General features: G+C 36.2%; 1 protein-coding gene and 3 long non-coding RNA genes across 9 annotated transcripts in view; 3 read left to right on the forward strand and 1 right to left on the reverse strand.

The window, feature by feature from the left end:
- LOC131550512 (uncharacterized) overlaps window positions 1-70 on the forward strand; it is a 9,872-nt gene extending 9,802 nt beyond the window's left edge. For all 5 annotated transcript variants that reach the window (XR_009273548.1, XR_009273549.1, XR_009273547.1 and 2 more), the window contains one exon: window positions 1-70. This exon is cut by the window's left edge and continues 50 nt beyond it. This is a non-coding gene — a long non-coding RNA (uncharacterized LOC131550512).
- Window positions 71-11,335: 11,265 nt separating this feature from the next.
- Window positions 11,336-18,839, forward strand: LOC131551473 (uncharacterized). Its single transcript, XR_009273777.1, has 3 exons — window positions 11,336-11,413; window positions 15,707-15,874; window positions 18,397-18,839. It is a non-coding gene; the product is annotated as an uncharacterized LOC131551473 (long non-coding RNA).
- A 50,804-nt stretch (window positions 18,840-69,643) lies between these two features.
- Window positions 69,644-190,613, reverse strand: tcerg1l (transcription elongation regulator 1 like). Of its 2 annotated transcripts, XM_058793926.1 has the most exons (14): window positions 190,104-190,613; window positions 188,881-189,213; window positions 183,846-183,992; window positions 182,676-182,856; window positions 154,551-154,727; window positions 92,254-92,379; window positions 86,228-86,310; window positions 85,055-85,143; window positions 78,903-79,054; window positions 77,333-77,402; window positions 76,114-76,222; window positions 75,801-75,890; window positions 74,075-74,193; window positions 69,644-71,680 (listed from the first exon to the last, which is right to left on the reverse strand). In XM_058793926.1, exons 2-14 carry the CDS (start codon window positions 189,142-189,144, stop codon window positions 71,524-71,526), a joined length of 1,764 nt encoding a protein of 587 aa, XP_058649909.1. In that variant the 5' UTR covers window positions 189,145-189,213; window positions 190,104-190,613; the 3' UTR covers window positions 69,644-71,523. The 2 variants fall into 2 exon arrangements, with proteins under 2 accessions (XP_058649909.1, XP_058649910.1); XM_058793927.1 differs by lacking the exon at window positions 69,644-71,680 and having other exon boundaries at window positions 74,095-74,193; window positions 75,788-75,890.
- LOC131551188 (uncharacterized) lies at window positions 175,160-178,463 on the forward strand. Its single transcript, XR_009273711.1, has 3 exons — window positions 175,160-175,627; window positions 177,585-177,653; window positions 177,849-178,463. It is a non-coding gene; the product is annotated as an uncharacterized LOC131551188 (long non-coding RNA).
- Window positions 190,614-264,909: the final 74,296 nt, after the last annotated feature.

Consider the following 264,909-nt stretch of genomic DNA (forward strand, 5'->3'; position numbering starts at 1 on the left):
GGCAGATTCAAAGAGCATCCAGTGGTTAATTGGTTTATTTCTGTACCAGCAAATCAAAATAAAAGCACATCTAATTTAAAAGTCAGGTAGGTCTAAATTTAGTTTGTGTTTTCTAGACATTTGAGGTTTTTCTCTGTTCTTTCTCTGGAGACCTGGTGACTACAAGAGAATAACAAGTGAGAACAAAGTGTCTCTACATGATCCTAAATATATTTGTACTTTTCCACCAGATCAGCACTAATGCAGGAACTTTTGTGAAAGCCAAACGTCAACAGTTTTGTAATCTTGCTTTCTAATTGCATTTTGTCCCAAAACTCTACATGTAAATTGATAGCAGAAATGTTTTTGCAAGGCAGGAAGGAAGCAATTGGAAAAAAGCTTAAATATTTATAAAGTTCTCCAAAACTTTATCAGAGTTTTTGAGAAGGATTAACCAAAAGTTTTTAGCTTATATCTTATGTCTTAACCCCTATCGCAAATAATTCATAATATTCTCCAACGAACGATTCACCATATTACATTTTTCTATCAAGGGAAGAAATCACAAAAGAAACACTGGAAACCTCTTGAACTCAAGGCAGAAAAAAATCAATAGACTTAGGAATTTAATTTTGCAGGTAAAGAGAGTTGTAGTTTTATATTCTTGAACAGTACATTAAAATATTTCTCCTTAAAGAGAGAGAAAAAAAAAAAAAAACCTTCAATTATTTAGTTTGATTGACCTCATTGGAGAAAGTTCACACTGTAACTACAAAATGTTGCAGTATGTAGTTCTCTGGTACACCATCACATTCTCACATTTTTGCATCAGACTGGTTGTATTTGATCAAATACATTATTTATTATAAAATATAAAGTCAACATAAAATGGCATCAGCCCATTTTAGTTCTGTATTTTGAAATACACCTAAATGAATCTGATGAAAATGCATGTAGAGTGGGACATTCTTTACTCAGCAGGATTTGATAGGATTTTGAAAAGTGTCTCTATATGACAGTCAGTCGGAGGGAAGAGCTGACAAGAAATGAAAAAGGGGTTTTAGAGGTGGATACTATTATTACGTTTTAATAAAATATGTTATTAAAATTAAATATGGGGGTGATTCTCCAACAAACTCCAGCATATTCAGTTGTCAGACTCGACTGGAACTTCAAATAGCAGTGGCTTCTATAGTCAGATGAAACAAACAAACAAAAAAAAAGCTTTTTAGCAGCAAACTCTCAAGATGGTTGGGATAAAACAAAAAAAGAACCCCATATATTCAATGAAATATACTGCTGGATCTTTAATGTTGTGGGCCTATGTTTCTGCTGGAGGTCCTGGACATCTTGTTTAGACACACGGCATCATGGATTCAATTAAATACCAACATATAAAAAATTTAATACTGACTGCCCATGCTAGAAGTCTTATAATGGGCTGTGGTTGGATCTTCCAACAGGACAGTGATCCACAAACAAACATCAAAACCGAAACAAAAATGAGTCACTGAGCACAAAGCCAAGCTTCTGCTGGCCGTCCCAGTCCTCTGACCTGAACCCTGTGGAAAATAAGTGGTGAACTGAAGAGAAGAAGCACCAACATGGAGCTGGGAATCTAAAGGGTCTGGAGTGATTCTGGATGAAGGAATGGTCTCTGATCTCTTGTCAGGTGTCTCTAACCTCATCAGGCATTATAGGAGAAAATGTAGAGCTGTTAAATTGGCAAATGGAGGTTTCAAAAAGTATTGAATAAAAGGGTGCTGTTAATTGTGGCCAATGTGTATTAGAGAAAAACATGTATTTCATAATGAGATTTCTCTGCCATTTTAAATTCTTATTCTCCAATGAAAGGTCAAAAGGATTAATGATACAGATTTATTTTCACAGCCACCTTTGATCATATTTACCATGGGTATGAATAATTTTGAGCACAACTGTATATATAAAAATGAATTAATTTTTATGTCATTATGGTATAATTATTTAAAACAATGAGATCAACAAATGAGGTCACAAATAATCTAAAAGTAATCAAAAAGTAGTCTGATTATATTACTAAAATGTGTAATGTAACAATATGTAACTAGCTACCGTTTTTGTCATGTAATTTGGAATCAGTAACAGACTACAATTTATAAGTAATCTACAGCACTGCATACAATTATGTATTTCTTTGTTAAACTCAAAATTAAAGTAGTAGGGGGTAGTCGTGGCCTAATGGTTAGGGAGTCGGGCTTGTAACCTGAAGGTTGCCGGTTCAATTCTCGCGTCGGCAGGAATTGAAGGTGGGGATTGTGAATGAACAGCACTCTCTCTACCTTCCATACCATGACTAAGGTGCCCTTGAGCAATGGCTGCCCACTGCTCTGGGTGTGTGTTCACTGTGTGTGTGCGTGTGCACTTGGATGGGTTAAATGCAGAGCACCAATTTCGAGTATGGGTCACCATACTTGACAATATGTCATGACTTAACTTACTTAACTTAAAACTTGAGGGATGCAGTTCACAGCAGTATGGTGAGGTGAATCCTGGCCTGAAAAGCAAACCCTGGACGTTAGGAGGAAACATCTCAAGGGGTTTGAGAGAATGTTTGATGTGTTTTTCTGTTGTAAATTCATTAAAATTTCATGCATATTTAAATCCTCCAACATTTACATTCTTGGCTCAAACCTATAGGCCAGATTTGAAGCTTGACTAACAATTTAAAGAGATGCTAAATCTTTCATTTATTATTAATTAGAATGCTGATAATTAAATGCACGTCTAGTTTTGCATGTATAGAATCTTTTCGGCTTCTTTTAATGAAAGAAATGCAAATGCATGCTCCATAAATACACATTTTAATATGGTATATTTGCTTTTGGATATGAAAAGCAATGCTAAAAATCTATCATTTTACATTCACGCAAACCTCTACATAACATTGCACTTTTAGACTTGATGATTAAACTGGGAAAATTGAAAAGAAGCCTTTTGTGTTCAGTGGAAGCAAGGAAGCCGTACATGTTTGGACTGACGTGAAGGTCAGTAAATGATGTCAGAATTATTATCAGAACTATTCTTTTACCATATTTACCGGGTTGTATTGCAGTGCGACAACATTTCACTACAGATTTGTAGCCAATATAAAGCTGAAATGATCAGAAGAGCGTTGGACAAAATGAAGCTTTGCAGTAGTGATACGTGCAGCTCCCAGTGGAGCTGTTTTTACAACCCTCGCTCTCGTTCCATTCTGCTGATCTTTCTTTCAGAGATGCTGTTTTCCTGATAGTTCCCCTGGCCAAAGCCCACTATTACAGTAGATGAAACTTGGCCAACCAAGCTCGCCTCACAAGTGATGTCTCACCTCATAATGCCGGAAGAGACTGGACTGAGATGATCTGTCTCCACCGGCCCGTCGCCGTCGCTCTCCAGGGAGGCTAATTATGGGATCGAGAGAGTCAGATCAACTGGATATCATGACAATGCTTTGTTTTCATGAGTTCTGTGAGGTAGGACAAAAGTGACATTGGAGAAGGATGTAAAGATAGGGATAATGAACACTTGGGCTCTGTTCCAAACAGTGAACTGACTTGCGTAACATATTTGGAACCTTCAACATAGTAAAAATATGTTTCATAATATATTTGATCATATTTATGTAAAATATAGAATATATTTATGCAAATATATAAATATTTTTTCATTGCCCCTGAAATACATTTTGGTTCATGAAGTTTGAAACTAAATATATTTTCAATTCCAAAAAATATATTTCTTTGAGCTTAACTGTTTACACATGTACAGTGTGTAAAATATATTTGCCCAGATGCCTACTAGCTTTCTAGGATTTGGAACAGAGACTAGATCTGATAATAATCTAAGTTATGATTCTTGCTGTCTGTTCTTTTTTCACTTTAGATGGAAGTATAAAGGTCTGCACAAGTCATAATTTGAGGAAAAGTTTAGTTTCCTTAAGCTCTCAATGTTTGACAAGATAGTTTCACATAATATTTTTTTTCTTTCAGTTCTTAGTTACACTTCAGACGTGTGTGTGTGTAAGAGCGAGAGAGAGAGAGAGTTTTATAATCATCCTAATTTAGGTGCTCAGTTATGTGTGGAAAAGAGCACTCACAAAATCCATTAATGTACTTAGTCTATCTCCAGAGATAATATGTATATATTTCATAGAGTATATATCTGAGAGTTTGTGCCTGAAGTAATTCAGAGAGGGACATTTTATACACAAAGAGCAACTAATGAGCAGGGAAATGAAAAACATTGAGAAATAACTTTAAAGGTGCACTCTTTATTTCAAATTTATTTTATTGGATTCTTCAGCACAGAACATCAAATTAATAGATACAAATTTGGATTTTATGAAATTAACATTCTGCACTATTAATACCCCAATAAACACCTCCCTCAAACATCTACCTACATAGCTGCCCATGAAAAAACAACCTAATGTTAATGTGCTTTCAAGCAAACAAACCTTAAAAAATTACAAAGAATAACATAGTAACACACACACACACACACACCAACTACTGGTCGGGATCCTTAAACAAACTCCAGTTTTAACCTACAAATGATTTACTTACAGTTGGAAATGAAAGTAAGTACTTTTGCATCAAATAAAATTACACACATCATCTTTAAAGAATTATATTATTTATTTATATGATGTAAATGTCCTTATTTTAGGGCTAAACATTCACAATTTATTCAATGTGGGCGTTCCCATCTGGACCAAGTCATTTTTAGAGTATTTTCTCATCTTCAATATGTCACTAAAATATTCTGTCAGATCTAGAATGATTTGTAGTAGGTGTTTTTGAATTAGACTCTTTGAGATAATTATTAGATAGAACATATGCTTTATAGACGATGCGGGTGATTTAGCAACTTACAGTTCCAAATTTTGGGGTCGTTTTTATCAAAAATACAGTAAAACAGTACATTTAATGTGAAATTATTACAATTTAAAATAACTTCAAAATGTTAAGTGTATTTCATTTTTTATTTTTTTCCTGTTTAGAGTAAAGATTCTTTAGGTTTCTAGAAAGTAAAAAAGAAGCATTATTTGAAATATAAGTCTGAATAATTAGTTTGAATCATTTAATTGAATGCCTTGCTGTGTAAAAGTAGAAGTTAGAAAAGTAGACAAAATGTCTTTCTTTCTTTCTTTTTTGGAGAAGAAACCTTCACTAACTATTATGGACTTTGGGGAAAAAGTAAAATGTATGATGGTGACCCTTTGAAAGGAAAGCCAGCCATGGAAACCTGCTGTGAATTCACAGACTCTTTTTGTGTGTCACTGCCTTTCAGATGAGTTTCATTTCAGACAGGAGAGGTAGACTCCATTTCTGAACCTTCAGCCTATGTAAAGGCTTCTTTCTCTCTGTGTCCCTCTGTTTCTTCCTCTTTTCACCAGACAAGATTTTAAAGTCTAAACAGCCTTTGTTCTTCAACAGTTAGTTTCATGTTAGTTTCATATCTTTCCAGGCGTAGCTGTAATCTATGAAAATGAATGTTTTAGGGGGATATCACAAGCTGTGAGGATACATTTCAATTTGCTTCAATTTGAAAGAATTGCTGTCGTGGTAATATTTTATTTTGTTTATTTAGATTAACCATGACAGTGAACAGTTGGAGACAGGAGAACTTTGGGACACCATGAATGTATTTATAGGTGAGACTGCTGTTGCACTTTTTACTCCAGTGAATCTCAGAGTATGATCGTTCAACTTTCTTGAAAATGAATGTCTTCTGGTGCCTTTGTCACTGCAAATCAGTGCCAGCGTGAACGCCTCTTAAGGTCATCAGGAAATTAAAATGGAGTCTATTTGCTTCCATAATGCATGTTTCTCATATTATTTTGAATGATTCATTAGTGCATGTTATTCCCAATAAAACAAATTGTTATGTGAACTGACTTTACATTTGGCTAATGGATTTTACTTTTTAACTCCTCCCATTCCCTCTTCTCTTGATTCAAGGTGAATTAAATAAAACCGTGTCCTTTGTATTTTTTTACTTTGTATGTAATTTGTATTGCTAAATATTGTTTTTTGAAAGCAAATGCATCATATTAAAAGGTAAAAATGTGTTTGAGCATTTCACGTTAACTTTAAAACCATGGACATGTATGTGCAAAATAAATGGGGTACAATATGAAATTGCCAGGTCAATCCATTGTCATATCCAGAGATTCCTCTTGGGACATTTTAACCGTGGCTTTGTGTGTGTGGCCTGTTGAAAAACTGATCTGAGAAATAGCGAAACATCCTTGAAAGGGAAGGTTTTGAGAGGGAGGTAAACTTAAGAGAGCTTTTATGTTGCTGTTCTATTTGGGCTACCAGACTGTTTTGAGTTTCTCTCAAGAATAGCGCCTTCCCTTTGAAACCCATAAAAAGATTTTGTTTTGATCAGATCTGGTCCTATGCAGTTGTATAAACAGATACAGTCACACATATTTCCATATACTAGCTCAGTGACTGACCCATGAGTCAGAACGGAGAGTTCTTGTTTTCCTTTCTACAGCGTCAGGGATTCTATACCTTCATCCACACGTCCAAACCTGATCCGGTGAGAAAATCATCGAGTAAAATGAATCCTCCAGCTTGCAGAGCTGTGTGTACCTTTGAGTTAAAGTTCAAGCAAAGTTTACTCAAAGTTTAAATGTGTGGACGAGTCACTTAGTACATGATTTTTCTTTCTAGGCCATGCTGCGAATTTTACAGCATGACAGGGAACGATCAAATAGGTCTTTTTGTCCTGGCAACCTGTGCTTAAGGGGACATTATTGGCTATTTGGCTGCAGGAAGAAAAGGGTAAGAACTGTCATTTTTCCTCTTCAGTCATCAGCATCTCTGAGCGTTGCACATGTATTTTACCCTTCAAAAACATTCTGATGACCAAGACAGCTTGAAATTCTCAACATTTGTTATGCTTACGTGAAACTCATGTAACATGGCTGTAATTTGGTTATTTACTTATTGATCAATTTAAAATAATGATATGAAATAAAGGTATGTTGAGGTGCATTTTTTCCCAAATGTATGTTTTTCAAATCCTAAAACTTTGTTTATTTCAAAGTTTAAATGCCAGATTCCAGATGCTGTGTTTTATTTTGTGTGTGTGTGTGTTTTACTAATATGAATAGAAATGTATAGAATCCAATGATAATTTGTCAATAATGACACTGCTTGTGTGTTGTACATCACCTCTAGGATCACTAGGATGAAAAGGGAATGTGTCTTCATGTCTCTCTGTCTGCTTCAAATAGCATGATTGACCTGTGTCAGAATTTTCTGCTCAGGTGAACACAAGGACCCTCGGGTGGACGTCAAGCATGATGGGTCAGAGCCATAATGTTTTTCAGAGTAACGTTTGAAAAACAACACATAAAAACAAAGCTCCACATGCAAGGTTGTGCAATTGCTTTAAAACTAGATGGAGAGCAGACTGTATGAATTTGAGGTTTTGAAAGAAGCTTTTTATGCTCACTGTGGCTGCATTTATTTGATCAAAAATACATTGTGAAATGAATAGTTCATCCATGAAACTCTGCCTGCACTCGAATTGGTTCATTCAATTCAATGTTCCCAGCCAATCGTGTTCACGTACTCATTACTGTTTGCCTATATAGCCTGGACGCGTTCAGTGAATGCCACGGCTGCGCGCAGTGCGTGTTCTCGCATTAGCCCACTGCCTCCCCAGCACCACCTGCCTATAGATCTGCTACAGGGGGGGTTTTCCTCTCTCTAGCAGCAGCAGCATGTTCCTTTTAATTTTATGTTCTGCGCATTTTACTGAAGCAAGTCTACTTGCTCCACAGCAGTAGCAGTAGCAGCAGCAGCATAGCTGATCTAGTCCGCCAATACAAACCTATGCACATTTTATTTACATTAATAAAAATTTGACAATCCTTTCTGAGAGTTGTCATGACTGAAATATTATTACAATTTAAAATAAATGTTTCCTATTTGAATATACAGGTGCATCTCAATAAAGTAGAATGTCGTGGAAAAGTTAATTTATTTCAGTAATTCAACTCAAATTGTGAAACTCGTGTATTAAATAAATTCAATGCACACAGACTGAAGTAGTTTAAGTCTTTGGTTCTTTTAATTGTGATGATTTTGGCTCACATTTAACAAAAACCCACCAATTCACTATCTCAACAAATTAGAATATGGTGACATGCCAATCAGCTAATCAACTCAAAACACCTGCAAAGGTTTCCTGAGCCTTCAAAATGGTCTCTCAGTTTGGTTCACTAGGCTACACAATCATGGGGAAGACTGCTGATCTGACAGTTGTCCAGAAGACAATCATTGACACCCTTCACAAGGAGGGTGAGCCACAAACATTCATTGCCAAAGAAGCTGGCTGTTCACAGAGTGCTGTATCCAAGCATGTTAACAGAAAGTTGAGTGGAAGGAAAAAGTGTGAAAGAAAAAGATGCACAACCAACCGAGAGAACCGCAGCCTTATGAGGATTGTCAAGCAAAATCGATTCAAGAATTTGGGTGAACTTCACAAGGAATGGACTGAGGCTGGGGTCAAGGCATCAAGAGCCACCACACACAGACGTGTCAAGGAATTTGGCTACAGTTGTCCTCTCCTGAACCACAGACAATGTCAGAGGCGTCTTACCTGGGATAAGGAGAAGAAGAACTGGACTGTTGCCCAGTGGTCCAAAGTCCTCTTTTCAGATGAGAGCAAGTTTTGTATTTCATTTGGAAACCAAGGTCCTAGAGTCTGGAGGAAGGGTGGAGAAGCTCATAGCCCAAGTTGCTTGAAGTCCAGTGTTAAGTTTCCACAGTCTGTGATGATTTGGGGTGCAATGTCATCTGCTGGTGTTGGTCCATTGTGTTTTTTGAAAACCAAAGTCACTGCACCCATTTACCAAGAAATTTTGGAGCACTTCATGCTTCCATCTGCTGACCAGCTTTTTGAAGATGCTGATTTCATTTTCCAGCAGGATTTGGCACCTGCCCACACTGCCAAAAGCACCAAAAGTTGGTTAAATGACCATGGTATTGGTGTGCATGACTGGCCAGCAAACTCACCAGACCTGAACCCCATAGAGAATCTATGGGGTACTGTCAAGAGGAAAATGAGAAACAAGAGAACAAAAAATGCAGATGAGCTGAAGGCCACTGTCAAAGAAACCTGGGCTTCCATACCACCTCAGCAGTGCCACAAACTGATCACCTACATGCCACGCCGAATTACGTTGAATTACTGAAATAAATGAACTTTTCCATGACATTCTAATTTATTGAGATGCACCTGTATTTTAAAAGGTAATTTATTCCTGATTGTAAAGCTAAATTTTCAGCATCATTACTACAGTCTTCAATGTACAACGGTCCTTTAGAAATCACTCTAATATGCTGACTTTCTACTAAAGAACATTTGAACATTTACAATGGCTTTACTGCTGCTTTGATCAATTTAATGTGTCCTTGACAATTAAAAGTATTAAAATTGTTACCAATAAATATGTGGTATGATTAAATACTTCTCATTTTGTTTTGTTTTTTTAAACAATCAGTACTTCATGCTGAGCAATGGCCAATTCATTTCCTTTGTGGTGAATCTTAGCCTGTGAGCATTTTGGATTGCACAGTATGACTGCTGCAACGACAGCCATCTAATGAGAACCCAACAGGAGCGCAGCAGCTTGATGTGTGTGAGAGAGACGGTTAAAAAATGTTTATACAAGATTGTCTATATGCAGTTCCCTTCATGTTGTGGTCAAAATTAACTCATTATATGTGTAGTTCTAATTATTTTTGACTACTTGTAAGCAGAACATGCATCACTGCACAAATGCACAAACATTTGCTTACATGTATTTGTGGAAATTTTATGACTATCCAATTTGATTGCTCTTTTTTTTTTTTTGTCTTTCAGCTCGCAACTGTTTTCAAAATGAAGGATTTGGCATCTCAAATGGCCCTAGTTTGCCCCAAGATGATGTAGTACCCGGCCAATTAATGAGGTGATATGCTCAAATTCTCACATGTGGGAGTGGATGGAAATGTAGAAGCTGATCATCTGGCAAAGCAAGTATTGAAATGATTAAATATAGACATGATTATTCCACTAAGTGAAGAAGTTAAGGCCCAAATCAGAAGAGTTACAAAGGGAAAATGGCAAGAATTTTTGAATGACGGGGGAAGAGGATGATAGCTTCATATTCAAAATCAAGTTGGGGTTGAAAGAGTGAATTTCAAAAATAGAAGAGAAGACTCAATCATTACCAGACTTCGCCTTGGACTCGCAGCTCTAAATTATTCCCTATATAGAATGAACAAACATAAGTATAGAAATTGCATTATTTATGGGCCAGCAGAAAATGTAGAGCATGTACTAATATATTGTACTGCTTATGAAAGAGAAAGGCCATATGTGTTGGAAGAATTAAGAGAAATGGGTATAGTAGCTTACACATGAAATATTGCTGCATAATGGATTGCACCATAATAGAATATACAATGCGTAGATGAGATACTTAAGAAAAGTAGGTATGTTTAATAGGATTTAGAGGTTAAAGTTTTTTTTTTTTTTTCTTACATCACTGTTCCACTCTCCAGCCCAGTAGGTGGCGGTAATGCACCCATATTTTGTTTGCCAACTGCAAACAAATCCAGGAAGTGACATCATTTTGGAGGGAAAACAACACAGACAGCAAGTAAGTATAGGCAAAGAACTGGATGAGTTTAGTGAGGTTTTGTTTCATTGTAAAACATCCGTCCTGTTTAATATTAGTGATGGGAGAAACTTTGAATCAGTTGAACCAATTGCTTTGTAAAATGATTCACTGTTGCGAAGTCCTTGAAACGCCACATGCTGATGAGTCCTGCAGCAAAAACCCGTTCCAAATGTTTTATTGAAAGTATAATACATTAAATGCAATTACAAATCATCACATCCTATGAAGTGTCTGTATAATACGTGTTATTTTATTAGCTCGCAGGGTTTGTTTTGTTTGTTTTTCCTTATTGTTACACAAAATTTGTGTCTCATTGTCAGATGTCGCATGTCTACAAATTTATAAAACTGATCTGAGCTGAGGTAAAAACCATACCAAACTGGTTCAAACCCTCATGTATTGAAATCACATGACTTTGGCAGTTTGCTACATGCTTCAAACAACTGATTCAAACAAATGATTTTCAAAGTTTTGAAGCTTCACTAAGAACTTCGAAAGCACCCATCACTAGTTTGATATAACTATTAAATTACAAAAATCAGCACGGTCAAAATACTAATAAAAAAAAAAAAATCACAAAATTGCATTTCTGAACAGATTTCTCGTTTCTTGCTCATCATTATCTTCTTTTTCTTTCCACTCCAGTCCATAACTCTGTCTCTCCAGGGCTTTATATGTTGTCAGGCAATCAAGCGTTTATTTGGGCCACTCAGTCTGCAGGTAAGACTTTTCATTGCATGTCTATAGCCTTTGTTTTATTCATCTGGGCACATTTCACAGAGGACAGCTGGTTAAAAATTCATCCTGTCTCATGCACCTTGATTCCTGGTGTAGGAATGAGAATGTCAGAATGAAAGAAAGTGACAATAAAGCCATGATGTTTCCCGCTGAGACTTGTGCGCTTCCGAGGCCTCGACTGATAAATCTCAATCATTCATGCAATCCGTGGACCAAAATACAGCAAGCTCTCCAAAACAACAACATCACTTATTCAACGGCTTCCATTCCTGGGTTAGATATCAAAATTCTGACAACTCAGAAGATCACTTTTCAAAGCTAGCAGCTTCTGTGTAAGATCAGACCAGCTGTCATTTTTCCTGCTGTTTTGGGCTCGCGTGAACCCGTCGACGCCGCTTACGTTCGGTTTGTTACCCGTGTGCCTTTTCAAACAGAGCGGAAAATAAATGTGACCTATACAGACGAATGGACAAACCGTTATTGTGCACTAGCAAAGAGAGACGAATAAAGCGAGCATAGACGACAGACTCTGTAAATCAGAGAATGATGGTCAATCATTTTCTCAAAGCTCTTTCTCAATGGAACGGCAACGGACCTTTTTGAAGAGCCGTTATGGTCAGTTAGCTGTTTTCTATTTGGAAAAGGCATTAATGCTTTTCATTCTCACAAGAGAAGCTATGAGACGAGAAGCCAAAGATATATAGAACTCTCTATGTGAAAGTTTACTGCAGTGAAGAGTTTTGTTTCTCTCCCTGAAGAGGCTGGTGCGCTCCTAATCGTTTGATACAGTGCAGGTTGGAGTGTGTAGAGAGAAAAACCTTACGAGGTGATTTATCTGTATGGATCGGCTGTCAAAGAGATAAATCGAGGGAGGCATTGGGTGGAAACATCACATAGCGCATTGTATGTAGCAGGTCTGGCTCTGGCATCTGGATATATTGCACCGTAACATTTACAACCAAAACATCGGCCTCTGCTTTTGTAAACTGTGAGAGGCCAAAGTTAAAAACATAAAATGCCACATAACGTCATTTGTATTTTGAGAGAAATTGTTTCTAGTATTCCTTTTTTGTACAGCAGTGTTGTTATTAACTAATTAAAGCTGAAATAGAATATAAATAGTTGATGAAAACTTAAATGTTTTGGCAAATAACTGAAATAAGTTTAAATTGAACTGAAATTAATTAAATCCATCTATCTATCTATCTATCTATCTATCTATATGTATATATGCATAAAGTGACTGAAATTTAAGTGTGGACACTTTCTAGAACTTTTTTCATGTGTGATCATAAATGTATTTATTTATTTAGTCCTACATGTAAAGCATCCTTTTTTTTTTTTTTTTTTTTTTTTTTAATTATATGTTTTTGGTATTTTAAATTTAAGAAGACTTAACTGTTCACATTTTTATTCAGATTATTTTAATTATCCTCATACAGGATAACATAGCGTATATATGTGTATACAGTGGGGCAAAAAAGTATTTAGTCAGCCACCAATTGTGCAAGTTCTCCCACTTAAAAAGATGAGAGAGGCCTGTAATTTTCATCATAGGTATACCTCAACTATGAGAGACAAAATGAGAAAAAAAATCCAGAAAAATCACATTGTAGGATTTTTAAAGAATTTATTTGCAAATTATGGTGGAAAATAAGTATTTGGTCAATAACAAAATTTCATCTCAATACTTTGTTATATACCCTTTGTTGGCAATGACAGAGGTCAAAGGTTTTCTGTAAGTCTTCACAAGGTTTTCACACACCTTTGCTGGTATTTTGGCCCAATCCTCCATGCAGATCTCCTCTAGAGCAGTAATGTTTTGGGTCTGTCACTGGGCAACACGGACTCCAAAGATTTTCGATGGGGTTGAGATCTGGAGACTGGCTAGGCCACTGCAGGACCTTGAAATCCTTCATTGCCCGGGCGGTGTGTTTGGGATCATTGTCATGCTGAAAGACCCACATTTCATCTTCAATGCCCTTGCTGATGGAAGGAGGTTTTCACTCAAAATCTCACGATACATGGCCCCATTCATTCTTCCGTTTACACGGATCAGTCGTCCTGGTCCCTTTGCAGAAAAACAGCCCCAAAGCATGATGTTTCCACCCCCATGCTTCACAGTAGGTATGGTGTTCTTTGGATGCAACTCAGCATTCTTTCTCCTCCAAACACGACAAGTTGAGTTTTTACCAAAAAGTTCTATTTTGGTTTCATCTGATTCTCCCAATCCTCTTCTGGATCATCCAAATGCTCTCTAGCAAACTTGAGACGGGCCCGGACATGTACTGGCTTAAGCAGGGGGACACGTCTGGCACTGCAGGATTTGAGGCCTTTGTTACTTTGGTCCCAGCTCTCTGCAGGTCATTCACTAGGTCCCCCGTGTGGTTCTGGGATTTTTGCTCACAGTTCTTGTGATCATTTTGACCCCACGGGTGAGATCTTGCGTGGAGCCCCAGATCGAGGGAGATTATCAGTGGTCTTGTATGTCTTCCATTTTATAATAATTGCTTCCACAGTTGATTTCTTCACACCAAGCTGCTTACCTATTGCAGATTCAGTCTTCCCAGCCTGGTGCAGGTCTACAATTTTGTTTTTGGTGTCCTTTGACAGCTCTTTGGTCTTGGCCATGGTGGAGTTTGGAGTTGGACTGTTTGAGGTTGTGGACAGGTGTCTTTTATACTGATAACGAGTTCAAACAGATGCCATTAATACAGGTAACGAATGGAGGACAGAGGAGCCTCTTAAAGAAGAAGTTACAGGTTTGTGAGAGACAGAAATCTTGCTTGTTTGTAGGTGACCAAATACTTATTTTACCGAGGAATTTACCAATTAATTCTTTAAAAATCCTACAATGTGATTTTCTGGATTTTTTTTTCTCATTTTGTCTCTCATAGTTGAGGTATACCTATGATGAAAATTACAGGCCTCTCTCATCTTTTTAAGTGGGAGAACTTGCACAACTGGTGGCTGACTAAATACTTTTTTGCCCCACTGTATATATATATAATATATTTATATAATATATTTATATATATAGCATGATATTAACCAAATCACTTTATCCATGAACTAGGAGAATCATGAGTCATTTCTGTGAAAATAAATAACATGATTCCTGAGTGTACTCTAATCTAACAGGAAATGAACTGTTTTCGTTTCAGAATGAATGATGAGAGACATCGAGCGTTGTTGACTTTTTAAAGTGCTAGACATGAATGATTTGGTAGTGAAACTTTTGACCAGGGCAAATTAACCTTCCACTATATAGCGAAGTCAAATACAGCAGGCTGTCATAATGATGGATATCTGCTCTTCTAAACAGGAATGGTGAAGCACAGAACAATCTGTTTATACTTTTTTCATTAGCAATGGCAGCAAAATTTATTATACCTTGCCCACAATCTTCACCTGTGTAAAACATCTCAGAGAGAGGAACCTTTTGTTGAAATTGGACAAAGTTTGTAACATTTTCTGTTAACTATAATGCACTTTTTATGGTAATGTTACGTTGTGAATTACATTTTCTACTTTATCTTGTCACAAATAAAAGTAATCACAGTTGCAACATCCAATTCACATATTTTCTATCATAAACAGCATGCAATATTAGTATTAATGTGCATGCATATTGCATTGCATTGAAAATAGTATGACAAATGTGCTGGAATGGCAGTACTGTACACAAAACATCTTTTTGCATTCTGTGAAAGAAATTTAAGTCAAGAAGGTTTACGTTCAACCAAAAGTGAAAATTTGCTGAAAATATGCTCACCCTCAGGCCATCCAAGATGTAGATGAGTTTGTTTAGCATTACGTCACTTACTCACCAATGGATGCTCTGCAGTGAATGGGTGCCGTCATCTGATAAAAACATCACAATAATCCACAAGTAATCTACACCAATCCAGACCATCAATTTAATGTCTTGTGAAGTGAAAAGTTGCATGTTTGTAAGCAACAAAACAGTCATTAAGGCGGATTAGCTTTAACCCACAATACCTGGCTGAAATATTAGTCCATAATCCATAATCACTCTTTTTCCACAGGAAAAAGTCCATCCCCTGTTGTCCTCTTGCATCACAATCCACCAGCATTTTTGTTTAGAACTATTTTTGCTTGTCAACAATTCTTGATGTGTGCATATTTCTTAAATTTTTTCACTGGAGAAAACAATATTTTGGATAGAGGACTCACATTTTAGCTGAAAGCAATAATTTTAGTTTAAAAATGTCTTGATGTTTCCTTCTAACAAACAACTTTTCACTTTACAAGACTGTTGTAGACAAAGCTACAAAGCCACTTTACAAGACAAAGCTGTTTGGACTCTCATTCTGACGGCACCCATTCACTGCAGAGGATCCGCTGTTGAGCAAGTGATGTAATGCTACATTTCTCCAAAAATGTTCTGATGAAGCAACAAACATATTGCATGGCCTGAGGGTAAGTACATTTTAAGCAAATTTTTAGATGAACTATTGCTTTAAAACAAAATGAGGATGAGTAAACGGTGACACAATATATATTTTTGGCTAAACTATTCCTTTACGTGTCCTACTTTAACTGTATTCACCCTGTGTGAACTGGGATTGAGTCCAGGACTGAGATACAATGGTCTAGTAGGCGCGTGGATCCATGGTATTGGCTGACAAGTCACTTAGTAAATCTGTTGCCCTTCAGGAACATTTAAAGAGACAGATGAGTTTACCCTCAGAATACCCTCAAATTGATTATTAGTAATGCAGTTAGCTAACTGAAATGCAAGCCTGTGATGGCTTTAATTACATGGTTATGAATTATAATCAAATTGTGGTGAAATGGAGGCAAAAAGCTTTATGTGACATTATGAAATAATCGAAGATGAAATGAAGCAAGTTTGAGTCTCTCTCTTCTAGCCTCCTTTTTGTTCTCACGGCTCTTTAGGGACACTTTTGAATGCCAAGTACATGCTGAAAGAGGCAGAACTATGAGGCTCAATCTCCTTCTGCTACTTCTCACAGCATGTAATTTCACTAAAGACATGCCGGCAGTTTCCTGGGAACACAAACCTAACTTAATAATAATAATACACTCAATCAAATATATGCTATATGCCTATTGTTTTGCCTCTCAGGAGCCCAGACATATTGGAGAGTCAGTGCTGCTTTAGTTAAGTTTATCTTTATTGCTCCTGTATTATCCATGTAATTTTATTCTTAAAAATGAATTTTATACCTTGTATTTCAGATTTAGTTTTAACCTTTTGATTTATCTTAAACTATTATAATAAATGGATTTCATGGGAGGTACTCCAGGGAGGGATGTTGAAAATATGTAAAGTTACTGTAAGAAAAGAGCCCTTTTTATCTTTTATTTTTTATTAATTTGACTGAACAGCAAAGAACATATATTTTATAAGTATTCATTCACTCATTCATTCATTCTGTAGCATATTAATGATGCTTAAAAGTCTAAAAGTTTTGTGACCAATTATTGACTAGGGACCAGATAAATAATTTTCTTTAAGAAAATCTTCTATAATTTTCTTTAAAGCTGCAGTCCATAAGTTTTGCCTCTTTGTCGCCATCTCTGTTTGAAAACCTGGAATTGCAGCTTTTTGCGGAATTATCTTCCGTGCGTGGGTTGTGCTCCGGCACGGCTGCAGCGTGGATGAATCTAATGTTCTGAGGTGAATGTGTGGCAGTCAGTCACGCACCGGTGTGGATGTTTACTGTACTTCACAATCACAGATTCTAGCCTATGTCTTGGAATATATGACCCAAATAATAATGTCTGCCTTATATTGCCATCTGAACAAGTAAGTAACAAGTCTGCCACGTTTGTTCTGCCCAACTGAGGAAAAAAGCATTACCATAAATCTCGCTACCAATGGTGATTTAATCTAAAGATCGGTTAGCTCAAATCACAATAAACTGTGCAAATTATTATTATTGTTATACTTTATTCTCAAATTATTAATGTTAACAACATCAGCATTGTGTGACTATGAGTATAGTGTGTATTAGCATGTAGATTTCAATTTCTGTACAGTATAATATCTAATTGTCATACCATTCGAAATTCATATTCACCCAAAAAGCAAACTATGCTCCCTTCGAACTGGTTTTCTTTATAATACAAATCTTGTGTAATCTCAGACTATCTGTAATCAGAAGCACATTTAAAACTGGAATATAATTCAATTTCATTCACATGTGTTTCATAAACACATAATCCTTTCTGGATCACAATCAGCCATCAAAATGATACATTTAATTATTCTGGTTGTTGTGAGAAAAGGCTATAAACGATCTGCCACCTGCAGGATCCTCAAATGCGACAGCCTAGTAGCCGGGACAACTTCTTTATATTTACAGACGTGACGTAATGATGCAGTGCCATGCTCGAATTTCCCGCGAAAACCTACTCGTACCACTCAAATTAGAAAACATTATTATAAGTTTACCGTAGTGAATAGGGCTAAAGTAAGGCGATAGTTTTGAACACTGGCTGATTATATACTTACGGGTCAATCGCAATGACAATATTACATTTTTTCTCTGGAGCCATCTGTTAAATAAAATAAATACAATATACTGTTTTTACTGTATTAGTTTACTGTATTCCTACAAGTGAAAACATTGTGTATTAGCGTGGCTTGCAATTACAATAATTATTATTATGCATGTATTTTCATATTAATGATTAATATTAAGAGACTATATGGAATACTTAACCATTTCTTTATGATACGTCTTCACAATAGTTTTTTTAGCTTCTATTTATAGTGATTGTGACAGATAATTATGTGTAGAAATGGTTGTGAAACTGGATTGCAAGCCAAATTTGAACTACCACCCATCGGAGCCTTTACACACCTTTACTTTTATCTATTTCTACTGTTTTATGAAGTGTGTCTGCAGGGCACTGTACCTTTTTCTTACTATTCTTCTGTTAATTGAAGTATCACGTCTGGTATTTTACAGTACTATCAGTGGACTGAACAAGTGTCAGTCGTGAAGGGTGACGATGCGCTAGAGCTCTGCGTTGAGTAATCACACGAGCAGGAGCTGCCGGGACCAGATAAAACCACCAACAATGAGAACAGTCCCTCGTCTCTCTCTCTTCATTCTCATCTTTCTTGCAGTTTGACAGCTAATCACGGCCTATCGGAGAGCAATTCCTAATGTGCGCGTCGCCTTTAGCCAGCAGGCCTGTGCAGTTCCTTTCACAACACACAAATGTCAAATACTCAGTTGGTGAAATGTGTAAGTGCATGCTGGGTGTCAGTGTGTGTTTTAATGTGTCATCTTCACTTTAATGGCATGTGAGCGCAGTGTTCCGTCTGTTTAGTAACATGCTTTCACAAACCCTGTCATATCTAACACATAAATGGTTTTCTTTTCATGTATGCAAATCTACATTTATGCACCGCTGTAAAAGTTCGATATGGTGTTGACATTGTTGATAGTAAATGCACATGAAGAATAAAAAAACTGTTGCATAAGATTATACAGTTACTCAAGTTGGCTGCCATGGTAAAAATAATGATATGTGTATATTATATATATGTACAGTATATGTATATATACAATTTTACATAATTATATATACATGAAGCATGCATTGTACTTTATATAAAGTATATATATATATATATATATATTCATACAAAGTCAGAATTGTATATAAACACAGAATTGCATAATATAAACTATGCAATATTAATTTGAAATTGCAAATTTCAAACTAGATATGGACATTAAACTCCGAATTCTGAAAAACAAGTCAGAATTGTGAGATCTAAAGATGCAATTGCGGGACAGAAAGCCAGAATAGTGAGATAAAAAGTCACAATTATTATTATTCTTTTTTTCATTTTGTGGCAGAAACAAACAAACCAAAAAATGCAAGATGAAAACTATTTAGAGGGGAAAAAATCTGAATTGCAAAACAAGTCATAATTGTGAGAAAAATTCACAATTATCAGTATCATTGAGATACTGATAGTTTTTTATTGATATTTTGAATGTTTATATTTTTAGATTGTCTGCTTCCATTTTAATTTGAGTAATTTTTTTTTTTTTTTGGCATTTTTTTAAAATATATAATATTTTCTTTAATTTTTATTTCAGTTAAACAAGAAATGTTGTTTTGGAACCTAGCTGAAATAAGTTTACACTTTTTTTATGTATATATTTTATTTCATTTAAAGTTTTTGTTTTATGGGTACAGAAACAGTGTCAAACTGACATTGTCCACACTTACACGTCATCAGCGTGGGATAATTACTTTTAATGGCGGTTCCATTTGATGAGACAATGTTTGGCGTTTCAATTTTTGTCAGAGGACAGTTTATCCTGTTAGAATTTTAAACGTAGAATCGCTGGTGTATGAGCTGATGTTGACAACACAATGAGGCATCTTTCGACAGTCAGAATTTGTCACCCAGTTGGGTGAGAGAGGTTGCAATAAAGCATGTATCTCTATAAATATTTAATACTGAAAGCCATAAAATGCCAAGTATATTGACATATGCATAAAGTTCAATGGTGGAGGTGTATGAGATTAAGAAAGATATAATGCATGTACTCAATATAAATACAGAATATACTGTATAAACTGTGTTCCAACTGATGACCAATCATAAATTTATTATGCCGAATTACAGAAAATCATATTACAGATTGGCTGAAACATTAAAATGGACATTAAAATGGCTTTGATTTATACAGATTGTAATGTGAAATTGCTTTTACAAGAGCTCAGAAAACTGAAGATAATATTAATAATATTAGGTCTTGGATTAAATGAAAATAGTAATAAAAAATGTTTAAATATTTTTGAAAGAAGTCTCTTATGCTCACCAAGGCTGCATTTATTTGATAAAGTAATATTGTGAAATATAATTACAATTTAAAACAACTGTTTTCCATTTTAATATATTTAAAAATGTAATTTATCAATTTTCAGCTGTCATTACTCCAGTGTCTCTAGTGTCACATGATCATTCACAAATCATTCTAACATGCTAATTTGTTCAAGAAATATTTCTTATTGTCATATAATACATGCATATAAACAATGTAAATTTCTTAACTGTCACATCTAATCATTTTAATGCATTCTTTGTTGAACAAAAATATTTCTTTCTTTCACCCCTATATTTTTGAACAATTTTTGACCCTGGACCACAAAACCAGTCATAAGGGCCTTTTTATTTTATTTTTTAAATTGAGATTTATACATAGACAATATTTAGCCTATAATCGATAATTTTGACCCATACAATGTACTGTTGGCTATTGCTACAAATATACCCCAGCGACTTAAGACTGGTTTTGTGGTCCAGGGTCATATTTTACAAAAGTTACTAGTTAATACTCGGATTTCTAGATTGAGTTCTGAAATGAGCTATTTTAATCAGCCTTGATTGAATGGATTTATATATATATTTGAAACAAGCAAGTAAATTAGCAAGGTGCAAGTGTCCAAGCAGTTCCATTTTTGGCTTTCATGCGAAGCTGCTGGAAATAATTTTAGGTTTTTTCCATTTCATTTTTTTTTTCAAATCTGGTTGTAGTGCTGTGACTGTTATGCATTTGGTGTGTATGTAATGCAATAAGTGATTTGATAGATGAACATATCACTTTGGCACATCGTGGAAAACTAAACTTGCTCTGGATAAAGTCTCAGGCTACTTGAATGGATATAAATGTAAATGTTTAGAAGCAGGTAAAATGTGAGCTTTTCTTGGAAAGATGACCAGCTACAGTAGCTTTCGACCTATTGTTGTGCATATGTTTGTACACATGGGATATTTCCGCCTCGAATGAAATCCCCTCCAGTTTCTCTGGAGCGGCAGATGGAGACTGTAGGTATTCTGACATCTCAATGTGAAATGAGTCAATAGGAAGAGGAAGCCCCTGTACTGGCAGGAGAGCTTAATGCCATGTGTGTGAGAGGTGTCGACATGCTTGATGATAATCACATGGTCATTGACTCGAGCCGGCTGTGGGATCAATAGAGCTGACACATGGCAGCCTCCAGGCCTGATCATAATCCTTCATGTGTCGCTCACTTCTTCGTACCTCGGCGTGGAAGCGGCGCAGAAAGAGCGTCCAGAATCGAGCTGCTCCATCCTCCTGCCGTGACGCACGTTCAGCCTCTGAATTCATCGCTGCTATATTGGCATCTTACGGAGGAGGATGAGGGATTAGATCAAATTTAATTACTTTCTCCCACAAAGCCCCATATGTTGATGCCTTTCGAAACACACACCATCACACATGGGCACTACTCGGCAGTCATCACATTTACAATTTCAAATTTGCGTTTGTTTTTGTCTTTCAGAAACAACCAAAGACTGTAATAATTTGTTGAGTAGTATTGTTTGTGTTCAGGTAAGTGATGCTGGGATTTGTTTGTTCAGAGCTATTAAAAAACACTTGCAATTAATACGAGCAATGACCTCTTTTTTGAACGTGTTCCATTTCTATATTATTAAAAATGAATTATAAAGTCAGAAATGTCTATGTGGACATCTCTCTCTCTCTCTCTCTCTCTCTCTATCTATCTATCTATCTGTCTATCTATCTGTGACCCTGGACCACAAAACCAGTCATAAGGGCCAGTTTTGTGAAATTGAGATTTGTATATCATCTGAAAGCTGAGTAAAGCTTAATAATTCGAATAAGCTTTCCATTGTTTGTTAGGATAGGACAATATTTGGCTGAGATACAACAATTTGAAAATCTGGAATCTGAGGGTGCAAAAAAAAAAAAAATTCTAAATATTGAGAAAATCGCTTTTAAAGTTGTCCAAATTAAGTCCTTAGTTATGCATATTACTAACCAAAAATGAAGTTTTGATATATTTACGGTAGGGAATTTACAAAATATCTTCATGGAACATGACCTTTACTTAATATCCTAATGATTTTTGTCATGAAAGAAAAATCGATAATTTTGACCCATACCAGTATTTTTGGCTTTTGCTACAAATATACCTGTGCTACTTATGACTGGTTTTGTGGTCCAGGGTCATATATTTATATAAGATTTTAAGAATACTGTATTTGACCCATACTGGAACACGAAATCTGGCAGAAAAAACAAAAACAAAAAAATAATAATAAGATTAAAATGTCTGAAATGGGGGGGTCTTCAATTCTGCAGTTGTGGGGCACAAAACTCTCTGTGGTTGAGAATGTCTTGAGGGTTTTAGAAACAGCACAGGACTGTCTTGAGCACAGAGCCGAAAACGTTCTTCATCTCTTAACGTTGAGCTATTGTCATGTCAAAATCAAGAGCAAGCCATCATAAACTTACATTAACCCACACGTCTCACACATCCACTCCCGAGAAGGCAGAGACGGAGAAATACGATGAGATGTGAGAGGAGAGAAAAGAAGAACAACAAAAAACACAGCTACTGTGTGACTGGTGCTCAAAACGACACATTTCATGCAGAAATCGAGCCTGTTCCTATGTTTGTCTTTTCCATTATTCAGCTCAGATAAAGCAGTGTCTCCTGCTGTCCTGTACACATAAGCAGTACGTGGGACATGACGACACGTTTGTGGATTGCTTTTGATTAAACTAATCTCGCCTGAAGCTCTGTTTGTGTTCTCACTGTCAGGCAATGAAACGTTTTGCTCAGAACACCAAAACACGCTGAACACATAAACACTTGTTGTCATTTTACAACTGATAAGCAAGCTTTCCAGAGATTGGCTTCCATATTTATGTAGGGCTCAGAGCTCAGAAGGCAACGTCAGTTAGGCAAGATTTATGTCCTCTACGTTGGGCCGAGATTGTCACAAACTGATGTATGTGAGATTAAACGTGTGCATCCAGTTTTACATTACAGAACATGCTTGGTCCAGTGATTCTTAAACCGATGTTACACCAGATCATTGAGAAAAATGATTTTATAATATTTATGCAAATTATGCAAGTAATGTTTGCATCCATAAAAATCGAGTAAATTAATAGTTACTGGCAATTAAAACTAGCAGTTGCTTCGACACGATGAGCAGTGACATGGGCGATTTGAGTTTGAATTTGGCTTGCAACATTTTCTGATTATGATGATTGCATATTTGGGATTCCATGAATAATCTACTCAGAATAAGCAGTAGTTTTCTCATGCTTTCCATGAGATTGGAGAGTAGGCTGAATGTTTATTTATTTATTGAGAAAGAAGAGAAAACTGAAATATATTTTAGTATTTAATATTGTATTTGGGGATTCAGAAGAGTTTTTTTATTTTATTTTTATTTTAATGTATTCAGTTACTCATTTCAAATGATTTTTAATAAGACTGATCAAATGTGACTAATAACTTTTACATTGTTACAGAAAATATATATTTTAAATAAATGCTGTTCTTTTGAACTTTCTATTCAAAGAATCCCGAAAAAGAAAAAAATAATAATCACATTTTCCACAAAAATACCTTTGTTTTGTTTTGTTGAACTGTTTTCAACACTGATAATAGTAAGAAATATTTCTTCCAAATCAGCATATTAGAATGATTTCTGAAAGATCATGTGACACTGAAGTAGTAATGATTAACGATGCCGAAAATTCTGCATTGCATCACAGAATAAATTACATTTTAAAATATATTTCGATAGCAAACAGTTATTTTGAATTAAAAATAAATAAATAAATAAAATAAACAATATTACTGATTTTAATGTATTTTTCATCAAATAAATGCATCTTTTGTGAGCAGAATAAACGTGTTTTTTTGTTTGTTTGTTTTTTAAACAGGAAAAAAAGAACAAAATATAAGTTTTATTGAAATTAAAATTTCAATATAGGTAATTGCATCCTTAACATGTTTAAAATGTTTATTATTATTGTTATTATATAGTATATACATCTACATAACCTTTAAAAAAATAATTTTATTATGTTTTTTCATTGTCTTCGATAGATTTAAAAAAAAAAATATCACTCCATTATCTCAATTAGGATTTACAGGCAGTACAATACATAAACTGATGGTTGATGGCAGACTCATTGAGTTTATGGCACGTGTCACAGTTTGAGTGTCTGTAAATATCTTTACAAGCATATTCACTCTTATTGGACCCTAGAGCAGGGTCTGAGACCTATAGATATTCGGACGAGGGTCTGGATCAATGCAGGAACGCCATGTGCCGAGGGAAACAAAATCAGCTCCTGGAAAGAAGCTTTTAGAGAGCTGTGGAAGGGCAGCTGGGCTTCCTGCCAGTGCAGTCCGCCTTTGTGACCTCCATCTTAAACAGCCGTAGCTTGATGCTAATCCCGCGGGTGACAGGTGTTCTGCCAGGGCTGGAGGAAACCGACAGGTGGATGAGCTCTGGTCACTGACGTGTGTAATATACAGCCTGTTAACCGAGCGCCGGTGGAGAGAGCGTGCGGTGAGGTGAGCACACACTCCAATGATTGGCACTGATTGCTTCTTCCTTAAATTTAAGAAAAGCAAATATGAAAAAGTGGTAATTTTAAGTAGAAAAATGGAAGGGTTGTCAATTAATTGAATTTTAAGCAGATGAATTACTTGATATAATAATCATTAATCAAATCAATCGCACATATGTATGTACAGTATACAGTATATATACAGGTGCTGGTCATATAATTAGAATATCATCAAAAAGTTGATTTATTTCACTAATTCCATTCAAAAAGTGAAACTTGTATATTATATTCATTCATTACACACAGACTGATATATTTCAAATGTTTATTTCTTTTAATTTTGATGATTAGAGCTTACAGCTCATGAAAGTCAAAAATCAGTATCTCAAAATATTAGAATATTACTTGAGACCAATACAAAGAAAGGATTTTTAGAAATCTTGGCCAACTGAAAAGTATGAAAATGAGCAGCACTCAATACTTAGTTGGGGCTCCTTTTGCCTGAATTACTGCAGCAATGCGGCGTGGCATGGAGTCGATCAGTCTGTGGCACTGCTCAGGTGTTATGAGAGCCCAGGTTGCTCTGATAGTGGCCTTCAGCTCATCTGCATTGTTGGGTCTGGTGTCTCTCCTCTTCCTCTTGACAATACGCCATAGATTCTCTATGGGGTTCAGGTCAGGCGAGTTTGCTGGCCAATCGAGCACAGTAACACTATGGTCACTGAACCAGCTTTTGGTACCTTTGGCAGTGTGGGCAGGTGCCAAGTCCTGCTGGAAAATGAAATCAGCATCTCCATAAAGCTTGTCAACAGAAGGAAGCATGAAGTGCTCTACAATTTCCTGGTAGATGGCTGCGTTGACTGTGGACATCAGAAAACACAGTGGACCAACACCAGCAGATGACATGGAAGCCCAAATCATCACTGACTGTGGAAACTTCACACTGGACTTCAAGCAACATGGATTCTGTGCCTCTCCTCTCTTCCTTCAGACTCTGGGACCTTGATTTCCAAATGAAATGTAAAATTTACTTTCATCTGAAAAGTGGACTTTGGACCACTGAGCAACAGTCCAGTTCTTTTTCTCCACAGCCCAGTTAAGATGCTTCTGACGTTGTCTCTGGTTCAGAAGTGGCTTGGTAGCCCTTTTCCTGAAGACGTCTGAGCGTAGTGACTCTTGATGCACTGACTCCAGCTTCAGTTCTCTCCTTGTGAAGCTCTCCCAAGTGTTTGAATCGGCTTTGCTTGACTGTATTCTCAAGCTTGCGGTCATCCCTGTTGCTTCTTCCTTCCAGTCAACTTTGCATTTAATATGCTTTGATACAGCACTCTGTAAACAGCCACACCTTTCAGTAATGACCTTCTGTGACTTACCCTCTTTGTGGAGGGTGTCAATGTTCGTCTTCTGGATCATTGCCAAGTCAGCAGTCTTCCCCATTATTGTGGTTTCAAAGAACAAGAGATACCCAGAATTTATACTGTAGGGATGGTCATTTATTCAAACTCAAATGTAAATATTCGAATATTTTGATATACTGATTTTTTACTTTCATGAGCTGTAAGCTCTAATCATCAAAATTAAAAGAAATAAACATTTGAAATATATCAGTCTGTGTGTAATGGATGAATATAATATACAAGTTTAACTTTTTGAATGGAATTAGTGAAATAAATCAACTTTTTGATGATATTCTAATTATATGACCAGTACCTGTGTATATATATATATATATATATATATATATATATATACACACATTTTATTTTCTAAAACTTTTAATATTATAATACTATAATATACTGTATATTAATAAATAATACATAAATTATAAAATAAATACATTAATAATAATAATTTATATATGTTTGTTTGTCTTCCCCAGGTGGATATAATTTATTATTGTTTATACAGAATTCTCTTATGGGACGTTCTGTGAAGCTTGTCAAGGCTCTAATACTCTACACGATATAGCAGGTGCATGATGTGGAAAAAGTTTTGATTAGAATCCAAATTTATAATGTATCCATCAGATATGTACTATCCATTAGACACAAGTTTTATCCCACTCTCCACTTCCGTCCTACTTCAGGAGTACATTATGTCAATGCAACCCTTAAGACAAATCACTAAATTTAATATTAATAGTTCAGACGTTAAAAAATTGAGCATAAGTAGGCCTATGATCCGCTCCATATTTCATACAGCTGTCTACAGAACACCATTTCAGTCAAGGACATTGAGCCACAGTGACCATGTGGCCGTGTTGTAAATGTAAACTTTGTAGAGTTTCTAATCTAAACCAGCGGCCCCATTCACGGTCTGTAATGGCCAGTAATGAGGGTCCATCTGAACTCGGAATGAGGGAAGGGCTTGACAGTCTAATTAGCTAATCATCTTCACACACCAATGCACAAATAAGCCAGCACTGCCCTGCATTTGTTATTTACGGACCCAGACAGAAGCGGTGTAAGGCCAGCTCAATCTCTCACCAAGGCCGCTGGGAATAAAACATGAGGTGGGAGCCAAACTGACCTGTTATTTCCTCGGCTGCTCATTTTGAGTGGGAATTAGCTGCTGTTCAATCTACACCAGGGGCGCAAACGACTCTGCGACCCACATTATTAAAAAGACATGCATATGATTGGCTTAATTGCAGAAAAATTTGGTCTCGCGGGGTGAGCCTTAGCATGGTGTAACCTGTGGTGTCACATGGTTAATGGATGCAATAATTAAATGAAAGTGATGGATGGAGAGAAACACCAGAGGATGGGCTGCGGATATCCTGCTGAATGCAATCCGTCAGTCAAGGATGCATGGGAGAATATAAAACGCTGTTTTTCTTGAGCGGATCCTCTTCCTGCTGGCTGAACGCTGCTGTTTCAGTATGAGCCGTTTGTTTTGTTTTAAAACTCATTCAAGGTGCAAGTCTTTGAGGAATGAGACACCGTATTATTAGCCATTTTAACTTCTAAATGGAAGTGCAATAGTCTTTTTGTTTAAAAGGGGCAAAGAAGAAATTGATTGTAAGTGTGGTGGATTGGAAAAAACAAAAATCGAACGGTTGTAACAATACCTCTTTTACCTTCTCAGTGCTGCATAAATACAGTCCACAGTAGATTGGGGTTGCACACACTAGTTCATTAGTTGAGGCATCGGGTCTGTATTGAATAGTCATAAATCACAATACTTGCATGCTATTTATGCTCTTGATCATTTTTACTGCAAAAGGAAAATGTCATTGTTCACAAACTGCATCCGCATTTAAAGTATATACATATATTGAAATAAAATTTTTATATTTTGTAAAATATTTTTACGTTGTAATATGCAATTTACATACACATTAATATAATATAAATAATTATATTCAAAACTGTATTTTTTTCCCATTTAAATGCCACTTAAGTAGAGTGTTGTGAATGTATATCTAGGCCTACAATTGTTCTGTGAACAACCATTCAATACTGATTTAAGTCTCATATACCACATTTTATAATGTTGTCCATAGAATGTCAAGTAAACAAAGGTTGTATGTACATGTAATTTTTGTTAATTTAAGGTTCAGTATGTATTTTATATATATATATATATATATATATATATATATATAATAACCATAGCAAATTGATATGATTTGAATTGATAGATTTTTTGACAAAATCCTAATATACAGCCCAAACCCTTATAGATTAACATACAAATGAAGATAGAGTTCTATGTGAACCAATATATTTGTGCTTTTGTAATTTCAGTTCAATAATTTTTTCTTTAATATTTCTATTATTTAAAGAGATTTTACTAAATATTAACATCGCTGATACGCAAAAGTTTTTGTCAGTACACTTTGGCGAATTCTCTCATCAGAAACAACAAAGTATAGATGTACATGCGATGTAAATAAGAGATTAATTCACTGCAGACAGCATCACTGATTATAGCTTTTTTTTTAGAGTGTTTACACTCACGCTAGACTGAATTCAGTGATAGGCCTATTCTTTGATAATGTAAATGTTCTTTGCTCGCTGTATATTTGTTCATTGTTTGAATTATCGTGGACGTGCAGCGTTTTAAACTTAAAATGTCTTTTTATTAAACGTGATCAGGTTATACAAATTCAGACTTATTAAAATATTTTGTCATAATATGGATAGGCTTCTTGCCTAAAACGTTATGATGTAACGTAGTTAATAGATTACATTAGGCTACAGACAGTGGTTTGTGCGCGTTTGACCAGAGACTAGAGCGCAATTAAAAAGCTGTGCTTATGTGATTCACGGTAGCCGCCCATCTTGAGAAGTGAGAAAGCTTCGGAAAATGGCTCATAAAAAGGACGAGGACGTGAGTGGTTTTTACAAGTCATAATGTAAAATTACGGTAATATCGCCTGAACAGGAGATGTATGGATGCCTGCCGCGAGGCACGCAAGAAAGATACAACCGCACTAGGTTATATATTTCTGGTCAGTTTAATAAAAGATTAATCACAAAACTATCACAACACTTAAGTCATCTTGGGGATGATTGAGGGGCACAAGGAAAAACTCAGACCCGGCCCTGCGGCAGGGGGTGCTGCAGCACCCCTAGTTCCTGCGGCCATGCTATAACCTTGGGTAAAACATTATTTATTTTGCTGTAGTGCTAATGTTAGTATTAGTTCTTAATCTTGTCAGCAAAGATTCTGCAATTCTCTAGTGCAGCAACTATTCAGATCATCAAACCACCTATTATATTTAATTTTAAAACATTGATTTATTAAATCTGCACCAGTTATGGCCTGTTCACACAAAGGACGATAACTATACCGATAACAATTTAGTTTTAAAACAAAATAGTTCTTAATTCAAAAGAGTCCATATCACAACGCCTGTATAATGATGTAGAGGAACAATATTGTTGGATTCACTTTCAAAATTTTATTTTTTATTTTTTTCAGCCAATGAACGCTAAAAATATTGACAGCCAATCAGAAACCATCCTGCTTTAAAGAGCTCAAACATTTGATGTGGCAGACCACAAAACTGCAAGGTGTGTTTATAATAAACAGAACCTAATTTAGTTATCGTTATAGTTAAAATTTTGGGTGTGAATGGGCCTTAAGCTTTAAACTGCAAAACTGCTAAAATGTCAGCCTAGAAGCCCATGATTAAGTAAGGTTTTCAAGATGCTAGTTTGTATGCTTGTCTAAATACAGTATAATTACTCTTAAAGCTTCCTGACAGACTAACACAACCAAAGTAGCCATGTTTCCTGCTAGTATGTCTGTGAGCCCTACCTGAGAGGATAAAGTTACTCTAGAGATGTTTAAGTGATGTCTAGGTGACACAAACAGCATTTTCTCCATCCGTCTTTTCATAATAAAAGTGCCGCAGTGTGTTAGTGTTGTCTTCTCGGGTTAGCGCTGCAGGAAACCCCTGAGGAGCCAGCCTGAGGGAGGCCTTGGCAGGACAACACGACTGGAAAACGTCCATGGCAGAAGCGTTGGTAGGCTGCGCACACAACGCTGCCCTATTGAAACAACAATGACTGACGGGAGAGCCAATGGGATTGTTAATGTGGCATATGAGATTGCTAAGAGGAAGCCGTGGGGAGGTATTACGCAAATCCAACAGTTCTCCAGCCATCTTAGCAAGGCTTCTGAGAGCATGGGGAGCAGGAGCTCACTTCAGCATGAATACAAATCATCTGCACAAGGATAGTCAAATGAGCGGGAGATAAAGAGATAGAGGAGAAAAGACAAGAGAGGACGTCTGTAAGTGGGTTGGGGACAGAAGAGGAAGGCAGGAATTAGGTGAGTGTTTGTTGAACAGTGTGTAGTTGGGAAGGAACATGTGCTACAGCCGGGGCTCAGCTCCCCTGAAGTGCCATTCAAAACCGGCAAGCTGCCCGGAAAATATAGAGAACTGGAGGTTTAGAGACTGAGACATAGAGCACACTGAGTCCCTTTGGTTCCATTACTTTTATAAAACAGAAAGATCAGAATCTGAATGCTGACTGGAGGAGCCACGTCTGAAACCTGCCCACCTGTGAACACACATTATATATTCCTTCTATGTCTCAAATGTAAAAGGCCTGCAGTTAGGCTAATGAATTATGTTACTTGGTGGAAGAATTTGTATTTATTCAGTTTTGTTAAAGTTCTAACTAAATCCGATGCCGTTTAAAGTTAGTATATAATATAATATATGTCATATTCATTCAGTTGAGTCAATTTTACTTCAACAAAACATTTATTTGTGGTTGTACAAACAATAACCAATTTGTATTTGTACCAATTTGTATATTTTCATGTATATTTTTAGATAAAATTTTATCTATACAGTTCACAGACAAAAGTTTACACACCCCTTTCAGAATCTGCAAAATGTTACTTATTTTACCAAAATAAGATAAATCAAACTAAATGTTATTGTTAATTTAGGACTGACCTGAATAAGATATTTCACATAAAATATGTTTACATATAGTCCATAAGAGAAAATAATAGTTGAATTTATAATTGTTACCTGAATGATCCACAGCTGTTTTTTTTTTTTTTTAGTGATAGCTGTTCATGAGTCCCTTGTTTAGTTAAACTGCCTGCTGTTCTACAGAAAAATCCTTCAGGTCCCACAAATTATTTGGTTTTCCATCATTTTTGTGTATTTGAACCCTTTCCAACAATCACTGTATGATTTTGAGATCCATCTTTCACACTGAGGACAACTGAGGGACTCATATACAACTATCATTTTCTCTTGTGGACTATATGTAAACATATTTTATGTGAAATATCTTATTCAGGTCAGTACTAAATAAACAATAACATGCGTTTTGTATGATCCCTCTTATTTTGGTAAAATAATTAACAATTAAATAATTAAATAATCTATATATATATATATATATAGTAACACTTTACAATGTTGTCATTTGTTAACATTAGTTAATGCAGTAACTAGCATGAACTAACAATGAATACTACATTTGTTACCCTATTTATTAATAGATAATCTTTGTTAATGTTAGTTAATGAAAATACAGTTATTCATTGTTAGTTCACAGTGCATTAACTAATGTTAACAAATACAAGTTTTGATTTTAATAATGTATTAGTAAATGCTGAAATTAACATTAACTAAGATCAATAAATGCTGTAGAAGCATTGTTCATGCTTAGTTCATGTTAACTAATACAGTTAACTAATGAACCTGTAAAGTGTGTGTGTGTGTGTGTTTAAACATAACAGTCCATATTAATCCATGTAATTAATCCATAATTTATCTATTTTCATTGTTATTGTATTGGAAATACTAGACTTAACAGTCTTACATTTTTTTTTTTTTTTTTATTGTGTATGCCTCTTAATATTTATAACAAAGCCATGCAAAGCTATAAATAATTACTGGTTTTGTGTTTTGTTGCCGTGCTGTCTGAAGCTGAGATTTTGTTTTCGTTTTATACTTTTATTTTCTTTATTTTTGCAACCAGGATTTATTTTTTGTGTAAGAAGTTTTGCTGCTTATCCGGACAATTTCAGCAGTGCCCTGATGGTAGGTTTAGCTGGCATCTAAATCTCTTCACACGTCACTACACACAACCGAGATGAAACTGTCAGAGGAAAGATGTTAGAACTGTGTTAAACGTTGCTGACAAAGTGTGTTGTCTGTGTCAGATGATGTGCATTGATCTGAAACTCTAATTTCATCTCAATGGCAAAGCAAGAATTTTATAGGCCATGTATAGCATCCATTCTACAGTTTAAACTGTTATAGGTTTTTATTGTACAAGTGTGCAGTATATGCTATGTAGATGCAGTATGAGATGCATTAAGAGCCACTGTTTTTACACAGTTTCTCCCTACTTTGTTCAGTAATGGATCCCATAAATCATTGGATGTTTGATATGTGCTTACCAGAATGGATTTAAAACTGAATAGAGTATTACTGCAGAGTCGGTGAATCCTGCTATCTGCTTAAAACACTTGCTAAAAGAACAGTTTTGCTAAAAATTAAAATTTACTCACCCTTTTGTTCCACTGACAAAAATACCATCATAGAGGTTTTTAATGACTCAAAAGTGAGTAAATAATGACAGAATATTCATTCAATTGTTTTCAGGAGATTCTCTTAGCATGCATCTGTTGGGATTCAACCACTTAATATGCAAACTCACAAACATGCTCATAAACACACTCTAGAAAAGAACACTTCTGAAAACCAGTTTCCCATTAATTGGAACGGCAAACACCTCCCCAAACTGTTGCATTATGGGAAGGACATTAAGAGCTCCACAGAGCAAGCAGTGGCAGGAGTCCACCTGTTATAATTGCCACGACATTTATCAGCTATAATGATTTCAGCGGGATTTAATTTCCTTCTCCAAAGAATGTTCCATTACATTCAATGAGCTAGATTATTGAGCCAGTTTAGTTGTTTAATTTTTGTTTTGTGAAAACGAATACGCTACAAAACCACAGCATGGGAGACATTACGTCTGGAAGCAATATTTGGCATGCTCTCTGATGTATGTGCATAATATAGGATCATACAAACTAAAATTATTTTTGTAATATCCATCATCATGAAAGGACAAGAGAGAATCCAATTTTAACAGGATTTTTAACGATTGGGTTTTTGGAAAACTTCCATCTAAGAACTTTACATTGAAAATTACATTGACGACACCATTGTCAACATTTGTTATGAGCAGGTTTGTGTTTTTGAGTAATTTTAAAATTACTTTAAATGACTTTAAAAAATGCTTGGTTATGTAAGCGTATAAAATTACCCTGTTGGATAAAAAAAAAAAAAAAAGCTCCTGCTCAGGACCAACTAAGCACCAGCTTAAAGCAGCTACCATGCTTCAAAACATATCTTTAAAAAACATATCTTTTTTTTTTTCAACAGGGTATAACAAGGAATACATTTTTAAACCAGCCAGATTATTATAGACAACACGCAAGCTTTTGTGCTTTTAAAAGTGTACTTATAGACTACTAAATTGTGCAATATTCCCATGTGATGCTTTAATGGATAATGGTGTAAAATGTTTTTGAATCAAAGCATCTTGATGAGACCTCCATACCCCTCTGAGTTCATGAATAATTCAGTTTACAACCTTGAATGCAAATGAAGGTGAATGATACCAAGAGTTTCCATTTCATTTAATGTTCCATCTGGATGGGTTTTTGTTATATTGCAGCTTTTACATGTCATTACCAATAACCTTCCGTGCTGTTATTGAAAATGTAATATGCATGAATTCCCTGCAAAATATTTGTCTAATTTTATCTAGCCAATAACTGTTGATATTGTGATTCTTTGAGAGCATGCAGACCATCAGACACAATTCTTCATCTCCTGTTGATCTAATGGTCAATTACTGAGTCAGAATCTCTGTTTAATACTGTTTAAACTCATCAAACTGAAGTCCAATTATTCTGTCCGTCAGAAAACCGCTGTGAGGGGAGTCTATTTCATTTAGAGTGGCTTTGAAGATTCTTTTGAATATCTCGTCATATTTGGCAGAGATTAAAATCATTCAGCAAGAATTCAGTTCCTCTTTCTTTCTTCTTTCTTCACGTGTCATCCAAAAAATCAGACAGTATTGTTTTTTTTTTTAAAGTGTTTCACTCAATTTAGACACAAAGGCACGTTCCTAAAAGCATCATGAAAGATTTTTCCAGTTTCTGCCTCGACTCTAACCTTAACTTCTACAGTATTGTGTGACACATTGTGAATCTCACTGGGTAAGTAAACATTACAATCTGTTCGAAATAAGAAATAAAACGGGACCTTGGGAAAACCTTTGTTGTATAACCGACTGCAAAAACATTCTTTCATGTCATATCAGTGTTTTCATAAGTGACTTACACACGACGAGTATTGACAGAGAGGAAATATAATATTCACAATACAGTGGAGTGGTAATGAAACAATGTAACTCATAATTCTTCGACAGCTTGGCGTATTCAATGGGGAATCCATTAGGATACAGTTACATATGATTGGGTAATTATTTCTAGTTAAGCCAATATACTGTATATTCAGCTGTCTAAGTCATTTGCCTTTTCATTGAGTTTTTATTGTCTTTAACAGAAACCCATTTGTCAGTCTTGAGCTGGTATACTCTGATTTATTCAAAACCCTGACTTTTTATCAGCACAAAACGACTAATATATATTGGACTTTTATATAGTTTGTTTATATATTTTATTTGATTTTTAACAATTTCCTAATTTTCACTAATGGTAAGCAATTGTGATTTTTTTTTATTTTTATAAAATGTGCCCTATTGTTTCGTTTCCTGAATACATCAATGTTTTTGAACAAATCATTTGAGTGAATGATTCAATAATGTTTGGACATATCGTTTCAAATGCTTTGATTAAACACTTGTTCCAGTCTTTGGGTTTTGTTGGTGAACCAGATTAAAAATACATTATATTAGATTTCTATCTGGCATCTGCAGTGACCTGACATATCACCTGACCTTTTGTCCCCTACTGACCAAACTACCAGTTTGTGACATAACACACTATAGCTCGAGAGTGTGAGCAGAATATTAATCAAAACACTCAAACTAGCAGCCCATCCATCACAGCATGACAAATAACAGAAGAGGGAGAGCACACAGGATCACAGTGAGATATGATCAAATGTTCTGCAGCGTATTGCTCTATAGACAGCTTTCCATTTCCCTTGAGAATATTTAACTAACAATAAGCATTTAAAATTTAAAACTGACATATTACTTGGTGGTTGGCCCAATTCAAAAGAATTGTAGTGTTTAATGACAGCTATTTATAAACAAATTATTAGATTTTGAAATGTAATTAAAGCTTAACACAGGTACGGTTTTAGAGACACATTAAAATCTACTTGTTTCGGTCACACTTTATATTCGGTGGCCTTAACTACTATGTACTTACATCAAAAAATAAGTACAATGTACTTATTGTGTTCATATTGTATTGCAAAACACGTTTGTTGCTATTGAGGTGGGATACGGGTAAGTTTAGGGACAGGATAAGTGGTATGGGTAGGTTTAAGGGTGGGTCAACAGTGTAATTATAAATGTAATTACAGAAATTAATTACAGATGTAATTACATATAGGTATTTTTAAAAATATAAGTACAATGTAAAAACATGTATGTACACAATAAGTGCATTGTACCAAATTATTAATTTAAATGTAAGTACATATTTGTTAAGGCCACCTAATATAAAGTGGGACCCTTGTTTCTTCTAAATGGCCTGTAAATAATGATTACTGTATTCCAAAATGACTTACATACAGCCGCCATTTGTTTATATTTGTAACAGAAAGGCATAGTTATGGTCCAAAACAATGAATAATTTAAGTCAAGCGCAGCCTGCAGCTCATGCTGGTGAAGATAAAACCACCAACTAGCTGCCTGCTAGATGTATGTCAGATTTAAAAGGCAATTTACTGGAAAAAGCAGAAAGACATGCGACATGTTAATGCAGCTGAAAGGTGCTGAAGAGATGAAAATGGCATCTAGAAGAAAGGATTAGTAATGTGGAAGTGATACCGTGGTTTTAGAGAGCCAGTGTGCTGGAACAAGGTCCAGAAAATTGTAATGCTGTTGATACTCAACAAACACAGCTGGGATATGCAGTTAAAGCTCTGCAGGTGTGATATTTCTCCCAGACATAGACCATATACACAACTAACAATATTGAGTATTTAATTATTAAACCTGACATGCAGAAGCAAATCAATCTTTTTTTTCATCTTCTTCTTCTTACTAATTATTATTATTAGCTATTTTATTTTATTTGAGTGTTTCTTTTTTTTTTTTTTTCAATTTTAATTGGGGTTTACTTTTTAAAAGCAAGTAAATAAAGTTTGGTATGAACATTTGGTATCTCTGAAAAACTGCACATGTCCACTTTAAGATCCGGGACTGTGGCATATGGCAGAGAATCTCCCTAAAAATAAATGTCCTCTACAGTGGACAAAAATTAATTGCTGTTCCCAAGAGAATCAACACTTTCAACACAAGTTGAGTCGAGATTGAACTGATATATGTTTATGATATTAATATAAGGAGCTTCAGTGTAAAGCAGGGAGTCGGACTGTTTACCAACAGCTCATAAACAGTCTATTTTTCTCCACCTCAGAGAGATCTGACTGAGGATGGTGGGAATAAACAGTGCCAGGCACTGTTTTGGCTGCTTGCGCGGTATAAATTCATATGAATTGCTGCTGCTCAGTCAGATATATGAAGAAGCGTGAGGCGGTTTTCGACTAACCAGTCCACTGGTTTTATGAACCTCATTACACAATGCTGTTTAGGTCCCACTGAATAGAAATATTGTCAATGTGAAAACAAGCACATCTGTGCTTAGTAAATGCTTTCAATGGGATTTTCTCCTGAGAGTGACTGCTATCAGTTTTATCTTGTATAAGAATACACTCAGAGCTAATAATAGCGTCTTCACTCGAAGGTAATAATAGTGTTTTCTGAGGTGCTGCCCATGGATTTATTGACAAAGGGACACGAGCTGGTTCAATATGCTTGCTCTTGTGTGCTGAGCATCATGGGAAATAAGCTGCACAAACAAATGACTTCAACACTGCAGATCTTTTTCTGTGGAGCGCATTTTGAGCATTAGTACTGCCCTTTATTTAGCACGTAAGTTTATTTGTGAGCAATAATGTGGGTTTATACAATAAATCATTAGATCACTTTTATTATACAATCATAAATCTCCTTATAAATCATTATCCACTATAACTGCTCAGGGATAGAGCTAAAAGTAATTAGTAATCTAAACCAGTTTGCTTCTAGTTTTTAAAATCCTGAAGTCCACTTGTTAACCACACGGGAAGAGAGCAACAGCTGGGCTGAGACGAGAGCTGAAAAAACCTTCAAGGCCAAACAGATTGCCCGCAGATCAATAATTACATCTTGTACAACAATGAGCTTAGTAATCTGAGAAGCCGAGCTGCATCAATGACAAAAAGGAGAAATTAAACAGTGGAGAACAGTTGTGTCGCCGCCTCCCTGGTAGGCAAGGAACCTTCAGAAACAGTAAGCAAAACACACAGTGTGACATTTCAGATTTCAAATTGCATGTAAACAGTTTATAAAGTGCACTTTGGGCACCAACAAAGTGGCGCAAAATAGCACTGAGTAAAAACGTGTAACAGTTGGACGGCCGTTCAACTCGTTGGATGTCGGCAGATCAAATACACGTAATGTTGACATCATGTTGTAGCTCTTGAAGCAACCACAATAACAACATTCACATTAAAGTAAATACTTAATATTCTTTTGAATCAATGTCAGTGTAGCTTTGCTGTTGGTGATATGTGTTATAAGTGACAGCATTTGTGGCATATTTGCACAGAAAATTATTTTAACTCAAGCCTTAGTTTATAAAAATAAATAAATAAAATGCACGCTTTTTAAATATAGCCATGAGACTCAGCGAATGAATGAATCGTTTGAACAATAGTTGTTTTGGTCCTGAATGAATCATTAAAAGAATCAGAAGAATAAATGACTCAGTGAGTCAGTCATAAATCGATGTAACTTGCAGAAAGAGTCACAGAAAAAAGAAAGAAAATCTCATTCTCCACCACTCGCCTTTTTTAAAGTGTGAGGCTTCCGGTGTCATTCGCTTAGTGATTTGTAGCTGTACAAAACGGCTTGTATGCTGGTTGATATCGAAACTGGATTTCCTATTATATTATTTTAATGTAGCCTATTGTCATTATTATTAACATAGGCCTACTGGTTTGTAGCACATATAGCTAGTTAGTTTATAGCTTATACAGTTTACTACACATTGCTATTTTAGTCTCGCACATTCACAGAATTTATACAATTATACAATTTACACATTCAAGTTCCAGAACATTAAAGTATTCAGCGTGAGTCCAGTGGTTTAACCTCAATTTTATGAAGCAACGCAAGAGTTTTGTTTGCAGAAAAAAATAACAATATTTACAAAATAATATCCAAAGTGTGGTGGTGCTTCCCCTATTGGGTTGCAGATCAATGTTTTAGTAAATAAGGTGGTTATTTATTTATTTTTGCGCAAACAAAGCACTCACGTTGCTTCCTAAAACTGAGGTTTAAACCACTGGAGTCACGTTGATTACTCTAATGATGTCTTTCCTACTGTTCTGGACCTTGAATGTGTAAGCTGCATAGCTTTCTATGGACGGAAAGCTCTCAGATCTCATCAGAAATATCTTCATTTGTGTTCTGAAGATGAACAAAGGTCTTACAGATGTGGAATGGCATGAGGGTATTTAATGACAGAATTTTCATTTTATAGGTGAACTAACCCTTCAAGTTCAAAGTACCTCTTATGAGATTATTATTATTAGTATTATTTTTTTTTTTTTTTTTGGCAAACATTTGAAGTGTAAGTTTCATGAGCTCAGAGTACCTTTTGTGAGAATGGTAATATTCAGGTGACATTAATCTAAACATTGGTTGAAGTAACCTCAGATAAATTATTACATTTTGCATTTTTGATATTTTTGCATGTTTGTGAATGTATTAATGTTTAAAGTGCAATTCATCAGCTTTGTGTATCTTATAATAATTAAAATGCATGATTTTCTACTGTGTAGAAAATTTCAATGTATTTATCATTGTAAGGTATTTTTACAATATTGTTGTTGATTTTATTAAAATTAAAATGTGTCAGTGTTCAGTATCATCATTTAATGTTTTTTTTTTTATATATATAATTTTCTTTTGGGACAACGGGGAATAAACAATTCAGTAAGGTTGCTTTAGCTAAATAAATTTGCCAATATACATTTTTAGATTAGGTAAAACAAAAAATGTATGCTACTACTATTTAAAATATTTAATTGGGCCAATAACATGCTTTGGTAGATTTAATGTTTTTTAAATTGGCTCAACGTATTATTTCTCATTGAGCCAATGTTAACAGACTGTTGCCACAACTGAAAAAATTCAATTCGCAGAAATTCAATTGGGCCAATGGAAAAATTTAGATGTAATCAATCACTAGAAAATTTTGAATTGGGGAGGTCTGAAATTTTTTACAGTGTAAGATGACTGTCTTTTGGCTAGCTGCTCTTTGGTCAGACAAGTTCTTAAGACACAGTCTTAACATAATGGCTATGTTTATGTAACTGGCCCCAGGACTCTTGGAACACTATTGTATGTAGTAATTCAAATGCTATCAGTAGAGCTTGAATTGAATCCGGAACATTTCTATAAGATTATATTTTTTAATTTAACTTTTAGTGGTACTTCAAATAAGCATGGACAGCTGCAGCATTCCATTATATAAATATTTATTCACTGTGTTGCAATAAACATTATCGTGTTTTTGCAGAGTAACAGCTAGCCTACCTCTCCGCCTGATGTTCTCTGTATATTATGATCCCGGTTTGTCTTGCAGCCAATGTCACCACAACAACCTGAGCAACGGTAATATCTATTACAGAGGGATGGGTTTATTACAACCCGAATGGAGATATTTTGCTGGAGGGTTTGTGTCTTTTGGCATATTTATCTCGGCATCTGCACAAATCAGATTAGTTTAAATAACATTTGCCGCAGGCGGTGTGAGAGTGCAAATATGCTAATGCACTAGCATGAGCAAATTGTCCTTCTAAGACAGAGATGGAATTACAATTCGAATTGACAGATTGGATTGGAGGACCATATGATGTGCTATGGTTTCATCGGTTATTCAACTTTTAACGATGAGATGTAATCCAAACTGATATTTCAATTAAATATTCCATTCAGACCAATTGTCTGTAGTGTGACTGCCACCCAGAAAACATAAATTGTTTTCAAAGACATGCAAGTAAACAGAGCATTTCCTAACAAGGCCGTCACTAAAATGCACAAGACGAAAATATATTGTGTGGGCTTCATCGTCTCCTAAAGAGATTGGAATTTATATATAAATACATTATTAGCATATGTTTTTTTGAGTCCCAGTAGGTCAAACAGCATGCATAAATACCTATATACAAACCCGATTCCAAAAAAGTTGGGACACTGTACAAATTGTGAATAAAAAAGGAATGCAATAATTTACAAATCTCATAAACTTATATTTTATTCACAATAGAATATAGATAGCATATCAAATGTTGAAAGTGAGACATTTTGAAATGTCATGCCAAATATTGGCTCATTTTGGATTTCATGAGAGCTACACATTTCAAAAAAGTTGGGACAGGTAGCAATAAGAGGCCGGAAAAGTTAAATGTACATATAAGGAACAGCTGGAGGACCAATTTGCAACTTATTAGGTCAATTGGCAACATGATTGGGTATAAAAAGAGCCTCTCAGAGTGGCAGTGTCTCTCAGAAGTCAAGATGGGAAGAGGATCACCAATTCCCCAATGCTGCGAAAAATAGTGGAGCAATATCAGAAAGGAGTTTCTCAGAGAAAAATTGCAAAGAGTTTGAAGTTATCATCATCTACAGTGCATAATATCATCCAAAGATTCAGAGAATCTGGAACAATCTCTGTGCATAAGGGTCAAGGCCGGAAAACCACACTGGATTCCCGTGATCTTCGGGCCCTTAGACGACACTGCATTACATACAGGAATGCTACTGTAATGGAAATCACAACATGGGCTCAGGAATACTTCCAGAAAACATTGTCGGTGAACACAATCCACCGTGCCATTTGCCGTTGCCGGCTAAAACTCTATAGGTCAAAAAAGAAGCCATATCTAAACATGATCCAGAAGCGCAGGCGTTTTCTCTGGGCCAAGGCTCATTTAAAAGGGACTGTGGCAAAGTTGAAAACTGTTCTGTGGTCAGACGAATCAAAATTTGAAGTTCTTTTTGGAAAACTGGGACGCCATGTCATCCGAACTAAAGAGGACAAGGACAACCCAAGTTGTTATCAGCGCTCATTTCAGAAGCCTGCATCTCTGATGGTATGGGGTTGCATGAGTGCGTGTGGCCTGGGCAGCTTACACATCTGGAAAGGCACCATCAATGCTGAAAGGTATATGCAAGTTCTAGAACAACATATGCTCCCATCCAGACGTCGTCTCTTTCAGGGAAGACCTTGCATTTTCCAACATGACAATGCCACATACTGCATCAATTACAACGTCATGGCTGCGTAGAAGAAGGATCCGGGTACTGAAATGGCCAGCCTGCAGTCCAGATCTTTCACCCATAGAAAACATTTGGCGCATCATAAAGAGGAAGATGCGACAAAGAAGACCTAAGACAGTTGAGCAACTAGAAGCCTGTATTAGACAAGAATGGGACAACATTCCTATTCCTAAACTTGAGCAACTTGTCTCCTCAGTCCCCAGACGTTTGCAGACTGTTATAAAAAGAAGAGGGGATGCCACACAGTGGTAAACATGGCCTTGTCCCAACTTTTTTGAGATGTGTTGATGCCATGAAATTTAAAATCAACTTATTTTTCCCTTAAAATGATACACTTTCTCAGTTTAAACATTTGATATGTCGTATGTTGCATTCCGAATAAAATATTGAAATTTGAAACTTCCACATCATTGCATTCTGTTTTTATTCACAATTTGTACAGTGTCCCAACTTTTTTGGAATCGGGTTTGTATTATTATATATTATATTATAGATATAGATATGTTATAACTTTAATTTAATAGTATGTATATTCTGGAGCATTCTTGTAGCCCAAATGCATGAATTTCTATAATGTCTGTTTTATATTTTATCATGCATGTCATTTTTTTATTTATTATTAAATTATATTTTCATTTCATTATTATGTAGCCTATAGTGAATTATAAATAGTGTATGATTAATGCAATCTACAGTGACCAAAAACATCTGCCTTTGCTCAAGGACAATGAAAGACATTTCCATTAAATTTGAGGAAAGGGTCAATACGCAGATGGCTAAGAGCTCTAATAGAGATTCCCAGCTGGATGCATGTTCAAATTTCCCTCTTATCTAGAGAAACAAAGCAAAAATACAGTGTTTTGAAACCCTCAGTCCATCAGTAATACATTTATATCCGTATTGCATAGATTGATATAACAAACGTTATTGTTCTCATGTAATTTGACATTGACAAAATGAAAGTGAGGACATATAATTTCTGCCCTGACACTAAACTTCTTGTTAGACACAAAGATGGATCGTACTGTTACCTTGCATGCTTTCTGAAATCCCCAGAAAGGTTACTGTAAGGTTGCTTTTATTAAAAACCTGTTTCTTTTATTAAATAGTGCTTTTTATGGAACAAACAACTGCTGTGTACTGCAAAGCAGTTTAGCTGAGTTGACCTTTTATAAAAAGTGGACACCTGAGGCTGCCGGATGGTGTTTATATGTAAGAGGCTTACACACTTTTTTTTACCATACATTTCAACATGCAAACACTTCTAAACTCTCTCTGTGTGTGTGTGTGTGTGTGTGCACGCGCCTGTGCATGTGCATGTGTGTGTTCTGTCTCTTTTAACTTTTAATATGTAAATGTAATACCCCAAGGACATAATGTATATGCAGCCGTATCTTTTCATCATACAAATCTCTTATGATTTCAGAAGAATATAGTGTACAAGTAGACTATGCTTTTGATATTATTTTGGAGCTTTTGAAGCTCGATACCAAGGATCCCCATTTCAACTTCATTATATTGACTTTCCTTTTATGTTCTGCAGAAGAAAGCAAGTTGTGCACAAGTTTGGAACATCATGATGGTGAGTAAATGATGCCAATTTGTCGGTGAACTACTCCTTTAAGAAGCAAAGCTGGTATTTTAGAGCCCTTGGGACCTACTTGCCAAAGCAGTGCAAGCACACTGTGAGTGTTTATCCAAGACACCCCGATCCAACTAAGTTTATAGTAGTGAAGTAAACATCATGAAAACAGACGATGTGTGTTCAAATGTAATGATGTGGCTGAGAAATGTATATTTTCTTTACTGTCTCCAAAGCAAGTCAGCATTCTTTCTCACTATTCATCCCTCTTACTTTGGCTGAAGGTCATCTTGCAATGCACCTGGAAGACTGTGCTTGTTTAGTTTTTTTTTTTTTACCGTGACAGGCAACATCTGTGAGGCTCAGACTGTCCCTGCAGAAGCGTATGGGCTGTCTTAGCTAACTACATGCCTGTGGCAGTCAAGCAGTAAATAGTTAATTTTGTTGGTAGTGAAGGTTTATGCTGCCGGCAATTTGTAATTAAAGTGAAGAGCTCAGAATGAATCATCCCGATCTGAAGCTGAGACTGACACCAAGCAGGAAAACATGCCACGTCTTTGCCAAACATCTTATCGGCATGCTCTGTCTCTCTGTTCACATACTGAAAGCATCAAAGAGAACGTGTGTATTATCATATTGGCTTGTGTGGGTGAGAGTAATTATGTTCTACTGGACAGAATGCGGCTTTGTACATGAGATCTGGCAGCTGCGGTCTTTCAAAACCTGATTTGAAAGATGCCCGTGTTATTTGTTCTCCGTATCTGGAGTCAGAAATGTTTGCATCCCAGAGTTGCTTAAAGCTGAAGTGTGTAATTTCTGCACCACTAGCAAGATAATTATGAGTGTTTTCACTCATAATGAAGTTTTCCCCAACTCTCTGCCTTTGTTTAGCCAAACAGATAGTCCCACCACAATGCCAGTGTTGTTGTGATGTTCTGGTTGTGATGCTCAACTAATAGCTTCTTTATAAGTTAACTTTGCTAGAATAAAAGAACATTTTAACATCAAAAAATCCACTTTTAAAAATGTAGGACGAAACTACTTGAAGGTTCAAACATTAAAGTGCTAATCAACATGAGTACAAAGCTAATAGCTGGACAAACGAACTTCACAGAATATTGTGAGAAGGAAGCTAATTGCTTCATCTCTGATTAGATTTCCAATTGTTCCATAATGTATTATTAGATGGCAGTCTCCTCACAAACAAGCTGTCTCCACTACAAACGAACAAACTTTACAAGTGTTTTTATTTTTGATCCTCTCAGTTTAAAAATGAGTGCCAAATTAAAACTCCTTTGTCCCAAACACTATAGTAAACATCGCCAGCCACGCAGGGAACTAAAGGTAGTGTGGTGGGCAATGTTCACTTTAATTTTGTTGTGAAGATGGAGAATAGCACCTTAATTTACAGAAATCCATTAGTGAATTGGGTGCGAAATAAAATGGGCACAATCTTTTGTCTTTAGCAAAAAAAAAAAAAAAAGTTAGGCACATTAAGCAGGATTTCAACATCAGTAACCCCAGGAAATATCATTTAGTGAGTCACACCATTTCTGTTATCTGTCATGCCGTCCTGAATAGAGCAATCTGGACAAGCCAGTGTAACAGCGGTGCCAACAATCTGCCTTTTCTTGAGCAGGTAATTAGGAAGTACTATTTAGTTCTCTTCTCCTAGTAATAAGTCTGCCTGGGCTGACTACCATTAGTCCAAACCTAGTCTTGCTTTAGAGTTAAAGATGGGAGAACAGCAACATTAATCATCTAGACTGAAGCATCATGCATCGTCCAGGGGACATGCCCGCAGACTGAGGAGAAAAATGGTGTTTGTTTTGGAGTTTTACACTGAAGACTTTGCACTGTGAACTTTCTAAAACATGTTATGAATTTAGTGTTCAGGTTTTTCTGTTTTGGAAAAATTCTGATTGTATATTTAATGTTGCATTTTTAATGTAAACAACTCCAGATCAGGGTTGTGCAAATTTGGAATTGAAGAATTGGGTTGATTTCAATTCATGAGCATGAATTTGAACTGAATTGGCCACACCCATATGATGTTAAAATGGAATTTTGAAAATGGAAATGTTTCTTGAGCAGCAAATCAGCATATCAGAATTATTTCTGAAGGATTATTTGACACTGATGATGGAACAACAGTTAATCTTTGCCATCACAGGATTAAATTAAATTTTAAAATATTTTAAAATTTAGAAAACAATTATTTTAAATTATAATATTTCACATTATTATTAGCAGTCTAGTATATTTCTATTTTATTATTATATATTTTTTCTATACTTTTTTACCCTTTATTTCAGAAACACACTTTAAAGTCCTTCAAACTTCAAACAACTTTGTCATAATAACCTCTTGTCCCCAAAGTGCCAACTCTGTTCTTGCAAGTGACCTTTTGCTCTCAGACACAGAGCAGGTGATGAAACATTTCCCATAATGCCCCCACAGCTGCCGGACTGGACTTGGCAAGATCTGTTACAAATGAAAGTGGCCAGTGAACCCAAGAGCACAGAGCTGAGCAAGGTCATGACGCTGAGGAGACAGGGAGGACAAACAGAGTTTATTATCTTTTGTCAACCTCAAAGGTGTTGTTTAAGCAATATCACAGGAGTGAGAGTGCTGTTTGCTTACCGAATGTCACCAATGGCAGCAGTTCAGCCAGGAACAAGGTCGCAGTTCAATAAACAATCGATTAACTTACGTTTCAGACAAAATTTAAGGCTAGTTCACATATTTTATTTCACTAAACTATATATTTCCAAAGAAGACAAAGCCTATCGCCTTGTGTGTCGATAAACAGCGTATCGCTGATGGAACAACACACATTTCTCCTCCCTACTTAAGACATTCCTGAATGAATCATTGTGTTTGAATGAATTGGATGGGTGAATGATTCAATGACTCAGGCCGTGTCCCAAATGGCACTCTAAACCCTCACGGTCTTCCTCAGAGTCTGCACTTTCGTGATGCAATGCCGCTTTGACTGTCAAGTAGAAATCGGGTTGCGTAGCTCGCAGGCTTGCAGGCTCAGCAGAAGTGCGCATCGAGGGTGCATAACGGCTGCAAAGGGGGCGCTCGTGAGCACCCTTCTGAATGCTGAAATGACGAATGGGACACCCTAAGGGTCTCGTGGACTTAACGGACACGTGCACGCAGCGGCCTTTGTAAGCCCTCAAGACCGAAAGTGCAGATGAAGTGTGTCATTTGGGACAGGGCCTCACTCACATAGACAGTCATTTGTATCATTCCTGAGCGAATCAGTGTGTTTGAACGAATCGGTTGAATTAATGACTCACTCATAAAGTCTGTCTAAGAAACTCGCAGAAACAGACAAGCCGAAAGTGAAAGATTCATGTGCGGTTGAACTGTATTAATGCTGCTCAGTCAATCAAATTATAGGAACATAACTAAATTGTTTTTGTCTGTAATACTGACCGAATCCTGACGAGCCATCCTAGCATAATCAAGACCTCGAAGGCATCAAGGTGTATGCAAATTTATTGTTTATTTACCATACTGTTGACAGATATTCATTCTACTGATCAGTTTTTGAAGGCATAATAAATTTTGTTCGTATTATTTCCCTAAGTCTACCATTAAAGCGATAACGTTAAAAGCATACTGTTTAGTATTTTAAATATCGATTGGTTGATTTATACATTATAGCCTAGTTATCCTTATGGGATCATTGTAATTGTAAATAGCAATTTGCATGTAATAGTTGGACACTATTTTGAAGACTATGTCTCATGCTTACTGTTGTGTTAATGAAAAATTAAGTGGCTAAAAATATGTGCTTTAAACATTTCCCAGAATCCATGTGGACCACATTTTCAAGGAAGTCTGGAAAATAACCATGGTTTTACTGCAAAAAAAAAAAAAATTAAAATAAAAACATGGTTACTGTAGTTAAACCACGGTAACCACAAATTAACCATGATTTTGCTAGACTAACCATAGTTTAACCATGGTATTTGTAGTAAAACTGTGGTTATACAAATGGTAATAAATATGCCAAAAAACATGGTTGCTACACTTTTACTATAATACAACCAGAGTTAATTTCCGTAAGGGAAATGTGCTTTGTATTCCAAGTCTTCTGATGTCATATGATAGTTTTGTGTGAGGAAGACCATTCCGTCTTTATTCACTGAAAATCGTCCCCTCTGTTGGTGTTTTATGATTTGTATTTTTTGGAGATTTACAGCTTTTGCTGGTTTACAGTTTTTGCTATGCACTGTCATTGTAATAAAAGAGCAGTGCATGGGTTTGGAACATTATGAGGGTCAATTAATAATGACATACTTTTAATTTCTAAGTAAAATATAACTTTAAACACCATCTGAGTTTCATGATCTAGTAGATAAGAATATGGGGGTTCTGCCATGTTTGAAATAAATAAAGTGGTGAGGACAGAAAGCCCTAGACTGGAATCAGGTTGATATCTCAATCTACTCTGAATGTACTAAGTGTTTCTGTCAAGTTTCTGTCGTAAATTCTGATTTAATGCTATGGCTACTTTAATGCTAGTAAAATGCCACCTATTTCTGACAAAATAATGGAAAAATAGTTCACTGTACAGGAATGTAATGTGTTTCTAGTTACCATACACTACCCTGCAATCAACATCATATATTTAAAAATGAAGCTCTGATGAGGATTGTTTTCTAATTTTGCCCCTGGGCACATTCAGCTACAGTTTTCCTATGAGTGTATGACCTTCTGTTGACTTGTATAGTTGAACAAAGGAACATTTTATAGGCTGTCTAGATGTAGATTTGTATGAAACAATACTAATGATGAAATCCCTTGGTGGTGCCAATATTTTTTCTCCAATTGTGAAAAATCATTTTGTCATAGTAGATATACGAACATAATGATACAGAGCATAAGTGTTTATAAGGTTATTTTTCTTTCATGCATGTAAATCAAGTAGACCGTGTTGGATGTTAGACATTGATTCGGCCATTAGTAAATTCAAAACATCAATTCGCCCCGATTGAACATTCTGCAGTGCAAGAAAACAAGGCAAGAGAGCAATAAAGAGGCATTGCATATGCAGAATGTGGGGAAATTTTATTCACTGTGAACAGGGCTGGTCATAAATATGGGGTTGAAGGACTGGTCTGTTACTGTGAATGTAAACATACTCTCTTATATTATGGAAAACATGATTTTTCTTGAGTAATTTACCAAAAAATGAAAATATGCTGAACATTTAGTCACTCTCAGGCCGTCAAAGATGTAGATGAGCTTGTTTTTCATAGGAACAGATTTGGAGAAATATAGCATGACATCACTTGCTCACTAAAGGATCCTCTGCAGTGAATGGGTGCCGTCACAATGAGAGTCCAAATAGCTGATAAAAAACGACTCCAGTCCATCAATTAACATCCTGTGAAGTGAAAAGCTGTGTGTCTATAAGAAACAAATGAATCATTAAGTCGTTTTTAACTTTAAACTGTCACTTCTGGCCAAAACGCAAGTCTATTACACTTTTAAAAATAAAGGTGCTTAAAAGGTTCTTCACAGCGATTTTTGGCTCTACAATGAACCATTCAGTCAAAGAACCATCTCTTTCTTACCTTTTTATAATCTGAAGAACCTTCTTTAACCTTTTGTGAAACAGAAAGGTTCTTCAGATTTTTAAAGTTCTTTATGGAACCATTTAAACAAAAAGGTTCTTCTATGGCATCGTGAAGCACCTTAATTTTTAAGAGTGTATCCATAATAACTCTTCCTCCAGTAAAGAAACAAACTTGTCTACATCTTGGATGGCCTGAGGGTGAACAAATTCTTTAGCAAATGTTAATTTTTGGGTAAACTTTTCCTTTAAATGTGCTTTCTAAAAAAAAAAAAAATGTCGGGCTGTCAGTTGAACACATTTTTAATAAAATTGACTACATTAAATTGGCCTACCATTACATAGGTCATTTAAATATCTGTTTCCTACCTTGACTAGTACTAAATGTGGACAAAAACGCAGGAAATTCACGTTACTGAAAGTGACTAAATTTATGGACTGCATCAATTGTACATCTTATTTAATATGTATCCAGTGTTGTGTCTAAATATGTAACAATCCCAGAATTCTCTTCAGAGAATCATGGCCAGCTAATCTCTTTAGTGTTTATTAGTCAAAACCTTTTAGTAATTAGTAATGCCCCCTTATAAGACGAATCCTCGCTGCTCGAGGCTGAGATGTTGGCGCTGTGAGTTTGATGCCAAAAAACTGTCTGTCAGAAGTGCCTCAGCATGGAGAAATGACACAAACTCATTGAAGAATGAAATAAGGAGATCTGTCAAGTGTCAAACCTTTTTGATGTTGTACATTTCCCTTCCAGAGTTGGAGAATCACAACATGGGGTGCAAGAAACATCAAGGGCGAAAAAAGGAGAAACATGGAGGTCAGCATTAAATAAATATTTCACTCAAAAATGAACATTTTGACATCACCCTAATGTCAATCCAAATCTGCATGGCTTTCTTTTTTCTTCTCAGTTGAAAAACAGAATGATTTTTTTTTACATGCAATTACAGTTAATGGTGACTAGGGCTTTTAAACTTCAAAAAGGTCACATAAGCATCATAAAACTATTATGAAAGTGCTCTATACAAGTCATTTGATAGCTTTGTACAAGGAGAAAATCCATAATTGAAGTCATTATTCACCAAAAATGTTGACATCCACAATAGCTTGATATCAGCCTTAGTTGAGTCGGTTCTTTTAAATGAACAAATTGATTTATTTCACAAAACTGGACAAAATATCTCACTGGAAGAGAAGACTTCAATTTCAGTTTGTTCTTCGTATAAATCTATCGTATGACTTCAGAAGAATTGAAATAGTTCACACCCGACTTGTGGATGACCTTTTTTTAATGGTGCTTTTATATCCTCTCTGGAGCTTGAAAGCTTTATTCATTGTAATTGCATAGAAAAAAAACCCTGTACATTCTTCAAATTCTGATCTTCTTTATTCGTAATGACATGTAGGTGAGTGAACATGGACAGTATTTTCATTTTTCAGATTCCTTTAATGTTGTACATTGTCATCTAAAGAAAAAGCATAGATTTCAAAAAAGTGCTGTGAATAATTACCATTTTACTGGGGTTTGACAGTCTGGGTTACGTGACAAAAAAAGCTCTTGGCATGTATTATGTGAGACATCATTTCTTGGTCGTAGCGTGTTTTCTTCCCTCAATGATGTATGTATCCTAGATCATTGCAGGCTGATTTAAATTCCCAGCTTCCTCCAACATGGTTCCTCTTTGGATTCATTTCCATATTTCTCCTGCAGGGCCCCATATTGAAATCTGCCAAGCATTCTCTGAAGCAGTCTAGCTGAAAAAGGCTTAATTATTTTCTGCACCATTCTGTCCAGAACCTTGCAGCCTGCATCCAGCAGTCATATTTTCATCCATCGCCTAGTTTTTCATAAGCTTGTTCATCTGAGTTCAAAAACAGCCTCATACAAATTTGTACCTGATTAGAAATGTATAAAGATCCTCAGATTCACAGTATGAAAACTCATATTTAATAGCAGAATTTGCTTTAGAAGCTTGTGAAATCAAAGAGAGAACAGTAAATGGAAGTTGTTTTATGTTTTGCTACATTCACAGTTTTTGGTAACAATCTTTCTTGTGTTGTTATCAGTCGTGAGTAATTTCTCACTTATAGTTACTCATTTTGGCCTTAATCAAGTTTTAGAAATGATTTAAAAAACACTTAAAGATGTCTCAATCATTTCTAGCACTATTGAATGGCTTTCATTCTTTCACACTGCTTTTATGAAAAGCTTTTTATTATCTTCTGATGACTCCTTTGTGTGAATATATGTGTTGGCATTTGGCGGTGAGCTTCCAAAAGCTCTACAATAAATGTAACTACATTTTTTCTCTTCTGACTGACCACGCTTTCCATCACGTCAAACAATATGCAACGCATTTTTACCCCCTTGTTTCTGCGCTGGTAATTATTATTGAATATCTCTGCCACAAAAGAAATGCATTTTGCTTTAAGCCTCTGACATGAATTGTTACAACATGGCAATTTTGCTGAGATGAAAAACATTCCACTAGTTCCTCAAACTATCAATCTTGGGATGTCAAATCTATAACCGAGACTAATGTAGCTCTGTTTAGTCCTCTAAACTTGGTCAGTGAGGTGAATGAAGTCAGAATGATTACTTGCCAATGAGACGTGTGAACGCTTTGAATGCTTTCAGTTTTCATTTTAAAACATTTTCTATAGCCATTAGCAAAGTATTTCACCCCAAAATATGACTTTTCTTTGTATGGAAAAGAGCTCCATGAAGAACCACAAAAAACAATGATAGGAACTTTATTTCAGATGAACGGCTTTTTAAATGCTGAGTTAGTAAGTTCAGAACTATACAGTGTTAAACACTCTCTGCTGCAGTGTCAGTCATTTAGTCAGCAGCGGGCAAAATGTGCAGCATAAACATGGCGTACTAGTGCTCATTATGCACTTAATTGACTATTTTCTAATGCTTTTTCTCAGCAATAAATCTGACTCACTGCTTTTGCTAATGTGGCATTGAAAAGAAAGAGGTGCAGACACATGGCTAAAAATAAACTGAGTTATGCAATGATAAAATAGTTGTTTTATATATTAAACAAGCAGTCAATAGTCTCATGGGACTGCGTGATCTGTTTATTTTACTGCTTGTTATTTTGCAGCCCATTTAAATTCCTACAGTTGCAAATAAACTTCTTGCATTTTAACATTAAACAAATCAAATCTTTATCACATCTGCTTGTAAAGGTGAAGGACTTCAGGTGTCATGTTGCTTTAGAAGAGCGACCGCTTACAAGTAGCTGTATATGTTCAAGTACTTGAATTTAGATGCAATAATTATGTGACATCTGATTGAGTCCCATGGTGCCTCATTCAATATTCACAATCCCAGCACCTTGCCATGATCAAAGAGCTCTAAATAAAACCTGTGGCAATTGGATAAATGCTTTTCCAATTTGCTCAGTTTATCTTCTAGGTGGAACTCACACAAGTCAATGTAGGACATGTCATGGTTGAAGTGAATATTTGATAGAGCGTCATAGAGCGAACTTCCATGCAAATCCAGTATGCTTGTGAAGTCTGAACTGAACCTGTTTGCATAAGGAAATACGTCTGCAAGCGCTGTAAAAATGAGCTTGACTTACCAGTATTACAGTGTACAGTATAACTGTGTGTGTTTGGTGGCCAAAAAGTTTGGAGTAATTTTTTTTTTATTTCTTTTTTTTATAAATTAGTACTTTTATTCAGCAAGGATGCATTCAATTTATCAAAAGTGTTGTAAAACATTTACAATGCTGCAATAGAGTTATATTTAAAACAAAATGTTATTTTGAAATGACTACTAAAAATGTATCACAGTTTCCAAAAATGTTATTTTAAACTGTTACAACATTTTACAGTTTTACTGTTTTTACTGTATTTTTAATCAAATAAATGCTGAGCATATGGTGAGCATTAGAAACTTCTTTCAAAAACATAAAAAGAATGTACAGAGCCAATACAGTATATTCTTTCTACTCATATTATTAAGCTGATGATACAATTTGCAATGAACAATTGTATTCAAAACTAAAGAATAAAATTAAAATAAAAAAAAATAAAATAACAAAAGTATTTCACTAGTGGTCTCAGACTTTTTTCAATCAACAACAGCAATCAAAAACATACTTTTTTTTTTAACATAGATATGTTGCATTTTCTAGTAAATATTTAAATAAATAAATAAATGTACGAAGCAAGCTCTTTGTTTTAGTTCTTAATGGGCCCCTTGAGAAAGCAGCGTATGGTCAGCCTCGTCCTTGTGCGAATCACCTGTAAATGATAGATTAAACTAGCGTATGGAATAAACATTTTACACGCATTCCCTATAGACAGAAGATTACTTTTCCTCTCCGCCTGAAAAAGTGCCAAGATTTGATTAATTAGTCATCGAAAGTGGCACATCTCCTGCTAGAGAGAGCAAAACCCCAGCCAAATGAGGCACTGACAAATGGGAGAGGTGACACAAAGCTCTAATTGGGGATTTGGTGAATATTTCAAGAGTCAGGGAGCCATTTGCCACCCTGCCAGATTGGCCTTTACAGACCACAGCTAAGATATTCAGAGAAGCCAGAAACCTTTTTGCCTCACACAGGCATGCAGAAGGGAAGAGTGAGGATTACATGTTTAAAAGCAACAACGAGGTTTTGTTTCTAAATCAAAACTCTTGTTCTTCCGTTAGATTACCAGACAACATACGGTTGGGCGGCTTATGTGAGTGCAACCTTTGTTTAACCCCACTCATTTCTCAAAACTCAGTATGTGATTTGCTGATGTATCAACACAAATTGCTGCAGACAAATATTTTAGTGCCTTGCGGGGAAATAACAGCACAATTTTCTCTACAGAAAGCACATGTGGAATTTCAGATGAGAAATGAGTTTAGTCATATGAATCATAAACGGCACACAAAACAATTTGTCAAAAGAGCTGCTGTCTGATATGAAAGTGTAGGTCTGAAATGCTTAGAATTTCTCTATTCACGCGAGGCAGCTCATGAAAGTTAAAAATCCAGTATCTCAAAATATTTGACTATTTCCTAAGATCAATCAAAAAAAAAAAAAAAAGGCTGAGGCATTATTGAGCCTTCAGCTCGTCTGTATTGTTGGATCGACTGTTTCTCATCTTTCTCTTGAAAATATCCCATAGATTCCACATGGGGTTCAGGTCAGGCATGTTGGCTGGCCAATCAAGAACAGTAATATCATGATCAGAAAACCACTTGGAAGTGGTTTTGGCACTGTGGGTAGGTGCTAAAGTCCTGCTGGAAAAGGAAATCAGCATCTCCATAAAGCTTGTCAGCAGATGGAAGCATAAAGTGCTCGAAAAATCTCCTGGTAGACAGCTGCATTGACTTTGGATTTGATAAAACACAATGGACCAACACAAGCACGGCACCCCAAATCATCGCTGACTTTGGAAACTTCACACTGGACTTTAAGCAGCTTGGATTCTGTGCATCTCCAGTCTTCCTCGATTACCTTGATTTCCAAATAAAATGCAAAATGTACTTTTATCTGAAAAAAGGACTTTGGACCACTGAGCAACAATCCAGTTAGTTTTCTCCTTAGCCCAGGTAAGATGTTTCTGACGTTGTTTCTGTTTCAGAAGTGGCTTGGTAGCCCTTTTCCTGAAGACATCTGAGCATGGTGACTCTTGATGCACTGACTCCAGCTTCAGTCCACTCCTTGTGAAGCTCTCCCAAGTGCACCTTTTCCTACCCAATTTCTTCCTTCCGGTCAACTTTGCATTTAATATGCTTTGATACAGCACTCTGTGAACAGCGATCTTCTGTGACTTACTCTCTTGTGGAGGGTGTCAATGATTGTCTTCTGGACCATTGCCAAGTCAGCAGTCTTCCCCATTATTGTGGTTTCAAAGAACAAGAGATATCCGGAATGTATACTGTAGGGATGGTCATTTAATGAAGCTCAAATGTAAATATTCTAATCTAGAATAAAGAATATATGAAAGTTTCACTTTTTGAAATAAGTTACAATAAAAAAATTAACTTTTTCAAGATATTCAAATTTTCTGAGATGCACCTTTATATTTACTATGGAAGCCTGTTTCCGCCACTGAATAAAAAAAAAAAAAAAAAAAAAGGTTATTGCGACTTATCTCACAATTCTGACTTTTTTTCACAGAATTGTGAGATATAAGCTCTCAGTTGCGAGTTATAAAATCAGAACTGTGTGATATAAACTCTCAATTCTGAGAAAAAAAAGTCAGAATTGTGAGTTTATCTCGCAGTTCTGACTTTATTTCTCAGAATTGCAACTTTATGTCTCGCAATTGCGAGTTTATATCACACAATTCTGAGAAAAAAAGTCAGAATTATGAGATTAAAAGTCACAATTACCTTTTTTATTTTTTATTCAGTGGCGGAAACCGGCTTCCATAATTTACAGCCTAAATTAATTTCAAATTCACATGTTCTGGCCAGCACATATGTAACAGGGCAGTTATGAAGCTCCAGTAAGTGGTACATTGCTTGCCGGGATTCTTTCTCACTCAATTTCCAGTGATTTTCCAGCTGTCTAACAGCTTCCTGACTGTCCATTTGTCAGCAAAGAGGGGCTGCTGTCCATTGACCCATTGTGTATCTCTTTGTCCATGGTGTGTCATTTATGTATCCTGGGCGATTGCTGCTTGGAAAGGTTCTTTGGTGAATTGGGATGTTTTATGGACCATTACAGACTGTAGATAGACGTTGCAGACAGTAGACAGCAAATATAGTGGTTGATTCGCCCATAGGACTGGAATGCAGGTCCATTAAGGTGAGCAGCAATAGAAAACCAAATGGTTATATGGATGTTTTTGTCAGCCTACATACTATGGGTGCTTTACTGAAGAGAATGAGACAGTGCATTCACTTCAGCTTCAAACAGAAAACACACACTGGGCCAGTACATACATGATTATATAAGTGCTGAACTCTGCATAAGAAATAATGCTTCTAGACTGAAGGGTTCAATCAATGTGCCAAACTTCACATTGCACCATGCATATCTATGGTCTACCATAGACTCCCACTGGGTCTCCAAGGCAGAAGAAAGTGAAAAATCGTTCAGAACAACTGGGGGCGTGCACTTCAGTGTTTAGCCTCAAAAGACAGAAATGTATTAAACAGGAGAAGGGTATTGGATCAGGAGCACATGTGCTGACTGCTGCCTCATGACTCTACAAAGTGCACTATTGTTTCATTTGGACTTCTTTCTTGAACTATTAAAATTAGATTGAGTAGTGTTTCATTAGCAGCTGTGTTTCGCCGTTAACGTTACAACTATAAAATGGTCTGGGACAGATTGTCTTGCTCGCTCTACATATGCAAATAGTCAGCTGATGAATTGGCAACTGGCAAGAGCTGCACACAGACGCGAAACAGCAAAAGCGCAGTCTGCTAAATGACCAATGCACTGTCAGCTAGAATAATACCAGCAGTCAGCCCCACAAAGCGTCTTCATTTTAAGGGACATTAAGTTGCAGGTCTTTAATTTGTCACTGTATAACGAGGCGCATGAAGGCCTGGGGGTTTGGCTTCTTTAGACTGTTGTAAATATTCAGATATGAATGCAACAAAATAATCATTGATGAAAATGAGTCACATTCTAAATGTTCACTGAATTAGAACGGTTAGATACTGTCTAGTTAAACCCGCCGGCTAAACTGAGTGAAATACATTTAGTAATGCAAAGCATGAATGTATATGAACATCATTAATGAGTGAGGTATGAGCTGCCTATTTCCATGCCAGTTATATATTTGTGGCATCCTAAAACCCCAGTAAAAACTGTTAGTTTCCTAAATGTTCTGGGGAGGTCAGTTTATGGTTATAAAAATAGAACCTAAATATACACATTACAGAAAATTCTGTATAAAAATTTGTTTGGTTATTATAAAAACCTCCATGCAACACTCCAGAAATGCTAGTGTATGGTCAAAATACATAAATAAAATAAATAATACAAAATTAAATAAATAAATGTATAATAATAATAATAATAATAATTGTAAAATAATTGTAGGTTCTATTTAGGTTATTACAAAAAACTATTGGTATTCAGGAAAGTTTAGTGTTTTCTGTTTAGTTGCAAAAAAAAAAAAAAAAAGTTAAAATCATTAAAATAAAATGTACTATATATATATTTTTTTGTCTGTTTGGATCTTTGCAGTATGCATCACCATTCACTTACCCTGGATAACAGCATCTTTGACATTCTGAAGATAGAATTGGATTGTGTGTTTCATGGAAGAGACAAAATGAGGGTTGGAATGATTTGGGAGTAAATGATGACAAATTCCTTACACTGGTGATGTCAGCCACTGCTAAACCATGATTATCTGTTAAAACTGGGTCATTTTTTTCACTGTTATCATTAAATATAAGTCATGTATAGTGCATCATGCTGTGCACCCTGCCTATTTTTAAGATATGATTATAAGGCTATAATCAGAATTATTGCATGGGATGTGTCATCTTATCGCAGTGCTTGCTGTGCATTCAATACCATCTGTATTCCCTCTGATATTGATTAAAGTACTGAATGTCCACTAATTAGCACTGAGCAAACTGAAATTAGCCCTAACAGAGTCTGCTCTATCAAATAGCAGCTTGCTAAAGATTTTGGAATTTGGAAACACAGAACAAGCAGTTTGGATTGTTTGATGTGATGTTGAAATATTTAGAGTGCATGATGAGGGAGCATAATTGACATCTTTAATATAATATCCAGTTTACACACAAATCTGATTTGATTTGAGCTGTAAGACTGTCAGCATGTAATATATATACAGTATACAAAGCCTTTTTGGCATGGCAGAGTATTTGGAGAGAGCAGAGCTGTATTTGTATGTTAGAATTCATGGATTCATTTGTTTTTTGTAACAGGGATCGGTATAAATTGTAGATGTATCAGACATCAGATGCTTCATAAAAATGGCCACAGGTGCAGATGCATTTGCTCACAATCAATCGGACATTTCTAGAAACAAATGTTCGACCTGGCAGGAATGAAACTAGGAATGAAACATTGAAATCCACAGTTTTTTCCCAGCAGCTTTGCATATATCATTTCATGTGGTAGTTGTTATGTCTTTCATGTGTCTCTGTCTTTTTTCAATGTCTTTTAATTTATGTATAATGTGTCTGTTACTAAGTTTAGCTGCAAAGTTTTTTGAGTACAATCTGTTGAGAATTTGTCAGTGTTAAGTATTGTATACATTTTGATAATATTATGTTAAACTGAAAAAGGACATCTCCCAAAATACACTGCAGCTTGAATGGATAAATATAAATGGTGCTTTATTTTTTATGGTTTTATTATTGTTCTATTATGGTTTTATTATTAAGTACATTAGGACAGTATTATTTAGTGAACGTTTTGGAAAATAGTTCATATTTTGTTTGGCTAATTATAACTTATTCTATATATACAGAAAATGATGGCTGATATAGTTCAGAGTTGAAAACCATGAATTATTAAACTAAAAAAGGCCAGAAATGCCACGCTGGTGCGGATAACTTCAGTTCTCCACATGCAATACAAGATGCAAGCAAAATATTGGGTATTTATAACACAACAGCACAAAATATGTTGAAATACAAACCCCCTTGTCAGAAAGAGCACATCAGATAGCACTGAGGAACACATGTTGTCTTCATTCTCTTTAAGTTGTGTGGATTTTTATAACAAACAAGGGAACTTGCACGCCAAAACTGCTGGAACAAACTGTGCTGTCAGAAACCACACCAAAGAGTTTGTTTAGTGGATGGAGCGGCACCAGGGGTCCACAGCCTAAACACGCCTGCTGGCCAAAGCGGGAGGATTCTCCCGCAGTCGCTAACAAGCAAGCGATACTGTGCTCTCATGAATATTGCATGGGTAATAGTTTTGGGATCACCACATGTATACAGTACCAACTTGGTTACATTTTTCTGAATGTGTGAATTTCTCACTAATGAATGCATTCATATTCAAGTTAACATTGTGGGTCTGAGTTTCAGACTTTTCGTTTAGTTGTTCTTTTTTTTTAAATCTCATTATTTTATTCACAATTTCACAATCTTATGATTCAAAGATGTTTATTTTTAGTGGTCTTTGTAGAAAGCATCATTATTGCTCTAAAAATATTGCATCCTTCATTATTGCTAGTGCTTGCTAATGAACAAAGGTGAATTATACATTATAAGTACAATGGACATTAAAGGAATAGTTCATGCAAAAATTTAAATTTGACTCACCCTCTGGCCATCCAAGATTGTTTAGCATGGGTGATGTCAGAATGAAACAAAATCCATCGGCACATTTGTTTATAACTTTTTTGGACTGTTTTCACTTGTAAACTCAGATGATTCAGACGAGACAATATTTTGACTTGAGAAGACAATATAATGGATAGAGGATTCGTTTGAAGTTAAAAATGTCTGCATGATGGCTTTGTTTATTATAAACATGCAGCTTTTCACTTCATAAGACGTTAATTGATGGACTGAAATCGTGTGGATCAGTTGTAGATTATTGTGATGTTTTTATCAGCTGTTTGGACTCTCATTCTGACAGCACCCATTCACTGCAGAGGAGGTGAGCAAGTGATAATGCTAAATTTCTCCAAATCTGAGATTGAATACAGTCCGTTTTCAGTAAATTATCTTTATTGGGTGAACTATTCCTTCCATGATATCTCAAATCTGCTCGATGAAGAGGTGTACTATTGTGTTTCTAAGCAACTGGATTTACTTTAAAACAGGTGAAAAATATAAATGATTTAGACGGTTAGTTTAGATGTCTATTTCCGCATCTTGATCAATATTGATTTTGATTCATTACCACAACAGTGCTGTACCTGCGCTTGCTCAAACTGACATGCTCTCATTTTAATCTCTTCTTTCGTCCTTTCCTCCTTTTCTGCACGAGTTTGATTCTAAAGCACTAATTTTCCTCTGTTTTCAAGAGATATAAGCTTGTGTCAGCACTCCAGATCGGTCACAGATGATGTCGTGTCTAATTTACCTCCTGACTCTATACATTTCCTCCACTGAGCCACACATTTGATTTATTCTAAAGCAGGATTGTTTGGTTAGTGTTTGACCTCATAGGATGTTTATACAAAGTAGGGATCATAACATTCATTTTCATTTATATTTATATTTCAGTTAGTAGGTAATTCTTTAGATTTTTATTACCATTTCCCACCCTCTTTCTCACCCGTAGAATTAAATAGGCCATTTTTAGCTGCTGCTATACTCTTTTTGCAGGCAGCAGGTTTACTGTTTGATGTAATATGCAATAGATTTTTAATTTTCCATCCTACACTGATAGCCTCTTTGTAAAGACTTCATTATATTCTTTAACCATGACTTCATATGTGGAAATCTATTGACTGAATGAGCCTTTTTTACAGCTTAGTTTCAAACAGTCTTTTTCACTGAAGAGAAAGTTTTGAGTTTGAAAGTTACAGTATTTCTTCATAGTACAATGAACTCTTTTAACTCAAAAAGATCAAGGGAACTTTGATTCTTCATGATACAACTCCGTAAATGCTGTTTAATGATTTTTTTGTGTTGAGCATTTAATAACTTCAAAAGGCCATAATCTCCACTTTTGAAACTTACAGTATGTTTTTCCCACTTTCAGACCCTGTTTGCTACGTTACTTGTAAGACTTAAATATGCAAATGGACTCTGTTATGATGGGATAAACTCTTTGCATAATAAATAGGTGTTGATCTGTGAAAGTTAAAGTGCTCAATGTTGTAATATAATGATGGTTTCAGAAAAATCTGATTTTGCAGATGTTTCCATCAATGGTGTTTTAAATGTTAGCATTATCTGTAGTAAATCAAACATTTTTAATTCAAGAGCAAGGGAAATTATGTCCTCATTAGCAGTGGGGGCTGCAGGTGTATGGCTGTACACACTGTGCGTACCATGATCGCTCAGACTGACCTGAGATTTGCCTTGCAAACATTTCAGCAGTTAGTAGCTATGTGTCCCGTATTACTGTCAACTGAACCAGCCATGCCATTAACTATGAATTTATCAGTCTTTTGCACGCCAAAGTCAATTTCTGCATATACATATTACGCCAAATAGAAACAGAAAATTCTATATGCACCTTCATGAGATTGGGTTAGCCTACAAAAATTAATTTACAAATGGGAATACAAATGAATTCATGACAATGTTTTACATTTAAGCTACCCGTAAAACCTATAGTGAAAAGTTCTTTAAAAGCATCTGGAATGCAATACATATTACTGCAGTTTCCAAAATAAATGAACACTTTCACACAAATTTACAGAGTTGCGATTAATAAAACATAATTTTCGCACAATTACTTGAAGAATATCATGCTATGACTTCAAAACAATATTAATATGCTGGGAGATTTGAAAACTAATGCTTTTGAACTTTGGCATCGCACACATCCAGCTTAATTTCTATGGGTTTTCATGGATGAAAAGTTTGTTCGGTAGCTCACGGAGTACGAAGACGGACTTACGAGATGAGAAGCACTGGTTCGAATCCTGTGTAACTACGATTCGACAAAGCAGTTAAAATCTGCGTAAAAGGAAGTTCAAATGGCACAGTTGCATCAACTAATACGTTTTTATATCAATTTTGCATTTGTTAACACTTTTGGGTAGGTTTAGGGCTGGATTTGGTGTAGGGCATATTTCCAACAAGATAGAGCATTAACTTTTAGCGACAGTACCTGGATATTTGAATTCTGAACTGCTGCAATACGTATCTGAAGCAACGCAATAAAAAAACAGCAATACGTACCAATATCTACATAATAAAAATGTGCCAGGGGTCACATATTGAACCTGTGTTTTAGAGCCACTCAGTGGACATTTCTATTTGAAACTGCGGTGAAACGTGCAGCAAGGTACGTAAAACGGTGTCGCACAAAAAGTGTGCAGAGGTACGTATTTTTATGAGACCAGGTTGTAAATAATTAACATATAAGACAAAACTGCTTTGCAGCAAATCCTTTACATTTTTTTTTTTTTTGTTGTGATCAACTTTTTATTTTTTCAAATCAACAAAACAACATCCACTCAAACAAACAACAGGGAGGGGGGAACAACAGACACACCATCAACAATTTCAATTTGTAGTAAAAAGGACAAAACAGAATTCACTTGAGTCCATAGATTGAAAACAATTGGGCATTCCCAAAATATGTGGAGAAAAGTACCTACTGATACAGTGTTACAGATATTACAGTTATAGGTCGATTGCAGTTTCATTTTAAACCTCTTGTAAGGAGTTATGTATGCTCTATGGATGACTTTGAACTGGATAAGACGATAAATCAAGTTTTTAGAAGTTAAGATTAGATTAGACCACACCCTCTCCCAGTCAACCCTGGATGGGTTAGCTGTAATATCAGGGTGAAATTTATCCAGTGCAGGATTTAAAACAGCATGCTCACAATGCCAAGATTCTGTCTACGTGAAGAAAAACAAAAGCAATGCCATACTGCCAGTGACATGTAAACATTAGTATGTATCCTAGATACCAATCCACCTAGATGCATAGTCCTTTTAAAATAAAAGCAGAAGAAATAAAAGTATTGATGTCTGTTGAAGGACATAGAAAAAAAGCAAAAACAAGGAAGGACAAACAACTGTGTATAAAAACCAAAGCAGACAGCACATTACCGAGGGTGTAGATCTGCATAAACAACAGAAACAAATGTTGATGCGTGACCAGTCCACTTCAACGCAAGACATGTCCCCAAAAGGCCCACTGAGCCAAAAGCGTGATTGAACCTGGTCTCCATCAGCCCGAAGAATAATAATAATAATAAATAATTATTTACCAATCAGCGGACGAATGTACAGGGCAGGGGGCAAGATTCCAAAAAGAAATTAACAAGTGTCCATGGCCACCTTGTTATTGTCCTCTTCAGGGCAGTTAGGATCACCACAGACCTCATCGTTAATTATCCCTCGTTGAGCTGAGAGGATGGAGATGGTAGCCGTTGCCTTCCCACTGTTTTGTAGCGCTGCAGAATAAGTCTTCAGTGACAGTGAGTCGAACATCATCTGCTCACCTTTGTGCCGTAGTTTAATAACCGCCGGATAGGTGAGAAAGGGCTGGAGACCAAGTGCTGTCATCTTCTTCAAGACTGGATTAAAGCTCTTTCTCTTGGTAGATGTGGCTGGACTAAAGTCGGCAAAAAACAGTAGCGTGACATTGTCCTGTGTATATTTCACAGGATATGCCTGCCGAGCACCCTTCAGGATCGCCGATCTGTCATACCATCTTAGTACACGGAAGATAGTACGCGGCCAATCAGAGTTTTTCCTTCCGTCACACACGCGATGGGCCCGGTCAATCTCGATGTCACGGCCTTTCAGGGAAGGGATCCACTTGGAAAGATTAGCTCTGAGGAAGCCAGCTGCATCAGAGCCCTCTGCCCCCTCTTGCAACCCCACCAGTCGTACATTATTTCTCCTGCTCCTATCTTCAGTGTCCTGTGTCATTTTTTCGGTGAGTTGCTCCAGCTGATTTCTTAAGTTTTCTAGCTTTTCAACTTCTATGTTGTAGATCACAGAGTGCTGGGGTCAGTACAGAGTCTATCGCTTCTCTTACAGTCAAAGCCACTACCGAATCGAGAGTACTTTGTTGCTCTTTAAGCGCTAGCTTGATACCGTTAGCTATAGCAGCGTTGAGATCCTCTCTGGAGATGGTGGAATCTTTAAATTTTTTCTTTATTGGCGATTGTTCACTCTCTCTTTTCCAGCTGTCCTTGACTGCTGGGGTACTCATAGTGAGCTAAATAAAGAGTGGTTCAAAATTTACAGACAGTATATATACAGTTTCTGACAAAGTGAGCAGAGCGAAGGACTATGCGTGCATTGCCGCCGAAGGGTCACGTCATACCAAATCCTTTACATTTTAAGCTATTCAGAACAGAGCAACATAATAATCAGAAAATTTAAGCAGCTATACAACTATAGGATAACATTTTACATATAGCTATTATAATTTGTTTTATTTTTGAATTGTATGGAATTATAAAATAAAGCGCAAATTATAATCAAGCCTGTTTTAGGATTTTCGTTATTTTTATATTTTAGACATCCATCAATTATGGTGATGAAAAAAAAATGACTCGCCATCTCCTTATTGGACGCGCCTTTAGAGGGAAAAGCATCTTTACGTATTACATAATGAAAGAGTTTCTATTTTCAATTTGAATTATTTAGTTTTAAAGTAGTAATTTGAAGCTTTCTATAGATATATATATATATATATATATTTATCATGTCTGTGAAGCAATTTGCTGAGTTTCAGTTCATCATTGTGAAGCGCTCCTGTTCAAGACTGAGACGGCAGAAACCGCATCCTCTGTTTTCCTATTTATTTTATAAAAACACAACGTTTTGTTGATATTGTGAGTGCACACAAATAAAAGTAGACCTTTTACAGTTCTGAATGATGTATTACTCTTACCTTTATGAGCAAAATAATGCAAGTGATCGCACTGGTGCTTCCATGTCCTGCAAAGCGCGCTACAGCTTCAACTCTCCGCACAAATGGTTGGATATGAGTGTAACAGTGCGCATTTATCTTGGTTAAACATTTAAGCTAACATTGTGATGTGCTTGAACTGTTTTATATCTATAGATTTTATTTTAAGCGAGTTGTGATTTGAGAAGGCTAAATTGATCAAATATAGGCTATGATCAACTCACTGTCTGCTGCTGGCCGCTTGGTCGTTCCTTTAAAAAACAAATAATTAAAAAAATACTTATATTTAATGAACAAAAAAATTCTCCAAACATTTTTCTAAATTAATTTTATAAAAACAAAACAAAATATAATCACTTTTCCATTACATACAAAACTGAACTATTTTAATAGCTGAAACAGTAGCTGTTTTGGGAGAAGGGGAAAAAGGCGGGCTCCAGTCGGACTCGGGCCGAGAATTATGATAAGCTGTCAGACAAGGGCCGGGCTAGGGCCTGTATTTGAGGCCCGTGCAAGGCTCTAATCCACTTCATTCAATGCTGTTTTGTTCTCTCTTGTTTTCACTGTGGGCATGCTCTTGATAGATGTATTTTACCATTTTGTTGAGTTTAAAACGTGTGACATTCGTTCTGCTCTCACTGATCATTTTGTTATTTTAAAAAATAAATAAATAAATAAAAATCTCTGTGTGCCCTTGGAAGAAATCCTGCAGGCGACCCTGCTCATTAAGATTATATAATAAATTTGTTACTGGATATTAAGTCTAAATACAATTTTATGCTAAATAAAGTGCCAGAATCTGCTTCCATTTATAAATTCTCTCTAGCTCTAGTAAAGACTTCCAAATTGATGATAATTGTCATTTTTCTTCACACTCATATCATTTCTAAGGAAGCCTGTTTCTTTTCAATTAAACCATTTGTTCCGGTTCTCAGGTTCTCAACTCACATACTTTAACGGCTCACTGAAAGTGAACAATGACTTAAAATTCAGTCTTTTCTTGGGACACACATTTTCATACGATAAACTTCTACAGCAATGCCCTTCCAGTCTGGTCGGGGACTGTATAGTGATCTCTCACCCTAAGCTTTCCCTCCCTGATCCTGCACCAGAGTCACCTGCAGTTCCATTAATGGATAGGAGTAGACGCATGCTTGGAATGAAGCCAGAGAGTATGGATGTCCCGTGGAGCCATAATGGAGTTTACTCCCCCATAAAACAGTTTGCCAGCACACTGTCTGCTGTCCCTGTGCTTATTTATAGCTGTGTTTCATTGAGGTGACACTGATGGAGAAGGGCTGTTGACTGTTGAGTCGGTTCAATCAGCCTGTGTGAGGTGCAGAGGGAATGCGGCAGGACTGACGGCGTGAACACGCTCCAGCTCCGTCACCCAGTAAACGAGCACTGGACCTCAATGCCAGTAGCCAAATTCTCCATCATTCCCCATGTCTGCATAGCTGCAAGAGAGATAAGTCAGAGAGAAATATTTGGTGGAAGTTTATACAAGAGTGATTTTCTCATGAAGTTGACACTTTTTGATTTGGCATGATTTGTGAGGAAATCATTTTCTGATTCACTGTGAATGTGGATGGTTGATAATATTCAACCCATTCTCACTCCCAAGGCGTCAAAAACTGAAGCATGGTCAAACGCCTTTCGCGTCACTATGAAGACGCCAAAAGTGCCCCAAGGCGTCAGTATATGACAAAATAGGATCTCCACTGCTTTCAATTGCTTGCTTTATGCGTCAGGTCAAGACGCTTATGGAAAATGACAATACGTTCTCCGCCGTTGTTTTCAGTTGTTTGTCTTAGTTTAATGGTTTGCATGCATTTGTAAAAAATATAAATAATTTTATATACATTTATACTTTTATTGGAGCACCTTACCCACCCCTACCCTAAACCTACCCACTTCAGAACAACATAAAACACGTAACAGTTAACAGGCAAATGTAAGTTAAGTCACCGGTATTTATTGCAAAAACTGCCCATAAACAAGCAGTATAAAAGCATTACAAACAAGTCGTGCTGCATTCCAGGTCTTCTGAAGCCATACGAAGTCTTTATGAGAAGAAGAGAGCAAAACATAAGGTTTTAATCGCTGAAAATGATCCCGCTCCGTTAACGCGCTCACATCTCATTCAAAAAGATACTCCAGTCCCGTAGCATGACGCAATTGGTCACGAGACACAGAAGAGCCAATAGCCTGTCAGAACAGCAAAACGCAATCGGTCACGAGACACACAAGAGCCAATAGCATTTCACAACCAAGGCTTCTTCTGGCGGCATTTTTGAATTCGCACAGACTGCAGCATACGGGATGAGCTTAACGCGTCTACTCCTCTCACAAATCAAATGTTTTGCCTCGGAAGACTTGGAATATTAATATTTTTTGAATAAATTATGACAGTAGTTGTATCTGCCTGTTATATCTTGTGTTTTATTGACAAATTTAGGGGCAGGGGTTGGGTTATGTGCTCATAATGTGTAAATAATGTAATATAAATAAAACTGTTGTGGCTGTTTACATTGAAAAATCACACCCCAACATATATGCAATAATGGCAATGTTATTACCCAATATATAATTTAATTATGACGATAAAATTCCCAGTATGGCGTCGGCATATTGACGCTAAGGGTTTCCTATTTAAAGCAATGGAGGACCCTGCAAGTCGAAAAAGCGACGCCAAGTGGTCCTGACCAAGCTTCAATATGTGACGAGTTGGGTGTGAGAATGGGTTGCAATATTTTAATGGGAATAACAATTTCTTAAGAACATTTTTTGACACTCTGTGTAAGATTGACCCAATTGTACTTGTCATATTTAAAAACAGTTTGCATAAATAAAGCAAAGCCTACATTAAAGGCCATTTTGGCATTGTGACATTTTCAAGAAAAAAAAGAAAAGAAAAGCAGCAGCGAAGTTTTCTCGTATGCTTACTAAGTTTGCATTTATTTGATCAAAAATAGTGTAAAAACATTAATATTGTTAAATAATATAATTTAAACATGTTCTATTTGAATATATTTTAATTTGTAATTTATTCCTGTGATGCAAAGCTAAATTTTCAGCATCATTATTACAGTCTTTGTCACATTCAATTTTCAGAAATCATTCTAATATGCTGATTTGCTGCTCAAGAAACATTTCTTCTTCATCTTATTATTATTATTAAAACAGTTGTGCTTAATATTTTTGTGGAAACCCTGATACATTTTCGTCAGGATTCTTTGATGAACAGAAAGTTCAAATCAAATTTGTAACAATAAATGTCTTTACTGTTGTTTTTGATCATTTTAATGTATCCTTACTTAAAAGTATTAATTATATTTTATTGAACCCTATAAATAAAGAAAAAAATATATTAAAAAAAGACTAAATGGAGTCTAATTTGTAGGAGACATTGCTAGTTGACTAACAATTTTTTATTTTTTTCTGCATAACATTTTTGTGGAAACCGATAAATTTTCAGGAAAAAAAGTATAGATGCTTCATTCATATGTGTGTGCGTGCGTATACATATTCTTATGTGTGTGTGTGTGTGCTTACAGATGTTATTTTAAACTAGCACCAATTAGACTAAAATAAGAGAGACTGTTAAAGTTTTAAAGGTTTAAAAATGCTGTAGTTTTATTGTTATTTCTGCAGGAAGTAAAAAAAAAAAAAGTGTAATTCTCTTACTCCAGAAGTACTACTGTATATGAAGATGTTTTGCATATCAGTAGTTGTTGTGGTATTTTTTAATTTGCTATTTTAATATATAAAGTCAATAAACAGGCTCTAAAAGATGACTGGACAAGATCATTTGATGCATTTGTTTCATTCTTCACTATGCGTCCTTGAAAATTGAGTTTTGCTTCTTCCTTTAAACTTTGATTAAAGCTGAAACAAAGTCATTGTGGTTTTCTTCCAGGTTATTAATGGGCCTATATTAACAGTTGACCCAAAAATTTAATTACCATCATTATTTACTCACCCTCATTTTGTAACTGTATGCTGTTATTTATTCTGTGGAACACATAAGAAGTGGTTTCTTAAGAATTGTCAAAAACTTTTTTCAGTTTCACTCACAAAGTGCACCATAAAAGTAGTCCATACAAATCCAAGTCCATTTAAGTCTTCTGAAGTCATACAATTTTGAAAGAATTTTCATTTCAGGGTAAATATCCCTATAACTGTTTTTCAACATGTGTCCACTCTAATTCAGTGTTAAATGTCATGACTGGTACCCTGCTGGCTGTTGGTTCCTATTTTTGTGGATCTGGACAGATGCAGACATTGATTCCCTTGACCACATCTATCCAAGACAGGCTGAACAATGACTAAACATACGAAGATGTCTCTCCAGCATCTCTAGTGCATGACTTTGAAAAGGGTTTCACATAATCACTGGGCTATGGCTAAAAAATGCAAGTTTATTTTCAGTCTTAAGATCATGTTCATTAGATATTCAGCCCTTTTTTGTCTTATTGTCTCTAGTGTTAAAATAATGAGGGTGTTGCTGATGAAACACAGTCTTTGTTGTTTGTTATTTAAGCTTCATGTTTGCAAGCAATACAGCTGAAAACAGGCCACAACATTAAACCAAAATGCTTCACAGAAGATGCCCAATGTCCTTTCCTAAAACAGTATGAAGATGGCAATCCAAACAAGAAATGTCACTCAAAGTGTGTATACAAAAGAGTGATTATTTTTTAAATTTGATGCCTGAGAAATAGTTTGTTACTGTGACAAACGTGTGCACTGTAACAAATATTTATCATCAACATTTAATTAGTCACATCAAATTCTAATTTTGTCTGAAACATCTAGGAACACAAATGAAATTGAACATTAAGCCTGCATTTCCTCCGGTGTGTCAAAGTTAATGAAGGAACCGTTAATGTTATCTACGGCCTGGAACATTGTGTGATGGTTTGCTAGAATCATGTTTATTACATGTATCATCAGAAATGTGTTTATTTGAAAATCACTTTTCATTTACTCTTCCACAATACAACTTTTATTTGAATATCAATAAAAATAATTATAAATAAAATGTTTGCAGATTGAAAGCTCTTAACTGAGGTATTACAGTAAAAATGACAAAAATAATTTAAAAATTAAAAAAATAAAAATAAAAAATACCAGTGTGAAAAATGTCAACATGATAACATATGTACTTATGACATGGTAACAAAAACAAGGCCCACAACAACAAGGATGATGGCCTGGGGTCAGAGTTAGAGAGTTTCATAAAGGTCATTTTCCTTTTTGGGTCGATGCTCTTCTGTAACCACTTCACATCCAAACATCATGTTTTCATACATTTGAAATATCTTGGATGTTTTGAACATTATTGTTCATTCAGTATATCCAGTGCCATCTCTCTTGCTAAAATAAGTGATTTGTTGAAACTGAGAAAGACTTTGCAATGTTCTTCAATGCATCTTCTAAATATTGAAACTTGCACCATTGTATGCAATGAAAGCACATTTCCATCACTGAATAAAATACATGTATACATAAAAAAAAAAAAATAAAATAAAATGAAACAATTTTTTTTCTTACTTTTTATCTCGCAATTTGGACTTTATTCAGAAATGCAAGCTATAATCTAAGAATTGCACGATGTAAACTGAGAATAATTTTTTTTTCTTCTTTTTTTTTATCTTGCAGGTCCAAATTTGCATTTTGCAGTTTCTAAGTTTACATCAAATTCAGTTTTTTTCCCCCACCTGCCAGGAAAAAAAAAAAATCAATGATGACCTCTCATTTTGCAAGTAAAATTATTTTTAATGGTTTTATATTTAAGATCAATGCAGTGAAATAACTGGAACCGTTTGGGGAAAAACTCTATATTTTTGAGCCCTGTATATGGTTTTTAGTGTGTATAAAAGTTGACAGAAAAATGTAAAATTGCATTTCAACAATAATAAATAAAATAAAATAATTTATTCATACTTACAAATAGCTACATGAATTGAATGCAGCCAAACACGTCTAAACAGTCCTTTCAATTAAATTTCTCATTTAATGTAAACAGAATCCACTTGCTCTGATTTAAAGAAATAGTTCACCCAAAAATGAAAATCTGAAAATATATTGACCCTCAGGCCATCCAACATGTAGATGAGTTTCATCTAAACAGATTTGGAGAAATTGAGCATTACTAGTGGATTATTGTGATGTTTCTTATCAGCTGTTTGAACTCTCATTCTGACGGCACCCATTCACTACAAAGGACCCATATTTTGGATGCTTGGATGAAGAAACTAATCTATGGTACATCTTGGATGGCCTGAGGGTTAGTACATTTTCAGCAAATGTTCATTTTGGGTGAAGTATTACAACACCTTACAGAACTGTACATGAATTTTCAGTAAAAAGTATCACTTTAATTTTTACGATATCATGACCAATGTAATTACAACAAAGCACAGCATTTGAAAAATTCTATCGATACACAACACCACTTACCGATTCTCACAGATGCTGTGGAGAATCTGTCTCGCACTCTGACAAAATGGTTTCACTTCTACGGTCACTTTTAGCACAGCGCCAGGCAAGTCAACACTTATGTACAATGAATATAAAAATCATTTTCCACCTGTGTGCACAGGTCAATGGCTTTAGATACTTCCAGCGAGTCAAACTCTGTATTCGTATTCAGCGTTGTGATTTAGGAGCCTCATAATACTCAAACCGGAGATTAAGAGCTTCAATATGAAACAGATTCAGATATGCAGAGTTCATTCCCAAACTGCTGCTTAGACTCAGCTGGTTCTGCCTTTGTTCGGTTTGTTTCAAAGTCAAGTCATTGAAAAGCAAACTGCCCTTGTGGTTTGGTCAGACATATGGACAGTTGGTATCACGGTATACACTGTGATAAACAGTCACAGGAAATCAGTTCATACTGTAAAGAGTTTGCAGCCCTATCTGCAAACACTCATCTCATCTTCCTCAGACGAATTCTGTTCTCCTTGTCCCGCTTCTTTAATGCGCTGATGAACTGGGTGAAAAACAGCTCTTGGTCTTTCCTCTTCAGAACCTGTTTGAATCGCGGATCTTTTCCGTACTTTTCTGAAAATTCTTTGAACGTCGACCTACGAAAAAGAGAACATCAGAATGAGATCCTTGACAGTCATCAGATGTTTTACGTCATCAGTGTGATGGTCCGCTATTGTTCAGCTGTAAGAGGTCTGATTGCGGTTGTTTTCATGGCTAGACTTTGAAAGCCTTCTTTATAGAGGAGATCCTGCAGGTCTTTAGTCTGAAGTACAGGTGGAAACACGTGAACCTGCCCAGAGCAATAAAGCAGCAAAGCACAATATCGCAAAGAAACATCCGTCATTTTGATGCATTCTCCTGAAATCTTAAATCAAATCTTTTTATTGGGGATTGCAAACTGGGTGCTAGAATGTTGCTATGATTTTTCTAGGGTGTTCTAAGCACATAGCTATGGTGTTCTGGCTGGTTTTCATGGATTTGCAAGGGTGTTTCTGAGAGGTTGTTTACTGGGGCAAGTCGAGTTGCTAGCGTTAGGGTTTAAGGGTAACGCAAGTTTAATATTAGTGTTAGGGGTTTTCAAAAACCTGACTAGAAAGATATCACTCAAGTTTTGTTTCCTTGTGAGAACTTGCAATGAGAGCATGCTAATGTAACGGAAGCCAGTTAGTAAGAGCTAGGTGAAGCTTATTCCCCTGATCTCAAGGGGTACACAATTGACTGACGTTAGAGGATTGTTTCTTTAGTGTTCTTGTTAGTGTGCCCGCCTCATATGCCGGAAACGCCAGTTCAAGTTCTGCTCAGGGGTGCGTTTCCCAAAAGCAACTATGGTCGCAAGTTCCATCGTTACCCATTGAGTTCAATGGACCTTGCAATCATAGTTATCTAACGATACTTTCGGAAAACACACCCCAGAGTGAGCAGGTGGATTACATTGGTGCCGTGACCCAGATTCAGGGGGGTGAATATAACCTGTGCAGCTGTGCAGGTAAACCTCACTCCCCTGATCTCACAAGGTGCACTAGCAGCCCCTGTTCGCTAGAGGATTCAGTCATTAGCATCCTTGTTAGCGTGCCCACCTCCATTGCCGGAAATGGTTTGAATCCCACTCAGAGTGAGCAGGCGGGTTAGTGCCATGACCCAGATGGGATTGAGGTTTAGGGGATTGTTTCAGAGATCAGTTAGTAAGAGCTGTGAAGGAGAACCTCACTCCCCTGATCTCAATAGGCGCACTAGCTACTGGCACTAGAGGATGCAGTCTTTAGTGTCCTTGTTAGTGCGCCTGCCTCACATACCAGAAACGCCAGTTCAAGCCCGACTCTGAGCAAGCGGTTGAGTTACATTGGTGCCGTGACCCGGATATAGGTGGGTGAGTATAACGAAGGCTAGCTAGTTAGAGCTGTGCAGTTAAACTTCACCTCCTGATCTTAAGAGGTGCACTAGCAACTGAGACTATATGCTGTGATCTTTATCTTCCTTTGTTCTTCCCACCTCACATACCAAAAACACCAGTTCAAGTCTCGCTTGGAGTGAGCTTGGCAAGTAGTACTGGAGAAAAATAAACATTTTGAAAAAAAAAAAAAAATCACAATTTTGTCAAAGACTACATCCGGATCAGAGAATAATCAAAACATAAATGGAGTAGATTGTTTCGAGTTTGCACAATCCTAGACCACTTCCTGAGTCAACATTTTATTCTGTAAATAAAAATGCATGTTTTGATGCTGTTTAATGTTTGATGATCGTGTTATTTTACACATGCATCTGCTTACATACGCAATCGCTTGTTTCTGCTGCTTCTTCACTGTTTTGATCCAGATATTCAGAACTTTTTCAGAAGACCAGCTGGTCTTATTCTTAGTGTTTCATTGTATTTTGTAGTTTACCTTGTTTGCTGTTGTTACACTGATGTTATAGGGAGATTTGTAAGAAGACATTGAGTGAAAAGACGCCTCTAAATAAAATTGAATGAAAAAACAAATTTGCACTAGCGCCTCTTACCATATAACAGTGAAAACATTGACAGCCGGAAAATTCCATCAGTGGTGGGGAAAGAGTTAATGCAAACATATACATCTATATATATATACATAGATTTAATATGATCACTTCTTAAAAATATGTTGTTTTGCTTCAAGGACAAGAGCTGTGAATGTGTTAATAATAGTGCACCGATTCACATCTCTTCAGCTCCATTCATTATAAATTATTCAGGTAAAGAACAGAGTAAAAATGAAAGAAGTTCTCAGTTCAACCTGCAAAAAGGAAACTTCAAACTGAGTGTTAATCCCTGTGGTGTGTTTGAATTTACTTCTGTGTGAGACCTTTAACAAGAAACAAGGTTATCATCAAATACACAAACCCAAAGAAACAAGGACCCAAACTGCAAAGATCATCCGTTATTAACAGATTTGCTGAATATATAATCCGCTCCAGAGACGGATTTTATTAATGCATCAGCAAAAGCAGTTACACTTATTTCATAAGCTCACCTGGATGTGATTTTTGATTCCTCTAGCAGTTTTCTGTACTCTTCTTTCGCTTGCTGGAGTTTGCACTTTTTCTCTTTGTGCTCCTCTTTCATTCTTGCTTTGACAAACTGATCATAAATCTGAGGGCAAATTAATTAATTAATTAATTAATTAATGTAAATTATTTGATAACATTTAAAATAAATATACAGTGGGGAGTATATATATATATATATATATATATATATATATATATATATATATATATATATTTATATTTGATTCCTACTGATTTTGTACGTTTGCACACTGACAAAGGAAAGATCAGTCTATAATTTTAATGGTAGGTTTATTTGAACAGTGAGAGACAGAATAACAACAACAAAAAAACTGAAAAAAACCCATTTAGAAAAAGTTATAAATCAATTTGCATTTTAATGAGTCAAATAAGTATTTGATCCCCTATCAATCAGCAAGATTTCTGGCTCCCAGGTGTCTTTTATACAGGTAATGAGCTGAGATTAGGAGTGCTCTCTTAAACTCTTAGGAGTGCTCCTAATCTGAGTTTGTTACCTGTATAAAAGACAACCTGTCCACAGAAGCAATCAATCAATCAGATTCCAAACTCTCCACCATGGCCAAGACCAAAGAGCTGTCCAATGATGTCAGGGACAAGATTGTAGACCTACACAAGGCTGGAATGGGCTACAAGACCATCGGCAAGCAGCTTGGTGAGAAGGTGACAACAGTTGGTACAATTATTCGCAAATGGAAGAAATACAAAATAACTGTCAATCTCCTTCGGTCTTGGGCTCCATGCAAGATCTCGTGGAGTTTCAATGATCATGAGAACGGTGAGGAATCAGCCCAGAACTACACGGGAGGAACGTGTCAATGATCTCAAGGCAGCTGGGAACATAGTCACCAAGAAAACAATTGGTAACTCACTACGCCGTGAAGGACTGAAATCCTGCAGTGCCTGCAAGGTCCGCAAGGTGAAAGTGTTGTGGTCAGATGAGACCAAAATCGAGCTCTTTGGCATCAACTCAGCTCGCTGTGTTTGGAGGAGGAGGAATGCTGCCTATGACCCCAAGAACACCATCCCCACCGTCAAACATGGAGGTGGAAACATTATGCTTTGGGGGTGTTTTTCTGCTAAGTGGACAGGACAGTTGCACCGCATCAAAGAGACGATGTACCGTCAGAGCCAGGGCATTGAAAATAGGTCGTGGATGGGTATTCCAGCATGACAATGACCCGAAACACACGGCCAAGGAAACAAAGGAGTGGCTCAAGAATAAGCACATTAAGGTCCTGGAGTGACCTAGCCAGTCTCCAGGTCACTTGTTATTCTGTCTCTCACTGTTCAAATAAACTTACCATTAAAAGTATAGACTGATCATTTTTCTTTGTCAGTGGACAAATGTACAAAATCAGCAGGGGATCAAATATTTTTTTCCCCCACTGTATTTAAGATTTGTTTTTAATTGCAATATTTATTTAAAAAAATAAATAAATAAAATAAAAATAAATATATTTAATATAAAATTTCATTTCCGATGTATGAATCCTCAATGATGTGATATACAGTATACAGTTACCTTGATGGAAGGCATTTGGTCTTACCACCATCTACTAGTACTTTCAAAAACCACAGAAGGTCTGTGGAAATGTAGAGTTAATGAAGTTTGAAGTTTTATTAATGTTTGAGGTTGATTGAGGCTGATGTGAAACCTTTGTGTTGTACCTGCTTTCGTTCCTCTGGACTTAGCAGCAGGTACCGTGGATCAAATACAATTTTGTGCAGTTCTTTCTCCCAGGTGGAGAACGCAGACACCTGTTCAAAACACAGGGTGAATGATGCTCATACAGAATAAACGCATGTCAATTACGCCACTTCACTTTAAGATTCACAGTGTGTGCAATTATACAAAGTCTGTAGGATTTTTTGTGGGTAAAAATAATGCCAGAATTGTAACTTTTGGGTGAATAACTTCATTAACTTTTATCTAATTTATTCTTTAAGGCTGACGTTTCATTATCATCACTGGATTGCTCACCCCTCTTTCCAGAAGCATGTCTCTGAAGTGGCCGATCCGGAGCTCCAGCGGTAAAACCATCCGAAGAGATGATCCATTTTTTCCTTCACAGTCAACGGGGTGGTCCAGTCTTCAAAGGAATGGAAATACAACAGCTTTGATGTGTAATTCTGTTAATATTTTCTCCAATGCAATGTAAAAATTTGGTGTATAAACAATTTCCTGAGACACTGTTGATATTTGAAATCACCAAAACAAATGCACCCCTACCCAAAAGGTTAGGATAGATAGCTCCGCCCCTAAATTCATGAGCATGGTATGCAATGCATGTAATTCCACAATTATAAGTGGACACGCCCTTTACAGCTGATTGGCTGAAAATTTTTCACTTTTGGGTGAACTATCCCTTTAATTTCACAAACAAAGAAATGGCAAGTAGCAAGTATTTTCTTATAAAACACACTCCAATATTATTTGATTCAACTTTAAAACATAATTTTTACAGTGCATTGATTCTGCCCAAACGATCACGATATGCACACTTAGCCGATTAACATAAGTGTTTACCAAGGACTTGTAAATGGATAATTCACACAAATATCTTCAAGTATTTTGTAGTAAATATTCTGCAAATTAAATATTCATGTCATTTCAGCAATTCTGACTGTGCCTCTTTTGCCATCATTAATTTTTATCATACACTGCAAAGTTTGGACACACTTTGTTTCTCTTGATCTTCAAAACTTTTTGATCTAAAGGCTTATGATTAAATGCTTGAAGTTTTGAAGACAAACTGAAATCGTGACTATGTATGAATTTTTTCTTATTTTTAAAACTAAATTTTTAATTACTTTTTTCATTGAGTATTAAAAAAAATAACATATCAGCCAACCAGTATTAACCTCAAGGAAAAAAATCCAAACTGTCGGAAATTAAATACGCAACATAAACAAAATCTCTTCAAATTTTTCTTGAAATGTTAAATGTTTTCTTGTCTCTACGCAGACATTTGGGTGTACTTCAAACATCCGACTGTTTAATCATTTCCAAGAGAGACAGATTGAGAAATTCACATCAAGCTGTGAGTGCAGATGTTGCCCACCAAAAACCGTAGAGACTTCCTGTTGAGCTGCGATTATTAAGGTGAGTGACACACAACACATCTGATACAAGATCCTCCTCATCAATTAAAACAGACTCAGATCTGCTGTCATATTTAACATGGCTTGACCCTACTTACTTGTAGCGTTTGGTCTTTAAACTATGTTCCTCTTCATCGTCATCATCGTCATCAGCATTTGAGCCATCGTCTGTTGATGGAACAAATCATGCTGTAGATCAGTATATATCTTGGATTCAACATGGTAAACATTATCAAAAGAAATGAGTGATACATTTGTAAAAAATATGCAAGAAGCTTGTAAAGTTTTATTTATGCACACAACTCCAGCTGATCTGTATTGATATACCTGGCTCATGCCACATTGTTAATCCGAAAAGTACAATAAGAACAAATTTACTCGAACGGACGTATTTAAATTATAGACGCAAAATAGATTAAGGTCATCAATAGATAATCTCCACGAAACGGCAATAAAACTAAATCAATAAAGATGAAAAGCCTTCTGGGAAATCAAGCCAACCGTATAATAACTTCCAGACAAGATCCAGACTAATTCAATATTTGCAGAGCCGCTTCATTGGATTACTGCTTTTAGTTAATCCACGAGAACACCAGTTCTGCAGTTGGTGGGTGTATTAAAACTTTTGCTTGAGCATCATTATCACACTGTGAGGATTAAACTTTCAGTCAACTTCATCCCTTTATACAGACTCTGCTCCTGTATTTCATATCAAAAAGTCGTGAGTTACACTTCACTGATTCAGCAACTTAATCTGAACATAAATGAGTCTTACCTTGAGGCTACAGTATGGCTTGCCAACCTGATCTCATTAGTATTATGCTACTGTTCAAAAGTTTGGGCTCAGTACTTTTTTGAAATATATGAATACTTATATTCAGCAAGGATGCATAAAACTGACATTTATAATGTTACAAAATATTTCTATTCACAAAAATGCTGTTCTCTATTCATCAAATAATGCTGAAAATAATTATTTCCATAAAATGTTAAGCAGCACAACTGTTTTCAACATTACTAATAAATAATACGTTTCTTGAGCAGCAAAACAGCATATTAGAGTGATTTCTTAAAGACCACGTGACACATTTATTCCTGTTTATATTTGCATTTGCATTTTTTATATTTACAAATAAAATAGAAAGCAGTTATTTGAATTGTAAAACATATTTCACATTATTACTGTTTTTACTCCGTTTTCAATCAAATGCCTTGGTGAGCATTAGAGACTTCTTTCAATGAATGAATGAATGAATGAACTCTTATCTTATAACAGGTTCATGGAATATGCAATTAAATCACAGGTTGATATGTTTAGATGAGACTGATTTAGAAATGAAATAAAATATGTTTAACGGCATCACATTTCTTTTAACACATTTACTGAATCTTCCATAACAGTTTTTGTCTGTGTGATTTCTAAATACGATGATGTTTCAATTATAATTCATACTTGCTGAACTTTTGATATTAATTAAATTCTGTTTCACTTTGTGCCATCTGGATTTCATTTATAAATAAATTTGCCATTAAATGGGTAAGAAAGCACATTGCCTGCATACCAATTTGTACACTATTCATCCTAAATGGCATCTAAAATTGTCCCAAAACGTATGGTACGTTTAAAAGAGTGTGTTAAATATGCCTGAATGGTCTGTTTAATCTTACCTAAAGAGTCTTTCTTGCGTTTATGTGGCGGGTCCTCGATGATTCGATTGAGGTCTCCACGGTCTTTCAGATCAACTGGTTTCTCCCATACTGACAAATGCATGGTGGGATTGAAGAAAAACACCCTGTCGTCACCTGTCCACACTACACACCTAAAGAAGAGAAAGAGAGATGCATTTATACATTCGTAAACACACAGAAACACAATCCAACAGGCTGTTTGTGGTATTCTCACTACGTGACTAAGAAATCCCGATGATAAAAAACAGTCCCAGCAGCACCAAAGTGACCAGAGAGAGGATTCTGGGTCACAATCAACAGCTGAGAACAACTAAGACCAGATGGGCTGAATTTGATCTTTTTATTCAGATTCTGATGTATTTTTGTCTTCACTTGCTATTTTTCCATAATCATTCTTCAGCAGGTTCACAAGTCATGCATCAAGTATCTACAAGCCTATTATACATTTAAGTTTTATGTCATAAATCCAATAGCGACCAATTTTTCAGATGTTCCACACTAGATATTCTTACCTTACAGTGATAATTTAAGACCCATTTCAGGCTTCATTCAGGGCATGTCGGATAAAGTATTCATGGATTCTGCAGTAGTCTGTGAGGTAATTTGATACAACCTCATGCCAACCATGACAAACCAATCCTGACATTTCATTTTGCAACCCCATCGCATCAGGGAGATCGGCATCGCCTTCCTGTACCATAAAACTGACCCAATGATATTTAAAAAATCTTTGAAACAGAGCATCCGCTCTGCTCATATGCAGTTTTTCATAGTGCAAACATATGGTTAGCACTAGACACATGCTTCATTTGTCTTTCCATTAATATTACAGGGATTTAAATCATTTCTATGCAACCTCCATACAAAACAATAACTACAAAATTAAGTTTTGAAGCAAAAGCTCTACCCAAAGGGCCATTTTATTGCTCAGAGGTGTTCTTTTATGGCTTAGGAGACGCAATTTATTTATTTATTTATTTTTTCCATGCTAAAATACTTTCTTCTGCCTTTCTTCCAGCCCGGCTTACTATGCAGAACAACAATAATCTATTCTTACATCAGTTGCCCTGAAAAATCCAAAACACCTTGACCTTGTGCCATGACACAATTGACAGAGATTTAGAAAAAGTAAAAAAAATTAAAAGTTTAAAAAAATAAAAATAATATAATAATATATAAGGTTACCTGGGTTTACAGGCAGTGTACCACAAAATAGTGTACAAAAAAACAATGTTTAATCCAATTCACAAGCAAATGACTCCTATTAACTCATACTTTTTAAATGAATCAAAATATACAGAACAACCAGCATAATCCAATTCACAAGCAAATGACTTGTATCAACTCATACTTTTTAAATGAATCAAAAACATACAGAACAACCGGTGTAGTCTAATTCACATGGCTCTTATGAACTTGTATTTTAAGTAAATCAAAAATATACAGCATAACCAGTGCAGTACGGACAAAAGACTCTTTTGAACTGGTTCTTCCTACTAAATCAAAAACATAGGGCAAACGTACCCATTAAGCACACTTCCATTTTTGAGATCAGATTATAAAAAGAAAAAAATTATTTATTATCCTACTTGATTTGAAAGCTGTCTAAAAACATTCACCAAAAGAGGAGCCCCTTAAATGCGTGTGGTTTTTTTTAGATGTCTAAGCCTTTATTTTGGGTAAGTTTCACTACTTATTGTAAAATTAAGAGATTAATGTTTAGACTTTTGCATATTATAACCTGGATGTGGGAAATAATTACATTAGATCCAAAAGATAATTTTAGCAACACAGCTCAGATGCTACAGAACACAGTTAGCTGACTAGCTGTATAAGATTGTGTGCTATGCTAATATATTACTTCACAGGCATTACTGGCGTGTACTTTTACATCCATAATATTATAAATTGACAGTTTATTGCTGGTCTGTGGTTTTACAGTGCTGTAATTTTTAAAGATTTCATATTATTTTAAGGTGAGCTTAAAGGGTACACTACTATGAAAATCACACAGCTTCAGTGTGACATCAATAAGAAAAAATATAATTTCATAGATATTGTTAATAATAGTTGTTCATATTAAAATATGTATGAACCTAATACATGACCTAGACTAGACTATTTATTTAGGAAAATCCTGTCATTTTAATAAATATTACATGAAATTTATTACAAATTGTTTCTGCTCCAATTAAACTCAGTGTGCTCTCTTTAAGCACTTCCACATTGAACGTCTATGTAAATACTTCATAAACAGATTTTAAAGATTAACTGATGGTTTAAATTAAGTTAATCGATTTTCTATGGATTCTGTCAACTCAAATCTGCAGACTGGCTCTGATATTTGTCAACTAGCATCAACTTCTCCAGACTGTAAATCGGTGGAAAATCGTGGCAAATATCGTGTAATGTATTCCAGCCATAAGATACTATAGATAAGTTGACATCCATTTAAAAAGAGGCTTATAATGAGGCTAGTTGCTGTGTTCATCCCGATGAATTAAATGTTTTATTGGTTTGTTTTATTTTGATTTTTGACTTCGCTGAACGTGGACTAGTCTAGATGTTGCAATGTGCTTAGATGACACTTTATTATGAATATATAACTGATCGACGTAAATGCCTTGTTGCTTGATTTTAGTGTTCTGTTTTTCGTGATTGAATTTGTACCTTCAAAAAATATATATTTTTATAATTACTCTTTAAAAATTTAAGGCTCCTTAAGGCAACTTAAGGCTCTTTATAATTGGGTTGATCCTCAATCGAAAGTTTCATGGAGAGTGATTGAAGCTGATTAAACCAAATAGACTCTATTTTATTTATTGGCACAGGGAAAAAAGGTGATAATTTTAAATTTGGTCCGGTTGTGGCTAATTCTATTAAAATACGTCTGATAGGAGGACCCTTCAAATTTTGTAACAGTACACCTTTATGGCATAATTTTAATTTTGTATATGGAAATCGTCCGTTTGTCCAACCCTCTTGGTCTTCTTTAGGCATAAACACGTGTGGTGATATACCGTATTGACCCGAATATAAGACGATGTTTTTTCCTTGGAAATACAGCTGAAAAAACGCGTTCGTCTTATATTCAGGGTCTAGACTTTGACATGTCAATAATACACCCACAACATAGGTGGCGCCAAAAACGCATAAAACGAGTGTGCCATGAAATATGTAATGTAATGTGTGTTATAAAGATCGCGAATGAAAACAAATGAAAAAGAAAAGCTTACAGCAGCATGATCGTGACTGTCATGTTAGTCTGATGGGACCAAACTTCCTCTGTAAGTGATTTTAAAGCATAAGACAGTACCCAGATTTGAAGACTACAATAAGATTTCACGTCTACTGATAATAACATTTTGGTAGGCTACTATGAGTTGGATAGCCTAATTTTTATATAAATCAGATGGGCTACCTGTTATTTCAATGGTATATCAAAATTTTCCAATACAGGTACATTTTACCAGTATTTACCATACTTTCAAAACAAAAATTAGAATTGAAAAAATATGCAATATGAAAATAATTTTAATAATTAAAAAAAAAAAACAAGATTTGGTTTTCAAAAAGCCTTTTTCCAACAGGTACATCTGGAAAAAGGGGGGTCGTCTTATAATCAGGGTCGTCTTATATTCGGGACAATACGGTATATGATAACCAGGGCCTCTGTTCATTTCAGACATTAAGAACTAAATTTTGTTTATCAGCATCCGCATATTTTGTCTTTCTTCAATTACGTTCTGCTCCCAAAGCTTATGGAGTTCCTTGGGCATCTCCCATTTCCTCTCATCCTATGCGGGATTGGATTTCACCATCTTCTGGTCAGCCATCTGTTTCCTTAATATATAATACAATTATTGATTGCATTGCAAAACCTATTTCTATTAAATCTATTTGGAGTCGGGAATTATCTGACCTTAATTTATCTGTCGACTGGGAGAAAGTGTGGTCTAACCTCAGCTTAACATCTAAAAACTTGGCTCATTGTCTTATTCACTTCAAAGTCATTCATAGAGAATTCAAAATGAAACTACAACCAAATTTTAACTGCCATATATGTAATACTGCATCATCAGGTACTTTTCTTCATATGTTTTGGGAGTGTCCTATCATTAGTGTCCTGTCATTAATCTATGGACACATGCAAACCTGGTTTTATCCTCCTTAATACAAGTTGATTGATTTGCTAACCCAAGTTTGTGTCTTCTTCATGATGATTCTGGTCTCTGTATAAGCTTCATACAAAAGAGAATGTTGTTTGCTGGTTTTACAGCTGCGAAGAAGACACTAATAAAGAATTGGTTTACACCGCACATGTGTGCAAAAACATACTGGATCTATAGTCTCCTGAAAATAGTGACTTGTGAATGTACAACAGCGCAAATTAATGGGGCCAAGCCCTCTTCTATTGATGCTTGGCAGGGTTTTTTCTTTAACATACTCGATTATATAAAGGAATGACTTGTTTTTTTTTTGTTTTGTTTTTTCCTCCCTCTCTCTCTCTCCTTTTTGACTGGACTTTTAAATTATTGATTATATGTCTGTTGTTTTGAATGGATGTTATGATGTTGTATTTAAAAATAAATCAAAAGTTGATAAAAAAAAAAAAGAATGCAAAAAATCCTTAAAATAAACAAGAATTTTTAATAAAACATGATGTGAGCTAAAATGGGAACGGGTGTGCTTAAAGGGTACAAAAATGTACCCATTAAGCACAGCCAGACTTTTTGAATTTAATGAAGTACATCTTAATTGAAATGCTTTTGTCATTTAAAATAAAATTAAATATTTTTGTGTGAGAGATTAATATTTTTTTTAACATAACTTTTTGTACTGAAACCAATATCTTGTGCACTAAAAAAATGTCTCAATGTAGATTTTGGTGAGCTTAATAGGTACGTTTACCCTACAACAGTGAAACCAGTATAGTTCGATTTGTGATTGCTCTTATGAAGCGGTACTTTTAAAGCAAAAAAAAACATAGTACAACCCGTGCAGAACAGAATAACTCACGGTCAATACAAACAGCACCTCCAGTGTAATCCCGTTCATGAGCAAATGACTCTTATGAATCGGTTCCTTAAAGTGAATCAAAAACATACAGCACCGCCAGTTTAATCTTGTTCACAAACAAATGGCTCTTATTTTATTAGCCTCTTATTTTATTGCAAAATAGCTGTTACTTTATTTTTTTAAATCAATATTTCTTGTAATGTAACGAGGTTCCCTGTGCAATTTGCATAAAATGAGAACGTTTAAATCAAATTATATGTCCTGATATAGCTTGAGACATTATTGAGGTCTCTTCTTGAACTATAGATAAAAGAAATATCTGACAAGTTAAAGACTTAAGCAATAATCTCAGTTTATCATTCATTCAATCTCATTTTTGACACATTTGAAACACTAAAGAGATCTCATATTTGCTTTCCTTTGGGTTACATTCTAAAATGGGTTTTTAACACAGGAATCTGACCAACGTCCATATCTGGATAATCACACAACAGCTCCAGTTCTGGTGTCATCAACCACATGTTAAATGCATTTAACAGTGAAGCCAGTTTGTGTGAGTCAACAAAAGCTGAAAGCGATAAGCCATGATGCCTGCTGGGCTTCAAAAATGTGTGTGAGAGTGTTTGTTTGCAGTGAAGGAAAGCCCACACTGCTTTGGCAGAGAAAAATGGAAGTCTTGCATAACACGTCTTCCAAATGCAGGTTTTCGATTGGGTGTCAGTGCATCTGTTTAGCGCTGGAGGTTTGCCATGTGCACTGCTGTATTTTATTCAAGCATGTATTACTGTCATCAAACAGTTATAAAGCGGCATGCATGATTTAAATGGTGCTAAAGCTGCTGACATTTATGACAGAACGAGAGGAGATAAAACAAACATCTTTATGTCACTATAGAAGAACAAATTGGCTATTAAAGCATTCCAAAACACAGAAGAAAACAGCGCACTTACAACAGTGGCATTTGAAAGTGTAGGTTGACACAGAGACAACTGCGAGAACACGATCGATTGGTCATTATCTTGCATGCAGAGAGTCATTTATTAGCAATAAAGATGCATCAAATTGATGGCGAGCCATACAATCATATTTGCGCAGACAAAACGGGTAGTTACCATGGTGATCCAGGTATAGGCGTAGATGCAACTGGCCGCTTGTCTTTAAGTGAGCTGTCCTCGTCCATACTGACTTTAAAAGGCCCATCCTGCACACAAATACATACACACACACACACACACACACACAAAAAGGATACGTCAGCTTGACATATTTAAATATATATGTAAATGTATATATAAATTTTAAATATTAAATAACTAAAACTGAAATATTAAATAAAAATATATAAAAATGAATACGAAAAAAAAATTACTAAAACTTAAAAAAAATTTAATAAATATATATATATAAACATTATAAATAATGCTAAAATAATACTGATAATAGAACAATTTAATGAAAAAAGAAAAAAAAAAAACAGTACATGGGCAATCCCAAAATTTAAGATTCAATAATGATTCAGTATTAAACAATTCTAATAATCAAAAATGGATTATTTTAGTCAATACTTGTAAGATGTATGTATTTTCATACTTATTTGAGTATCATATTTTTATGTATATGCAGATAATTTCAAATCACACCTGAAATCAAATCACTCGGTTTGGTTTGGAAACCAAAAGCGAGGCTTTAAAACGGTGCATATATTTTTTCTACTCTGTAATCATGCAGGCAAAGTGAACCTCAATTATCTCACCCCAAACACAGGTTACAAGGCTAATAATAAAATATAGTGTTGATTATCAACCTGATAAATTATGTAGATGTGTTCAGCCTTGAACATACATTCAGAAAACATCCAATTATCCAGTCCCTGCATGACCGAACGATGCAGATTTCTGATTCTCGGCATAAGGTCGGGCAGCAGGCTTGCACACTCTTTACGGTCAAATGAATTACCGTTCTGGGGGAATTTCGCTAATTAATCCGGCTGAGAAGATTTTAAAAGCCGTCACCTATGGGGACACTGTGGTACAGCGCTCTTCAACAAAAGCGATTATTAACTCAATCTTAATTGGACTCCAGATCTGATTGTGCCCACAGTCTGACCTTTTCCACAAATCAGTTCAATATTCTTTCTGCCTCTAAGACAATCCGAAACAATTTTCACAAGGACCAAGGTCTGGCAACGAATGAACAGTATGACAATGGAAATTATGTTGATGTTGCCTATAAAATGGTTTTAAGAATCAAATACTGCTAATGAGAGAATGTTAAGGATTACAAACCTCAGCTTTAGCCTCTGGGTTTGGATCATGGCGGAGCACTAAGGCGTCTGTGCAGGATGGCTTCTTCAATTCCAAAATCTTATCTGAGGACAGAGATAAATGCTCAATACACACTGATGCCAAAATCCACATTGTTTCTTAAAAAAATCTGCGCCTCATCAATAGTGCATTCCCATATTTACTTCATCTACTAATCAAATGGTTGTGGAATCAAATTAATCAATGAATTCCCATAATGAAAACACTGCAGATCAGTTTATACCGAGAGCTATTTTATTTTGTCTTCTATTTTAAGCAGAGCAATCATCAAGGAAAGAGGGGTGTCTTAATTTGCATAAATTAATATATGTGTTCAGTTATAAGTATGCTGATATGTGTAAATGACAGTATTCTGCACTGCTTGACTACTATTTCTCAGCTTTCTGATACCACTAGTGAAAATGCTTTTGTTTGTAACTTAATATGGATGATGCGTGTGTAATATTTTACTTTCTATTAATCAAAAAATCCTGAAAAAGATGTATCACAGTTTCTGTCGCATTATTATTCGGAAAATTTAGCTTTGAAATCACATGAATAAATTATATTTTAAAATAAAATAGAAAGCAGTTATTTTAAGTTTAAATAATATTTCAGATCAGACATACTGTATAAACAGCTTGAATTTAACATTTAAAAGTATCAGCATATTAGAATGATTTCTGAGGGATCATGTGACACTGAAGACTGGAGTAATGATGCTGAAAATTCAACTTTGCGTCACAGAAATAAATTACTCTTTAAATTATATTAAAATAGAAATCAGTTATTTTAACGTAATAACACTTAACGATACTGATTTAACTATATTTTTGAACAAATGAATGTTGCCTTGGTGAGCAGAAGACACGTCTTTCAAAACACTGAAAATCTACTGACCCTGACTGTTAGTTGGAAGTTGGAAACAAAACAGTACATTTTACAAGAAAATACTATTTCAGTCTTTCTACTTCTAACATTTTGTGTTTAATTCAGTGTGTTACTTGCCATTTCTTTGTAATGAATTGTGATATTTACTAGCAATTTCTGAGTGAAAATTGTTTGTACATCATTTTTTCCCAAACAGATACACAGCGTATTGAGTACAAACAATGAAATGCCATTTGCTCTTTATGAATATTGACAGAACATTCAGAAGATCAATAATGTACTGTAAAAAAATCACATTACAAGCAACATCAAAAAGTTATCAAAAGACATTGCAACACATTCTGAACATCAATTGATAAGAGTAAAACCTTCTAATAACAACCACCTAAAAGCTGGCAGGCGAATCAATAAGAAAACAACACACTGAGTCTGCCAGTAATGGTAGAAACCATAATGCACTACGCAGTCAGTCACTTTAAATAGTTTGAACACACTCAAACTCAGTCTAGCCCAAAATAATTTTCACTTTATCTCCATGGAAAGGAATGAAATTAGATGTGGCAAGCATAAGGTGGAGTGGAAATCAAATGCACTGCTTGATCTTTTGTCCTGCATGAAATTAAACTCAAACAGGCTGCATACTGAATTCAGCAGCTTTGGATAAAACAACAAAGAAACGTCAGGGAGAAAAGCTCTTGCTCAGAGGTTTGCTAAAGGTTGCCTTGATCCTACATATACTGTAAAGTTAAACATGAGGCATGTAAACAGTTAATTCTGACAGGAAATACAAGTGGTTAACTTGAATATACATTTCAGTCTTTCCTCACACAAAGTAGCCAAATAACATCAGAGGACTTGAATATAGTGCACCAGTCATATAGACTTGCTTCTTAGCACTGTAAACTACCATCTACATTCATTGTATGTTAAAACATGCTAGCAAGAACTAAAACATGTTACCAACTTGTTAAAACATGCTAGCAGCTTGCTACAACAGGTTAAACGTGTTAGATCATGCTGGAAACATGCTAACAATTGTGTTAGAACGTGTTCAAAAATGACTCGTTAAAAAATGATTTGTTAAAACATGCAAACAATGTGTTACAAAATGCTAGCAACTTGTTAAAATATGGTAAAAAAGATTATATAAAGTGCTATACTAGCAACTTGTTAAAACACTCTAGCAACATGTTAACTCATGCTGGAAACATGCTAGCAGTGTGATAGAACATGTTAAAAATGTGAACAATTTGCTAAAACATGCCAAAAATGTGCTAAAACATGCTAACATGTTAACAAAATGACAAAACATTCTATGCTACCAAACTTTGCTAAAATATCAACCAACATGTTGAATCATGGTAAAAATAAATAATAATAATAATAAAACTTAAGAAACTCCTAGCAGCTAGGTCTTTTAAAGGTCAAGTGTTTTTTTTGTGGTTTTGTGGTCTGGTGAGGTCTAATAGGGTCTGAAGTAGTATCTGAATTTTAATTGACCTGTCTGGCATTTTCAGACTAAGAACAACCTCTAAACTTCAAGCTTTTAAATGCTAATTTCAACTTTCAGACAAGCCGATACCAAAGTGTGTCAACAAACTTGATCCAGGTTCTTCTTTTTCTTCCTCTTCTTCAAAAAAGCTCACATTTTTGAACAGGAGAATATGTATACAGTTAAAGAGGGCATGAGGGGAACAGCAAGTGATAGATTACTTATATAAAACAACTAGCACTGACAAATCCTGATTAAACTTGGATGAAACTGTTCTGGCCCCATAGTATTACACCAAGAAACTGCTTGGCAATAAAGGCTGAATGAAGATTCTGTTTGATTTATATCAGTCATCATCACAGAGCTGGAAGCATTGATGGGAAACCTCTCATCCACGCCTACACAAACCATTCATCTGTTTCTGTCAGTGCAGACACTTCCATGGCATGCTTCCACTCTGAGGTCTTACATAGATGGAAGACAATGGCGAAGAATATCTGTGTGGCGACTAGTTGAATCAAGCTGTTTATGCTGTGCTAAACACAAGGCTGCTGTCCAAAATATGTCACACAGGGAATGTAGAACTACATCCAGGGCCGGTGCGTGCATTTAGGCGAACTAGGCAGCCTCCTAGGGTGGTAGCACAGTCAGGGCAGGTCTTTTGGGCATTCGTTTGGAATTATTGCACTCATATCAACAAGGCATCACCCCTTAGTTATTCTAAATCTAAATTAACTTTGCTTCATAGTAATGCCGCTCCCGCGCCGCCCCCACCTGAGCGGCGTCAATTGGCTACACTACATGCAAAACATCCTAATGTACATTCATAAATGTCATCAAAATGAATAAAACTATCCAGACATGAATCACTTTTGCTGCTGGTGATGTCTGATGAGTTTTAAAGCCAGAAACCCGCTTCTGAAAGGTAAGATTATAGCCTAATGTGTGTGTGTGAGAGAGAAAGAACTGGGGAGACATAGATATTAGATAACACAAGTGTAATGTTATGTATCAAATAGGCCTGCGTACATCCAAACTGTGTTTTGTTTTGCTTTAGCCAAGTAGAGTACTACATATTTAGCCTTTATCATATTTATAAGGCTATACAGTGTTTAATTTGTGGAATAAAGTGGGGTGACAGATCCGGTGTTGTGCTGAATTCTGACCCCTGCCAGATTACTACCCCCCTAGTACTGGTAGGTTTAGGGCTAGATGTGGGGGAGGGGTTAGGATTAGGGGTGGGGTTCCCCTAATCCTAGGCTTTCGGGTAGCGATTTCAACGAGAGGGGGTAATAATTTGGCAGGGAGTCGAAAATGGGCACAACACCGGCATGCAGAGGATGGAGAGGTAAATAAGGGAACATTTGCGCAATCACTTGGTTGACCCACTTAAGTGATTACCAGCTTGTATCAGTTGCTTTTATAGTGTGCACATATACATTATATGCAACATTTTTTTAGTGTTTGGGTAGTTTTTGTGTAACCCAGCTCCTGGGATAGGACAGTCGCAACAACCCAGCATTTGCGTTTGCAATGAGTGCATGCAGATATTTTGCATTCTCTTCGGGTGAGAGCAGTTCTCAGTTTAGTCAAATATAGATTTGTTTAATTTAATCTATAAAACAGTAAACCATGTTATTTTATGCAAAGCAAACCAAGTCACCTAAACGAGCCGCATCGGTCTTTTTGCAACTATGAAATGTTATATTTTTACTTCTAAAATGCTTGTTAAATGAGTTTAAATGTAAGAAATGTTATATACATGTCTAAACGGTAAAATATGTTGTATTACAATAAAGGCATTTAGGCAAGAAAGAAAGAAAGCATTTAAAAAAAATGGCAAAATAAATGAAAAACTAAAACAAAACAAAACCAACAGCAACTAAATAAAATAATAATCAAAAATAAATAATCGTTTTCTAATCAATCTCAGCATGCTTTAATTTTGTGTTGCTAGTGGTTTGCGTCAATAAAAATAATTAAATTAAGATGTCTTTGGTCTGGCTCTGGAAGTGTTCTGTCAATTCTGCTAAACTTTAATTACTAAAACTAAAATTAAAACGGAAACTAAACTGTATAAAAACTATAGGCTAGAAAACTGTTCACAAAATAAAAACTAAACTAAAATTAACCAAATTATATTAAAAAAAAACAATGAAATTTATAGCGAAAATTGAAAGCAATATTAAAATAAAAACAAATTTGAAAATGCAAAACTGTAATAACCCTGACACAAACCTCTTTCATTGGAGGAAGGGGATCCGCCAAATGAGATGATCGGAATTCGGAGGTGCCGGATCCGGACCGGGTTTGTTTAGATGAAGCCCTGACTACGAATAGCTGTGCACCCCAGCTGTTTTGAGCTGCTCACCGGGAATTCTCCCAAATCTTCCCATGGCCACTTCAAGCTTGTACACGCAATTTGCATTTGCAGCTATACTAGTGGTTATTTATTTATTTATTTATTTTATTTCATTTTCTTTGCAGTAGGGGGAAAAAAATTTATAATCAGAAAACATGCCCGTGTCTGCTTTTATTTTAATGCAGTTGTATCAAACAAATTCTCCAGTCTTTCACATGCATCTTTAAAATCGTATTTAATTATGAGAGTGAAGTGGCACAGCAGGGTTTTGCCTAGAGCGGCAGTTGAGCTTCCGCCGGCCTTGACTACACCATAATGTAGAAGGAAGGAATATGATGGTTGAACATGGCTGGACAAGTTAAATCTGTTTAACGAGAGTGTGCAGACTCAGATCTATCTTGTATAAAATGCTATGAACTTCACGATGACTGGAAAAGTAAGTGAAGAATACTTTTCATCATTTTCTCTATGACCTCTTTCTGCCTTATCAGTAATAAATGTGAAAGGCTATATAGCAGCTGTACTTTAATTAAAGCCTCCTTTAGAAGTGCCTGCAGGTTGGTATTTTTTCAATAAACTTGTCGAATAAATAACAAAAATTGATGCAATTTTGAAAACAATTCCTCACTTCAGAGATGGCAAAATAATAACGCTATTAAATAAAAATGGCCTGGACTGGAATAAAAATGATGCTTTCAAGAAAAAAAAAAAAAAAAAAAAATCAAAGTCGTCGATCTTTATTCTAAACAAATATAACTTGATGATGGCTCTGTCCATTAATAATGAACAGGAAGAATAATGTTTAAAACTTGCTTCTCAACCAGATGATCTCATTTCTTTGCATAGGTACTTCTAAATAAAATATACACATACACCAAGGCTGCATTTGTTTGATCAAAAATACAGTAAAAACTGCAATATGCTGAATTATTATTATAGTACAATTTAAAATATTATAAAATTTAATTTAATCCTGTGATACTCCAGAAATTTACTCCCGTCTTCAGTGTCACATGATCCTATGGAAATCATTCTATGATCTGCTACTCAGGGACAATTTCTTAATATCATTCATGTTTAAAACAGTGTTGTTGTTTAATATTTTTGTGGAAACCATGATTTTTTTTTTTTTTTCAGGATTTGACCCTAAACCTTGAATGGTAGTGTACAAATACCTATGAATGAAATAACACTGGCATACACTGCAAAAGCAATTTTGAGATCGCTACGTAAGATTGTATTATATGATGTGTGTTATCTCACTTGTTGATCGTTGCTTCTTCCAGTTTCCAGTAAGTAGGGTCAATCCAGGAGAAGTGAGTGATGTTACTGCAGTGATCTGAGATGGCAGGATGGGTCCCAGCAAGCCTTCCCAGCTGCTCCGTGTTCCTGTATACCACAAAGAGAACATGGAAGAAAATTTTACTATGTATGAAGCACAGAGACCTACTGAGAGAGAAATATTAAACAGATTGGTAAACCCTAACTCGTTTGCATAGCCCTAACCATATTAGAAAAAAAAAAAAAAAAATAATAATATATATATATATATATATATATATATATATATATATATATATATATATATATATATATATATATATATATATAAAAATCCCCAAAAAACTGGACCAGCTGAAATAAGCTTTTATTTATTTTATTTTTTTATTTTTTTTACAGCAGGGATTGCATTAAACCATGTTCTTTCTTGTTAACTGTGACAAACTGTGAAAAGTAATGCTATTAGAGATGATGCCAAGGACACACTGCAAAATACACAAACATTATGCATTACAAATCAGTCTGGCTATCCATTTTCCACAAGCCAATAAGGCTATGGATTAAATTCCCAAATCTCAAACCCGCATAAACAAACCTACAGGAGGACAATCAGCAAAATAATTCCCTAGATCGACATAAATGTTGCTTTCATCATTGGGAATCAAAAGAGCATTTCATTTTCCTCTCTAAACTTATTAAACTGATCAAAGCTTCAATCAAAAGTTCGTCTGAATGGTTAAACACTGAAAATGTTGGAAGAGGCTCGAGGCTTTTTCTCATCAACCGGGCCATATTTAACCTTTAATTTTCTAGCGTCTGTCCGAATTCTGCTCAACAGACTCTGCTTGTTCATAAAGGTTAATTACATTTGGCTTCAGCTCTGGGCTGGGCATTGCTGAAATCCAGAGGGGTTGACAGATTGTCAGGTTGAATATGTATGTGCCATTTCCACGAGCACAGAAAGCAGATGCATTTTTAAAGCATTTGTGATGTTCTGCTTCACAAAAACGGTTGAAGTTATCAAGCTTTCTGGATTATAAATGACATTGCCCTTTCTCTTTCTGCTGTTGTCCTTTTAAGCCACAAAATAAAAATGACGTTAAATGATATTAGAAATTATACTAAAAAGAAAATCATTTTGCAATAATACAGTCATAGAAAGTGTTATTTTAGTACAATTGAGATACTAGTGTGGTTTTTATTAATAAATGTGAGTAATATTCTGAAAATGAAACAATGAAAGCTCATCTAAATCAGGTAAATTCAAATAGAAATGTATTTATTTTCATTAATTATCCATATGAAATGATGCATTGTTTGGCAAGTTCTCCTCAAAATCTAGTTTTAAATAAGTTAGAAGATAAATCATTGCATTTGTTATTATTTCTGACTCTGGAACCTCAGTCACTATTGTGTCCTGTCCTGTCAGTTACTTTTTTGAAAAGATGTATTGTGCATTATGGGAGTTAAATGAAGAGGGAGATGATGAGATCTGCTCATTAAAGCATTTAATGATGCATGAACTCATGATTTGCATCTGTTCTCTGAAACAATACGGCTGTTCTTGCTATTACTTTCAAATCTGGAAGACACACACACACACGCAGATGCTGGATTGATAACCTTGGGCAGATATAGACCATTACTACACCTCATGATATCTGGCTTGTCTCTAGGTTACTGGGCATTAGTTTTCATTTATTTCACTCAAAGTTTCATATGTTGTGAGGCCCGCACTCTTTGAGGACGCGTCTCACACATATCTCATCAATCTTGAATTAGCTGCTTGTCTTACGTATAAAAAGATGAGATCGTTTAATGAGAACAGCCACGCGGGCCTCAGTAAAAAGATGTCTTCCAGCTTAGACATTAAATAATTAAAAGCGCATGATCAAAAACCTGAAAACTGATTAAAGCTACCAAAATCAACAACAAGAGTGTAGCGTTTCGCTGCCTCTGCTCTAGTACTGCTTTTCCCATGGCTAAATTACGACATGAGCTTGAGCAAACGATCTCAATTTTCATTTTTGAAAGAGCTGTCCCTTTTAACACCGTTTTTTCTTCTTGCTTTGAGGGAAAAAAAAGGATGAATTTGCTCATAAAGGTCTAAAGGCATCCTGTATAAACACATCTTCGCCCTGAACTGAGCGAATCAAAACAGGGTCGATCGGTTGATATTACTCTTGGGAAGGTTAAGAGACTTTGATGTGTTTTGATGTCAGGACTGATGGGATAGAGGGTGACAAGAGGACATTATCTGTAATCTGTTGTTATGAAGGCATCAGACAGTGGCAGTGGAAGCTTTTGGAATGACCTGTATGAGACAAATGGTTGCTAGGGGTGAGAGACAGAGGAGACCTTTACAGTCGACGTGATGCGTGGTGAATGTCTGAAGTTAAGACGCAAGGTCTAAAACTGTGCATAATGCTGCTCACTGTTGGTTATTTGGTTTGGGGTTTTAGCCTAATGTTTTTGGCTGATCTAAGACTACAGCCTGTATAGGCAGCATTCAAACAGAAATTACACCTCACGAATGACCGATTTTGAGCGTTCTACATAGGCAGCAATTCTGGGAGACTCGACTCATAATTGATTCCAAATAGAGTTTGGCATAAGCATGTTGCTAAGCTAATGATGCATAAAAATACACAGCTCACACAAATAGTGGGCACAACTGTGTTGAATGACCTTAGATACATTTGTAGTCTTGTAAAAAAAATATGTTTGTGCTGCCAGAATGCATTCTGGAACCCGGAAATGAGTTATGGTGGCATTTTTGCCGTTCCAGTTACACTGTCCCAAAGTCAATGGAGGATCTGAATGGGGATTTGGTTAAATGCTTGAAATAAGGTCTATGGTTCATGTTTTATTCCAGGATATTAAATACACCAGTAATACCCAACGTCTTGAAAAAGGAAGGTTTGGCCGAATGGGAATACTGGCTGAATACTTGCAGTCTTGCAAACTTTTCCAACTCAAACTTTCCAACTTGCACATTTAAAAAAAAAAAAGGTTAATGGTGGTGATGCTGAAGTCATTTGACCATGGAGTAGTTTGTTTATAGCCAATGTTTCATTGTATATTTCTGGCGATTGTATTTAGGCTTCAAAACTTTTATTGGTCACAGAGCTTCTTTTCTGGAATAATCCAAAAGCCAATGCACAAATCATGTTGGCTTTTTGTTGAGGATATCAGGGTGAAACTAACTTCTGGGGTTTCCTAAAAAAAATAATTACATAACCACTGCTTTGCATTATGGGAATGACCTCTCCTCAAAAATACTTACAATTCTATTTTAGTACGTGCTTAAAGAAAATATTTTTTTAAGGCAACATTAAGCAATAAAATGCATGTGTAGGCAGCTTACTAAGTTCTAAATATTCTAAAGTCAAAATATTTCCTCCCTTCCTACTATTCATAGATGTAGTGATTTATGTTTTTTGTTTAACCACACAAAAACAATAGCTGATTATTCGAAGTGAATAAATAAATAACCCATCAATTGAACAGCTTATAAGAAGAGATCCTAATAACCCATCTTGTGAGATTCTGCGATTCTTTATGCAACTGTCTGAGAATATCTTCTTACAAAAGGTACTTTCAGAAAGAAGAAAAGTACAGGTAGTCTCATCCATGCTGTGAGTGACTGCCAAAATAACGTGTGAAAAGCATTCAGCATATTGCAGCAAAGATATGCTGCAATGCCGGCTTCCAGAAATCCCAGTCTATGAGTTACACACAGGTTTGTGTATACATTTCAAAATATTAGCATAGTCTATTTACGAGCAGACCACGTCTTTTATTAGATGCATTTGTCATAAAGAAAGAGGTGAACTGTAATGCACCCATTGTGTATCTCAGTAATTTGTATCAATTTACAATTCCTGTCATGCTCATGCGACCGAGAGAATAATAAATGTTTATTTATTTGGGAAGCAGAACAGCCTCTTCATTATGAATGAGAATGTATTGCTGCTGCTGACACTGGACCTTGACTGAAGCCCTTTACCTGATCGTATCTGCTCACCGTGCTCACCGAGACGATTTGCTGGCCTTACCATCAGACACGCTTCTGTAACTTCTGATTATATTCATTCAGAGCCAGGTAGCTGGTCAATTTTTATGGACCTTTTATCACATCACCAGCCCTTTTAAACAAGATCACCACCATGAAGGAGCTAACTAATAATCCTGAAAGTGAATGAACAAATTTGACTCAGAAGTTATAAGGGGAAAACCATGCATTATATTATTGTAAGTCAAGTTAAATAATCATCATGTTATGAAATTTACTGAAAAACAATTCATTTGTAGCATTTCATTTACACATTAATCATAACAATCACTTTCAGATTTCAGGCAGTAATTGTATTTTTTTATGGCAATATCTGTCTGAAATCTATTTAACTACTATACTACAGGAAAAAAAAAAAAAAAAAAGGTGTACAGACCTGACCTAAAACCACAAGCGTCTTGAAATCAAAGTATTACTCAAAGTATTTTCATCATCCAGGACCCAAAAATCTTGTGTAAACTGAAATTTTGTCTGGAGCTGTGAGCAAATATAGTAATTTTCTCCCATTCTTTCTTCAGTGTAGTGATAGTAAATGAGTGAACAAGTCAGCAACACAATAATAAACATGAGCAGAGACAAAATTTCCCACAGTGCACACAATTTTCATAAACCCTATCCCTAACCCTATATATATTTACAAATAAAAATAAGTTTATTTTGCTCACCAAGGCTGCATTTAAAAATATAGTATTGTGAAATATTGGTAACAATTCACAATAAGGTTGTATTAGTTAATGCATTAGTTAACATGAACTAACAGTAAACAACTCGAATGTTCAGGATTACTTAATGTTTTGCTAATGTTTACTTACACATTTACTAATGCATCTCTTTACATTAACAGATTAACTAGTTAACGTTGTGGTTAATCCATTAGATAAAACGAACTAAAAATGAACAACGTATCTGTTCAGCATTACTTAATCTTTGCTCATGTTAACTTATTCATATTCTAATGCATTAGTTCACGCATTAGTTAATATGAACTAACAATGAACTATGCCTGTAAATAGCTTTATTTAATAAGCTTTATTTAATTATATACATACAGTATATACACATAAGTTTGTTTGGCAGCTAACACACACAATGGATAAACAATACCAACTTCCCATTTGGGCACTGATGGGCTATTGGTAAACTTGGAAACCATCTAAACATCAACTGATAGTGTTTCTCATGTTTGTAGGCTGTTTATTGACATGACTTACCTCTAACAAAGCATTTATTAAGGAAATGTGTGAACCTTATTGTAAAGTGTACACTAGTCCAACATTAACTAACACCTGTACACTGTTTATTAGATTTACCACTAACAAATAATAAAATAAAATAATAAACAGATTTAAGAGTTTTGTTCCTATAGTGTGACAGCACACCACACCACACACACACAACAGATTCCGTTCTCACATCAAAATCACAAATCAGGACTGTGAACGCGGGTAATCTCGCGCAGACAAACGTGACTTTAGAGTAAACAAATGGCGGACGACGTGCAAGAAGATATGACGATAATAATATTTGGATATCTGGTTTTTACCGAAAGTTCGCGGATAAAAAAAGAAAAAGGTTCGGATGAAGTTGTGGAGACTGTGTGAACGTGAACTTTAAATGTTACAGCACGAGCTGGTAAAGAGTAAGGGGCCGTTCACATATCGCGTCTTTTGCGCGCTCAAGTTCGTTATTTCAAATGTAGACGCGCGGTATGCGCGCTCATAATGGAAGCGACGCGGTCGCGACGCGCTCATTTTTTCCAGGCGTGTCCTCACCGCATCAAGATAAAACAGTCTCAACTTTTCAGAATGCAGCAAGTGCACCGCGGGTCATATGACAAGAACCAACCAATCAGCTTCCTCACCTTTTCCGTTACTTTGAAACCTTAGCAGAAAAATGGAGGAGCAGCTCATCATTGCGGTCCAGGGATATCCTGAACTGTATGACTTGTCAAGCCCTCATTATTTTGACTCAAATCAAGGGTTTTTCGGTGGTGGAAATCCATTGCTGAAATTTCCTTGTTGTAACGGAGAGCGCAGCTGATGGTTGCTTAGCAACGACAGACGCCTCCGGAGCGCAACCGCCCGAGCGCTTTGGGAAAAAAGAGAAAGCGGCGCGCCTAGCGTTTTCCACGCGTTTTTTGGCGCGATATGTGAATGGCCCCTTATGCTTCCGTTTTCCGTTGGAAATAGTTTCATTCCACGTGACAATCTACCGAGCACGCGCACTTTTGTTCTCGGGATTGGGCAGTTTATCGCCCGCGGGAACAGGACAGCCTGGACCTATTATGACATCGTCTGCTAGAGTGGATTTACTGGCTTGGAAAGCGGGATAGAAATGGTCCTCTTGGAAGACTGTTCAATGACATTCATCGAAAATAGCAGCTTTAAAACGCAAAGGTGATTACCAACTGTTTGTCCAGCTGACCATGCTTGCTCACTTAGTTAATGTTAGGAGAAACGCCTCCTTCTTCTCTCCGTTTGTTTGTTTATTTATTTAATACATATATATATATATATATATATATATATATATATATATATATAAATAAATAAATGAATAAATGTATATAATGTATACCACTGTTATGTAATAATATAATATAATAAAGTTTCTGAAAATGTAAGTGATGCGTGATTGGCTTTCACTCATTTAAGGTCCAGTAAAATCAATAATGACTGCTTTGTAATTAACCCACAAATGTTAGTTAAACGTTAGTTAATGTTGGACTAGTGTACACTTTACAATAAGGTTCACTAATTCCCTTAATAAATGCTTTGTTAGAGGTAAGTCATGTTAATAAACAGCCTACAAACATGAGAAACACTATCAGTTGATGTTTAGATGGTTTCCAAGTTTACCAATAGCCCATCAGTGCCCAAATGGGAAGCTGGTATTGTTTATTCATTGTGTGTGTTAGCTGCCAAACAAACTTGTGTGTATATACTGTTTGTAGTATAATTAAATAAAGCTATTTACAGGCATAGTTCATTGTTAGTTCATGTTAACTAATGCATTAACTAATGCATTAGAATATGAATAAATTAACATGAGCAAAGATTAAGTAATGCTGAACAGATGCAATGTTAATTTTTAGTTCATGTTAACTAATATATTAATCAGCGTTAACTAATTAATTTGTTAATGTGAAGAGAAGCATTAGTATATGAATAAGTCGACATGAGCAAAGATTAAGTAATGCTGAACAGACGTGTTGTTATTTTTAGTTCATTTTATCTAATGCATTAACCACAACGTTAACTAGTTAATCTGTTAATGTAAAGAGATGCATTAGTAAATGTATAAATTAACATTAACAAAACATTAAGTAATCCTGAACAGTGGAGTTGTTCATCGCTAGTTCATTATTAGTTCATATTAACTAATGCATTAACTAACACGTTAGCATATGAATAAGTTAACATGAACAAAGATTAAGTAATGCTGAACAGATGCATTATTCACTGTTAGTTCATGTTAACTAATGCATTAACTAGCGTTAACTAATACAACCTTATTGTAAAGCGTTACCAAAATATTATTGTAATTTTTTAAAAAGATTTATTTTTTGTATATTGTATAATGTATTTTATTCTTATGATGGCAAAGCTTGATTGTCAGCATCTTTCATTATAATTAAATGTTTTACTGTCAGTTTGGATCACTTTAATGCATTCTTGCCGAAAAGGAATGATTAAAAAAACAAAACATTAATCAATCATACTGACCTCAAACTTTTGAATGAAAGTTCCCAAAGTTAGATATTAAAAGTCAAACAATAAGGAAACATACTGGCTAGAGAAAATTCAGTCCAAATCAATGGGAATTATTCTAATTATTATCTCAACGGTCCAATTGTTTTTCCCAACAGCTTGTGAAAAGACATTACTAGAGTTTAAAGTTTTCTGGACTCAAAACACCTTTTGGGTCATTTGAACTTCCAGCTCTGATATCAGTGTGGTTTTAATAAGTATTGATGTGCTACACAGCAATAAACCATATAAATCACCTTTCTGCCTCTAGGGAACAATGATGCTGCTTTTATTTACGTATAATGTGTAATAATATCACATGCTGTGAGATAATTAAACCTACGGCTTCAAAACTCTGTGCTTCGTAATCCATTTTATGAGTCATATTATTTACGGCAAACTCTGAGTCTCCAAGTGCTGGCTGCCTCTCCCTTCCATTTCAAACCTCACCCTGCCAAAACGTCTCGTATCAAAGAAACAAAGGAATAAAATGTGACCTAGTTGAGTCCCACGGCACATCAAACGCACATCAGAATCAATGAGCGAAGACGTGCGGCGCATCTGCCAAGAATTGCGAGCATTTCAACTCCGGAGACTCCTGTTGGCCTTAAGATGCAACCGAACCGAAGGCTTCCTTTGTGGAGGCATCAAGAACTCCCTCTTGCGAGCTAAACGCAGTGGCCCAAGGGCGAGAGTGTTTTGGGAGAGATGAGTTGAATGTTAAAAGCTGTGCTTAAACTCTTCCTTTAATTAATTCTGGGAATAATTATGAAAAGCCCAGTGTGGGTTGGAGTTTAGTGCCTGAGAGATTTAGGTTATCTGGGTGTAAGCCCGCTAAAAACAAAATGAATTTTATATTTTACAACATCAGCCTATGATCCTTTGATTGGATAATGGGTTTCACTCTGAAGTATTATTGCATTCATTATTGTTGCCAAAACTAATCCCAGTTATAATATCCATGAAATTGATATATGTTATCAGATACAGCTTCTGAAGGCTTCTAAGATGTGTGCTCTCTGAAGTTGTGGCGATGCAACCTATACTGTCAATCCTGGATCCAAATATCTAGTTTGTCATGGCGGCCAAAAGTGAGGTTCTTACCCTTTTAGGCTGTCATGTCTCCAAAACTTTGAAGATGAGTTCCTGTTTGTAATATCGCCCTGTCTTATAAAAATGACAACACAATTTCACAAGCTCTCGTCATCCCAGCACTCTGGCATGGCCTGCGCTCGATATCTCTCTGTGTAATTTTCCCATCGAGTGGCACTTTAATCAGTCTTATTTCTATATTTGGGAAAACTGACTGAAATACAGTTTTATACAATCACAAAATGGCACATAAGCACATGGACGCACACGTACACAGACTTGTCGACCTATGCCTTCTGATACTGATCTACCGTTCTCTGTTTTTGAAGGATGTCACGCCTCAGCAGTGCATTGTGGGAGGCCAATCAGACCTGTCGCATCAAGGTTGCCACCCCTGGCCTTGCTAATCTCCCCGAACAGATCCGTCTAAAGATCAGGTAAACAAAAAGCCTCAGATGCGTGACATTAATTTGGGAATTACACGGATCAGCAGGACAGCACAAACCCACAGAGACAGGAACAGTGAGGAACTCAACAAAATTCGGGCAGTTTGAATATTGACGTTTGAATTCCACATCAACAAAAGCTCTAATTCAAAATTCCAAAATTTCAAAATTCAAAATCAATTGTTCCATTTGCAGGGCCTCCTGCTTTTGGATCTTAAAGGGATATTTCACCCAAAAATGAAAATCCTGTCACCATTTACTCACCCTAATGCCAATCCCAAACATACATAATAGACATTAAAAAAAGTTAATGAAAGTCAGTGATGTCCAATTACTTTTTTTAGGTGAGTAAATGATAACAGAATTTTTATTTTTGGGTGAATTATCCCTTTGCATATGGGGTCATAGATGTATTGGTTCACATAGATGGAAGATACCTTGGTTGAGATCAAACAAAGGAGGACAAACCAGCCCAAAACGCATCAACTAAGTGGACAGATACATTGAGTGCATATGGGAGGATGTGCAAGAGACAAATTGGTCTTTTTGGACTCTTTTTGGACTTTAAATAAAAGAGGGCAGGATGCTGGACATCAAAGTCTGCAAGAAACACAAATCAATATCTTCTGCTTGATTCTCATAACCCTCTAGAACAAAAGTGCAAGTGTCATTAGGACACTTCACTTCTGGGGCAATAATGGGCAAACTAGCTCAGACTTTAGAAACAAGGAAGCTCAATGCTTCAAAAGACAATTTAAAAATTGGTTGATAAAAACATTGGTTGTAAGGACCAATAGGTTGACAGGCATCGAAACAACAGTTTGAGTAGGGGAACAACGCATCGTTATCTCATTGTTGGTCAAGCGCCAGATTTTCATACTGACCAAATGCTATAATCATACACCCAAAAACAACGCACATTTAATTAATGCAGTTTAATAGAACAAAGGTTGTGGAGATTAAATGTAAAAAAATAATAAAATAAAAAAAACAGCACAGATGGTACTGTAAACACAGAAATAGGTATAGTAATTTAAGTGTTATGATTGTTAATACACCTATATTACTATAATGATAAAGAATATTTTACTTTGTTCAAATCATTAATAAAATATTATATATATATATATATATATATATATATATATATATATATATATATATATATATATATATACACACACTGTATATACACATATTTGTTAAATAAATGCAGCCTTGAATGTATTTAAAAATGAACAAATTTAGAACAACAGTAAAACCGGTCAAAAATTACAGAGCCCGCACATGACATGCAAGAAAAAATAATAAATCGTGCGCATGATTTACTAAAACGTACACACGATTACTATTTCGTTCCCTCGATTTGCTAAATCGTGCGCACGATTTACTAATGATAAATTGTGTGCACGATTTAGCAAATCGAGGGAACGAATTAGTAAATCGTGTGCAAAATTTATAAACCGAGGGAACGAAATAGTAAATCGTGCACATGATTTAGCCTACTATATTTTTCCCTGCATGTCATGTGCAGGGCTCCGTAAAAAATAATTCACACAATGTCAATTTTATTTCATCAATAGACCTACAAGTACTTGCTATAGTAATGTTAACAGCAGTAGTCTTTGAATAAAGTGAAGCTGCCACTGAAAATGTGTTCATTACTGCTTTCAGGCTGTTAATCAAGTCACTAACTAAAATTAAACCAAATGAGATCCTGCTTCTGTTAATACATCCACTGGCATATATTTGCAATTTTACTTGATTACTTGATTTATCAAAAACATTTATTCCAGCATGGGAATTGAGCCCAGGCTGCTCTGCATACACACTGCATCAATTTAATGGTGCGTGATAACGTTTCTTAAATATTTTTTGGGGGGTTATTTTTTTGCTTGATACACACTTCATGTATTGGATTTTACAGACGTGGACTGACAATGGCATGGGGAAGCTCTCACGCAATTAAAATACTGACGCTCGCAACTCCCACAACGATCCCCAGTCTTTGTGACTGTAAAGAGGTTTAACTTCTGGGAAATCCTGGAACAATTAGAGTTTAGCCAGACATCTGAGAGGAGGCAATCCCTGATTGTTCCATAAATTGTTGTGCCGAAAGAGGCAAAGAAGTACAAGTGAAACATGGATGGAAAATGTTAATGCTAAATGAGTTCTCAATATGTGGTCAGGACTACTCTTTTTTTTATATATATAAATTATTTTTATAACTATAAACATTACAGCATGTTTTGTTAGAGAATGAATTTTCAGAGAACAGCACTATGTGGTATAAATGAGCAAGAAATTAGCAGCAAAGACTTTCATGCAAGGTCCTTTCTGTGATATGGCTGTTTGATTGCTCTTCGTTATGTGCCCTGTTCTGTTTGTCTTACTAATGAATTTGGATTTAATTTGAGATCTAGATAAGAGGACATGGATGTACTCCAGTCCCTTGGAAGTGCTGGGTCAATAGAGATTACAAGAGTGAAGTAAGTCAATTATACTAAATGCCAGCCATTTTCCATCTGTAAAGAACATCTCCTGCTCTAAAGGTCACTTAGGATCTTTAGACAGGTGTTCAATCTTGCTCCTGGACATCTACGTCCCTGCAGCATTTATGGGTAATAGAATTACAAGCACACCTAAATGACTAAATAGAAATGTACTTTGCGGTGTTCGAAAAAAAGTTGCAGTTTACAGAAGTAGGAAGGCGTCAACACTGCAACTTGACATTTATTTGTAGTTAACTGTGAAATTTACTTTCTGTGAAAACTGTTTCTACACCATTTTTTCTTCAGTAAAGTCATGTCTGAATTCAGTTTAATGTCTAAAGATCTAAATCAGCATTTCTCAACTGGTGAAGGAAAAAAAAAACCTGAATACAAATAAATGCAACCAACCATACAATCATACAGAGGTTAGGTTTCACGCTTTTAAAAGGAATGACAAAATGCTTTTCATGTCTTCTGTTCTTGAGTTTTTTAAAGATTTGAATTTAACCAAACTGTCACATTTTGCTGGAGCAAGGGAACAAGGAGACGAGGAATAGTGCAGAGTAAAGTCTTTTGATGACACTTTGAACAAGAAATCCAAGGCAGGAACATAGGAAGACAAATAGACATATAACAGCGAACAAAGGACCAGGGAAGAACACAGGACTTATAAACAGGGAACGTAATCAGGAAGAACTGAAACAGGTGGAGTAATTAATCAAAAACTAATAGACACGGGAACTTAGGGAAATGTGGAAACAAAAACCGAACCAAAACAGACCATAACTGTGACACAAACCAGTATTTTGGTACAAATTCATCTGTCACTTTTTTAAAACTAGACATAAGTCAGACATTAGGTCCACATGCAACAAAGGCAAGCAGAGTTTTGATTTTATAGACATTGTTTTAAGGATAAACTCAGTTGAGAATTACTGTTCAATTAAAAATGATGTTAAGTTGCATGGGATGCTTTCTGAAATCTATGAAAGCCTGTTTCTGCCAATGAATGAATGAATGAATAAAAGGTAATTACAACATTTTATCTTTTTTAGAGTTTATATCTTGCAATTCTGCAAAATATGTCAATTGCAATATATAAACTTGCAATTCTGAGAAGAAAAGTCAGAACTGTGGGATATTGAGAAAATAAATCAGAGTTAAGGGATTAAAATTCTCACTTACTTTTTTTTTTTCTTCCATGGTGGAAACAGTAAATAGAATTGCAAGACTCAGAATTCTAATTAAAAAAAAAAAAACAGTAGTGGTGAAAACAGTCTTGCATAGAAATCATCTTCTTAAACGTTGTCCAAAAATGCTGCCTTTTAAGTCAGTGAGGCAGCAAAGTTTTTGCTTAACATAATTTTTCAAGGATCCATCAGCATGACCAACCTTGAACTGCATAGAATTGTGTGTCGATCTAAGCTGGTCATTTGAGCATGGATTGACACTTGAAACACATTTTACTTTTGTAGCAAATCAGGAATTTAATAATAATCAAGGAACTTTGCTGCCGTACCATGGCCGCAGCAGGCGCAGTGATATTACGCAGCGCCTGAAAGTAGTCCCCAGCTTGGTAACTAGTTATAATATAGCAACTTTTCATTTTCCGCCGGTCTTACTACACGATATAACTACAGAAGAGTCAAGTTTTAAATAGGACAAATATCGAAACTCTTTGGTCATTTTTGAACGCGATGCTACTGGTCTAATCGGATTCAATGATCTATGCTAAGCTATGCTAAAAGTGCTATTGCCAGACCCAGAGATCGGCTGAATGGATTCCAAAACGGTAAAACTCAACTTATTAACTCTGGGGGCGTTGGAGAATGAGCCTATTTCCAAAAAAAGTGGAGTGTTCCTTTAAGAAAGGATATTTCCATGGCCACAGAAAATACTTTCCTATTAATGCATTAGAGCATGTAGCGAGGGTCAAAACCGTAAAGAGACATTAATTTGCAAGGCAGAACCAGAAACTCATGTAATTTGTGCACACAATTTTTATTAACTAAATGCTAACACACATAACTAATCTAAATAAACAAATGAATAAACATACACTCACACGTACATACAAAGGGGAGCTAAAGTGGATGTATGAAGTCATTAGAGAAGCCAGAGAATGCAGTTATGGAAAGAGTCAGTTAACCACCTGAGTAAAACCATCAGCGCCGTTTATAACGGGGTCTATAGCTTATACTAAACCTCCGTTTCGTTTAGTTTAATGTACGATACTTGCATTGCCTCAGTCGTTTTACGAGTGTCCGGATGCAGTCTCGGATGGAAGTTCTGATGGTTTGAAGGGTGATGAACTCCAAAAGATGTTATTCTGGCTCGGTGGTAATTGGGAGTTTCTTCCCAGGTAGAAAGTGAAAAAGAAAGAGATCTGCTGAGATCCGAGGATCTTTTGTTGAATGGAAAGTCAAGGCCGCAAGGCCTGGCACAAAAATTTAAGGGTCGCTGAGGAGCTCACATCCTCCTCATCCTCTTAGGATCTAAGAGAACCGCAGACTGGGGACGGGTCACTGATGTGAGAGCTTTATCTGTTATAGAGGTCACTCCTATCGGGTGTCGAAGAGCCAATGTTGTCTTGAACTTTTGGAGGGAAAGTTTACGACTCTTTGTCTCCAAGCATGGTAATTTGCATACGTAACTGTATCAGAAGTTGATATACAAACTAGTAAAGATTCTTAGAACACTAATATGTTGCATAGGTATCAACATATAATACACACTCTCAATTAGATCATCTGAAGACAAATTGATAGAGACCAAACATGGTATAAGTGAGGTGATATGAACTAGTGATATATCATAAGCATGCATAAAACAGTATACAATACACAAGAACATATACAAGAACAGCAATAATATACACAATGACCTGAAGGATGTGTGTGTTCATTCAAAGAAAGGATTTTCTATTAATTAATTAGAGAAGAGTCCATGTTTATGGCATAATGTCTTTCCTAAGGTTCAAAGATGGTGAGGGGGAGAACTCTCAACATGCCATTAGGTCATAAAGTTTATCTGGTCTGGCTGAAGTGTCCTGGTTGCCATGGTAACCGGGGGCCTGGAGTCATTCACAGACATACTGGCACCCAGTATGTGTATTGGGTGAGGGGTCTGTGATATTTTTTTTTTAATCTAATGACTAATTGATTTGCTAAATCTAATGAAAAATTGTGTGTCTGATTGGTCCATATGCTACACTTTGTTGGGTTTCTAAACATTCAACTGGATGCTCAAGGATTCACAAGTACTTTGTGGAAAATTTCACAAGTGTTAGTCATTTAGTGACTACACAGAGGTTAAATGAACACACTACCGAGTTAGTACTGATACTGTTGCCTGCAATGCCGGCCTTGATTCTAAACACATATTCCACTTGAATTAATTGGGAACAAAGACTGAGCGAGAGAGACATCCTGAAGAGCATCTGAAGTACCGTTCTCAGAGATGAGTGGAAAATTAAATCAAAGAGACTGTGATCAGGACACTTTCATGATGTAATACTTTGTAAGGTTGACATGTTGAGAAAACAAACATCCTCCATTTATGTGTACAAGTGTTGTAGCGCCAGCGTGCAAGATACTGGCAATACTGATGTACTCTTTCAGATCATGCATACTTCTAACAGAGTGCCAGGTCATCATCTCAAACTTCAAAACTCCTTGAAATGACTTGATTGGAACAGAATTCGTTTCAGCTGTTAACTGTAATTTGCTACTTGCTCAACCTTGTAAAAAAGTATCGGATATGTACTTTAAAAGTACTTCTAATCTTTTTAAAAACTGTACTTGCAGATAATAAAACTAAATTCTAATATCAAGCCACTTAAAGGTGCCATAGAATGCACTGATACAATATTTTAAATTGTTCTCTGATATCCAGATAGAAGGTATGTGGCTTAGGTAAGGGCAAAAATTCTCCAGAAATGGTTTTATATGTCCATTTACAACACTAGGGTTTCTCCCTAGAATGAAATGTTTATTATTAATGTCTGTTATTACCTTATTTGGAAGGGTCATGAATAATAATGTAGAGCTCTGCTCTGATTGGCTGTTTCACAGTGTGGCTAAATGTTGAGCTCTGCTCTGATTGGCTGTTTCACAGTGCGGCTCATTTCAGTAGCTCACACAGCAGGAAGGAAACACAGGGAAAATATATATGTTAATACTTTCTCGCACAGTTATATCGTTGGGTAATTATACTGTAAATAAAATGTGGGCATCAGGGAGCCGCTATTAATATGCTGGGCATTGAAACTGCTTTCAAATGCACGATCGCTTTTTAGTTTCACTTTCACTTTCGAGATTCGCAATTGCACGTACAAATAACATTTATTTCCATGATCTGACATTTTTGCTGTTGTCCTCGCTTGTTTCATCACAATACTTGCAGAACTTCTGATGATTCAGCTGTGCAGGTTCGGCTGGCGGCTAGCCTTGAACATGGGCTGGGTATATGCAAATGTTGGGGGCGTAACTACTGAGCCCGACTGTAACGTCACATTTTTCAGTGGTCTTTTTCACGAGATTTATTTTGCTGTGCTTCAAACAACTACACTAAATATTATATTTAATAAACTGCAAATTTCATTACAAATGTGTGAATTTGTAATGAAATTCGTCGCGACGACGATCATCGTGTCAGGACCGCTTCCCACGTATCGATGAGGACACGAAAGGTTCAGTAGACTTTTTGCTTTAAACGAATGGTTGTTGTCATGCTGTAAAGAACAGAAACTGCTCTTTGTTAATAATTGGAATCTTTTCTGGGAGCGTTCTAGGCTTTTCCGTGCTGATGGCCTGCACCCGAGCAGAGTCGGAGCGGAACTCCTGTCGGACAACATCTCCAGGACGCTACGCTCCATCTGACTAGTAAGCCAGTTCTCAAATAACTGCTATGATGGCTTTTGCTCTACCCTCCTAAATGACAGAAGTACTTGCGTTGTCCAATCTATACAGACTGTATCTGTTCCCCGAATAGTGAGGTCAACATATAAATTTAATGTAGGATCTAGAAAAATCTGATCGTGATTAAACCTGAAAATGCAAAATAAATGAACAAAAACAATTTCTAAAGCTTGGGCTCCTAAACATTAGATCACTCGCACCCAAAGCAGTTATTGTAAATGAAATGATCACAGATAATAGTTTTGATGTACTTTGTTTGACTGAAACCTGGCTTAAACCAAATGATTATATTGGTCTAAATGAGTCTACTCCACCAAGCTACTGTTATAAACATGAACCCCGTCAGACTGGTCGTGGCGGTGGTGTCGCTACAATATATAGTGATTTTCTCAATGTTACTCAGAAAACAGGATACAGGTTTAACTCATTCGAAATACTTCTACTTAATGTTACACTGTCAGATATGCAAAATAAATCTCTCCTATCTCTTGCTCTGGCTACTGTGTATAGACCGCCAGGGCCATATACAGAATTCCTAAAAGAATTTGCAGATTTCCTCTCAGATCTATTGGTTAATGTTGATAAAGCGCTAATTGTCGGAGATTTTAACATTCACGTTGGTAATACAAATGATGCGTTAGGACTTGCGTTTACTGACCTAATAAACTCTTTTGGAGTCAAGCAAAACGTCACCGGGCCCACTCATCATTTCAATCATACGCTAGATTTAATTATATCGCATGGAATTGATCTTACTGATATAGATATCGTACCTTAAAGTGACGATGTTACTGATCATTTCCTTGTATCGTGCATGCTGCATATTACCGATATTAACTATATGACTCCGGGTTATCGTCTGGGCAGAACTATTGTTCCAGCCACCAAAGATAGATTCACAAATAACCTGCCTGATTTATCTCAACTGCTCTGTGTACCCATAAATGCACGTGAATAGGTTATTTACAAATAACCTGCCTGATTTATCTCAACTGCTCTGTGTACCCATAAATACATGTGAACTAGACGAAATGACTAGCAACATGGGCACTATCTTCTCTAATACATTAGAAGCTGTTGCCCCCCTCAATATGAAAAAGGTTAGAGAAAAACGTACTGCGCCATGGTACAACAGTTATACCCATTCTCTCAAGAAAGAAACTCGTAATCTTGAGCGCAAATGGAGAAAAACTAACTTGGAAGTTTTTAGAATTGCATGGAAAAACAGTATGTCCAGCTATAGACAGGCTCTAAAAGCTGCCAGGGCAGCGCATATCCACAAACTCATAGATAATAACCAAAACAATCCAAGGTTTTTATTTAGCACAGTGTCTAGACTAACAAATAAACAGACGCCACCCAATCTAAATATTCCCTCACAGTTTAATAGTAATGACTTTATGAATTTCTTCACTGATAAAATAAATAACATTAGAAATACAATAACAAATGTAGGTTCTACACCGTCTAGTACTTCAGTTTCATTCACCGCTCCCAAAGAAAAACTTCAGTGCTTTACAACTATAGGACAGGAAGAACTAAATAAACTTATCACTGCATCTAAACCAACAACATGTTTATTAGATCCTGTACCCACTAAACTACTGAAAGAGTTGTTACCTGTAGCAGAAGAACCGCTTCTCAATATTATTAACTCATCGTTATCTTTAGGTCACGTCCCAAAACCATTCAAACTGGCGGTTATTAAGCCTCTTATTAAGAAACCACAGCTAGATTCTAGTGAACTGGCAAATTACAGACCCATTTCAAATCTGCCGTTTATGTCTAAAATTTTAGAAAAAGTTGTGTCTGCTCAATTGTGCTGCTTCTTGCAAAAAAATGATCTCTATGAAGAATTTCAGTCAGGTTTCAGGCCTCACCATAGCACAGAAACTGCACTTGTTAAAATTACAAATGACTTGCTTCTTGCGTCAGACCAAGGCTGCACCTCATTGCTAGTTTTACTTGATCTTAGTGCTGCGTTCGACACTATAGACCATGACATACTCATAGATCGATTACAAAACTATACGGGTATTCAAGGGCAGGCTTTAAGATGGTTTAGATCCTACCTATCCGATCGCTACCACTTTGTTTTTTTAAACGGGGAGTCATCTCAACTATCACCAGTAAAGCATGGAGTACCACAAGGATCTGTCCTAGGTCCTCTGCTATTTTCAATATACATGTTGCCCCTTGGTGATGATATTAGAAAATACGGGATTAGTTATCATTGTTATGCTGATGATACTCAACTATATATCTCAACAAGACCAGATGAAACTTCTGAACTATCTAAGCTAATAGATTGTGTTAAAAATGTAAAAGATTGGATGACCAATAATTTCCTCCTATTAAATTCGGATAAGACCGAGATATTACTTATTGGTCCAAAAAACAGTACTCAGAATCTCTTGGATTACAATTTGCAACTAGACGGATGTACTGTTATGTCCTCTAAAGTCAAAAATCTGGGTGTTATATTAGACAGCAACTTGTCCTTTGAAAATCATATTTCCCATGTTACAAAAACAGCATTCTTCCATCTTAGAAACATTGCCAAGCTTCGAAACATGCTAACTGTTTCAGATGCAGAAAAGCTAGTTCATGCATTCATGACCTCTAGACTGGACTATTGTAATGCACTGTTAGGTGGTTGTCCTGCATCTTCAATAAACAAGCTACAGATAGTCCAAAATGCAGCGGCTAGAGTCCTTACCAGGTCAAGAAAATATGATCATATTACCCAATTTTACAGTCTCTGCACTGGCTACCTATTAAGTTCCGGATCAATTACAAAATATTATTACTTGCCTATAAGGCACTAAATGGTTTATCTCCTGCGTACCTAACTAGTCTTCTACCACGCTACAATCCAACCCGCTCCCTAAGGTCGAAAAATTCTGGACTTTTGGTAGTACCTAGGATAGCAAAGTCCACTAAAGGAGGTAGAGCTTTCTCACATTTGGCACCCAAACTCTGGAATAGCCTTCCTGATAACGTTCGGGGTTCAGACACACTCTCTCTGTTTAAATCTAGATTAAAGACACATCTCTTTAGCCAAGCATTCACATAATGCATCTTATAAGCTTGTACTGCATTTATATCTGATCAAATGTACATTATAATTCTTTAGATTGGGTTGAACAAATCATTTTTGCTTGAATAGAACAGCAGCTACGCTAATTATGTCTCTATCTGTTTCTCTGATTCTGCCTAGGAATTACTGAAGCGTCAGTCTGAATCCAACCCTTAAAAAGATCCGAGATGACCAAACACCTGAGAAGAGATGATGGCAACACCTCAGAGGACCACGGAGGATGCCAACCCTCAGACAACACATAATTACCAAGTTAAGTCTGTCATAACTTAAATATATTGGGGTTCTTCTGTGTGTATGTGTATATGTATGTATATATATGTGCATGTGTGCGTATGTGTAAGCATATATATAGTAGAAACTTAATTTCCTGTAAAGCTGCTTTGCAACGATTGTATCGTAAAAAGCGCTATACAAATAAACTTGAATTGAATTGAATGCTAAATACGTTATTTCAAAATATGACTTATTATTATGACTATTATATATTAAAAAGCCATTTTTGACAACTTTTAACAGTACGCTAACATAAAGACAACCTCAGAGCTAATACACATTGACAAAAATACACATTTTGAATTCATGTGGTCTTTAAGAAATGGTAAGTCTATTATACAAATCACAATATGCTGTTTTTAATAAGTTCTTAATGCTCAAAGTGGCACAATATTCCCTCTGATAAAGCAATATCAATTCTCTTAGCAATGCCTTGTCTATGGAGCAGGACTTGCATTATTGGTAGGCAGATGCTGTACCTTCATAATCAATAGTTCTCATTCTCTAGTCCTTGAACACCCTGCCCAGCACAAACTTCTTGAAAAGCAACTTTTATTAAGTTCTAGGTGTTTGCTGTATTGAAATATTCCCAGGGACACATCTTTTACCAGAGCTCTTGGCTAGGTAATAATGCTCAGTATGTTAGATGTGTCATTTGTACATGAGCCAGTCATTTGAAATGAAACTGGAGTGAGAATTCAGAGTGTGAGGGCACCATGTTTGACAGATTTTTCTATTTTCTCCATCCTAAATATTTGCCCATTTCACATCAAGCTCGCTAATCTATAATAACAGTACCAGTGCATTTCATCCATCCAGATCCTGTTGTTTTTCTGTTTGCAGGCAGGATAAGCACAATCCATAGCGGACTCTCCAAACATCTCCCTTCTCTCCATCTGTCAGGCCTATGAGATCCATAAATATGCCAAAGCTCATTCTGATATGCTCATTAATTTCCCTCCTGTAGGCAGCCTGACAGAGGAACGCTGACATGGGTCCTAAAACTTTTAATTTGAAGAAAAACAATTGTTTAAACTAAACTCCCATGGAGAAGACTTTCTGAAATAGAATAGAATTTTAGTAATTGAAAAAAGAAATGATTGACCCCAAGAAATAAACAATTATTATTCAATTAGGAAGACTGGTGTAGTATAATTAAACAACAACAGCTTAATTTTAAATTAGTCACTTTACATAATAACACTATTACGTTAAAAGATTATAATATTATACTACTTATATTTATGCATTAAGCAGACTCTTTTATCCAAAGCAGCTTACAAATAAGGAACAAAATATTAAAATATTCTAATTGAATATTTCAACAAAACATAAATAAATAATTATACTAATTCTACACTATTTACTACTACTAATTAATGTAAAAGCTTGTTTAAAAAAAAACTAAATAATAAAGTTTATATCTCACAAAATAATAAAGTTTATCTCTCACAATTCCAATTTTTCTTCTCAGAATTTTGTTAATATTACACAGCTGTGTATCTGTGTATATTTTCATCTCAACGTTATTTATTACAATTTTTTTAACATTATCTTAATTTACACTGAAGTTTTTCTCACAATTCCAAATTTATATCCTGCGATTTTCTCTGAATTGCAAGAAAAAATTGAATTGTGAGATAAGAAGTCTTTAAAAAGTAAGATAAAAAAGTAATTTCTTTCTTTCTTTTTCTTTCTTTCTTTCTCGTGGTGAAAACAGGCTATTGTATATATAACTCCAAAAATTCCAGGAGAAACTTAATAGAGCTTTATTCCATATGCCGGTTTGTAATGACCAAAAACAGCCAGAAGACACCATAAAAGCAGTACATATGATGCATGCACTCCAAGTCTCATGAAATCATATAATAGATTTGTGTGAGGAAAATGCCGTAATTCTATGTAGGTTATTCACTGAAAATCTCCCCACTGCAGCTCTCAGTTCTCAATCCATACATGCATGTCACATTTGGTTATGAGGTAAAGCCTTTGTGATTTGTACGACCATCCTAGTGACCATTAGCCATATATTTAGCTTGACACATTAATGCCTCTTTGAGTCTACCTGACACACATGCTGAAAAAGATTTCTTGAGCTGATTTACACCCAGCCTCTTTCAAACAGTGACCAGGTGAAGCCTCAGACTGAAATCTTGATTTCTCTAAAGGCCTAATTGACATCTCTGAAGGCCTAATTACTTTGCATCTGCCTCACCGTTCAACCTGCCTTGAGCCTTACATTAACATGCTTGACACAAACTCATGAACTCACACAGACACATCAAGAAAGAACAAGGAAGTGTATCAGAAAGCATTTACATGCAGAACAGACAGAAAAACACTTTATCCGTAGTGCATATATTTTATCCACTGTGAGAACCATTTGGGTCCCCTAAAGAAGCTTTCAGTGAACAGTTCTTAAAAATGACCATTTTTCTTAGTGTGAAATACATTTAAATAACCTAAATAACCTTTTTCCACTATTAAGAACTTTTGTGCAATGAAAAGGTTCTATGGATGTTAAAGGTTCTTTATTGAAGCATAGATGGCAACAAAGAACCTTTATTGAATTCTTTTGTACACCAACTACAACACAGAAATAGAACCCGGCCCTAAATAACACATCAAAATGAATAGTGCTTGCTCGGTCACTTTATGTGTCAACAGACGGCTGCTTCTTGTGGGTGTTTCTTGGCCAGAATAAGATGCGTTCTGTACGAGTCAGGATCTAGGAAGCTTATAAATACAGCCTCTAATGCACATAAAACAACTTTATGTGGGAGTGTGATGTTTGCGGTGACAGGTGCTGTTTAGACACTGGCTGTGATATAGAATCATTTACATAAATGTCAAGCACATTGTACACATAGTCATTTTCTCCCAAATAGTGTGGGTGTATTTTGACTTTCTGACTTTGAAACAATTATACACAATGCCTGTGGAAAAAAAAAAAAGTGATTCCACCTCTTCTGTTTACTATATACAGACTTTTCAATGTGGCAAAACTAACTGTTTCATAAGGCAATGTTTGGGTTTGACTTGATTTAACCAGAAAGACAGAAAACTGTAATAAAAAAACACTCTAAATTATTTACAGTACATTATATACAGAAGCCTCTTATGCTCCCCAAGGTTGCATTTATTTGATCAAAAAGTATCAAGACAAATATTATTACAATTTAAAATAAATGTTCTCTTTTTGAACTGATTCCTTTGATAATGATTCACTTAGGAACAAAACAAATGCACTGTAAAAAAAAAAAAAAAAAAAAAGGTTGAGCCAACTTAAAATTTTAACCAGCAACCAGACCAGACCAAGCAACCAGCTTCAGCAGATTTTTGAGTTTTCTCAACTTGTCGTTTTAAGTTTATTCAACAAAAATTTGAGAATCTCCCACAAAAATAAGTTAATTTATTTTCTTTTTTTTATAGTGTGGTCTTATTTATGAGTGATTGACTGAATCATTTACTCAACTGACTCATCCAAAACCACTGATTAATTTTTTTTCAAGAAAGTCACTACTCTGTGTTTTTCTGAGATCCACAGTGGTTCATTTTTTTTCTGTTGGCGCAGCTAAATAGATAAAGTAACTGGAAATAATATGCAAGTTACTCAATATTTAATTGATGGTTACTGAATTGTTGTATATATTGTGTTGTTGGTCCAAATGATTTACCTAGAAAGATGGAATCCTAAGTACTGACCCTTTACAACAACAACATGATTGGACACCAAAAACACACTGCTCAAACATTATCAGCACTATTCTTTTGGTAAAAATCGTAAAATTACCTGGAGAGAAAAGAAGTTTTGTTCAAGAAGCCCACTATGGGGAATAATCTTCACACATTTCAACCAGAGATGCTTCTGACATGAAGTACATAAGACGTAGTGGAGTGAAGGAGAGCAGAGAGATGAGCAGCTTGTGGAGAGTGTGTGATAATTTACAGTAGAGTACAGAGAGAGAGAGTCAGAGAGACTGTTGGAACATGATGTCTAATAATATGTATGAAGAATCAGGATGGAGAGAGAGGTCAAGATACAGTGAGAGAGAGTTTGTGTAGCACTGAGGTAAATGTGGGAGTATTCAAGAGCTACGAGGGAAACAGACTTCATGGTGAGAGTACAGGAGTGCAACTTTGAGCCAGGATTCATTAAAGATAAAGCAGGAACTTTCTGCTGCGGGTCTCTGTGGAATCTAAGAGAGGCAGCAGTGAAATCAAGGGATGAGAGAAGATAGACAATGGCTCTGTTCCAAAACCTAGTCAGCTGCTTACATAGACAGTATTTTAAGGCATCATAAGCATGGCCATATTTTATATAAATAAACTACCGTTCAAAAGTTTTCATGCATTTATTTGATCAAAACACAGTCAAATCGAAATATTTCAAAATATTATTACAATTTAAAATAACTGTTTCATATCTGAATATATTTTAAAATGTAATTTATTCATGTGATATAAAGCTGAATTTTCAGCATCATTTCTCCAGTCTTCAGTGTCGCACAATCCTTCAGAAATCATTCTGATATGCAGATTGGCTGCTCAACAAACATTTCTTATTATAATCCATGTTGAAAACATTTGTGCTGCTTCATATTTGTCTGTAAACATTGTTTTTATTTTCAGGATTTTAGTTTTTTTTATTAAATTGAAAGCATTTATTTGAAATATTTTGTGACATTATAAATGCCTTTACTGACACTGACACTGACACTGAAATAATAATATTTCACGAGTTCTTATTGTAAATATAACACAGATTATTAGAGTACATTTTAAAAGAAAGATACTAGTCTTTTTCCATCAAAATCTAACATTTAATTTGATGTGTTACTTGCTTTTTCTTTGCATTTCATTGTGAATTTTACTAGCAATTTCTTGGGAATAACATGACAACTAGCTCTTTAACTACTTTAAATTATGATAGCTTGCAACCTCACAAAAAAAAAAAAAAAAAAAACACTTTTAAAGCAGTCTTTGCTGCTCATGAGAAAAGTTGCAGTTTTCCAACCTGATTTCCAGAGCATCCCTTTGACTAAATGTTTTCATTTTGATCCTGGCCTTACAAACCTTAATCTGTCATTCTAGCTTCATCTAATTACTGAAGCAACTGCCTCAGGTGTGTTCATTTGGGGTCGAAACAAAAGTGTTTTGTCAGAGGCACTAGGCTAATAGTCGTTAGGGTTTCTCTGCTCACATTTGCTAGCGGCTGCCTTCTGGAGAGCACAACGGGTGAAGTCTGGGGGATGTCTGTTTGTTTGAGTTAGTTAAAGTGTCATATTAATTCTTGAAATAGGAAGCTTTAGTTGCTCTAATGCATAGACGCAGCCATTGTTACAGATGATGGAGAAGAGGTAGAAAAGATGCATATCCATTTCCATTTGAAAAGAGCCCGGAGAGGGTCTGAATAAAACCTTGACACTAATGTCAACTAGTTGCATCAATTCAGGACATTATGCAGCGACATTTCATTAATCTCCTCTCATTTATTTTCTTAAGAGAGCTGCTGTATCAAGGAGATTTTTAGCTTATATCGGAAAGCTCAGCTGTGATACAGTCCTTTCTTTTGTCCCAGCCTGAAAAGTCTGTCCCAGGTCAAGTCTCGCTGAAATTTACCTCTAAAAACAAGGAAAAGGCTTTGGCAGGCTTTGCAATTCAATGTCACATTGCCTTCGCTTCAGAGCAAAATTTAGAATCTCTTTCACAATAACAAATTATTCAAATCTGTCCTCTTTCAACCTCCTGCTATCACTGTCTCTCGATTCCTCTCTCTCTCTCTCTCTTATAGGATTTCATGTGATGGCAGCGGTCCTGAGCAGAAAACAGATCAGCTTCAAGCAAGTGTCAGCCTGTCGAATGTCTTTTCACTCAGAAAGGATCTTTATCCATTCCAGAAATGCAATATATCTCAAATCAGTGGGGAAAAAACACACGCCTGCGGTACTCATCTAGACTTCTGAGTGTGGGAGTGTCCGTCAAACACAATGACACCATAATCTAGATCTGAAGGAACTGAGATAGATACGAATGACTTCCTTGGTCTTAATTACCTGTCATTTACAGGCAGGTTGACAGGAGGCCATATACTGTATTTTCTCAGGGAATGTGTAAGGAATAATTGACGACGGGTCGTTGGATTATTAAAAAAATAATGCACTTCTCGTCGTGGCCGTTACACCTCGGGTGCGCATTATTTTTCTAATAATTCAACAGACCGAAGTCAATTATTCCGCTTATACTATGGTTGCCACACCTCAAGACATGGATCAGATGATATATTTCAAGGCATTCGTCCGGTTTTTCTTCTTAAATCGTTATTGTGAGTAGGATTATTTCTTCGCATCTCATCCAACACCTCTGTTGCTAATTCTAAAACGTCATTTTAAACCTAGTAACGGAGGCTTGAGCCGTTGATAGCAGACAGTTAATACAGTTAATAACTAAGTTATGAGAGAGAGAGAGAGAGAAAGAGATTAACGTTACCTCTGTGAGTCTGCGCGTCTCTCAGTAGTGTTCAGCAACAATGTCTAGTTATAGTGAAACTTTAAGTTCATTTTCTTCACAAACAGCGCCGTTGTTGTTGCCTCACTTGTGAGAAGTCATGTAGTTTTTAAGTTGTTAAACTATGTTACTGATAAAATAGTCAGAGTAGCGTTAACAACATTAGCACTTATGTTAACGCAAAATGTCTGTGAGGAAGAGAGAGCGGGAGAGATAGAGTATGTGCTTTCTGTACATAATAAAACATAATTTTGTGGCAAAAACATGGACATGATCTGTCGTTTTTATCCTTTTGTTTACAATATTTATTTGTTTGGCCAGTGTCGTTGTGGGTTTTGGTTCTCTTGCTGAAAGGACCTTTGAAATAACTCAAATCATTTGGCGAAGTGATATGGTCATGTAATGCGGTCAAGACCTGCCTGGAACTATGTTCGCCGTGCTATTCCCTGAAAATAATTGCACACCTTAGAACGTTCATCAGCAAATCAGATTCAAGCATTCAACAGCCCCGTAGTATAATTTTAGTTATTTAGCAGTTAGTTGCAAACATACAGTACTGAGATTATTGCAAACTGGGATTATTATGGTAAACATGAAATGTATTCCTAATGCACCTTCCTTTATTCTTAATTCACCTTTAAAAAGTTATTCACAGAAAACAGTGCAATTTATTTAGTAAATACTTATTTTATAAATAATTCTTAATAGCAATACATAATAAATCATTATTTCAAAGCCATATGTAGCATTTGGACCAATCAGACACAATTTTGCATTTGATTTAACAAATCAATTAGTTATTAGATTAACAAATGGTCACAGACTCCTCACCCAATACACATACCCGGTGCCAGTAGGACTGTCAAGGACTTCAGGCCCCTGGTCCCATGGCAACCCATCAGATATCACTAGTTTTATTGCTCAAAGGAATGCAAATGGCTGAGCAACACTCACTTCATATCCCCTTTAGGAAAAAGACATTATGCCATAAAATGGACTCTTCTCTAATTAATTCATAGAAAAACCTTTCTTTGAATGAGCACACATATCATTAGGTCATTGTGTATATTATTACTGTTCTTGTATATGTTTTTGTGTATTGTATACTGTTCTGTGCAGACTTATGATAGATCACTAGTTAATATCACTAATTGTAACATGTTTGGTCTCTATCAATTCGTCTTCGGATGATCTAAGTGAGAGTGAATATCACATGTTGATACCTATGCAACATATTAATGTCCTAAGAATCTTTAATAGTTTGTATAACAACTTCCAATCCAACCCCTTTGCAAATTAACATGCTCTCAGACAAAGAGTCATAAACCCCCCCAGTATTTCCAAACTCCCGCTTCTCATTGGTCAAGTGGAGGGTGGGGGTGTGGCCTTAACCAGCTTGCGCTATCATGCGCTAATGTTGACAGTGGATGTATCGCAGTGGCTCATAGACATGCAGTCATTCAAGCTTTTCAGTTTGACCCAGAATCTGATCCGGATGGAGAAGCACCGGATGAAGAAGTTGCAACTCAGCGGCTATCAGAACGTCTCCGAATGGTTAGTTTAAAATATTGTGTCTGGATATAGAAATTTAGTTGGTTTGTTTATGTATGCTGTTACAGTTATTATCATGTAGCTAATGCTAGCCATAGACTCGGATGAAGGAACTGAAAAAAATACTTTGTTGTTCATTTGTACATCCAAACACTGAGCAACTATCATGCTTCACTCGTTTGCAAGCCATGATGTCTCTCGAGGAAAAAAAATATTGCGCTCGCCTCGCAAGGTAGTAGCTCATTTTCTCATGGGCGGGCAAAGCAGAAAAAGGGGAGGTAACCTTTCCCCCGTATGACGACATAAAGGGAAGATTCCAGATCAGGCCATCTGAGCTTTCATTTTCTCAAAGGCGAAGCAGGATACACAGGGCTCGGTTTACACCGATTGCCATTTCTAGCCACTGGGGGACCATAGGCAGGCTAGGGGAACTCATATTAATGTTAAAAAACCTAATAAAGTGAAATTTTCATGCCATGGGACCTTTAAGAAAGTATTTTCTGTGGCCACGAAAATATCCTTTCTTAGAGTTGATATGAACTTACACTGAATGGTCGCTGGACGACCAGATCAGTTGATGGCAATTTAATTCTGCTACAGTTATCACTGTCAGCCGATATAAATAATTGTAATTAATCATAATTAATTGTAATTATTTATATACAATTCCCTTTCAAGCTAATTTGCTACATATACTACTTCCATTCTAAAGTTTGGGTAAGATGTTTTTTTTGTTTGTTTGTTTTTTTTCTTCTTAAATTAATGAATGAGTCAGATAAGTGAATGATTCACTAAATCACTCACTTAACTGAATGAATCATTATCAAATTTTTCATTATTTTTATTTTATTCCACTTGTTACTGTTCAAAGGTTTTGGGACAAGTCTTTTTTTTTTTTTTTTTTAAGAAATTAATACTTTTATTAAGCAAGAATGCATTAAATTGATCAAAAGTTACAGTAAAGACATTCATATTCATACAAAATATTTTTGAGTCAAATAAATGTTTTTTTAAACTCTCCCATCTTTTTTCCTACCAAAAATCAAAAATGGTTTCCACAAAAATATTATGCAGCACAACTGTTTTCATCATTAATAATGATAATAATAATAATAATAATAATAATAATAATGTTTCAGCATATAATTCATGTGACACTGAAGATCGGGACTAATGATGCTGAAAATTCAGCTTTGCATCACTAGAATAAAATACATTTTGAAACATTAGAACACAAAAATGTCATTTTAAATTGTAATAATATTTTACAACATTTCTACTGCATTTTGATTAACTAAATGCAGCCTTGGTGAGTGTAAGAGACTCATTAATAAATTTAACCAACCTCAAACTATAGAAACAGTATTTATTTTTTTATGTAAATATTTTCCTCATTTAATATGCTTTTTCACCACATCAGATCCAGAATTAAAGTGGGCTAAAACATTTCTTGTTGACTGTAATTACTGCATGATGTGCATCCCTTCTTTGATTCATTCCCTCCAAAAAGCTTGGCTTACTAAAATATATCCAATCCACACAGACCTTCAATGCCTCCGGCTTTTCTAGTGATACTTTGGTGTTATTCACCCAATGCTTTGTAGAGAGAATGCAATGACACAGAATAAGTTATGCTCTCTAGGAAGCGACACTCCATTGTATGAAAATAATGACATGAAAAATGAGCTTGAGATGCCTGAACTCTCTGCAATGAAAGCTCACAGCACATCTTCAATATATGGAGTGCAATCTGTGCACGGAGCCCCTAGTGCCTGCTAATTTCCCCACACTCAGACCTCAGCTAGTAATCAGCCTCCCATCTAAACAAACAATGGTGTGATAAAGATGTTTGGCTCAATGCAATTAAAATTTTATAACCAATCAGGTTTAAGAGCACAAGAGGCTTGTTCCCACATGTGGCGACAGATTTGCCATTAAAAGGCCTGCATTTCTGTTGACTGCATCAAAAAAAAAAAAAAAAAAAAATTAATTTACAATATGATAAATTATTTACCTGAGGTCTACAGAAGAGTGCTATGTTGCAGGAACAAGGCCATTTCAGTTAGAAATGTACTTGACAAAAGACAAGTATCTATATTTCTTATATTACATTAACAGGACAAGATGTAGGAAAGAATAATTGATTTTAAAATTCTGAAAAAAAATCTGTTATTATTTAATCATTCACATGTGACTTTCTTTGTATTGCATCAAATCATTTTTTTATTACTGTAATGCCAAAAAAAAGTGTTATTGTAATTGCATTTTTCTTTACTGATTTTATCACATCCTAGCATCACAATAATCAGAATTTAGTTTAATAAAATAACATCACAATGCGAAAAGATTAATTATTAAAAAATATATTTATTTAGTTATTTGAGTAAAATATAACATGAAAAGTTTTTAAAAAGAATATTCTCCAAAATGTAATAAATACCAAGTCTCCCGAAGCCATATGATAGCTTTGTGTGAGGATCAGACCAAATGTTCCTTCTGTGTTCCACAGAAGAAATAAATATATACAATAAATGGTTTGAGTAAATCACATCAGAATTATATTTTTTAGGTGATGTATCCCTTTAAGAAGATCTTGATCACACTGTATCTGTCTTTGAGACTGTACTGTGTATTCCTACATGAGTTCGCACTCTTCATCTTATATAATGCAGCAACATTTGATAAAAAAGGTATTTTACATGAGGGCTTTATGCCAATTATCCACTCACATACTCACACATATTTACATTGGCTTCAGTGTGGTGAAGTCAGTCCATGGCTATGTTTGAAATGGAATACTAGTGTATTGCATTCTAAAAATAGCATGCAAAACGCACTATGCATTGTACTACTATCAAACAGCAACGCTGTGTCCAAAGTTTAATACTGTCTATGCACTACATTTGGTTTGAAACTTGCTTTGAGACTGTTAAAAAAAATAAATAATAATAATTAAATGTTCTGTGTAGTATGAATGAAATTTGGATGTACAACATCTGGCATGTTGTTACTGTCATGTAACCTACCAGTGCCAGTTGCATTGCTTCACTGCCATTCACAAATCCTGTCCCATGGCCTCATGGGATTGTAAAGTGTCCATCAAATGCACATTTCAGAATCTTGCTGGAAGTAGTAAGTCATCCAGATACTTTTCACCAACTGTGTTATGTTCATAATTGTTTTTGCCTACTATATAGTATGGAAGTAGGCATATTTGGGCACAGGGTAAGCATTTAGGGCCAGTTTTACTAAACAGGGAAAATTAGCGTGAGAGAGCGCAATTCTAAAACAGTGCCAATGGGCATGGACATTTCTGCATGTGATTTACTAAAAACACACAAATTAAAGAACAGACGCAACATCTCATTTACATATCGAGCAACGCAATATACGAAGCACAGCGCAAATTACCTTAGTCGCAAATAAAGAATAAAGAAATAAAGAAGCCACAGTACGCTGAAAAGAACTGGAGGCCAAAAAATTAAGGGTTGCAAGAAGTTTTGATAGACCTGGTTGTTGCAAATTAGCTTTAAAGGGAATTGTTTATAAATAATTACAATTAATTATGATTAATTACAATTATTTATATCGGCTGACAGTGATAACTGTAGCAGAATTAAATTGCCATCAACTGATCTGGTCGTCCAGCAATATTTTCGTGGCCACAGAAAATACCTTCTTAAGTATTAATGCATTAGAGCATGTAGCGAGGGTCAAAATTGTAAAGGGACATTAATTTGCAAGGCAGAACCAGAAACTCATGTAATTTGTGCACACAACTTTTATTAACTAAACGCTAACACGCATAACTAATCTAAACAAACAAACAAATATACATACACTCACGTGTATATACAAAAGGGGAGCTAAAGTGGATGAATGAAGCCATTAGAGAAAACAGAATGCAGTTATGGAAAGAGTCAGTTAACCACCTGAGTTAAACCATCAGCGCCGTTTATAACGGGGTCTATAGCTTATTACTAAACCTCTGTTTAGTTTAGTTAGATATACCATACTTGCACTTCCATGGCTGTTGGCTTGTGTCTGGAATGCAGTCTCGGATGAAAAGTCTTGATGGTTTCAAGGTTTTGGACTCGCGATCACGTTCTTCTGGGTTGAAGAGTGATGAATTCCGCAAGCTGTTATTCTGTGTTCTGAGGTCCGAGGAGCTTTGGTTGAATGGAAAGTCAAGGCCGCGAAGTCAAAACTTAAGTGTCCCGAAGAGTTCTAGCTCACATCCTTTTAGGATCTAACAGAACCGCAAAACTGAGATATGTAGGAGCCCACCGGGCACGCCGGTACCGGCTCAGGCTCTCCACACGGGCAGCAGTCCGGAGATTTAGCAGTAGAGTTTTTGCAGAAGAGCGCGTGGAGCTGTGCGTGAGCCCTTTAAGGTCTGTGAAGAGTCACACCTCTCAGGATGGGCTTGACCAATTAGAAAGGCTGAATTTCCAAGCGGGAGTTTGGAAATACTGGGGGGGTTTATGACTCTTTGTCTAAGAGCATGTTAATTTGCAAAGGGGTTGGATTGGAAGTTGTTATACAAACTATTAAAGATTCTTAGGACATTAATATGTTGCATAGGTATCAACATGTGATATTCACTCTCACTTAGATCATCCGAAGACGAATTGATAGAGACCAAACATGTTACAATTAAAGTGATATTAACTAGTGATCCATCATAAGTCTGCACAGAACAGTATACAATACACAAAAACATATACAAGAACAGTAATAATATACACAATGACCTAATGATATGTGTGCTCATTCAAAGAAAGGTTTTTCTATGAATTAATTAGAGAAGAGTCCATTTTATGGCATAATGTCTTTTTCCTAAAGGGGATATGAAGTGAGTGTTGCTCAGCCATTTGCATTCCTTTGAGCAATAAAACTAGTGATATCTGATGGGTTGCCATGGGACCAGGGGCCTGAAGTCCTTGACAGTCCTACTGGCACCGGGTATGTGTATTGGGTGAGGGGTCTGTGACCATTTGTTAATCTAATAACTAATTGATTTGTTAAATCAAATGCAAAATTGTGTGTCTGATTGGTCCAAATGCTACATGGTATTGCATGACTCCTAGCTGAGGGATCCAAGCCGTCTTTTATTTCCTGAAGCAAATTAAAAGTAACATGGCTTGGCAAACAATATGTATAAACAATAATGTATTATTCTGGCATTCCAAATAAATTAATACGTGGGGAAAAAAATCTTCTCCTTTCTACCACACGCTCTTTGTTCTCTGCGGTGCCTCCTCCTAGCAACAACAATTGCAGCCATTTGAAGTGCAAAATAGTTTGAGACATGATACCAGCAATTTGACGAGCAAAAACGTTAGTAAATCGCGTTGCGTGATTCATTTGAATAATCAGTCTGAAAGGGAAACTCCTACAAATGCATATTCAATAAGATCAGGCGCAAAAATAACTGTGTTCAAGGCTTTTTCAGTGCTAATTTGTCATTGGCCATCTTTAATAAATCCTGACATTACTATCTTAATACCAAAAGACGGTTTGCGCTGGCACAAGCTGTTAGGAAATCTGGCCCTTAAATTGTTGCATTGTACATTGTAGACACATGACATCATTGTTTTGCATATATTCCAATGTTGAGCCAAATTGATTAAATAATGACTAAAAAAGTATTTGATCACCAAATGGAAGGTGAATTTAGGTGCACTGCATTATGGGATACAATATTTAACAAAGTGTACTCTGCATCGTATTGTAGTATGGCAGTGTGCCATTCCAAACTTGTCCCATGTCTTTAGCATGAAACGAAAATACACGGTAATCTCATTCATCCTCCAAAAGTCTCATTCAGCAGCAACCTTCTGAATTGTTAACTTTCGCTGGGTTCTTCAACCGAGCACATCTGCTGTGCCACATGAGCCCCCTAAGCTTTCATTTCATGGCACAGTTCCACAGCCTAATGCTAACACTAACCCGCTCTAAAATCCTGAGCGTTTTGTCTGAATTATAGCATCTGTGCTAAATCAACCCAGCGTTGGCACTGGTTCAAAAGGAAGATTCTGCAATATTCAACAATATAATGCAACAGTGGCCCTATTATATGCAACAGTAAGCCCTAAAGCCCAGTCCAGCCTGACCTTAAACCAACCATTAAATTATTCAAGCTCCATCAAGGACCAATGGCTGGCACTGTGGCTCTCGTGACATAGTCATCCATCTGCGATCGGGCTAACGGAGGGACTATCAGACCCGGGTTTGATTGAGAAATTCAGGAGCATGCCCATGTGGCGGACGGAATGATCTCGGCCTAGAAAAATGGATGAAACGAGCTGGTGGGTTTGGCTGGAGGCCGAACAGAGTCCACTGTGAGACATGTTTTATGAAACAGGGTTGGAAGTAAAGCACTGTAATCTAGTCGTGATCATCTGTTGTGGCTTGGTAAACATCAGGACTCCTAAACAGCTTTACCAGCAGTAACCAGAATAAACCAGTTTGAACTAACATAAAAGTTTATTCTGTTCTAAGCTGAATTTATTTATTTATTTATTTTTCCACTGTCATTAAAGAAATAATTCACTCAGAATAATACTCTGTTTGGAAAGATTTTCAAAAAATGACAACCTACATTTTGGCCTGTTCTTCACAAAAAGCTATTGAATGACTTCTGAAGACTTAGAATATAGTGCATGAGTCATCTGGCTACTTTTATGAAGATTTTATAGAGTTGGTCCTTTTTGAAACTTGACAGCTGCAGCCACTGTCAAAAGAACTGTGTAGAGATTCTTCCACACAAAAAATAGAACAGCATACGAAGTGAGAAACAACAGAATGTTTATTTTTGGCAATTTTAAAAAAGCACTGATTTGTAAAGGATGAAGATTATACATTTTTAAATATATTATATGAAGCAGCAGTCAGTCGTGAGTCAGTCTCTGAATTCAAATGATTCATTCAAAAGCACTGATTCATTCAGGAATGAAACAATTAAGTGACTCTCTGTATGAGACAACAAATCATACACTGACTCAACTAATTAATTCACAAACATGCTGTAGATTCATTCAGAATATAGAAGTTACTGTCTGTTGAATTCAAATGACTAAATACATAAAAATATAAGTGAATGTATGCACATATATCCAGAAATCAGCAAACAGTAAGATTTCTTTTCTTTTTTTTTTTAAATACTTATTCACACATTATATCAAAAGTGACATTAAAGACATTTAGAATGTTTGTAACACTTAATTTTAAGGACAAATTCTCAATATTAACTAGTTGCTTATTATCATGCATATTACTAACATACAGGCAAATAATTAGTGCTTATAAAGCACATATTAATGCCTTATTCTGCATGACCATATTTTAGATCCTTTAATCCACCCCATACCTAAACTTAACAACTACCTTACTAACTATTAATAGACAGCAAATTAGGGGTTTATTGAGAGAAAACTCTTAATTAATAGTGAATAGTGAATTATTTGTTTGAAGAAGAAGAAGAAGAATATTGTGACACTGAAGACTGGAGTAATTATGCTGGACATTCATTTTTGCATCACAGTAACAATTGCATCACTGTAATAATATTTCACAATACTGTTTTACTGTATTTTTGATCAAATAAATATATTTTAAAAACCCAAACTTAGAATGGTACTCTGTGTATAACTAGGTATTCTCCAAAAAAGTGCCATAACCACATGGATCAATGAATCATAAAATCCACAAGCTATTCAAGCTAGCAAAGACATATTGTAGCAACATGACCGCATGCTAACCTTGGCTCCTTTCAAAGCAAAAGGTCAGATGAGTTTGTTTCCCACCACACGAACGCAGATTTGCAGATGACCTTTTCATAATGCACCTGGGATGGCGTTTCTGCACCGTAACCCAGTGCGCTCTTTTCACGCACTCCAGCGTGTGTCATGCATGACTTATCAGTGAAAAGCCTCTTTGTTTGGCTGTGATTCTCCTCGTGTCTCTCTATCGTTCTTCCATTCACAGTTAACTGTGGAAAAAACGAGCTCTTCCCAGCACAGGTCTAAAAACAGCTGTCGCTTCAGAGAATAGCAGAGCTGTCATTCACCTGGCCAACTAAAGAAGCACTCACAGCGAGCAGATACAAATCAGGACATCCTGTCTGATACGGAGCGCCGGGGTTGGCGTGTGTTCAGAAGCAGATATACATAGTGCTGTTTGTCAGAGCCCACAAAAGCCTATCTCTTCAGAACAACACCAGACTGCTCTGGCTCTGCATATAGACCTTTGTAGAACAGATCAATCAGATGCATAACACACAAAGGCGTGTAATACAGCTGTTTCTGAGCATACCGCTGAATATCCATTTATGAGGGCTGCAGGACTTCACCGGCATTTCAGAGACTTACAATAGGCCTTGCCAGACATGCTTTGATAAATTTGGTATCAAAACAGAATTCAGTGGGAGCGCTATCTTAGCACTTTGTATCTGACTGCCCTGTGAATTAAACAAGAGAGGGATATTGGCGCGTCACCGCTGGCTGCTCCATTCACAAGACTGAGTAGAAATAGCTTCTAAAAACAGACTTAATAACAAACGGCAAACTGACTCTTGGGACCAAACTACATATGAATGAGTGTTGCTATTCACGGAGAAACTGCAGGGGCCTAAAAAAGAAGAGCATAAAAGGATTTGATGGACACTGCTTGCTTTCGACCTTGGTGGATAGAAACACAAAACAGTTACATATTGAATAGAAAAGAGTTGCATTTAAAATTTGGCCTATAATACATGCATATTGTAACGTCTCATGGTAGTATTTGTGTATTGACTTTAATGCATTGTAATTCATACATTAAAAGCTTACTGTATTACATTTACATTTATTCATTTAGCAGACGCTTTTATCCAAAGCGACCTACAAATGAGGACAATGGAAGCAATCAAAATCAACAAAAGAGCAATGATATGCAAGTGCTATAATAAGTATCGGTTAGCTTAACGCAGTTCACGTAACAAGGTTTTTTTTTTTTCAATTGATCAAAATTGGCAGTAAACACTTTTATCATGATTTATATTTCAAACAAATGCTGATCTTTATAAGTTTCTATTCATCAAAGAATCCTGAAAAAAAAAGAAAAAAAAAAGGTTTCCACTAAAATATTAAGCAGCACATCTGTTTTCAGGATTGATAATAATAGTAATTGTATCTTGAGCAGCAAATCAGCATATTGGAATGATTTCTGAAGGATTATGTGATACTAAAGACTGGAGTAATGATGCTGAAAATTTAGCTCTGATCACAGAAATAAATTACATTTTTAAATATATTCAAATAGAAAATAGTTCTTTTAAATTGTAATATTATTGCTGTATTTTATTTCTGTATTCTTGATCAAACAAATGCAGCCTTGGTGATAAGTGATTTCTTTCAAAAACATAAAAAAATATATATTGAAGAACATGCACTGATCACAATATGATGCATTTCATTGCTGTTTGTCTCCACATAATTAGTCTTATTCTCATTTTTTACATCATGCAATGCATCTGTGTTTCAGTGTATAAAGAGACTATATTTGATAAGCACAATGAAAATGGTGCCGCCTTCTCCCTAATCATTACATACAGTGGTGAACAGCTGCCATAATGCTCATATTCAAAGACACAAACGTACTGCAGTTTGTTCCAAATAATACAATATCAAAAGAAACCAGCGGGGCCAGACTACGATGCTGAAAGCAATTTGTGCCGCTTTACTAACTTCCACCAGTCTGATAACTGACATGTCAGATGTCAGCTCCAACGCACAAAATGATTCAACAGGCAGTAAGACTTTCTGATTGGTTAAAAAGTGTGGGCTGCTCCCCTGACTCTTCTTTTTGCTGTTAACAGAGTCTGGTTCTGTCACAGAGACAGGTGTGATTTCTCGGGACACTTATTTCAGTGATATCTGTCAGCTGTAAGGACATTTTATGTGTAGTATTGCAAAAAAGCCTCTTACAGCCAGCGGTAAGAATGACCCAGAATGACACTCATAACTTGAATGCCATTGTGTCGTTCAGCTGCCGTTTCCTGCCAAGGACACCAGAATCACCACCGGATTTCAAAAATTCTAATTAAATCCCTACTTTGACTATTCAAGTTTGGTTCTGGTTCAACAGACCAGCACTAACCTGCATAAACCAACATGGAAATTCAAGATGGCCTTTTCTGAAGAGAAAGCAGTGCCACACCAAATGTCCTGTCTCTCATAATCAGCTCACCCAATCTACTTATCAAGTACACTGAAACAAATATTAAAATATAATAATGATGACATATTACATAATTAAAATTAATATAATTAGTCTGCCTTCAGCTCCCCACTTAATTGCACAGAACTTGGGTGAGGGTTGAAGCTAATGATGTGAGGAAAAACCAGCCTGATTTAAATGACAGTAATCTGATTACAGATGATATTTTTTTTTTTAACTGGTCATATTCTGGTTGCATGAGATTTCATATTTACCATCAGCACAGACTCCTAGTGAGAACTCGAGCCTCCAAAGCCATGTCAGTTCGTTCTAGAGTATGGCAGTCATTTAATACATTATTCAACACTTCTGCTTGATCACAGTAGTGTTTTATGGTGCTTTATTTGAATAAAATGATATACTGCTGCACAAATCTAGACTATGACATACACATTATGTAAAGATAAAGGTGTTCCTGAATATAACATCTACTCTGCTATTAACTCCACCTCTTTCTGTGCCTGCTTGTTTTTATTCATGATTCTGCCTTTAGAATATGAGCACAGAATATAGCCTGGTATAAATGCATGTACAGTGCATGGGATCCAAAAAGTGTGAGACCACAAATGAGAAGGCTACTTTTTTGCTTTTCTTCCCCCGTTTTTTAAATTACTGGCACCATGGCAAACTGTGCAAAATGTTGAATTGGAAAGTCGCAATTGAAAATGTTTTAGTCAATAGTTTGGCAGCAAGTAAATTTGAAGGAGGTCACAAATTTACTTGCATTTGATTACTGGCCTAAAACAAAGGTCAAATGTTTCTCATGAATATTGAACTTTATCTAATAACTGTTTTATAATATTAAAATGTTCTGTTATTTACAGGCTTGAATAAAAAATAATTTAAAAAAATGAATAAATTAATTCAATCTCAAATCATCAATGTGGTCACAGATTGAAATTTACTGCAGTGCTGTTATCATTAATTAAAACTATTAAAAATAATTTATGTTAATAAATAAAGCTAAAATGAAATATAAAAACTTCACGAGAAACAGAAATATTGCCTTAGCAACTACCTGACAAAATGTTTTTATTTATTTTAATTTTAAAATAAGATCTAAATATAAAAAAAAAAATAATAAAAAAAAATTACATTATAATAAAAGTATAAAAGTACATAAATAATAAAAAGAAAAATGCTTCCGTGTCACAGCTTCAAGGGAGCACGGGAACCAGGAACGAGGAGACGAGGAATTCATAACACGGGAGTTTAATATTCAAATAGGAGCACAGATCACAGGCTAGGTAGACACTTAAAGACCGACAAACACTAACTGAAAGGACTGGGGCTTTTAAAGACAGGACAATCAAGGAACTAAGGAGACACACCTGGAATCAAATTAACAATCAGACAGGGAAAAAACTGGGTCACAGAACACATGGGGAGCAAAAACCACAACAAAACAGTCCAGGGGCGTGACATTACTCCCCCCTCCTGAAAGGTGCGTCCTCGCACCGTGGAACAACAGTGGGGGGGGAAACGGGTGGGAACAATGGCGGAGGCTCAGGAGGAGGACGGACAACTGGGAGGGGGCCGGCAGACAGAGACCAGGGAGGCGACGAAGGAGGGAGGAGCCAGGAGGGACCCGGAGCAGGAGGAGCCTGGCAGGACCCAGGCCACAGCCATGATGGCCCACGGTGGAGCCGACGGAGGGAGGAGCCATGGAGGAGGAATTGCCACTGACTCCAAGGGGCCGACCAACGGCGGCGGAGCAGGTGGTGGAGGAGCCCGAGGTGGAGACAGAGAGCCGTCGAGCCAGGGGGATGCCGAGGATCCAGGGGGCCAAGGTGGAGCCGAGTGCGAAGGCGGAGTTCCGGAGATCCACAGCGGAACTGGAGCGACTGAGGACCAAGGTAGAGCTGGGAGGAAGGAGCCCAACTGAGCCGGTGGGACGGAGTGACGAGGTGCAGCCGGAGGAGCGGAGTCCTGAGGCGATGGCGGGTCGACGTCCGACCAAGGCGGAGCTGGAGGGACAAGGAGCCTGGTGGAGCTGGAGGATCGACGGGTGACGGTGGAGGCAAGGGAGCTAGGAGCCAAGGTGGAGCCGCTGGATCAACGGGCCGAGGCGGAGTCCGGGCCGAGGAGGCTGGAGGCGGAGGTGAGGGATACTCCAGCCCTGGCGACGCTGGAGGATGGCAGTCCTGTGGGGCTCGCACCGCATCGATGGTGGGCTGAGGGCAAGCAGAGGGGCTGCCAGACGACAGCGGTGGAGGAGGCAGGAGCGGGTGGGAGGGTGGGTATTTTCGAGGAGCGGGTACTGGAAGGCATTTTCGAGGAGCGGGCACTGGAGGATCTGAAGCCCCCTCAGGGCTGAACAAGGGAACCAAGGACGAAGGAGGGCTGGACGGGACCAGCAGGGATGACGGAGAGAGGAGAGGGGGCAGTTCGACTTCCAGTTCAGTTTCCCAGTCAATCAAATCCTCCTCCATGTCCAGTAGTCCCAGATGTATAAACGATCTTCTGCTCAGTCACTCGGCTTCGCGCTGGCTCGCAGATCGCGGCGGGAAATGGCTCTCCGTCATCAGTGGGCTCGGGCTGATGCTCCGCACCACGGGGAGTTGGTGGGCTGGGCTCTGGGTCTGGAGTAGATCTGGCGAGATCATCCTTGGGAGAGACGGTGAGGGGCGATCCATTTCTCACCAGAATCCACTCCACGAAGGCGGCGAAGTCCTCTCGAGGACCACCCTCGGACGACAGCGCTCTGCACGCCATATTCAAACTTGCGTTGTAGAACACAGATCACAGGCAGGGTAGACAGGGAAAAAACTGGGTCACAGAACACATGGGGAGCAAAAACCACAACAAAACAGTCCAGGGGCGTGACACCGCGACATAGGGATGGGCTGTGTGCGTTCAAATCAAAGTATAAATCCACGCAGAAAACGTATCCCTATGTTGCGGCTGACACAGAAGAGCGTACGCATTTTGCGTGCAGCGATACTCTCCAAAATGATGCTACGGTGACGTTATGGTGCCTGAATTGTTGAATAAAGTCATTATTTTTGTTTTATTTCCATACAAAAAGTATTCTCGTCGCTTCATAACGTTACGGTTGAACCGCTGATGGCAGATGGAGTATTCTGACGATTTTTCATACTTTTCTGGACCTTGACAGTATAATTTACTTGGCAGTCAATGGGACAGTCACAAGCCTCCCGGTTTTCATCTAAAATATCTTAATTTGTGTTCCGAAGACGAACGAAGCTTAATTATTTAAGGAAAATAATTATTTGATTCCATGCTGATTTTGTAAGTTTGCCCACTTAAAAAAAAAAAAGAAGGATTTATCATTATATGGTAGGTTTATTTTAAATGATACAGACAGAATATCAAACAAAAAATCCAGAAAAAGAGCAGCATACAAATGTTAAAAAAAAAAAATATTTACATTTTAGTAAGTCAAATAAGTATTTAATCCCCTACCAACCAGCAGGAATTTTGGCTCCCACAGATTGGTTATTTGCACGTGTGGAACACAGATTAGTCCTGTCACTTTAACAAGATACTCCTAATTTCAGCTCGTTGTGTGTATAAAAGACTCCTGTCCATAGAATCTGTATATTCCATTCCAACCTCTCCACTACCATGGGCAAGACCAAAGAGCTGTCAAAGGACATCAGGGACAAGATTGTAGACCTGCACAAGGCTGGAATGGACAAGACCATCAGCAAGAAGCTTGGTGAGAAGGACACAAAATTTAGCTCTTTGGCATCAACTCGACTCGTCGTGTTTGGAGGAAGAGAAATGCTGACCATCACCCCAACAACACCATCCCTACAGTCAAGCACGGAGGTGGAAACATCATGCTTTGGGGCTGTTTCTCTGCTAAGGGTACAGGACGACTTCACCACATTGAGGGGCCAATGGATGGGGCCATGTACCCGTAAAATATTAGATGAGAACCTCCTTCCCTCAGCCAGAACACTGAAGATGGGTCATGGATGGGTCTTCCAATATGACAGTGACCCGAAACAAGGCAACAAAGTAGTGGCTCAAGAAGAAGCACATTAAGGTCCTGGAGTGGCCTAGCCAGTCTCCAGACCTTAATCCCATAGAAGATCTGTGGAGGGAGCTGAAACTTGGAGTTTCCAAGAGACAGCTAAGAAACCTTAATGATTTAGAGAGGATCTGTAAAGAGAAGTGGACCAAAATCCCTCCTGAGATACCAGCGGACCAGCTACAAGGAACGTCTTACCTCTGTGCTTGCCAACAAGGGTTTCTGCACCAAGTATTAAATCATGTTTTATGAAGTGGTCAAATACTTATTTGACTTACTTAAATGTAAATAGTTTTTAACATTTGTATGCTTCTTATTTTATTTATTTTTTCAGTTGATAAACCCTTCTTTTTTTTTTTTAAGTGGGCATACTTACAAAATCAGCAGGGGATCAAATAATTATTTTCCCCACTGTAGTTTTTAAGTTGTTAAACTATGTTACTGATAAAATAGTCAGAGTAGCGCTAACAACATTAGCGCTTATGTTAACGTGTGTGAAAACTGTCTGTGAGGAAGCGAGAGCGGGAGACAGAGTATGTGCTTTCTGTACATAATAAAACGTAATTTTGTGGCAAAAACTTGGACATGATCTGTCGTTTTTATCCTTTTGTTTACTATATTCATTTGTTTGGCCAGTGTTGTTGTGGGTTTTGGTTCTTTTGCTGAAAAGACCTCTGAAATAACTCAAATCATTTGGTGAAGTGATATAGTCATGTAATGCAGTCTGGAACTATGTTCCCTGAAAATAATTGCACAACTTAGAACGTTCGTCAGCCAATCAGATTCAAGCATTCAACGGCCCTGTAGTATAAAATTTGTTTAAATTATAGTGCAAAAATGACTAAATCTAAAACTGAAATAAAAAAAAGTAATTAGAAAGGAAACTTAATAAAAAATTTAAAAAGTTGGGGGACATAAAATTACTAAAACTTTAAATAAAATAAAAATGAAAATTGAAAACAAAAATAAAAGCATATTAATAACTAATATAATAGTATATAAATAATACTAAAAAGTCTGTTCTACTGTATTTATCATATACATAAGAAAAATAAAGGAGGCAATTTCAAATAATTTACAATCACTGCAGAACAAATATATATATATATATATATATATATATATATATATATTTATATATACACTCTAAAAAAAGATGGTCCTTTAAAGGTTCTTTACATGCAGTAATGGTTTTATTTAGAACCATAGCATTCTGAAGAACCCTTTTATGCTGAAATGGTTCTTTGTTTTAGAGTTTAGGGTTCTTTGTTCCCGCCCCTTTTTTCAGTGATACAACTACACAGTCTGTCAACACACTCTCAACAGGTAAATTATTTCATTCTTGTAACTTGTTTCCAAACAAACATGTTTTTTTTTTTTGTTTTTTTTTAGTTCTTGGTCACATATAAGTCTGTGCAGCTCTGCTAAACTGTAGAAACTTCTCTCCTCTTTTCCACTAGGTAAAAGAGACAATGAATTTATAATTTATATTGTTCATTACATGGGTTTATGTATAATCATACCCAGTCACAAAAAATATTAAAACTATCCCATGACTTTATATCACTTTTTTTCTTTTAAGATTGTGAAGGGCTCACATACTGTCCATTTTTGGCCTTCATAGACATAATTGTTTTTACATAAACACAATGTAACTCTAAACTCAATTGTGCATTTCAGATGTATCACATCCTACAACCTCATCATCTGCAGAGAAAAATCGCCACTTAATCACACCAAAATGATGGACTTAAAGGCATCATATTGATTGGATTGTGATTGTTTCACTGAAACTTGGTCTTCGTCTATTTTTTGTCCTTATTTTGTGTATTTATTCATTTTCAATAGCAATTGTCATTCATTAATGTATTCAGCTAATAACTGTTGTTAAGAGCACTGACAATTTTGCATGTCAATAAAAACATACTTAATTGACACAACTTGCTGCTGTTGTGGTTATTGTTGTTGATTTAATATAAAACCCTAACCAAGGCTACACTCTAAGATGCCTCATTACTGATTTTCTGGAGCTCAGCCATCCAACTACACAGACTGTCAACACACTCTCAACAGATAAATAATTTCTTTCTTAAAATGTCTATAAATTATAACTTTCAAATGCTAATTGGTTTCCTATGTCTTTTCTCTTTTTAGTTTAAAATACTATGTACATGTAACCAGCTCTATTCAGTTAAGGTTCTGCTATTGTTACAAGCTGAAGGACCCTTTTCTGGTACTGTTTAGAACCATTTCTCTTAAGAGTGAATATATATATATATATATATATATATATATATATATATTACTCATTGGTTGCTCTTTTATACCCCAGGGGACATTCTCTCAGATGTTTCTCCTAAAATCAAATAAATAAATAAATAAATAATTGTTTTATATTAAAATATTTGACTTTTGATTGCAGACTATAATGAGATCTCTTCTGAAATAAAATACAAATAAATAAATAAAAAATCAGGAAACCCACTGCTGTCTAGGACTAACAATTGAGCTATTAAAGAAACATCATTCTTGATTTTACTTTCCTATGGGCCATGACGCGGTGTGCTCAAGCCTCTCCTTGAAGCGGACTTGAGTATATTCCGCCGAGGAACCCCAGTGAAAAGCTAAACAGAGGGCAAAGATTAGGACATCACCCACAGAGATTAGACCCTCATCTACTCTGACAACCAATCAGAAGCACAGCTTGAAGACTTCAGAGTTTTTTCTCTACCTTTTGATGATAAAAATTTGAAAGGGAATTTTAATGTGGAGGATTACATAGGGACAGATACAGAGGAAAGGAGTGACCCTCTTCAGAAGTCTTGAAGAAGGGTTCAGAACTCTTTCAGCCATCCAGGAGCTACTGGTAATAGCTTTCTTTTCCCCGTCCAAACGATAAGATACTGATGGAGTTCACTCATTTTAGAAATTGTGGGGGCATCTATCCAGATAAGATATGACCCCACATTAAAACAGGGAGACAGAAGGAATGGAGAAACTATAAGAGTTTTATTCGGTGGCTCAGAGAAGCGGGGAACTTGACAGGCTAAATTGATTTCGGTGTTGGTGAGTAATTCTCGGTGCTATGGGAAACTGGTTTGCAGACAGTAAATCTGTAAAGTATCCAACTGTTCAGCATAACAATGTGAGAATCAATGTCCCAGTGATCTACAGGAGGGCTTTCTCGAATTGTCAATTAAGCAATAAAATATTCCTACAGAGAAAACGGTAATTATCGGCGCTGTTGGAAGAAAATCTGGCACTGTGTTTAGAAAATAACATATCATCCACCATGATGACCAGCCATTTAGAAGATCCAAACACCTAAATGACCAAAGCTACAAGCTACCATTGTATGAGTATAGGACAATATAATTGTTTTTGCTTGAAAATTAGATCCAAGCTGAAATAATGAAATACAACTAAAACTGAATTAAAAAATAAAATACAAATAGAAAAGAAAAGAAAAGAAATACAAAAGCACATGACAAAATTACTAAAAATACAATTAAAAATGAGTAATTTTAAAACAATGTAGTTATTTTTGCTTAGATTTTCTTTGAAATTAGATTTGTAAAAGGTTTAAATATTAAATAACCAAGTAAGAATGCCAAATTTTTGGATAATCCAGTGAATTAAAAATTATTTTCTCATTTGATTATTTTGGATACAATAATAAATAAAAAATAAACTTACAGTTTCTGCAAAAAAAATATATATATTGCACATTGTTTGGCCTTTCATACCTCATACTTCAGTGGACTTATTAATTAAACATTATATGGAAAATTTAAACTTAAATGGAAATTAGAAATATTGCCTTGGCAACTAACTGAAAACAAGTTTAAGTAGAAGTAGTAAATGACTAAAATTGAATTTAAAAATAAATGAATAAATAAAAGGCACATAAAAAATAAAAATATACTTTTTTTATGACAATATAGTTAATTTTGCTTGAAAATTAAATTGGATTTAAAAAAAAAAAAAAAAGTTTAAATATTAACCATGTAGGAAAGCCTATTTCTTTGGATAATGCAGTAAATTAAAACTTACTTCATCTCATTTAATTATTTTGGATGCAAACCAGAGGATAAGATGATTTATATTCATGGCATCAGTGCAAAAACAGCTGTGTGACAATTTCAAAACTGCTAAACAGACTTTATATGAACAGAAGACTATCACACTATCACACTACTGATAGTTATACAGATATACTGATAGACTATACTACTAGTCTTTTTTGCAGTACAGGCACTGCCCTGGAATAAGGATGGCTAATGATGAAGATTTCATATATCAAAGGCTCAGTGGTATAAATCTTGTGAAAAGAGTCTGCAAACACATCAGACACTGGCTTTTAATAGGACGGCAAACCAGGGCTTGGATAATTACTAGTGTACCATTTCTAGTCACGATTGTCAAAAAAAGAACATCCTGAATTTGTGTAAAGGATTCAATAGTTTATCTGTCTGTGTTCATTCTTTTCAAGTGAATCACATTACCAGTGAAATTAGCGATGCAATCCAGTCTTCAATTATTAATAAAACACAAAACGTGTTGAAGCCAGAGTGTCGCTGCGGTGAGTTCGGCCACCGCTGACACACATGTGCAGTTGCTCAGAAACAAATTACAGGTAATGTAGCCGTGAGCGTCTGTGATGCCAAAATACAGAAATTACAACCGAGCAACACATCTGTTATTCACAGTGAAAAACTGACTGGCACACTTTCAAATGTGCCATTTGCACCTCATCACATCTCAGTCTGGTGATGACTGATGCTCGCGCTGTCAATAATCTGGAAAAAAAATAAATAAATAAAACTCCTTTGCACCCTTAGCATTCTTATTCAAGTATGTCATAGGCAGACTGGGATAAAAATATCTCAGATATAACAATACATAATTTGATAGACAAGAGTATACTGGAGCCTTGCAGTATACAAGCATCAAAATCATGCCAATGCCACACTATTGTTCAATAAAAAATATAATAAATATATAATATTTAAATATATAAATACATAATAAAAATAGTAATTTAAAAATATATAAATAAACTTTTGTAAATCAAATAGGAAAAAAAATAATTAATTAATACACAGTTTTCCCTTGCTTCACTATCACTTCACTTGCTATCACTATAGCAATATATACAGTGGGTACGGAAAGTATTCAGACCCCCTTCAATTTTTCACTCTTTGTTATATTGCAGCCATTTGCTAAAATCATTTACGTTCATTTTTTTTTCCTCAATGTACACACAGCACCCCATATTGACAAAAAAACACAGAATTGTTGACATTTTTGCAGATTTATTAAAAAAGAAAAACTGAAATATCACATGGTCCTAAGTATTCAGACCCTTTGCTGTGACACTCATATATTTAACTCAGGTGCTGTCCATTTCTTCTGATCATCCTTGAGATGGTTCTACACCTTCATTTGAGTCCAGCTGTGTTTGATTATACTGATTGGACTTGATTAGGAAAGCCACACACCTGTCTATATAAGACCTTACAGCTCACAGTGCATGTCAGAGCAAATGAGAATCATGAGGTCAAAGGAACTGCCTGAAGAGCTCAGAGACAGAATTGTGGCAAGGCACAGATCTGGCCAAGGTTACAAAAAAATTTCTGCTGCACTTAAGGTTCCTAAGAGTACAGTGGCCTCCATAATCCTTAAATGGAAGACGTTTGGGACGACCAGAACCCTTCCTAGAGCTGGCCGTCCGGCCAAACTGAGCTATCGGGGAGAAGAGCCTTGGTGAGAGAGGTAAAGAAGAACCCAAAGATCACTGTGGCTGAGCTCCAAAGATGCAGTCGGGAGATGGGAGAAAGTTGTAGAAAGTCAACCATCACTGCAGCCCTCCACCAGTTGGGGCTTTATGGCAGAGTGGCCCGACGGAAGCCTCTCCTCAGTGCAAGACACATGAAAGCCCGCATGGAGTTTGCTAAAAAACATCTGAATATGATTCTCTGGTCTGATGAGACCAAGACAGAACTTTTTGGCCTTAATTCTAAGCGGTATGTGTGGAGAAAACCAGGCACTGCTCATCACCTGTCCAATACAGTCCCAACAGTGAAGCATGGTGGTGGCAGCATCATGCTGTGGAGGTGTTTTTCAGCTGCAGGGACAGGACGATCGAGGGAAAGATGAATGCGGCCAAGTACAGGGATATCCTGGACGAAAACCTTCTCCAGAGTGCTCAGACCTCAGACTGGGCCGAAGGTTTACCTTCCAACAAGACAATGACCCTAAGCACACAGCTAACATAACGAAGGAGTGGCTTCACAACAACTCCGTGACTGTTCTTGAATGGCCCAGCCAGAGCCCTGACTTAAACCCAATTGAGCATCTCTGGAGAGACCTAAAAATGGCTGTCCACCAACGTTTACCATCCAACCTGACATAACTGGAGAGGATCTGCAAGGAGGAATGGCAGAGGATCCCCAAATCCAGGTGTGAAAAACTTGTTGCTTCTTTCCCAAAAAGACTCATGGCTGTATTAGATCAAAAGGGTGCTTCTACTAAATACTGAGCAAAGGGTCTGAATACTTAGGAGCATGTGATATTTCAGTTTTTCTTTTTTAATAAATCTGCAAACATGTCAACAATTCTGTGTTTTTCTGTCAATATGGGGTGCTGTGTGTACATTAATGAGGAAAAAAAATGAACAAATGATTTTAGCAAATGCCTGCAATATAACAAAGAGTGAAAAATTTAAGGGGGCCTGAATACTTTCCGTACCCACTGTAATTTTACTACTACTGCTGATACAACCCGATTTCTGTAAATGTTGGGACGTTTTTTAAATTTGAATAAAATGAAAACTAAAAGACTTTCAAATCACATGAGCCAATATTTTATTCACAATAGAACATAGAGAACATAACAAATGTTTAAACGGAGACATTTTATCCACTAAATGAGCTCATTTCAAATTTGATGCCTGCTACAGGTCTCAAAAAAGTTGGCACGGGGGCAACAAAGGGCTGAAACAGCAAGAAATTTTGAAAATATTCAGCTGGGAGAACATCTAGCAACTAATCAATTAATTGACATCAGCTATAAAAGGGATGTCTTAGGATGGTAGAGTCTCTCAGAAGTAAAGATAGGCTACTAGATACTTTAAAAACAACATTCTTCAACGTCAAATTTCAAAGGCTTTGCAAATCTCATCTACAGTACAGAACATCATCAAAGGTTTCAGAGAAACTGGAGAAATCTCTGTGCATATGGGACAAGGCCGAAGACCTTTGTTGAATGCCCGTGATCTTCAGGCCCTCAGACGACACTGCATCACACATCGGCATGATTCTGTCACTGACATTACTAAATGGGCCCAGGAATACTTCCAGAAGCCACTGTCGGTAAACACAATCCACCGTGCCATCTGCAGATGCCAACTAAAGCTCTATCATGCAAAAAGGAAGCCATATGTGAACATAGTCCAGAAGTGCTAATGTGTCCTGTGGGCCAAGGCTCATTTAAAATGGACTGTTTCAAAGTGGAAAAGTGCTCTATGGTCAGACGAGTCCAAATTTGACATTCTTGTTGGAAATCACGGACACCGTGTCCTCCGGGCTAAAGAGGAGGGAGACCTTCCAGCGTGTTATCAGAGTTCAGTTCAAAAGCCAGCATCTCTTATGGTATGGGGGTGCATAAGTGAATACGGTATGGGCAGCTTGCATGTTTTGGAAGGCACTATGAATGCTGAAAGGTAAATAAAGGTTTTAGTGAAACATATGCTCCCCTCCAGATGACGTCTATTTCAGGGAAGGCCTTGTGTATTTCAGCAGGAAAATGCAAAACCACATACTGCAGCTATTACAACAGCATGGCTTCGAAGTAGAAGAGTCTGGGCTGCAGTCCAGATCTTTCACCTATAGAGAACATTCGGCGCGTCATTAAACGAAAAATGCGTCAAAGATGACCACAAACTCTTCAGCAACTGGAAACCTATATCAGGCAAGAATGGGACCAAATTCCAACACCAAAACTCCAGAAACTCATAACCTTGATGCCCAGACGTCTTCAAACTGCTTTGAAAAGAAGAGGAGATGCTACACCATGTTAAACATGCCCCTGTCCCAACTATTTTGAGACCTGTAACAGGCATCAAATTAGAAATGAGCTCATTTTGTGCATAAAATTTTACAATTTCTCAGTTTAAACATTTGTTATGTTATCTATGTTCTATTGTGAATAAAATATTGGCTCATGTGATTGGATTTTTTTGTTTGTTTTCATTTTATTCAAATTTTAAAAAACGTCCCAACATTTGCGGAATTCGGGTTGTAATTAGTAATAACAACATTTTGTTCATCATCATTATCATCATCAGGTTATTTTATCATTATTATTACTACTACTACTACTATACTACACACATTATTTTATTGAGAACAACTTAATTTTACTATATAATACTACTAGTAATAATAATAATAACAACAGTAATAATATTTGTTTTTATTTTTATTATTATTATTATTATTATTATTATTGGAATCAACCTATAATTGTCTTATTGTAGTCTATCTACATGTAACTGGAACAGCAGGAAGTATTTAACATTAAAGCAATTTTAAGGTGTCATGACAAGCCTCATAGATTTGCTAAATCAGGACTCCATGCAGGGAATTTCCAGGGGCCAAAGCGCTCATCTAAATGTGGTACCAAATTCATAGCGTGCGTCCTCAGAGTCATTAGTGAATCTCTCTTAGTCCAGTCTGAGTGCATAATATTAATGAAAGCTCTGCTAGAGACCTCTCCACTTTAATCATCCCCATCTCTCTCGTTCTTTATCACTCTCCGGTGACCTTTTCAATCAATTAAAGCTTTAAGGCTGACCTGATCAGTGTGAACAAGAGTAGTACAAGCTGTCCACGAGTCCATGAGCTGGGAGAGCTGATAGCTCAGAGCTGCGGCTGAGCGGAAGCCTTTACCATAGTGGATATAAAAAGTCTACACACCCCTGTTAAAATGCCAGGTTTCTGTGATGTAAAAAAATGAGACCAAGATAAATAATTTCAGAACTTTTTCCACCTTTAATGTAAACTATAACCTGTACAACTTAATTAAAAAATAAACTGAAATATTTTAGGAAAGGTGGAGTAAAAAAAAAATAAAATAAATAAATAAAAATAATGCGGTTGCATAAGTGTGCACACCCTTAAACTAATACTTAAATAAAGCACCTTTTGATTTTATTACACCACTCAGTCTTTTTGGATATGAGTCTATCAGCATGGCACATCTTGACTTCGCAATATTTGCCCACTCTTCTTTGCAAAAATGCTCCAAATAATATTTGGAATCCAAGTCAGATTGCGAGGGCATCTCCTGTGCAAAGCCCTCTTCAGATCACCCCACAGATTTTCAATCGGATTCAGGTCTGGGCTCTGGCTGGGCCATTCGAAAACTTGATCTTCTTCTGGTGAAGCCATTCTTTTGTTGATTTGGATTTATGCTTTGTGTTGTTGTCGTGCTGAAAGATGAAGTTCCTCTTCATCTTCAGCTTTCTAGCAGAAGCCTGAAGGTTTTGTGCCAATATTGACTGGTATTTGGAACTGTTCATAATTCCCTCCACCTTGATTAAGGCCCCAGTTCCAGCTGAAGAAAAACAGCCCCAACGCGTGATGCAGCCACCACCATGCTTCACTGTAAGTATGGTGTTCCTTTGGTGATGTGAAGTGTTGTTTTTGTGCCAAACATACCTTTTAGAATTATGACCAAAAAGTTCAACCTTGGTTTCATAAGACCATAACACATTTTCCCACATGCTTTTGGGAGACTTTTTGCTAAATTTAGCCAGGCTTGGATGTTTTTCTTGCCACCCTACCCCATAGCCCAAACATATGAAGAATATGGGAGATTGTTGTCACATGTACTACACAGCCAGTGCTTGCCAGAAATTCCTGCAGCTCCTTTAATGTTGCTGTAGGCCTCTTGGCAGCCTCCCTGACCAGTTTTCTTCTCATCTTTCCATCAATTTTGGAGGGATGTCCAGTGCTTGGTAATATCACTGTTGAGCCATATTTTCTCCACTTGATGATGACTGTCTTCACTGTGTTCCATGGTATATCTAATGCCTTGGAAATTATTTTGTACACTTCTCCTGACTGATACCTTTTAACAACAATGCTTTGGAAGCTCTCTGCGGACCATGGCTTTTGCTGTAAGATGTGACTAAGAAAATGTCAGGAAAAGCTTACTAGAACAGTTAAACTTTATTTGGGTTTAACCAGAGGCACTTTAAATGATGGCAGGTGTGTACTGACTCCTATTTAACATGAATTTGAATGTGATTGCTTAATTCTGAACACAGCCACATCCTTAGTTATAATAGGGTGTGCACACTTATGCAATCACATTATTTTCGTTTTTATTTTTACTCCACCTTTCCTAAAAGATTTCAATTTGTTTTTTAATTGAGTTGTACAGGTTATAGTTTACATTAAAGGTGGAAAAAAGTTCTGAAACGATTTATATTGGCCTCATTTTTTTTACATCACAGAAACCTGCCATTTTAACAGGGGTGTGTAGATTTTTATATAAACTGTATGTGTATATATATATATATATATATATATATATATATATATATATATATATATATATATATATAAATGTGACGAGTCGGTGGCCCTCCCCCTTATTATCATCATCACCCCGTCCCTTATTCGCCGCCCTTCACCAGGCTCCCGACGGGAGTGGGTGTGTGAGAGAGGAGGGGCGTAGGAACAGCGAGGGCTGGCGGCGTGTGATGAGGCACAGCTGGACTGAATGAAGCCTCATCACTGCCGCTGTTAAATGCCAAGCGCGCCTCTCCTCGAGAGACCGGTCTCTTCCCCCCGTGTCCTCGTGGGTCCAGGAAGGGTGCGTTGAGGGACGTCGCGCCACCAGAGATGTGAGTCGCGGGATCCATAGTCAGGATGAAAGCCGCACCCGTATTACGGCCGACGGGCCAGGATGCCGGGCCATTCAAGTCCCGCCAAAGGCCGAGGAAGAAGAGGAAGAGCCGCCGCTCAGAAGAAGCCGCCGCCCCTCGTAACCGGACCAGAGCGGGAGCGTGCGGCCACCGGACTCCGCCCCTTCCCTGGACCCTTCCTCCTAGAACACTGCCCTCCTTCACAAGCCCCGCAGCACAACGAGGACACCAGATCCCCCTGTTTCGTTTGGACACTTCTTCCCCCGGGATACTTTATTTTATTGATTTTTGTTTAATAAAAGCCTCTCCAAGGCCTGACGCCACACCCACTTTGTCTGTCGTTGGCTCCTCCCGTCACAATATATATATATATATATATATATATATATATATACAGTGGGGCAAAAAAGTATTTAGTCAGCCACCAATTGTAACGTGTCTGCCCTGTCTGAAGTCCCCGTTGTCCTTATTTGGTTTCGTTCCGGTCCCGATTAGTTAATCATCTGTCATTGTCCCCACCTGAGTTGAATTAAGTTGTTTGCTCTTTTGTTCCCTTTCCTTTAAAAGTCCTCAGTTCTCGCTTTGTGTTTGTCCATTCTTATAAGTTAATAAATGGGAAAAAAGTGTGTTGAAGCCGTTTCGTTCTCCCGCCTTTTATTTTCATTGTTACTACAACCACAACCCGTAACACCAATTGTGCAAGTTCTCCCACTTAAAAAGATGAGACGCGCCTGTAATTTTCATCATAGGTATACCTCAACTATGAGAGACAAAATGAGAAAAAAAAAAAATCCAGAAAATCATATTGTAGGATTTTTAAAGAATTAATTGGTAAATTCCTCTGTAAAATAAGTATTTGGTCACCTACAAACAAGCAAGATTTCTGGCTCTCACAGACCTGTAACTTCTTTAAGAGGCTGCTCTGTCCTCCACTCGTTACCTGTATTAATGGCATCTGTTTGAACTCGTTATCAGTATGAAAGACACCTGTCTACAACTCCAAACTCCACCATGGCCAAGACCAAAGAGCTGCCAAAGGAAACCAGAAACAAAATTGTAGACCTGCACCAGGCTGGGAAGACTGAATCTGCAATAGGTAAGCAGCTTGGTGTGAAGAAATCAACTGTGGGAGCAATTATTAGAAAATGGAAGACATACAAGACCACTGATAATCTCCCTCGATCTGGGGCTCCACGCAAGATCTCACCCCGTGGGGTCAAAATGATCACAAGAACTGTGAGCAAAAATCCCAGAACCACACGGGGGGACCTAGTGAATGACCTGCAGAGAGCTGGGACCAAAGTAACAAAGGCTACCATCAGTAACACACTGCGCCGCCAGGGACTCAAATCCTGCAGTTCCAGACATGTCCCCCTGCTTAAGCCAGTACATGTCCGGGCCCGTCTGAAGTTTGCTAGAGAGCATTTGGATGATCCAGAAGAGGATTGGGAGAATGTCATATGGTCAGATGAAACCAAAATAGAACTTTTTGGTAAAAACTCAACTTGTCGTGTTTGGAGGAGAAAGAATGCTGAGTTGCATCCAAAGAACACCATACCTTCTGTGAAGCATGGGGGTGGAAACATCATGCTTTGGGGCTGTTTTTCTGCAAAGGGACCAGGACGACTGATCCGTGTAAACGAAAGAATGAATGGGTCCATGTATCGTGAGATTTTGAGTGAAAACCTCCTTCCATCAGCAAGGGCATTGAAGATGAAACGTGGCTGGGTCTTTCAGCATGACAATGATCCCAAACACACCGCCTGGCAACGAAGGAGTGGCTTCGTAAGAAGCATTTCAAGGTCCTGGAGTGGCCTAGCCAGTCTCCAGATCTCAACCCCATCGAAAATCTTCGGAGGGAGTTGAAAGTCCGTGTTGCCCAGCGACAGCCCCAAAACATTACTGCTCTAGAGGAGATCTGCATGGAGGAATGGGCCAAAATACCAGCAACAGTGTGTGAAAACCTTGTGAAGACTTACAGAAAACGTTTGACCTCTGTCATTGCCAACAAAGGGTATATAACAAAGTATTGAGATGAAATTTTGTTATTGACCAAATACTTATTTTCCACCATAATTTGCAAATAAATTCTTTAAAAATCCTACAATGTGATTTTCTGGATTTTTTTTCTCATTTTGTCTCTCATAGTTGAGGTATACCTATGATGAAAATTACAGGCCTCTCTCATCTTTTTAAGTGGGAGAACTTGCACAATTGGTGGCTGACTAAATACTTTTTTGCCCCACTGTGTATATATATATATATATATATATATATATATATATATATATATATATATATATATATATATATATATATATATATATATATATATATATACATATACACTACCATTCAAAAGTTTGGAGTCACTGCATTTTCTTTAATGTTTTTGAAAAAAAAATATCTTGAAAAATTTTTCTATTTTAGTATATTTTTAAATGTCATTTATTCCTGTGATGGTAAAGCTGAATTTTCAGTATCATTACTTCAGTCTTCAGTGTCACACGATCCTTCAGAAATCATTGTAATATGTTGATTTGCTGCTCAAGAAACAATTTTGATAACATTTGCACTGCTTACAAATATGTACATTTATTCATTTAGCAGATGGTCTATGTAAGTCCATGTCACACTTTAAGAGCCTTGCAAAAAAGAAATGGTCACTGATCAAATATATATTGTACTTTACTATACTATATTATACTACACAATATTGGCATTAATGGTTCCATGAATTCAAAGAATGTTTAACACCCAAAGAATATTATTATTGCACAAAAGGTTCCTTATAGTGAAAAGAGTTCTTCAGATTATTAAAATGTTCTTCACTTCACACTAAAAAATAAAGGTGATGTGGCTACGACCATAGAATTACATAATGAAACATAATTTTATGGCAAAAACATGGAAATAATTTGTCATTTTTATCCTAATGTTTACTATTTTGATTTTGGTTATTTTGCAGTTGTAGGCTGTACAGACCTTTAAAATAACTGAAATCATTTGGCGAAGTGATATGGATATGTAATGTCATCAAGACCTGCCTGTAACTACTTTAGCTGTGCATTTCCATGAAACTAATTGCACACCTTAGAATGTTCGTCAACCAATCAGATTCAACCATTCAACAGCCCCGTAATAGAATAGAATAGAATATTTTGCTTTTAAAAATATATACAGTCATGGCCAAAAATATTGACACCCTTGGTAAATATGATCAAAGAAGGCTATGAAAATTAATCTACATTGTTAATCCTTTTGATTTTTTATTTAAAAAATTCACACAAATCTAACCTTTCATTGGAAAATAAGAATTTAAAATATCATTATGAAATAAATATTTTTCTCTAATACACATTGGCCACAATTAACGGCACCCTTTTATTCAATAATTTTTGAAACCTCCATTTGCCAGTTTAACAGCTCTAAATGTTCTCCTATAATGCCTGATGAGATTAGAGAACACCTGACAAGAGATCAGAGACCATTCCTTCATCCAGAATCACTCCAGACCCTTTAGATTCCCAGCTCCATGTTGGTGGTGCTTCTCTTCAGTTGTTTTCCCTCCTATTTATGTTTCTATGAAACAGGAAGCCAAGGCTGGATAATTTCATGTTCATAATCACCCTGGAGTGCTCAAAATTGTGAATATGAATGGGAATATACTTCAGAGATATTTTACTCACAAGAATTTCTAGGGGTGCCAATAATTGTGTCCAACGTGTATTTGAGAAAATCATTTATTTCATAATGATATTTCCCCCATTTTAAATTCTTATTATCCAATGAAAGGTTAGATTTTTGTGAATTTTTTAAATAAAAGATCAAAAGGATTAACAATGCAGATTATTTTTCACAGCCTGCTTTGATCATATTTACCAAGGGTGCCGATATTTTTGGCCATGACTGTATATAAAGGTCAACATGTTTTGTCTGCAGAATGCTGTAGTTATGGTATTTGACCAGCTTGACCCTCTGGACTGACCCACTACTGTTCTGAGATAAATTTGTAATTAGGAAATTAGCAGGACTTCGAGAGAGAGAGAGAGAGAGAGAGAGAGAGCATAGACTCCTCCCATCTATCTCTGTCGTTCACAGTAAAGATTTATCAGTGAAGGTGTTTATCAGAGTTCTCAGAAAACTCCAAATGAATCTCTAAAGTGTTATCTCTATGCCCAAGCAGTGAAGACACTTCTTATGTAAATCATGACCTACTAATGCTGCTGTTATCAGACATAATGTAATTTGCATAATTGTCCCCTCATTCAGCAGCCCAGCTTGTTTAAATTTCGACCTTTGGCTTTTGGTGGGTCACACCTTGTATAAGTCATAAAAACTCCGTGAGTGGCATTTGCATAACACAAACTCAAAACTCCATCCACGTTTCTAAGTCAGACATAGAATTATATCACCATTTAAAAAAGTTTAGGGTCAGTAAGATTTTTTAAAGTTTTTAAAAGAAGACTATTTTGCAATCAAAAATACAGTAAAATCAGTAATATTATGAAATTATTACAATTTCAAATAACTATTTTCTATTATATCACCAATATATATATATATATATATATATATATATATATATATGACCAATGTGTATTAGAAGAAGAAAAAATATTTAAAAAACTAGATTTTCCCACCACTTTAAATTCTTATTTTCCAATGAAAGGTTATAATATATTTTTTTTTTTTTTGTAATCTTTTAAATGAAAGATCAAAAGGATCAACGATGCAGATCTGTTTTCACAGCCTATTTTGATCATATTTACCTAGGGTATGAATAATTTTGAGCACAGCTGTATATGATGTAATGTACTGTAAATATGTCTCAGATATTTGCAGTTTTGTTTCTTTTCATTTTTATCACTGCAGAAACACATCTTTATGTCTGAGCCAAGAACAACTTCTCCCACATCAGTACAAGGCATCTAGACATCATGAGCTTTGGGAATTTGGCAGACAACATATTAGTTCAACTTATTGTGCAACATCTTGACATAAATAGACAAAAAGCCTCTGACACAAACACAGAAATAGTTCTGTCTCCATTTACTCAACTTCATGCTGATACTGTTATCCTGCTCGAAAACTTTTCACACTGTGATACAGGATTTTGGTCATACAATACTATTCCTCTACAATTTACTTGCAGGGAAAAAATTGGTTTGGCAACAATGGCGTCACATTCAGGGCATCGGTTGAAAGCCTAATCTCTCAGCACAGATGTGTAGGACTCCCATAATTCAGGCATTTGAAGGGAGCTCAAAGCCGCCTCCATTGGCATTAAAAGACTCCCCACAGCGTTGGCACTGACAGCGGCCATGATAAACCCAAATAAGAGACCGAACTCAACTATAATGTCAACATCTGCTTTTGAAATCATGCATATATTACGACATCCAAAAAACTCCTTGTTGGCTCTGTTTCAAAATCTAGTGAGCTGCATACATAGGCAACATCTTAAGGCATCATAAACATGCTCCTGCCATGAAGGTTGTTCCAAAAGGTAGGCAGCATAATTATTCTAGAATACCTTCAATTTGGCTTTTAAAGGTAGCATTGCATGAAAAGCATGCACTGCGCTTGCCATCTAGGATGGAAATAAATGCATTTTAGTTGCCAGACAAAGTGAGAGAAATCGTTTGATGTATATATACTTGTAATTTATTCAGAATTTAAAATTTACCTCAATGTGATTAAACATTGACTGTATTTGAATGTGCTGTGTATTTTTATGCATCATCGTTAGTTTAGGAATATGTTTAGATTTTTTTCATATTTATTCATATAGCAATACATATTGTTTCAGAGCAGCTTCACATTAATAAACAGGAATATAATGTTGTAAATGTTTTAAAATGTATCAACTATAAAACATCAAATTTTAGCTGTAAAGCAGTTCTACAGAAGATAATGATGTTTAAATTCAGTTCAATAACGTGTCAATGTTCATCAATTACGAAACAAGTACAGTGATAATAGTGCCATTATTGACCTCAATTCAATTTAATTACAGTGACGATTTTGCAAGGTAGTGTCACTATCCAGCTCAATTCAGTTCAGATTTTGTTCTCATCCAATGCAGTGCAGTTTCATCAATAAAGCACGAGTCTCGCTAATTGTATGACGCACAAACTTGAGATTCCATTTCCATTAAGATGCTAACTTAAAAGTCAGCTGCCTATGTAGGTTGTAGACAGCAAGACATCTGCAATGTGGCTGAATCATGGCTCAAACATATGAATTTAAAATGTATGATAAACTTAAAAACTCATTACAAATGTGTAACATACAAAATTCAATTTTATATATATATATATACTGTCTATGTTTATAAATATTTTGTAGAGTACGTTTTTTTACATGTGCATACTGTATATACTGTACATATTATTTTTATAACATTATATATAATACATGATACACGAGATTTGATCATATAAAAATGGTCACTGTGCAGTGGCATTTCAGCTGGATTGTAGGTTAATGAATAAGACAGCCTACTGAACTCTACGACAATCATTCATGCCTTAACTATTAGATTGTAATCAGAATAAATTACAGCGTCATTACAGTCCAAATGCATCGGGCTGATGTTGCGTGGACCAGACATGAAGAGTGATCCAGTTACCACAGCATCAGACAAACATGCATATACATCGTTAGAGCTAAATTAAAAGCCCTTTGGGGTTTGCTGGCCTGTTTGCTTTAATGTTGCTTTTGAGGCCTGGCTAAAAGGAAGTAATTCCAGGGGAGGATTCCTGTCATCCATACAGGGCATGTTGACAACCACGGCTGCATTTCCTATTGATTCACAGCAGAGAATTCATCCCTCACACCCACATGCAATACAGCACCAGAGCTGAAAAATACATACATTTGCTCATAAAATATATAGATCTGCACTCAGACTCATGTACACACTCTTATCGACACATACGCATGGTTTTTCACCTCAGGCAATCCACCCACAAAAGGGACTGAACAAGTTCACTGAACAACAAAGGAAGGAAACAGTTAATCAATATGCATGAACGCAGAGAAAGTGAGAAAAATAAAGACAGGAAAATAAAAAGGATACGCTCTGTCTGTTTCACCAAACGAACGGCCGTACTTCCATTCAGTTCAGTCATTATACACTGACCCTTGATTTAAACGCATCCACTTCAGCAAAGTGAAACTCTTACGTCTTTCAGAGAAATGGGAACCAGGGCCGTCCTTTGGGACGCTGTGAGGGGGCCCCGCGGCGAACGGGCCGAGGGGAACCCCCCCTCTGGAACGCAATTGTGAATGGACCGAGGGGGGCCCAGCTCCCTACCTCGCACCGGGCCCCACATCAGTCAGCGATGGCCCTGATGGGAACGCTACGGTAAGAACAACATCAAAACAAACTCAGTGAGAAGATGGGTGCTCAAGCAGCAACATTTCTTGTAATTGCTTGGGGAAGTCCAAACCGACAACCATAAGACCCTCAAATTTCCTCTAATACTCTGTATCAACGCATCGTACACAAACACCCTAACTCATTTTTACCCGGAATGCACTGTAAAACCTTGCTTTTCATGTGTGCTGAGTATAAAGTGATGGAAAAAGACAATGTGCAGACTATTTCTGACAACCCCCACTAAAAAACTGTGATATTTGCATAACGAAAGGCATTTGCAATTACAATTCACCAATTAGGACATCAGAAGCTTTGTGAGAAAGCAGGTCCTCATTATGAACCCAAGAATCATACCAAGTGGGTCAGACAAAACAACACAAAGCAGGTTGGTTTAAACCTGAGCCAAAAGAAAAAAAAAAAGCTGAAGCAATGATGAGGAAAGATATTTACTGGTATAATTTAGTCAATAGTCTAGTGCGCACCAAACCAAGTATATCATGTTTGGTTACATTAATCAAAAACAAACAAACAAACACATAATAATAATAATAATAATAATTCTGCTTTATTTGTGATTCTTTCTGTTGGCTTTATCATTATGTCACAGTAGGTTGCAAAAAGTGACTGAATCCTTAACTTGTTCAAACACACTGATTCAATTCAGTCCTTACAAGTCATTGAATTATTCACTCACCTGAGTCAGTCAGGCTCAGACTGTACTACCACACTATAAATTGTGCTATAATGGACCACAAACCAGTGACTCATTGAATCATTTACTTACCCGATTTATTTAAGAACACTAATTAATTCAGTAACACCATTACTGTGTGTTGTTAGAAGCTTAATGGTTCGTTTGGAAATATATTCTATGGAAGAGCAAAAATTTACAAAGTAACTTGCAATGTAAGTCACTCAATATTAAAGGGATGATCCGTTCAAAAATGAAAAAATAAATAAATACAATAATTTTGTCATTGCTTACTGTATGCATTTCTTTCTTCCACAAGGAAAAAACAAAAAGACATTTTTAAGAATGCTGGTAACCAAACAGTTTTGGTCAATGGGAACCAAAACTGTTTGATTACCAACTTTCTTCAAAAATCGTCTTTTATGTTTCACTGATTAACATAATTATACAGATTTGGAACAACCTGGAGAGGAAATAATGACAGAGTTTTGATTTTTGGGTGAACTGTCCATTTAACATCTTGAACTGTTGTATAAAACCAATAACATATTTGCAATCGTACCATTGTGACAGTTATATCACACCACTGGAAAAACTTGACAGTTTGAAAACAGCCGAGCTGCTGTCACTTCAAAATGTAATTACATTAAAGAGTTGCTACTTTTAGTTAATTACTCCCCAAAACCGCTGCTATGATAGAATCCTTTGGGACAGCGGCAGCGTTTGATAGGCGACCACTGGGGATTTTTTTCATGAGCACAAGAACACTAATGAAAGCATTTTCTTTTGTACTCCTACCTGCGTGAGGTGTCATCAGAAAGGGAAGCTTGATGGGTGAGAGCGAGAGCAGGCGGAGAGGGTGAGCAGAAGAGACAGATGGTCCCTGTGTCACGTCAGAATCCATCGCCATCATGGCTGCTGCTGCCAGAGCGATCCGTTTAGAACTTCCTACTCGCTTAATGGCCACGGGACAACCTGAAGAGAGAAATAAAGTTTGATAAAAGAAGTGCATTATTATGCTTTGCAGAGTAATACCTAACAGTATTTTCTGTTGGCAATTTTCTAACCAAATGTGCTCAGAAATATTTATTTTGATGGCTGGAAAATGGTCTTAGTAAATTCAGTACTGTGAGTCTGTGTGGATTTTTTATTCTACCCTGCTGTCTATTTAAAGTTACCATTAAATGAAAAATGGAATTTTGCATTGTTTATGATTTATCTGTGCACATAACTATTATTTTTAATTCATGTGCCCTCATAAACTTTAATGAAATGATACCACCGCATAATCACATGAGAGCGCAGCAATTAGCAAATAACGATCCATTCAGTTCCCAATGGACAAAATCAAATCCCACCATGCGTTTTTGGTTTTTTTTTCGTTTTTTTCTCATTAAAAAAGCAGTTTCACTTGGATCATCATAGGGAAGAAAAGATGATCATAACTTCTGTTTAACGCTGACATTAAATGCATAATGTTTTAGAAGTGTTAATGTTAGGTATACTGAAGTGACTTCAATCAGTTTTAATCATTATAATCTATAATCTGCCTAAAAAATATACTATAAGAAATTAAATATAGGGTCAACTTTGGCTTCAAACTCTACAGTGTTCCGTATGTAGAATAAAAAAATGACAATAAAGAGTCCTATAAATAGAGATAATTCCATGATGTGCATCAGTGGAGATTTTAACATACAGTATGTATTCTTCCCACTGGATGCTGTGTGCAGGCCTGTCTTTGTTCTAGGGTTTAATTGGCTGCCAAATATTTTCACAGGCTTTTGCCTTTGTGTTTCAACGAAGTGTTAAAAGCCTTATCAAATCTGAGCATACAATCCCTCATACACACTAATATCTACTATATGTGAGTGCATGAACAAGACAAACTCTACAACTGCACATTAGACACATTATAAAAGATGCGGCTTGTAACTGAGAAATGTTATGAACACCCTGCAAGCAAAAATGCATTTATGTTTTTGACAGATGTTTTTGCATTTATGTTTTGCAGCAAATGCATGAATGCAATGTGGATGAAGTTACATGTTATTCCAGTTATGTGTTTTATCAGTATGTGCACTTGCTGGGAATCAAACCCATGACCTTGGTGTTGCTTACAGCAAGCTCTACCAGCTCCTTATATCCTAATTTCCATAATTTTCCTCTATTTTAGTACATACTTCTGTACAGGGCAGAAGTAAAATTGTTTTTAATAATTACACTGTTAAAAATATTTCAATATTTCAAGTTAAATCAATGTGTCCCTTGCAATTTATAATCATATATGAAATGCATAGTGATTTCAGAGTGAAAATTGTTTCTACATTAATTTTGTTTTACAGCATATGGATTATTAAAGATATAAAATCAAAACTATGCATAATCCTATAAAGAGCTTTTGCATGGAAACAGAAAATATATTCAGTGATGACTGCCCACTTCCGTAAAGCTTGCGAATAACGCAGTTGTGTTCTGCCACACTGCAAAAACTTGCTTATGTATTTGTATATGTTTGAATATTTAGCAATAAGTGACAAATATATTGTATTTTATATCATAATAACAAATGGCCAATAATTTTGCATTGACAGTTATTTCTATTTGCAAAGCTTCATTAGTAGCACATGTACTCATAAATGAATTTAAGCATACTTAAATTATACTCAAACTTTTATATATTTAGATTTTTTGTATATTTTGTATTTTTAGATTTGTTTTTCTGTGCGATTCATCTGGTTGCTTTGGTTCATGCTTTAAAATTCATTATTGCACATATTTTCAAAATGCCTAAGAAGGGGAAAACAAGAACTTAAAGTGCACTAAAAATAAATTATTGGTGGTGATTTACTTTGAAACATTTTCACAATTTCACAAATACAATAATTACAAAGATACAGCAAGTAACACACTGAATTGCCTGGCCTTGTTTGCACTATTTTGAAATATTTTGGTTCAAATTAAGTTTTCATTGTGATTTATCTGGCTGAAGTGGTTCATAGCTTGTTATTGCAGATCTTTTTGAAAAGCCTTAGAAGGAGAAAAATGGAAAAAATAAGGCAGCTCAAAGATGGTAATAGTCATGCTCTAAATGCTCCAAACATCACTGTGTTGTCAAAACCATGATGATGATCCATTATTAGTCACCTGGGTGAGCTAACACACATGTGCTCGTCTCATCTCCACCGTTTTCAGCTCCTGCCTCCCCTGAGTGAGGGAAATGCTATTTAACGAAACCTTGAAGAGATCTTTGGAGTGAGCAGGCAGGGTGTTTCTTCCACACTGAGCAGCTGAAACACTTTATCTAATGGTACTGAGTGGGCGGATCAGAGCCAACCAGAGCAGTTAGCATGCACATGTACCGCACTGGAAATCAGGACACCGGGGAATATATCATATGGAACGGCTCCAGCACATCGACTCTCCCATACTGCAAGAACGCTTTAGAAGGCGAAAAAACAACATAGGGTTGGAGGGAAGGAATACTTCGTCATCTGACAGCCCAAGCAAAGGGTATGGGGACTGCGGATTAAACTCTACTAACCTTTTAGCTTGATAGTAATGATAAATGTGGATCTAACCGCTTCACTTAAACACCTAGCCACTGGAGATGAAGTGAAAGGTGCACAGATCACATAAACAATGCATCGTTCATCAAGAGGTGCTCTCCACGGACTGACGTGAAATAGAAACCTTGAATTATACATCCACCAGGAGCTTCTCTTGAAAGCCAGTCCAGCGCGCCATGTGACTTCAAGAGAGGTAAATCCTCAAAAGTAACACGGTGTTCAGAAAAGCACTCATGATATATATATATATAAAAAACATATTTCTTTATTTTGGTGCTGGGTTCCGCCTCTTGACAGGTTTAACAAAGAGGGAGATACACTATAAATACTGAGGTGGCCAAAGGCTGCAGGAATGAGGCCATTTTTTTTCCAGTCTCCAAGGGAGCAATTATTGCTGTGCTCCTTTAAGTGTCCTCAAACCTGCCCAAAACAAGTCCTTACAATTTATGCTTTCGCAAGTAACGTTTGAACCACAGCCAATGATTGTTTTGACATCTCCCCATGATAATATATAGTATATCTATAGAGATCCTTCAAGCTACAGTGCGAGTTGTCCCAGAAATGTGAAAGTTTTTTTTTTTTTCTTTCTTTCTTTCTTTTTGTTTCATGAATGCTGCATTAAATCTAAAATGGAAACTTTTTACCTTCGTTTTTTATTATATTTATTTTATTATATATGAAATATGAGCCTTTAGATTTTATGGTTTAACCCTTGTCCCAGATACTTCAACATAGGTAATATACTGTAATATTTAAATAGTAGCATTTTATATCTGTCATCTAACATTAATTAGTAGGACTATATTTATGAAACATGATAATCTAAACTGAACTGAAAAAAAAAAACAAAAAAAAAAACATTTTAACTACAACCTGAATTCCGGAAATGTTGGAAGATTTATTTTAAATTTGAATAAAATGAAAACTAAAAGACTTTCTAATCACATCAGCCAATATTTTATTCACAATAGAACATAGAGAACATAACAAATTATCCACTAAATGAGCTCATTTCAAATTTGATGCCTGGTACAGGTCTTAAAAAAGCTGGCACAGGGGCAACAAAGGGCTGAAAAAGCAAGACATTTTGAAAAGATTCAGCTGGGAGAACATCTAGCAACTAATTACGTTACTTAACATCAGGTCTGTAACATGATTAGCTATAAAAGGGATGTCTTAGAGAGGTAGAGTCTCTCAGAAGTAAAGATGGGCAGAGGCTCTCCAATCTGTGAAAGAGTGCATAAAAAGATTGTGAAATACTTTAAAATGTACTCGGTTACTGTCGTAACCTCGGTTCCCTGAGATACGGAACGAGTACTGCATCTTGATAAAGACGCATATGGGAAAAAGCCTTTTTTCTCCTGAACTGAAGTCTTATTCAATCACGCAGTGAAACTGCACGACTATTGGTTCGTGCAGTGTGTAAAAAATGAACCAATGTGTCGGCAGCGGAGCTGCACGAGCCTATGGCGACGAAGCCCGCCAAAGCCCGCCAGAATGGGCGGGGCATCTGGCTATATAAGCGGCCGTTTTGCCATAGGATCCTCAGGTTACTTCGACTGAAGTGACGACTGAGTCGTGCAGCTGTCTGGCACAGCAAAGTGCGCAGTACTCGTTCCGTATCTCAGGGAACCGAGGTTACGACAGTAACCGAGTATGTTCCCTGTCGATACTCCACTCGTGCTGCGTCTTGATAAAGACGCATATGGGAACTCAATTCAATCACGCCATGCTAAGGTAGAGGAACGACTGCATAATATTACTCCATAAGCATTTAATGCCCACAGGGAAGTTCAATAGTATGCTCCAGGCTAAGCGAGCTAAACTCAGAGGTTATGCTCTTACATACTCAGTACTTCCAGGACCGAGGTATGCAAGAACCCAACTAGAGAGCTTGAGCGCATTGCGGTCAAGAATTCTCTGTCAGGATTGTTCCCATAACGTATACATGTACGCTCATCTAAGCAGAGAGGACCCTAGCCTGTAAGGCTGGTACATCCAGGCTATAAAACCTAGCAAATGTGGACGGCGAGGCCCAGCCGGCCGCCGCACAAATCTCTGTAATGGCCACACCCCTAGATCAGGCCCATGACGAGGCGATGCCTCTAGTAGAATGGGCTCGTACTCCAATGGGGCATTGTAGGCCCGATGAAGAGTATGCCTGCGTAACAGCATCCACTATCCACTTAGAGAGTCTCTGCTTCATGACCGGATGCCCTTTGGTGCGGTTACCGAAGCTAACAAAGAGCTGTTCTGTACTCCTAAATGAGGCAGAACGCTCAAAGTAGATCCTCAAAGCTCTGACAGGGCATAACAAGGACAACTCCTGGTCCTCCTCAGAAGGAGGAAGCGCGGAGAGTGTGATGACCTGAGCTCTGAATGGGGTTGAAAGTACCTTGGGTACGTAACTATGCCTTGGTTTCAGGACGACCTTGGAGTCGTTGGGCCCGAATTCCAGGCAGGCAGGGCTAACAGAGAGCGCCTGTAGGTCTCCTACCCGCTTAACCGATGCTAGTGCTAGTAGCAGAGCAGTTTTCAGCGACAGCGACCGAAGGTTCGTAGACTGAAGCGGCTCAAAAGGAGGGCCCTTCAGAGCCCTCAATACAGTGGGCAGGTCCCATGTAGGGACGGGTGAGGGGCCGAGGCGGATTCAGCCTCTTGACTCCCCTCAGAAAACGGACAACTGAGTTGTCTCTGCCTACCGATTGGCCTGCTATAGGGGCATGAAAGGCCGCTATAGCTGCTACGAACACCTTGAGTGTGGAGGGGGAACATCCTTTATCCAGCAGCTCCTGCAGGAAGGACAGAACCACCGCTAACTTGGAGGTAGACGGGTTTTCACCGCGGTCTAGGCACCAAGTGGAGAAAACAGACCACTTAATGGCATAGAGGCATCTCGTAGACGGGGCTCTAGCCTCAGAAATGGTGTTTAACACTCGCTCTGGGAGGCTGGTAGGCTCCCGTCGAGCAGCCACAGGTGGAGAGCCCACAGCTCGGGCCGAGGGTGCCATATTGTTCCGTTCGCCTGAGAGAGGAGATCCCGTCTCAGGGGCACGGGCCAGGGGGCTGCTGTTAGCAGCTGAACCAGCTCTGACAACCAATGTTGGTTTTCCCACAAGGGAATTGGGGAAAACCATTAGAACCTTGTGTCCTTGTTCCTTGATCCGCCTGATGACCTGAGGGATCAGGCCATTCGTGGGCCAACACGTCCCTGACCTTCGAATAATAAATTGGGCAGTGAGAGCTGTCTTTGGAGGCGAAAAGATCTACTTTTGCCTTGCCAAAGATCTTCCAGATCATCCGAACCGTCCGCGGATGGAGCATCCACTCCTCTGAGGGGACATTGCTCTGAGATAACATATCCGCTCCTTGATTCAATCTGCCCGGCAAGTGTGCTGCCCTTAGCGAGCGCAAATTGCGCTGAGCCCACTCCAGAAGGCGCTCTACCAGAATGAAGAGGCACTTCGAGGAGAGACCACCTTGGTGATTTATATAGGACACCACGGACATGTTGTCTAAGCGAATCAGCACATGGCGTCCTATTAGGTCTGGCAGAAAAAAACGGCAGGCTCGACATACTGCTAGCATTTCCAAGCAGTTGATGTGGAGGCCGTTCTCCGCTTCCGACCAATGGCCAAAGGTCGGTTTGCCTTCGCACAGCGCCCCCCAACCTGTGTTGGAGGCATCTGTCGTGACAACCTTCCTGTTGCAGACCATTCCCATAGCCACACCCTTCTTTTTCCGTCAACGTGAGCCACAGGTGGAGCTCGAGCACCACTAGGCTGGCCATGGACCTTCCTATCGCCTGGGCAGTGGTCTTGGTGGCACGCAGTGCCAGGTCTGTTGCACTTCTCAGCTCCCTGAGAATCGCAGGATCAGGCTCAGACTCTGTCCAGCTGAAGCATAGGAGCGTCCAGCGAGCGCTGAAGTGGTCCTGCATGGTTTGGACGGGTGGGTGGCCTTTGCTTTCCAACCGATGGCAGTGGGTGGGCAGCCACTGATTCATCTAGTTGAGGAATTCTCTCGTACCCCTTTTCTTCAGCAACGTCAACTGTAGTGAGGGCGGATGAAGCGGAAGTACGGAGGCGAGCAGAGTAGGGGGCAGAGTAGCTCTCGTGAGCTCGTTGTGAACTTCAGGGAAGAACGGCGAGGGTCGCTGGGGAGGGGCCTGACGGCGCCCCAGCAGGAACCACTCATCGAGACGGCTGTGAGATGGCTCCTCTGGTGGAGACCACTCCAATTCCAGCTCTTCAACCGCCTTTGAGAGGACACGGAAAAGTTCGGTATCCATCCCGGCTTTGGCAGCGCTGGGCGTGAACGAACGCGGGGGGGCAGGGACAGCCACTGAGCCTGACAGCTCCTCATCGTCCGAAGCTGCCAATGACATGCTGTCATCGGCCAGCTCTTCATTACTTCCCCCGAACGAGACCAGATCACTCGCACTTGCAGAGGGACGCTGGTCAGGTTGGGAAAAAAGGACGGGGGAAACCTCTCGGTGTGGCGAGAGCGAGGTACGCGCTATCTGAGCCGACGTGAGCTTGCTCTCAGCCGGGTGCTGAGCTCCTCTGCCCCGCTGTTTTTTCCTCACATGTCTCTGGAAGGAAGAAAACGGAAGGGCGCAAGGGGCGGAGTCACTCTCTGAAAAGAAAGCTATCCGCGAGCGCAGAGAGGCGAGACTGATGTTCTCGCAATGAGAACAATCAGAGCCAGCGAGCGCGGCGTCTGCATGGGGTTTCCCCAAGCAGGAAACGCACTCGCTGTGGCCGTCATCGGCGTGCAGGGGAGACCTGCACGAGCCGCAATAACGGCGCGGCATTTGAAACAACACCAATTTGCTCTTTTAGAAATGCGTGAGTTTTCGCCGGATGGCGGCAGCGAAAATTAAATGTTTAAAATTTAATTTCCAGCATAGCATTATTTATACATAATTAGATTTGGTGGAAATGGTGGTGTTATTATTAAATAAACCTAAAGCAATTAAAATACTGAATATTAATTTTTTTTTTTTTTTGTTAACTGAAATAAAGCTGAAATATAATTAAATTTAAAAATTAAAAAAAAAAACACAACAAAATTACTAAAACATCGACTAAAATAAACTAGAAACAAATACAAGCTAATTCAAAATATTCATAAACACTATAATAGCATATGAATAATCCAAAAAGAACAGCTGCATGGAAATGACACTGTAGCCAAAAAAAAAAAAAAGACAGAATCCTCCTTTTAAATATGCATATATTGTACTTTGTTAGTAGACAAATTAAATAAACTAGTGAGAGTGTAAAAAGTGTTTTAAGAAAAACCCACAAACTTTTAAGAGAGCTTATATTTTCTAAAAGTCCACAGGGCTAAAATTGCCAATAGGTGCAGAAACACTCGTGTGTGTGTGTGTGTGTTCATGTCTGAGTGTGACATGTTTCTAGCAATCTCTCCTGTCTCTCTCAGGGGGTCTTGTTTCAGAGAAATTGAGCAGAAAGATTCAGGCCAAGACAAGGGTAAATGCAGCGGGAGCCTTCAGCGCTCTAGAGCTGTCCGTCCTGCTGCGGAGCTGAAATGGAAAGTGATTGCACTTATGAAACTTTCGGCCACTTATGTGTGCTTCAGACTACACTGCCATCATCTTGATTCACAAAGAGGCTCAGTGTCGGAGTCTCTGTCTCTCTCACTGTGCTGTCCTCCCACTGTTCCCTCATTTACCTGGTTAACAAACCACCTACTTCATACCCTCTACCTGAAAACATCTTATTTTGCTGAATTATGCCATCTGTCTCCCCGGACTCCTCCTGCAACACAAAGGCGAGATAATAACGCTGAGCACCTCTTTTCAGAGTAAAAGTGGATCGACGGTAACTGCCTGAAGAAGAGGCTTTCAACAGTCATTTATAAAGTTAGTTGAGTAAGAAGTCTGGTGGAAGCACAACAATTTTAATAAACATGGTTTTGAAGTCAACATGAAATCAGAATGCACACCATTTACTTAAAGTAGTTCACCGAACTACTACTAAAAGTAGTCATTTACTCACTCTTAATTCATGTGTTTCTTAACCCGTATGGATGCAAAATCACTATATTTTTGCCTTGGCATCCTTTTAAAAGTAGCCTCAATTCACTGTAATTCCAACCAAATCTCAACTTTTATGAGTCTCTAGTCACTACAGAAAGTCAGAATTTAACAGACATTAGGATGAGAAAATAAAGACTGAATGCTCATTTTTGGGTGAACTATTTTTGATCGTAATGTGCACAGTTAATCTGCCCATTTTGTAATAAAAAGAATGTTTGCCTTTCAAATCTAATAACTTTATCTGCCTCTGAAATGACTTCGAGCCAAATAAGCTATAAAAATCCAACATGTTAATTTTTTTGTCTTTTACCACTGACTACAGTTCTAATACCAGTAATACTAGGAAATCTAATAACCATCATATAACTCTGCTCATATGTTACTAAAGCTCCACTGTTTCCTTTGAATTCTGAAAGTTTCATCAACTCTTTCTGTGTGTTTTAACCTTTCCATCGACATAGAGGCTTACAAATCCCTCAGAGATGGCAAACCTGGTTTTCACACTAACCCTCATGTTGTGTTCTGGTCATTTTGACCCAGAGAGGATTTTCTTTTTCCCAAAAATGCTACTTAATGTCATTCCATTGGACTAAAGCCTACTGATTTCACTCACTCAGGTAACAACTTCAACTTCAGAAAAAAAAAAAAAGATATGAAAAAACATGACTGGCCAAACATGACTGGCCTACAAAAAATTGCTTGTGAATTTCTCGTAATGCAGTGTTATTACCAAATATTGGATTCAGTCTTTTTGTCAAATTTGTCAAAAAAATAAATTAAAAGCCAGTCATATTTGACCAGATTACAGACAGCAAAAGGGCTAATGTGAATCAGAAACAACACATGACAAACATATCAGCATAAATACTGGTTTATCAGTCCATGACAAAAGGCAGGAGAATGTTTTGGATCTCAAGTCCTTGCTTTTCAGATTTTTTCAACCCGGTCTCTAGCTCATCTACATCTAAAGAACAAATTCAGTAATTTTTGGCACTGTGGTTGCTTTTGGGATCTTTAAAAATTAAAACTCAAGTAGAGTTAGGGGTCTTGGCTGAGGTAAAATGCATTGCTTGGATATGAACAGGTGCCAATATGTATTGATTTGAAATTGTGTTGGTTGGCTGATTTGTCTTAATGGAGGGCAAAAGTTGCTGCATGCTCTGCATATACATTTTCAATCAATGAAGGTTATTGCATAGATTTTGTGAATACTATGCATGCAAATAGTGACTTATGGCATATTATTATCAGGCCAGGTTTTGATATGTAGTGACAGACGCCAGGTTGGATTCTCAACCCAGGCTCATTGGAAATATGTGACTCTGTGCAATGGAGAAAAAGTCATGTCATGTCGCCTGAAAAGTGCTGCAAAATTTACCCAGAGCAACACATTTCAGATTTTGCAGAAATGTGTGTAGGCAATCACGTATTATTATCCAATAAGGTTGTGGATTCCTTTGAGAGAGAGACCCAAATAAACTCAAATGCATCTCATATAAAAGCCATCTCAATAACATCTCTCACATTAGGGTCACAAGTGCAATCAAAAGTCAAAACTTAACCATTTCTCATTCAGTTATTCTGTATATATCAACAATGAATCTGTGTCCCATCTGTGTGTAATTTTACATCCAAGTATTTTTAAGAGAAATGTGTTAATATACTTAAATTAAACAACATTAAGAGCTCCATTATGTCTCTTAAGCTATAAAAGAGCAAACTATCAATACAATTCCTATGGGTTTTCTTCAGACACCACTCAACAAAAAGTGCCCTTGAAAATGACCTAAAAACTCTTTTGTAGACATTTTTTCATTCACAGTTATTATTTCATTCACATCCTGGAATATACCAATAAAGTTCCACAGTGTATAATTAGTATTCACACATAGTCTGCAGTGAAAGTGTGTCAGACAAATCAATGTTTCTTATTTCAAATGGGAAGAATTCTGTTTGAACTAGCTGGAGTCATATGCGAAGGAGCGTGTGACTGTTGTACTGCGGTGGATTCTTCTGGCACAGCTAAAGTAAACAGAGTTTCTTTCTGTTTTGTACACATTTTGATGTGCTAGCATGGATGGCGTGTTATTGATTTCAGCCTTTATCTCTAATGAGATCGAAGTATTTCTCAAATTTTAAGTCTTGGTTATGAATCTCACTGTGGCACAAAATAAAAGCATGAAACGTTCCATGTGAAGGTGTTTAAAGCCTCATTAAAGTTCCCACGAGAGCTTCGGCATGATCCATTCAAGGTGGGCCAAAACGCTTCAGTGCGCACTTCTAAATCGCCTGCTCAACTTTTAAACTCTATTTTCCAGAAGCTGCGTATTTCTTGACAAGGCAACCAGAGTGACTTTTCACGTTCCATTAAGTCCTGTCAATAAGACCAGGCTAAAATTCATGAAGATGAAAAATGAGATTTCGGAGCAGGTCTGTGAAGCAGAGGAATGGTGGGTTAAAGTAAAAATGACATTTTGGCCTAGAAACCACACTGTAGATCCTGAAAATGTGCACAACAGAATGAGTCCTTCTCAGAAAGCCCTAAGGAAGTATTTCAGTGCTTCCAACCATTAGATGATAAATGAATGACTGCGAACAAGCTAAAATAGAGCCTGAACTAGTTTGATTGCCTCAATCACCTTTACAACCCAAATTCCGGAAATGTTGGGACATTTTTTTAAATTTGAATGAAATGAAAACTAAAAGACTTTCAAATCACATGAGACAATATTTTATTCACAATAGAACATAGAGAACATAAATGTTTAAACAGAGAAATCCAGTTTTACACTTTTATCCACTAAATGAGCTTATTTCAAATTTGATGCCTGCTACAGGTCTCAAAAAAGTTGGCACGGGGGCAACAAAGGGCTGAAAAAGAAAGAAATTTTGAAAAGATTCAGCTGGGAGAACATCTAGCAATTAATTAAGTTACTTAACATCAGGTCTGTAACATGATTAGCTATAAAAGGGATGTCTTAGAGAGGTAGAGTCTCTCAGAAGTAAAGATGGGCAGAGGCTCTCCAATCTGTGAAAGAGTGCATAAAAAGATTGTGGAAAGGCTTTGCAAATCTCATCATCTACAGTACATAACATCATCAAAAGTTTCAGAGAAACTGGAGAAATCTCTGTGCGTAAGGGACAAGGCCGAAGACATTTGTTGGATGCCCGCGGTCTTCGGGCCCTCAGGCGACACTACATCACTCATCGGCATGATTCTGTCATTGACATTACTAAATGGGCCCAGGAATACTTCCAGAAACCACTCTCCGTAAACACAATCTGCCGTGCCACCTGCAGATGCCAACTAAAGCTCTATCATGCAAAAAGGAAGCCATATGTGAACATGGTCAAGAGGTGCCGTCGTGTCCTTTGGGTCAAGGCTCATTTAAAATGGACTGTTTCAAAGTGGAAAAGTGTTCTATGGTCAGACTAGTCCATTCTTGTAAGAAATCACACACGCCGTGTCCTCCGGGCTAAAGAGGAAGGAGACCTTCCAGCGTGACATCAGCGTTCAGTTCAAAAGCTAGCATCTCTGATGGTATGGGGGAGCATAAGTGAATACGGTATGGGCAGCTTACATGTTTTAGAAGGCACTATGAATACTGAAAGGTATATAAAAGATTCAGAGCAACATATGCTCCCCTCCAGACGACGTCTATTTCAGATAAGGCCAAATTTTATATTCATGAATTGCTACAAAACATATCATGTTTGGACTGATTGCTAAGTTTTATTTAAAAAAAAATAATAATAAAAAAATACAGGAACCAAATAATTTTCATGTAAATTTCAATGTTTCCTGCCATTATTCAGCAGTGCTGTGCACCTTTACTGAATCTCTATAGTGCTTCAACAAAATAAATAAGAAAAGACTGGCCACTGCGAAATAATACAGACACTAAACAGAAAACACACATCTTTCAGACAACACACAATTATTCACCCCAACCATATAACTGTACTTATTGATTTTCACGCTGATGTGAATCAGAAAGGATGAACATACGACAGATAAATCATCATAAAATATTGGTTTATCGGTACATGACAGCCACCAGGGTAGTATTATGGATCGATACGTAGCTTACCCTGCAAAACAGGGATGTGAACCTTCAGAAGGTGGAGTTTAAAGGCCCTGAGGGATGAAACTGCACTGAAGACGGAAATAAACGCCTGAGCTATTACACCTTCTATTTTGTACTGAACATATTTCTTATTTCCTTTGGTTAGATGTAAACACTGTAGAGCACAGATTATTAATGCTGGACCTGGAATGCATGGCTGGCGGCAGATTCTGTGTTGGGTGGATGAAGAATGCCCGAATCTCAGAAAATTATTTGCTTCAGATATTGATTTGCTCTGTTTTCATTATGCTACGATTATGTTTGAGTTTTCAGGCTTGCAGTTTCACCAGTCATTTTCTGAACATAATGTAATGTAAATGCATTTTATTTTGGTTTTGCATTATTAAAAAAAGAAAGAAGAAGAAGAATTAGTAAAAACCTGACATGCAAATCAAAAACTACATCTGTAGAACAGGATATTGCAAATATCTGTTTCCCTCCAATAACACGCGTGCAAGCAAATTGTATTTTTATTTACTTCAATCTCTTAAGTCTGTAACATACTCTAAGTATGTGTACACAGATGTTTCAAGCTAGGCAACCAGGATTTTGCGCGTCATTCCAAAATGACAGACTGAAGTTCATAACAAAACGTAGGTGAACAAGTCATTCTTACTGCTGCCACAAGTGGTGTTAAAGCATATAGTGTCGTCTTCTATGTTTATTTGGCAGATGCTTTTATCCAAATTGGACTTGCGTTGTTTTGATAGTTACATTTTTAACCAGCCAGGTTAACAAACCCATTACTTTGGAGTTGTTAGCACCATGCTGTACAGTTTGAGCTACAGGAAAGTATAATTTGCCGTAGCCAATGGTCTCTTTCATCTGAATTTTCAGGTGAAAAAATAAGCTAATTATCTCTTTCAGGTAAAATTCCCGGTGAAAAATCTGCCAATTGTGTCTTTCAGGTGAATTTTCAGGTGAAAAATCTGGCAGTTGTCACATTCAGGTGAAAAATCTGGCAGTTGTCACATTCAGGTGAATTTTCAGGTAAAAAATGTGTCAACTGTCTCTTTCAGGTGGATTTTTAAGGGAAACATCGGCTATTTGTCGCTTTTTTGAATTAGGGTGACCACCCATCCCACTTTGCGTTATACCGCACAGCATTTTCCCTCCTTGTCCCACACGTCGCATATTGAGAAAATGTCCCACATTTTCATCAGTCTGTTGGTTTTTAATTGTCAAATCAAGAAAACGTGCATGCGCTCTTTTGCCTTTTTAAGAAAGCTTTTTATTTATTCTTTTTGCGGCGTAGTTTCACCTATATTTAACAGTGTTAACAGCAGAAGTAGCAACCCACCTCACACAAATACAAAAGACATTTTTTAAATCCTATCCAATGGTTGAAAAGAAAGAAGTCAACATGGTCACTAAAAGGCTGTGTCGACTGTCAATCAAAATATGGAGCAGGTGATTCCCTGTGTTCCCTGTCAGAAAACAAACTTGCCCATGTTCCAGATAATTCAGTAAAGTAAAAGCTATTTTACAAGGTGTCATAATGGCAACAAAAAAGAGAAAATGTTCTTTTAGTAAAGACTGGGCTCAGCGCTACGAGAACATGTTGTAAATACAATCTTTTGACGCTTTCCAGAGCGTAAACACAAATGCGCACTGGCGTATTTACCAAATCTGTTTCACTAATATCCTATTATTACAGTTTTAACTGAGGGTGCTTTTCGAGCCCGGTCTCATGAAAATGCATATAAATAGTACGCCAAATAAAAACGAAACTTCGTGGTATTGATATGCAAAAATGGACTTTTGAGTCAATATGATACGCACATGTTTGGCGTGCATATAATACGCAGTTTTCGCGTACATATGATATGCCACAACCCTAATATACACGCCAAAGTCCATTTTTTGCGTATCAATACCACAAGTTTTTGTTTTCATTTGGCATACTATTTATACGCACTTTCATGAGATTAGGTTGGCTTTTCACTGCGTGAGAAAATGGACATGTGGCGTGAGTGTGAGAGGGTGTGAAAAGTGAAAAGTGTCAACTGAGTGATTTTCACGGCGAATGCGTGAGAGTTAGCAGCCCTGCACTGTAAGCCAGTATTTACCAGTAGTAAATGTATCTGTCGCACACGTGTCCCGCATTGCCAGGTGGTCACCCTAGTGTGAAAGGTGAAAAGTTAGCTAATCGTCTCTTTCAGGTGAAATTTGATTTGAAAAGTCTACCAATTATCTTTTTTTCAGGTTTATTTTCAGGTGAAACATCTGCCAACTGTCTCTTTCAGGTGAGAAAAAAAAACTGACAGTCTGAAGTGAATCATGATGAGCAAGTTCAGCATGATTATATCGGAATAGTAGTACCATAATATACAGTTTGTTTAGTATCTTAAAAAAAGTATATCTTTGCCAAATGTGATTCATCTAACTATTAACTTTGGTAAATCCAGTGATTAGTTCTTCTTCAGAGCGTTCATATCAACCCAGCACCAAACAGCAGATCGTAACTAAATTGAATTGTATTTGGCAGTTTTGTGTGCAACGTGCATCAGATGATCTGTTAAAGAACTGTGGGCGTGACGTGAGGCTAAGACTGTAGAAGCAGGCTTATTAAAATCGAGAAAGTTGAGGAAAACACCACAGTGACAGACATCAGCACTACAACAGGAAAAACACAGTCCTTTTTTTAGACAGGCAAATGCTGTGAGTGCTGCATCAGTTTATCTTGAGAATATCTAGCGCCCCTAATAAAGTAAGCTGTTACCTGAGGGAAAAAGCTCTTAAACTGCTGCTGACCTGTGTGGATGTGTTTGCATACGTCGAGAACTTCCTTCTCCCTGCGGTAAGGAAGTGTGACTACGAGGACACAAATTGGACTTCCTCACACTGTTCGATTGTGAGAACGCTGCACACCCTCTGGCACCAATTACTGCCTCGGCTAACGCTCATCAACGGCTCAAGCCCGTGAGGATGACTTTGTAAGAAAAACTCAATAAAACTCCACAGCTGATTCCCGGACACAAACATCTAACTTCTGAAGTTCAGATTTTCCCCAAAGCTTTGCTGTGCTGAGGGTGAATAACTATCGCTTTGTAACTGACACCGAGGTGTGTTCAAAAAAATGGTTTGATCCATTCACCTTTATGTCGAGATAAGCTCATCAAAGGTGAAGACAAAGATCAAGTAGATTTTGCAATTCTCCAGATCAAAGATCGACTTTTAAATTCTCAGGCAACTTGCCTGTGGCCTAAAGAAAAAGACAGGCAACAGATGGAGTGAATGCTTATTTTATGCCCCAAAAGAGTTATAAAAGGAAAGTTTTGCATATTTAAAAATAGTTTTGAGTGTCCAATGTAATTTTTAGCAGTTCTGTAGACTGTTTCTGCTGTGAAACAGTCTACAGAAAAAAAAAAAAGAAAGAAAAAAAAAAGAAAGAAAAGGTAATTGTGACTGTTTCTCACAATTCTGAGTTTATATCTCACAATTCAGACTTGTTTTTTCAGTGAGATATAAAGTCATAATTCTGAGAAAAAAGTAAGAATTGCAAGATGTAAGCTCAGAATTCGGAGAAAAAAGTAAGAATTGCGATGTAAGCTGAATTCTGAGTTTGAAAATCAGAATTTGTAAAATGTAAACTTAGAATTCTGATTAAAATCAGTGATGCAAGATGTACTGTAAACCCAGAATTCTGAGAAAAAAAGTCAGAATTGCAAGATGTAAACTCAGAATTCTGAGGAAAAAGTCAGAATTAACTCGGGTCGTAAAATTCATAAAATTCGCAATTACATTTTATTATTGTGGTGAAAACACACACACACACAAACTCAGAAAAACATCAGAATTGTGAGAAACAAATCACGAATACCTTCTCTTTTTTTTTTTCATCTTGTAGTGGAAATAATACACAACAATACATCCTGTAGTTTCCATACATTTCAATCACGCGCTGCCTGTTAAACTCCACGTTGATGTTCATAACCTATTCCTGAATGTACAATAATAGTTTATGGGCGTCCAGAAAAATTTCCATTCCATTAAATAGGAGTATAAAATGTAAGTTGTTTCCTTGTACGTGACCTTCATAACATGCAAGAAGGTAACATTAATCATAAATCTCACTTTAAATATATGCATCAATTTTTAACCCAGTAGGCACGGCTCTAAATAAGATGCTCCACATACATCACAAAAACATCAGTCACAACAAACTGATATGCATCGATATATGCAAGAGAAACAAGTAATTTTCTCTCATCTCAACATTTTTCAGCCACAGAAACAGGCTCCTGGTGCTTTTTGGGTTATGGGGTGTAGAGATATGATTTTTGGATTATGAAGCGTACAGACGCAACCACAAACCGTAGAAGTGTTTGACAGATGGCAGCAGACTTTACTTTCACACCCACATCTGTTATTCCCATCATAATATTTTCTTTGTTACCTCAAAACCACATAAACCTCAATGGTTTAGGTTAAGCGCACACTAAGCACCAATACCTGCTCACATGTAGAGATTCATGATTTCTTGTCCGGCATGTCAAACTTAAAGCAACCAGACAAAATGGAAAAATCTATCATAAATTTATCAAAAGTTGCAGTATAGACATGTATAATGTTATGAAAAAAAACTTTCTTTTGAACTTTTTTATTCATCAAATAATCCTGAATAACAATTTATTGCTGTTTCTACAAAAATATAAAGAAGCACAACTGCTAAAAATAAAAAAATTAAAATAAAAAAAAAATTTGAGCAGCAAATCAGCATATTAGAATGATTTCTGAAGGATCATGTGACACTGAAGACTGGAGTAATGATGCTGAAAATTCAGCTTTGATCACAGGAATAAATTATATTTAAAAATATATTCAGATAGAAAACAATTATTTTGAATTAGAATAACATTTAAAAATAGTGCTATTTTTTTAATAAAATATAAGCATAAGTAACTTAAAAATATTTCAAAAATATCACCAATCCCAAACCCAAACTTTAGTAGTGCAAGATGATGATTTTATGATAATCTGATAATCTTTCTCTCTATGGAAGCTCTGAAATCACATTTGTGTCCCTATTCAAATTCAAAATCATTGAAGATTGACACCAATTGTTGAATGCATTAACCCAGTATGATTCTAAATAGACAAAATAAAGAATGAGATTTGAGACATTGTCAGTGAATAACGACTTATTTTTGGCATGTTCCTCACAAAAATGGACATAATTTTTACATTGGTACATTGCTCCTTTAAAACATGCAATGACAGCACATATATGGATGGACATATTATAGTATAGTAAAGTAGGTTTCAAATTAATTTTGATTGATTTTGAGGATTTTGAAGGTTGATGATTGAATTTGAAGACAGTTCTAATGCTGAGTTGGAGTCTGGATCTGATTCCAGTCAAAAGTATGATTCATCTGTCTGACTGAAAGGAAACCTTTAAATCAGCGTTTTCTATGGCTTTACATCTTTATACAGTTACTGTAGGGTACAGATATACATTCCAGGTTGGAGATACTCAAACTGGGTTACTGCTTCGCCTGTGGAGAGAGTCTGAACTTGAGCGAGAGATTATTCAGGGTGGTATATGTCGAACAACTGTCCTCAGCTATAGAAAGAGACCATTTTTCAAAGCTCAGTTGCTAGCAGTTGCCATGAGTCACCGTCCTCTACAAACACACACACACACACACACACACACACGTATACGGTAGTCTCTCCCTTACTGTCAGGATAAAATCTCTCATAGACTCTGTTTTACATTTTAACTTAAAAAAAATAATAATATAACTTTCTTAAAGGTCCCATGGCATGAAAATTTCACTTTATGAGGTTTTTTAACATTAATATGAGTTCCCCTAGCCTGCCTATGGTCCCCCAGTGGCTAGAAATGGCGACAGGTGTAAACCGAGCCCTGGGTATCCTGCTTCGCCTTTGAGAAAATGAAAGCTCAGATGGCCTGATCTGGAATCTTCCCTTTATGTCGTCATACGGGGGAAAGGTTGCCTCCCCTTTCTCTGCTTTGCCCGCCCATGAGAAAATGAGCTACTACCTTGCGAGGCTAGCGCAATATTTTTTTTCCTCGAGAGACATCATAGCTTGCAAACGAGCGAAGCATGATAGTTGCTCAGTGTTTGGATGTACAAATGACCACCAAAGTATTTTTCAGTTCCTTCATCCGAGTCTATGGCTAGCATTAGCTACATGATAATAACTGTAACAGCATACATAAACAAACCAACTGAAGTACCGTATCCAGACACAATATTTTAAACTAACCATTCGGAGACATCCTGCTATAGCCGCTGAGTTGCAACTACTTCATCCGTTGCTTCTCCATCCGGATCAGATTCTGGGTCAAACTGAAAAGCTTGAATGACTGCGTGACTATGAGCCATTGCGATACATCCACTGTCAACATTAGCGCATGGTACCGCAAGCTGGTTAAAGCCACACACCCACCCTCCACCTTGCCCCGCCTCTCTCGTCCTTAAAGCTACAGACACAGGAATGGCACGTCCTAAGGAAAGCTCATTGTGGGACTGGCTCATAGAGGCTGAAATTCTGCACCAAGGCTGAATTTCGGGAAACAGACTTCAGATACAGTATTAGAGACCACTTAGGCCTATATAAAAGCATCCAAAAAGCAGCATGTCATGGGACCTTTAACAGAACTTAAAACATAGGATCTATATGTACATTGTACATAGCTGGGTGGACTAAAGACACACATACTACTCGATAGTTCTGCTCTCTAAATGAGCTTCCTACCTAAACTGCAAGTTAAGGCATCAAAGGCACATTTACAGAACAAAGGTAACATTGATGTACAATTTCTTAACCTAATTTAATTACGGTCCAAATGGCAAGACACATTTGAGCTGCTCGGAGACAAAGAAAATGAGATAGCATTTAGCGAGAAAGCTCTTTTCAGACAGTTTAACTTGCCCTGACACAACTGCTGGAGAACATCATGACAACCTTGAGTGAACGACATTCTTACAAGACGACAAAACAAAATATGACATCTTTAGATTGGACTCTAAAGAGATATAACTGCAGTCTTATAAGCTAAATAAAAAAAAAACAAACAAAAAAAAAAAACATTAAATTGAAATATGTCTGATAAACAATGTTAACCTTTCAAAATATAATGAATAATCATTATAATCACTCGAAAAAATTTTGTTTACTTTTTTTCTGGTTATATAACACTCTTTTAAAATATTTATAATATTTATCCTAAAAAAACTCAATACCTTAATTAAAAAACAAAAAAAAAAAAACATTTAATTTCTGTAAAAAAAAAATATCATTATTATTATTATTATTATTATTATTATTACACTGTAAAAAAAAATACATTTTGAAAAATTGTGGGAACTGACAAATATATATTGACTCAAGAAATTGCTTCCCAATAATTCTCCCCAAACAAACAAACAAACAAAAAAAATGCATTGTAGTAATTTTAGCTGAAGGTCTTAAAGGGATCCCCGGGTATTAAGACATGTATAGCTTAAAATAACGTCAATGATGTCTCTTATTTAAATATGTAGTAAAAACCCCATGAAAATGTATGTTATTTTAAAAAAACGACATCGTTTTTGGACTATGGGGGGCGCCATTATTTTACGTGCACAGTACATTCTGCGTTGATGACGTCAAATGGTTGCACTCAGTGAACTACTGGCGCTTATTACCGCAACACAACTCAGAAAATAAAATATTGATACGATACCACATTGTGAGACTTTTGGTTGTAATTTTCAGTCGAAGGGCAACAAAAGAAGCGATGCAATGTAAGACTTCACTGCTTTCCTAGCGATAAGAAGAGGAGAAAAGAATGGGAAGATGCCTGTGGACGAAAAAAACTTCCTAAAGACCCGCTTCTTTTTTCTCTCCACTTTAGCCCTGATGCCTTTGAGTCTTTTAGTAGACCACAGCTACTGAAAGAGCTTACAAACGGCTGAAACAAGAAACGCTAGATGCCATATGTTAGGATGTAAACATGCCGACGCGCGGCCGCTAGAGGAGTTTCTCAGCGCGGACTTCCCTCGATATCCGGGGCGTTTACACTCCTTGTGGGGAAAAATCGATGGTACAGCATTTGGTTTAAACCTTTACTTATTTTCTATCATTAAAGTTATGGTGAGTACACGGAGTTTGGTATTTATTAAGTCATGTTTCACGTACTACATTATATTTTGCAGAATAACTGCCCACTGCGCAAAGACACGTCCAAACAACGTCTTTTGTACGTCGTCTTTGAACGTCCAATTTTGGTGCCCTGAAGGTGCAGACTGTGACGCCAGATGACGTCTTTTTTCCAACGTCTAATGAACGTCCAGTATTGACGTCCACATGACCTCTGTATAAGGGCTAATTGTAGGCCAAATGTGGTCGTTGTGGACATCTTTTCTACATCAAACTTAAACTCATTTTAGACAATTTTATACTGCTTATAGACTCTGTTCATAACTGTAGTGTGTAGTCCCATTTCAGAAGGTAGCATACTGTTCAAGTTCATTTTCCTATAGCTTCATTTGATTGTCTCAGCAGCAGATGATAAATGGAAAAGGTGTAATGCATTTCCAATTCAATCCTGCTGCTGAGCCAAACGAAGCTACAGGAAAATTAACTGTTACAGGAAACAGGCCCTTCACCTTCTGGAAACATGGGACTACAGCTATAAACAGAGGTTTACAAATAAATCACAACTCAATCACCACTCACTTATTTCCATCTTTATTGTTTTTAACTGGCACAAATGTCACTAATAAGCTTTGACTAGTTAAGTTTCCTGCCAACTACCATTAAAATCTAGGAACATGAATTTAATGGCTTGCATACATCACTTCAATGTTGTGCATCGTAACCTAAAAACTTTCTAAAATCAACACTGGTGGTAAAATATAAAAAAAAAAAATAAATAAATAATAAAGTTACACAGCCCACCTTGCGTGGGTCTGTACCACAACAACAAATGTACAACAATAAAAATTAAAGTGCTTAACCGAATGTGTTTTGTGGGTCGGAACTGGGCCCCATTTATATTTCTTTATTAATTCCTCTGGATAAAGTTAATATGCTAATATGCACAATCATCTTTCAAACCACTCCATCTCTTAAGTTAAAATGTTTTTTTGTAAACCTGTACCTGACCTGATTTGATGATTTTATGTGGTGCTCAATACATTTTAAATTACATGATAAAATATTTCAACTGTGAAGAAAATGACTTCAACTCAATCTCTAAATCACATTTTTTATTGGGTAAAACAAAGTATTAAACAAAAATAGATAAAAACACTTGAATAGATCAGGATAAATAGATATACCTAGGCCTGTGCAGACTCCTCATATATTGATATTCATTAACCATGTTGATATTTTCTGCACATGCCTTCGAAGTCCAAAAAAAGTGACCTAGTCCGACGTTCAAATGTTGAACTGCATATTGACGTCCAAATGCACATCCGTCAGACGTCTAATGTTTAGTGGGTGGTGTCATGTTGATGTGTATAACTTAGTTTAGCCCATACTGATCTCTTGGTAGGGGTGTGCAATATATATATTGTCTGTGATATTATTGTAATTGTTGTTTTAACGATGTGGGATTTGACATTATCCTATATCTAGGGTCTATATCGCAAAAACCAAACAAACTTACAGAGTGCACGAATACATTAATGTTACGTGATGAAGATTAGACTAGTGCGCGTGCGCATTTACAGTGTGTTTTTTCACTGCATTATTCAGTCTTTACAACAGTTCAATAAACAAGATGCGTTTTAGACACATTATTGCCTGTTTTTGTTCTATTTCGCCAACAAAAATCATTCATATCTAAAACTTTAGGAGCCGGCTGACCACAGTAGTCAGCACAATAACACACTTAGCAAAATATTGTCTAATTAATTACCATTATCGATAAAATCCCAGAAAATATTGAGATATAATTTTTGTCAATATCGCACACCCCTATCTCTCAGTTACCTGAAGTTATTGAACTAAATTATTTTTTGTCTCACTTTATGATGAATGTATGAAATGTATGAGACACGAGGAATATGTTTCTGCTATAACTATTTTTTGTTCCCATTAGTGTAACCCACCATTGCTAGGTCTGAGCTCACGAGGCACCATTTGTTGTAGAAAAGGAACGAATTTCACAGTGAGTATTTAACAGTAGATCTTATTGGATATATGTTTATTCCATATTAGTGTCAAATACTATTAGTAGATATAATTTGTGAGGAGTTGCTTTATTGAGTGTTGCCATGAGACATGGCTAGGTGTAATGTAGGCTGCTAATTCTAATATAGACTTAGTATTGATATTGCTATTTTATACTTTTTTATTTTTACAGAGTACAGAGTCATTGGAGAACTTAGTGTGAACGTAATGTGCTGAACGTAATGTGCTGAATGTTTCCGTTGTCCTGGAAGAGGAGGTGGTACTTGACAAATTAGGAGACTTTGTAAATGCATTTATCGTGCTTTTTTGGCTTATTGTATGCACTCATCCGGGAGTACAACAAGGACTTAAAGGGATAGTTTACCCAAAAATGAAAATTATGTCATTAATTACTTACCCTCATGTCGTTACAAACCCCTAAGACCTTTGTTCATCTTCAAAAAAAAAAAAAAATTAAGATATTTTTGAAGAAATCCGATGATGAATTTTTTTATTAAACAAAGGTCTTATTGATGTGGAACAACATGAGGGTAATTAATGACGGAATTTTAACCTCAAAGTACCTTTTATTAGGGGTGTAACGATAAATCGATTAATGGATTGATTCTGTGATTTTCCTAATGCATCGCGATTCTCTCATGAATCGATTCTGAACTTAATTTTTAGCTCTAGGTTAATTTTTTACTGCACACTAAAATGCTCACGAAGAAGACTGCTTGTGCGTTCAACTGAGTGGTTAAATGTACTTGCACCTCTGCTTTTATGATACAAGATTAATGTAAACACAACCCACTGTGAACACTCTTGTAATTCGCTTCAACCTTTTTGAACTTTATGAATGATTATTTTAAGTTCAAGTGGTGTGTGTGTGTAAGGAACCGAAAGCAAGCTGTTTCTAAAGCATGCAGTGCCATCTGCTGTTAAAACTATGCTCAGAATCGATTTCAGAGAGAATTGCGATGCATTTAATTAATCGATTTATCGTTACACCCCTACCTTTTATGAGTGTTTTTTTGGCAAACATTTGAAGTGTAAGATGCAGTTTCATGAGCTCAAAGTACCTCTTGTGAGAATGGTATACTGTAGTTCATGTGAAATTACTCTAAACACTGGTTGAAGTAACCTCCCCATTGCTTAAATTTGATGGTGTTTTTGACATTTTTAATATGTGAATGTATTTGATGTTTAAATAGTTAAGATGCAGTTTAATGAGCTCAGAGTACCTTTTGTGAGAATGGTAATATTCAGTGACATTAACCTAAACACTGGTTGAAGTAACCTCAGATCAATTATTACCATTTTAATAAAATTATTATTATTTTGTGTATTATTATGGTGTTTGACATTTTTTGCATGTTTGTGAATGTATCAATGTATAAGGTGCAATTCATCAGCTTTGTGTATCTTATGATAATTAAAATGCATGATTTTGTAAGGTATACTGTGTAGAAAAATTCAGTGTATTTATAATTTTAAGGTATTTTCACAATAATGTATATTTCATTAAAACGTATTAAAATGTGGCAGTGTTTAGTGCAGGGGTCTCCAAAACCCTGCTCCTGGAGAGCTACCATCCTGAAGATTTCAGCTCCAACCCCAATCAAACACACCTGAACCAGCTAATCAAGGTGTTCAGGGCTACTTGATAATTACAGACAGGTGTGTTGCAGCAGGGTTGGAACTGAAGTCTGCAGGATGGTAGCTCTCCAGGAGCAGGGTTGGAGATCATTTAACAATTTTATTTTATTTTTTTCCTTTTCTTTTGGGACAACAGGGAATAAACAATTTAATAAGGCTGCTTTAGCAATATACATTTACCAATATACATTTTTAAGTTAGGTAAAACAAAAAAATGTATGCTACTACTATTTAAAATATTTAATTGGACCAATAACATGGTTTGGTAGACTTCTTTTTTCTCGTTGAGCCAATGTTAACAGACTGTTGCCACAATTGAAAAAATTCAGTGAGCAGAAATCCAATTGGGCCAATGGAAAAATTTAGATGTAATCAGTCACTAGAAAATGACTGAGCTCTGAAATTTTTTACATTGTATTGTTGTTGTTTTTATTTATAAGTCTTACATAACACTCTTTAAATATAATATTTAACCTCAAAATCAATATATTAATTTAAAAAATATATCTAAATAATCAGATAGTTATTTAATAATATAATATTTAATTATATTAATTATGTAATAATATTGTATGTAATTATCATTATTATTTGCACCATCTGCCTAATAAATCCTCTCTAAACAGACCACTGAACATTTATAAATACATTATAAAATATATAATAAAAATATAAACAGTCATCTTTCATCTCATTTGTATCTGCATTAATATATTCTTCATAAGACAGTCACATTCATTTGCTAAATAATTGTATGGACATTAAGTTGTGAAAATTGTTTACAGCAAGTAGTATTAGCATGTTTTCATGCTTACCAGTACAAGTCGTCGAGCTTTTCAAGTGATCTTGATTATATTTCGGAAGTCAAGAAGAACTTAAGCATATCAGGTGAACATTTACATGGTTCAGAATATGTATTGGCTTTATTAATACTTTTCAAACCTTCGCCATTCTAAAGCACACTTGAAGTGTTAAACATGTAAAAGCGTAGTAGCAAAGGTCAAATCTTTATCGTCAGTTCAGCCTCAGTCTCGAGCTTGTGCAGGATCTGTGCTGCTAAGATATTCCATTCACTTCCTCTCATTATAGACTTTGCTGTCTGAAAGACAGAAAACCCTCTACAGGAGTGAACTTTTCATCTCTCAAGGACTAATCTTTGAATGGCACATGAGTGCATCTGCAATCTAATTCATCACTGCCTACCTGAAAGTGTCTGCAGCTAAAGACTTATGATCAGGGAAGAGCACAGGTGTAACACACTGGCGCTCTGCTGGAGGGCAAGCGTGTTTGGAATTAAATGCAGCGCTATATGATACACCGCTCAGCTGTTTCTGAATCCCTGGTCTGTTTTCAATTTAACTTGTTCACTGTGGGTAAATTTAATATTTTAAGGGGTCACTTCATACGCTTTGATCGATTGGATTGCTGGGTGTGTACATTTCACACTTTGCCACATACAGTAAATGCACCTCCACAAAATGGATCTGATCTAGTATTCCCGTACTACTCCTCGCTCATTTGTGGAGCTCCCAAACTTTTGCAAGATGTTTTTTTTTTTTTTTTTTTTGCAAAGAGCAAAGTTTATGTGGTGAAAATCTAAGCTTGCAACCTTGTTTTAAACCACTTTGGATTCTGCTCATCTGTCTTGATTGCATCTTGAAGGGTATTTACCCTTGGTCTTTTCGAGACTGGATAACTATCCAATCAGTAAAGTAAGCTACATGGAAAAAAGCTTCAATATATACATATACATACATACATATATATATATATATATGTATATATTAAACTTCAGATTTCATTCTTCAAAGATTGGTTTGTTACTACTATGTAAAATAAAATAAAATAATTATTAAATTAATTAAATTAAATATAAAAAAAATAATGGCAAAAACAACAGTCGTGAACAAAATGTATATATAAGAGATTATACACTTAATGTCGCACTATACTCGTCATTTACCATCATCTTTGCAAATTACATAAATGCTGCTTCTTTCTGAGGTTGAGGATTATCAGTCTGCTAACCTGTTTAAGCAATTACTTATAAAATAGAATCCTTTCCCAATCATACATCACTATTTTTTTAATTATAAACAGCCGAGAGTTGGTGGTGCGAATACCAGAGTTGAAATTTCCCACTTCCGAACTCAATGCATTCTAGTAAATCACATGTTATACATGTACACCAAAAGGTGGCGCCATGATTGAACAAGAACACCTTGTGTTTGTATGCCAATTATGGCAAAAATATAATTCATAAACACAAAATGCTCACATTTGCATTAAAATGGTTTTAATGCAAATCCAAGCATCTTCATTTATGACATTATAAACCTTTTGTTGCACTATACTCGTCAGTCGCTACCATCTCTGTGAATTATCTAAATGCTGCTTCTCGCTTAGGGGTTGTCGATCTAAGCATGAAGGTCCACCCCTAAACAAAACATCACTGGGGTGTAAAACGAATGATGAATGAAATCGTTCAAAATTACAAGAATTCTCCAAAGCCACCAAAATGCAAAATAGTTAGAATTGGATTGTGTTGGTCAATCAATGAGCAATGAAAGTTCAAAATTCTGCAAGTTTTGAAACTTTAGTTCTATATTTCCATTCTCTTCATTTTCTTGTCATTGTGTATACAAATTTATGAAATCATGTGTAAGTGCATTTTTTGCAAAGTCTGGACTCTGGAAATGTCTTAAAAACTTATTTATAATGCATAATAACAGCCACAGAGGGATAAAAGGGTCAGCTATACTCATTTATAGAAACACTTCAGTTTAAACACATGCATTATTAAATATTAAAAAGGTTCAGAGTTTAAAAGATTCTGCAAAACAGGAATGACCCTAAGATGCATGTTATATAAAGCGTGTTGTATACATTTGTCAGATTACCAGAATCAAACAGCATAATTGTTTTTTTCTGCATACTCATTATGGGTCTTCATTACACCCTCTTGTGCACGCTCTAGTTGATTAAACCACACTATGATTGAAAAAGAGCTGAAATTTGAACTAATTCCGGTTTCATTTCATAAGCACAAATCAAACCCCCCTCTCTTCCCACACACAAACACACATACGGAGGGAGTGACAGCCTCGCTTCGGTTATTCGCTCCGTAAAATCTCAGCTGACAATCCTCTGATACTGTTACATCAAGTTAAATAATAAGATTAAAGTTACAAAGGAAAAGCTGTTTAAAAAGAAACTAGAAGCAGAACCTGAAAGAGTCTAGGGAGTAAACAGAAAACAGAAAGCGTTTTTATAAAGCCCTCTGATGAATGTTAGCCAAACAGCGAGCCTGAATCACAAAGGTAGGAAAATGGGTGCTGGGATCATAAATTCTCCTTCCTACCTGAAACGCGCCTGGGTGTCAAAAGTAGAGTGTGGATATTCCTGGAGGCTGCAGCTGGCCTACATATGCTCAACGCCGTTTGATTTGTCCGCAGCAGTGGCTTTTCCTGACGCTGGAAAATTCCCATTTCCTCCGGACTGATCCAGGTGGTCTCAAGAGCTAATGTGTTGTTTAGATAAAACTGCAAATGAGAAAAGAGAAATCAGTTACAGAATGGTGAAAAAATGGCGTTTCCCCAGAACAGTTGTTCTTACATGCCCACGAGTGGATATCAGGTTTAACATTAAATATACACTAGAACTGCATTTATAGTGTATAGGAAGTTATTAAGTAGTAATGAAGATTTTGCAAACATTTGTTCTTTGGCTAAAAGTATATCAAGAAAAAAAAAAAAGACATAAAAATAAGAAAGTTGCCTTTTCGGGTGCCTCTTCGGTTTCATTGCATTTCATTGCAAGTATTGTATTATGTGTGACCCTGGACGACAAAACCAGTCTCAAGTGTCAATTTTTCAAAATTTTCTGAATAAATAAGCTTTCCGTTGATGTATGGTTTGTTAGGATTGAACAATATTTGGCCAAGATACAACTATTTGAAAATCTGGAATCTGAGAAAATCGCCTTTAAAGTTGTCCAAATGAAGTTCTTAGCAATACATATTACTAATCAAAAATTAAGTTTTGATACATTTACAGTAAGAAATTTACAAAATATCTTCATGGAACATGATCTTTACTTAATATCCTAATGATTTTTGCCATAAAAGAAAAATCGACAATTTTGACCCATACAATGTATTTTTGGCTATTGCTACAAATATACCCCAGCGATTTAAGACTGGTTTTGTGGTCCAAGGTCACATATTATATTATATTATATTATATTATATTATATACAAAAACTATGCATTTAATAAATACTTTATATATAAATACTTTACAATTTAAATATATCATTTTTTGCATTAAATAGAATGAGACTCTTTGCATCAGTAATGAGAGAAAATTAGGATAAAACATTCTGAATTATCATAAAAATAACATCACTTCATGTTCCAACAACTAGGCTAATGATTGCTTTTTTCTTTTGATTTTGGGGTGAAATATGGCATTCTTGACAGGTTTTGTGAGATTCACCAAATATTATCAAATACCATGAATGCCTCATTTACCTTGTAGTCAGGCACACGTTTTTCCACCCAGCCCTTGCCATAGTGTGGAGGCAGGACTGTCCGGTATACGTGAGGAAACACTGGAAGTAGATCCACACTTGCAGAAGGTTGGAAACCCAACACATGAGGCCTGGATGGGATCTCCCACTGGGACAACCAAGCAGAAGAGAAGAACAAATTACCACTGTGATCTATTCAGATCCATCTCATTAAGAAATATTTATGGGAATGTTTTGGAAGTATTTTTGGAATAACACCTGCTGTTCTTCACCAACAGCAACAGAATAAATGATAAATTCCCAAGTATCAGCACAAAACATGAAATGTTTTTCCTCATAACATTTATGGCAACAAATTTTTCTGGAACAGAGGAACCGCTAAACCTCTTGTTAGAGGTTCTCCACTGTGGGATGATTGGGAAATTGACTTATTTTGTTGGCATCAGTGGTTCCATGAAGAACCTTTAACATCCATGGAACCTTTCAAATCCAGGTTCTAAAAATCATTTTAAAAATGAAAAAATGATTTGGAAAAAAAAACTTTTCACTGAAAGGTTACTTTGGGAGTCAAAAAAAAAAAAAAAAAAAAAAGGATGGCCTTTATATTAGGTGGCCTTAACTTGTACTTACATCAAAAAATAAGTACAATGTACTTATTGTGTTCATACTGTATTGCAAAACACTATTGCTGCTATTGAGGTGTGATATGGGTGAGGTTAGGCACAGGTTTGGTGGTATGGGTAGGTTTAAGGGTGGGTCAACAGTGTAATTATAAATGTAATTACAGAAATTAATTACAGATGTAATTACATATAGGTATTTTTAAAAATATAAGTACAATGTAAAAACATGTATGTACACAATAAGTGCATTGTACCAAATTATTTATTCAAATGCAAGTACATAGTGGTTAAGGCCACCTAATATAAAGTGGGACCAAAAAAAGTTTTGGGAACTTTATTCTTATGAGTGCAAGACTATTGGTGTTTGGGTTCATTGAATCACCAGTTTATAGATGTTTTTCTAAAGAACTGAAAGGTCTTTGTTGAATAATTTTGTGGAAAACAAGCCACTTTGACTGCAAGGGCCAATTTTTATTTTCAAGAATGCAAAATGTGATGAACTGAAGGCCATATATTCAAGATTATTTTCATCGTTGGATACTGTTGTTTTTGGCTGCCCTTCAAACTCAGTTTAAACACACAACAATCATTTCAATATGAAATCAAAACTGGATTTTAATAACCATCCCTGATCCAAACCACCTTTCATACAGTACTTTTATACGGTATTAAGTATCACTTAAAAACACATCATATTACAAGGAAAAATGGGTTGTGGACATCATTACATGTTGACTTTGAAGCTAGGAAAGTTATTTGCAGGTTACGTTATATTCTTCTGCGTTTAGCATAACATCCTGTTCTATCACGCTCGGCTCTGCGTCAATGCCTCTCTGCAGTAGCAGTCAATCAAAGGCTTCTGAAGGCTGTCTGAAACTCAAAGTCTGTTTAAATAATATACTCTTTCCTCCCACTGTCTCTCTCTCTCTCTCTCTGGTTCCAGTACAGTGCGACTGAGTTCATGCTTGCCGCCTCCTCTGAACGGCACTTTAATGATGTGAAAGCACAAAATTCTCAATGCCAGGGCTGTGGAGCAGTGGTGATCATGCCTCTGCCCGGCACACAGATTAAATGTCACGCTGAGTTTGAGTCGTGAGGGGGAAGCAACTGCGGATGTGAGGGTCATCTTGAGCGCAGCGCCTCTAGTGGTGAAGCCGTGGAGATGAAGAGAGGTAATGCACACACTGCAAAAAAAAATGCTTTTGTTACTTAGATTTTTTTGTCTTGTTTCCAGCCAAAATATCTAAAAAAAAATCTTAAATCAGGAAGGATTTTCTTGACAAGTAAAAATTGTCGTCTTGTTTTCAGAAAAAGTCAAAATTAAGTGAGTTTTTCCTTAGAACAAGCAAAATAATCTTATTTCTTATTTTTGCTGGTTTCAAGCACAAACTCACTTAATTTTTACTTGTTTTTTTTTCTGAAAACAAGACAATAATTTTTACTTGTCTAGAAAATCCTTCTTGATTTAAAAAGTTTTAGATATTTTGGCTGGACACGACAAAAAAATCTAAGTAACAAAAGCATTTTTTTGCAATGCAGAATTTTGATTTTCGGCTTTAACAGTGGTTTCAGTTCACCAAAAGTGATCAAACGTTATCAAAATCATATATTGTCATGTATATTTCAGTCCTTCCTGGCTATATTACTAGGTATATTCTAGCAGGTGCCAGTCCTTCAAATAAAACTGTTTCAAGATTTAATCAAGACCTTGAATCATTGTATTAAAAAGGCACCTTTGACTTGACTAATTCATTACCACAGCAAGTCAAAATTCTCAGATGAAGATTTTTCTTCTTGTGCCAGAGACTGAATAACTAAACTTAGTGTAGTGTTTTACAATATATTTATATTTACTGCACAAATGGTAGCTGCACATACTTTTGATACACAAATTACTATAGGATCACTGTACCACATATAACACAGAAAAGTAATGTTTTTGACCAAAAAGAAAAAAAAAAAAGTGCAAAAAGGAAAAGAAAACTGATTAAGATAGCAAAATATTACTCACCACATGCACACTCTAATTTGTGGGGTATGGCCTCTGACCTTTGGCCAAAAAGAGCCTGCAATTATCATAAATACCACTTTCCTACTTGGAAATTGAACATGAACAGCCTATCAAGTTGTATTTACAACTGGGAAACTCTGACATCATTTTAATATGTGAAATGGGTAAACCATAAACTTTTACTACAAGAGCTATTGCTCTAGTGACTTAAATTTTGTTCATTTTTCCTACAAAATATTCACAGATTTTTTTTCTTGCCATTACAGTCATGTAGGGTAAACGTAGCTAAGCTCACCAAAATGTACATTGAGACATTTTTAATGCACACGTTATTTGTTTCGATACAAAAAGTTATGTTAAAATAAAGTATTAATCTCACACAAAAATATTTAATTTTATTTTAAATAACAAAAGCATTTCAATGAAGATATACATCATTAAATTCTTAAAATAATATGAAATCTTTAAAAATTACAGCACTGTAAAACCACAGACCAGCAATAAACTGTCAATTTATAATATTATGGATTTAAAAGTACAAGCCAGTAAGGCCTGTGAAGTAATATGTTAGCATAGCACACAATCTTATACAGCTAGTCAGCTAACTGTGTTCTGTAGCATCTGAGCTGTGTTGCTAAAATTATCTTTTGCATCTAATGTAATTATTTCCCACATCCAGGTTATAATATGCAAAAGTCTGAACATTAATCTCTTAATTTTACAATAAATAATGAAACTTACCCAAAATAAAGGCATAAACATCTAAAAAACGCACATTTAAGGGGCTCCTCTTTTGGTGAATGTTTTTAGACAGCTTTCAAAATGGCTGCCGATCAGTGTGAACATATGGAGACCCATATCTCGGTGTGCAATGGTCTGATTGACTTGAAATTATAGGAGGTATATAGTAACAAACACATCAATTGGTTAAGACATCAAGTAGGAAAATATATATATTTTTCTTTTTATAATCTGATCTCAAAAATGGAAGTGTGCTTAATGGGTACGTTTACCCTGTATTTACATATATAAATAACCATTTGATTTGTATTTTACACAGCAAAAACAACACTTATTTTATTTATTGATGACTAGATAACTAGATATGAATGTATACATGTGGGTAATGTTTATATGTTTGTCAATGAATGGGATCTTTTTTTTTTTCTCAAAATCCATTGGATATTAAATATGTTTAATACGTTTAGGCTTTAATTAGATTTTCCCATGAAATTGGCAAAAATGAACCTAGTGTTATCTCCTATTATTCATATTATTTCCAACGAGAAAGCACTTGAGCACGATAAACTCATAATTATGACTTCAGAAATTGGAAATAGTGGGAGTTTCAGTCTATGTTTGTTTCCTCTGAGATCTTCTATATGCTCTCCTACAAGTTTACAAAGGATACATATGTAAAATGTATAGTCTTTTCTTTGAAAATTGACCACACATATGTATGACTCATCTTTTTCCAAAGGGCTGTATACATTTTCTTTATTTTTGAATGAGAATGTTTCTCTCTCTAAGATCTCAACAGCAGGTAGCAAATCATTACTCACAGGTGTGATGCAAACTAAAGCCTGCTGGCTATTTAAAAATAAATAAATAAATAAAAATAAGCATGAGCCCTTCGGTTTTTCCCCAGATTCCTGTTTCAATACAAAATCACACGTCATCACATCAACACAGGAAAGAAAATGGCACTTGGGGTTTTTAATGCATCAAGATGGTTTCTTAATGCCTTTAATGAGCGATCATGCAATATTAGTTCTTTAGCAATTTCAGTACTGACATTCACTTATACAAATAATCAACAGGGTATTGTGTAATAAGTTTAATAGTACTGTATCTAAACATTACGTTCAGGTAAAATCTCCAGTAATAATTCATTACTTTTCAGGACTTTTGCAGCCAGAACTTAAAATAAAGGCATTAAGTACAGTATATTATGGATGCAATCTTATCCTTAAAGACAATTTTAAAGCATTGTATTGGCATTATGTAACTCCATAGAGATTTGTCCTAAAGCCTAAACCTGCAGCAATAGAGTAAAAGTCAAAAACTTTTAAAGACAAAACTTTTCAACAGTTTTTTTTTTCATTTGATTTGATAGAAGCAAATGTTTCTGATGCATGTGATTTATTATACATACACTTTCATACTGTCATGCACACCATCTACATAAATTCTGAAATTCTGATTCAGATTAATAATAGAAGGCATAGGTCTTTGAAAAGTAATGATGGTCTCCCAAAACATGGGGGACTGAACATCTATATTCTATGTATTGCTATCTGTATTATCATATTCGTTATTGTTGCTATTATATATTTATCAACTCAATTTAACATAAAATGTTCAGTAGAGAAAGCGGGGCTTTTTATTTCAAGCCCTGTTACCTGAACACTGGGCAGACTGAACTGACTGATGGTCGCGGGTTCCGCGGCAGCAGCGCGCATCACAGGCACAAATGGATCGCAGGACATCTGCCATCCCGAGACCGTCTGAATCACCGGAGGAGGGCGAGAGGAGATGAGCACGGGAGGAGCAGAACCCACCCTACACAGTCCGGAGGTGTTCGGGACCATCCAGAGCCACGGAGGAGCTTCGGCGCTCACGTGCCACAGCTGAGGCTGAGCTTTAACGCGCTGGACCGGGATCATTCCTGCTGCATCCTATATAGCTCAAAAGAAGGATGGATGGATACCGAGAAAGCGGTCGGTGCAGTGACACTGGGAAAAAAAGGGGGGGAAAAAACAGATAGATAGATATATTGATAGCGCACATTTATCCGCACCACAGCGACAAAAAAATAGACGATTTTTATCATACTGGACCACTGTCCAGAAGTCAGTTGTGTACATATTTTAGCACATATTCCGCATGCATGAATTAATGATTTAAATGCATGGCAAAAACTCAAAGAAGCCCATAAGAGTCTGTATAAGCGAATGTGTGCATTGGGCACAGACACTCTTGCTGTAAACATATAAAACTCATTATGTTAGGGTACTCTCAGAATATGAATAAAACATATGCCCACTGAAACATAATAAACAGGCTCCCCTCCCAAATTCTGCAGCACGTGCATGCGCATGGACTAAAACAGGTGGATGCAACGCATTATCAAAAAAAGCATTTCTGTGTAACTTAAACGGAAAAGTTATTCTGGCTCGTGCTCTAAAATAAACCACAACATGACTGCGCCTAGATGAAACTGCCAAAAATAATGACTTTTTTTATACTGCACTGTACAAAAGTCTCGGAAAGTTTATGCATATTTTAGCACATCACAAAAGCGCAAAAACGCAAATGAATAAATTATATTAACCATAAGCAGAACTCAAACATCACCACATGACTTGCCTGTTTTCTCCACGGATAATACTAAACACCACGTAAATCAGAATCTGATAATTAAAAAAAAAAAAAAAAGCCCATTGAAATCTTATAATCAGACTCCCCTCGTAAAATTCTGCAGCACATGCATGGACCTAAACAGGTGCAAGGCACCTCTTATCACGAGCTTTTCTATGTAACTTAAACAGAAAAAGAAAAAAAAAAGTTATTCCGGCGTTTATTTATTTGTTTAAGATGCACCGAACATTAGATGCAAACTCACCTATAGTATGAAGGGTTTGAAAAATCCCTTTAGTTCAACATAATTTGTTGGTGTTTCGCTGGAAATAAATAAATAACGTAAAATACAAGCAGATAAGTTAAATATGAAAACGTATCTGCAGACGAAGATTTCTAAGAATATCCGCTAAGAAAGGTGTCCAAAGTGTCCAAAGCGCAGAGAATACACGGATCTCCGTGCGTGCGTTCACGCGCCGTGGATCGCGCTTTCCATGTGCACGATCACACCGGCGGGTTGTTCATCTCGCCCACAAGAGCTCCGTGGGAATCTCGTGGAAATCTGTTCACTGTCAAGCCGATGATTCTCCAGCCTCCCGCAGTGGTGTCTCGTAAAGCATCGCAAAATCACCCCTCATTACATTATAATCCTCTGTTTCTCATTCATGCTTGTAGAACTTGTGAATGTTATGTAGACAATCCTCGATGATGAACAGATTCGACTGTTTCTGCTCTGCTGAAAGTCCTCCTGGCAGTCCAGACCGGGTGCATTTGCTTTCTGAGCGGATCTGATGGCGCCGTGCGCAGCACAACACAGTGCGTCAAGACGCGCAAAGACGCACAACTCGCACTCTGATGATCTGGGATGATTAGAATATTGTGACAACTGTTTTAATCCTTTAGCAGTAACACGATTTACCTTGTTTAAAACCTATATGGAAGTTTTTTTTTTTTTTTTTAACCGTCATGTTCTGTTTGGGGACCCCAGGGATTTTTATAAACTTATTTAAAATGGACAACAGTCAAATATATGAAAAGTTCATGACATATTGAAGCGGTAACATTCAAATAAATTATAAAACTTAAATAATCTGCCAGATAGAAAAATTAATATAGGCTATTATATAATAAAATTATTAATATATCAAAATAATTAAGCTTAAGTATTTAACTTGAATAATGTAAAAAATAAAAATAAAAACCTTGATAAAATCTAGCTGTAAACTTTTTTAAATCATGGTTATTTATTTTAATCTATTGTCACTGCTTCTGGTCATAAAAGTCATAACACAAGCAGCTTTGTCATCATTACAGCAGTTGTATCAGAGGAAATATCTTAGTCTACATGGGGAGCCTTCGAATATTGCCTTGGTCAATGGGGGGCCTCAGAGTCAAAGAACTTTTCTTTTCTTTTTTCCTTATCAATCAATCCTCCATGGCGACTTTGAAGCACAAGTCATCATATTTTTCTTATCCCGCCAGGGGGGATGTTTGAACAGCCATAAAGAGAGAAATCGAGGTTATCCAAAGTTTCTCTCTCTCTTTTGCCCACAACTGGGCGTCTCCTGGTGAGTAGATCAACCCTGACTCCCGTGAATGTCACAAAACGCTGTGTGCAAACAAAAATGATAATGTAAGTGGATTTGACATCACAGTCTTAGTTTGGAGTCTAGTGTGAAATGGTGTAGTGGCACAGGGATGTGGACTGGTTCCCACAATGTATAATCCATGAAGCAAACCACTGTGTCTCTGAAGTATGCACATAACCATAGGTTTCTCTAAGTGGATTACATTTAAACCATTTTGAATATTTATTTATTTTTATTTATTTATATAAAATGAAAACTTGTCAATTGTTCCATTAATTTGGGATCGGTGATCATTAATTGGGTTATCGGTGATTAATTAGTTTGGCACAAGGTTTGCGATCGATTAATCGTGTCTTGTTGAACACTAGGGGGAGAACTCGCGGGGTTTGTTCAAGTTTGCGACGGGGAACCTCATGCAGTTTGGTGTGTTTCAGGTAAAGTTTAATAATCTGTTAATACTGTGTGAAATAATGTCCTATGATGTATAAAAGCCCAATTATTTCAGAGATTATTGAGCTCAGAGCTCCATTTTTGAGCATTAATGGTGCAAGGCCATTTTTAGTGTATTTATAGGCCTATATATTTGTCATATGTTTGTATTTTATGTTTAAATCTGTTTATTTAATGTTGATTGTTTGACTCACTGGTAGAATGTTAACATTAAGAAGGTAGGCTAATTATAAAGAAAACTGTGTTTACATGATTTGAAGTATTTAGGCTACAGGTTTGGAATTGTTTTGTACTAGTTTATATACGCTGTTTAAAAAGAAAAGAAAAAAAAAACAGAACTAAGCTTCTTTACATTTTGGCGTGTTTAATCTTCTCCCCTCTTTTTCAAGTCAAGTCACCTTTATTTATATAGCGCTTTTAACAATACAGATTGTGTCAAAGCAACTTTTCAATATCAAAATAGGAAAATAATGTGTCAATAATGTAAAATGACAAGATTAAGCACTCAATATTCAGTTAAAGGCATTTCATTATTGAATTCGACGATATCGCTGGAAATTAAGTGTCCACAACTAAGCAAGCCAGAGGTGACAGCGGCAAGGAACCAAAACTCCATCGGTGACAGAATGGAGAAAAAACCTTGGGAGAAACCAGGCTCAGTCTGGGGGCCAGTTCTCCTCTGGCCAGATGAACCAGCAGTTCAATTCCAACTGCAGCAAAGTCAGATTGTGTAAAGGACTCATCTGGTTCCCGAGGTCTTGTCCTGATGGCCGTCTAGGTGACGAGGTCTTGACTGGGGATCTGTCTCTGGGGCTCATCTAGGTGTCCTGATCTCCGCTGATGTTCAGGGCTGTAGAGGTCATCTCTAGGTGCTGATCCACCATCTGATCTGGATACGGACTGGATAAGGGTGACTGCAGTGACCATCTGATCTGGATACGGACTGGACTGGGTGGCTACGGTGATCTCAGAATAAGAAAGAAACAGACTAATATTAGCGTAGATGCCATTCTTCTTACGATGTAACAAGTACATCGGGTGTTATGGGAAGTGTGCCTGTTTCTGGTTGATTTAATTAATGCAGCCTAACAATCCTTTAACGGATTTGAATATTAGAAGCGTATTAGTGTTATGTGTAAGCCAGGTTAAAGAGATGGGTCTTTAATATAAATTTAAACTGTCAGAGTGTGTCTGCCTCCCGAACAGTGTTAGGTAGATTGTTTGGGCGCTAAATAGGAAAAAGATCTGCCGCCCGCAGTTGATTTTGATATTCTAGGTATTATCAAATGGCCAGAGTTTTGAGAACGCAGTGGACGTGGAGGACTATAATGCGATAAGACCTCGCTCAAGTACTGAGGAGCTAAACCATTCAGGCTAAACCTTTTAAAATCTATACAATGTTTAATAGGGAGCCAGTGCAGTGTTGACAGAACCGGGCTAATGTGGTCATACTTCCTGGTTCTAGTAAGGACTCTAGCTGCTGCATTTTGGACCATCTGGAGTTTGTTTATTAAGCATGCAGAACAACCACCCAATAAAGCATTACAATAATCTAACCTTGAGGTCATAAATGCATGAATTAACATTTCTGCATTTGACTTTGAGAGCATAGGTCTCAATTTAGATATATTTTTAAGATGAAAAAATGCAGTTTTAGAAATGCTAGAAATGTGGCAGTCAAAGGAAAGATTGCCATCAAATAGCACACCTAGGTTCCTAACTGATGACAAAGAATTTACAGAGCAGCCATCAAGTGTTAGACATTGTTCTAAGTTATTACATGTGGGGGTATTAGGTCCGATAATTAACACCTCTGTTTTTTCAAAATTTAGCAGTAAGAAATTACTTGTCATCCAGTTTTTTATATCGACTATGCATTCCGTTAGTTTCTCAATTCGGTGTGTTTCACCAGGCCACGAAGAAATATAGAGCGGAGTATCATCAGCATAACAGTGAAAGCTAACACTGTGTTTCCTGATGATATTTCCCAAGGATAACATGTAAAGTGTGAAAAGTAACAGCCCTAGTACTGAGCCTTGAGGTACTCCATACTGCACTTGTGATCGATATTATACCTCTTCATTCACTGCTACAAATTGATGGTGGTCAGATAAGTACGATATGAACGATGCTAATGCACTTCCACTAATGCCAACAAAGTTTTAAATTAATAATAGCCAAAAAAGGATCTATGACTTCTGGAAGCACCTTTTTAAGTAGTTTAGATGGAATAGGGTCTAACATACATGTTGGTTTAGATTATTTAACAAGTTTATACAATTATTCCTCTCCTATAGTACAGAATGAGTGGAATTGTTCCTCAGGGGTTCTATAGTGCACTATCTGATGTGATACTGTAGCTGACAGCTGCATGGTTACAATTTTATCTCTAATAGTATCAATCTTGGAAGTAAAGTAGTTCATAAAGTCATTACTGCTGTGCTGTTGGGAAATGTCAACACCTGCTGATGCTTTATTTTTTGTTAATTTAGCCACTGTATTGAATAAATACCTGGGGTTATGTTTTTTTTCTTCTAAAAGACGAAAAGTAATCAGATCTAGCCGTTTTTAATGCTTTTCTGTAGGATAGGGTACTTTCCCGCCAAGCAATACGAAATACCTCTAGTTTTGTTTTCCTCCAGCTGCACACCATTTTCCGGGCTGCTCTCTTTAGTGTGCAAGTGTGCTCATTATACCACAGTGTTGGACTCTTTTCCTTAATCTTCCTTAAGCGTAAAGGAGCAACCGTATCTAAAGTGCTAGAAAAGAGAGAGTCCATAGTTTCTGTTACATCAAATTTTTCTGCGCTGTTGGATATGCTGAGGAATTGAGATAAATCAGGAAGATTACTTAAAAGCAGTCTTTTGTGGTAGAAGTGATGGTTCTACCATACTTGTAACAAGGAGTAGAATTTACAGTTTTAGCTATATGGAGTTTACACAAGACTAGATAATGATCTGAGATATCATCACTTTGCTGTAGAATTTCAACACCATTAACATCAATTCCATGTGACAGTATTACATCTAGAGTATGATTTCGACAATGAGTAGGTCCTGACACGTGTTGTCTAACCCCGATAGAGTTCAGAATGTCTATGAATGCTGATCCTAATGCATCTTTTTCATTATCAACGTGGATATTAAAATCACCAACAATTAAGACTTTATCTGCAGCCAGCATTAACTCTGATAGAAAATCAGCAAATTCTTTAATAAAGTCTGTATGGTGCCCTGGTGGCCTGTATACAGTAGCCAGTACAAACATCACAGGGGATTTATCATTATACACTTTCTCTAGATAATGTTATATGAAGCACCACTACTTCAAAGGAATTATACTTAAAGCCTGCCCTCTGAGAAATACTGAGAATATTGCTATAAATTGTAGCAACACCTCCCAGTCACAAAACACGGTCAAACACAACTGGCGAGTAATAACAAGCAGGTTTATTGAAGGGAATTGGGGAAGCAGGATCGAGTGTGACCAAATGTAGGTGAGTGAGCAAGTAATAGTGGGTTTCAGTTTGCTTAGCTTTGGTTGTGATGTCGTGTCTTTGTTTGCAGGTTTGGGTCGGATGTCTCAGGCTTCGAGGGAAGATCGGCAAGGAATCCAATGGGTACGTTTCATAGGTAAGTCGGGAGTATAGAGAGAGTCCAGAGCAGTCCATCTAGTGAACAGTAGACCAGACAATGTGGTGTATGGAAGTGTGTGTGTATATACTAGTGGTAATTAGTGTCAGCAGGTGCGTGCAATCAGAAGTCAGGTGATTGTGAGCTGGTGATTGTGCTGAGTGGTGACTGTTGTGATGGTGACTGATCCCTGACACCCCCTTTGCCTTTTGGGCGCGGCTCATTTTTATAACAGTAATCTTGGGGGGGTAAACTATAAAATAATGTAGGCTATTCATTTGGTTTTAGCCAGGTTTCTGTCAAACAGAGCACATCTAGGTTAATATCAGTGATCATATCATTTACAAAAAGCGCTTTCGTAGAAAGGGACCTGATATTCAGTAAGCCAAGCTTTATCATTTGTTTCTCTGTATTATATAAATTTTTATTTGTTGAACATCAATTAAATTGTTACTCTTAAATTGGTTTGGACGTTTTTTGTATTTTCTAGTTCGGGGAACAGACACAGTCTCTATAGTGTGATATCTAGGTGAAAGAGTCTCTGTGTGCTGAGAGTTAACTGACTTCTGTGACGTGAGGCGGCTAGCAGGCGGTCGGTTTAGCCAGTCTGTCTGCTTCCTGACCTGGACCCCAGTTAGTCAAGTACGAACTCTAAGACTATGTGCCATATTTCTAGAGAGAAGAGCGGACCACCCCAGGAGGGATGAAGACCATCTCTATTCAACAGGTCAGGTCTGCCCCAAAAATTCGTCCAATTGTCTATAAAACCTATGTTATTCTGCGGGCACCACTTAGACATCCAGCCATTGAGTGACAACAGTCTGCTATGAATCTCATCACCCCAGTAAGCAGGGAGGGGACCAGAGCATATTACAGTGTCTGACATCGTATTTGCAAGTTCACACACCTCTTTAACATTATTTTTAGTGATCTCCGACTGGCGCACATCATTAGCGCTGACGTGGATAACAATCTCACTGAATTTACGTTTAGCATTAGCCAGCACTTTTAAATTTGCCAAGATGTCAGGCGCTCTGGCTCCCGGTAAACATTGGACTATGGTGGCTGGTGTCTCTATTTTCACGTTCCGTACAATAGAATCACCAACAACTATAGCACTTTCATCAGGTTTCTCAGTGGGTGCATCACTGAGTGGGGAGAACCTGTTGTTTTGATCGGAACGAAAGAGTGGTGTTTTGACCCGCGACTAGGCCGCCTCACAGTCACCCAGTTGCCCTGCTGTGGAGGCTCTGTAACCAGAACCAAACAATGTACGGGACCCTGAGCTAGTCGTATCCAAAGCAGTATCTACAGCCCTCACATTCTTACTATCCTCAACTAAAGTTTGGATGCGTGTCTCTACTTCTAAAATCCTCTCTCTCAGCCTAACTATTTCCCTGCATTTATCACGTTTGAATCCCTCGTCGCTGACAGAGAGAGATAAACTGTACATGTGGCAAGCGGTGCAAACAACAATAACAGGAGAAGAAGCCATTACTCACTGTGATTGATGAATGAATCCACTTACTGTTGTTTGATGAACTCGTGAAAAACAGAGCGAAACAGAAATGAAACGGAGCGAGAAAAAAACAAAAACAATAATAGGCGCCGAATGGAACCACAAATGACAGGCTAACTGGCTAACGAATGCTAACACTCTGCATGTGCGCTGCACGCGCGGTTTTAGATTAAAAGCGAATGATCAAATTAGTTAGATTAGTTTGATAGATAATATCAGAAATATGGTGGGAATTAAGTCATATTTTATCACTTTAAACAACAGAGAGTGAAAGTAAGATTCAACAGAAAAGTTGAAGAAGCGAAGAAAAGAAAAACGAAGCTACACGGAGCTACAATCGCAAACCTCTCAGCAGCACGGCGGACAGGAACCGTGTTTCAGGGTTACAACAATATCAGCAAAAAAGATTCAGACAGATCCTAATTAAATTTACACTGCTATTCAAAAATTGTGGGGTCAGTAGATTTTTAAAAATGTTTCTGAAAGAAGTCTCTTATGCTCACCAATGCATTTGTTTGTTTAAAAATGCAGTAAAACAGTAATATTGTGAAATACTATTAGGTCTACCATTTAAAATAACTGTTTTCTATTTAAATATATTTTCAAATGTAATATATTCCTGTGTGCAAACACTCTCAGAAATAAAGGTACAAAAGCTGTCACTGGGGCGGTACCTTTTCAAAAGGTACACTTTTGTACCTATTAGGTTCAAATATGAACACTTTAAGTACTAATATGTACCTTTTAAGGTACCAAAATGGACCCTTTAGGTACAAACATGTACCTTTTGAAAAGGTACCGCCCCAGTGACAGCTTTTGTACCTTTATTTCTGAGAGTGAAGCTGAGTTTTAAGCATCAATATGTCAGTCTTCAGTGTCACATAATCCTTCAGAAATCATTCTAATATGTTTATTTGCTGCTCATGAAACATTTCTAATGATTATTATTATCAGTGCTGAAAACAGTTATGCTGCTTAATATTCTTGTGGAAACAATGACACTATTTTTCAGGATTCTTTGATAAATAGAAAGTTGATAGAAAGTTAACATTATAAATGTCTTTACTGTAATTTTTGATCGATTTAATGCATCCTTTCTGAATAAAAGTATTATTTCAAATAATGTGAAAAGACCCCGAACTTCTGGACAGTATTGTATATGTAGTAGTAAACTTGTGATGGCCAACTTTTGATTTCATAAACCTTTCAAACACAACACAACCGTGTGCTCTGCCTAAAGTCCAGTTCTTCATGGTGCTTTTGTGAATTATTTTTCATTTATGGTGATAAGTGGTCCAAATCAATTTCTAACTAGGGTAGGTTATCGAGTTCTTGGAGTGAGTGAGAACTGAACAATTTGACTTGAAATTGAGGGAACCCTTCTTAATTTTCTCCAACAAAAATCGTGATTTTCATAGCTGTGTGGTCTCACACCCCAGGCTCTCCAGCAGTTCTGTTTCATGTCCTTGTAAAAATGGATCTGCGCTCGTAATTAGGGACTGTTGCCTCTTTCATTCGTCCTCCTAGATTGGTTGGAGAGAGAGGCTGGATACCCGCGGCTGTCCGTGGTACAGAATATGGCCCTGCCAGTGCTGTGGCGATAGAGATTATTTGACTGGGGCTGTTCTGTTGTGATATTCCAGTTTTGGGGTCTGCCGTAGGAGTTGTTTGGATCATCCACCGCTATTTCTCTGAAGGGGAAATCTGGATGCAGAAATGAAATTTTCCAACCATTTCTGATTGGTTAAAACCTTACCCTCAATCACACAGTGTGTCTAATGCCTAAGGCTGGTCTTACTTTAGATTCTGTGAGCGTGAGGAAAGCATGTCAGAATATTTTGAGCATTACAATAATATTCAGAAAGCAGGTGCCACAATCACCACCTTGCTTAACTGAGCAACAGCAGAGGCTGATAGCAAAATTATAAACGCATGGACATTCATTTATATTTTAATAGTATTAAAAAGAGACACAATAAATTGTAAATGGTGTCTTACCCAGAGGAACTTGCTTGGTAAGGGCCCGCAAGACTATTGAAACATATTGCCTTGACATTGAAAGGCTTTGGGCTATTTGTTTCAAAGAAAACATGAATGTTAATGCCCTCACAGCTGGACGAATGATTATGCTAAGACAGAACACATGGTGAGGTTAATTACAGGGTCAATCTGGTGTATTTATGGCCTGGCCTGGACACAATTACATACTCTTGTATAATTTAAGATTCTTTAATGCACAGCGGAACTTACTCATGAGAATGCTTATGTGTTTAGTGCACATATTAACAAAATGACACAAAAAAATCTTGCTAGAAATAAAATCTGAAATGTGTGGTCTCTGCGCCATCTATGCCACCAACAGGAATTGAAAAAAAAAAAACAGGTTTCCCAATACTTCTTCCATATGTTATTGGTTAGACAAAAAAGGAAAAAGAAAAAAGTCTAGCCTGAACTTTTTTTTTTGGTTGAGGTAAACAGGATGTTTGATGAGGAAAAATGTAGGATGGGACTTGAAGTGGGTGTTAGCAATATGGAGTGGAAGAGAAGGGGTTAAATGTAAACTAGATTCATGGCATCATCTGGAAGGAAAATCGTTCAAGTTATTACATTTAATTGATCACAATAAGACCAAGAAAGTGCATTATGGGTCAACTTTTGAGGTTTTCTGTCAGGCATTTGTGTCATATTGGAAAAAATACATGTCTGCTAGAATATAACAGAGGGTTAAAGGAAGGAAGAAAGGACTGATGGATAGATAGATGGATGGATGGATGTTAGCATTAAAATATAGCATTGAGCTCTCTATGACTCCAAACACAAGGTAACATTTTAGAATAATATTCACTATTAACTATGACTTTTCCCTCAATAAAGTCCTAATTTGCTGCTTTTTAATAGTTAGTAAGGTAGTTGTTAAGTTTAGGTATTGGGTTAGGGGTGTAGAATAAGGTCATGTAGAATAAGGTATTAATATGTGCTTAATGGCTAATATTCTAGTAATATGCATGCTAATAAGCAACTAGTTAAGAGACCCTAAAATAAAGTCTTACCTAACACAAGTGTCAGTGTCAACAGAACATGAGGTTAAATAGTTTCAGTAGTTAAAATTTTAATTATTCAAATTATTTAAAGAGTTTTTTGGGGGGTTTTTTACATTTAATTGTTTTAATGTATTGACAATCCTAGGTTATGTTCATTAAAAAAAAAATATATATATATATATATATATATATATAAAATAAAATAAAACAATTGAAACCAAGCAGATAAACAACAAGCGAAATGTGTATAATGGGTATAATGTTGATTTTTGTTGGTCATTTGCTGTTTATAATGCCTGACGGAGTCATAGCCTGAGGATACCACTCTTCCCGAACCTGGTCATTTACATGTGCACTCTGATTATCCACAAACCTCTGTTAGACATCACTTGGGAACCAGTTAGAGATTTTCCCTCTGCTCTGCTTGTTTGTTGTCATGCCAGATTCCGGAACGGGAATATTCCCCATCACTGGTGCTGTATTACAAAAGTGCTTGTTCACACCACAGCTGCCGCAGGCACTGGAAAATTGATGTACCGCTTCTCCTCTTCAGGAAAGTGTTGATTGTGCAGGAAGAATCCTCTGACTTCTAGGATGAAAACACAGTGATGTGGAAGGATTTGTGTTGTGGCATAGTGTAGTAGTTAGAAGAATAGTTCTCTCAAAATGAGAAAATGCGATCATATACTCACCCCAATGTCGTTGCACATCTGTATGACTTTCTTCTTTGGAAGTTGCAAATGTGCCTGCAATAAGTGGAAATGAATAAACTGATAACTTTACACAGCAAAGATGCATTAAATTGATAAAAAGTCACATTGACATTTATAATGTATAATGTTTCAAAAGATTTCAGTTTTAAATAAATGCTGCTCTTTTGAGCTTTCTATTCATCAAAGAATCCTGGGAAAAAAATTGTCACAGTTTCCACCAAAATATCAAACTATTTCAACTTTAATAATGTTTCTTGAACATTAAGAAATGTTTCTTGAGCAGCAAATCAGCATATTAGAATGATTTCTGCAGGATTGTGTGACACTGAAGACTGGAGTAATGATGCTAAAAATTTAGTTTTGTGTTCACAATATTATTGTTTTTACTGTATTTTGGTGAGCATAAGAGACTTCTTTCGAATATGTTAAAAATCTTACTTAAACCAATGAATGCGACTTTAAAAAGTAAAGTGAGCAGACACAGGATGTAAACATGACAATTTACATTAATACCTTTGCGATCTTTTTAAACGTTGAAACTTTTCTGTTAAATATAAATTGTAAATCCATCAAACAGCTTCTTCAAGTAGCAGAAAATGTGATTTTCTTTAGACATTTGTTTTTTCCTCCTGCTTGCAAAGTACAGGTGGTTGAACAGCAGTTTGGTGTGACACACAGACAGGATGTGATTCCTTTAGGGACAGCTTCCCTTCGCTCTCTCGCTCTGCCAATGACAGCGTGTTTGACACCTTAAAACACCTCACCTAAACACCACACCGATCCAACATGCCTGTGTGTGCGTTTCACACCAAATGTCAGTGGTAGTCCATTTATCTCCATTTTGTCCTTGAATAAAGCTTGTATAAGGACATTCTAATACATGGCATGTTTGTGACTCTGAGTAACTGTTGTGAATTTGTTGACCTCGTAAGAAAGCATTTTACATTTTATTATACTTACATTATCATGTCTCAGAGTTTTGCAGATGTTTATGACAAATTCCTATCCAAGCATGCCTGTAGCAGTAAGTGTTTGTTTTTGTGAAGTAAAAAAAAAAAAAAAAAGGTTTTTGGGCAATTAAACATAAAAGAGGATAGTTGTGGGTAAATGTGTTTCATGCAGATAACTGCTTCAGTGCTTTTCCATATCCTTTGCCACTTTGGACAAATTGCAGCCTGGCTTTATTTGGGGAAGGTTTATTTGCCCGCACACCAACCCATAACTACATTACCCATTGTGTTCAGGACCCCGGTCGACTCTGAGTGGTCCTTGACTCTGAAGGCTAGGTGACACCTTTGCCATGTGGAAAGACAGGTTTGATAAATGCATCCATTAGGAGCGGGAAACAAAAGGGGGAAACAAAATTTTAGCCCATGCGATAATGAAAGCGAGTAAATTATGATTCAGTGTAATTATGTATGTCAGAAGGGTAACTATGTGCATGTATTTTATGTGCATTCCCCATTGAAATAACTAGTTTAAACCAGCATGAATTTTTATACTTGTCAAATTCGGTTAGCTCTGATATAACTAGTAGATCAGGGGGGAAAAGCTCATACAGGTTTGGAACAACTATTTTATATATAACATACACTAATCAGCTTAGCAGCTTAATTCTATCTATCTATCTATATATCTATCTATCAGGATTCTGTGTTGAATAAAAAGTTTAAAATGACAACATTTATTTGATATGGAAATCTTTTGTAACATTATACATTTTTCTGTCACTTGATCAATTTAATTAATGCATCATTGCTGAATAAAAGTATTGATTTCTTAAACCCAAAAAATATTAATACAAATAAATAAATAAAACACCTACTGGACACAAATTTTAAAGTGTTGTGTAGTGTTAAATAAACAAACAAACAACATCCACGAAACAAATGCTATGTTGGATGGTGTGTGTGACAAAGATATCATTTGAAAATCTTTAGACTAATGTATGTTTCTCACAGTAATGAATTGTGTTGTACCATATGAGTTTGAGACAGACCACAAATGACGAATGTTTTGGACTGTTGTCTCACATACCTGTCAGCCTTGATAACTTAAATCAAGAGAATTGTTCCTTTCTTCCTTCAGCATTCCATCTCTAAACTATCTTGCACACGGTGGAGTCAAGGGCTACTCCATCACGAAGCCAGCTTGCTCTATTTCACTTACAATTACCCATGATACCCTGTGGACCCTGGCACATCTGTGATAGTGGTCATACGGGAGGCCTGTTACTGGAATTGGCAGAGTAGATTCAGCCCCCAAGAGTCTCATAAAGCCTCAGATCAAATCAGCTCCTACCTTTCGCTCAGGTTCTGTCACACTTCATCTAAAGAAGCAGGCATCTGCTTAACCTGCCATGCAGGAGCCGAGGAACGTCTGCTAATGCTCCATTTAGACCAAAAAAGACCCAAAAGCAAAACTATGGGTTTGCAGTTATTATAAATGACCTACATTTTCTTTCTGATCTTAACCATAATCAAAAGACACTTTGATGCTTCATTGCTAATGCTGCCAGGGCTATGAAATGAAAGCTATATATAAATGTTCCACATTGTAAATTGCATACAGTGGCCTGAAGTATTTGGACACTTAAGTCACATTTAAAATGTCTGATTATTAAAGCATCAGATAACAAAATATCAAAGCATTTGGCCTCTGCAGCAAATGATGCAAAACACAATGAACAATTTTTATGCATTGTTGTATATTCTAACCTGATTCATTTGTATATAGATAGCATATCTGATGTGATTACATAACGTATACCTTGAACGTTTATATATATCTTGCTATCAGGGTAATTATGAACTAAAAATATTAAACATTTTGTTACTTGAAATAAAGCTGGAATAAAATTAGGATTTTTTTTTTATTTTTTTTTATTAAAAATGAAATAAGTTGAAGTTGAAGCACTAAAATTACAAACTGTAAATAAATAAAAAACTAAAACTGATATAAAAATAAATTAAACTTAAACAGTAATGAATAAATAATAAAAGTTTAACCAAAATAAACTCAAGTTAAAATGAACACACATACTTATTCACTTCCAGCCTTCATGAACAATTATATATCAGTTATAGATGATTAAATACAAGATTAATAGTAGTTATTAAGATTGATGCCATTTGGAATTGGTAAATTGAGTTTGGAAAAATTATGATCAGAATATCAACTTGCATAATAAGTATGCACACACTGTATTTTTCCTCTTCCACTGTTGTCGGTAATGCAGGGAATGTTGTGATTGGTTGTCAAAGCAGCCAATCAGAATTTAGCAGCCTCGTCTCTGATTGGCTGGAATTATGGCATATAATTGTGGCAGAGATCTGACCCCATACTCTCGCATATATCATCTTTGGTTATCACTCTGTCAACAACTGCTATTTGCTATAAATATTCCCAAAACTTTGCATGCAAAGCCCGCTCTCTTTATTATCACTAAAAAGTCCGCGGGCAAGTGAGCCGTCATCTGTCAAGCCATCCGCCGCCTGGATTTGAATGCTTGTCTATTTTTGGAATTACGGTACCAATGCGTGCGTGGCCAAAATGCTGAGAAAGACTCTTTTCGGGAGCTTCATGTATCACAACACCTTATTCCACAAACAGACATGGAGCAAAATCCAGATGAGGGCTCACTTGACGGTGGTCTAAAAATATTATAATTGTCTTTACTGTCAATCAATTTGATGCACCTTGCTAAATAAAAATATAAATAATTTAAGAAAAAAAATATTCAGAATTTATTCATAATATGCATGGCTAATTTTGAATGTCTATCAATGTTTTTCCCACATAACTATGTAGTTCCCAGATTTTCCAGCAGGGACAAACAACCAGTCAAATTTTGACCCTCTTGTCTACATCTATAATCTTAGACTTGCTCTCAGTCATGTAGCAGTTAAATGGAATGGGCTTGTTATACTAGAGAAAATCCATCTGGAATGAGATCTCCTGCCTTACATATTTGCAGGAACAAACAAGAAGCTTTGGAGCCAGTCCCAGATCTAAATCCAGAAAGCACAGAGGTGATCAGGTATAATGCAGACGGCACCAACACACATGGTTTCGCCCGTATACTGCTTTAATAAGCAGGCTAGTTTAATGAGATAATTGGCTATGCGCAGTTTTGCGCTCTTCCTTTGGCAGCCACTAGCTTCCCATTAGCCGTCTCTGTTCTAAACGCATAATAATATTCAGCTGATGACTGCCTGCATCTAATGTCTCATGAGCTCTTAGGCAAGGCAAATTCAATTTCTGTGCCATAAAAATGCTTCTGAAATAATCCAATCCCATTCCGGCTCATCTCTTCTCTGCCTGCTCTTTCAGGCAAACGCTGCTGATGCTGAATACTAAATGCCGGGCTTTTTACCGGGCTCTCTATCCCTGTGCACCCAGCATCAAGGCGACAGAAGACCCGGTAAGAATGAGCCTGTGATGAGCCTCCTCAGCTGAACGGAGGAACCAGCCGAGCTCAACTCTGGAGATCGATAATGCTCTCTTGGAGAGTCTGTGACCCACTTTCTGAAGAGACACTGCTTTAATCTTTTAGGAAAACGATAATGCCTTTGTCCTGCCTCTTATATTAGCATTCAGCATTCGAATGACAAATCTGCACATCGATGAACGGCTTTCCAACAGTGCTGTGCATTACTTTCAATTTATGTGACATTCTTTTTACATCCCGGAAACAACTCAAATGGCTTTATGTTCTAGCTGACAAGAGCAACGAAATCATGATTAAATGAATTGAAAATAATTTTCATGTGGGAAGAAAAATGGTAATGTAAATAAACACAGCTATTACTTTGAAAGCTGTCACCGATTCAAAAGCAAAACTGCTCTCGTTATTTACTATGAATTTTGACCTATACTGTTATTGTGACAACACCATTTGTTATGCTTCAAGCCCAACTTGAAGCATAAGAGGTAATGGGATTACTTAGAGAGGAAAAATGAAGGAAAAAACTTCAAAAGGTACTAATGTAAGTCAATGGACAGCTGAAAGCTTGAGTCTTTATGTGGGTGGGAGTGTTATTGGCTTTCCCCCCCTCTTTTTAACCCCCTTTTTGTAGTCGTTTATAAGACCCCTACTTATTAATTAACTTATTATTTAATATGTTTTTTATTAATACATTTTATGGGTTTTTAACAGTAAATATAGAATTTAAAACAAATTGGAAACAAAAAAACTGAAAGACTTATAAACGACAGTTTGCATTTCCATTTATACAACAATAAGTTTTAGTTGCTCCTCAAATCTAATTGGCTGAGCGATACTTTAGAAGTGTAAATCCATTCTTAATGGTCAATCGGCTATGAATTTGCACAAATGGACTCTTACGAAAACTTATGATTTGTAGGTTAAACGTCCCTGAAAGTTGAATTTAGGAGTGGACTTTCATGATGACGTCCATATATTTTGGATGATCTGTTGTGAAGTTGTACAATCTGTTAAATGATAAGAAAGAAAACTAAAACAATCAGGTAAAACGTCACTATGGTCCCAAAGGGTTACATTTAGGGGTTGACCTTCGTGGTGACGTTTTATTAACAAATCATACATATTTTTCTATATGTTTTCACACAAGTCACTTTGTACAAATTCATATGAAATCACCAACACACACAATACTTAAACTCAAATGAGATCGAGTTGCAACAAAAACTTGACAACTTGGTGGAGGAGTAATATACAAACTCTCTGTACAATTTTGGGGGAAATGCAACTTTTTCAACTTGTTTTTACATAAATATGATCTTAATTCCACTTTTAGAAGAAAAAAATGCAATTTGCAAAACAATCAGTCTGGAGAATTACCGTTATGTTCATACTTATTGAATTCCATGGTTGACTAATCAGCATAAAGTTTTCCATAGAGATGTGTATTAAAAAGTGACATTACCCCCACAAACACTGTAATCTTCAAAACAACAGCACTCTTTCTACTGTGGAATTGGTTAACGTAAGTCTTTAGGGGATGCAGGTCTGTTCCAAATGCTATTTTGCTGCCGACAGCATTTTTAGGCAATATTATTTTAATAATACATTGTTACTTGCACTTAGGTGCTAACTGTAAGCAATTTCTTTGGCCTTGTACATGTACTCTGCACTTGACAGTGAAACTGAATAGAATTGAATGTTAATCTATGCTGTAAGTGTCAGAACAGAGAGAAATCTTTACCTGTACTTATGAGAGAGACATAATGGTCAATGACCAGGTCATGTCAAAAGAGCAGCAGGTATTATAAGACACACAGGCCATATTCACATACTGCAGTTCATTACAGATACTGTAAAGGCACTGAATGCAGTGCATAATTTGCTGGTTTTATTATACTGAGATGGTCTGCGGTTCATAGAAAACCAATAAGGGGATATTTTTAGAGATTTATGATGATGAATTATACTGTAATGCATCCAGATACTTCACAGGAGAACTATAGACTTGCATAAAGATGCAATTATTTTGGCATCAGAAAAACCTGGTAACTTTGCATTTCTTTGTGTCATTGTTATGGACATAATGAGACATCAGTGGGCATATTTACACTTTTACTGATCAGCTAAAGTCTAAATGTATTCAAGACAGTCTCAATCTGGTCATGAAAGAGGTGGTTTGAGATGCCGCTCGTCCAAGTGTAAATGCATCTGGCCGTTCAGGTTATATACAGTACATAAAATTCATGCCGTTATATTCAAATTTGAGCTATAGCTACAATTAACTTGACACGTTAAATAATTGTCGGAAAAACACAAATACAAATAGAACTACTGTATATTGAGAATATGGAGCTTGAAGAGGGAAAAGAAATAATAAACACCTCAGTTATTTTTATTCAGAGGCACAACTGAGCAAAAATATGCAATTTGGTGCAGATGTTGATGGTAAATGCTTATGCAAAATGCATATAAATATCAGTTTATCTCTACATCTCCCAATAATATGTCATAATCAGATGATATTTAAATGCTTAATTTTATGATCAATAATTTCTAGACAATAATCAATCAATAATCGATAATATTTTTATTGTGGGGTCCAAACAACTAACACAAATAACACATTCATCAGGTGTTTATCTTAAAATATTACTATATAAAAGTGATTGTTTACAATGAAATGTTATTTCACTGCAAAAAAGACCTGTGTTCCACAACGTAAAGGTTGCTACTTGCTAAAAAAGTACAAACTATCAATCAGATGACAGAAGGCATGTAGCAGATTGTGTACAACAGGTTTTTCAGCAAAGTTTTGATCATGTTGATCATTTAAAGGCCTTATAAATTTGTGCATCAGATATAATGCAGTAGGCTTCACAGGGTTAAGCAATGGAATTCATTATATATTTTTAAAATGGCAAACCAGCCCAGATTTTGTCCACCCACTCACAATTCACATTTTAATGAAAATCAACCCAGTCTGGCAACAGCATCATGCAAAAATAGAAAACTTGGTGGTTTGAGAGATTACCATTCTAATACCTGGAAGCTAATTTTGGTTTACTCAGCTCAGCTTTGCCTAATTAGAGTTTGCAGAGAGATAATACAGATGTTATAATAAAAGGCATTAATGATTTACTTCATAAAATATACATATGAACCCCCTGGAAGATCTGCAGCAAACGTTTACCTGGGTGGGATTCAGAATAACAGTTTCCGATAAACTCTTTCTTCACAAAAGTCCTTGCTGCTTTAGATTAGACAGACTGTTTGACTCAGTGAATCTCTGAGCAAATAAAGGATCTGTATTTACTTTCAATAGCAACACTGAGCTGTCATAGCAGCAAACCCCCTCGAGTGTTTTTGAAAGGCAACCCGAGACGCGTTGTAGACTGATTCTTCAACATCTCTATAATCAGAAGAGCTGAGAGCCGTTTATACTTGACTCACATCAAATAAAACTCAACAGAGCTAAAGCGAGAACAACAATATGCCACCGCTGTTGTTTTTTGTTGAAGTCAATGCAGTCTTTTTGTTCTGAAAGTACATAATTGCCCACCCTATTTTGTTTTCATTGCCACAATCCCTTGGTAGCGCTCTAAAGCGAGTCTCAAAACACACTTCCTAAATGTTTAGTGAGTATATCACAGGCTGCTCCACTTAGCTCACACTTTCAAAATGTTCCAGACGGCAAATAATGGCGCATTTAATCTTTCAAGGATGGTTTTAAAAGGCAGACCAGTACCTCGGTTTAACTGTAATCATTTATAATGCTTGGCTACTAACATGATGAATGTAATGAACAGTATCTAGATTTGAAAATAAAGTCACCTTGGAAATACAAGCTTCTGTGACAAAATATTGGATTTTTTCATTATACAGTTGTTAGCAAGCTAGCTCCTCTTGCCGTGTTAGCTTGTTATGCGTGGTTGATGTCTTCCTTTCTCTTTACAGGCAATTAGCATCTCATAGATGCTTCAGATTCTTGACTTAATTTTGAAATGTGACATATCTATATTTTCACTGCACTGTGTCAATGTATTCCCAATTACTAGCAAGAGATATCTGTGGTGTGTATGTGCAGATTTCACTTAGCACAGGACTGCCAACACTTCAAGAGCTCCTACTGGGAACTTCCCACTTATGAGTTCAGAAGTCATATTTGGCTAGAATAAAATTGCCATGTTGGACAGTTTCATATACATTTATCTTTTTATACTTCTTGTTAAAAAGCTAGTGAAATGATGAAAAAAAAACAAAAAAACAAATTGTGCATATGTAACTGACGCTTCATCTGCGTGCTTTACTGTTCTTGGCTGGCACAGAGAATTATGGGAAATGTAGCTTTTGTCCACATGCCTGTCAGGTCATAAAATGGGCTAAATTAGTAGCTAGCTTCATTGTTGTTTTTGATTGATTATACAAAATGCATGCAAACTAAACTGTACTGTGAGCTTAAAAGTGAGATATTGTAATAATTCAAATTACTATGTTGCAAATTATCTTTTGCAATTATTCTTGAAATGACATGCTTATGCTTGCCTACAAGTCATGTCAGAATGTTGTGTACTCTAAAATATAGAAGTTTGTTGGCAATGATGGTTGCATGAAGAACCTTAGCAAAGTATCAGTTAGCCTTGCACACAACAACCAACACACAGCACAATCAGTGTAGTCCAACGCATGGACAAATGTCTCAGAATCCTTTAATGAATCAGTCAAAATGACTCACAAATGTTTTGAAATATATATAAAAATTGTATACAATAGAATATTATAAAATATATATTATAGAATTGAATTATATAATAATAGAATAGGACCAATTATGCAATGCATCCTCAAAGGTTCTAAAAAGAATAATAAATGGAGTCGTCAATGGAACCAAAACCGCCAAATCCCTGGCACAGAGAATTATGGGAAATTTTTGTTGTTGTTGCTGTTTACGCATGTCTATCATCAGCTCCTGAAATTGGCTAAATTAGAAGCTAGCTTCATTGTTGTTCTTTATATGTACAACATGCATACAAACTATGCGGTCACTACTGTCAACAACCATTCTTGTAATGATCCAAATTATTATGTTTAATACCAATTAGATTTTGCAAAGATGCTTAAACTGACATGCTTATGCTTGTCATGTCGGATGATTAAAATATATTTATTAGATTGCAAGTTTGTGGTGGATGAGTTTGGATTTATATCTATGGCCTTATATCTATCTATCTATCCATCCATCCATCCATCCATCCATCCATCCATCCATCTATCTGTCTGTCTGTCTGTCTGTCTGTCTGTCTTTCTATGCCTTATTTCTGAATAATTTCTACATTGTACATTATAATTCTAAACACACTAGCAAAAGTGAATTAAAAAGTTGTTTATTAGCAAAGTGTTAAAATCAGGTGAGTTGTTTTTTTAGGTTAGGAAAAAATTCAATCAAGGGCACTTAAGAATTGAAATGAAAAACAGTTGATAATTGGATTGCTCATTTACATCTCATTACCATGCTTTCATTAAGGCATAGCTATCAGAAATTCCTCACAAATTCAAGTTCTTGCCAGTCCCAGATGCGTGCAAGAAGACAGAAAAACATGAAACGCAGTTCAAAGGCCTCCTCTGAAATTTTTGCGCGCAGCCAAGAAGAATCGGAGGATTTTCGTCTTTAAATAGCTCTTCAGGTGGTGCTGAGCTGAAAGTCTCACAGATAGCGGGAATATCAGCGCTCTTCCCCAGGCAGCTCCAGTCAAAGTGACACGTTTGACTGACCACTGAGGAGCGAAACTCAAAGCTGCGCCCCGTCCACTGGCCACACAGCGTGCCGACAGCACACAGCTCTGCTTGACAGTGATAACATGGACTTTGATCTAAATCCCCACTGTGTGTTTAAAAGATGCTGCTACAGCTGTTAAAGTCGAAGGAAGCCGGTGAGCGACGGCAGAAGGGATCAGAAAACTTGCTCCTGAAGTCTTGCCCACTGAAGCATTTGTGCTAGTTAAACTGCCCAGGGGTTGGAGAGTTGGGACACGTGCATTGTCAGAATCAGCTATTTATGATTCAAAAGGTATGTATCTGGAGTTCAGGATAGAGAGCCGGCTTCCTTCAAAACAACTTAGCGGAGGGAGAGAATATTATCCGATTATGTAAACTACCTTCTTAAGCCTCGTTCATGCAAACAACAACATTATGCTGCATTGTTGATCATAGTGTGCATTCTTACCACTTGATGCCCTAGCATTATTGGCTGCTGTAGTTTTTTTAAATAAATATGACCACAAAATAGATGCATGTATTGCATAAAGTTGCACTTTTCACAATGGTGTCACTTTGCTGGACATGTCAACATTTATGGCAATGAATGCAATCACTCATGTCATGGGAAAAACGGTCACGCTGTCGCCTCAAATCACTGTCAGTCTGCTTGTTTATCAGCAACTTTTGTATTAAGTTTACTGCATTATTAGTTCCCACAGCTGAAAGTACTGTATGTGCATTATTTTAGAATAAAACTATTAGTGTGTATGATTTAAATGCAGTTTTACCTCATCGTGCCCAAAAACTGAGGGATGCCCTACTTTTCAGGGAAGTGGGTCACGGTTTAGCACATAATGACAGTCGATCAATGGAAAGATGTGCTGTTAAATAACATTATGCTAAATCAGTCCTCATCAAGAGCTCAGATGAGTGTCAGAGAGCTGAGATTATTACAGGCAGAAGCAAATACGAAGTGCTGCTATCACTCCATGATTTTAAGTAAATTTGCATTTGATTGCAGACAGAAACCAGACAACTCAGACTGGAATATGTATATATGCAGGGGACAGTTCACTCTCAAATGAAAATGTGTTTCCACCATTTTATTAAAAAAAAAAAAAAAAGTTAGCTATGACTTTTTCTCTCACAATTTGGACTTTGTTTCTTGCAATTTTGAATTCTGATATAGACTAATATGACTTTTTTTTTTTTTAATATAGACTTCCATATTGGAACCAGGCTCCCAATCATTCATAAGTGTTGTTATTATTAACTAAAAAAAAAAAAAAAAAATGATTTTACCAATTCAAATAAAGCTGAAATAAAATAAAATAATAAAGCATATCAACTTAAACTTATAAAAACTAAACTTAAAAAAAAAAAAAAACCTTTAACAAAAAAATAAATAAAATAAAAATAGAAAATTTGCCTTGACAACTAAATGGAATTTAAATAAATAAATGCTAATTCAAAATATTAATAAATACAATAGTAGTTTCAAAATAATAATATAATATCACCTCATTTAGGTCACTCTAAACATGCATGCCTTCATTCGCTGAAAGACAAAAGGTCAAAATTATTTCTTGCTGCTCATCATATGCAATATTCTTACATCCACTAAAGACAGATTTGTATGAGGAAGACTAAAAAGTTATTCGCTGAAATCTTAAATTTCACTCTAGTTCTAAAGTATTTTTTGTTCCCATACGATGAGGGTGAGTAAATGATTTTTGAATACTTTTTTTTTTTTGATAATTTAATCTTTGAACATTTCTCAATTCTGCTCCAAGCAGCCCCTCAGCACTGCATATTTTAGCTGTCCTACAAATCTGAAGCATGCGGTTCAGCCTATACTAATGAGCTGATATGTTTAATCAGGTTTGTTAAACGTTGGACACGTCTGAGATGTTTGGCGCTGGGGAAGATCCCAGGAGCACAACTGAGAAACACAAGTCGAGCATTGGACGTCAAGTTAATATGCATTACTGTGGTGTGGACTCCCTTCTGCCTGCTTAACACTTGCTCACATTAATGCAGGGGTGTAAAAATTACTTAGTGCAGATACAGTATGTGTCAAAATTTATAATCAATCAAAAGTACACTACCAAACATATCTGAGTGAAAGCAAAAAAGTATCAACATTTAATTGTACTTAAGTATTTAAAGGTTGAAAATGAAACACTTTTCTAAACTTTTTAAACTGACGTTTGAAAACGAAAGACAGTAGAGAGCTTCACAAAAAAAAAAAAAAAAAAAAGACACAAGAAACTGCTGAAAATTCAGTCTGTTAATTTAAGTTGCCCTGTCTGCAGATCATTTTCTTTAAACTGAACTATGTAAATCTTCATGTGACGTAGAACTAGCAATTGTTTTCCCGATGGAAAAGAAAATGTTATAATCAAAAATGTCTATGTTGGTTTTCTCTATGCAATGAAACTGCATGCTGATGATCACTGATTGACGTGGTCAGAATGTGAACCTCCTGCATGCCAAATGAAAAGCAACCAAACATCATTCCTTTTCAATTAAATCTGGTGATTTCCAGGCCTGCGACATGAGCGACAAAAACCAGTGGTGATGCAACATAGTTAAGCAGAGCTCAACTTTATGCAAATGGAAAGCAATATGATGTGGCAACTCCAGCGCGAGTGCAGATAGTGACTTGGCAAACTTTCAATGTAATTGCTGTCACTGTACACAGAGCTCAAATAAATAATTATTAAGTTGTTAAAAAATTGTTTTGTGGCAACTGACAGTGACCAATTAGATGGATGATTGACTGGATTGGAAAAATTAAAAAAAGGACAGATGGAAGGTTGAATAGTAAAAAGCAGTAAAAGTGTGAAACATTATTTGTGACCCTGGACCACAAAACCAGTCATAAGGGTCAATTTTTTGAAATTGAGATTTATACATCATCTGAAAGCTGAATAAATAAATAAATAAATCCATTGATGTATGGTTTGTTAGGATAGGACAATATTTTGCAGAGATATAACTATTTGAACATCTGGAATCTGAGGGTGCAAAAAAATCCAAATATTGAGAAAATGGCCTTTAAAGTTGTCCAAATGAAGTTCTTAGCAATGCATATTACTAATCAAAAATTAAGTTTTGATATATTTACGGTAGCAAATTTACAAAATATCTTCATGGAACACGTTCTTTACTTGATGTCCTAATGATTTTTGGCATAAAAGAAAAAATCAATAATTTTGACCCGTACAATGTATTTTTAGCTATTGCTACAAATATACCCCAGCGACTTAAGACTTACGTTTTGTGGTCCAGGGTCACATTTATTTAACTGTGAAACATTTGTAATTAAGTATAAAAAATAAAAAAAACAACAAAAAAAAAACATTTGAAACCTTGATACATGTTACTTGAATATGTTTCAATTATTTTCAGGCAATGATTTTACAGTGTTCTGATAAATGCATTATGAAAATATGATTTCTTAATTTAACCTTGTGCTGAAAATCCTTTACCTAATTTGGTGTTCCTTGTCAAAAATGACCGGCCTTTCAAAATTGCTTGTAGATCTCTTATTATTAATATTTTTTGTATAGCTATATTATAGGTTAAATCGTTTTGTCAACTAGTTTTCTTTCAGTATTTCTACTGATTGATTGTAGGCCTTATGTAGGCCTTAGTTTGTGAAAAAAACATTATTTGTGCATAATTTTGGAAATATTTACTCAAAAACTGAGGTGCATGAGCTCAGAACAATAAGGCTTATGATCACTCAGCTCCAAAAAGAAGTTGATTGAAAGATTCAATATTTGGTATTAATAAAGGATAAGATATGTAAGAGCAATTTTTTGTAGGTTGGTCATTTTTGACTGGGAACACCACAAGCAAAGGGGGAAAAATGTTTACCAGATCACAAATTTATTAGTTTAGGTTAAGAGTGTATATTCCAAATGGATGGACATTTTATATGTAACATAAATCTTACATCTATGCCTAAATATTTTTTGATCGTTGTTGTTATTTCATGTTTCTCATCGTGTAATTGGACAGAAGACCACAGGCAGGTGATGAAAGAAGAACTCACATTCTGTTCTTGTGTCATGTCATATTACATCTTATAGCAGAGAGAGTCTCCCTGTCCCCGTCAAGGCTCTCTCCTGCAGACACTTCCAAAAGCTCTTTGTGTTCAACACGTCTCCGGCCAAAAAAACATCAAAATAACCTGCCAAATCAAAATTCATAGCCTCCTCCCACCAGACCGAGCGAAACTCACTCCTGTGAATCATGAATCAGCCTTGTTGATCCTGATCCTACTGTAGACAAGAGCTTGAAGCATTTAGAACAACCACCTTTCTGTCACTAGTCTATGATCTTGCATGAAAATAAGTACCACCTAATGTATTTACATCGACAAAGAAAGCCGAAACTATATTTTTGACAGACACTGACATGTAGAACAGTCGACGTGTTACTTGCACCCTCGGTCTCCATTACCTTTTCAGTTTTTTTTTTTTTTTGCCCATAAAGAAAGACTTCCCTTGCACTTCCTGTTTCATTTCCCTGTCTTTGAAGTGCACGCCACCTTCAAAGATTGGAATTAACTCCGAGAGCTGATGTTTCGGATGAGACTCACATCAAAAGGATGTTTGAGATGACTCGTAGCGGCGTTACTGGCAAATCCGTGCGGTCAATTTTGAGGAAAATGCTTCCCATAACAACAGCTGAAAATGCTTATAGACACTGGCTCCTGGCAGGATCCGTGAGGAAAATGATGTATCTAAGGAAAATGGGCCTGACGCTGCAGAACATACAGTACGTGCAGGTTTGGAGGCAATAATAAAGAAGTTTAGAAACTGTGCTTGATGATTCTTCAGTACTGGGGAAAAAGCCACAAGAAAAGCTACACGACTTCAAAAAGTACAAGTACAAGCGATTATTTTGCATTAATCACGTCAACATTCACCCACAACTGGATGGAACCGGCGTAGTTTCTTCCATTTTCTCATAAAATGTGTATATTTAATTATCATTTACTGTATTAGTATAAGAACAATTTACATACATAATTTGAAACTTTTCCATCAAATTGTATTATTTATAACTTGCTACTCAACTATCGATATTATCAGCCCTTTAAAACAACATATTGATTGATCCCATACTTGACGTGTCAATACAGAAATATCAGGAAATAATACCAAATATCTATTATAAACATTGACAAAATAAGCATAATTAGATTTTTATTTTGTTCTGGGTTAGGGTTAGGGTTATCTACTAATAAGAATTTCTATTAAAAATACTTTAAAGCAAAATAAATGATCTGAAGATTTCACAAAATATCTTAACAATTTGGGTGACAGAGAGTAATAATAATATGTATTCTGTTATATTATCTGGTTTTATAAATGTTTTCAGAAATATCTGCTGGTCTTGACAAGAAGTAACACAGCTGTGAAATGAATGATGAAACTCATCACAGAAAAACCAAACTATTTCATGCGAGAAGATCGGCAATGAAATATAAGAGTACCGTTCTATTGTGTGATTAAACCTGTGATGTAGAAATCAACAAACAATATAAGAATAGCTAATATTGCATTTTATAGCTGAGTGCACCTTGATTGGAGTGATTTGCCTCTGGCTTTCTCAATTATTTACCTGTGTAAGAGCGCTGTGAGATGTGTTCAGTGTCGCAAGTAAACTATGTTTTTTTTTTGCTTTGGCACCAAAAACTTTTTTTTTGTTTTGCATTCCACTGTTTTACAGTCTAGGCTTTAACACATATACTTTAACACAAATAAAGCTAAATTTTATTGCTTGAAGCAAAGAATAGCGTTAAAGTGCTAGAGAAATTTAAGTTTTGGTTGTGCATAAATGAAATGCAATTTCATGACACTCGTATGTGTTGATTTTTGTGAAAAAGCCACCAGAAAACACAACATCGTCTATGCAGCCTAAAGGCAGCTATATGGTTAAAGATGTGCAAAAATGAAAACAACAATCATGATTTAGCATGCAAATAGATGCAAGACCAATCACAATTCAGTATAGAGATACTGACATAACTGTTGGTTTGATTTGAGTTGGAAACATTCTAGGATATTTTAAACTTTAAATTTCTTAGGATTACAAAGCTTGTGAAAGACTAGAATAAAGTCTGTATTAAGCAGTTCTGGCTGAATTAGTTGTGGAAGTTTGGAATAATGTTTGAGGAATAAAGCACTGTCTTGTGGCACTGTAATTACAGTAGGGCTTTCTGTTGCCTCACTAATTCCTGGACCAAAATCAATCCTACAAAGCACGAATTAACAGAATCTGCAGTCCATGGATAAACCTTCTCAATGACAAAAAGAGGGTGCCTGAGGAATAATATTATTACTGGTTCTGTTCTGGAGTGGAGCTTAAACCTGCTGTGAAATCACATTTATGGTCAGTCGGTGCCGGGGGAAGAGCGCGTCTTTGGTCAGTGCCTGAAATGCCAACTCCTGTTAACATCCAGAGTGCTACTTTCAGAGGTACCGAGCCTTTCCTTCATCTGCTGGAACCTCAGGAGGTCATTTGCAGTTTAAGCAGACCAGAGCCTTCACTCGCAGTTTTAAGTGGCTGTTGACTAACCTCAACTGTGTACGCGTTTTTCAAACTAAGTGCATCTCAACATCTTAAACTACCTCAGCAATCGTTTTATTTTTAAGGAGATGGTTCAAAAACCTTCTAAATGTTGCTTAGGGCTCTGACACGTGTCATATCTTCCAGCACATTCTGTTGACAGATATTTCAACAATATTTCAAAAGCTCAAATATCCCTGTCAACAGCGTCTAAAGAGTACTTATTTAAATAAAATTGCGCATAATACAGTACACATTGGTCTTTCAACAAATGCAATCACAATATAGCAGGGTTACATTTCCAAAAAATAAAGTAAGAACGGTAAATACATTTTTAATTATTGTGACAGATGATGAACTGCCCAATGACATCAAAGCAGTTATAATCCATAATAACGTTCCAGTGAAAAAAAAAAAAAATTATATATATCAATCGTCTGTTGTCCTCTCACATTAAAACCCTCTGACATACTTGTTTAGAGCTGTTTTGGACTGTTTGGGCTTGTAAACGGTGCTTGATCTGTTCATATTCCTCTCCTGATTCAGACAAGTCGACTTTTCATGTGAGAAAGCAATAGTATAGCAGTTTTATGACTATCAATATAACACGTTAACATAAATATTAATTATAAAGAAAATAACACTACCTTTGCATAAATTCTTCATTATAATTCCAAATAAACAATGTATTAACTTCTAAAGCCACTTACATAAAATCATTCACAGTCCTACTCAATACATACTCATGTTTCAACAGAAAGTCAGATGTGGTGCACCTCAAGCTGTGTCGCTGTGAGCATTGCTGGAGGGCAGCAGCAATATGGAAGATTGAATTAGAGACAGAGAGAGAGAAAGAGAGAGGTTGAGAAGGTCTCTATGCATCTCCTGCATTCTAATCAAATTCACCTGTTGTCTTCCTATCGAAGCCTGTATAAGCTCCAGTTCTTCTTTAGCTAAGACATTTGGAATTAAACAAAGAATACAAACATGCTCAAACATCCTGTTGATGTGAACAAACAATATTTCAGGCCCTCAGAGACTCTGAGATGCAGATTGTCAGTGGGCAGGTTTTTAAATCTCCCTATAAGCTGAAAATCTGCACCAAGCACCTGTCCAGATGGATGTGCATATAATTATTACCTTTCACAATTTTCCAGACACCATGTAATTAACTTTGCTAATGTTTTTTTTTTTCTTGCCTTTCACATTATCGTGTCGGTGAAATTAGGAGAAGGAGTGCTGCACAGTGGCATACAGCATTTGAACATTGTCTTTATAGATGACACATGGGAAATGTTTGTGTTTTTGTGTCTAGAGAGCTAATAATCCTAATGATATCTCTGGTCTGCCCACATCCGTGGGCAAAATATACCCCTAGCATTACCACACACTCTGTCTCCTCTTCTCCCACAATTCTCTGTGCTCAAGTACAATTCATATTGATACGTATTTCTAAATCCTGCTCCTAGGGACCCCAACTTATGTGACATTCTTGATTAAACTTTAATCACCTTTTTTTTCACTTTAATACTAAGTAAACAAACTCCAAGTAAGAATATACTCTGTAAGAATATGCATAGGCCTAAGTTCTTTGTAGCCTACGCTATATACAGTAGTATGCAAACACAGTCCAGATGAATCTAATGCAAAAAGCAGTAGACACTTTGCAAATGACGTTAATGGTTTGTGAATGCGCAAATTTGTGAAAATGGTGATGTCAAGCATATGCATATTACAGTAGCCTACATGTTTAATCTATAGGCATGCGCTAGTTTCTTTACAAACTGACCACCAATAACTGGATTGGCATGCATAATACAATGTTTTAGTCATTTTTGCGGATCTGTGTGAATGGGGATCATTTTGACAGCATTGTTGTCTGTACACAAATCTTTTCAAAAATGCTAAGGAAAAACATTTCCATTTTTGTAGTATATAGTTGTCGTGTAAATGTACTCTTGAGTTTTCTGGACTATATTTCTCCTGAACATACTGAATATAGAGCATGAAAGAGACTAGTGCAATCAGAATGGATCTTAGTGGTCAATCATTCATGAACGATTTGTTTATTGCATCTGTTAAGTTACAAATAGGTCCCTATAGGAGCTGGTTCTTTTCAGTGAATCAAAAACGTACAGATGAACCAATCTGACTCTTAAATGAGTGACATTTATGAGATGCTTCTTTTTAGTGAATCAAAACCATATAGTGCAAAGAGTTTATTTCACTTCTCAACCAAATGACTCTTAAGAGTCGGTTCTTTAAAGTGAATCAAAAACACACAGCACAAGCACTGTAGACTGATTCCCGAATGAATCGCTCTAATGAATCTATTCTTTAAAGTGAATCAAAAACATACAGCATGACCACTGTAGACTGATTCCTCAACGAAACGAAAGTTAATTCTTCTCAGTGACTCAAACACACACAACTGTGAGACTTACAGTAGATCAGTATAGTGATGATTCAACATTTTTGATTGTTTAATATGTCTATACATGCATACATACACACATTAGAGATGAGCGGATGAGCTCAAACGTCACCCGAATCCGCTGCTTCAAATAAATTATCCGCCCGCCACCCACCCGCACCTAGATTTTTCTCTGATTTAGATAACCGACCCGACCCGCACCCGATCGTCACATTACAATGATTCTAATTAGACTAATACTTAGGTTTGCACGATGATATGATGAATGGATGGTTCATTTTTAACAGCAGGTTCAGTGATGTGAGAGCTGATCTGCGCATCATGTCTGTAATGGTAAAGTGATTATATTTCATTTTGTTTTTTATAAAGATAATTTATAAAAAAAACGTTTGAAGCACTTTTTGTTCGTTAAATTTGTAAGGTTTTTTTTTGTTGTTGTTTTTTTAAGTAACAACCAAGCAGCCAGCGGCAGACAGTGATCAATTTAGCCTTCTCAAATCATCATGACTTGCTTAAAATACAAATTTATAGATATAAACAGTTCAAGCATATCACAATGTTAGTTTAAATGTTTGAACTATATAAATGTGCGCTAGGTGCATATCTAATCGTTTGTGTGAAGAGTGGAAGCTGAAGCGCACTTTGCAGGACATGGAGGCGCCAGAGTAGTCACTTGCATTTTTTTCTTGATAGTGGAAACAACTTAAAATATGCCGTAATTTTTGCTTATAAAGGTAAGAGTAATACATAATTAGGAACTGTAAAGGGTCTACTGTTATTTGTGTGCATTCACTATCAACAAAACGTTGTGCTTTTATTAAAATAAATAGGAAAACAGATGCACTTGCCGTCTTTTCTTGAATAGGAGCGCTTCACAATGATGAACCGAAACTCAACGAATTGAGTCACAAATATGATAAATATATCTATAGAAAGCTTTAAATGACTACTTTAAAATGAAATAATTCAAGTCGAAAACAAAAACTCTTTCATTATGTAATCCGTAAAAATGCATTTCTCTCTAAAGGCAAGTCCAATGAGATGGCGAGTCATTTTTCATCACCGTCTAAAATATAAAAATAAGGAAAAGCCTAGAACAGGCCCGATTATATTTTTTCTTCTTCTCATTTTTATGTTACTCTGCTCTGAATTCCTTAGAATTTCCTTAAAATTTTAAGGATTTTCTGCAACGCAATTTTGTCTGATATGTGAATTATTTATTAGCCTATTTTTAATCCATGCAGCAAAACATCTATAAAATTACTTTATTGCATTCCAGATGATTTTAAAGAACTTTTCACTATAAATTTTACGGGTAGCTTGAATGTAAAACATTGTCATGAATTCATTGTATTCCCATTTGTAAAATAGACTACAAATTAATTGTTAATTAAATATAAATGTTAATACAAATAAATTCTCTTTCTATTTGACGCAATGTTTATAAGCAGAAATTGACTTTGGCATGCAAAAGACTGATACATTCATTATTAATGGCATGGCTGGTTCAGTCGACAGAAATACGGGACAAACAGGCCTATAATATACTGCTGAAATGTTTGCTGGGCAAATCTCAGGACAGTCTGAGCGCTCATGGTACGCACAGTGCGTAGCCTACAGCCGTACAACTGCAGGCGCCACTGGTCTCGCAAATCCAGTTGCTACGCTCCTGATGTGATTCGGCACCGCGTGGAGGAACAAAACGTCGTCGGAGCCATAAGGGGTAATGGTAACAGGCTAATACAATGATAATAGGCTGCTTTTAAATGAACATTTAATTAAAAAACAAAAGTTCTTCTTTGGCCAGATTATAGTCTACACTTACTTAATAGCATAAACACACGCTTTACACCATTCAAACTTTATCTGGAATGCCACTGTATCTGCAACTTTCGGAACAGGCGAACACACACAAAAATGAAATCTGCGTGTCTGTCTGCCTGATGAAAAAATTTATTAAAAACACGTTCATATTTTAGAGAATATTTGCATCACTAATGATTTATCTCATCCACCCGCCGACCCACCCGCAATTAATTAGAATGTATTTTTTATTACATGACCCACCTGACCCGCGGATTACCCGCGGGCCCCGCGGATACAACCGTCATCCGCGCATCACTAACACATATACTGTATACACAGAACTTCAAAAACAGGTTATTGCAAGTAAGATTAATATTTACATCATAGCCATGAGCACATTAGCATTCACATATCAATCTCTATTCAGTATTAGCATAACATAAGAGCAGAGTTTTACTAATAGAAAATCTTAAAACTTTAAGATTAATTCTGAGGATCAATAGTCATGCTGTTTATATGCAGGAAGACTTGACCAACAAAACAAGTGGCCTTTCTGGGAAAATGTTCAGTATGTCTCTTTTAATTGAATTCTTTACAATATATCTATGTGCTGTACTTCAGCAGATGTTGAGGTGTGTTGTATGCTATGCCATTCTGAGTGAATAATGTGTTTATGTTGTCGATTTAAACTCTGAAGTATGGCTAATTAAACAAGATATCACAATTATTAATCAACACAACCTATTTATTTGTTAGCAGTTACACTGATAAACCTGTTGTTTAGAGGCCAAAACATACCAGTAATTCTGAGGTTGGTGCACTTTAAATGTTTCTTCAATGGGTTTGCCTTCAAAATTTTAAACAACATTTTAAAGCTGTCAGTTCACTTCCTGAGTGATGCCTTGTCCAAATACCCACACTTGCGTCTTGGCCACTTGGGAGTGTGTGCATGTGACAGGAAGTAAGTGTGCAAGACTATCCCAGGTCATAAAAGCGCCAAAGCGCAGTGCCCTTAATGCACATTAAATCCACACTATCTCAAATACCGCTCCGGAACGCTATCCGAGGCTTAGTGTATCCCATCATGCATCATATAAATCGTGAGACGTTTTGCCTAGATCTCGCGAGAGGTCATGGAAACCTTTCCAATGTAAGTAAAATATTAATATAATAATTCAATATTACAAATAATTTGGTAGAAGTGTTGCACGTTTTATTGGTGCAAAGATGATTAGTGGTGATATTTATTTTGTACAACATTTGCAACTACTTTGTATCACTTAATTAGAAGCACCATACATTAAATTGTGCCATGTTATAGGGACTACTGAACAGACATTTAGACGTTGATATTAAAATGCAAAGTATTCAAAGTATTCAAAATAAAGCTATGTAAACATTTGCATTTTTACAACACTGTAAGTGTGTCCCATCAGGTAACTAAAAGTTCTTCACACACTTGTGGTCTTCATCCTCACTTGAACACATGGGCCAAATACAGGAAATACATCATATTAATAGTCAGGTGGTCAAGTGCAAAGACCGCAAGTGTGGGTAATTGGCAAAGGCATGAGTGTATTCCAGTCATGTCAAGTTTGTAAATAAAAATAAAAAATAAAAAAAGGCCCTCCAAGGGAAGTCAGTGCAACTGGCGGCCATCTTGGCTAAGCCACATGGCAGCTACTTTCCAGTCAGGTAACTTGAACTGTTAAAGCTGAAATGTCAAAGATTGTGGGTTTTTAATAACAAATGTCGAATCTGCAAAAAACATAAACCCCAAACTTTTGAACAGTATAATGTTAGTGACAGTAGTGCAAGGTGTTTAATGACAGTTGTCAGCTGTTTTTTGACTTTTAGAACTAAGAGGCTGTTTTTGTCCAGCAGTGCTTTTATGACTTCTCTCTAAATAAACTTCAATTATTATCTTAAGATGACTTAAGGGTTGTGAGTTTGTCGTTACATTTAAGGTATTTGGCACTGCCCCATTCATCAACAACAAACCCTTTGCAAATGGTTAATGAGTGTTGTACTTCATTGCTTTTTTAATTTTTTAATTTATTATATTTTTATATTTATATTTAGTCATTTAGCAGACGCATTTATCCAAAGTCACTCACAAATGAGGACAACAGAAGCAATCAATTGTAGTATTAAAACAACTAAAACAGATCCGAAACTAAAAGCTAATTTTATTATTATATTTTTTTTTTCTTAGTTTATTTTTTTTATGTAAACAAGCTTACTGATTAACAATTAACATAGAATGCTTTGTCTTTTTTATTTATATATTTTGATATATTTTGAGCCAAAACTTGTCCCCAATAGAGATAAACCATTTTCTCACATAAACAGACATGAGAAACAGTCAATTGTTAATGGGGCATTGCCAGAAGTGAGCAGCTGGCTGTTTAAGTCAGTGTCAGAAATGGACTTTTTATGGAGGGACGACTTGCCACCCTGGTGTTTATTTTCAGGGACATTTTTTTTTGCCTCATAAGGGCATATTTTTTACCCTTAATATGGATTTTTGATTATACTCCAATTTTTTTTAATTATACAGTTTATTTATTTTTAATCAAATAGTGCTGAACATTGGCTCCGCATCTGTCAACACTCATGTCAGAAACAATCTGGACTAATCTGACAGAAATTCAGTATCTGCCTCCTCATTTCTGTCTTTGGTTCTCATTTTTTATATATTATCTGGTTGTTCTCACTGCATCACTCACACAAGAAGATTATGCTGAAATCTTTCTCAGTCTCATTTATGTCCACTGTCTTATATTATACGGTGTGCATTTGACTGTCAGTTAAAAAAACTGACTCTCATTGTCAGTTGTTGAGCTTCGTTATGTGAAACTTGCTTTGCGTAATGTCGATGTGGAATCTGAATTGGTTACAGAACATATGTGAGATGTTGATGGAGTTTTTCTTATATAAATATATATATCAAATACGTACTGTAAGTAGAAGTCTAGCGATACCCCTAGTGGCATCAAAAATATGCTTGAAAATATCTGCAAAACTGGTTCACATCTATATTTTATAGTACAGCCTTTTCGGTTAACTTTTTCTTTAGCTTTAGTTTTTACTTCACACATTAGAAAAGTTAAATTAATTCATACAGCGATGTGTCAGCAACACGGTAGCGCCGTGTCTAGTTATGCAATGAGCCGAAGGCATTTCTCACAAACACATACGCAGCACTGTCAGGAGTGCAAACTGACAGGCTGTCAGATTGTCCCAATGACTCGCACACAGACTTTAACTGATAAAGTGTCTGTCACCCTTGACTCATGGGAAAGTCACAAGATTTTATTGAGAACCCTCTCAGAAATTGAATAGGCAAAAAAGAGAGCAGAGAGCGAGAGGTTTGTGATGTTGTGAAAATCACGAAGAGAGAGAGAAGTAAGATTAATTTCTAAAATGTACAAGAATAATATACCCCAAAAAGAAAAAATATGTCATTATTTGCTCACCTTTATATTGTGCTGTTATTATTATTATTATTTTTTTCATAGAGCACAAAAGGAGAACTATTTGAAGAATCAATATTGGCTAGGTGGCAGAAGAAAGTATTTATTTTCTAAAGATTTATATTTCAAATGAATACTGTTCTTTTGAACTTTCTATTCAGCAAAGAATCCTGAAAAAAAAGTATCATGGTTACCACAAAAATATTCTTACTTTTGAACAGTTGTGTACTGTATGTGTAAACCATTTATTTATGTAAAATATAATTAATGAGGGGAAAAATACAGAGTGCATCTTTAAATTTCAGTCTGTTCCTCACACAAAATTACCATATTGCTTCAGAAGACTTGGAATAACTACTTTTTTTGTTTGTTTGTTTTGTGTCAATTTCAGAGCCATTATGTTAAAAAGATGTTTCAAACATCAGCTTTTATGTTCTACAGAGAAAAATAACAGCATACAGTTTTAGAAAATGCATAAGTACTGTAACTGATGACAGAATATTCATTATTTCATGAACTATCCTTTAAACAGGAAGGCTGCATATTTGATTTAATGCAGGTTTACACATATGCAAAAACAGAGAAAAAGAACAGATGAAAAGAAAGCATTGTTTTTTTTTTTTTTTTGGACAACGTCTTACACAGGAGCAGCTGTGAATACTGGGAACTCATAAATAGAAAAGCAACAATTGCCATCTGCCTTGTGTGTGTTCCACCTCTCGTATTTTCTCTCTCTGAGGTTTATTCTACCCACAGCTCGATCCATCAACACACACAGAAGCATATTCCTCTGTCTCAGCTGCCCAGCATCAGGACCTGGAGAGCTTGTGTTCACAGATTGCATTGTAAATGCATCAAAATTCCATGCTCCTGCTATACATGTTGTTACACTGCAAATGGTTTAATAATTATGCTGTTTGTTGGTGCTATTTAAACAATCAAAGATCTACATGCACTATAATAGGTGTAGAATTTGAGTTCGGTGTGTGTGAAGTGGAAAACACAAGAGCAGTGAATTGCTACACCGACAGAATTTCAATTCATCACTTTTGAAGTCAACTGCAGGAGACCTGTGTGTCCTAATGTCACATCTGCTGTGATTCACAAAGCCAAACCATTCTTCAGTTCAAACCTGTGTTTTTCCAACTGCATGACTTGGGCTCCGTTCTGCAATCTAGTGAGCAGCCTACGTAGGGTAGGCAGCATTTTAAGGTTCTGGTTTGTTCCCGTTATGAAAGCTGCACCATAATTATGCTCTCCTATAAAATACACTACCATTCAAAGGTTCGGTTTTTTTTTTTTTTTTTTAAGAAATGGCAACCTAGGCTTATTGGAAAAAACATGCCTCTCCATTGTTGCAAAACTCCAAAAACATACCTGCTGTAAACATAGAGTTCATAGAGTGTCCATAGTGGCAATTAAACACCAATAACTTTTATTCCTTTTCACGCTAATTATGATTACAGGGGCAGATTATCAATAAATATAGACTTATTTCATGTGTTTACTTACACAAAACATTTTTACCATAGTGCATGATTTGTAAACTAATATATTTTGACGGTTGCATCGTTATATGTTTGGCTTTTTGACATTGTAAACTTGCTCAGTAGCTCACCCGGTGCAACATTGCAGTACATATAATAAATAATGTAATAAAACATTGCCACATTCAAATTTTAGCACCACTCACTGGACATTTCACTTTGAAAGTGTCACAAAATACACAACAAATAAATTACAATATAATTTTGCAGAACATGAATATTTTTTTTTTCAATGGGCCTGGATTGGTAAAATGTATACCTTTATTTAGCAAGGATGCATTAAATTGACCAAAAGTGGTAGTAAAATACATTTAAAATGTTATTAAAGATGTTGCAAATAAATACTGTTCTCTTGGACTGTTCTATTCATCAAAAAAATCCTGAAAATCCACCAAAATATTAAGCAGCACAACTGTTTTCAACTTTGATTATAATTATAAATGTTTCTTGGCAGCAAATCAGCATATTAGAATGTTTTCTGGAGGATCATGTGACACTGAAGACTGAAGTAATGAAGCTTTGATCACAGGAATAAATTACATTTTAAAATACAATTAAATAGAAAGCTGTTATTTGAATATTTCACAATATTACTGTTTTTAATCAAACACAAGCAGCGTTAGAGAGCATTAGAGACTTCTTTCAAAAACATTTTTTTCAAAAATCTTGCTGAAGTGTATGTTTAAAAAGCCCAAACTGTGCTGAAATTCTAAATTAAGTTTTGTGTAAAAAGTGCTACAGTATTTGTATGATGCTTGGAATTGCTGCCTAAATGGAGCATTCCTAATTGGTCGCTTTCGAGGTTTAGTTTCAGTCTTAGAAGGCAGCTGCCTACTGCATGTAGGCTGTAGATAGCAAGGCAGAGCTCTAAAATCTCATTTGTGCGAGCGCATTCAAACTTGCAGCTTCAAGACATGTCGTGCCAGATTTGATGTCAATGACGTCAGATGTTCTCACATATCTCAAATTGAGTTGATAACGTTGCCAGATTGACATTTTCTAAACAAGTTTAGAGTGTTGTTTCGGGGCATACAGATAAAAGTTGGCTGTGTGAACCAGTAGATTTCATACCCTGTAGCTGTTTTTTATTCCTCCGGCTGTGTTTATGTCTTACACTTCTGCAAATCTGTTTTGCGATGGTTAAAACCCTTATGTCCAGTGAGAAGCATGTAGACAACCAACAAAATGACATTTATTATATACTGTACCAGTTTTGTGGAGCTGGCACAAACTGGCAGAATCCCCTGAGTTTAGAGGTTTGCTTCGCAAACAGACTGTGAGCTGTGACACTTCTACTGTAAGCCTTTGGAGAAGCATGAAATATCTGGATGAATCTCACATCTGAAGGTGTCCCTGGAAATCTTCACAGCAGAATTTTTGATTGCTCAGAATCATCAGGCACAAGACTCAGAGCTGCACATTTTAGGAAACTGTAATCTACGGCTACATATTGATATTTTTCATTTTCACATGTTGTGTTTAAGAATGTAGTGCATGTTTAGAAACCCCAGACTCTGCCTATCTATCTATCTATCTATCTATCTATCTATCTATCTATCTATCTATCTATCTATCTATCTATCTATCTATCTATCTATCTATCTATCTATCTATCTATCTATTGTTCCATCTATCTATCTATCTATCTATCTATCTATCTATCTATCTATCTATCTATCTATCTATCTATCTATCTATCTATCTATCTATCTATCTATCTATCTATCTATCTATCTATCTATCTATCTATCTATCTATCTATCTATCTATCTATCTATCTATCTATCTATCTATCTATCTATCTATCTATCTATCTATCTATCTATCGATCGTTCTATCTACCGTTCTATCTACCGTTCTATCTATCTATCTATCTATCTATCTATCTATCTATCTATCTATCTATCTATCTATCTATCTATCTATCTATCTATCTATCTATCTATCTATCTATCTATCTATCTATCTATCTATCTATCGTTCTATCTACTGTTCTATCTATCTATCTATCTATCTATCTATCTATCTATCTATCTATCTATCTATCTATCTATCTATCTATCTATCTATCTATCTATCTATCTATCTATCTATCTATCTATCTATCTATCTATCTATCTATTGTTCCATCTATCTATCTATCTATCTATCTATCTATCTATCTATCTATCATTCTATCTATCTATCTATCTATCTATCTATCTATCTATCTATCTATCTATCTATCTATCTATCTATCGTTCTATCTATCTATCTATCTATCTATCTTCTATCTATCTATCTATCTATCTATCTATCTATCTATCTATCTATCTATCTATCTATCTATCTATCTATCTATCTATCTATCATTCTATCGTTCCATCTATCTATCTATCTATCTATCTATCTATCTATCTATCTATCTATCTATCTATCTATCTATCTATCTATCGTTCCATCATTCTATCATTCTATCTATTGTTCCATTGTTCTATCTATCGTTTGATCTATAGTTCCATCGTTCTAACGATCTATCGTTCTATCGTTCTATCTATCATTCTATCTATCTATCGTTCTATCTGTCTATCTATCTTATAAACAAAGTTTGTCTTTTTTTTTGTTAAAATTTGTTAGATGATTTTGAATTTCAAATTCAAATTTGAATTGCAATTCAAATTCTGTATCCTGTTTGGTACCTCACTTTTTTGCTATTATGAATTGGCATTTTACTCCACTCACAGAAAATTTTGCTTTACCTTTACCTATAAAGCACCACCTATGCTATAGCATTGCTTTTTGCCTTTTTTATTCATTTATTTTTGCATATATTTGGCAGAATGTATTTTAGCAGTTCACACATTCATGGGAATCAAACCCATGACCTTGTCACTGCTGCTGCTTGAGCAACAGGAATACCTTTAAAAATATTTCTGATGAGCATGCAGAGTTAGGATGTTTTATTCATGTTGGTCATTCTAGAAGTGTTGCCAGTTTAGACCACTCAGAACACCTGTTAAAAAGCGTGTTGAGTAGAAAATCTCTGGCTTGTGCTGTGAATGTTCCCAAACTAACTGTGAAAAAGGCATGAGTGTGAAGAATGGTGACTTTCAGGTAATGTAGGTGTTTAGAAAGTCAAGGAAAAAATCTAGCAAAAAGTTGCTGAAGAAACATGTCAACCTTGATGAAGTTTCTAATGTGATTTTATGAGTAAATCTTGTCCTTGTTCTCATCTAAAATCTGCATTTCATCCAAGACAGCAATTGCATTTGCTTTGAACAGGGCAAGTATGTGCACACATGTACACACATCCCAAGATTTTGCACAGATTTTTTCTCCCTTTTTTTTCTCCGTAGGACAACACTTATATAAGGTCCCCAGTGACGTTTCTTGTGAGAATGAAAGCGTTTTTCTCCCCAGTGCTTCATTTTAGAAGTAAAGTACAACCATGAATAAAGAATGAAAATTCAGCTATTACGTTTTGTTGTGGAGCAGGATAAATTTGCTATTTATGGCTGCAAAATAAAGCAAGGTGGAGAAAAAGGGACAAAATGTCTGTTTTTAAATGTCTGCTCAGACGTGTATTTTTATTTATTTTTTTATTTTTTCAGAGGTTGCTCGTAGATTAAAAATGCATTCTGTAATTTTTCCGCATTAAATATCTTTTATACCTAAGGAAAGGAATTTTGCATGTGGAAATTTTTTAAATCATTTACTCTCACTTGAGATGAAGACTCCCGTCATATCAGTAGCCTAAAAAAGCTGTGTTATTTTACATGGAGTGGGTGGTCTCATGAGAACAGACTGAGATCACATGACCATCAGAACACTACTAGCTTTATCTCAGTAACCTCCTGTTACCAGACACTTTTGGTTGCAGAATAAATTAATCATGACTGACTGTGTACATGCAACGTAGCTGATTAAGTGCATCTTTATCTTGCAAACTGTTGTGTGGACGATCAGGAATCTGAATTCACAAATCACATTGCATGTTTTTGATTCACTTCGAAGAACTGGCTCATCAGAGTCATTTGTTTAGGAATCAAAATGCACTGGTTGTGTTATATGTTTTTGATTCACTTCGAAGAACAGGCGCATAAGAGTAATTTATTTAGGAATCAGAATGCACAGGTTGTTTTATGTTTTTGATTCACTTTGAAGAACTGGCTCATAGGAGTCATTCATTTAGGAATCAGAATACACTGGTTGCATTGTATGTTTTTGATTCATATTGAAGAACTGGATTCATTAGAGTCATTCGTTTTGGAATTAGACAACACTGGTTATGCTTAATGTTTTGTATTCACTGCTATAGATTTAGTAGCTTATTTTTATTTATTTATTTTTGAAGAAATTCAGTATCGTTTAGATATACTATAGGTTGTAAAGCCTTTGAGGGTTGTGATTTTTGAGGAACTGTAGTGTTAAATGTTTGCAAATGTCCTGAATATGTCTGTTTTTTCCTCTGTTGAACAGCAATATTTGTTGTGCATGCATATCGAGGTAATGTTTGCAAATATATGGTACAGTATCATTTGAATATGTCTCTCTCTATCTTTGTGTCTCTCAAGTCATAATTTTGTCTTTATGGAAATACAGAACTATTATCTATTGAATTCTGAAAGACATCAAATTCAGGTGCACTTGTAGACAGTGCTGTTTACGGAATATATATGAGTTGTGAATGGAGGAATATGTCTCGCCTCTCATCTTGTAAGCGTTAGTTTGATGACCTCTGTGCATTGTTGCTCTCCACACACATTTCCAGAAACCTTTATAGAACCTGCTGTACATCTCCTATTATGTGAGCTGAAATTATAGACATCACATGGTAGAAGAGCTGTTGTGCTTCTAGAGGAAATTGCTAGCATTATCCTATACCGCTCGCTGTGCCAACAAACAGCACAAATTCACTAGCACTCCCAGCATTTAACGTGACTTTAGCTTTTAAAATCTCTCAGTGCTTTTAATTGGTACCTTCTCAAAGTGACTGCATATAATTCGCAGGGGACGAGACTTCCTGTGATCCGTTTTAATAGCAGCACACATCAATTTAGGAAGTATTTCCCAGAATTAGAAGAATACTGTATAGGTCAACAGATCAATAAGGGCACGCAAGCAGAACAGTCCAGAACAAACCAATGTGAGGGAAATGAAAGATCTCAAGGTTGCTCTTCAAACGTCAGCGGCTGAACATCTGAGAGCTCACGCATGGAACATCCTGCCAGACGGCATAAAGAAATCAATAGCATATTGAATTTTTTAGAACCTATGTTCGTAATATTGAGAGAGATGGAATGGAAATCAGATAATGAGATGAAGTCCGTAGAAAAATTATTATGTCTTGTGCCACAAAATAAGCCACCACAGGATTGCATATAAACACAAATTAAACAACCATAAGCATAAGACCATAAACTTCTGTCTGGTTATGAATGTCATGTTTCTATAAGGAATAGTTCACCCAAAAATGAAAATGTACTCACCCTCAGGCCATCCAAAATATAGTTCATCAAAACCGGTTTGGATCCAATCATCAGATCAATGAATCCTCTCCAGTGAATGGGTGCCATCAGAATGAGAGTCCAAACAGCTGATCTAAACATCACAATAATCCACAAGAAATCTACACCACTCCAGTCCATCAATTAACATCTTGTGAAGTAAAAAGCAGTGCGTTTTTAAGAAACAAACCCATTTTTGAAACATTTTTAACTTAAAACCATTGCTTTCTGGCTAGAATAGGAGTATTCTATTCATAATATTTCTAGTGAAAAATATGTCTCGTCTGAATCAGAAGAGAAGTATGCACAGGCAAGCACTGTTTACAAGCCAAAACAGTTCTAAACAAATATGTTGGTGGATTTTGATGTGTAAAGAAAATGTGGATGGACTTTTTCACTGGAAGATATAATGGATTATGGACTTTTTTTGTCCAGTATGATGGATTTGTTTCTTACAAATCTTCGCTTCATAAGACCGATTGGATGGACTGGAATCGTGTGGATAATTTGTGTATTATTTTGATGTTTTTACCAGCTGTTTGGACTCTCATTCTGTTGGCACCCATTGGTGAGTAAGCTAAATTTCTCCAAATCTTTTCCAATGCAGAAACAAACTCATCTACATCTTGGATGCCCTGAGGGTAAGTAAAGTATCAGCAAATTTTCATTTTCGGCTGAACTATTCCTCTGAATACACTAGAACGCAAAATAAACTGTCTAGATTGTGCCTTGACAAACACACCCTCCTGTAAACCCTCCAATGGATTCTTCAACAGAAAGTGACTTTAGTCACCGAGAGGGGGCAGAAACAGATGTGACATGTGCCAAGAGGGGTAACTTTGCCTGTCACCTTTTAATGTGTATTCTCATGGAAGACTGTGAGTGTGGGGATGTGGATGGATGGATTGATCTGACAGGCATGTGTGAGAGAAATGTATAAACAGGCCGAGGAGAGTGAGATAGTTGGTGAGCAACAGAAAGAGAAGCAGCGAGAGAGTGGAAAAGCAAAATAAAGGTTGCATGACAGTGCACTGAGTAAGCGCTCAGCGGCTGCAGTGTTTCAAACCTTGCGTCCATGCATTACTAATTAATCTATGTAAATTAGCAGAGAACACTTAGCCAGACCTTAATGAGCTGCCCGTCTGTAGCACACAGCCTTCCTCTGAGCATAAACCCATCTCTCTGCCTGTCCCTCATCGGATCTCACAAGGACATTCTGCTTTAATTGGCACATAATGCAGAAGATCTCGATCATCACAGCTGAAATCCCCTAAACTTGGTCATGTAACTGGTCCAACATACCTCAAATCGTGAAGCTTGTTTCATTAGTGACCAGACTAATGAAAATGAGAAAAAAATACCATAATATCATAGAGGAACCAGACACACTACGCCCTAGCATTGTAACGGTATGTTTTGCAAGGAAAACAACTCTGACATTTTATTATATATATACATATACATTTGAACTTTGGAGATGTGCATATTACTTATGAATTATTTTGGGATAATGTAATATTGAATGCATATAATTAATAATTATTTATTTATTTAATTATTAAATCTAAGGGAATTTTTCATTGCCTTCATATTTAGGTGTTTAACTAAGTTGATCTTACAGTATCCTTCTGTTCTGTGTGATTTCTAGATCCTTCATTCTAAAGGATTGCATTACTTTTACATAATTTTAACATATTAATTCACAATAATTATTTTTATTAAAATGTATTTCAAAATATCTGTATTATAGTAAAATGTAATAAATATATTTGTATAAATATATTTTGATCTTACGTATCTAAAACTATGTATAAATACTTTCACATTGTACTGTAGATGCTGCTAATACATATTTTAATCATACAACTATCCATAATCTCCCATTGACTTAAATTGTTAGAATATTTATTAGTGATGTGAAACGATTAATCGCGATTAATCGGATCAAAAATAAAAGTTTTTGTTTACATAATATATGTGTGTACACTGTGTATATTTATTATGTATATATAAATACAAACACATGCATGTATATATTTATATTAAAAAATGTTATGTTTATATATTAAATATATTTATATATAATATAAAATATAAGAATATAAATATATAAATGTATATACATGTAAATATTTTCAAAATGTATACCGTATGTGTGTGTGACTGTGTGTATTTATATATACATAATAAATATACAGAGTACAGACACATATATTATATAAACAAAAACCTTTATTTTGGATGTAATTAATCATGATTAATCATTTGACAGCACTAATATTATGAATAATTCACAATTTAACTGGCAATGCCACTGTAATATTTACATGCTACATTTTTTGTTCTTTTTCTATTTACTAATCTGAACTGTAAAAAAAAAAAAAAAAAAGTTGAGCCAACTTAAAATTTTAAGGCAACCAGCTTCAGCAGATTTTTGAGTTTGCTCAACTCATTTTTGTGGGAGATTCTCAAATTTCTGTTGTATAAACTTAAAACGACAAGTTGAGATAACTCAAAAATCTGCTGAAGCTGGCTACCTTAAAATCTTAAGTTGGCTCAACTTTTTTTTTTTTTTTAGGTAAGATGCTATATCCACTAGGTAGCAATGCATATTATTTTTTTAAATAATATTTTACACTGTTTAATTTTTAAATAATGTAGAATTTCTATGACTTCTTGGCTGAACAATCAACAAATGCAAGTAACAAGTACAGTAAACTATCCCTCGCTGCCTCATTTTCGTTGAATCACAAATATGGTGTTGACTAAAGTCTATAAGGCATAAATTATGTTGCATTAAGCGTTGGTTGTCATGCACAGCTCACAAAAAATATGATGCAAACTCAGGGCTCTAATGCACATTCACATAACCAGTGTCTTACTCAATATCTTTAAAACTACTCCTTTGCTTAAAAATAGAAAGAAAACCCTCATTCTCCCATTATTTCTTCCATTGTGTGTCAAACCTGTGTTGTGAACAGAGCACCAGTGATGAAACAGCTCACATGGAGTGTTGCACAGTAAGAGTTTGTCATGAGAGAGAGAGCGAGAGTCAGGGTTCCTGACTTTTGAATAAAAAGCAGAAGCAACATCGAGCCTCTGCTTTTCTGTAAGTGTGTCACAATGTCCGTGAGCTGCAGATGCAGCCTTATGCCTGAGGGGGTTTATATTTTACATAAAACGCAGTGTTAAGACTAGAAAATGCTCCAAATTGGCCTCCCTATCTCTTTCTTTTTATTCTCACACCTTAAGCAGTGCTTTTCAATTCCCAGAGCTACTAACCCTGTTTAAACTCATTGATTACAATTAAGCAGCATTTGCCGAGAAGTGGCCGGTTGAGAAGCAGAAGCATCCAATCTCTTTCTGTGAAGTCTCTTTAGAGCTAGAAACTGTTAGATGTTGACTGAACTGCTTTCCTGGAGTGAAAGACTGCTGGGTAAGATATATCAGAGTCCTCCCGCTGGCACACATTTCAGCTTATGGAAATAGTGTGAGATATGAAATCTGGTCAAATTGATGTTTACACCAGCCATTTCTTATATTTAGTTTCAGCTTAGTAAGATGGGTCTAGCTTGCCTGAAATTTCATTTCAATTCAATTAATGTTTGTCAATTTAACAAGTAATTTTACAATAAATATCCTGCTTCATTTGGAAATGCATCACATTATTGACGTAAAATTGGGTGGAAAACCACAATTCAGCGCTTTAAACTCTGAATAAAGTCATTAACACTATTTTTTCTCCATTCAGAGTCGGGTTTCTCTAAGTCATTATAATAAGTTTAATTATGCACAGTGAACAGTTGTACAGAAAACATGAAAAACTGGCTGAAATTACATAGACTGTCATGAGAAATAATTATTGTTAATCTTAATTTTTTTCAGTGCACTGAAAAAAACGGTAACCTAAAAATGTTCATGTAAATTAATGTTTTTTGTTTTTAAATCAAAATATGTTATTTAGCATTACTGAATCAACCAACCAAAACAAATTTTTAGGAGTTAAACCAGGTAAAATTTGCTCTTTAAGGTAACAATTGAAGGTTACCTATTGTGGATAGCTACATAACTCGCTATTAAGTCCCTTGGGGAAAAAAAATGAGACTGTTCTTGGCAACACCTGCCTTTAAATGATTTTATCATAACTTATTGAATTGCATTATATAAGACTAGGCTAGTTTAAATACATGATATCCCCATGCATTTTGAATACTAGTAAGAGGAGGATGGTCCTGCATGAACAGAGCCAGTACAACATATGTTCAGGCTGGTCTCAACTTCTCAGGATTTGCTCAGAGATAAACGAATCTCAACAGCATTTGTGGAGGATCCGATGCATAAAGAAGCATCATCAAAAACTTATGAGCATAAAACCGTTGTCTGTGTCCTGATATAGAGAGATAATCAGTTTTCTGGAGCACTGGTATCCAGGGAAAAATCGCAATGAAATATGAAATGAAACCCATCGTTGTTGGCCTGAATGTAAACCCAATCAAATATTCATGAAAGAAGAAAGATTACCACTGTAAGAACTTTAAAAATGATCTTTAACAGAAGCATGCATATAATCACCTTTGCTTTAAATCGTACAGTATTTTAACAGGTGAAGATGGAACTCAAGAGGTAAATTCTGATAATGGTTCTCTCTGGGTGGAAAAAAAAGAAGACAGTTGAATATTGTAAGGTTCAATTTGGGCTTTTATTGTTCTGGATTGATGTGCTTTTGGTGCTATAAACAGAAAATTTGTGTCAAAGATTTGCCAGGTTGCCATTGCAGTGCAGTTGCTAAAGTGTTCTGCATGGTTGCTAGGTGGAGTCAAAATAGCCACTCTGTGATGTTCTGGTCACTATATGGCTCTGGTCTAATCTTTAATATAAAAGGATAAAAGGATTTAATTTTTTATTTTTTTTGGCCTGTTTTAGCATTATATCACTTGCTCATCAATAGATCCTCTGCAGTGAATGGGTGCCGTCAGAATGAGACTCCAAACAGCTGATAAAAACATCACTATAATCCACACCAATCCAGTCCATCATTTAATATTTTGTGAAGTGAAGAATTGTGAGTTCGTAATAAATATATTCATCAAGACATTTTTAACTTCAAACTGTTGCTTTCAGCAAAAATACAAGCCCTCTATCCATATAATTGCTCTCTCCAGTGTAAAACAAAAAAAAATGTCATCTGGTCTAAATCCAGAGAGGAATATGCACAGATCAAGCACTGTTTATTGGCAAATACAATTCAAAACAGTTCTAAACAAATATGTCAGTGAATGTTGATGTGAGAGGACAACAGGGGATGGGCTTTTTCACTGGAGGAGGTGTTATTATTATGGACTGGTATTTTGGCCAGAAGCAACAGTTTAGGTTAAAATGGCTTAATGATGGATTTGTTCCTTGCAAACACTTTTCTCTTCACAGGATGATGGACTGGAACTGTGTGGATTACTTGTGGATTATTGTGATGTTTTTATCAGCTGTTTGGACTTTCATTCTGACGGCACCCATTCACTGCAGAGGATCCACTGGTGAGCAAGTGATGTTGTGCTTCATTTTTCCAAATCTCTTCTGATGAAGAAATAAACTCATGTTCATCTTGGATGGCCTGAGGGTGAGTACATTTTCATCCACCTTTTGGGTAAACTATATTTACTTTATTATAAAACTTTTATTAAAAAGTATTTACATTAGAGGTTAGTTCAAATCCCTACAAGAGCAATAGTAATAGTGATGTTTGCCTTAGCAAGCACCACTAATAAGTTCCATTTACATAAAAAGCCTTCACATTTGCATAATAAACATACCGTTCTGCTTACCACCATTAATTCTGCAATTTCAAAAATGGGAAAAAGCTTGTTTTGAAGGACTAATTAACCTTTAGGTTTTGTATTCTTAGACTAGTGGATCAATTGCCTTTTCTAAGAAAAAAAAAAAGTGGCCCTTTTTATTTTTCTTTCTCTTGACATTTATGCCTGGGCCATATTGGTCCCCTACTGGGAACATCATTGGCTTCTCTAATTGTTATTAATTATGCACTTAGTATCTGAATACATAAGTAGATATGTGCGCTGCTGCCGTGTGTGTTGGCTTCTATAGGACAGATTTAATTACAGCTTTTGATGATCTTCAGACCCAGTGCATGTTTTAATTGCTGTCACAATTGCTTGTTTTTTGTTTTTTTGTAAATACTGTATGTGTGTTGAATGACTATACGTTTATCCCATTTATACCATTTTCTAAACATCTGTGCTTCCCTTAATGGAAGCATCTGTCTCAGCATAACCAGATTCAAAGTATGCCATGATAAATCACAAACATGATATATCGTCTTCACATAGAGTTGCTCTTTCCTGGGCAGTTTTGTTATGGCTACACCTGGGGTGTGTTTGTGCTCTGAACATTTGCCCTGAAGTGTATTATGCTGTCTTCAGGCAACACATTTCAGAGACACCAAAGGGACGTGAAACTTAAATATTCTATACATAATTCATTTATAAAAAATAAAAAAAAAATAACATGCAAGGTGTGTTTTACCTAAAGGCAGCCCACCGGTGGAGCTGTGCTGAACAGGATTTGAGGGTCTCTCCTCATGCCACACAACACCCTCACAGTTCCTTCTTCATCCTGAAGTCTTATCATGAGACAAGGTATTTTTCACACTGCCAATGAAAACTCTAGCAACTCAGTCTTTGTTAAATTCAGTGTAGGTTTTGTATTTGTGCATGAAAAGTAGCTCTTGAAAATGAAAATAACTAGGAGCCATATTAGGAGTTTGTACATTTGGTTTTCTGCTGGTTGGTGACTTTTATTCTTCAGTAGAACAGTAAAGTGGTCCTAGGTGATTCATAATATGCAAGTCAATGGCTACCAGCACTTTGAGATTCAAAAAAATCACATCAAAGAACACAAAATGAATACTCGTGGCTCCTAACAATATATTGAGGTCTTATGAAGTGAAACAATCAGTCTGTGCAAGAAACATTATTTACAACATTATCACCTGTCATCCAGAGCCTCAGCCAATGGGGAAATCTGATTCTTTTCTGCAAACTGGTTCCTCTGGACAGTTAGTTTCAATGACCTGATTTAAAAAAAAAAAAACACTAATTCATTCAGGTAATTGTGTAATGATGTAAAATATACACAATTATATTGTTAAAGCACCCGATAATGTGAAACACGGATGTTTCACGTGTCTAAAGCATATAAAGTGAATTAACTAGTCTTAAGCAACTCACCTTTTACATAAACCATGAGAAAACATAACAACTTTAATGTTACCCCTTCACTCAAGTGTTTGCACATATGATTATAACCAGCTCATCTGTCCTCAGTTCAGTTTGCTGTTGGAGGAACCCGAGCACTGAATGAGTTGCCAAACATCAGCATCATAGGATCATATACACTGATATTTATAAATACTTGTCAGTATTTTGTCTCATTTCGAGGCGGGGTGCCTGTCAGATGTTTGAAAGTGAGTTTTGATTGAGTATGGTCTGTGCTGTTTGAACCATGAACTGTTTCAGACAGTTAAGCCTGATTTGGTGAACTGGTTCATCCAATTCGCTAAAAAGAATCAGTTCAAAAGAATAATTCGTTCATAAATGGCACATCACTCTGGACCATTTGCCTGATGCTATGGATTACTGGTAACTGTTTCTTTCACAGAGCAACCATTCTGCTTCATAATACCTCAAAATATTGTCAGGAGCCACAAGTATTAATTTTGTGCTCCCTGATATGCTTTTTTTTAGAGTCTTAAAGTTCCGGTAGCCACTGACTTGCAGTTTATTAATCATAAAGGGCCATGGTTTCAGCTAAAAATCTTCTTTACTGTTCTACTAAAGGGAAAAAAGTCACCTATATCTTGGATGGCCTAAGGGATCAGCAAATTTTAAATTTTGGACGAACTGTTCCTTTAAGACAACTCAATAAAATGGATCAATGTTAATCAATTAATATAAATCAATTAATTTTATAGGATTGAATTATGAATCTTTTCAATTCTGTTGTGGTCTGATTGGCTTTGAACACAACAAATATACTTCTAAATCAACCCTAATAAGGCAGCTAGTTGTTCAGAGATTACTAACTATTCAATTATGAAAATGTTATTTTGCACATCCACTTTTTTAAAATAATTTGTAGTATATTGTAACGTGCTACATTTGAAACTGACATTCCCCAATGCTGTCCAATAACACATACATTTTCTGAACTTCCACTGAGTGTATTCTATTGGAAACGCAATCCGCTGTGATTGACTCAAGGAAGCTGTTCTTGTGTGCTGGCCGTACTGATTAGTTTCAGATGTCTGCAGGCAGTCAGTGAAGCACAAGAGAGAGTGAGAGTGAAGGACAGAACGAACAAGGAAAGACAAGATATAAAGAGAAGAGAATCACAGAGGCAGATAAATAATTACATAACCCGGAGTCTATACATCCACAGGAACAATGCTGTACAATTGACAAGGTCATGTCAGATGAACTTCACCAACACTCTACAGGCCAAACCACGTAACCATCCTTTATATTCTACAGTCCTTTGTTATTTATTTCAGATCATATCAGTGATGATATGAGCCTGTTTTGTACATTTTAAGCATTAAATCAGTGTTGAATCAGACACCATTATAAATGCAATCTTGTTATTGCTCATATAGCAGAGACCAAACAGAGAGAGATAGTAGGTGACTATGTGTCAAAATTTGATTGATGAGGGGTCATAAAAATTCCACCCGCACCCCTCCCTCCCACCCATAACTGGACACCTGTTTGGACACCCCGACACCCACCCCCACCAGTCGAACCGGCCATCTAGATATCCAGTCCAACGATCGCGAGGAATTTTTGAGTGTTTTGGGAAACGTGTTTTTTGTGTGGACCGTTGAAACTGTTATGTGCTTTAAACTTTAAATTGTGAAATGTTGATAAATGGGATAAAGAATGTCTTTTAAAGTTTTTTCACACACATATCAAGAAAAAACATCAAACATACACGTAAAATGAGCAATGACTGTTTTTCCTGTAAAACAAGTCAAGACGAGCTAGTGTTGTTAAAACAATTTTAGGAAAAGGTATAGTTTGTTACAAGTTAAATAAAAAGAAGTAGAGGTGAGCGTGTTCGCTCATCTAAACAAAAATGCATCAGCCACGTTTGTTAAAACAATGAGATTCTTGTCAAAACCTTGTAGTCTAACATCACAATTTAAAAAAGCAAGAGTTTGTTACAAGTTAAATAAAATAAAAAATAGAGCTGACCAACTCACCGTGACCTAAAAAATAAACGAATATCAGAGGCAATCGTTAAAACAACAGCATAAAACAGTAGTCAAAATCTATGTTGTAGTCGATTATTACAATTTAGCAAAGTTAGCTAGCATTTCACTTTAAAAATTAGGTTAGCCTACACGACTTTTACTTTTAAACAAACATCTCCTAAGCCACAGGAAAATGTTGTTTGTTTTGTTTTATTTTAGTAGTATAATTCCTTTAATGGGTCTTTCATTTTTGTCAAGTTTAAGACTTCTAGTGTGCTATAGCCTATCAGTTAAAACGCATACATGTGTATGTGCGCGCAACTGGAATGAAAGCAGATGTTTTGGGGATCTTTGGATTTTCAGCCGTTAGACGTCTAAACTTTTTACAACAGCACACAAAATGTAAATATTTTGTCTCACGCAGTGCAACAAAATGGGAATGACGCTGTGTGTCTGGGGCGTACGATTACTGACATGTGCGTACATATCGGATCAAAAGGCTGTTGTAAAATATCTAAAGATGTTTCTGGGGATGCGACTCGTTTGCAATCTAATGAGTTTTGAGGGGATCTGGTATCGTAAACTTTGGTGGTGTTGTTCAGTGATCAAAGGACATCCGTGTTAACCATTTTATGGCGTGCACCTGCGATTGTGAACTGTCAAAAGTTTAGACTAAAGTTCACTAAGGGGTCAAAGGATGAGCCTTTTGAACCTTTTTTTTAAGACACATCTGATGAAATTAAAAGTTAGGTATAGTTTAGGTAGAAATATTTTCCTAAGAAGGTATGTTTATAGTGTAGATCTGCCGAATGTGGGTTCAAACTGATGTTCAGGATGATAGATAAAGAAGAAGTCGATAACAACAAACTTAAATAAATAGGGAGGGTGAAGGCGTTTGTTTTTAATAAGGTGTAGGAAAATGTTGTTTAATTTTATTTAATTTAGTTCATTTTATTTAGTTTTGCGCCAGGACATGTACTAAAGACCAGACAGGTTCTGGCGTAGATCGCACCGCTAACATTGCGCCGATTAAGTTGTAAAAGAAAAAAAGAAAAATCTAAAAGATGTTTCATCCTGTCGGCGTAACATCTCCAGCTGTGTTAAGTAAACTGATGAAGATGCAGGGTAACTACGTTTGATGAATTTGCGCGGGGAGGTTTTGATGAGCTTTATAACAAGTCAGAATCTGAATGAATATATGTAGACGCGAATGATAATAAGAACTAAATATAAAATGTGTCCAGAGTTTTTGTTTTTAACCAACGTGTTGTAAATTTATATCATACCGTTAGGTAAACATTAAATATGATTGGTTATACATAATCTAGATATTGAAGGAATTTTTCTCTATCATGTATTCAACTAATGTGTCAATAATTTTACATACATCCGTCGATTCATTTTTTGACAACAAGATCACACACACATTGGTTACATAAGTACAAAGACATAAAATGTTACCTATTTTAAGACGTTCTTCAGATTCATGCATGATTTCAAGAATGTTTTTAACAGTCATACGGGGATCATGCCCCTTTGCGATACATTGGCTTGTCATAACATTCCACTCATTCAACATACCCCGTACAATAGTCATTTGATTTTTTAATTTCATTAAACGTTTATTATCCACATAACATACAATCTCATCATCGGTAATCTTATACAATAAATGCATTATCTCTCTCTTAATTCCTTGTTTAAATAAGAGTTTTGCCAGACAGGTTGCGTTGCATAGGTTTCCCATACTCACAGGTTAGTCAGAATCCACAGGCGCACTTTTCGTCCAGCTGTCAACAGCGTCATAAACAGCCTGTTCACAGGTTTCATCCTCAAGCTTCGTCCTGAGTTCAGCCAATCCGCCCACTATGTACATCTCATCTCTGAGCTCACACAGAACACCGGCGACAACCCCCTGAATCCTTTGGAGGTGCGGCAATAAACCAAACAGTTTCAAGGTTCTGGCCAGAATTTTTAGATCAGATTTACTCACTTTACCCCTCAGTTCTTCAAAACACCCGAGAAAATAGTAAGCAGGGGCCTCATAGAGACATGAATGTTGTGTTTGCGAAGGATGGTCGATCTCACAACCGTAGCAATTTTTCTTTAACTGCCTGTCAACCAGATGTTCCAGAATGATCCCAACAACAGCTTTAATGATTTTATGACCGGTCACACCGATGCACCCGTCAACTGCATCCAAGAAGGCATCAGAGGCTGTAGCATCAGGTGGCGCAGCTTGAGGCGGTCTGTACTTCGCCAGGAAAGCGAGATTATGGTATCCAAGTTTGGTACAAAATTTGTTCAGCCAGGTAAAGTTGTCCGTAGTCGTCATCGCATACAAAACTGAGGTTTTGAAGTATTTTCTTGGGTCATGTTGTCGGAGTTAACGTTTGAAGCCTATTTCCTCTGAGAGTCGTGTCGGTCTGTATTTAATGATTATAGAATGTAGGCGGAGCTACGTGAACACCTCTCCGGCTGGACACGCACCATTCAGAGTAAAACAATTTCACTTATTTTTATGACCCTCATCAATCAATTTTTTGACACATAGTCGCCTACTATCTCTCTCCAAAAAGACTACTCGCAAAATTAACTAGATTTTCTATATCTACAACATTTTCTGAAGTGGTGTTTTAACATGCAAAAGATTAAAAAGTTGATGCCATTATGCTATATTTTATAATATGTCTTTACAGTTGTTTTTGCTTGTTGTTAGGGTGTTCAGGGTGGTTGCCAAGGTGTTGCTATGCACAGTTACCAGTGTGTTTACAGTTGTTTTAGTATTTTGCTAAAGTCTTCAGAGTGGTTGTCAGAGTGTTGCTATGCAGTTACCAGTGTGCTCACAGTGGGTTTTATGTTGCTAGGGTGTTCAGAGTGTTTTATCGTCGGTTTTGTGTTGCTAGGGTATTCAGTGTGGTTGTCGGGATGTCACTGTGCATTTACTAATGTGTTCATAGTGGATATTATGGTGCTAGGGTGTTCAGAGGGGTTGTTCGGGTGTTACTATGCAGTTACCAGTGTGCTCACAGTGGATTTTATGTTGCTAGGGTGTTCAGGGTGGTTGTCGGGGTGTTGCTGTGCATTTACCAATGTGTTCATAGTGGATTTTATGGTGCTAGGGTGTTCAGAGTGGTAGCCAGGGTGTTGCTATGTAGTTACCTATGTGATCATAGTGGGTTTTATGTTGCTAGGGTATTCAGGGTGGTTTTCAGGGTGTTCTTATACAGTTAATGATGTGTTTACAGTGGGTTTTTTGTTGCTAGGATGTTCAGAGGGTTGTCAGGGTGTTGCTATACAGTTAATGTTTTTAGCCTGTTTCTATAAGTGCATGTCGCCAGGGTGTTTACGGTGGTTTTTAGCATATTGCTAAGGTTACCAGAGCACTGCAGCTGTAAATGTGTTTACAGTAGTTTTTTCTAAGGTGTTCTAGATGGTTGCTAGGTGGGTACTTACTGCCCTAGTCTAGTTCTGGTCCTTAGATGGCTCAAGTCCCTCTTTCAATTTAAATCCATGTATTTTTCCATTCATTTATTGGCCGCCAAAACTCTAAGGCCTGTTTCACACATCCTGCATCTGCTTGATGTGAGTGGCGCGTATCTATTTTGGTCCCTATATTAACATTTTACAGCATTCACACTGTCCACATGAGCAACGTGGTGCTGCGTCCCAGAAGCGCCACTGTGAGTAGAATATCACTGAACCTATTTTTGCTGCATGTCACACATCAGAAAACATGTTGAATATAAAGTATAAACCTGTTTTATCAACCCACATGCAGAGACAGACTAACCAACGATTTCTGTTCACTTGTAAAAAACATTAATTCATATGTAAGCAGTTTATAGATACAGTTTGGGGTTTGGTGTCTGCTCTGTGTAAATTAATTACCATACTGATGTGAATTATATTTCAGAATAATCATGTTTGTAGCAGCCACTGCTGGTTGATTACATGTAATCTGGATGATGTAATCAGATTCCAAAAATTAATAACATGTAATTAGAATATTTAACATTTTAAAATACTCATAATCACGCTACAGTTCCTTTTTATTGAATACATGATTAAATATTATTTACACAATAGCAAAAATAAATAAAGAAATTATTGATCCTTCATGAAACCTTGATGTAATGTAATGTTTAAAGCACTTAATGTTATTAATAATAACAAATGGAATATATTTTATTTCTCTTTATATTTTTATATCAATAAGGTACACAATTATCCTATTTAAATCAAACTGATAAACGAGTTAGGTCAAAAGTAATCGAAAAGTAATCCGATTGTATTACCTTAAATGTGTGATGCAATGGATTACATTATGAACTACAATTTTTGTCATGTAATTTGCAATCTACCCAGCACTAGTAGTAGCTCACCAGATAATTTTCTATGTGGTAACCCAGAAATCACTTGATTTTTTTTTTTGTATTAAAGCCACAGCTTTACATACAAGTGTCTCACTGATTTAAGTCTTAATTGCACCTGATCTTTCTAATTAAAAGCAGTTGAGTTTTTCAAGAGACAGAGACTTAATAAATTCTACTCTATTATTTCAAAGCTCTTTCTGAGATTACAGACTAAAGCCTTTCATATCAAAACCCAATGATATCTGGCTGAATAACCTTTAATTCATGGATAACACTAGCCCACTGGCACAGATTTAAAACACCGCCTCTATTATATTACAGATTCATGCTGAAAATCAACCCGAAGGTGACAGGCTCTCTTTTGGAGGCTCCTCAGAAACGGGGGATTTAAGAATTACGGGTTTGCATATGTTAGAATTGCACTGCTGCGTTTCAAACACATTTCTTTGATATGCATTGGTATGGATTATCTTTCTCCTTACATCTGAAGTGATTCAGAATGTGCACAGTAATGAGAAATGGTTTCTTTCATTGCTTTAATGTTCTGCTAAGTCATAAATACACCAACTTTGAGAAACACAACCACAAAGTTACAGCAATTAGTTGCATGGAGTATCGGTGCGATACAGGCAATAAATCTTGTGTCATGCTGCATCTTAAAATATATAAGACCATACGGTATGGTCAATTATATCCATGTGCGTTTACAATACATAAATCCCTTTGACACTAACAGATTATACAGAGTGATATTCAGAGTTTCACCTCACCTAATTGGCCTTTTTCTAGACCCAGGCGCAATAGATGCATCTGCCTGGGAGTAAATTTGGGTCCTGATAGTGTCATCAATCACTCGGCCAGCAGCTTTGGCCGCAGGCTTTCACAGTGCCAGTGTGTGAGGATTTTCAGTGCCACATTGTTTGGTAGGGAGGACCACACTAAGTGGCTTTGTGCAATTTGACAGTCTGCAAACAACAGTGCTGTTCCAGAATTTCTGAAGATGCTTCTGCTAGAAAAAAAGTATAGCATAACTCCTAAATAGAAAAAAGAAAAAATCTATAACAGTCCTTTAAACAGTCCTTTAAAGGTGAAGTGTGTGATTGTTGCAGCACCAAACAGGACTTCAAAAATATTGACTCATGTATGAGCATTTTAAAAGAAGAATCACGTTCAGTGTGTTTTCTGTATTAAAATAAAAGGGTTATGTTTGGTTCCAGACGCACAGATATGACCTGGAGGAGATTCTTTCATTACTGAAGCTTCTGTTTATGCTCTCCTCTTTGTCAGCCTTTTAACAACCTGTCAGATGGTTGAATGTTGTGTCTGGGAAGTGTTGTGCCTTAAAGTGCCTAAAAGCCAAAACATATTATAGCTATTTCTACAACTGTGCACGTGTATTCTTTGAATTTATAGGGATGTGAATCTTTGGGTTGACAGTGATTTGATTCAAAAACCATTTCAGTTTATGGTTCAGGTATTTTTTTTTTTATTATCATTTTATTTTATTTGATACACTGAACAGAGATTTGACCAAAGGTAAATTTGGACTTTAAAAAAAGTAACTTTAACTTTAAAAAAGTATTCCAGTGTAAATGATTAATTACTAAAAATATAACAATGATTTTTCCCACATATAATATAATATAATGTATTTTTTACGAAAATTATATGTATATATTTTGCATATGTAAATGTTAATTTTTTACTTGTTGTAAGCTATAAGTCACGGTTTATTACATTTTTGCATTTTAAAGTGATTTTTGACAGAAATTGATTATGGCAAGTCATATTTCAAGACTGATGCAGTTGCATTAGCAGAATATTTAATCCAAACTTTGAAACAAATGGTGAATCATTATAATCCTGTCTAAATTGTAATAAATTAAATGGTGCAAATGGTTATTTTCAGTGAAATCAGGTTCCAGTATTTATTATGTGCATATAATACTGGACAGATCTAAGATCTAAGAATGATAGATAAATGTTTTTTTTAACTAAATCTGCAAATCTAAAGTTTCAACTAAATCAGCAAATCAGTTTGAATAGCCTGACAAATATAGAAAACAACTCATCCAAACAAAAATACATCAGTTCCTATTACTGTTTTGAGGCTACTGACTTTGTTGTTCCACCTGCAGAAGAACAGAGCATTACTAATTCGATAAAACAGTCCGAATGACTCGAATTGATCTTGACATAAGGGTAAATCTGTAGTGTAGCGGGTCTAATTCCAGCGATTGCTCTATCGGCTGCTCTCGAGGCAGAGGTTTGTGCTCCGTTTGCACTCAGTGTAGTGGATATACTGCTGTCAAATATGAATGTTATCTTACGGCTGAGCAATGATGTGGAACAAAGAAGGCCCACACAGTACCATAGCGATGCACAAATACCCCGGTGTAACTCAACATCCGCTTTTAAGATACTGTGTTTCATGAAAGTTTAAGTTGTTTTTTACAGATTAGACAGCAGGGGGAAAAAGTAACAGAAATAAATATATATTCACTCTAAAAGTGACCTGACACCCTTAATACTGTCAGATGATTTTAATCATAAATTATTGTATTAATATTATTTAAAATGCTACTTTTAATATATTAAATAAAATGTATATAAATAGGCAGTCTGTGTGTTTATAAATCATATGCATGCATGCATTAATGTCTTTTTGATGTCTAAGCTGTTGACAGTTAAGATATGTTGAGAAATACAGGTGTTATATGGAGCTGGAGAAACTGATGAGAGTTATTTGGCATTAATGTGAAGCTCTCGCACACCTAATATTGACAGGGTGATGTCAGAAAAGCCACTGCAGGAGTCTGAGCTTATTTAGTGACATTGTGTGGCGGTATGAAAGGTCACAGCAAGGGCAGACAGAAAATAATGAAAATAAACAACACCACTTTAACCAAGGCAGCATACGGCATACTATTTATACTATTTTATACAATGTTTATATATTTATTTCTTTATTGCCCTTAGAAATAAAGGTAAAATCGGGTGGCCGTTGTACATGACTATTCTATAACTACATAGACTACATTCATAAGGAAAATGCTCCGTAGATATTTGACATGGGAATATTATTATTTTTCAAAATTGTACACAGCCAAATGGAGGCGAATTTATTCACAAGCCTAAACAATAGGAGAATAAAAACTTATTCTAACTTTAGAAAGTATGCCTGAAAAATATGCAGGCATAAATACATTTTTCATATTATATTAACTATAATAATAATTTAAAGTTGCATGTGAACTTCTGCAAGAAAATCCTCTTGTGGATCTAATACTACAGCTGCAGAACTATAGTTGTGGATTTATTAGTTTTGAAATCTTCTTCTGTGTTTTTCAGTTTTGTGTCTTTATTTTCTATATATGTAATTGTGTAATAAGCCGGCATGCTTAATTTAAAGGGATATGGTTAATAAAAAGGAGTCAGTTTACTTAAATGTATCTCCCACAACTGAAAAGTCGTAATGCAAAACTGAAATATGATTAAGAAAATGTTTCATTCTGTAAAGTTTCATAACCCTAATCTTATCTTTTTTTTTTTTTTTTTTTTTTTTGGGACCAGCAAAATCCTTGTCGTGGATTACATAGATTACATAGATACAGTGAGGAAAATAAGTATTTGAACACCCTGCTATTTTGCAAGTTCTCCCACTTAGAAATCATGGAGGGGTCTGAAATTGTCATCGTAGGTGCATGTCCACTGTGAGAGACATAATCTAAAAAAAATCCAGAAATCACAATGTATGATTTTTAACTATTTATTTGTATGATACAGCTGCAAATAAGTATTTGAACACCTGAGAAAATCAATGTTAATATTTGGTACAGTAGCCTTTGTTTGCAATTACAGAGGTCAAACGTTTCCTGTAGTTTTTCACCAGGTTTGCACACACTGCAGGAGGGATTTTGGCCTCCTCCACACAGATCTTCTCTAGATCAGTCAGGTTTCTGGCCTGTCGCTGAGAAACACGGAGTTTGAGCTCCCTCAAAGATTCTCTATTGGGTTTAGGTCTGGAGACTGGCTAGGCCACGCCAGAACCTTGATATGCTTCTTACAGAGCCACTCCTTGGTTATCCTGGCTGTGTGCTTGGTCATTGTCATGTTGGAAGACCCAGCCTCGACCCATCTTCAATGCTCTAACTGAGGGAAGGAGGTTGTTCCCCAAAATCTCGCAATACATGGCCCCGGTCATCCTCTCCTTAATACAGTGCAGTCGCCCTGTCCCATGTGCAGAAAAACACCCCCAAAGCATGATGCTACCACCCCATGCTTCACAGTAGGGATGGTGTTCTTGGGATGGTACTCATCATTCTTCTTCCTCCAAACACGTTTAGTGGAATTATGACCAAAAGTTCTATTTTGGTCTCATCTGACCACATGACTTTCTCCCATGACTCCTCTGGATCATCCAAATGGTCATTGGCAAACTTAAGTCGGGCCTGGACATGTGCTGGTTTAAGCAGGGGAACCTTCCGTGCCATGCATGATTTCAAACCATGACGCCTTAGTGTATTACCAACAGTAACCTTGGAAACGGTGGTCCCAGCTCTTTTCAGGTCATTGACCAGCTCCTCCCGTGTAGTTCTGGGCTGATTTCTCACCTTTCTTAGGATCATTGAGACCCCACGAGGTGAGATCTTGCATGGAGCCCCAGTCCGAGGAGATTGACAGTCATGTTTAGCTTCTTCCATTTTCTAATGATTGCTCCAACAGTGGACCTTTTTCACCAAGCTGCTTGGCAATTTCCCGTAGCCCTTTCCAGCCTTGTGGAGGTGTACAATTTTGTCTCTAGTGTCTTTGGACAGCTCTTTGGTCTTAGCCATGTTAGTAGTTGGATTCTTACTGATTGTATGGGGTGGACAGGTGTCTTTATGCAGCTAACGACCTCAAACAGGTGCATCTAATTTAGGATAATAAATGGAGTGGAGGTGGACATTTTAAAGGCAGACTAACAGGTCTTTGAGGGTCAGAATTCTAGCTGATAGACAGGTGTTCAAATACTTATTTGCAGCTGTATCATACAAATAAATAGTTAAAAAATCATACATTGTGATTTCTGGATTTTTTTTTTTAGATTATGTCTCTCACAGTGGACATGCACCTACGATGACAATTTCAGACCCCTCCATGATTTCTAAGTGGGAGAACTTGCAAAATAGCAGGGTGTTCAAATACTTATTTTCCTCACTGTATGTAGTAGGCTACATTTTTGGTTTTTGCAGCACTACTATTAAGGTCATCTTGTTATAAAAAGCATAATTACAGTGTTTTTGTAGAGAATCTTGACCTGTAGCTGTCCATTAGTGATGTACAGTTGATATGTGTGTTTGGACGACACAAATAGATTGCCAAAAAACAATAGAGATGGGAAGCAAAGAGGTGGGGAACTGATGGATCGAGAGAGAAGAGAGCTCCAGAAAGAGAAAACAACAATAAAACTGAGAAGAATGAGTCATGGTCTATTGTTGAGAGAGTGTTTTTCAGCTAATGTTCATCTTCTGTAGATATAGCCAGATCTGTGACTGTGATTTTGTCATTTACGTCTTCTTGTTATTTTTTTATTTTTATTTTTTTGTACACTATACTGATCAAAAGTTTAGGGTTGATAAGATTTTTGGTAACACTTTATTTTAGGGTCTCTTAACTAGTTGCTTATTAGCATGCATATTACTAGAATATTAGCCATTTATTAGTAGTAATTAAGCACATATTAATGCCTTATTCTACATGACCTTATTCTACATCCCTAATCCTACCCAATACCTAAACTTAACAACTACCTTACTAACTATTAATAAGCAGCAAATTAGGAATTTATTGAGGGAAAAGTCGTAGTTAATAGTGAATAAGTGAATAAGTGTTCCCTATTCTAAAGTGTTACCGATTTTTTAAGCTTTTGAATGTTTCTTATGCTCATCAAGGCTGCATTCTAATATGCTGATTTGCTGCTAAATAAACCTCTTTTTTTTAATTATTACTATTACTATCAATGTTGTTGTGTAGGTAAATATTTTTGTGGAAAGTGTTTTGTTTTTTTGTTTTTTTCTGGATTATTGATTAATAGAAAGTTCAAAATAACTGACCTCAAACTTTTGAACAGTGGTGTAGATATCAAGAAATCAATTTATGTATGATGCTAGAACTACACTTCATGTAGGAATAGCTATGATGAGATTACCCTGTTACAGTCATTTTTGTAGCTTGTTACTGGAATGGTTGCTCTATTGTGAAAGCAGCTGAGTTTCCATCAAGCGACTGAAAATGTAGTTAAGTTAGCTAGTCACTCCCCAACGCAACACTTATGCAGAACTATTGGAAAGTGATACAAGTATGAGTTTTTCATAGCACCTGCCAATTATGTGTTGAATTGGGTTGGCCATGTGCCAGATGGTGGAAAATTAAGACTTCAGATACCAAGGGAAATTGCAAGCCAGACATCACAGCAACTACCCGCTGCCTCCTTATTTTCATTCACTCATCCCTCCATCCATCCACCTGACCCAGAAAGCTTGAGCACTGTTATGACATGCAGGGAAAGCACAGCTGTTCCTTTCTTCACAAAAGCAGGCGAAAAGGGAATGAGCTGGCTGATATCCCACTGGCTCTTGGACCTGGAATTCTTTAGAAAAGCATAAAGACAGTGTAGAGTCAATGTAGAGATGGAGAACGTCATGGCTCAGTGGGGAATGCATTCAAACAGTGAAAAGGGTTGAGAGTTGTCCACTTGTAAGAGATGCATTCTGAAATATTCATGTGAGAAAGTGTGAAGGATAGCATGCTAAATAACATGGTGCAGATAAATGCCAGTGTTGTATTTTAGGTATCTGATGTCTCCTTTTTCATGATTCTTTTAAAGCTTTTTTATGAGATGTACTGCTCAGTACGATATAAATAAGAGCAAATAATAAAAATGATTTTGACAGTGTTTTGTCCAAGACAAATTTCCCTTCAGGCCCAATAAAGTATATTTTTGTTCACTTGAAGTTTACTTTCAGGCTGCTGTGTGTAGGAGCTTTCCAAGTCTTCCATGATAAAAGTACAGTTAAGGCTGTATACACTACATGACTTTTAAAATCTGAACAGATTTTAAAACACAAGCCATCAACTTTGTAAGTAGTAACAGAGGAAAAACTAGGCATAATACACTAAACGACTGAGCATTACACGCTACCAGACTTTAAAGATGCTCTGAACATAGCAAGCTCACACAGAAACCTCTGATTGGCAGAAATCATAATCTGAAGCTAAAAAATAAAAATCTACAGTCTACACAATTGTCCATGAAATTTGTCAACTCAAATCTGCACTGGCTCTGACTTTTGGAAACCAGTGTCAACTTGGAACAGGCAAAAGTCATTTAGCATATTCCTGCCTTTAACTTTAAAAGTTACACTGTAAAAAAAAAAATAGTTTTCAAAATTGCAAATTTAGAAACAGATTATTGGAGTACATTTTCCATGAAAATACCATTTCGGTCTCTCTACTTCAAAATTTCATGTTTAATTCAAAATGTTATTTGTAGGTTCTTTGTAAATAAGTGAAAATAGTTCTACAATTTTTTTTTTTTTTACATTTCTATTGCATATTCTATCATTGGGATTAGGGCTGCACAATGAATCATATTTTAACCCATTTGTGCCCAAATTTTTCTGAATGGTTTTGTGCATATAGTCGTGTTAATAGTGTCCTGTGAACATGTTCTGCATATATTTTCCCCAGGTTTTTTTTTCTTGAAAATCGTATTTGAATGTGCGGCAGCTATAGTTGCCAGTGGGCAAATTGTATGCACCCCTGAATGTCAAATTTGAATTGGAGGAGAACATTTGGAATCTAACTCAAAATAACTGCTTTCAAAAGACCAATCTTTATTCATAAACAAATATATTATGTATAAAAGTTGAAGAACATTTGATGCAAACCCAAAAAAGCTGCATTTTATAATCTCTTGAATATGAAAACCCAACAAACAACAAATCCATTTGTCTTAAAGTGGTGGAACATAGTGAGAACAGTAGGGCCTGTAGATAGGGAGTGTGTGTTATTTAATAAAAATATAATTATATTTTCAGAATAACATAATTTTTTCTCAAACATAGTCAGTGGGGTAAAACGCCCCCAGGGGGAAATTGGCAATTACTGTATAGTTATTCTGTTCTGAACATCAAATCCATAGTTTTTCCATCAAATGCATTCTCTTTGCTGAATAAAAATATTTGGACTTTATATTTAAAAATTACTTCAAGTTAGCATCAGGTAGCTAGTTAGCTAGCCAGTTAGCATCAGCTAACAAAATGTTTCAAATAGGCTAATATAATTTTATAATTCATAATTATTGATTATATTCTTTTTTAATTTTAAGCTATAACTGCCTGTACTCTGATTTTGCTGTTGGCTAAATGTTTAAAGCAAATTGCTTTGTCAGACTGGAGGGCATTTTACCCCACCCATGGGGGTGTTTTGACCCATAGGTGGGGTAAAACACCCCCTTGGTACAAATTTAATTTATTTTAAAAATCTAATAACATGAAAACTCTGGACATTTTTAATACTTTGTTTGTAATATATGCCATTGTCACTAAAACTATGACAACTTTTCTAACACATTTAACTTTTGTTTCACAGAAAAAAAAAAATGACATAGTCCTTAAAGGGATAGTTCACCCAAAAATGAAAATTTGATGTTTATCTGCTTACCCCCAGGGCATCCAAGATGTAGGTGACTTTGTTTCTTCAGTAGAACACAAACGAAGATGTTTTAACTCAAACTGTTGTAGTTTGTCAGTCCTATAATGGCAGTCAATGGGCACAGAATCTTTGAGAGAAAAAACCATGCACACACAAATCCAAAATAAACCTTGCTGCTCGTGGCGATACATTGATGTCCGAAGACACGAAACGATCGGTTTGTGCAAGAAACTGAACAGCATTTATATCATTTTTTTACCTCTGATACAGGCCATGTCCAACTCTCCTGAGCTCATCCACAACATGATATAAATGCTGTTCAGTTTCTCGCACAAACCGATCGTTTCGTGTCTTCGGACATCAATGTATCGCCACGAGCAGCAAGGTTTATTTTGGATTTGTGTGTGCATGGTTTTTTTTCTCTCAAAGATTCTGTGCCCATTGACTGCCATTATATGACTGATAGACTACAACGGTTTGAGTTAAAAACCTTTGTTTGTGTTCTGCCTACATCTTGGATGCCCTGGGGGTAAGCAGATAAACATCAAATTTTCATTTTTGGGTGAACTATCCCTTTAAGGGGGCATTTCCCTCCACTCTACCCTACCTATAATGCTAAGTATATAGGCAGTAATAGTAACCCTAATCGTGTTAGCATCATGTTAACAACATGCTAACAACATGTTAACACAAGTAAAACGTTGACACAAAATTAGCATGATTAGCATGTTGCTAATATGATGTTAATCAAGCTGTTAATGTGATTAGCATGATGCTAGCCACATACTAACATGATTAGCATGTTGTTAGCTTGTTGCTAGCATGATGCTAACATGTTTTAACAAGAAGTTAACATGAGCAGCAAGATGCTAGCAACGATATACCCCATTTCCCCATGATATATGTTATATGTACTTACAAGTCATTTGCCCACCGGCAACTATAGTTTTGACTAAGTATACAAAAAACTATAGATCTCTAGTAAGATTTGTTTTGTTTGGATGATTCTAGAGACCTTCATGATTATGTACATATAAATATGTCAACAAAAATATTTATTAGTAACATGAAAATGATCGTTCTTTGGGAGGGTTTGCCTTCGCCATGCTTCCCTGAAGTAGGGGTAGGAAGTTGACAGCCTCATGTGACAGGAAGGAAGTGAATACCTTTCTTTTCTCTTGAAATCCTTTATTTGGTTTTTGCTTGCATGTCATTGAGACATGAAACATGGATAACATCTAGGAACTTAAAAATACTTAAAAATACTTAAAAGGAAAATGACAACTATAACCTGTGGCAACTATAGTTGCCGGTGGGCTTATTAATCGTGATCATGATTTCTGCTTTTTACGATTTATTAAGCATAATTGTTTCCAATATTTGCAAGCTTTGGTGACAATCCTGCATTGGTAACAAGCCTCCACAAGCTTTCATGTTTGCGGCTGCCAGATGTGCCAGATTTCTGCCCTGTGGGTTATTTAATCTTCCCAAAACTTGCTACCAAATATAAGTGTAATACAGCCGGTCTGTTTTTCACTTGGTTATTTGTGCTGTTTGCTACGACTAAATCTGCAAACTGTGAAAATCAGTGAGTGTGCAATCATTCCGATGTAAAATAAATCAATAAAATTAGATGACAACATTCATGATTAATAATCACGATTCTGTTTTTTGCGCAAAATAATTGTGATTAACCATTTAACCATTAACGTGCAGCCCTAATTGGTATTTGAAGAAATGACCTTAAGACCTTGACATCTTCTCAGATTCCAGGAAGGGATGTGGAAAACCCTGGGAGTTTGATCTAATTACTGTAGCTGAATGCTAATGCACTTATGGTGCCTAATGGTTCAGGACTTGTCTCATATAAGCTTACTCGGTTGACCAGACATTCAAATTCAAGATGCCATGGATCAAGGCGAGCTAAAACGTGCTAATGACCATAATTGATGCACTCTCTGAACTAAAGCAGGGTGGAGTGTATTGGCTTGACTTTAGGCAGCATTTTAATTAGCAAAGTTGTTCCACGTCTTGAGCCGCAGGTGGAGGGCCACAGGGATTGACTCTTTGAAATATCATTATGGTGATTAGCCGCAGTGCCGTCGGAGAGGATTACGAGTGCTGTAACACTAGATTTTATGAATTAATGAAAAGTGTATGTTTCTTGTGTAACCGGAGTGACCCGTGGCACCTCGAATTGTCACTTTTGATTCAAAGAACCGTGTTTCTTCTTCTTCAGTAACTTCTGTAGCATCCCAAGGACATCTGCTCTTGTTCACGAATACAGTACAGGATGGCATCCATCTCGGGAAGATGGTGTGCTATCAATTGCCTGCAGACGATGCGTCGATGCGTGCTGCACAAAGGGAACGATATCCACTGAGGAGGAGGAGGAGAATGAGAAAATATTGAGACACCTGGATAATGGAGGAAAGCGAAAAGAATGAGCAAATTTACAGAGCCTCCACTTCTCCAGCTGAGGCCAGGGTAACCAATAAACCGTCATCTGCTATCAGAGGGAACTGTGTGTTTTTTGTGCACGGTTTATCAGCCAGTCTCACACAGGCCTCTGCAACGGCACTAATAACTAGAGCTGTCAGCTTAACATGGTTATTTGTACGATTAATTAGAAGGAAAATAATGTAATCAAATAATTAATCATGCCCATGAGACACTGACACAAGAACATCTTAAGTTAAGTTTATTATGCTTCCCATTTGGCAAACTATATTTTTATTGTTTAAAGCATAAATCTAACAGCAAGGTTTATGCTTAAAATGAGAATATATATATATATATATAACTATTTACCAGTTGTAGTAGAAAACTATGGAAGCTTGTTTCCATTACAGGATTAAAATAAATAAATAAATAAAAACAATAAATAATAATAATAATTATAAAAATATTTTGTAGTTGTTGTTTTTTTCTCGCAATTTTAAGAAAAAAAGTCTGAATTGCGAGAGATAAATTCAGAATTCTGCCCACACACACACACACACACACACACACAAACACACATAATTACAAGTTTACCTTGCATTTCTGTGTTTAGATCTTACAATTTTGACTGTTTACATTTCACAATTCGGAAATTTCTTATCAGAAATCTGAGTTTATATCTTGCAATTCTAAGTGTATGTCAATTCTGAGAAAAAAAAAGTCAGAATTGTGAGACAAAAAGGTCATTTGTTTTACTTTTTAAATGTTTACATCAATGACAGAAACAGGCTTCCACTGAAAACTTAAAAATATAAATATTTATTCTCATTTATTATTTTAATATTTGATATTTTACTTTTAATTTACTATTATCTGCTTTACTGCCATAATAATGTCGTCGAATGATCTTCATATTGAGGCTCTGGTCAACAGATATTGAAAAATGTGAAGAATTTGGTTCACATTTCTAATCAATTGACAGCTCCAGTAATAACGTTCCTGACAGAAGCATTTGGATCATTGTTTCTCTTGCGAGAAAAGCGACGATGTGTGACTGTGCTTTGGGAAAAGTAATCCTGGCCTACAACCTCGGTGTGACATGCTAATTCCAGTCATCCTGTGTCTGTGACAGAAGTGAATTGAATCAGAGAAAAGAGGAAGAGAGACAGAGATGTGTGACAGACTGAAAGCGTCAGAGACATAGATGAGAAAAGATTGTAAAGATGCTAATGTGTTTCAGCAAACAAACATATCTGCGCACCGCAGCGCCGGTACCCTGGGTTCTGCAGCCTGTCTTGGCTGGAGCGAGAGAAGCGGAGAGTGGCAGAGGACTTCTCTGGAACTTTCTCTGAGGATTAGGAGCTTATGAGGGGGAAATTCTCTCTGTTCTCGCCTGTATTTAGGCCATCTCTCCAGTTTTCCATTTACTGTAGACTGGAACAGACTGAACTCATTTCAGTTCTTTGCTGGGTTTACTGTGAGTATGTTTGCTAAGAAATGTGTGACCAGAACAACTAATGACTTTGGAGTAAAGGCTTGAACTCTTTTAGATCAGTAAGCTTTTTTAACATGAAGTGCCATTATTTATTTTTATTTTTTATTTTTACGTAGGCAAAAGAAAAAAACTAAACTTGTTACATACTGGCCAGGCCGATTAATTGTCTGAAATTTGGCAATTTGAGATTATTGGCAGCTGATTGTAGTGATAAATGGTAATTCCCCCTTGTGTCAGTTCCAAAAATCAACTTTGTCACTGACTAATGAATGTTTCAGTTTTAAATTGATTTAACCCTTGAGCTGTGCTGAAAATCCTTGACCTAATTTGGTGTTCAAAAATGACCAGCCTTTAAAAATTTAAAAATTGCTTGTAAATCTCTTATAAAATCTTGGATTCAATGCTTTCTTTCGATTAGCACAGGTTTGTATTTCTGTATGGAACTGACTGATGTCTCATTGATCTGAACTTATAAACCTAAGTTTTTGAGCAAAAAAAAAAAAGCATTACTTGTTGATAATCAATATTCAGTTCAACTCATGTTCAGATAATTAAAGCCTACAATCAACCAGTTCCAAAAAGACATATAAAACCTGTACTCTTTGGAAGAAAGCAGCTCATAAAATGGATTGGATCTAATATTTGGTTATAATATAGCATAACTTTATAAGCAATTTTTGAAAAATTGCTATAATCTATGTGAAGTCCAATAATGCAATAATATTAAATTAACAAGCATTTTTATAATAATAATTACAAATAAATAAATAAGTAAAAAGACTAAGAAAATACTACCATTCTCTCCAAAATGACCACTTAATATTGAAAATATATAGCTAAAAATTGGTTGTGTGCATTTTGGGGTTAATGTTTTGGGCTGAAACACAGAGAGAAAATGAGATGCTAGGGAAAATGCAAAAAGAAATCTGCACAAATGGATATGGCTTATTTCCCATCGCTTCATTTTCAGCCGCACTACTTGCGTGCAGATTTTGTGTAATTTCCGGAAGTGGAAGCATGTGATTTCGCACATTTATATGGAAATGATATTCCTCCCACCCTGTAAATCTCACACTGACACAAATGATGCTTGCTTAAGGGAATCCTGCAGGAATGCTATGAACCGCACTGTGACTCGAGCTCAGATGATCACCATGTGCCTTATTGCAATGTATTTTTCTTTGCTTATTATGCATTTTAATTCATTTTTAAACCAACCTTTTCTTTACCTTTTCTTTTTCAGTTTTCATTCACACTGTAAAAAATGTTCTGTTACTTAACCTAAAATGTGCTTTATGTGGTAACTAAATTAATTTGTCAAAATATTAATGAGTAATTAACCTTATATGTCATAAGGTAGAATAAGCTTCTTAAGTGCATTTTAATTATTTTATGATCATAAAACATGACCTTTGTGTGACCATGTCTTATTTTATTTAGCATGACTTTATGTAAATATCCTCAAATTACTTTTGTTTATGAAATGTGCTTTATAAATAAACTTGACTTGCTTAGGAAACACTGAGGAACTGTATGCATCATTTTGTCTGTTCTTGCAGATTTGGGGATATTTTATGGAGCTGTTTGCTGTGAAATCTTTAGTGCTTGAGAACAGATAGAAGCTGTGTGTTGATCCAATAGTACCTTGAAAAGCAACACAATGGGTGCATTTACATCCCAAACTGACCGTAGGACAGATCAAACAAGAAGTGTGGTAGTTTGTGATCAAAATTGTAATCATTTGTTTTGTTTTTTCTTGACATCACAGCTCCAGGTGACAGCATAAGTGGAAGATGCATTGAAGACTGAGGACAGAAATCCAAAGAGCTATATTATTATCCCATAAATTACAGCTTTATGGTCCTGTAATCAAATTCCACTCCAGTCTTGACATTTCTAAATGAGGCTCTGTGACATCTTGCTGTGCGTCATGAAGTCATTTACTGGTATTATCATTTAATTTAGATGGACATTTATCTAAACTGGATGTAGAAGTACGATATGAATGTTGTGCACTACATAATATGAAGCTAAATTGTTATATTATGCAGAGACACTCAATGTTGTTTTATACATATACAGTATGTATATAGAGAGAGAGAGAGACTGAAAGAGACAGAGTAAGATATAAGGCAAAATTTCTATTTTTTCTTTAGTTTAACTTGAAATACTAAAATAACTAAAACAAATTAAATAAAATCATTCTTACACTGTAAAAAGTGAAAGTTGACTTAACTTAAAAAAATTGAGGAAACCCATTGCCTTAAAATTATTAAGTACATAATAATAAAAAAAAAAAGTTAAGTAAACTTGACAACTTATTTATTTTAATTATCATTTACTTAAAAATTGTAAGGCAACGAGTTTCCTCAATTTTTTTTACGTTAAGTCAACTTATCACTTTTTACAGTGTACTTTTTTTTCAGAGTTGCGAGATATAAACTCGTGATTGTGTTAAAAAGTCCAATTGTCCGAAATTGTCAGTTTATATCTCACAATTCTGACTATATAACTATATAATAGTGTTCATATCACAATTCTCAGAAAAAAATGAAAAAAGAATTATAAAGTATTATTTGACTTAGCAATTCTGACTTTAGACTTTATAACACGCAACTGCAACTTATATTACCTAATTTTGACTGTACAGTAGGGTGCATCAAATTTGAATGGGAAATTTTAATTTCAAAATATCAATTTGGCTGGCATTGCATTTTGTTCCAATTAACATAAAAATTACTTTTGCAAAGTTTTGAGGAATTCCACTGAGATTTAGGGGTGCCACCTAACACATGAACTTTGGCGAAATTTCGAAAAATGTGCAATTTTTTGTCTAATTGCCAAAAAGTTGACCTGGAAATGTTGAGTACAGTGAACTTTTATACAGTAACATGTTCTATAGGGTTATCAAAGTAAAAGTTGTTTGTTTGCCCTTTGTGCAACTTGGGCATTTCTCAGAATTCAACTTTCAAGATTCTCCATTAATTTGTCCTATAGACAAAATGAATGGAGGTCAATGGGACATGTTCACGTGGTCTTACCCTGAATTTTGTGCAGCAGTGATGGATGTCGGACACACATATAAAGTTTAATTGACTTTACTGTTGAGGGGCGATACTGACACACTTAAAAGAACAAACCCTGTCTAGTGGCTAACTCACTGGCAACTAACAGGGCCTAAATGGTAAGAGCTGACACTAACTAAACTTAAAACTTAATTGCTCAGTCTGTGCCAGAGTCTGCTCCAATGAGCGACATCATGTTAATTTACTGTAACAAATACAATGCTACTCTCAATAAACATGAGACATCTACAGTGGGTACGGAAAGTATTCAGACCCTCTTACATTTTTCACTCTTTGTTATATTGCAGCCATTTGCTAAAATCAGTTAAGTTCATTTTTTTCCTCATTAATGTACACACAGCACCCCATATTGACAGAAAAACACAATTGTTGACATTTTTGCAGATTTATTAAAAAAGAAAAACTGAAATATCACATAGTTCTAAGTATTCAGACCCTTTGCTCAGTATTTAGTAGAAGCACCCTTTTGGTCTAATACAGCCATGAGTCTTTTGGGAAAGATGGAACAAGTTTTTCACACCTGGATTTGGGGATCCTCTGCCATTCCTCCTTGCAGATCCTCTCCAGTTCTGTCAGGTTGGATGGTAAACGTTGGTGGACAGCCATTTTTAGGTCTCTCCAGAGATGCTCAATTGGGTTTAAGTCAGGGCTCTGGCTGGGCCATTCAAGAACAGTCACGGAGTTGTTGTGAAGCCACTCCTTCGTTATTTTAGCTGTGTGCTTAGGGTCATTGTCTAGTTGGAAGGTAAACCTTCGGCCCAGTCTGAGGTCCTGAGCACTCTGGAGAAGGTTTTCGTCCAGGATATCCCTGTACTTGGCCGCATTCATCTTTCCCTCGATTGCAACCAGTCGTCCTGTCCCTGCAGCTGAAAAACACCCCCACAGCATGATGCTGCCACCACCATGCTTCACTGTTGGGACTGTATTGGACAGGTGATGAGCAGTGCCTGGTTTTCTCCACACATACCGCTTAGAATTAAGGCCAAAAAGTTCTATCTTGGTCTCATCAGACCAGAGAATCTTATTCAGGTGTTTTTTATCAAACTCCATGCGGGCTTTCATGTGTCTTGCACTGAGGAGAGGCTTCTGGTCGTCCCAAACGTCTTCCATTTAAGGATTATGGAGGCCACTGTGCTCTTAGGAACCTTAAGTGCAGCAGAAATGTTTTTGTAACCTTGGCCAGATCTGTGCCTTGCCACAATTCTGTCTCTGAGCTCTTCAGGCAGTTCCTTTGACCTCATGATTCTCATTTGCTCTGACATGCACTGTGAGCTGTAAGGTCTTATATAGACAGGTGTGTGGCTTTCCTAATCAAGTCCAATTAGTATAATCAAACACAGCTGGACTCAAATGAAGGTGTAGAACCATCTCAAGGATGATTTCTCAAAGAGAAATGGACAGCGCCTGAGTTAAATATATGAGTGTCACAGCAAAGGGTCTGAATACTTAGGACCATGTGATATTTCAGTTTTTCTTTAATAAATCTGCAAAAATGTCAACAATTCTGTGTTTTTCTGTCAATATGGGGTGCTGTGTGTACATTAATGAGGGAAAAAAATGAACTTAAATGATTTTAGTAATTGGCTGCAATATAACAAAGAGTGAAAAATTGAAGGGGGTCTGAATACTTTCCGTACCCACTGTATACACTGAATATGACATTATCCACTCTAGAATACTGTTGATGTTAAGCTATTAAGCTTAGCTAACATAGATAGCTAACTGTGCCTGGCAAACTAACGTTAGCTAGATGTAATGAGCACCAAATACCTATAAATATGACTTAAATGACTTATTTATCATAAGTATACAAAGACACAACTACAGATATGATAGTAATACGTAATAATACATACCCAACACAGAAAGATCACCTCAAACAGAAAGATCACCTCAGTTTTCTTGAGCTGTAGTATTGTTTACCTCAGATCTCAATGGCGACCATTGAGCACTATTAACCACTTTATCCAACAAAAACAGATGTGCGGTGGCACCCCTAAATCATCATGTACTGGAAAAATATTTTGCATGTGTTGTTTCTACATATATTGGAACACTTTTAGCACCCAGCCATATCAAAATTCAAGAATTGTGTTTTTTGATGCACCCTACTGTACAGCCCACAATTGCAAGTTTATATCTCGTTTAAAAATGTCAGAATTGTGAGATAAGAAGTCACAATTACCTTTTTTTTTTTTTATTCAGTGGCGAAAACAGGCTTCCATAGTTAGCAGTCAGTGTGATCCAACCTGGTTTTTGTTATCTTTCGACCTCTAGATAAAATAAACAAGTAAACCTGCACTTCATGTCCATAGCACAAATCTTACACGGAAGTTTAATATTTAGGTTAAGAAGATTGTTCGGAATAACCCTTAATATGAGCAAAGTAATAGTGATGCTTGTCCTGTTTTTAGTGCTTTCAGCATAGCAATAGTGAACTATAAACAGGAGAAATATGAGAGAAGGGAAATTGGAGGAGATTATTCACTGCTGGTGTGAGTGACTGTATTGAGCTTAGCTTTAGATCAAATAGACACGCTCCATTAAGTGCACATGATGGTAGCTGTAAAACATTTCCATATGAAAAGGAAGGGAAGGTCATTTCTCCTTTCCGCTGAGACAGTCACACACCTCTTGTGAAAGAGAAAGAACCGGACTATCTGCGGGCCGCGTTATAGATGAGCGGGAAATGACGTAAACTCTTATACGTACCTCTTATGATAGGCTAACACACGTAGATTATGCCGTCAAGGTCGAGAGCTGTTTAAGAGCATTCCTTTATGCATCTATGAACAGGAGAGTCAAGAGGCTTTAGCTCTGCAAATATTAAACTATGATTCTCTTGTGGTTTGAACAAGCAGGCTAGTACACCATCAGAGCTGGGGAAGATACAAGCGACTAATTTAAAGTAGTTGAATTAACGTCAAGCTGCTCTTTTGAAAAAGAAGTGATGTACTCAAGCTAAAGAAAAGTAGCTAATTAGTTTCGATTAATTTAAAGGAGGGGTAGTTCCATGAAATCAACATTAATTTAGATCTCTTTTCAGATGTGTTTGACTTTCTTTCTTCTGAGGAATCAAAAGATGATATTTTGAAGAATTTTTCAACTGTTTTTGTTCATACAGTGAAAGTTAAATTGGTCCAAAACAACACGGGACCACAATAATTTTGATTCTTCTTTGATTATTTTTCTGCTTCACAGAATAAAGGAAGTCATACGGGTGTGGAATGA

This window comes from Onychostoma macrolepis, chromosome 12 (genome assembly GCF_012432095.1).
Source record: "Onychostoma macrolepis isolate SWU-2019 chromosome 12, ASM1243209v1, whole genome shotgun sequence".
NCBI classification, from domain to species: Eukaryota; Metazoa; Chordata; class Actinopteri; order Cypriniformes; family Cyprinidae; genus Onychostoma; species Onychostoma macrolepis.

What these genes read in the sequence shown, in the direction of transcription:
- tcerg1l (XM_058793926.1), bottom strand. Translation starts at nt 189,144, where the DNA reads ATGATCCCGGTCCAGCGCGTTAAAGCTCAGCCTCAGCTGTGGCACGTG. An exon ending in GACACCCAGGCGCGTTTCAG is followed by an intron (nt 154,728 to 182,675) that starts GTAGGAAGGAGA and finishes TTCTCTCTTCAG; the next exon opens with GTTGTCCCGTGGCCATTAAG. An exon ending in ACGCAAGAAAGACTCTTTAG is followed by an intron (nt 77,403 to 78,902) that starts GTAAGATTAAAC and finishes TTCCATCAACAG; the next exon opens with ACGATGGCTCAAATGCTGAT.